This window comes from Oncorhynchus masou, chromosome 16 (genome assembly GCF_036934945.1).
Source record: "Oncorhynchus masou masou isolate Uvic2021 chromosome 16, UVic_Omas_1.1, whole genome shotgun sequence".
NCBI lineage: Eukaryota > Metazoa > Chordata > Actinopteri > Salmoniformes > Salmonidae > Oncorhynchus > Oncorhynchus masou.
In genome coordinates this window covers 21,770,416-22,042,656 of record NC_088227.1, presented here as the reverse complement: position 1 = coordinate 22,042,656, position 272,241 = coordinate 21,770,416, and the positions used below count along the sequence as shown (strand labels likewise).

The following is a 272,241-nucleotide window of genomic DNA, read 5'->3' as shown; positions in this document are numbered from 1 at the left end:
TTTTGAGAGGAATTTTTAGCTGACAACAAGCTTGTAGCATGGCTAATACTAGACAGAAAAACGCCTCAAAGTTCAATGTGGAAGAAGAGTACATATCAAGTACTTCCTGCAACTCTTTATGGATTCTACCAACAAAAGTGTTGATGATCTGTTTAAAACCTGTTAAGGCTCGGGACAATACTGCCCCCTTTGGATGAATTGCGTGCCCATAGTAAACTGAAATCAAATCTGTCCAAAATTGCTAATATATGCATATAATAATTATTATTGAATAGTAAACACTCTAAAGCTTCTAAAACCATTTGAATTATGTCTGTAAGTATAGCAGAACTCACAGGGCAGCCAATCTCCCAAACTAGTTTTGTCATCCAGAAAGTTGGGGCAACTTTGATGTCATCGCCCCCACCCTTCCCAACCAGCTATGGATCTGGGAACAGTTTCAATGTCTTCCACGAGATGTCCTCTATCAGTAGAGTGTTTAATTGTGCAAATCCCGCAAGCTTTGACCCTTTGGCAGGCAAAATAGTGAGTGTCGCGAGAAAATACATGCGTTTTCGGGCGCGCGTTGGGCACAGAGCTCCCTTTGTTCCAACTTGCATGAGAAGAAGTCAGATTGTCCGGTTGAATTGAGAATTGTTTTGTACGTTAATAACATCCTAAAGCTTGATTCTGCACTTAGTTTGACCAGTTTAGTCGACATATAATATGTAATTTTGAAGTTTTGATGCGCAACTGTTCGGGACCAGAAGTCATTTTGGATGCATTTCAGCTGGAACTTGTCGCATATGCTAATACAAAGACACACGACTTGAAACCAAACGATGTATTGGGTAAGTATGACTCCTTCCACTCCATTCTGATCGAAGACCATCAAAGGTAAGGGAATATTTATGTTGTAATTTTGTGTTTCTGTTGACTCCAACATAGCGGAGAAATATTGCTTATGTCTGAGCGCCGTCTCAGATTATTGAATAGTGAACGATTTCTGTAATGTTAAAAATAAATGTGACAAAGCGATTGCATTAAGAAGCAGTGTATCTTTCTAACCATATGTAGAACATGTATATTTAGTCAAAGTTTATGATGTGTATTGCTGTTATCTGGAGTTATCTGACGGAGCTATCTATAATTTCTCCGGACATTTTTTAGCATTTTCTGAACATGGCGTCAATGTAAACGGAGATTTATGGATATAAATTGCATATTATAGAAAAAAACAAAAATGTACTGTGTAACATGTCCTATTACTGTCATCTGATGAAGATTTTCAAAAGGTTAGTGAATTATTTTTCTTTTTATCCTGCGTTTGTGATTGCATCTTTAGTTCGACAAAATGGCTACATATCGTCTGTGTTTATCTGGTGGTTTGACATACATATGTGCTATGTTTTCGCCGTAAAACATTTTAGAAATCTGACTCGCTGGGTAGATGAACAAGGTGTTTATCTTTCATTTGAGCTATTGGACTTGTTAATGTGTGGAGGTTAAATATTTCTAAGAACATTTTTGCATTCTGTGCGACACTTTTTGAGTTGGGGGGGGGGGTGCCCTTGTGGAACGTGTAGTGTGAACACGTTAAGGATGTTATGGAATTTAAACAGTTTGGAATGTAAGCAGTGGGAGGTGGAGGAGCTATAGGGCGCGAATGTCACCAGCCAGACTGCATTCAAAACCATGTCTGAGGATTTCGCAATTTTCCAAACAACACTTGATTTCAAAGGAGACTACCTCAAAAATCAATCAAGACGCAATAACATTTTAATCGAAAGAATTGAGGACGTAAAGACTGAAACATGGCATGACACAGAATCACAAGAAACTCCTGGCAGATCAACCCAAACTGGGCCCTAAACTCATCGAGATGGAGAGGGCACATAGAAATGGCAATTTCTTCCCCGATAGACGGTCCAGATCTATTGTGGTGAAACTGCTCATATTCTCAGGAGAGCCAAGTGACTAAAGGGAACCAAAATCTTAATCAAAAGAAAAGGTACTGCTGCCACGACTAGTTGAAGTATGATGAGCTGGTCATTCACCCCCCCCCCCCCTTCTCTCTCTCGTAGGCCTATGGCAAGTGACTCCGTTATAGTCAACTGATTTCTGATTTGACATGCACACACACTCAACACATAAACACATATTTATTCTACTTTGTTCATGTGTTTCAACTAATCTCATGACCAAAAACACACATTGCTCTAAATGTCATAACCCTCTGAAGCCTTTAGTGGTGTTATGTGGATTGTGTCAATGTGCATTCCATAGGAAGTGTACCCCTGTTGATAAAAGTAACACAAATGTATGGTTGTATTGGACATGCACCGAATACAACAAGTGTAGACCTTACCGTGAAATTCTTACTTACAAGCCCTTAACCAACAATGCAGTTCAAGAAATAGAGTTACGAAAATATTTACGAAATAAATTAAAGTATAAAATAAAATGTAACATAATAAAATTACAATACTGAGGTTATATACAGGGGGTACCACCGGTACAGAGTCAATGTGCAGGGGTACAGGTTAGTCGAGGTAGTTTGTACATGTAGGTAGGGGTAAATTGACTATGCATAGATAATGAACAGCGAGTAGCTGAAGTGTAAAAAAAACGGGGGGGGAGTCAATGTAAATAGTCCAGGTGACTATTTGATTAATTGTTCAGCAGTCTTATGGCTTGGGGGTTGAGCCTTTTGGACCTAGTCTTGCCGTGCGGTAGCAGAGAGAGCAGTCTATGACTGGCGTCTTTGACAATTTTTGGGGCCTTCCTCTGACACCACCTAGTATGTACAGTTGAAGTCAGACGTTTACATACACTTAGCTTGGGGTCATTAAAACTCGTTTTTCAACCACTCCACAAATTCCTTGTGAACAAACCATAGTTTTGGCAAGTCGGTTAGGACATCTACTTTGTGCATGACACAAGCACATTTTCCAACAATTGTTTACAGACAGATTATTTGACTAAAAATTCACTGTATCACAATTCCAGTTGGTCAGAAGTTTACATAAACTAAGTTGACTGTGCCCTTAACCAGCTTGGAAAATTCCAGAAAATTATGTCATGGCTTTAGAAGCTTCTGATAGGCTATTTGACATAATTTGAGTCAATTGGAGGTGTACCTGTGGATGTATTTCATGGCCAACCTTCGAACTCAGTGCCTCTTTGCTTGACATCATGGGAAAATCAAAAGAAATCAGCCAAGACCTCAGAAAAATAATTGTAGACCTCCACAAGTCTGGTCCATCCTGGGAGCAATTTCCAAACGCCTGATGGTACAATGTTCATCTGTACAAATAATAGTATGCAAGTATATACACCATGGGACCACGTAGCCGTCATATCGCTCAGGAAGGAGACGCGTTCTGTCTCCTAGAGATGAACGTACTCTGGTGCGAGAAGTGCAAATCAATACCAGAACAACAGCAAAGGACCTTGTGAAGATGCTGTAGGAAACAGGTACAAAAGTATCTATATCCACAGTAAAACGGGTCCTATATCACCATAACCTGAAAGGCCGCTCAGCAAGGAAGAAACCACTGCTCCAAAGTGGCACAACAATGGGCCTCAACAATAGGCCTCAACAATGGGCCTGCTCGCAAATGGGTCTTCCAAATGGATTATGACCCCAAGCATACTAGCAAAGTTGTGGCAAAATGGCTTAATGACAACAAAGTCAAGGTATTGGAGTGGCCATCACAAAGCCCTGACCTCAATCCTATAGACAATCTGTGGGCAGAACTGAAAAAGCTTGTGCAAGCAAGGAGGCCTACGAACCTGACTAAGTTACACCAGCTCTGTCAGGAGGAATGGGACAAAATTAATCCAACTTATTGTGGAAGCTTTTGGAAGGCTACCCAAACCGTTTGACCTAAGTTAAACAATTTAAAGGCAATGCTACCAAATACTAATTGAGTGCATGTAAACTTCTGACCTACTGGGAATGTGATGAAAGAAATAAAAGCTGAAATGAATCATTCTCTCTACTATTATTCTGACATTTCACATTCTTAAAATAAAGTGATAATCCTAACTGACCTAAGACAGGGAATTTCTACTAGGATTAAATGTCAGGAATTGTGAAAAACTGTGTTTAAATGTATTTTGCTAAGGTGTATGTAAACTTCCGACTTCAACTGTAGGTCCTGGATGGTAAGATGCTTGGCCCCACTGATGTACTGGGCTGTACGCACTACCCTCTGTAGTACCTTACAGTCGGAGGCCAAGCAGTTGCCATTCCAGGCGGTGATGCAACCAGGATGCTCTCGATGGTGCAGTTATATAACTTTTTGAGGATCTGGTGACCCATGTCAAATCTTTTCAGTCTCCTGTGGGGAAAGAGGTGTTGTCGTGCCCACTTCACAACTGTCTTGGTGTGTTTGGACCATGATAGTTTGTTGGTGATGTGGACACCAAGGAATTTGAAGCTCTTGTCCCGCTCCACTACTGTGACTGAGGTGGTATACTCCTCAATGCCATTGAGGAGTATATTCCAGTCTGTGCTAGTAAAACAGTCCTGTAGCATAGTGTCCGCGTCATCTGACAACTAACGTATTGAGCAAGTTACTGGTACCTCCTGCTTTAGTTTTTTCTTGTAAGCAGGAATCAGAACGATAGAACTATGGTCAGATTTGCCAAATGGAGGGCAAAGGAGAGCTCTGTATGCGTCTCTGTGTGTGGAGTAAAGTTGGTCTAGAGTTTTTTTTCTTCTGGTTGCACATGTGACATGCTGGTAGAAATTAGGCTACAGCAGATTTAAGTTTCCCTGCATTCAAGTTCCCATCCACAAGGAGCCCCGCTTCTGGATGATTATTTTCTTGTTTGCTTATGGCCGTATACAGCTCGTTGAGTGCGGTCTTAGTGCCAGCATCGGTTTGTGGTGGTAAATAGACGGCTACAAAAAATATAGATGAAAACTCTCTTGATAGATAGTGTGGTCTACAGTTTATCATGAGGTTCTCTACCTCAGGCGAGCAATACCTTGAGATGTCTTTAATATTAGACATTGAACACCAGCTGTTATTGACAAATAGACACACACCAAAACCCCTCGTCTTACCAGACGTAGCTATTCTGTCCTGCCAATGCACGGAAAACTCAGCCAACTGTATATTGTCCATGTCATCATTCAGCCACGACTCGGTGAAACATAAGATATTATAGGTGTTAATGTCCCGTTGGTAGGATAGTCTTGAGCGGAGATCATCCAGTTTATTTTCCAGTGAATGCACGTTGGCCAGTAGAACAGATCGTAGAGGCGGGTTACCCACTCGCGACAAATTCTCGCAAGGCACCCTGATCTCCGCCCCCGGTATTTCAGTATTTTCTTAATGCGAATGACAGGGATTTGGGCCTGGTCTTGGATAAGCATTTTTCCTTCGCGTAGGACTCATTAAAGAAAAATGTTCCGTCCAGTTTGAGGTGAGTAATTGCTGTTCTGATATCCAGAAGCTCTTTACGGTCAAAAGAGACGGTAGCAGTAACATTATGTACAAAATAAGTTACAGACAATGCAAAAAAAAACACAAAATAGCACAGTTATTTAGTAGCCCGTAAAACAGAAGCCATCCCCTCCAGCACCATTTTCCATTCCGCTCTCTGGATGATGCCGACTGTGTATCTCTCTTAGTTGGCCAGGATATCAACCCTGATAACTGTGTCTTTAACCCATTAGATATTAATGATATTGATAATGATATTATAATTCAAAGACAAGCTTATTTCCTCATTTGAACGTTCGCACTCTTCCTAAAAATCATGACCATTTTGTTAATTATCTGTCTTCCCTCAGTCAAAAATGTTCCATTGTTGCCCTTTCAGAAACATGGTTGACTGAAGAGAGAACCATGCTTTATGACATGTCTCCTTATAATGCTGTTCACCACTGTAGACCATCAAGAGTGGGAGGAGTGTCCATTTTTGTTCATAAACATTTTCAATTATTTGTAAGAGAGAACCTCGCACTTACATCTGATAACATTGATGTTGAATCTCTTTTCATAGAAATTCCCACCTGTTCATTTATTTGGTGGCAAAAAAAATGTAATTGGATCTATCGGCCACCCGATTCTGACATTGGTAGTTGATATCCTTGCATCAACCTTGGATTTGATTATTAATTGAGATACAGTGGGTTTTCTATTGGGTGATTACAACATAAACGTATTTAAAATTGAGAACCTATCACTTTTAAGGTAAGACCCAGATGCAGACAGTGTCGAAGTAACACAAGTTTTTTTATTCGAACAGGGGCAGGCAAAAGGACGGGTCAAGGGCAGCAGAGGTCAGTAATCCAGATAGGTGGGGCAAAGGTACAGGACGGTAGGCAGGCTCAGGGCAGGCAGGAATGGTCAAAACCGGGAAACTAGAAAACAGGAACTATAGCAAAGACAGGAGCAAGGGAAAAAACACTGGGAGACTTGACGAACAAAACTACAAATAGACAAACAGAGAACACATATATAAATACATGGGAAAATAGGGAAGATGGGCGACACCTGGAGGGGAGTGGAGACAATCGCAAATACAGGGGAAACAGATCAGGGTGCGACAGAACCACTGACATCTGACTTTTTGGATAATTTATACTCTAGCTATCTGTATACCCTCCTCTATAAGCCCACAGGAGTGACCATTTCATATTGATAATATTTTTTTTTAACAAATTCTTTGAATAATGTGTCTACTTTATACTGACACTTCTGACTTCCATATTTTCCACTTCTCTTTGGCAGCTTGAAATTAACAGATGGGGATGATTAGTAGCATTAAATGTAGAATATTTAACAAAAGTAGTTGTGAGCGCTGTAAGATGTTGATTGATGATATTTAATGGGAAATGTTTTAAATCAGGCCTATGTGGAGTTTGCTTACCAGACTTCTCTCATCTTTGGGGTGGCGGGGTAGCCTAGTGGTTCGAGAGTTGGTCTAGTAAGTTCAAATCCCCAAGCTGACAAGTTACAAATCTGTCATTCTGCCCCTGAACAGGCAGTTAACCCACTGTTCCTAGGCCGTCATTGAAATTAAATTGACATTTGTTCTTAACTGACTTGCCTAGTTAAATCAAGGTAAAATAAATAAAAAAATCTTTCAATTCTGTGTTTCACCACTGCTTTCCCTTTGTTAAACAACATAAAAGAACAGCAGAAGGCTTCTGGAAACCTTGGTTTACAACCGGTAAAAAAAAAAGTTGTATAAAAAATGTCTCACAAATCCCTTTCCCTGAATTCTGCAAATTACAAAAAGTGTAAGAACAAATTTACTCAACTACTTCGGATATCCCCCAAATTGTATTTTACTAACAAATTCCAAGAATCCTTAAATAATATAAAGTCAACTTGGAAAATCATCAATCAACTGTTGAATAAGAAAAAGGCATTTACAACTATCTCCTTTCAATGTTTTGTTGGAAATAAGACCTATGGTGATCCTGATGTTATTTCATTTTCATTTAATTACTTTTTTGTGAATTTGTATTCCTCTCTTTCAAAGAACTGATAATAATAATAATATATCCCATTTAGCAGACGCTTTTGTCCAAAGCGACTTACAAGTCGGCTGGGGCCACTACTTTTTTTTTTTTTTTTTACATATGGGTGGCCCCAGCGGGAATCGAACCCACGACGCTTGGCGTTGCAAGCGCCATGCTCTACCGACTGAGCCACACCAGTATGAAAAGAGGGAAAGATGGATGGAAGAAGAGAACGAGAATAAGAGCAGGCTGACTGGCCAGTCCGGAGCCTCACCAGTGCTGGTGTCCGTGGTGTGGTGTGGTGAATGCCGGGGGCATAGACACCACCCTATGCCCCTGCCATACACCACATGAGGGCAAGGACTGACCAGTGGTTCGGGATCACACCTGTTGCTCCATCACTACCACTGCTTACCCTGGCCAATACATTTTTAAACCTTCCTGAGATGTTGTTTGAACATTTCCTCTCATCTGTGGGGTGTTGCAGAGCTTGTAAGTCCTCTGTTGTCTTGCCCACCTTTCTTTCCTGCAGTGTGGTCCAGTGGTGGGGTCAGTGAAAAAGAGAGAAAGGCAAAATGAAAGCAAAATAGAGATGGAACTCCTGAGTGCTGTACAGGTGTCCTCCTCACCCCAGATCTCTCTTCAACCCCTGCTTCCCCCCAGCAGCATCATGGCAACAGCCAGGTATCAGCTTACCTGGGGGGGAACAGTGGTGTCCAGTCAGACAAGCTACCATGCCTCTCACATAAACACATCTAACAGTAACTGCCTAACCCTAGATCTAATTCCACCTCACTGGCTGCCAGTAGTAGACTAGTGGAAGGCCGAAATTGCCATGTCCGAATACCCATACTAGCGTAGGCCAGTTAATATGACCTTTAGTGATCTCCTGAGTGGCACAGTGGTCTAAGTCACTGCTTTGCAGTGCTAGTGGTGTCACTACAGACCCGGGTTCGGTCCCAGGCTGTGTTGCAGCATGCCGCAACCGGGAGACCCATGAGGCGCCACACAATTAGCCCAGTCTCGTGCGGGTTTGGGGAGGGTTTGGCCAGCCGGGATGTCCTTGTCCCATCGCACTCTAGCGACTTCTTGTGGCGGGCCGGACGCATGCACACTGACTTTGTACGGTGTTTCATCCGACACATTGGTGTGGCTGGCTTCCGGGTTAAGCGAGCAGTGTGTCAAGAAGCAATGCTGCTTGGCAGGGTCGTGTGGTTCTTGTCCTTCGCATCTCCCTTACGGGAGTTGCAGCGATGGGGCAAGACTGTAACTGGATGTCATGAAAATGGATAAAAACGCACCTACAAAAATAAATTACCTTTATGAATTATGAAGACTTTGTGTTTTTTTATTATTACAAAAATTATTTAAAATTCACAAAAAGAGACGTTAGCTGATGAAGATTATCTCATAGAATAAAACATATAACATTTTCTAAGCCTGTGTTTACCACAGACCTCGTTTTCTGTGTTTATTCCAAAACTCTATTCTTTCCCCATTCATTCTTAAATAGTATGCAAAAAAAAATAGTTTCATAGTATGTGAAATTTCGAAAATACTACTCTGAATGAGTGATCTAATGCGCGAATGAGTTGACTCCCGCCATTCGTTCATTCTTCTTCTTTGGGATTTGGTTGGCGGATCGCATCCAATTTTTAGGTGAATACACCGCCACCTACTGTCAAGGCCTACCTACATTCAACTCTCTTCATTCGTCCTGTTCCTCTAAGAAAGTGAAATATAACCCTAGACACCACCACCTTCACTCATTAAAACCCCACTACCCTATTCCACTACTTTGACCCTATCTACTCCTGCACCATGTCAACGGCCTGGGAGGATGGGATACCACCCCTCAACGCACCCTGGAACTCTTCTGAAGTCAAATCTTGTATACCCAAATATTTCTCTGCAGCTACCACCACAACATAAATTATCTGTGATTTATGTTCCAATTCCTGCATTACAGTTAATAACCATTGCTATGAACACCCTATCCCTCTGTGCTGGCATTAATCTACTACTCACTGGCATTTTCTAAGGATCCCTCACCCTGACCCATCCTCCTCCACTTTCTTCACTGCCTCAGCATACGACACTCTTTGCACTACCACTACTGACTCTGGCCACTTCAACCTGCCTCTCTCACACTGGACCCCTTCCAATCCCCAGCAACATGAGCACCCCTACAGTTGACACACATAACTTTATCCACCAAAACTACACAATCCTGCACACTTCCCACATCTTGGAATCTCCCTCCTACACTGCTGCAACATGACCATGTGGCACCTGAAACCGCACAATGGATTCTGACAACTGATATCCTAACATGACTTTGTCTGGTAGAGACTCAAAACTCAAGAGGACTGACAATGACGCCTCTGTTTCACCACACTCCCCACCTCTACGTTGCACCAAACGGGCAGGCGTCACAAACACCAGGAATTTTCTATTTCATTTGCTCTACCTCGCTTAACTTTACTCTAGAATTCACTCCTTTCAATGGTGCCCTGTTCCTAAGAGCAAAGCAAGAAACCGATATTGACCCAAGTTGGCTGATACTGAGCGCCTGTTCCCACTGGTCAGAAGAAACACAAACAAATATCACAAGTCCACTACAGATTACCTTCACTGATTCAACTGACCCCAACTCCTTTCTCACCCACCATGAAACCACAAATGGATCAGCCAAAAGGCAAGGGTCCACTTTCTCCAAAAATTCCACTCCACTTCTAATTTATTTATAAAGCCCTTTTTACATCAGCAGATGTCACAAAGTGCTAATACAGAAACCCACCCTAAAACCCAAACAGCAAGCAATGCAGATGTAGAAGCACGGTGGCTAGGAAAAACTCCCAAGAAAGGCAGGAACCTAAGAAGAGACCTAGAGAGGAACCAGGCTCTGGAGTGTGGCCAGCCCTCTTCTGGCTGTGCCGGGTGGAGAATATAAGAGTACATGCCCATTAAGGCCAGATTGTTCTTCATGATGTTCAAACGTTGACAGATGACCAGAAGAGTCTAATAATAATCACAGTAGTTGTTTCAACAGAACAGTACCTCAGGAGTAAATGTAAGTTGGATTTTCATAGCTGAGAATTCAGAGGTTGAGACAGCAGGTGCAGCAGAGAGAGAGAGGGAGAGTCGAAAACAGCAGGTCCTGGACAAGGTAGCACATCTAGTGAACAGGTCAGGGTTCCATAGCCGCAGGCAGAACTGTTGAAGCTGGAGCAACAGCACAACCAGGTGGACCGTTAACAGCCCAGAGTCATCAGGCCGGGTAGTCCTGAGACATAGTCCCAGGGCTAATGTCCTCCGGGGAAGGAGGGAAAGAGCTTCTTCTTTGTCATGTCTGACACCATTCTTCCTCAACATAGATCTTTCTACTCGGCTCTTCTTCTTCTTCCTTGCTGTCTATAATCACATCTATCCATTCACCACGCTCAAGCTGCGCCTTCATCCGCTGTATTGCTTGCACACTAATACCGTTTCTCCAAAACCCAACTGCTGTTCCTTAGCCCATTTTACAAGTCAGGCTATCTCTGACCTCTCCCTGCTTTCTTCCTCTTCCAAATCTATTTGTTCATTTTGGTACAGTGCGTCAATTGATCTGATTATCAGCTGTTGCCAAACACCTGAGTCAGAAAAGATGAGTGAATTCTAATCATAGAGACTGATAGAGGCCTCTCGAGGCCAAAAGGACGTTTTTGGCATGAGCAGTGCCATAAGAGAAATAGTAAGGGCGTCTTTTTGTAGTCACTAATTCCGCCATGGATCGTTGGACAAAGCCTATGGGGGAAAAAATAATAGCATTTTTGTAGGGTTGTTGGATAAACCCTGAAAATAATGTCAGTGGTAAGCGTTTGTCATGTAGCAAGAGTGGAGTGAAGACGGAACAGATTTGGTTCAGTCCAGTCAGTCATCCTGATAAACCCTTCCCAGCTAGCTAGTTTATGCTCTTGGCAAGAAACTTCAGTGAGAATTTAAACTTGTCTGCCTAAGTTGGGAGTGTTCAGAATCATTCCATTTTTATCTGACTATTTAGTTTTCTTTAGTAGTTTAGACATTAATGGTGAAAATCACTACAATAAATGTGGTTTAGCACCCTGGCCTGATATTGGCTACACTATCTATCAACTTCCCTCTCCTTACAGCAAGTGGGATCGAAGGACACTGTGGCCATGTTGTTGTGTTGTCGGCAGTGTAGTGTAGACTGTATCACGGTGACATCCAGATGGTTACTACCAATATTACAAGTTATTTATTGTGTAGAAATAACTGTCCTACTCTAATTAAAATCAAGCTGGATGGAACAAATTGGAGATGGGGACCAATACTTAAAGTTATTTCTCCCTCGCCCATCAAAATAAAAAATGTACAAGTTTTAACTAGCCTCATGCTGCTGCTGTTGCCAGCATAAACTATCTGGGAAGGGCTTATCGGGATGATGACTGAACCGAATCCATGATCTCAACTCAAAGCTGTGCGACATACGTCATCCATTTGTCCACCAAGCGTGTCTGTATAGCCTCTCCGAGTTCCAACGAGTTGTCGTCTCAATGGCACTGCCCATGCTGTCAAAGACAATAGCACAGATATAAAGATGAGTCCTCTATCTATCTCTATGATTCTACTAGATCGAATGCCGAAATTAGTATGCAGTTGAAGTATGTAGTATGCTACTATGGGGACACCGCCACTCTCTTTATGATTTGCAGGAGTTGGAATGTTCTGGTGAAGGTCACTTTCACTTTGAAGGTCACTTTCAAAATGTCTACCCTGTTCTGTATGGATTTTGAGATGTGCTCCAAAATGAGAAATATAGGAGTGGTGTTAAACACACAATAGGCCTTGGCAGGCAGGCATAGCGCAACAGATCCAAGTCAAAGGGACATGAATGCAGTGTTGTGTGTAATGAGTTGTTTTGCCACATGGTGGCGCTGAGTAACAACTCAATATTACCTCATGGCCTGTTACTGTGCAGTACTGCTCTGAGTCTCGTATTATGTGCTCTATTATGGCATGTGGAACATTGTGGAACACATCGCCTTATAAGCTAAATGAAAAGAAGCCCCCTAATAGTAGTGCACTGTACATCAGCGTGTGCGAGACAAAGCTTTCATATGAATTTATTTTGAGAAAGCAAAGCACTTATACAGATGCATGTGATACAAGTCTAAAAAGCATTGTTTGCTGTTGGTAAAGGCTGAGACATCACTGTGCAGGTGTTGTTTTGTATTGACTTCCTTCTGGTGGCTCTGGTAATTGCTGGATCATGGTCTGACTAGCGAGAAGAAGCCCTTGTATCCAACCACAGCTCGTCTGATGTATTTAGATGGGAGGGAGCGCCGCTCATCCCTATAATACCCTAATCAGCATTCACACCTCGCCGGGATGATTCGAGACAATGGCTTTTTATTGTGGAAGTGATCTCATTGCAGAGTGGCAGAATCAGCCTTTTACAGCCCATCTCCTCCAGGCCTCATCCATCACTGGGTGTCCAGGAGACAGAGGTGGCGGACACACACTAACTCACTTAGAGAAAGTGACATATAGGGATGTCACTCACACACTAACTCACTTTGGGAAGGTGACATATTGGGATGTCACACGCCATTACTAACTCACTTAGACGCAGCCAATGTAGCTAATTTTTGGGGGGCTGCCTGACTCCCACGATGCCCCATTTCAGCTTGAATGACTGGTAAGTAAACCCATGGATGTCGGCTACATTCGTTCTTTCACCCATCCGTCCATCCACCTTGAGTATGTTCTGTGCAATTACTCTTACAGCTGACACTCTGACCTGGGCCGTCCTCTCCTTCTCCCCTTGTCCCCTCTCCTTCTCCCCTTTTCCCTTGTCCCCTCTCCTCTCATCCCCTCTTGTCCTCTCTACTCTCCTCTTGAAAATGGGTTTTCTTAACTTTTGTTATAATGAAGAGAGTACTTGACAATTACAAATGCGCAATTCTGTAGTCACCGTGTCTGAATCCTATTTGTAGATGTAATGAGCGCTCACTGCATTTGTAATAACCAGTAATGATATATTGATATCTAAAGCCATGCAACCGTAGCTAATGCTTCCATTATTGACTCTGAACACAATAGTTGAGCGTGTAATGCAATAGAAAGGTTTGCTCCATCCTTCTGTACTCTGAAAATGAAAGACACAATGGTTCATCATGATTTTAATTATCCAATTACTTTTTTTCTGTAATGAACGTCTACACTCATCCTTTTGAGTGATGATTTGTAATTCATTTAGTTACATTGTGCTGGATGAAATCATTATATCGTACTGAGAAGGGTTTCACTTGGATTGGATTCGTTTTCCTTTGAAGGAATATCATGCAATAGTGTGACTTGCAACTCATTCCTAGCATTACATGTAGGTGTCTATCAACAGACCCACATTCCCATAGGGGTTATTTATTCCACCATATAGCAGATATACCCCTCTATACCCATGTTAATGGAAATCATTCAATCTTATGTTTTGGTACTGAAGCAATTATAAACCAGGTTGATATTTCAATAATTATTTTCTTATTTGTGCCAAGTTTTCCCTGTTAGGTTTGTGATTGTGATTGTGCGGTCTGTGATTGTCTCTGTCCACGTGCCTGCGTTCATTCATTTGTTTCCTGAAAAACCTTGACACACTGTTTCCAGGGGTGGATTTTACACTTCATTAAAACAATGGACTTAATTATGGATCCTCTATTATGGGATACTCCCCCTCGTCCCAGCCCATACACTTCCTACTCACCTGTCCAATATTCACGCCTCAATCCAACAATCATGTCCACCTTGGGACAGGAGGCACTGCCATAGACAATGGTTCAAAGTGACAGAAGCCTGTTGTCTGACATAAGTCTCTCCGGTAGCCTCTGGATGTCTATAATTTATACTAAGGTCCCACAGAGTGCCTCCATCTTTCTCTACTCCACCTCTTCCCCTCACTGATCACCTCCATTTCTCCATTCCTTCACTATATCCCTCTTCTCTTCCCTCCTTTCATTTCCCCTCTCTTTATCAGCAGCCCTGTTTATACCTGTTGCTAACATGGGTCCTTTGTCTGGATCTTGTCTACATTCTGATTGTACCCATATGTCCGGAAATGTGTCTACACATGGTATTAAAATGTGTCTGTTATCCGTCCAAGGTGTCTATATTTTGACCACATTTCCTGGCACCTTCCTTTATGCAAATTATTTCAAAGCTATTCTTTCAAAATATGTTTTGTTTATTGTAAGAGACATATTGATGTAATCAGTCAATGGTTTCTCTGTCCAGATCCGTCTATACTTGTAAGATGTCCAGCCAATGCATGTCTGACTACCTCCAGAGGTGGGCAGGATGATCAGATCACAATGTGTCTTCTGATTGTCTACACCAATTTAAAAATGTGGCACAATCAGAATGTGGACAAGATCAGGACAAAGGACGCAAGTTAGAACCAGGTTTAAACGAGGCTTGTGAGGATCTCCCCCTCCCAGCAGTCTGACAGGGAATTATGAATGTGTCATAAACCTAGAATAGGATGAAGACTCTTTCAAACTTGAAGCATCTTTATTGCCCTAGAATCCTGAGAATGGTAGTAGTAGTAGTAGTAGTAGTAGCGTACATCTCATCTGAACATGGGTTACATCTCTGTTGGCGCTGGACTTTATATAGGCCTACAGAATACATACATTTACATCCCCTCCACACAGTATTGCTGGATCACACTTTATAATATACTTTGTCACAAAAATATACAGATTATTCCATTACAGTACACAGATGGAGCAAATAATGGACTTCTGAGATAAATGCATGACAGTTGTCAGTAGTAACATTCCTACCATTTTAGTTTCCCTTCATTTGAACATTTATGATTTTCAGACATTTCTAGTTCCTGGAACAGAAACACACAGAGACACATTTGAAATACCATCACCAGATCATCATAAGAAAGAAAAACAGTGTTTTGCACAATTTTGTAATCTACAACTCAATGCAAAAAATACAATGTTTCAATGCACTGTACATTATTATATTGCCTTAGATGCTATGTTATAGTACAGGTATCAGTGCCATGAGTTTAGTTGTGAAGCTAGTACAAAATGTTTTATTTACTTATTAAAACAAAAGTACTTAAAAATCTTACGAAATTGATCTATATTTGTTCCTCTTATTTTCCATTAATGCCACACTGGTAAATAAAAAACAAAACAACAAAATAATCAAGCCAACAATAAATACATCTCATTTTCAATTTCTCCCCTCACCTTCATAATCTGTGGGTCAAATTTACTTCAGGTCTTTCCCTGAAAATATTTCAGTAATATCAAGTGACCCTAACTTCTGCTAGTTATGTGTCTTACGGGACACCATACTTTATTGTGACCATTTGCCGCATTGTTTAACTGTGTATCCCACACCATTCTTTGGCAAGACTGTCCACAGTTCTTTTTATTTAAAAAAAGAAGAGTTATTAAAGCACTACAATGCAAGATGAACAGGCTTAGAGCTGGTTTCACACAAATAATAATCCTAGAGGATCTTCAAGTTTTGTGTCTTTCTTCCTTTTCACTAGCAATGTTTACGTACATATCAATAACTACCATCAAAATCCCTTGGAAGGTAGTTATCCCTGTCACTGAGGTGATGTCAGTCCTTCCTCCTCTCCTTTCTTCTCCTCTCCTCCTGAGTTTGTGAGCAGGGCTGTGTTAGCCTTGTCAAGTACCACTTCCTGCATTCATTTTGACCTTTATGACATCACTACCCTATCCTTCCTTTATGTGATCCTAGTCCCACATGGCTGGTCAGGCCTTGGCTTCCAGCAGTTCCAGGAACAGCTTGTGCATGGGCACACGGCCTTCTTGCTTGATGCTGCAGAAGTGCTGGACGGCCCTGGCAGCCGTCTGCCGGAGCAGGGGCAGGGTCATGATGATCTTGCCTGCCCGCCGAGGGTCCTCTGTGTGCTGGGCACTCTCATAGTCCTGCAGGGCCCCATGGAGCACATCCTGGAGCCTCTGGACTGCCTCCACGTCCTCTATCTGCATGGAGTCTATGGAGAGAGGGGGAGAGGGAAGACAGATGGAAAGGGAGATGTAGGGTTAAGATGTTGTTGGCATATACTGTATGCAGAGATTGAACGCAAGAAAAGCCAAATAGCCATTGGAAAAGACATGCCGGACTCAACGTAGATTATACCAACATCAACAGTGAAGTTCCATACCTGAGTTAGCCAGCGCAATGGCCTTGACAATAACAAATTCCTCTTTTTCTATTCTCATGGCTTTGTATTTCTTCACCAGCTGCAATATGGCATTGTTTAGGTCCAGTACACCTGCCAGTTTGGACTGGTCCTCGTCCATGATGTAGTCCTCAGCATACACCAGCTTGTCCTCCAAGGCCAGCGAGCGAAACACCACGCGCAGGATCAGAATCTCCATCCAACCGCTCTGCAGTAGACTCATCTGGTCTGCCAGCGAGAGTGAGGGGAAACCTGTAGAAAGAGGGATGGAGAAAAAGGAGAAATTGAGAGGTTAGAGCTAGCTAGGTCAAATTAGGGATAAAGAGAGAAAGGGAAATGAAGACATATCTTAATTGAAAAGATACAAATGAAAAATACAAAGGTTTCAAAAACATCTGCACTCGAAAATGTAATTGTGATGGTTTCAGTCAGAATGGCTGGACCTATTGGAGATATTAGACCAAGGTCAAACGAAGGGTTACTGGCCGAGGGGGTCAGTTGGGGTAGAGGGACAGAGGCAGGAGGTGTAGAGCAGTTTAATAGTGAAAGTCCTAAGTTGTCCATTCAATAAAGACACCCCGTTTGAGTGAAAAATACACCCCCATGTGAGCATGATTAGATCCACACACTCTATAGTCTCCTCACACACACCCATACAGCATAATACATTTAAAAAAACTTTGATTACTTTACAGAATGAAGGAGGGGGAGGCTTTTATTTTTGACACCATCAGTGATTCTTATCAGGGTCCGGGCACTTTTACAATCACCACGGTGACGCCTGTGGCTCCCGCCCCTCTCTTATCTCTCCCAGATTGATTGGAACGCCGTCTGTGGACACTTTCATTGGTCGATAGGGATCTGCTTTCCAGTATGGAACGATTGATCAGTAGAGGAGGGAGAAGCATTGTGTAAACCTGTGTCTTTGTCTTTGAGGACACCTCTATATGGTCACACACAATGGGACACACACTGTAAAGGAGCATCAGCAACGTCTTCTGTCCCACAGAGACAAAACAATGCCAGCAGAGACAAACAAAGAGGTCCTCTTTTTAACCATGGGATGGCATTCTCAAAGCTGTTGTAAGGGTTGCGGGTATGTGGAGATCTTGGGACAATGATATGCTCACAGGCTTCAATTTGAGAGGGTTATCTGGGCTTGAACGGTTCAGCTGAGCCCCTACAGACACGCAGACATACTTACCTCACAGGCAACTTACGGCAGGCTAAAAAAGGCCAAAGCGTGGGGTGAGAGAGGGTCTTAAGCCAACTCATCTTCTCCTAGCCTGGCCCTCAGACAGAATCAATGTCAGTCTTCATGACAGAACCAGACAGGGGAGGGGGGGTGGGCTCACCTCCCCCTGGGCAGTAGCAAATACAGCCTGGGCCCCTCTGCCAGGACACTGGTTCCTCCAGCCATGGGCTGTAGACTGCCACTCACACAGAGCTGATGTGACACCACCATTACGGTGCTACAATTGGTGTAGAGCTGAGAGTACTTTCCCTCTGTCTCTCCTCTCTTTGTCCTTTTCTACTGTATCTCTCTCTCTCCCTCTCACAACATCTATCTGACTATCTCTATCGCAATCTCTCTCTCAATCACTATCATCCCACTCTCTCAGTTTCTCTTTCAGTCTCTCTCCTTCTCTGTCACCCCCTGAGGTGGGTCCCTGGTGTGTCTGCTCTGGTTGTTTCTCATGACTGCTTCACTCCCCCAGACAGGAAAACACTCCACTGGCAAAGGGCTACAAATACATACAAACATATGACTGACTGTGTTTGACTCCCACTCTGACGGTAAACACTGGTGACAAGCAGAGAAGAAGAGGTCCAAGGCAGCCAATAGGGGAACGCTTTGTTGCTCTTCCTCCTTTCTTTGAGAACAATGAAAGTGCTGATCAGGAAAGTCTGCACACACACACCTGCTTAGGTAGCTTGTTGTGTAAGCATTACTGGACAAAAATCAACAAAAATACAGGTGCTTCACGAGTGATGTTTTGGGTGTGAACAGGACATTAACTGCTGATAGAGGAGAGAGACGTTCATCTGAGTGAGAGAGAGACAAAGCTTGGGGAAAGAGAGAGAGGTGAAAAAGATACTGGGTATATGGTCATATCTACCATCACTGCTATCTACTTGGCTGCCATATTTTGGTGGAAAGCCATTAGATTCCTTAAAGTTTGTGTACCCTGACAAATTATGCAACAGCCCGTATGTAAGGAAATTCAACAGGAAATATAAAATACAATTAAAGTTTATTAAACGAAATCTCACGTTGTTTGGTTAAACGAGGCAGGACAATTATACAGTTAGATATCTAATCCTGTCTGTCACAATGGGTGAAGTTGTGGGAGGGACTAGTTTTCCCAGTTAGCCCAGATCAACACAGCTGGCCCACACCCAAGGGCTTTTCCAAAACAAAGACTTCCCAGAGAGAGAGAGAGAGTGACAGAGACAGGGCTGTCACAAGCTCAACCATGTATCCACAACAGGTTGGAATGCAAACTCAACAGAGGGGGGCGAAGAAAGATGGCGGCTTCCTCTTTAGCGTGTGTCCAATGATCCATATGTGTTGTCACTACACAACTAAACCCTGGCTTGCTTAAACAGGCTTAAACAGCTTATTTAGCTTCCTATGCCCTCCATCCAGGAGAGCACTAATTAGGAGGAGTCCTCTCTACACACTCCTCTTAGTGGCAGGGAGGAAGGAGGGAAACATTTAGAGTACTAATACTTTCAGGTAGTATGAGGCTCTGGCACATGGTCAAGTGACCAATGGCGGAGAAAATATCCCCCCCCCCCCAAAAAAAAAGAAATAAAAACAAAATTATTATATTGTCGGGCTCCCCAGACAGCATATGAACTCCTCATTACACTGAACGAAAATATAAATGCCACATGCAGCAATTTCAAATATTTTACTGTGTTACAGTTCATATCAGTCCATTTAAATAAATGTATTAGGCCCTAATCTATGGATTCCACATGACTGGGAATACAGATCTGCATCTGTTTGTCACAGATACCTTGTATCAGACAACCAGTCAGTATCTGGTGTGACCACCATTTGCCTCATGCAGCACGACACTCCTTTATATAGAGTTGATCAGGCTGTTGATTGTGGCCTGTGGAAAGTTGTCCCATTCCTCTTCAATAGCTATGCGAAGTTGCTGGATATTGGCGAGAACTGGAAGACGCTGTACACATCGATCCGGAGCATCCCAAACATGCTCAATGGGTGACATGTCTGATGAGGCCACATTTTTCGCTTCCAGAAGTTGTGTAGAGATTCTTGCGACATACATTATCTTGCTGAAACATGAGGTGATTGCAGTGGATGGATGGCATCTCTGTGCATGCGAATTGCCATCGATAAAATGAAATTGTGTTTGTGGTCCGTAGCTTATGCCTGCCCATACCATAACCTCACCGCCACCATGGGGCACTATGTTCACAACGTTGACATCAGCAAACCGCTCGCCCACACAATGGTACAGTTGAAACAGGGAATCATCCGTGAAGAGCACACTTCTCCAGCATGCCAGTGACCATCGAAGGTGAGCATTTGCCCACTGAAGTTGGTTATGACGCCGAACTGCAGTTAGGTGAAGACCCTGGTGAGGCCAACGAGCATGCAGATGAGCTTCCTTGAGACGGTTTCTGACAGTTTGTGCAGAAATTCTTCACCTGTCCGGGTGTGGAGGTCCTGGGCTGGCATGTGAAGCCGGATGTGGAGGTCTTGGGTTGGCATGGTTGCACGTGGTCTGCGATTGTGAAATGACGTTGGAGGCAGCTTATGGTAGAGACATTGAATTCTCTGGGAACAGCTCTGGTTGACATTCCTGCAGTCAGCATGCCAATTGCAAGCTCCCTCAAAACTTGAGACATCTGTGGCATTGTGTTGTGGACAAAACTGCACATTTTAGTGGCCTTTTATTGTCCCAAGCACAAGGTGCACCTGTGTAATGATCATGCCGTTTAAGCAGCTTCTTGATATGCCACACCTGTCAGGTGGATGGATTATCTTGGCGAATGAGAATTGCTCACTAACAGGGATGTAAACACATTTGTGCACAACATTTAAGGGAAATACATTTTTTGTGCATATAGAACATTTCTGGGATCTTTTATTTCAATTTATGAAACATGGGACCAACACTTTATATTTTGTGTTATATTTTTGTTTTTCTCAGTCTAATGGCAAAATGTGTAGAATAGCAGAAAATTAGCTCAGGGATTATTTGAGTTTAACATTTAAATTTAGGGGAAATTTATAATGGAAAGATTTATATTGTTCATTTCCATGTGAGCTCTATGCCTGGAAATGCCATTGTCCAGAGCAAAGGATGCAAATTTCAAACTCTCCAAAACAGGGTTTACAATTTAACTGAATGTATATTGTTTCTTTCTGTGACTTTAAATAATATTTCTTTTAAAACTGTGATTCCTAAAATATGTGTACGGAGATGTAGTGTACTCCGTCAGATTTTTCTAAAATCCTAAATGAATCAGGAATGAGCAGGGTCAGCGATACCCTTAAGGACCCCTTATTCATGTCCTCATTACATGTAGTGCAACAGGACCACTCATGGTCTGTAAAGTTCTCTACTTTTGATAGATTTAAACAAACAATAATTGAATCACCATGGTCACAACTATAAACAGTCAACTCCATCTGCCTGAAAGATTAAAATAGAATAGGAATTTTGGTTCAAATATGTTCAATTTAATTAGGTTTTAGTCATAAAGCAAACACATTTGCTGCTATATATACCACTTGAATGAAAAATAAAAATTATATTTTTGTCAACACCATAACACATGAACTCCGTCAAATTTGTGTCTAACATCAACTTCAGAGTGCTGAAAGTCCTGATAGAATGGTTATTTTTGCATTGGGGATTTTTAAATGAATCATTTTCCATATTTTACAAATGTTTGTATTGAACTTAGACCAAAATAAGACAGAATATGTATGTTTTGAGTATCTGTTGTCAACTCTGTCATTGATGGCTAACCCCCTTTTGTCAATATTCTGAAAAAATATTGAAATCACTGTTCTGCAACATATGCTCAAACAATTTAAGAATTTGTTGTTCTAGACCTAAGGGATAATGGGGCCCTGCGGAACGCCACTGCAAGTGACACATCCATACCTTGGTTTAGCAGAGCACAGACATGTATATACACACAGATTCATACTGTTTTCTGTGTCTGAACTAAAGTCTTAATCCAACTCAGGGGGCAACAATCTCCACTCTGAGCTGATCTGAGTTTTATTGACGATGATGTGTGTTTATGCCCCTGTGTGCGCGTTTGTGTGTATGTACAGTATACCCATGTATTCCTGTATCTGCATGTTTTCCTACCAGGGATGTGTTTGGCCCAGCCGATGTTGACCACCAGTTCGCGGTCGGCAAGGTCACACAGTATGGTCAGGGCTTTGATGTCACTGTCGGGGACGGTGGGGTCCGGCATGGCAAAGATACTCTCTGGTTCAGCCACCAGCAGGAGAGAAACCACCTTATTCTCTACCAGACCACCTAGAGGAACTGAGAGAGAGAGAACGAGAGATGTTCATTTAAAATAGGCTTTATCAATATCTAAATGCAAATGTGAGCCTGTCGTGAGAGAGAGAGAAAAAAAGAAAGAAAGGAAGAATGTTTTTTTTGTATTCTTACATGTTCTCTTCTGAGGCAGGCCGTGTTGAGGGTTGAGGTAGGGACTGTTCTCAGAGTCTATCCTTCTCTTGTACTTCTGTCTGCCTCCACGCACCCGGTCCAGACGCACACCTGGGACACACACACACGCACTCAACTTTAGGTACATTAAACACTTGCATATGTACACAAAAACACTGTATTCCTGTTTAACACACTACCACAATTTCAAAACCAGGAGAGTGATGCACTCTTCGAGTTCATTCGATTGACATTGGTGACATCTGTAAGATTATAGGGAGCCTTAGAGATGTCACATCCCTGTAACACAATAAGCAGCGACACATAGGCACACGATGACAACGGGTCATCTTAACAAGCTCAGCGGTAACCATCAACATGGAGATAAGGAGCTAACAGCAAGATTAGGGGGGTAAAAAGGGGCACGTGGTGGGGGTAGAATTTGGGGTGATATTTCACAGCCACAGCGCACACGCACGCACGCACACGCGCACACATGCGCGCACGAGCACATTGGCACACTCCACCATACAGTGACACCCTATCCCCCTCCAAAAGAGAATGCATAATGTGACCTAGATAGCTTTTATTAGAGGTCAGAACAAAGGCTGCTGCCGAAACAAGTCCATTTGTTCTGACCTCTGCTGCTAGAAAAAAAATACATGGCAACTTAAAGACAATTTCAGTGAGTGCAGGATTTTTTCCTTTCTTCAAATATATGCCTTTTGAACCCAACACCTTTCTTTCGTCACTACAAAATTTGAGCTGAGCATGCCAATTTCTCTTTATATGCTATGCTTAACTCCCTGATGACTAGTCCCTGAATAGTAAGATAAGAGCTGTGTAGACTCCTGTCACATGACTTGAACTCAAGTCTGACTGAAGTCACAAATTTAATGACTTGAGGCTCAATTTGATCGAAATTAAAATAGCTTGAGACTTGACTTGGACATGTAACCTCAAGACTGGGGACTAGACTTTGACTTGAGACTGAAGCCTTTTGTAAAATTTTGTCACTCATTTTGTGGCACAGAGTCACCATGGATCACACTGCACGTAGTCGCAGCATCGCACTTGCAAAGAAAACGTGCAACAGATTGGCTAGTGAAACGTACAGTCGGCCCTCTGATTGGACCAGCAAACTGTCAATTAACGCAAGTCGGTTGAGCTTGCTAACAGATTGTTGATTTGCTGTACAGCTATAGGATCGGGTGCAGCACAAACTTCAAATTGTTGAAGAGGATTGCCATAAATAAATATGCAGCTCCAAAAATGGTTAGGTGACCAAGAATATTTTTACTTTGCAAGCTCACCAGCAACAGAGCATCAAGCAACAATTACTAACACTGAGCTACTTGTCTTTTGGTATGTCAAAATGGCTTGAAATGTACTTATGAAGCTTGCATTTGGATTTAAAAAATTAAAATAATTATTACATAACCAAATGTGTTGCAGACAAAATAATCAAAAGGGTTGTCTGGTAGCCTCAATAAATAGACAAAGATTTGTATTTAAAAAAGTAATTGCATGTTTCGTTTTTTTCTTTTTTTTACTTGACTTGAGACTCTACCCGTTCTACTTGGTACTTGACTTGAGACTCTACCCGTTGTACTTGGTACTCGACTTGAGACTCTACCCGTTCTACTTGGTACTTGACTTGAGACTCTACCCGTTGTACTTGGTACTCGACTTGAGACTCTACCCGTTCTACTTGGTACTTGACTTGAGACTCTACCCGTTCTACTTGGTACTCGACTTGAGACTCTACCCGTTCTACTTGGTACTTGACTCGAGACTCTACCCGTTCTACTTGGTACTCGACTTGAGACTCTACCCGTTCTACTTGGTACTCGACTTGAGACTTACTTTTGACCTGAAATTATAGAGACTTGGTCCCCCCTCTGGCCTGAGGAGATGAAGGGGTATTAAGGAGTGAACGGGCGGGTAAACTAGGACCCCTGGAGCTTTAGTGATGTTGGTCCTTCCACTGTGGTTGGAAACACGGTCTGGGTTAGTCTAGCGGTTGGCAGGTGCTACAGTTTGAAGTTTGGGACAGGTGATGATGAGGCATGAGGATGTGTGTACTGGGAGAGATTTCACTGTGTTGACACACACACAATTGCCCCTTTGCTTTCACATAATCCAGTGTATGTGTCAACACAGTGAAATCCCTCACTACACACACATCCTCATCCCAAACCTCAAACTGTAGAAACTGCCAACTGCTAGACTAATCCAGACCATATTTCCGACCACAGTGGAAGGACTGACATTGCAGGTTGACGTTTATTATAATGAATTTTGCCCTGAAGGCAGAACTCAGCGATATCCGCTAGATGGGCCACCTACAAAGTCAAAATTGGATAGCTATATTGTAAAAAAAACTAATGAAAACAACAATTCAATTTTTGGTCTTAATTTAAGGCTCGGGTTAAGCATTAGGATTAGCAGTGTGGTTAAGGTTAGGTTCAAAATCAGATTTGATGACTTTGTGGCTGTGCCAGCTAGTAGTAACTGCAGTGCTGCCTCCAGAACAAGATTCATTACAAAAAATGCGTCATTCAGAGGGGTTGGGTTAAATGCGGAAGACACATTTCAATTGAATGCATTCAGTTGTACAACTGACAAGGTATTCCCCTTTTCCTACCCAGATGGTTATGCATCACAGCAATCTTCACTTTCTCAAACTACTCTCCCCTCTTCTATTGTTTAATCTCTCCCTTCTGCTAAATCCTTCTCCCTCCTGACTCTGCCTCTTCGACCTTACTCTCCTCCCTTTCCGCATCCTTTGACTCTCACTGTCTACCTTTCCTCCCAGACGGTTCAATCTTCCCCTTCCGCTCTGTGGCTGAGTGACTCACTGTGTACTGACAGAACAGAGCTGCGGGCAGCTGAGTGGAAACGGAGGAAAACTAAACTTACGGAGGATCTATCATCCTTCCACTCCCTTCTCTCTGTCTTCTCTTCCTCTGTATCCACTGCTAAAGCTGTGTTCTATCACTACATTTCAAGCTTCTGCCTTCAACCCTGGGAAACTCTTCTCCACTTTCTCCTCCTTCCATAGTCCTCCACCTCCTCCCCTCCCTCCTCCTACTACTCTGCGGACGACTTTGTCAACCATTTTGAAAAAGAAGTTAACGACATCCGCTCCTCATTCATTCAGCCCTACTTAGCCCACTTACAAAGAATTGCCCTATGCCTTGACCTCTTTCTCCCCTGTCTCTCAGGATGAAATCCTGTGACTAGTGATGTCCGGCCGCCAACAACCTGCACACCTGACCCCAGCCCCTTCTCCAGACCATCTCTGGAGACCTTCTCCCATTCCTCACTTCCGTCATCAACTCATAACTGACCACTGGCTGCGTCCCCTCTGACTTCAAGATGGCCAGAGCTGCTCGCCTCCTAAAGAAACCAACACTCGACTCCTCTGACGTCAAAAACTACCGAGCAGTACTTGAGCTTGCGGTCTCTGACCAACTCTCTCGTTATCTCTCTCAGAATATAATCTTTGACCCTAACCAGTCAGGCTTCAAGGCAACTCACTCAACTGAGACCACTGTCCTCTGTGTCACAGACGCTCTCCGCTCTGAGGAAACTCTCTCGCCTCTGTTCTCATCCTCCTAAATCTATACGCTTCCTTCCACACAATGAACCATCAGATCCTCCTCTACACCATCTCAAGATGGGCCATCTCAGGCACTGCATAATCGGTACTAGGCCCGCTCCTCTTTTCACCAAGTCACTCGGGTCTGTCATATTCTCACATGGTTTCTCCTATCACTGCTATGCGGATGACAATCAACTACTCTTCTCCTCTTCTCCTGACACCCAGGTGGCAACACGCATCTCTGCGTACCTGGCAGATATTTCAGCTTGGATGTCGGCCCACCACCTCAAGCTCAACCTCGTCAGAATGGAGCTGCTCTTCCTCCTGGGGAAGACCTGCCCGCTCCAAGACCTCTCCATCACGGTTGACAATTCCACGGATTCCCCCTCCAAGAGTGGTGTGACCCTGGACAACACCCTGTCATTCTCTGCAAACATTAAAGCAGTGACTTGCTCCTGCAGGTTCATGCTCTACAACCCTCAAACTCAACTCTGGACCTCAAAGCCAGTTCCACTGCATTTTTTCCTTGTTCCCCTCTAATCAGGGACTGATATAGACCTGTGACACCAGGTGTGTTCAAGTCATTATCAGGTAAAACAGAAAACCAGCAGGCTCTGGACCTTCTAGTGTAAGAGTTGAATACCCCAGCTCTTCTACAACATTTGTAGAGTACCACCTTTCCTCACACAGGAAGTGGCGCAGCTCCTAATCCAGGCACTTGTCATCTCCCATCTAGACTATTGCAACCCTCTGTTGGCTGGGCTCCCAGCTTGTGCCATCATATCCCTGCAAGTTATCCAGAATACCACAACCCGCCTGGCTCTCAACCTTCCTAAGTTCTCCCATGTCACCCTGCTCCTCCATACACTCCACTGGCTTGCAGTCGAAGCTCGCATCATCTTCAGGATCCTGGTGCTTGCCCACAGAGCAGCAAGGGGAACCAGGGGCGGATTGGGCATCTGGCAATTTTGGCAAATGCCAGATGGGCTCGACCATTCTTTTATTGGGAGGGCTGGTCAAAATTGACACCCTCAAAAATCTATATAAAAATAAAATGAAAAAGGTGACATGGCCGGCATCCCATGGGTCTCTTAAGAATCTGAGCTGAGGTCACGCAAACTCACATTCAAACTCTGTCATCAGTTAGACAGCCAACATCATGGATCGTAAAAAAAATGGAAAGGGTGCCTATAAAATGTAGAAAACGCACATTCTACGTTATCATCTTACTCAAAACTTCCTATTTTTGGGGAGGTTAAAACCATGATTTTTTTCAAACAGTAAAGTGCATTATCTTCATGATTCCTGTAATGAATGGATAAAACGCCAGGGCCAAATTATTGTCCCAGTCCACCCCTGAGGGAAACTGACCCTCCTTACCTTCAGGCTATGCTCAAACCCTACATCCCAAGCCAAGCATTCAGTTCGCCACCTCTGGTCTCTTGGCCCTCCCTACCTATATGAAGAGTACCTTAAATAACTCTCACATTGCACCCACAAAACAAAAACAACTGTCGTTGCTTACTAGCACTGAGTTTGCTGATAAATACTTTGTTGAGGGAAAATGTAATTAATACGATTGTGATGTGTCGTTGTCTCACCTAACTATCTTAAGATGAATGCACTAATTGTAAGTCACTCTGGATAAAAGTGCTTGCTAAATGACTCAAATGTCAAATGCAATGTAAATGTGTGTGCGTGTGTACTCTGTTCTCCTGATTATCCTCTACTGCTATTTTTGTCCCTTTCGTTGTCAGCACATTCCGCTCTGAAGAGTTACACTTAGCTCTGATGTGTATGAGTAACTCTCAGACCATGCTCTTAGACACACACACACACACACACACACACACACACACACACACACACACACACACACACACAATTCTACACGGTTGGATTGATCTGAGGGGTCCGATAAGGAGGCGGTTGTTGGGTCACTGCCCCTCCCCTCTGCCCTCACCCCTGTTTCATATCCCCTGCACCCCTCGAAGGGGGTGGGATCAAGAGCACGATATCCACTGAGCAGGAAACGGACCAGGGCAACATTCTACATGGCATCAGGCGGTGCGACCTGGAATTTTAATTCGGGAGCACCACTGCAATTTTTTTTAACAAACAAAACTTTTTTCTTTAAGGCACTCGGAAATAAGTTAACACATACTACAGACAAAGTGGCGTGTTTCTAGCCTAAACAGTTCAAAACGCAACGTTTCTTTTAAAAAGACACTGTATAATTTTCAATGCAATGCATCTCAATGGTAAAATTGTTTTTATACAACCTAATATTCCACAAATTACTTTTTAATTTCAATGACAGGTATTTGTATAAACATTTAGCTATTTATAATAATAATTTATAATATAATAAACTGTATTTACAGGGTTACATATTAGATTCTAGGGCACAACATGTTTAAATTTGGAGCACCAATTAAACATTTGCAGTCAGCATGTACACTACCGGTCAAAAGGTTTAGAACACCTACCCATTCAAGTGTTTTTCTTTATTTTTTACTATTTTCTACATTGTAGAATAATAGCGAAGACATCAAAACTATGAAAAAAAGCATATGGAATCATGTAGTAAACCCAAAAAAAGTGTACAAATAGCCACCCTTTGCCTTGATGACAGCTTTGCAAACTCTTGGCATTCTCTTAACCAGCTTCATAAGGTAGTCACCTGGAATGCATTTCAATTAACAGATGTGCCTTCTTAAAAGTTAACTTGTGGAATTTCTTTCCTTCTTAATGCATTTGAGCCAATCAGTTGTGACAAGGTAGGGGAGGTGGGTATACAGAAGATAGTCCTATTTGGTAAAAGTCCATATTATGGCAAGAACTGCTCAAATAAGCAAAGAGAAATGACAGTCCATCATTACTTTAAGACATGAAGGTCAGTCAATATGGAACATTTCAAGAACTTTGAAAGTTTCTTCAAGTGCAATCGCAAAAACCATCAAGCGCTATGATGAAACTGGCTCTCTTGAGGACCGCCACAGGAATGGAAGACCCAGAGTTACCTCTGCTGCAGAGGATAAGTTCACCAGTTAAGTTACCAGCTTCAAAAATTACAGCCCAAATAATTTCTTCAGAGTTCAAGTAACAGACACATCAACATCAACTGTTCAGAGGAGGCTGTGTGAATCAGGCCTTCATGGTCGAATTGCTGCAAAGAATCCACTACTAAAGGACGCCAATAAGAAGAAGAGACTTGCTTGGGCCAAGAAACACAAGCAATGGACATTAGACCGGTGGAGATTTGTCCTTTGATCTGGAGTCCAAATTTGAGATTTTTGGTTCCAACCGCAGTGTCTTTGTGAGACACGCAGTGTGGGTGAACGGATGATCTCCACATGTGTATTGGAGGAAAAGCATGGAGGAAGAGGTGTTATGGTGTGAGGGTGCTCTGCTAGTGCCGCTGTCTGTGATTTATTTAACCAGCATGGCTACCACAGCATTCTGTCGCGATACGCCATCCCATCTGGTTTGGGCTTAGTGGAACTATCATTTGTTTTTCAACAGGTCAATGACCCTACACATCTCCCGGATATGTAAGGGCTATTTTTACCAAGAAGGAGAGCAATGGAGTGCTGCATCAGATAACCTGGCCTCCACAATCCCCTGACCTTAACCAAAATGAGATGGTTTGGGATGAGTCGGACCGCAGAGTGAAGGAAAAGCAGCCATGTTCTCAGCATATGTGGGAACTCCTTCAAGACTGTTGTAAAAGCATTCCAGGTGAAGCTGGTTGAGAGATTGCCAAGAGTGTGCAAAACTGTCATCAAGGCAAAGGGTGGCTATTAAGAATATCAAATAGAAAATATATTTGCATTTATTTAACACTTGTTTGGTTACTACATGATTCCATATGTGTTATTTCATAGTTTTGATGTCTTCACTATTATTCTACAATGTAGAAAATAGTGAAAATAAAGAAAAACCCTAGGTGTTCTCAAGCTTTTGTCTGGTAGTGTATGTGTAGTAGCAAAGTCACTGAGGGAGGAACTATGTAAAGCTGCCTGGATAATGATCTGATGTTAACAAATACCCTTTCTTATTAGCTTACTGCACATCTGTCACACTCATTTCACGGAGGGCCGAGTGTATGCAGCTTTTCGCTCCTCCCTTGTACTTGATTGATGAATTAAGGTCACTAATTAGTAAAGAATTCCCCTCACCCGGGTGTCTAGGTCTTAATATAAAGGAAAAAACAAACATCCGCAGACACTAGGCCCTCTATGGAATGAGTCACACACCCCTGGCCTACTGGAAGCTTGTTCGTCATGCACTGGGTCATGAAAGGATGTGAAAAACTCTGATTCTTTTGAAGAGAAACAAATTAAGGAAAATAGCTATTATTATGTATATAATATGGCCAAGCCTTAGCCATATAATTCAAATTCTACTCATTCTATTTCAACTGTGTGCCCAGAATTTAAATGTAAAAAGTCTCCCATGTGATTAGACTTATGAGATATGATTTACTGTCATATCCTCGACACACAAGGACAAACCTGATAGATAAACAATTCTCAGGGGAGAGAGAATGCATAAAGCCCTTCTTCTGGTTTAACCCTATGAGGAAAGACCAGTGTTCCAAGTAGTGGAACAGTTAGAATGTTTGTTAGTCCACTGCACTACTGAATTCTAAAATCGAACAGTGGTTCCATGCTTAATCAATTTCTCATCAGGTCTCTATTCTTGACCGAGGATCTTTATCCTCTTGTGTTTACATGGACCTCTCTCGCCTGTTAAAAGGCACCCCCCCCCCCCTTTCTCTACCTTTACTGCTGCCCCCCAGAGGAAGAGGGGCATTACACAGCACAATGGGGTGCGTTACAAGGACCACTACCAGGGGGTTTACGATGGGAGTTACGAGGGGCGGTTCACATTTCATGGAGGTCCAGGAATCCCACAAGGCATCTGGAGGAATTTACGAGGGTGGGGGGGTGGGGGGGGGGCAAGGCTATAGGAGCCAGAGCTGGGTGCGGGAGATGCCCTTCCCCTATTGAAAGGAGCTAATTAAAAAAGGAGACGCACACGCTCGCACATGCTTGCACACAAACACACACAGGGTGACAGAAAACAGATGCTGAATCCTTCTCACCCTGGTTGACGGATGATTAAATCAAAGCTGATGAGCTGAAGGGGGAGGGAGCAGGTGGCAGTAAACTCTCTCTCTCTATTAACAGCTGCCGATTACTCACATGCAGCCTTCAATAAGTGGCTCATACAGTGAAGCTTTGCCTTTTTGGGTCACTTCTTTATCTAGCCAACAATATGTCACCAGTCACACACTCCAGTCCTGACCACAAGACCACGAGAGCGCTCCTGAGTGTTTTGGGGGCCATGTAGAATGTACGATATGTGTGTTGTTCTGGATAATCTATTTCTATTCTGTGTGTGAGAGTAGTGAGTCAGAAGGAATAGAGATCCACTGTATGTAGCAGACAGCCATGGTCTATTTTGGAGGTACAGTAGCATCCGATAAAGATACACCATACATGAACACTGAGCAGGCACAGTAGCAAGCACCAAGGGGCTGGACCTGTTTAACAGGCAGAGGAATTACATTTCACACTGAAATCAATACATATCTATTTGTTGAGAGGACGTTTAATCCACAAAAATATCCAAGATCTTGATTTGTATATTTTTTTCTATTCATTGTATTAGAACACTGTAATATGACTTAATGGATCAAGTTCTATTGGGATACAGAGAAGTATATATTGGCATATATGGAGGAGTATATGTATTTCAAGGTACATAAAGGAGTACATGTATTTGGCATTGAGGAGTAGAGAAGTTCCTTCCTCACCTTCTCTCATCATGCCGACGTTGAGACACTTCATGAAGCGACAGGCCTGACACGACTTCCTCCTCCGCTTGGTGATCTCACACTCACTGGTGGCAGGGCAGCTGTACTCGATGTTACCTGTGGGTTGGAGAGAAAGGAGAGGGGGTGAAGATAGAGAGAAAGGTGGAAAGACAGAGAGGAGAGAGGGGAGGAGAGATGTAGTAGACACAAAAAGCCAGTCAAGTCAAGTCATTCAACCACTTCAAAACAAACAACATGCTGAAAAGAGACAGGGAACTCTAAGAAACCATGACAAAAAAAACAGGATAATGTTCTGGAAGTCAGTCAATCAGCAGCAGTCTAAGCTGACACATCCTATTACATCCAGGAAGCATCTGATCACCTGATCTACTGTAAGCATGACCCTTGTCATGCACATCTGTGTGCGGTGGCGGCTAAACTAGCCTAAAGTGGGTCTTAGCCTACGAGGGCCGTAACCCATTCACAGACAATCACATTAAAACAACACCACAACATGCTGCAAACATATGGATGAGCCACACCCACAAACACACACAGGGCCAGCACATTCCCACACTTTCCTCTTGTGTAAACAGTCCTCAGCTTAAACAACAGATGCTGTGGGGCAGGTTAAAACACTGTTGGCAACACATGCTGTCGTGATCACCACCGTGTAAAGCATATACACTATGTACCATATGTGTACACACACATGCACTTTTACACTCATCATATGCTGCTGCTACTCTGTTCTTTATTTTACTCATACTATTATCTATCCTGATGCCATCACTTCACCCTGTACCTCTGCACAATGACCTGGTACTGGTACTCCCTGTATGTAGCTCCATTCTTGTGTATTTTATCCCTCGTGTTACTATTTTTATGATAGCATCATTAGGAAGGGCACATAAGCAAGCATTTCATGGTAAAGAAAACACCCGTTGTATTCGGCGCTTTGATTTGGATTTGATTTGAACACAACCACTAAGGTCTTTACTGTATAGGCGGAGAAGGCATGGGAACCTGTAAGCTTGCATCCTTAGAGTTGATCAGGTGTTGATACTAAAACAGGCTGTTGGAACTCATATGTCCTACTGCAGGTTTATCTGTATAAAGCCATACACCTTCTGCCCTTTGACCATATACTTTTTTTTACACACGTGGGCACTTCAGTTGAAGTTAACCTCAATGCTTATGTGAGTTGGCCTTACCCTGAATGGTCCTCTTGAAGAAGGCCTTGCAGGCCTCACAGGAGGCCACTCCGTAGTGGTACCCAGACCCCACATCTCCACACACCAGACACAGCCTCTTAGCCACAGAACCCAGCATGAACTCACACTTCACTTGGCCATCCTCACCACACAACCGCCTGGAGAGAGAGAGAGAGGTTACACTCACATATATGGTACATGCACCCAAGCATAAACCCATACATACACAAATGGGTACATACACACAAAGACAGACAAAAAGACACACAAACACACAAACACCCGCCTGTTGGCTGTGCCGTTGTTCCCCATGCCCGCTTTGTGTCCATAGAGCCCTTGTGAGTCCAAGCCGTTGGTGCGGTTGTGGCCCTTGCCCAGGGGGCCATAGCTGGAGTTGGTGTCCGAGGAGGATCCCCCGGGACTGGGTTGGGCTGGACTGTCCCCCTGGGAGCTGGGGCTGGAGGGCTCATGCTTTATGGAAGGGGGACAGGGGGGGTCCAAGCCCCTCACTGACATCCTGCCAAGGAGTCTGGGGGGGGGGGGGTACAGTAGGATACATTTATGGTAACATCTGGTAACATGGCATGATGGATTTAACATGCCCTTTCTGTCTCGATCTATCAGTCAGTTACAACACTTGACCTCAACGTAGACCTACACAAATACACCCACCCATGCATTCCCTTACAACCTCATACCTGTCCTGACCACGTACACACTGACCAACCATCTTCCAGCACCCTTTTACACTAAACCTCCTTTATCCTTTCCCTTACTCCATCTATCACAGGGACAAACAGAAAAAGGGTAGGAAACGTCTCCCCCTCTCTCCATTCCCTGTCACTCTCCCTATTCCTCTGTGCCTCGTACCCCTATCCCTCTCTCCTGATCCCTTTATCTCTCTCTGTCTATCTAGCCATCTCCACCCAGCCGTTTGCAATTTCCCACATATGCAAAGCTGAGGTCCATTACACACACAGGAGATTGCTTAACATATGGAAATCCAAACAAAGATCCTGGACCAGATAGTTTTTTTCTTCCAGACCTCTTGGGGAAGGTATGCCGAAGTCAGGGGCACAACTTTCACTGGGGATGGGGGGGATATGGTTTATCCGACAGGATAAAATAAATATATATATTATTATTATTATTATGTCCCCCCCACTTCTAAAACCGAAGTTGCGCCCCTGGCTGTAGTAGATATTACCAATTGTGTTCAGTTACCTAAACAAAGTCTATAGATTTTATTTTTTAACTCTGTCTACTTGAGCGTTGTAGAGGTATTCATTTTGGGAATGTATTGTTTTTCTATGCTAGTACAAACAGTGCGTGTTCACATTCTACTGTATGGAGGTATGTTCATCCCCCTACAGTGGGCTACAATGCACATGACAGTATTCTAAAATAATGCTCACACACACACAGGCACACGTACATGCTGACCCATGTGACCACAGGCTGCTACCACCTACACATACTGTACACACTTCACGCTCCATTCACACTTCATTCTCAAACATGCTTTCAAATGTGGTCATGTGTCATCGTAAACACTTGGAACAAAAACACACACGTGCTTGCATGCCATCGTGTGTCGCCATACCCCCTCCCAGCTCATGGCAGGAACCCAAGCTCTGTTCCTGCCATGTAAATCCACACGGTCATGACCACCACTCATTTGAGAGGCAAACTATCTGGCTGCCCTAAACACCACCAGAGTCAACCATGACCACGCTCCATCACCCCTCGAAATACAGAGAGAGAGATTGAAAGAGTGAGAGAGAGAGAGAGAGGGGGGGGATAGAGACTCAGAGAGAGAGAGAGAGGGGGAGAGAGGGGGATAGAGACTCAGAGAGAGAGGGGGAGAGCGAGAGAGAGTCATTCAAACTTCAACCTCATTCTACTTCAGTTTTATATTAAAATAGATAGTGATATATTGTTCACTCCGAAGTGGTCCAGTAAAGCTGGCAGAGGACAAGGGAGTGTGAGGAGACCATTCTGTTCTCTCATCAGCTATCCATCACAAAGGTAGATATTGCTGTGTCAGCTCCACCTAGACCTGAATTGAGGCATTCTCCCATTACTTAGTGGCAGTAGATTTTTCTCTCATAATGCAATAGCATTAGAGTGGAATGGTAAGACGTGGTGTGATATCTAACCTGACAGAGCTATAATCTACAGCTCTTCATAAAAGCTAATCAAAGCCCTGTCAGTGCAGTTCCCATAGACGCTGGGTGTAAATCACAGACTCAGAGGTACATTATCAAACAACTGTGTGTGTGTGTGTGTGTGTGTGTGTGTGTGTGTGTGTGTGTGTGTGTGTGTGTGTGTGTGTGTGTGTGTGTGTGTGTGTGCAACACTCTCTGTCTGACCATATCCAAAACAACTCTAATTGACAGAGAGAGAGAGGGGGATAAACATTATTAGCTGAGAGGGAGAGAGAGAGAGAAAGGGGTCTATCGCTGGGCCATTACCCGGGGTGTGTAGAAAGAAAGGAGAGGAGGCAACACTCACTCTCAAATGAGCAGTCACAATACAGCCAATGACCAACCAGACGCACGCACGCACTCAGCAAAGCAAAAAGAGAGGTAGAGGGAGAGAGGGAATGTCTCATGGATTATTTGGGTTTATTTCATTTTAGTTTAATAGTCCATTCTGATTTTTGTTTTTTTTACAAACATTACAAAATGTATCTAAGATGTTAGGTATAGGTTCATGTGGATGTTGGTTACTCTAGTTATGCACCCTTTTTGGGGCCCTATTCCCACTAAGCGATATGATGGAGAGTCTGAGGAGCGGGATGATGAAAGACAGTTCTACTTTTCAATTCACATCACATCCCTGCCTTACCTTTCGTTGTGGCTGGCAACTTGACATTCTTGGTCTGCACCTCAAATTGACCGTAAATATCACAGTAGCCACTAGCGAGTAAGAACAAACTATTCATCAATGACATAAACTTTTCTTTTAAAACATATTATACTATTGAATAATAATGATTAACCCTCTCATGTGATAATAAAAGTACAGCAGGCCTACCGTACAACATGACAACAAACCAGGATTCATTTTTATCAATATCATGCAAATCATGGTAAAAGCAAATTGAGATTGAAAATGTAGGTATAAGTGAATTCACCACAACGAGCAGTTTTATATGGAAACCCACCAATAAAAATAAAATGCCTCATGATTTGTCAACGTGGCCAATTAGTCTGTACTTTTCATCAACTACAGCCTACTGATAACAACCACAAGCCGCAGGCAGCCTAGAGAAGCCTATGGGATCGCATCTGAGCCTGGCCAGGGGAAATGTAACGTCTTGTTTTTATAGCCTAAAATAGGCCCATTTAATTGTGTTCTGATTTTTTTTTTTTTAAAGGGATCAAATGTAGGCCTTTCTTAATCCAAAATGATTGACCGGAATTAATGAATCAATCAACACAATAATGATGACATACTGTGTGAGTAACTTTTTAATTACAGATGCAAAGATCCAAATGATTACAACCCTGCAGACAGCGAGCTCAGCCCTGCTTACTTTTTGTCCAATCACAGTTATTTTCACTTTGTTGTCTCACCACACAATGTTACAAATAGGATATCTTTAAAAAAAAATGTATGATCCACATTTTACATGCTTTTGGTGGTGGGAATGGGCTCCCATCATTTTGCATGACTCAGTGCAGCAGGCAGCTACTGCAAAAATGTAAGAATGTAACAGGCTGTTACTGCAATTTCAGCTGAAAACTCAATAAAACAAGTCTCAAATATTGCATATGCATTTCAGCTATTTCAAAAAATATTTCTCTGCTATTACCATTTATACTGCTAGAGCGTTGGCTGTTTACACTATCCTGCTTCAAGGGGGTTAACTGACGGGCGAATGCCATGCGCTACCTCTGGCAGTAGCGGTTGAGCCGTAGCAAGTACGCAAGTTTACATTGGAGTAATATGTGTAGCCGATGGTATTTTTACATAACGTGTAGTAAGTGTGAAGAGGCTCTAAGAGACACATATTACTGACATGTAAATGACTTCTTCAATTACCCCTTAACTCCTATCCATAACCCCCTGGTCAGTGATGTGGGTCAGAGGGGATTCGTGCACAGTGATTCCTAATGGGCCAATAGGAGATGAGGAGGTATCAGTCCTGAGCTGAAAAACCAGCACCACCGATAAGAGTCTTAGTTTAAGTGTCTCAATGGGCTTGGGTCAAATCAGTTTGATAAGTCTCTCTTTATCTCTTTTGCTCTCTTGCTCTCACCCGATCTTTGTTTCCCTCACTTCCTGTCTCCCTTCTCTACCCCATCTTTCTCTATCCCTCTCCATATATCTGCTGTTAAATTCAATTCAATTTCAATTCAAAAAGCTTTATTGGCATGACAAAGCAATTCATTTTTTTTAAGTATCTGACGCTAATGTAACAACAGGTGAAAATAATCGCTCTTCATATTTTGCTACCAAACATGGTAAGACTTTTCTTATAACTGTATATTAACACTGTAATTACACTAATAGCAACACACAGTAACACAAAAACATAAAAACATGCTCTGTCTCCACATCCTCTACATCTGTCAGTCACTCTCCTGCTATCCTCTGGTTAGGGTCTTATCTGAGCTGTGGTCTAATATTATCACAGGGTTCAAACCTCTTAGATGTTAAGTCCCCTATTTACTTTGAGAGGTTCTGAAGCAGTTCGGACTGATAGTTTGGTGTTTTTGGTGTACAGAGCAGTCTGTGAATGTCGCAGGGTCCAGTGCCTTATAGTGCCAGAAAGCCTCATCTGTCTGTTTTCTGCTTCCACTCTGTGTCAGGTTTCACACCCTACATTTGCATAGGTAGTGACGTATCACATTTTCTGGCCTATCCACACAAAGTATTGATTTCCTCTGTTTCTGAGCGACGCAGACCAGCTTGGGAGATGGCCTATTAAACGGGACAGTCTAGTGAATCCAGCAGTGGATTCATCTCACTGTGATATTCTCGGACGGATTTAAAGCTCTCATGAAAAAATACAAAACAATTTTGGAGAATTGAAACACGACCACTTTCTCTTGGTCACAGCTGAAGTAATGAGACTGCAAACATTCGAATGGTGTCTCTGCATCACTCAGAGGATGCTTGGCTGAAAAGTATGTTGTCAGTTACATGAAATTGTGCCAATATTGTTCAATTTATGTCCTCAAAAGTGAGTACACCTCAGCAATTAATATCTATTTTGACCAGAAAGGTGAGTTCCAGACCAATCTAGAACTATGCAGAATTACTAGTTATTGGTAATGGCCATCTCATGTATTTTTAGGAGAAAATCTACATTTTGACATTGTGTTCAAGACAGGGTTTGCTTTGCAGTGGTGCAAAAAATAGCTAAAAACACCAACAAAGACCTAATAACACCAGTGACCTACAGAAGCTCACCTCTCTTTAAAGTATTGTTTATCTCTCTCACTCTCTCAACGCTACCTTTCATTCCCTCACATTATCACTCTCTCTACCTCCCCTCCCTCACTTTCAGACCTACTCCCTTAGCTCTCCATACACAATGCAGGTTTGGGTCTCATCCGTCAAAGTCCTCATCCTCTCATTCAGACACTCTCTTTTTCAGCAAAACTCCAAGAGGTACACTTGCTCCCACTACCTCTGTTTTACACAGAGCTGCTTATACTGACATAGAAGCCACCATCACACCAAATAGCAAATTAAAAACTCCAAAACTATGATCTTAATTTGAGAACAAGACTGCAAATAGTAGTGCACTGCACATGTACATAGTTCAATGCTTACCATTGCCTAGATAGCATTACTGTGCTATTACATTTTCTTTACACTCTACAGACAGTTTATATACATACAGAATATGGATCAGAATAGTGCATGTACTTACTCAGTGTCAGAGTGATAGGTGAAACACTCAGGGAGGTACAGCTCTACTAAATCCATATGCTCTTTGCCACCATACTCTGAGGAGAAAACCTGCTCACTAGCAAAGATTCCTTTGAGCTTTCTCTCGCTTTCTTTAGTTTGTCTGTCTCCTTTTCTTTCTCAGTCTTTCTCAATCTCTGTTTCACTCTCTGACACACTTTCACTGGAGCAACAGTGTCTCCCTATCCCTGTCTATCTAGCTCTTCCTGTCACTCTCTGTCTGTCTATCTTTGTTTCTGTGTCTCGGTCTCTATCTGTGTGTCTCTCATACTCTTGCTGAATTTCCCTCTAATAGCAGTGTCGAGACTCCAGCCAGTGAGGTCTTAACTGTTGTGGCTCAGTCTATGATAGAGCACTCAAAGCTACAGCTGGTGCTCATGAATATCCAGGAACCATTTTACATGCCCCTCCCTCTGTACCACAATGCCAGTATTCGACTGGCCACCGGCTACTCCAATGAGAGCCGGCCAATAACTGTGGGTACATAGAGACAGGACAGGTGGCAGTAGTGAGATGAAAAAAAGTAGTGAGAGAGTGATAGTATAAGAAAGGGAAGGATGAATGAACAATAAATAACGTGGTTGTGGGGCAAGGGGCAGTGCCGTTTCTAGACATAAGCGACATAAGCTTATACAGTGCCTTGCGAAAATATTCGGCCCCCTTGAACTTTGCGACCTTTTGCCACATTTCAGGCTTCAAACATAAAGATATAAAACTGTATTTTTTTGTGAAGAATCAACAACAAGTGGGACACAATCATGAAGTGGAACGACATTTATTGGATATTTCAAACTTTTTTAACAAATCAAAAACTGAAAAATTGGGCGTGCAAAATTATTCAGCCCCTTTACTTTCAGTGCAGCAAACTCTCTCCAGAAGTTCAGTGAGGATCTCTGAATGATCCAATGTTGACCTAAATAACGAATGATGATAAATACAATCCACCTGTGTGTAATCAAGTCTCCATATAAATGCACCTGCACTGTGATAGTCTCAGAGGTCCGTTAAAAGCGCAGAGAGCATCATGAAGAACAAGGAACACACCAGGCAGGTCCGAGATACTGTTGTGAAGACGTTTAAAGCCGGATTTGGATACAAAAGATTTCCCAAGCTTTAAACATCCCAAGGAGCACTGTGCAAGCGATAATATTGAAATGGAAGGAGTATCAGACCACTGCAAATCTACCAAGACCTGGCCGTCCCTCTAAACTTTCAGCTCATACAAGGAGAAGACTGATCAGAGATGCAGCCAAGAGGCCCATGATCACTCTGGATGAACTGCAGAGATCTACAGCTGAGGTGGGAGACTCTGTCCATAGGACAACAATCAGTCGTATATTGCACAAATCTGGCCTTTATGGAAGAGTGGCAAGAAGAAAGCCATTTTTTAAAGATATCCATAAAAAGTGTTGTTTAAAGTTTGCCACAAGCCACCTGGGAGACACCAAACATGTGGAAGAAGGTGCTCTGGTCAGATGAAACCAAAATTGAACTTTTTGGCAACAACGCAAAACGTTATGTTTGGCGTAAAAGCAACACAGCTCATCACCCTGAACACACCATACCCACTGTCAAACATGGTGGTGGCAGCATCATGGTTTGGGCCTGCTTTTTTTCAGCAGGGACAGGGAAGATGGTTCAAATTGATGGGAAGATGGATGGAGCCAAATCCAGGACCATTCTGGAAGAAAACCTGATGGAGTCTGCAAAAGACCTGAGACTGGGACGGAGATTTGTCTTCCAACAAGACAATGATCCAAAACATAAAGCAAAATCTACAATGGAATGGTTCAAAAATAAACATATCCAGGTGTTAGAATGGCCAAGTCAAAGTCCAGACCTGAATCCAATTGGAAATCTGTGGAAAGAACTGAAAACTGCTGTTCACAAATGCTCTCCATCCAACCTCACTGAGCTCGAGCTGTTTTGCAAGGAGGAATGGGAAAAAAATTCAGTCTCTCGATGTGCAAAACTGATAGAGACATACCCCAAGCGACTTACAGCTGTAATCACAGCAAACGGTGGCGCTACAAAGTATTAACTTAAGGGGGCTGAATAATTTTGCACGCCCAAATTTTCAGTTATTGATTTGTTAAAAAAGTTTGAAATATCCAATATATGTCGTTCCACTTCATGATTGTGTCCCTCTTGTTGTTGATTCTTCACAAAAAATACAGTTTTATATCTTTATGTTTGAAGCCTGAAATGTGGCAAAAGGTCGCAAAGTTCAAGGGGGCCGAATACTTTCGCAAGGCACTGTAATTTTATAATTTTTAGGGGGAAGTCAGCCGGGGTCTCAACTATCTAGGATGTTAGAATACACAACGTGCAATTTCGGAATTTGGTAGTGCATCAGCAGTTTCCCTCTTGTTATGTCAGTCACTGAAAGTAACTTAATTAGCCCATGTCAGCTAACATTATATAGATTGCTAGGAAAGTTAGTCTATCCAACTATTTTGTTTGTCACTCGCACTCAGATATCATATCAATATGGCATAAGTCATGGCACAATGTGTAAAATTGCAAGAAATTAGCTTTAAAACTGCAACATTGTATCTACATCCCATGTAGGGTGACCGCATTTAAAATACCCAAATGCCGGACAACAGGATGATTTTGCTGGACATTCAAAATGTTGCCAGCATCACGTGCCAATCATTTGATCTCAATCAGTTTCATGGGAATATGCATTTAGAATTTCTTCAATTGCTTTTTTGTTAGCAAATTAGAGCAGATGGTGTTCAAACTATTAGCCTTCCTGTATTTTGTTTAAATCCAAGCAAATTCTGGGTAGTGGCACGTGCTGTTGAGTTTTGGCCACAGGATAATTATTTTTGGACTATTCAGCTAACTATGCTATTATATTTAGTTCTGTTATGTAGAATTCCAATTAATCATGTGATCTTCCAATACATTGGGGTGGCAGGGTAGCCTAGTGGTTGGAGCATTGGACTAGTAACTGAAAGGTTGCAAGTTCAAATCCCCGAGCTGACACGGTACAAATCTGTTGTTCTGCCCCTGAGCAGGCAGTTAACCCACTGTTCCTAGGCCATCATTGAAAATAATAATTTGTTCTTAATTAACTGACTTGCCTAGTTAAATAAAGATAAAATTGATTTAGCTTTGATCTAACTTTACTAAAAGTGCACCATTGTGGGGAGCAAAAAATGGCAACGAGTCTTCTGGCAGCACTGCACCCCTGCTCCCACTTCACCAAACAAGCTAATTGAAGCAACTATAGCCTACTCTTCTGCGTCATGCAGTCACCCATGGAACGAAAGACCACATGTTTTATGAAAATCTGGAAATATTTGGCCAAGGAAACATTTTCTGGTTGGTCTCAGGGAATGTAAACTAATCCAGTATTAAACAGGATTGAGTGAAGTTGCAGCAAATAAGTTGAATAAGCAACTAATGAGGATGGAGCACCTCACAAGGGACAAAATCACCTTATATCTTTTCAGGCTAATATGACTATTTACTTACTTTTGTAGCTCTTCATCAGAAGCAGCTTTTTAGAAGTAGTTACACCAAACTGTCCTCTCCAAGTTGAGCTGGAATTTAGTCCGCAATATCAAAATATCAGATCACAACAAGGATTTGAGAAGTGTTTAACATCACCAATGCAACATCCTTATGATGTATATATTTTCAGAAGCACAACGTGACTGCAAGAGACAGGTTGGAATGTCTGACTGAAATATGGGACAAATCAACCTTTTTTTCCCCGAAATTAGTGGAGTTTGAACTTGATGATAAAATCCAGGACATGATTGTTTGGTTGCAGAACAAAATGCCAAAATGCAGGACTGTCCAACACAATCCGGGACATTTGGTCACAGTAACTCCATGGAAAAATATGTAGAATTGAAGGACAAGCTGCACATTCTTTACTTTCCTCCACCAAAGAGGGACGCCACTAAAATGTTTTGACCGCGAGTTGGGTGATGCTGGGGACGCCAACCAAATCTTGCTAAGAGCACCCAAAACGCAAGAAACAGCCCTGGCAAGGGGCATAGGTTGATAGTAAAATCAGTCACCTTTCTAAATCAGAGCATATTCATTGAAATCTGACTTTTCTAGTAAGAATAGCTCTTGTTGTCCTAATAAAAACATTCTCCACTAATAAATTGCAGCCAGGGAAGCTGACAATTTAAAGTAGTTGTTGCATTTGAATATAGTTGCTGTATGGGTGTATTTACAGTTGAAGTCGGAAGTTTACATACACATAGGTTGTTAACAAACTATAGTATTTGCAAGTCGGTTAGGACATCTACTTTGTGCATGACACAAGTAATTTTTCCAACAATTGTTTACAGACACATTATTTCACTTATAATTCACTGTATCACAATTCCAGTAGGTGAGAAGTTTACATACCCTATGTTGACTGTGCCTTTAAACAGCTTGGAAAATTCCAGAAAATTATGTCATTGCTTTAGAAGCTTCTTACAGGCTAATTGACATCATTTGAGTCAATTGGCAGTGTACCTGTGGATGTATTTCAAGGCCTACCTTCAAACTCAGTGCCTCTTTGCTTGACATCATGGGAAAATCAAAAGAAATCAGCCAAGACCTCAGAAAATAATTGTAGACCTCCACAAGTCTGGTTCATCCTTGGGAGCAATTTCCAAACACCTGAAGGTACCATGTTCATCTGTACAAACAATAGTACGCAAGTATAAACACCATGGGACCAGGCAGCAGACTCAGGAAGGACACACGTTCTGTCTCCTCGAGATGAACGTACTTAGGTGCAAAAAGTGCAAATCAATCCCAGAACAACAACAAAGGACCTTGTGAAGATGCTGGAGGAAATGTGTACAAAATTATCTATATCCACAGTAAAACAAGTCCTATATCGACAACCTGAAAGGCCGCTCAGCAAGGAAGAATCCACTGCTCCGGAACCACCATAAAAAAGCCAGACAGTTTGCAACTGCACATGGGGACAAAGATCATACTTTTGGAGAAATGCAATCTGGTCTGATGAAACAAAGATAGAACTGATTGGCCATTATGACCATCGTTATGTTTGGAAGAAAAACGGGGATGCTTGCAAGCCGAAGAACACCATCCCAACCGTGAAGCATTGGGGTGGCAGCATCATGTTGTGGGGGTGCTTTGCTGAGGGACTGGTGCACTTCACAACATAGATGGCATCATGAGGCAGGAAAATGATGTGGAAATATTGAAGCAACATAAAGATATCAGTCAAGAAGCTTGCTCGTAAATGGGTCTTCCAAATGGACAATGACCCCAAGCATACTTACAAAGTTGTGGCAAAATGGCTTAAGGACAACAAAGTCAAGGTATTGGAGTGGCCATCACAAAGCCCTGACCTCAATCCAATAGAACATTTGTGGGCAGAACTGAAAAAGCATGTGTGAGCAAGGAGGCCTACAAACCTGACTCAGTTACACCAGCTCTGTTCGGAGGAATGGGCCAAAATTCACCCAACTTATTGTGGGAAGCTCGTGGAAGGCTACCCTTAACGTTTGACCCAAGTTAAACAATTTAAAGGTAATGCTACCAAATACTAATTGAGTGTATGTAAACTTCTGACCCACTGGGAATGTGATGAAAGAAATAAAAGCTGAAATAAATCATTCTCTCTACTATTATTCTGATATTTCACATTCTTAAAATAAAGTGGTGATCCTAGCTGGCTTAAAACAGGGAATTTTTACTTGGATTAAATGTCAGGAATTGTTAAAAACTTAAAGTCTGTGTGTCTGTGTGTCTGTGTGTGTGTGTGTGTGGTAAGAGGGCAGTGGGTTCTGAAGGCTTTTGTCCTACTCTGATGATACATGATCCTAAAGGACATACATACCTCTAGGTTGTGTGTATATTTTGTGTGGCGTGTGTGTGCATGCATGTGTGTCACTAAGTGTCTGTGTCCTACTGTACAACAGGTGACACAGCACTCCCCTAACCCCCCCCCAAAAAAATTATTATTACATAAACACACATACACGCGCTCGTCAACTTCCTTAATTTAAAGCACTGACTAACGGAAGTTTAGTAACTCAGTGATGCAAGCCTTTCTAGTTGTCTAACTCAAATATACCCTGGCAGTAAACCTGGATCTGATCATCTGTCAGTAACATATCCCTAATGTGACGCTCTGACCTCTCCCTGACTGAGACGCGCGCACACACACACACACACACACACACACACACACACACACACACACACACACACACACACACACACACACACACACACACACACACACACACACACACAGTGTGACTCTGGGCAACTTGCCACTCCTGGCACACGAGCAGATAACACATTTATTTCAGAGTCACTTGTTTTCAACTGTATAGTTATGACCGAGGAATGTTTCTCAAAGAGGAGCAACAATACATAAAAGCTGAAAAGGGGGTGTTAGAATTGGAGCACATTAATTTGATATAAAATATGAGATCATCATCAACACATTTCTATGCCTACATGCTTTCACCATACTTCGAAGACACTCCACTAGTGTCTTTACAAGGCACGCAACTTCCTTTTCTTACTTTAGAACTCAGCACCATCCTCAGCCCGCAGCAACAGTTCTAGGCTGAGTCTTACATACAGTAATCTCTGAATGGTGATCCACTTAACAGATTCTGCCTGCGATCAGTCGGTGGCTCACCCTACAAAGCCCCTCAACTGGATTCATGTATCAGGCAAGCTCAGAGGTAAGAACTCACCCTACAAAGCCACTCAACTGGATTCATGTATCAGGCAAGCTCAGAGGTAAGAACTCACCCCACAAAGCCACTCAACTGGATTCATGTATCAGGCAAGCTCAGAGGTAAGAACTCACCCTACAAAGCCACTCAACTGGATTCATGTATCAGGCAAGCTCAGAGGTAAGAACTCACCCCACAAAGCCCCTCAACTGGATTCATGTATCAGGCAAGCTCAGAGGTAAGAACTCACCCCACAAAGCCACTCAACTGGATTCATGTATCAGGCAAGCTCAGAGGTAAGAACTCACCCTACAAAGCCACTCAACTGGATTCATGTATCAGGCAAGCTCAGAGGTAAGAACTCACCCTACAAAGCCACTCAACTGGATTCATGTATCAGGCAAGCTCAGAGGTAGGAACTCACCCCACAAAGCCACTCAACTGGATTCATGTATCAAGCAAGCTCAGAGGTAAGAACTCACCCTACAAAGCCACTCAACTGGATTCATGTATCAGGCAAGCTCAGAGGTAAGAACTCACCCTACAAAGCCCCTCAACTGGATTCATGTATCAGGCAAGCTCAGAGGTAAGAACTCACCCTACAAAGCCACTCAACTGGATTCATGTATCAAGCAAGCTCAGAGGTAAGAACTCACCCCACAAAGCCACTCAACTGGATTCATGTATCAGGCAAGCTCAGAGGTAAGAACTCACCCTACAAAGCCACTCAACTGGATTCATGTATCAAGCAAGCTCAGAGGTAAGAACTCACCCTACAAAGCCACTCAACTGGATTCATGTATTAGGCAAGCCAAGAGGTAAGAATAAATAGAGGTATACAAAAACAAAAACACAAACAAACACATGAGCACAGATAGACACACAGCCAGAAACACAGAAAGAGAGAGAAGGTAAGAGAGAAAGAAAGAAAGGAAAGAAAGAAAGAGAAAAAGTAATAAAACATTACCCACTAGTGATGTTCCCTCTTATTTTATCATACATGGTGATCAATGTGGGAGTAAAGGAACACTGAGGAGGTTGTTTCATCCAATGCCTGTTTGCCTGAGGTTGATGATAGGTGCTTGTATGAGTGTACACATGCATATATACAAACTCACATTCAAAACGCACACATGTGAACACACGCGGACACACACATACATACACACATGCCCCCAGGCCTGGAGGGAAGCAAAAGTAATTATGCTACCCAAGAATAGTAAAGACCCCTTTACTGGCTAAAATTTGGTTTGATACAATGCTATTTTACTGTAAACAAATTGACAAAAGACTTTCAGCAAGCTTGTAGGGGAGGACATTCAACAAGCACAGCACTTACACAAATGACTGATGATTGACAGAGAAATTGATGATAAAAAGATTTTGAGAGCTGTTTTGTTAGACCTCAATGCGGTTTTAGACATTATCGATCATAGTCTGCTGATGGAAAGACGTATGCATTATGGTTTTACACCCCCCGTTATATTGTGGATAAAGAGTTACCTGTCTAACAGAACACAGAGGGTGTTCTTTAACTTCACTAGGGTAGGGGGCAGCATTCAGAATTTTGGATGAAAAGCATGCCCAAATGAAACTGCCTGCTACTCAGGCCCATAAGCTAGGATATGCATATAATTAGTAGATCTGGATAGACAACACACTAAAGTTTCCAAAACTGTTAAAATAATGTCTGTGAGTATAACAGAACTGATATGACAGGCAAAAACCCGAGGAAAATCTAACCAGGAAGCACTATTATTTTTAAAGGCTGTTTTTCCATTGAAAGCATATCCACCATACAAAGACTTAGGACCCAGTTCACGATCTCTATGGCTTCCTCAACATGTGACCAGTATTTAGGCATTGTTTCGGGATTCTACTCTGAAAAATGAGGGAGATACACCGCTTTCAATGAGAGGACAGTGGAAATTTCCATCCATGAACCAAGCACATGATCGGGAGCCCGCATTTCTTGTTTACCTTTTCCATTGACAAAGCTTTTGTCTGGTTGAAATATTATTTATTATTTATGACAAAAAACAACCTGAGGATTGATTTTACACATCGTTTGACATGTTTCTATGAACTTTTATTGTACTTTTTTGACTTTTCGTCTTGGTTTTGAGAGCGCGCATTGTGCCTTTCTGAACTAAACGCACCAACAAAATAGAGGTATTTGGACATAAAGATGAACTTTATCGAACAAAACAAACATTTGTGTCTAGCATGGAGACCTGGGAGTGCCACCAGATGAAGATCATCAAAGGTAAGTGATTCATTTTAATGCTATATATGACTTTTGTGACACTTTCCTTGGTTGGAAAATGGCTGTATGGGTTTCTGTGGCTAGGAGCTGACCTACCATAATCACTTTCGCTGTAAAGCCCTTTTGAAATCTGACACAGCGTTTGCATTAAGGAGAAGTTTATCTGTATTCGTATGTTTAACACTTGTACCTTATATCAATGTTTATGATGAGTATTTATGTTATTTGATGTGGCTCTCTGCACTTTCACCTGATGTTTGTTTGAGACAATGCATTTCTGAACATAAAACACCAATTTCAAATGAGGTTTTTTGACATAAAGATTAACTTTATCAAACAAAACACACATTTATTGTGTAACATGAAGTCCTGTGAGTGCTATCTGCTGAAGATCATCAAAGGTTAGTGATTCATTTAATTGCTATTTCTTACTTTGTGAGCCCTCTCCTTGGCTGGAAAAAGGCTGTATGGTTTTCTGTGACTAGGTGCTGACCTAACATAATCGTTTGGTGTGCTTTCGCTGTAAAGCCTATTTGAAATCAGAGACTGTGGCTGGATTTACAATAAGTTTATCTTTAAAATAGTGTAAAATACTTGTATGTTTGAGGAATTTTAATTATGGGATTTCTGTTGTTTTGAATTTGGTGCCCTGCAATTTCACTGGCTGTTGTTGACACTAGCGTTCCACTTGTACCAGAGAGGTTAATGGACGCCTCTGCAACATAAACCCGGTCGAATCGGGAATTCCCCAGGGCAGCTGTCTAGGCCCCTTACTTTTTTCAATCTTTATTAATGACATGCCACTGGCTAAAAAGTCAGTGTGGCTATGTATGCGGATGACTCAACACTACACACAACAGCTACTACAGCGAGTGAAATCACTGCAAAACTTTACAAAGAGCTGCAGTTAGTTTCAGAATGGGTGGCAAGGAATAAATTAGTCCGAAATATTAAAAAAATTAATAGCATTGTATTTGGGACAAATCATTCACTAAACCCTAAATCTAATCTAAATCTTATAATAAATAATGAGGAAATTGAGCAAGTTGAGGTGACTAAACTGCTTGGAGTAACCCTGGATTGCAAACTGTCATGGTCAAAACATGTTGATGTAACAGTATTTAATATAAAAAATATACATTTCACCTTAATTTAACCAGGTAGGCTAGTTGAGAAGTTCTCATTTGCAACTGCGACCTGGCCAAGATAAAGAATAGCAATTCGACAAATACAACAACGCAGAGTTACACATGGAATAAACAAAACATAGTCAATAATACAGCAGAACAAAAGAAAACAAAAAGTCTATATACAGTGAGTGCAAATGAGGTAAGATAAGGGAGTTAAGGTGGTTATGATGTCGTTTAGGACCTTGAGCGTGGCTGAGGTGCACCCTTGACCAACTCTGAAACCAGATTGCATAGCGGAGAAGGTACAGTGGGATTTGAAATGGTCGGTAATCTGTTTATTAACTTGGCTTTCTTCTTAGCTAGCTACATTTGTATCAAAGATAATTGCTTAATTATCGTACTTCGTCGTCCTAACGTATCTGCCCAGCAGCTAGCTAAGCATCTAGCTAACATCCACTGTCCACCAGCACTGTAGAAACTATTACACTCAACTGAACGACTCGATTAGCGTAGTGTCAGCTAGCTACATAGTTGTCTTCGCTGTCTTCGTATCCAAGATAATTGTGTAGTTTAGAGTGTGTAGACTTAGAGTGATTATCTTAATTTACCGAGGTTAGCTAGCCAGCTATTTGTCGTCCTTAACGTAGGAGATGCTGCTAGCTAGCTAGCCAACAGCTAGCCAACCTCTACCGAATTGAACTTCAACTACCCGGTCAACATTCCGCGTCGCTCCACAGGTAGTATCACATTTTCATTTCACTTCATTACAGTACAACGGTTTGATTTGTTTGATCGTAGCTAGCCAGCTACATAGCCGTCTTTGTATCTAAGACAATTGTGTAGTCTAGAGCGATTTTCTAGGTTAGCTGGCCAGCTATTGTCGTTCTTTTAACGTAGCTAGCCAGCTAGCCCCCGAATAGCAGCACTGTAGAAACTATTACAGTACAACGGTTTGATTTGTTTGATCGTAGCTAGCTAGCTACATAGCCGTCTTTGTATCTAAGACAATTGTGTAGCCTAGAGCGATTTTCTAGGTTAGCTAGCCAGCTATTGTCGTTCTTTTAAGGTAACGTAACGCAATCAACCTGCTAGCTAGCCAGCTAGCCCCGAATAGCAGCACTGTAGAAACTATTACACTCGACGGAACGACTTGATTAGTGTAGTGTCAACATCGCAGCCACTACCAGCTAGCCTACTCCAGCAGTACTGTATCATTTCAATCATTTTAGTCGATAAGATTCTTGCTACGTAAGCCTAACTTTCTGAACATTCGAGACGTGTAGTCCACTTGTCATTCCAATCTCCTTTGCATTAGCGTAGCCTCTTCTGTAGCCTGTCAACTATGTGTCTATCTATCCCTGTTCTCTCCTCTCTGCACAGACCATACAAACGCTCCACACCGCGTGGCCGCGGCCACCCTAATCTGGTGGTCCCAGCGCGCACGACCCACGTGGAGTTCCAGGTCTCCGGTAGCCTCTGGAACTGCCGATCTGCGGCCAACAAGGCAGAGTTCATCCCAGCCTATGCCTCCCTCCAGTCCCTCGACTTCTTGGCACTGACGGAAACATGGATCACCACAGATAACACTGCTACTCCTACTGCTCTCTCTTCGTCCGCCCACGTGTTCTCGCACACCCCGAGAGCTTCTGGTCAGCGGGGTGGTGGCACCGGGATCCTCATCTCTCCCAAGTGGTCATTCTCTCTCTCTCCCTTACCCATCTGTCTATCGCCTCCTTTGAATTCCATGCTGTCACAGTTACCAGCCCTTTCAAGCTTAACATCCTTATCATTTATCGCCCTCCAGGTTCCCTCGGAGAGTTCATCAATGAGCTTGATGCCTTGATAAGCTCCTTTCCTGAGGACGGCTCACCTCTCACAGTCCTGGGCGACTTTAACCTCCCCACGTCTACCTTTGACTCATTCCTCTCTGCCTCCTTCTTTCCACTCCTCTCCTCTTTTGACCTCACCCTCTCACCTTCCCCCCTACTCACAAGGCAGGCAATACGCTCGACCTCATCTTTACTAGATGCTGTTCTTCCACTAACCTCATTGCAACTCCCCTCCAAGTCTCCGACCACTACCTTGTATCCTTTTCCCTCTCGCTCTCATCCAACACTTCCCACACTGCCCCTACTCGGATGGTATCGCGCCGTCCCAACCTTCGCTCTCTCTCCCCCGCTACTCTCTCCTCTTCCATCCTATCATCTCTTCCCTCTGCTCATACCTTCTCCAACCTATCTCCTGATTCTGCCTCCTCAACCCTCCTCTCTTCCCTTTCTGCATCCTTTGACTCTCTATTTCCCCTATCCTCCAGGCCGGCTCGGTCCTCCCCTCCCGCTCCGTGGCTCAACGACTCATTGCGAGCTCACAGAACAGAGCTCCGGGCAGCCGAGCGGAAATGGAGGAGAACTCGCCTCCCTGCGGACCTGGCATCCTTTCACTCCCTCCTCTCTACATTTTCCTCCTCTGTCTCTGCTGCTAAAGCCACTTTCTACCACTCTAAATTCCAAGCATCTGCCTCTAACCCTAGGAAGCTCTTTGCCACCTTCTCCTCCCTCCTGATCCTCCTCCCCCTCCCCCCCCCTCCTCCCTCTCTGCAGATGACTTCGTCAACCATTTTGAAAAGAAGGTCGACGACATCCGATCCTCGTTTGCTAAGTCAAACGACACCGCTGGTTCTGCTCACACTGCCCTACCCTGTGCTCTGACCTCTTTCTCCCCTCTCTCTCCAGATGAAATCTCGCTTCTTGTGACGGCCGGCCGCCCAACAACCTGCCCTCTTGACCCTATCCCCTCCTCTCTTCTCCAGACCATTTCCGGAGACCTTCTCCCTTACCTCACCTCGCTCATCAACTCATCCCTGACCGCTGGCTACGTCCCTTCCGTCTTCAAGAGAGCGAGAGTTGCACCCCTTCTGAAAAAACCTACACTCGATCCCTCCGATGTCAACAACTACAGACCAGTATCCCTTCTTTCTTTTCTCTCCAAAACTCTTGAACGTGCCGTCCTTGGCCAGCTCTCCCGCTATCTCTCTCAGAATGACCTTCTTGATCCAAATCAGTCAGGTTTCAAGACTAGTCATTCAACTGAGACTGCTCTTCTCTGTATCACGGAGGCGCTCCGCACTGCTAAAGCTAACTCTCTCTCCTCTGCTCTCATCCTTCTAGACCTATCGGCTGCCTTCGATACTGTGAACCATCAGATCCTCCTCTCCACCCTCTCCGAGTTGGGCATCTCCGGCGCGGCCCACGCTTGGATTGCGTCCTACCTGACAGGTCGCTCCTACCAGGTGGCGTGGCGAGAATCTGTCTCCTCGCCACGCGCTCTCACCACTGGTGTCCCCCAGGGTTCTGTTCTAGGCCCTCTCCTATTCTCGCTATACACCAAATCACTTGGCTCTGTCATAACCTCACATGGTCTCTCCTATCATTGCTATGCAGACGACACACAATTAATCTTCTCCTTTCCCCCTTCTGATGACCAGGTGGCGAATCGCATCTCTGCATGTCTGGCAGACATATCAGTGTGGATGACGGATCACCACCTCAAGCTGAACCTCGGCAAGACGGAGCTGCTCTTCCTCCCGGGGAAGGACTGCCCGTTCCATGATCTCGCCATCACGGTTGACAACTCCATTGTGTCCCCCTCCCAGAGCGCTAAGAACCTTGGCGTGATCCTGGACAACACCCTGTCGTTCTCAACCAACATCATGGCGGTGGCCCGTTCCTGTAGGTTCATGCTCTACAACATCCGCAGAGTACGACCCTGCCTCACACAGGAAGCGGCACAGGTCCTAATCCAGGCACTTGTCATCTCCCGTCTGGATTACTGCAACTCGCTGTTGGCTGGGCTCCCTGCCTGTGCCATTAAACCCCTACAACTCATCCAGAACGCCGCAGCCCGTCTGGTGTTCAACCTTCCCAAGTTCTCTCACGTCACCCCGCTCCTCCGCTCTCTCCACTGGCTTCCAGTTGAAGCTCGCATCCGCTACAAGACCATGGTGCTTGCCTACGGAGCTGTGAGGGGAACGGCACCGCAGTACCTCCAGGCTCTGATCAGGCCCTACACCCAAGCAAGGGCACTGCGTTCATCCACCTCTGGCCTGCTCGCCTCCCTACCACTGAGGAAGTACAGTTCCCGCTCAGCCCAGTCAAAACTGTTCGCTGCTCTGGCCCCCCAATGGTGGAACAAACTCCCTCACGACGCCAGGACAGCGGAGTCAATCACCACCTTCCGGAGACACCTGAAACCCCACCTCTTCAAGGAATACCTAGGATAGGATAAGTAATCCTTCTCACCCCCCCCTCCCCCTTAATGATTTAGATGCACTATTGTAAAGTGGCTGTTCCACTGGATGTCAGAAGGTGAATTCACCAATTTGTAAGTCGCTCTGTGGTCCTGTGTGGCTCAGTCGGTAGAGCATGGCGCTTGCAACGCCAAGCGTCGTGGGTTCGATTCCCGCTGGGGCCACCCATATGTAAAAGTAGTGGCCCCAGCCGACTTGTAAGTCGCTTTGGACAAAAGCGTCTGCTAAATGGGATATATTATTATTATTATAAGAGCGTCTGCTAAATGACTTAAATGTAAATGTAAATGTCTGTAGCAGTTTGGGTCTAGAGTGTCACCCCCTTTGAAGAGGGGGATGACCGCGGCAGCTTTCCAATCTTTGGGAATCTCAGACGATATGAAAGAGAGGTTGAACAGGCTAGTAATAGGGGTTGCAACAATTTCGGCAGATGATTTTAGAAAGAGAGGGTCCAGATTGTCTAGCCAAGCTGATTTGTAGGGGTCCAGATTTTGCAGCTCTTTCAGAACATCAGCTATCTGGATTTGGGTACAGGACAAACGGTGGGGGCTTTGGCGGGTTGCTGTGGAGGGTGCCGGGCAGTTGACCGGGGTAGGGGTAGCCAGGTGGAAAGCATGGCCAGCCATAGAGAAATGCTTATTGAAATTCTCAATTATAGTGGATTTTGTTTCCTAGCCTCAGAGCAGTAGATAGCTGGGAGGAGGTGCTCTTATTCTTCATGGACTTTACTGTGTCCCAGAATTTTTTTGAGTTAGTACTACAGGATGCAAATTTCTGTTTAAAAAAGCTAGCCTTAGCTTTCCTAACTGCCTGTGTATATTTGTTCCTAACTTCTCTGAAAAGTTTCATATCACAGGGGCTATTCGATGCTAATGCAGAACGCCACAGGATGTTTTTGTGCTGGTCAAGGGCAGACAGGTCTGGAGTGAACCAAGGACTATATCTATTCCTAGTTCTAAATTTTTTGAATGGGGCATGCTTATTTAAGGTAGTGAGGAAGGTACTTTTAAAGAATAGCAAGGCATCATCTACTGACGGGATGAAGTCAATGTCATTCCAGGATACCCCGGCCAGGTCAATTAGAAAGGCCTGCTCGCAGAAGTGTTTTAGGGAGCGTTTGACAGTGATGAGGGGTGGTCGTTTGGTCGCAGACCCATTACGGATGCAGGCAATGAGGCAGTGATCGCTGAGATCTTGATTGAAAACAGCAGAGGTGTATTTGGAGGGTGAGTTATTTCGGATGACATCTATGAGGGTGCCCGTGTTTACGAATTTGGAGTTGTACCTGGTAGGTTCATTGATCATTTGTGTGAGATTGAGGGCATCAAGCTTGGATTGTAGGATGGCCAGGATGTTAAGCATGTCCCAGTTTAGCTAACCTAGTAGCACGAGCTCAGAAGATAGATGGGGGGCAATCAATTCACATATGGTATCGAGGGCACAGCTGGGGGCAGAGGGAGGTCTATAGCAAGCGGCAACAGTGAGAGCCTTGTTTCTGGAAAGGTGAATTTTTAGAAGTAGAAGCTCAAATTGTTTGGGTACAGACTTGAATAGTAATACAGAACTCTGCAGGCTATCTTTGCAGTAGATTGCAACACCACCCCCTTTGGCAGTTCTATCTTGACGGAAAATGTTATAGTTAGCGATGGAGATTTCAAGGTTTTTGGTGGTTTTCCTAAGCTATGATTCAGACACGACTAAGACATCCGGGTTGGCAGAGTGTGCTAAAGCAGTGAGTAGGCTTCTAATGTTAACATGCATGAAACCAAGGCTTTTACGGTTACAGAAGTCAACAAATGAGAGCACCTGGGGAGTGGGAGTGGAGCTGGGCACTGCAGGACCTGGATTATCCTCTCCATCACCAGAATAACAGAGGAGAAGTAGGATAAGGGTACGGCTAAATGCTATACGAACTGGCCGTCTAGCATGTTCGGAACAGAGAGTAAAAGGAGCTGGTTACTGGGCACATTGGCATAGATTCAAGGCATAGTGTAAAGACAAAGGTAAGGTAGGATGTGAGTACATTGGAGGTAAACCTAGGCATTGAGTAATGATGAGAGAGATATAGTCTCTAGAGACATTTAAACCAGGTGATGTCATCGCATATGTAGGAGTTGGAACAACATGGTTGGTTAAGGCATATTGAGCAGGGCTAGAGGCTCTACAGTGAAATAAGACAGTAATCACTAACCAGGACAGTAATGGACGAGGCAAATTGATATTAGAGAGAGGCATGCATAGTCAAGTGAACATATGGGTCCAGTGAGTGGTTGGGCTGACTGGGAACACGGCGATTCAGACAGTTAGCAGGCCGGGGCTAAACAAGCTAGCAGTTAGCAGACCGGGGCTGGCAAGCTAGAAGTTAGCAGACCGGGTTAGCAAGCAAGCAGTTAGCAGGGGCTAGCAGTTAGCAGACCAGGGCAGGCAAGCTAGCAGTTAGTAGGCCGGGGCTAGCAAGTTAGCCTTTGGGGGACGTCACGATGGGGGTAAGTCTGTTTTTGCCTCTTCGTGCAGTGACGTCGATAGGCCAGTCATGTAGTTAGTAGGGTTCCAAGTAGCTCTAGGTAGCTAGCAGGCCTAGCAGATTAGCAGAATGGGCCTTCAGCAGGTGTCGCACTTGAGGGGCCTGTTGGAAACCTCGGGCAGATTATGTCGGTATTCCAGTCTTAGAGGATCGGTGAGGTTCCGTGCCCCGTACTGGCAGTAGAAGGGGTCCGGATATTGTAGCCCAGGAGTGAGCCGGGAGATGGTTCTAGCATGGGCTAGCCCCAGGCTAGTTGGTGCTAGCTCCGGGACGGAAACGTTAGCCAGGAGTAGTCAACCCTGGTTGCGGTTAGCTAGCTGTGATGATCCAGATGAAAAGGTTCAGAGTTTGTGGTAGGAATTTGGGGATATGGAGAGAAAAATAGGTCCGGTATACTCTGGTTTGAAACGCGTTGTACGAACTGGTGAGAGTTTTCTGAGCTAAAGGTTAGCTGATGAACGCTAGCAGTGGTTAGCTGACTGATAGCTGGTTAGCTAGCTAAAAAAAACAGTAGCTAAGCAGGGGAGAAGTCTGTCCACAATAAAGTGATGCTATGCCTTTTTAACAATACTATCAACAAGACAGGTCCTACATGCTCTCGTTTTGTCGCTCCTGGACAGCCGTGTGGTCACTTGCCACAAAGAGGGACCTAAGAAAATTACAATTGGCTCAGAACAGGGCAGCACGACTGGCCCTTAATAAATGTTCACGGAGAGCTAACATTAATAATATGCTTGTAAGTCTCTCATGGCTCAAAGTGGAGGAGAGATTGACTTCATCACTACTTGTTTTTGCAAAAAGTGTTGAAATGCTGAATGCACTGAGGTGTCTGTTTAAACTACTGGCACACAGGCCGGACACCCATGTATACCCCACAAGACATGCCACAAGAGGTCTCTTCACAATCCCCAAGTCAAGAACAGACTATGGGAGACACACAGTACTACATAGAGCCATGGCTACATGGAACTCTATTCCACATCAGGTAACTGATGCAAGCACTATAATAAGACACGCAGTCTACACACATGTACACATGGATGTTGTATTGTAAATATGTGATATTGGAGTAGAGGCCTGAGGGAACACACTAAATATATTGGGTAAAGTGTTATGAAATGTAATGTCATGTAATATTTTAAACTGTATATAACTGTCTTAATTTTGCTGGACCCCAGGAAGAATATGGGGATCCATAACAAATACAAATTCAAATACCAATGTAAATGGTCTCGGATGGTTGAGGGGCAGCTCTCAGGGAACTGTGGGGGGGGGATCTTGGGCGGTTGGTGGCCTGGCGGTTGGTAGCTTGGGCCGGTGGACGATAGGTTGCTGGTTCGGGTCCCCGTTTTGACTTGGTGGGAGATCTGTCGACGTGTCCTTGGGCAGGGCGTTGATCCTGGTTGCGTCTGTGGGTCGCTCAAGATGGGAGTCTGTTAGATGACTGAATGTAATGTAAATTTGGAGTGGCTTCACCGCACGTAGATTGTATGTTTTAATATTCAATAATAAAAAATACAAAAATGGCTGGGGAGGGCCACATACTCCTTACTTTTTTGATGTCTAGATTAGAATAACTGTATCCAATTATATTTTCTATTTTCATTAGCTGGTCTTCTAATACAAAGGAAGGTGATGCAGGGGTGAACAACACAATATGTGTGTCTGTCGGTCTGTGGTTTTAGCTATCAAAGCGGTGGAAATGGACACTTCAGATTCAAATCTAAGTAGTCTGAGTCGTGTTCAGTGTCCTGAAGCAAACCCTCACCCCCTCTGACACTGTCTTTCATACGCACAACACACAGTATCATGTTTTGAAGCGACCCCTGCCAAACCAAACTGTAGCATGGACAAAATCGCTTTGCTAATCTGCTGTTTGATAAGCCCTAGACACAAGACTCCATGGAGTGGTTCTTATCACACGGGTAATGTGCCGCACGCGCATAACATTAAACACCTCACACACACATACAGTATGAGGAATAAAACACCTCACTCACACACACATATCGTATGAGGCCGAAAACACCTCACTCACACACACACATATCGTATGAGGCATAAAACACCTCACGAACACACACACATATTTGCACATACTGTATATACGCACACACACACACACACAAACAATAAACAGTACATATGCACAGGCACACACACACGAAACAGGCCTCACCGGTCCACCACTATAACCATTAAAGGGCCCAGTCTTCCGCAGGAGAGATAAACAGCTATCGTAAAATAACAGAAAGGCTAAGGCTCTGCATTTGTATTCAGTGCTGCTATTCTATACAATCATAACCAAATCTCAACCTAATCACATACGTAAATGTAACACATGAAAATAATCTTCACAGGGAAATTATCTTAAATAAACCATTTAGGAAGAATAATGTTTACATTGGAAGAAGTGTTTCTTGGCTATCGCCCCAACGGCTTAGCTGTAGCTGTTATTATCAATGAATTCTTTATAACCTGAGCCAAGTTATTGTGCTGTTTTGTTCGGTCGTAGACATTGGCTACTTCAAGTACAAAGCCATAAGCAATTGTAATAAGGAGGGGAGAGCTAAGATTAATTATTTTATCAGTTGAGTCATTGTTTGAGCTAGATTGACATTTTCCCTGGCACAAAGCAGTCGTCTTGGGATGGAATACAACAATAGTTAGACACACAAGAGCAGGGCCACAGTGGCGTCTAGCTAGCCACTTAAGTTTAAGATCACAAGAAATGACTTTGTTCGCTTGCTCTAATGATAATAGCCTACCTACATAACTATACGTGACTGTTCCATTTTACTTAGTGATATCAAGTTACCCATGCATGTATTTTCATTTAATTTCTGAATAAAAACATACGAAACAAACCTGGCTACTGTTTTGTATTTGATGCCCTAAGTTTCATGTAGTTTTCATAGATCTTCACGAAAATGCATGTCAAACATATTGAATACCTTGGCTTTTTCAAGGAAGATTAATTTAAAATAAAGATCAAATTTTCTCATGCTCGATAAGCTCTCTACTCAGTGGTCAATGCTATGTAGCCTACATTCCCAAAGCTTTGAACAATCTCAAGTGATACTGGATACTGAAATTCTACATCTTTTCACAAAGGACAGACCCGTAACACAACACAAAGCAGTCAGTGTTGACCATGGTATGGACTACGTCTGTTTTTCTCAAATGTGAGTGTGGGGGAAGCAAACCCCAGACCCCACCCCAGCAACCAAGCACCCCATACCTCTCCCCCTCCATAGGGACAGCTGTCAGACTGAGTTTCAAACCAAAAGCGTCACTCTCTGGTGTCCCCAACCCCCTACTGTCTCTCCTGACATCATCACTGCGAGACGCACTGAGCATAATCAACTCAGCTATTGTCTAACTCGGTGCAATCCATCAATTACAGAGACACATTGTGGGCAAACACTATTCTCACTGCACATATATTGTACAGACCATCTGACACAAGTTGTTTAAAGATGTTGAGATGAAGGGGGAGAACGAAGAGGTGTGGAGGAAGGGAGAAAGAGTAGGATAAAAGAGCTGGAGGGAGAAACTATATGGATGTGTCTTTGGATAGATAGACTGATAGATTGATAGATGAATGTCTGGGTGAGCAGATCATACATTGAATATTGATCAGGAAACAGGATGTATCAGCTATCAGAGCCTTGTTGCCGGTGTCTGATCCCTCCCTGTGTGGGAAACTGTAGTAGAACCTGACCATAGAACCTTCACTTAGTGTACTGGGTCAACCAACTACTCAATGGTTTTAAATGGTTTCCACTGCTCACATGACCATGTATGGTCTCGTTTGGAATACAGAAGGAAAAAACACTATTGGGTGGCTACTGGAGTACAGCCAGCCCATTGCAGCTGTCCCTAAATATACTGAACAAAAATATTAACACAACATGTAAAGTGTTGGTCCAATGTTTCATGAGCTAAAGTAAAAGATCCCAGAATTGTTCCATACTCATAAAAAGCATATTTCTCTCAAATGTTGTGCACAAATTTGTTTACATGTCTGTTAGTGAGCATTCCTCCTTTGCTAAGATAATCCATCCACCTGACAGGTGTGGCATATCTAGAAGCTGATTAAACAGCGTGATCATTACAGAAGTGCACCTTGTGCTGGGGACAATAAAAGTCCTCTAAAATGTGAAGTTTTGTCACACAACACTATGCCACCGATGTCTCAAGTTTTGAGGGAGCATGCAATTGGCATGCTGACTGCAGGAATGTCCACCAGAGCTGTTGCCAGAAAATGTAATGTTAATTTCTCTACCATAAGCCGCCTCCAACGTTGTTTTAGAGAATTTGGCAGTACGTCCAACCCGCCTCACAACCGCAGACCACGTGTAACCACATCAGCCCAGGACCTCCACATCCAGCTTCTTCACCTGCGGGATCATCTGAGACCAGCCACCTGGACAGCTAAAGAATTTCTGCACTAACTGTCAGAAACCGTCTCAGGGAAGCTCATCTACGTGCTCGTTGTCCTCACCAGGGTCTTGACCTGAATTCGGCGTTACAACCAAATTCAGTGGGCGAATGGCCACTGGCATGCTGGAGAAGTTGTGCTCTTCACGGATGAATCGCGGTTTCAACTGAACCAGCCAAATGGTATATTGTCGTGTGGGCGAGCAGTTTGTCCCATGGTGGCAGTGGGGTTATGGTGTGGCCAGGCATAAGCTACGGACAACAAACACAATTGCATTTTATCGATGGAAATTTGAATGCACATAGATACCACAACGAGATACTGAGGCCCATTGTCGTACCATTCATCCACCACCATCACTTCATTATTCAGCATGATAATGCACTGCCCCATGTTGCAAGGATCTCCACTCAATTCCTGGAAGCTGAAAAGGTCCCAGTTCTTCCATGGCCTGCTTACTCACCAGACATGTCACTGATTGAGCATGTTTGGGATGCTCTGGATTGATGTGTACAACAGCACGTTCCAGTTCCCACCAATATCCAGCAACTTCACACAGCAATTGAAGAGGAGTGGAACAACATTCCACATGGCACAATCAACAGCCCGATCAACTTTATGCAAAGGAAATGTGTCACGCTGCATGAGGCAAATGGGGGTCACACCAGATACTGACTGGTTTTCTGATTTTTAAATGGTACAGTGGGGGAAAAAATATTTAGTCAAGCACCAATTATGCAAGTTCTCCCACTTAAAAATATGAGAGAGGCCTGTAATTTTCATCATAGGTACACTTCAACTATGACAGACAAAATGAGAAAAAAAATCCAGAAAATGACATTGTAGGATTTTTAATTAATTAATTTGCAAATTATGGTGGAAAATAAGTATTTGGTCAAAAACAAAAGTTTCTCAATACTTTGTTTTATACCCTTTGTTGGCAATGACAGAGGTCAAACGTTTTCTGTAAGTCTTCACAAGGTTTTCACACACTGTTGCTGGTATTTTGGCCCATTCCTCCATGCAGATCTCCTCTGGAGCAGTGATGTTTTGGGGCTGTTGCTGGGCAACTCTCAACTCCCTCCACTTTCAACTCCCTCCAAATATGTTCTATGGGGTTGAGATCTAGAGACTGACTAGGCCACTCCAGGACCTTGAAATGCTTCTTACGAAGCCACTCCTTCGTTGCCCAGGCGGTGTGTTTGGGATCATTGTCATGCTGAAAGACCCAGCCAGGTTTCATCTTCAATGCCCTTGCTGATGGAAGGAGGTTTTCACTCAAAATCTCACGATACATGGCCCCATTCATTCTTTCCTTTACACGGATCAGTCATATGGGTCCCTTTGCAGAAAAACAGCCCCAAAGCATGATGTTTCCACCCCCATGCTTCACAGTAGGTATGGTGTTCTTTGGATGCAACTCAGCATTCTTTGTCCCCCAAACACGACGAGTTGAGTTTTTACCAAAAAGTTATATTTTGGTTTCATCTGTCCATATGACATTCTCCTAATCTTCTTCTGGATCATCCAAATGCTCTCTAGCAAACTTCAGACGGACCTGGATAAGTACTGACTTAAGCAGGGGGACACGTCTGGCACTGCAGGATTTGAGTCCCTGGCGGCGTAGTGTGTTACTGATGGTAGGCTTTGTTTCTTTGGTCCCAGCTCTCTGCAGGTCATTCACTAGGTCCCCCCATGTGGTTCTAGGATTTTTGCTCACCGTTCTTGTGATTATTTTGACCCCAAGGGGTGAGATCTTGTGTGGAGCCCCAGATTGAGGGAGATTATCAGTGGTCTTGTATGTCTTCCATTTCCTAATACTTGCTCCCACAGTTGATTTCTTCAAACCAAGCTGCTTACCTATTGCAGATTCAGTCTTCCCAGTCTGGTGCAGGTCTACAATTTTGTTTCTGGTGTCCTTTGACAGCTCTATGGTCTTGGCCATAGTGGAGTTTGAAGTATGACTGTTTGAGGTTGTGGACAGGTGTCTTTTATACTGATAACAAGTTCAAACAGGTGCCTTTAATACAGGTAACGGGTGGAGGACAGAGGAGCCTCTTAAAGAAGAAGTTACAGGTCTGTGAGAGCCAGAAATCTTGCTTGTTTGTAGGTGACCAAATACTTATTTTCCACCATAATTTGCAAATAAATTCATTAAAAATCCTACAGTGTGATTTTCTGGATTTTTTTTCTCATTTTGTCTGTCATAGTTGAAGTGTACCTATGATGAAAATTACAGGCCTCTCATCTTTTTAAGTGGGAGAACTTGCACAATTGGTGGCTGACTAAATACTTTTTTTGCCCCACTGTATCTGTGATCAACAGGATGCATATCTGTATTCCTAGTCATGTGAAATCCATAGACTTGGGCTTAATTTACTGATTTCCTTATATGAACTGTAACTTAGTAAAATCTTTGAAATTGTTGCATGTTGTGTTGTTAATATTTTTGTTCAGTGTATTTTTGTCTTGATTGCCCCCTAGTGGAGTCCTAAAAAGCCATCTTAAAAACTTTGTTACTCTTTCCATTGGAGTAATCACTGATCTGAAGCTTTCACCTCTCCCTCTCTTCCTCCCTCTCCTTCTCTCTGTCAGTGTGTTTGGCAGGTAAGCCACCCACCTGTATTTTCAGGTGGTTATGTAACCAGACTTTAACCACTGGAGAAGATTACGGAAACAATGTCCTCTTAGCAAGGAGTTTTGGTTTGACAAGTTCACTTCTCGCTCTTTATCTCTGTCTGCCTTTCTCTCATTCCTTTCTGTCTCTCTCCTTCCTGATTCTTCCCTTTCTCTCTTTTTCTTTGTTTCTCTCTGTTCTGTTATGTTCACCTCTCTACTCAAAAATAATAAACAGAGATATTGGGAAAAAAAGAGGGAGGGAGAAGATTCCCAAGGTTCCCATAGCTCCCCACACCTTATCTCGCTTTTCTTCCTTCTCTCATCCTCTTCTCTGGCATACACACTTGTGTCCCAAGCCGATCACAGGGCCCATCTCAGGTGTGAAGCTGCCAGGGTAGTGTTTACACAGGTGGAATACTTTTAGTCAGCACCTGACCCTCTCAGCATGATGTCTCTGATTCAGGCACCTGGTGACAACAGGAACCTTTCACACACACACACACACACACACACACACACAGGAACCACACACACACACACACACACACACACGCTCTTAGGTTTTATTACATACAGTCGGGAGGAACTACTGCATATAAGAGCAACGTCAACTCAACATCATTACGACCAGGAATACGACTTTCCCGAAACGAATCCTGTGTTTTGCCCACCACCCAGGACAATGGATCGGATCCCAGCTGGCGAACCAAAACAACGACGCCGTAAAAGGGGCAGACGAAGCTGTCTTCTGGTCAGGCTCCGGAGACGGGCACATCACGCACTGCTCCAGAGCATACTACTTGCCAATGTCCAGTCTCTTGACAACAAGGTTGATGAAATCCGAGAAAGGGTAGCATTCCAGAGAGACATAAGAGACTGTAAAGTTCTTTGCTTCACGGAAACATGGCTCACTCGAGACACGCTATTGGAGTCAATACAGCCAGCTGTTTTTTTCACGCATCGCGCCGACAGAAACATCAGAAGCATCTTTCTGGTAAGAAGAGGGGCGGGGGGGTATGCCTTATGATTAACGAGACGTAGTGTGATCATAACAACATACGGGAACTCAAGTCCTTCTGTTCACTTGACTTAGAATTCCTCACAATCAAATGTCGACCGCATTATCTACCAAGATAATTATTTTTCGATTATAATCACATCCGCATATATTCCCCCCAAGCAGACACATCGATGGCCCTGAACAAACTTTATTTGACTCTACGTAAACTGGAAACCACATATCCCGAGGCTAAATTCATTGTAGCTAGGGATTTTAACAAGGCTAATCTGAAAACAAGACTCCCTAAATTCTATCAGCATATCGATTTTGCTACCAGGGCTGGTAAAACCCTGGATCATTGTTATTCTAACTTCCGCGACGCATATAAGGCCCTCCCCTGTCCTCCTTTCGGAAAAGCTGAGCACGACTCCATTTTGTTGCTCCCTGCCAATAGAAAGAGACTAAAACAGGAAGCTCCCGCGCTCAGGTCTGTTCAATGCTGGTCTGACCAATCTGATTCCACGCTTCAAGATTGCTTCGATCACGTGGATTGGGATATGTTCCGCATTGCGTAAAAAAACAACATTGATGAATACGCTGATTCGGTGAGCGAGTTTATTAGCAAGTGCATCAGCAATGTTGTACCCACAGCAACTATTAAAACATTCCCAAACCAGAATCCATGGATTGATGGCAGCATTCGCACGAACCACTGCTTTTAACCAGGGCAAGGTGACTGGAAACATGACCGAATACAAACAGTGTAGCAATTCCCTCCGCAAGGCAATCAAACAAGCTAAGCGTCAGTATAGAGACAACGTAGAGTCGCAATTCAACGGCTCAGACACAAGAGGTATGTGGCAGGGTCTACAGTCAATCACGGATTACAAAAAGAAAACCAGCCCCGTCGCCAACCAGGATGTCTTGCTCCCAGACAGACTAAACAACTTCTTTGCTCGATTTGAGGACAATACAGTGCCACTGACACAGCCCTCTACCAAAACCTGCGGACTCTCCTTCACTGCAGCCAACGTGAGTAAAACATTTAAACGTTTTAAACCTAGCAAGGCTGCAGGCCCAGACGGCATCCCCAGCCACGTCATAAGAGCATGCGCAGACCAGCTGGCTGGTGTGTTTACGGACACATTCAATCAATCCTTATCCCAGTCTGCTGTTCCCACATGCTTCAAGAGGGCCACCATTGTTCCTGTTCCCAAGAAAGCTAAGGTAACTGAGCTAAACGACTACCGCCCCGTAGCACTCACTTCCGTCATCATGAAGTGCTTTGAGAGACTAGTCAAGGACCATATCACCTCCACCCTACCTGACACCCTACACCCACTCCAATTTGCTTTCCTCCCCAATAGGTCCACAGACGACGCAATCGCAACCACACTGCACACTGCCCTAACCCATCTGGACAAGAGGAATACCTATGTGAGAATGCTGTTCATCGACCACAGCTCAGCATTTAACACCATAGTACCCTCCAAACTGATGTTGTAGGTAACAACATCTCCACCCCGCTGATCCTCAACACTGGGGCCCCACAAGAGTGCGTTCTGAGCCCTCTCCTGTACTCCCTGTTCACCCACGACTGTGTGGCCATGCACGCCTCCAACTCAATCAACAAGTTTGCAGACAACACTACAGTGATAGGCTTGATTACCAACAACGACAAGACAGCCTACAGGGAGGAGGTGAGGGCCACACCTCAGAGTGTGGTGTCTGGAAAATAACGTCAAGAAAACAAAGGAGATGATCGTGGACTTCAGGATACAACTGAGGGAGCACCCACCTATCCACATCGACGGGACAGTAGTGGAGTGGGTAGTGGGTTTTAAGTTCCTCTGCGTACACATCAAACTGAATTGGTCCACCCACACAGACAGCATGGTGAAGAAGGCGCAGCAGCGCCTCTTCAACCTCAGGAGGCTGAAGAAATTCGGCTTGTCACCAAAAGCACTGACAAACTTTTACAGATGCACAATCGAGAGCATCCTGTCGGGCTGTATCACCGCCTGGTATGGCAACTGCTCCACCCACAACCATAAGGCTCTCCAGAGGGTAGTGAGGTCTGTACAACGCATCACCGGGGGCAAACTACCTGCCCTCCAGGACACCTACACCACCCGAAGTCGCAGGAAGGCCAAAAAGATCATGAAGGATAACAACCACCCGAGCCACTGCCTGTTCATCCCGCTATCATCCAGAAGGTGAGGTCAGTACAGGTGCATCAAAGCAGGGATTGAGAGACCGAAAAACAGATCTATCTCAAAACCAGACTGTTAAACAACCACCACTAACATTGAGTGGCTGCTGCCAACATACTGACTCAACTCCAGCCACTTTAATATTGGAAACATTTATGTAAAAAATGTATCACTAGCCACTTTAAACAATGCCACTTAATATAATGTTTACATACCCTACATTACTCATCTCATATATATATACTGTACTCGATACCATCTACTGCATCTTGCCTATGCCGTTCTGTACCATCACTCATTCATATATATTTCTGTACATATTCTTCATCCCTTTACACTTGTGTGTGTATAAGGCAGTTGTTGTGAAATTGTTAGGTTAGATTACTCGTTGGTTATTACTGCATTGTCGGAAATAGAAGCACAAGCATTTCACTACACTCGCATTAACATCTGCTAACCATGTGTATGTGACAAATAAAATTGGATTTGATTTTGACACACACACACACAGACAGTGATGTAGTGGTACACAGAAAAGTTGGGTAAAACTGTTGAGCCAAAAGTGGGTAAACTCTGTTTACTTGCGTTTAACCTCCACTACACCACTGCACGTGCACACACACACACACTAAAGGTCAGATTACCTGCCCTATCACCCCACAGTTAAGGTCTCTCTCCACAGGTGATAAAGCTAACTGTCTGGCTGGTGTAATACTGGTGTATAGGAGCCAATTTCCTAATACTTCCTCCCACCTCGCTTCTGTTCCTCCGCTCTCTCTAGCTGCTACCCACTCTCCTTTTTCCACTTTCTTTCCCTCATTCTCTTTCTCTCTATCCCATGTTCTCCCTCTGCCTCCTCACTCTTCAATAACTCTCCATCTGTCTCTTTTATCTCCTCTCCTGTCCCTCCTCCGTCTCCTCCCTCTCACATACCTGTCCCTCTCCATCTCTATGACCTCTACCTCTCCCTCCCTCCCCTCCTCCCGCTACCTCTCCCCCTCATTCCCCTCCTCCCGCTACCTCTCCCCCTCATTCCCCTCCTCCCTCTACCTCCCCCCTCACTCCCCCCCTCCCTCCCCCCCTCACTCTACCTCCCCCCCTCACTCCCCTCCTCCCCCTCCGCCCTCCCTCCCCCCTCACTCCCCTCCTCCCTCTCCCTCCCCCCTCCCTCGACCTTTCCCCCTCTCTCTCTAACTCTCATATAAAGGTGGATAGATTGAGCAGAAGCCAGTTAGCCAGGCTAACACAGACCAGTGAATCTCAGCTACGCCAGGAACACCAATCCAAATGTAATTTTCTGCAAGATTACACACGATAATGACTGGCTTTGGAGGACCGCCATAACTGATGGCTTCCAATTATAGATGTATAACTATCGATCTGTCAACACTAGAGAGGGGGGAGTAGAGAGGGAGGGAGGGAGTAAAGCTCTGTAAAGAAATGTTTACTTTGCGAGATGGGAAAAATAATAAAAATGTATTGGAATAATTATATCACTGACAAACATGACCTTAGAATGCAGGCGGAAGATTGAGGAATGTTCTAATAGCTATTCTCAAAACAAAATGTGTAGCGACACACTGTTTTGAGAGAGGAGAGCAGAAAGCTGATAAAAAACCAGTACGGTTTGTATACCGGAGTACAGGACAGATCTCTACCACCTGGACAAAGGTAACACACACACACACACATTTAAATCGAGCCCAAATGCCCTCTAGCCAACTGCCTTGGTCAAAATACCCCACTGTAGATACACACATCCAAATACCCTCTAAATGCCCCCAGTCTAAATATCCCACAACAACCCATCCATGTCCTAAAAACCCATCCAGCCCCTGCACCTGCTCAGTACTTACTCGCTGGTTCCTCCAGACTACTGCAGCCAGCTGCAGTCAGTCAGTCTCAAGGACAAATGCCTCAGCTCTACCCAGCTCTCTTCCTTCCTCTCCTCTCTGTGGCTCAGCGATGCAGCACAGACCTTTCTCTCCTCTACTCCGGACCAGGCAGCACAAGAGTTCACTTACCCCACTCACAGGGGAGTCCTGAGTGTGTGTGATAGGGGGAGAGGATAGAGAGGAAGTAGAGGACACAGCTCTCCTGCATTCCCACAGACACAGGAATTGCTATAGCAGCCTTGCAGAGAGGGGGAGAGAGGGAGGGAAAGAGAGAGGCAATGGCATCACGTTTCAGTGAGGTTCTGTGTCAGCATGTGTTTGATGCAAGTGTAGATGTCAATAAAGATATGCAATTTATGAAGCTGTTTTTGGAAAACAGGTATTTTGTTTTCTGAGGGACTTTTTGAGGGACTTGTGTAAACCATATAAACAATAACAAACATGAATATTATAATATAATATAATAATATATCCCATTTAGCAGACGCTTTTGTCCAAAGCGACTTACAAGTCGGCTGGGGCCACTACTTTTACATATGGGTGGCCCCAGTGGGAAACGAACCCACGACGCTTGGCGTTGCAAGCGCCATGCTCTACCGACTGAGCCACACAGGACTCATATTACTTCTAAACAGTGTTTATTGTTTCAGAGTATCACCACATTTACTTTGTTCCTTCCTGATTGAACTGACATGTAAAACAGTTTTGCACAGTTCTGCTAATAATTGTTAAAGACCAGACCTTGGTAAGAGAAATTGATCTCACATCTGCTCATAATACAAGGGGATTATTTCACACATTACATTGGCATCACTTTATTTTGCAATCCTATTTCAGTTGGTATTTACCAAGGAAATGGAAGAGACTAAAATAACTACAGGACTGTAAAGTAGCGCCCTTCGCTTTATAAAACGTCATTGCCTGTGTCCGAATACCTGTAATAGTTCAAAATAGTAGGCATTTTGGGTATGCACATTTTTATAAGGTTTTATAGTGTGTGATTTTGTATTTCTTTAGTATGCTTTAAATGCCATGATGTCATACTCATTTAGTCTTTTAATCTCGTAGAATTTGCTGCACACGAGGAAGAGAATCTTCTTGCTAGACAACAGCTGATAATCAGCTGAGGACGCGCAGTACTAAAATGACCAAACGGCGGGAATCAACGTAATTGCGCATTAGATGACACATTCTCAGTAGGATGAGACGAGTACAGCTGATATGCTGTTTACTGCATTCGTTTTTAATAAACAGTACGTTCTAAATACTATGTAGTAAAGTGGTATTCAAACTTTTTCAGCGGGGATACCATTATTTTCTCCAGAATTTCTGGCAAACCTCCTCCCACCCCAAATCTAATGAAACAACCTTAAAATCTGTACATTTCGATTTTTACATCAACTAACAACCTTCAACTCATTACATTTCCAGCTTTCTCATCAAAATGAATAGGAACCAATAAATACATTTACTCAAAAACGTTATACATTGTCTCATACAATCATTTCTTGTGCCCCTTCAACCCAAAGAAAATCTGGCAACTCCATTGCATTGGGGTCGCGACCCCGACTTGGAATACCAGATGTAGTACGATTAGTACACAGTATGCAATTTAACTAAGTATTGGGCAAGCCAGATTTACAACCACTGTGAATCATTATTGGAAAGGAGGCATTTCCATGTGATGCATACCAAGCAAGTACAGCGTGATTACTGTTGACTTTTGTTTGGCTTCTTTTTAATAAAATAGACACTATTCTGGAATCTTCAGGGATTGAACATTCTACTTTACAACCATACCATGATTAATTTCCTGAATCATTTACCACACACTTCCCTCAGGCATACCATCTACACATTCCAACATAACTGACCAATATTCCAAAGAAAGCATATGATAGTTTAAATGTAATATATATTACATTTAAACTATTTATTTTTTTAAATTTGCCAGTTACTCTGGTATAACACTAATGTAATGCAACTACAAGTAGTATACATTTAATTACCATGCACTACTTAGCTACCACTTCAGCCATCACCTTTTTGTACTAACCAGAGTAAGTACTAGCTACATAGGTTATACCACTATAGTTACCTTGGAATAATGCCAATGTAATGTGGCATTGCAAAAAATATGTAAAAGAAAATATAAATTCAACCACATGAACATCCATGAGTGATTTTGATGCTTACAATTATTTTAACCTGAAATATATTTTTTTGTCATCCTGTGCAACATCACACAACCATTTGGCTCTGCCATACTTACAGAAAATGGAACGTTGATTGAAGAGAAATTGTATTCTTGTGAAACTGAGCCTTTTAGTGTGTAGTACACACAGTCCAACTATATAGCCTGGCTAGTTGCACACAATCAAACCCAACTACAATGCCTGGTTGTCTTCTCTTCATTCCTTCTCTTTTCCCTGGTATGTTGGACATCAAGTACAAATCTGAGTTTAAAAAAAATATTTTTATTTTATTTAACCTTAATTTAAATAGGCAAGTAGGTTAAGAACAAATTCTTATTTACAAGGACGGCCTACCCCGGTCAAACCTGGATGACGCTGGGTCAATTGTGCGCCACCCTATGGGACTCCCAATCAGGGCCGGATGTGATACAGCCTGGATTCGAACCAGGGACTGTAGTGACGCAGTGCCTTAGACAACTGCGCCACTCAGGAGCCCTGATGGGAACCCTAATGCTCCATGCACTTCCTCTCTAACCAGGGTTGTGACTTTCCCTATCATAGGACGTTCGTCCTTTAAGTAAAACACTTGCATTTGTTCCTACTTCCAGCTCTGATGCTCTATCAGTCTTTCTTTCCCAGGAAGTGTTGACCACCGTCCTCCCTGCTCTCAGTAGGGTCCATCTCCATTGAGGCCTCCTGGCCTGTTCAGTTTGGGGCCTAAAGCGTGGGGCTCAGTTAAAACCCAGGCCCGCTCCCTTGGGTCTCTGTGTGGCCCGAACAGGCTCAGTGATGCCCCTGCCCTCCGGACCCAGGCCCATGCCAGGGCTCCAGCCCATACTCTGCAGCATCCGGTTCCCCATGTTGGTCTCTGGGATGGGCCCCGCACTCTCACCTACCACCCCTAGAGAAGGAGACATAAAAGAACAGGAACACAGAGTTACTACAGAGAAGGAGACATAAAAGGAGAGAGCATGTTCGAGGTGGAGGGAGACAATATTACACTTTAGAGACTTTATGGACTTTATAGACCACATAGGGTGCCTTCAGAAAGTGTTCATACCCCTGGACTTATTCCACATTTTGTTGTGTTACAGCCTGAATCCAAAATGGGTTAAATTCATTTATCATCTCTCACCCATCTACACACACAATACCACATAATAACAAAGTGAAAACATAATTTTATACATTATTGCAAATGTATTAAAAATGAAATACAGAAATATCTCAATACTTTGTAGAACCACCTTTGGCAGCAATTACAGCTGTGAGTCTTTCTGGGTAAGTCTCTATGAGCTTTCCACACCTGGATTGTGCAACATTTGCCCATTATGCTTTTTAAAATAATTCAAGCACTGTCAACTTGGTTGTTGATCATTGCTACACAACCATTTTCAGGTTGTGTCATATATATTTTCAAGTAGATTTCAAGTTAAAACTGTAAGTCGGCCAAGGGCATCTTGGTATCAACTCCAATGTAGATTTGACCTTGTGTTTCAGGTTATTCCTCTCCCTGTGTCTGGGGGAACGCAGACTGAAGTAGGTTTTCCTCTAGGATTTTGCCTGTGCTTAGCTCCATTTTTATCCTGAAAAACTCCCCAGTCCTTAACGATTACAAGCATGCCCATAACATGATGCAGCCACCACTATGCTTGAAAATATGGAGAGTGGTACTTGTATTGGTTTTGCCCCAAACATAACACGTTGTATTCAGGGAAATTACTTTAGTGCCTTGTTGCAAACAGGATGCATGTTTTGAAATATTTTATTCTGTACAGGCTTCCTTCTTTTTACTCAGTCAATTAGGTTAGTATTTTGGAACAACTACAATGTTGTTGATTAAACCATTAAACTATGTGACTGTTTCAAAGTCACTCTTGGCCTCATGTTGAAATCCCTGAGTGGCTTCCTTCCTCTTCGAATGATGCCTGTATCTTTGTAGTGACTGGGTGTATTGATAAACAATCCATAGTGTAATTAATAACTTCACCATTCTCAAAGAGATATTGAATGTCTGCTATTTCTTTCCATCTCTACCAATAGGTGCCCTTCTTAGTGAAGCATTGGAACACATCCCTGGTAGTTGAATCTGTGTTTGAAATTCACTGCTCGACTGAGGAACCATACAGATAATTGTATGTGTGGGGTACAGAGATGAGGTAGAGAGATGAGGTAGTCATTTAAAAATCATGTTAAACACTTGTTGCAGAGTGAGTCCATAACAAAGGGGTTGAATACTTATATATATATATATATATATAAAAAAATATATATATAATAATATATATATAAAAAAATATATATAAATATATATATAAATATATATATATAAATATATATATATATATATAAATATATATAAATATATATATATATATATAAATATATAAATATATATAAATATATATATAAAAATATTATATATTGATATATATAAATATAATATATATATAAATATAATAATATATATAAATAATATAATTATAATATAATTATAATATGTATATATAAATATATATAAATAAATATATATAAATAAATATACATATATTTTTCAGCTTTTCATTTGTAATTAGTTTGTAAACATTTAGGAAACCACAAGCGTGGCACAACTGTATTTGGGAAGTTTCTCACAGTCTTCTCTGCAGATCCTCTCGAGCTCTGTCAGGTTGGATGGGGAGAGTCGCTGCACAGCTATTTTCAGATCTCTCCAAAGATGTTAGATCGGGTTCAAGTCCGGGCTCTGGCTGGGCCACAAGGACATTCAGAGATTTCTCCCAAAGCCACTCTGTCTTGGCTGTGTGCTTAGGGTCGTTGTCCTGTTGGAAGGTGAACCTTCACCCCGGGCTCTGAGGTCCTGAGTGCTCTGGGGCAGGTTTTCATCCAGGATCTCTCTGTACTTTGCTCTGCTCATATTCCCCCTCGATCCTGACTCGTCTCCCAGTCCCTGCCTTTCAAAAACATCATGCTGCCACCACCATGCTTCACCGTAGGGATGGTGCCAGGTTTCCACCAGACGTGACACTCGACATTCAGGCCAAAGAGCCCAATCTTGATTTCATCAGACCAGTGAATCTTGTTTCTCATGGTCAGAGTCCTTTTGGTGCCTTTTGGCAAACGCGGGCTGTCATGACGCGGGCTGTCATGTGCCTTTTACTGGGCAGTGGCTTCTGTTTGGCTACTCTACCATAAAGGCCTGATTGGTGGAGTGCTGCAGAGATTGTTGTCCTTCTGTAAGGTTCTTCCATCTCCGCAGAGGAACCCTGGAGCTCTGTCGGAGTGACCTTCGGATGACCGGGCGGCCAGCTCTAGGAAGAGTCTTGGTGGTTCCAGACATCTTCCATTTAAGAATGATGGAGGCCACGGTGTTCTTGGGGACCTTCAATGCTGTCAAAAAAATGTTTTGCTACCCTTCCCCAGATTTCTCCCTCGAGACAATCCTGTTTCAGAGCCCTACGGACAATTCCTTCAACCTCATGGCTTGGTTTTTGCTCTGACATGCACTGTCACCTGTGTGACCTCATATAGACAGGTGTGTGCCTTTCCAAATCATGTCCAATCAATTGAATTTACCACAGGTGGACTCCAATCAAGTTGTTGAAACATCTCAAGGATGATCAAAGGAAACAGGATGCACCTGAGCTCAATTTAAAGTCTCATAGCAAAGGGTCTGAATACTTATTTACATAAGGTATTTTTGTTTAATAAATGTGCAAACATTTCTAAAAACCTGAAATTTTGAAAATCCACGTTTCATCTCTTTCCTACCCTCACTCCGCTTCGTTATGGAACAGGTGTAGGGTCTTACATTGAGAGTATATTCAACAGGACAACTATAGAAAATAATAGCATATCTATATTTTTTAAAGAATGCAAGTCTTGTGTACATATTTCACAGCCTCCATGGGCTTTTGGAGTTGCCTTTAGGCAATTAAGCCAAATAATAAGCCTACATTTGAATTAGGCTACATTATTGCATGCTAAATGTTCTCTGATCAATATGATAGATGAGTAAACGAATAGACGAGCTGCCACCTCCACTTATTTGCCCAGCCAGTGAATAAACCAAATATACAGACGGAGATTCACTGAAACAAAATCACATTGATCGATTAAGACAAGTCACCGGCTTTTGGTCAGGAGTATATGGGATCCATATCATGCCAAATGTATTCACAAAGGTAAATCACCAATCCACAAATGTAAATCCCCAATCCACAAATGTAAATCACTGTAAGGTTCTGTATTTATTTTCTAAACCTTATGTTCTTGAACGTAGCCCTGTCTTTCATTTTTGTTCATTGATTTCACCTGTGTTAGTTACTCACCTGGTCTCATCAGCTCCTTATTTAGTTCAGTTCATTCTGTTTGTGCCTTGAGGTATTGTTCTTTTGGACTTTACTGAGCCTTTTTCTAGCTTGTTTATGAGAACCAGTTATAGCCTTCAGTCCTAGTTTTTATTTACCTGCCTGTTTCCCAACCTGTGTATGACCATTGCCTACGACCACGATTCCGGCCTTCTGTGAAGGCGAAATAAACACCTGCCGCGCTCTGCGCGTGAATATATACATTTTTCTCCCTGAGTATTCACTACAATCCCCAATCCACAAATGCAATTCACTATCCACAAACACATTTTGATTTGTATTTGGCAATCAATATATTGCATTATATTGGAAATGACCTGCATATCTGCAGTTATAAAAAGATTAATGCAATACATCGATTTACAAATACAAATCAAAAGGCGTTTGTGGATAGCGATTTACATTTGTGGATAGCGATTTACATTTACATTTGTGGATTGGTGATTTATATTTGTGAATACATTAGACATGACATGGATTCCATAAGAGTAGGCCTAGGTTACTGAACGATTGCGAGTGAAGAGCAAAATAATCCACTTGTTAAACTACATAACATGCAGGCAAATTCTTCTGATTAGTGCTGATAAACGGTGCTGAAATAGTTGACCAAACGCAGTTAGACTATTATAACAATAGGATGACTTTGGGAGTTTCAGTAAGCAACAATTCTTTGCCTTCAAATACATTAACCTACTTTATTCAATATTCCATCCAGTTGTGGTTAAGAAAACAGTGCTAAGGGCTATGTGAAGAGATGGGTGAAGTGACATGCCTCGCAATGTTTAGAACTGCCTGAAGGATGGTAACAGCCTAGTAGTAACTGGTGCTGCCTAGCAGCCATCAAGAGCTTAAGAGCGTAGTGCGTGCCAATGCCGCCTCAGCATTACGGCTACATTTCATACTAAGCCGCGGGCAGAACTTTACCGCAATCATGACTAGATCGGTTCGTGGAAATAAACATTTAGGCTTTGGATGGAAAAAAGTTGACGGGATGCTAAAGTATGTTAGAGGGAGACACAAGAGGAGAGGGAAAGAGAGAACTTGAAGGAGACCGGAAGAGCGAGAGAAGAGTAGAGCAGATGATCTTGATGAAGGCTTATTGATTAGGCTCAATGGGCTGAAAAAGCTACAGTATTTAACCCCTGAACTCGACCTCTAACCCAATAAACCAGCTGAGGCCTGCTCTACAATGATTGTGTCACAAAATACATCTTGTCTCTTCTTTTTCCTTGACCTTTACGCACAGTGCCTTCAGAAAGTACTAAGTCCACATTTTGTTGTGTTATAGCCTGAATTCAAATTGGATTAAATAAATAAAAATTGCACCATCTATACACAATACCCCATAATGACAAAGTGAGAACAAGTTAAGAAATGTTTGCTAATTTATTGAAAATGAAATACAGAAATATCTCATTAACACAAATATTCACACCCCTTTGCTATGACACTCCAAATTGAGTTCAGGTGCATCCAATTTCCTTTGATAATCCTTGAGATGTCACTGCAACTTGACTGGAGTCCACCTGTGGCCAATTCAATTGTTTGGACAGGATTTAGAAAGAAACACATCTGTCTATATAAGGTTCCACAGTTGACAGTGCATGTCAGAGGGAATTGTGGAGACGAAGAGGGCAGAAGAAGTGGATGCTGAGTTGGAATTAAGCAGCGTGTCGAGTAAATCTGGTGAAGAGGAATGTTCTGAATGGACAACAGTAGTATTGAAAACTGGAACAAAAAGGAATTTGCCTGAAATTGGAGTAGAGGATACACGTGTAAATGAATCGCTTCTTGTTGGGATGCGTTTGTGGAGTAAGGATGCGTTTGTGGAGTAAGGATGCGTTTGTGGAGTAAGGATGCGTTTGTGGGAAACGCGATTGAGGTGTCAAATGGTGAGTCTGTCAGAGTGACCAGGAGTGCTCTTATTTTGATTAATAGTTTTTCTGAAGAGCAGAAGAAGATTGCAGTGGGCTTCAAAAGAATCCGGACAACAGAAGTTGTGTTTTGAACTTCGGAGTAGAGCACCATTTACATTTAAGACATTTAGCAGACACTCTTATCCAGAGCGACTTACAAATTGGTGAATTCACCTTCTGACATCAGTGGAACAGCCACTTTACAATAGTGCATCTAAATCATTTAAGGGGGGGTGAGAAGGATTGCTTTATCCTATCCTAGGTATTCCTTGAAGAGGTGGGGTTTCAGCTGTCTCCGGAAGGTGGTGATTGACTCCGCTGTCCTGGCGTCGTGAGGGAGTTTGTTCCACCATTGGGGGGCCAGAGCAGCGAACAGTTTTGACTGGGCTGAGCGGGAGCACCAGTCAAAGGAGTCATCTCAGGGGTGACGACAGGTGTTCAAGTTGAATAACTGAAGAGAATTCCTAGTGTGGTTGGTGCCCAGTGTCTGATCCGCTGGGTGAATGTCTGTAGGCCCTGTTTTTTGATAAAGTCTGTAGGCCCTGCTTTTTGATAAAGAGCAAATACCTACGCATGTGAAGCTTGGTTATTGAAGCTGTAAGAGCTTTCGTCGCCAAACCACTGTAGTGTAAGAATTGTAAAGGATTTGGCCATGTTTCAAGTGTGTGCAGACAGAGTATAGTGAAGAAAGGTGTGTAAAAGGATAGCAGTGTTGCAATTGTGGTGGGGATCATGATCTTGAGTTCCTGGAGTGCCCTGTAAGGGTGAAGGAAATTGAGGTGGCTAAAGTTAATCAATTGAATCTACAATGGAGGCGATTAAAATAATTGAGAAAACAAGTGGTGCTAGTGAAGAGATGGTCGTGGATACAACTCAGCCTGTAGTCAATGTTTACTGCCAGACATAATATACCCTGTGTGTTAAAGGTGGATTTTTGTTGCATTCACTGCCAGTCAAACTGTACAGCACAAGTCTCAAAGAAGTCAAAGAAACTAGACATGATTGTGCCTATAGCAGAAATGTTTTTGAGACTCAAGGATTTTACATTGAAAGACTTGGAAGGGGTACTGGTGTTGGAAGACCCACCTTCCCAGGTTCCCCTTGAGCCTGTTTTGGGATCAAATCTGTTTTGTTTATTTTTAACAGAAAAGTTGAAAGTTGTTTTGTTTTTTGGGAGGAATCCTGTTTCCATCCTGCATAGTAGGTAGCGGGATGCACATTAAATTGTGTGATCGCCAATATACCATAGAAGAAGTGCATGTCAGAGCAGAAACTATAACATGAAGTCCAAGGAACTGTCCGTAGTTCTCCAAAATAGAATTGTGATGAGGCATATATCTGGGGAATGCTATACAATAATTTCTAGAGTGTTGAAAGTCTCTATCATTGGGAAATTTAAATAATATGGAACTACCCAGACTCTGGCTAGAGGTGGCCGTCTGACCAAACGGCAACAAGGACCTTGGTCAGGAAGGTGACCAAGAACCTAACGACCACCAAAACTACAGAGTTCCTTAGCCAAGATGGGAGAACCTGCCAGAAGGACAACAGTCTCTACAGCACCTTCACCAATCTGGGCTTTATGGGAGAGTGGCTAGACAGAAGTCACGTCTAAGAAAAAGGCACATGAAAGCAACACCTGGAGTTTGCAAGAAGGCACATGAAAGACTGAGATCATAACGCAAAAGATTCTGTAGTCTGATGAGACAAATGAGATTCTGTGTCCTGAATGGAGAAAACCAGGCACAGCTCATCACCTGTCTAACGCCATCCCTACTGTGAAGCATGGTGGTGGCAGCATCATGCTATGGGATACTTTTCAGTGGTAGCGACTGGGAGACTGGTAAGGATAGAGGGAACAATGAATGCAGCCAAATACAGGCAAATCCTTGATGAGAATCTGATTCAGAACGCAAATGACCTTAGACTGGGGCGAAGATTTATGTTTCGACAGGACCATGACCCCAAGCATACAGCCAAAGCAACACTGGAATGGCTTCAGAACAAGAATGTGAAAGTCGTTGAGTGGCCTAGTCAAAGCCCAGAGTTGAATCCAATTGAAAATCTGTAGAAAGACTTAAAGATTGCTGTTCACCGCCGCTCCCCATCTAACTTAACAAAGCTTGAGAAAATCCCCAAATCCAGATGTCCGAACCCGATACAGACATACATACCCAAGACAACTCAAAGCTGCAATCACCGCCAAAGGTGCTTTTACAAAGTATCGACTCAGGGGTGTGAATACTTTATGTAAATGAGATTTCTGGATTTCATTTTCAATAAATTAGCAACATTTTCTAAAAACATGTTTTCACTTTGTCATTATGGGTTATTGTGTGTAGATTGGTGAGGAGAAAAAAAAACTATAATCCATTTTGAATTCCAGCTGTAACGCAACAAATGTGGAATAAGTCAAGGGGTATGAACACTTTCTGAAGGCCCTGTAACAATGAGAGGTGTGAGCAATAGAGCAGACTCCTGTTGCATGACTTCAAGTTGTAGCCATTGGTATACACTCCTTTATATCCTCTTCCTAGAACCAAGATGGGCACCTGACCAAGACGTATTAACCCTTTATATCCCCAGTCTCATTCCCTTTCCTGGTATTAACATTTTCCACTCCCCTAAAAACACACGAACAGAGGTGAAGGGGAGCAGGAACGTTCTGGGATACACAGCCATGATTGGCTTAGGGTTAATCTGGTATCTCTCTGACTGCAGAGCCTGCCAGCTGACTGGTGTCCAGCCCAGGTTAGGGAGGAAGGGTGAAGGGGCCAAGAGCTAAAGCTGGTTAATGACCGGGGTTGGGGGGGGTGGGTGTGTGTGTGTGTGTGTAAGTCAGGGAGTGCAGTAGTGTGTGTCAGAAAGAGTTTACCTGTGGGTGGAGGTAAGCCAAGGGGTGCTGCTTTGCGTCTCCTCTTGACTTCCCCCGTACACAGAGACCCCAGGTGACCACTCGTCTGTCTGTAGAACCACAACCAGAACATAGGAATCATTCATTAGCATCCATGTGTTGGCAACATCCTAGAAACAATGTACCGTTGTGGATGGAACCACTGTATAATTTGTGAGATAATTTGTTGATTGGATTATTCCTAATGTACCTGCTGGCTGTTTTCACTGAGCAGCTCCTCCGATGCCCTCTGTCTGTCCGTGAGTCCCAGTGCATCTAGAGAGAGAGAGAGACAGAGAGAATATACTAACAGCTATTAGAAAATGTAAAATATGTCTATCTGGGCATTATTAGCCACAACTCTTTAACAGTCGGTACTGTTTTGAAAGTGCAGCTAGGCGGTGAACGAACAGAGGCATGCCTTACTTGTCCGTGTTCTCGTCTAGACCCCGGACTAAACCACGGGCTGTGGACGACACATAGGTTTGTTTAGTTTATTTGCACACAGTCAAGTCAAATATAGAAAAAAACTGAATAAGGGAAAAAATAAACAAAGTGTAGACAAGTATTCTACAAGTCAGGTTGTAAGGTAGACTGACTCGTGTGAGTGGGGGGGGTCCTGGTGGTGTCGTCCCAGCCGCTCATTGAAGGCCTGTCCTGGGCTGCCCTGGGAATCGTGGCCCTGGGGCCCACCATGCAGCCAGCTCAGCCTGGCCTGGAACCCTGCCACAGCAGAGACAGCACAGTGCACACATCATAGACTGGAATGGGAGAAACACTATGGCAGCTGTAGAGGCTACAAGACAAACCCTTTGCAGTAGTTGCCCCCTACTGGCCAAATGACAGGTTACAATAGACTTTGGGTAACTCGTTCTACTATTGCGCAAAGAAAAACAGAGACAAGTGGGGGAGCAGGAATCAAAATGGTACTGGGCTCAGAGATACAAACAAACCGACAGGTCTGGGACCAGCTACCTCTCTGTGCCCTGGGGCTCATGATGGGGAAGGATCCGGTGAGGATGCTGTTGAAGACAGGGTCAGCCAGGTCCAGTTCCTCCCCTGCCTCTCTCTCCCACCAGGGAATCACCCCCGCCACCCCACACGCTCCCCCCGGGTCCCCCTCATAGAACCAGTCACTCTGCTCATCATCAGCTGGGAGACGGGAAGAGGTTAGAAGTTAATAGTCAGGGTTTAGAAAATAGTTTTCATACAAAACATTTACTCAGATTTCGGAACAATCTTTTTCAAGACACACATTTTTATCCTTGTTGATAACACTGCTATAAATGACATGGGACAGCAGGTGTTGAATATTTTGTTAAAGCCTAACTTAGATATGTTTCTGCTTATAATTTCTGACATTTGGAAGGCGATTTGTTAGGAAACTTGTAAATAATTAGATACATGCAGATTCTCTTATGGCATAACTTGGTCTAGAAAAATCGTTACTCACAAGAATAAATGTCATAAATGATAGAATGAATGCATTAATAATCTAGTTGACACATCCGATTCTCTCACAGACCAAGATGTTTAGGGATCAGGGAGAAAAGCTCCAACACAAGGTAATTATTCTTCCCACGCAAAATGTGAAAAAGGACAGGTTGAAATTAAGGCTGTGAAAATTATCTGGATGTTTCGGATAAGATTTCAGTTCGTCTTGGATGCATCATTTTATGTGATTTAAATACTGTCTGCATTTATGAAAGTGTCAATCACAAAAGATTGCACATTTGCACGCAGCCTCTACCCATCCCACTTGCATTCGCTCAAGAGATGCTGAAAGAAAAAAATCATATTTCTCCATTCCTGTTCCTGAGACAAAATGTATGCTTGGATTTATCATCGCACTGCAAGAAATACTTCTTCACAAGTACTTTTTATATTAGGCTACATGTGACAGGTTATAGGCATGAATTTAACCCATCTCAAGTTCAAAGGTGTGGTAAACCAGGTGGTGACTTTAGATACTCAAAGTTCTACAGCTGCACCATTGAGAGCATCTTGACTGGCTGTATCACGTCTTATTATGGAAACAGCAAGGCACCCGACCGCAAGGGGCTACAGAGGGTGATGAGTATGGCCCCCTTTTCTTTCTTTAACTCTGCATAGGTAGAAAGGGACACGTAAGTAAGCATTTCACTGTTAGTCTACACCTGTTATTAATAGGTGTTATTTGATCAAATGTTATTTGATCCAGTTCCTCTATACCAGGCGGTATCAGAGAACAAAGACTCCAGCCACCCAAGCCAAAGATTGTTCTCTCTGCTACCACACGGCAAGCGGTACCAGTGTACCAAGTCTGGAACCAACAGGACCCTGAACAGCTTCTACCCCTGATACATAAGACTGCTAAACAAGACTGATAAATAGCTAATCAAATGGCTACCCAGACTACCTACATGGAACCTTGTTTGCACTAACTCTATGCACACACACCGGACACTACCCACACACACACACCGGACACTACCCACACACACACACCGGACACTACCCACACACACCGGACACTACCCACACACACACACACACACCGGACACTCACACACACACACACACCGGACACTACCCACACACACACAGGACACTACCCACACACACACACACACACACACACACTGGACACTGACAACACACATGCATACTACAAACTGAGGCCAAACTCACACTTTCACACTCACCACATATACTGTTGCCATTGTCAATTATCTCTCCTGTTGTCTCGTCACTTTACCCCTACCTATATGTACATAACAACCTCAATTACCTCGTACCACTGCACATCGACTCGGTACTGCCGGTATATAGGCATGTTATTTTTACTCATTATTGTTATTCACTGTGTAATTATTCCTTGTGTCACTATTTATATTTTTATCTTTAACTCTGCATTGTTAAACCAGGACCCGTAAGCGTTTCACCTTTAGTCTACACCTGGTTTTTACGAAGCATGTAACAATAAAAATGGTACTCCGCCGTTCCTGTAAATAACAAGATTTTGGTGGCCAGCAAAATAGATGGTTACCTTGCCTCCCCTCGTCATTGGTGTACAGTCCACCATCGCTACTGTTGCTGACACTGCTGGTCTCACTAACAGAGAGAGAAAGAGAGAGATAAATTAGAAAATACGGGGTGTGAGGAGAGGTGATAGGAAAAGAAGAAGAGAACAATCTGAAATCAATTTCCATTGCCCATCATACAAGGAAAACTCTCAGGAAGATGAAGCTATGGGAAGAATAACCTAGCAAACAAGTCCCCTAAATACTGCTTTCCAACCAGATGAGCATACCTGTGAACGTATAGGCCTATACCGAGGAGCATGGAAACACAGCAGACAAGAGAAACACTAACCACCTGTCACTCATGTCCTCGTCCGAGCCCTTCTGCTCCTCAAACTCCATCTTGTCCTTGGGCCCCGCCTGCCCCATAATGGCGTCCTCACTCTCCACCACCACCCCTTCATCAGTTGCCTCCAGCCCCAGCCTGTGGGCAGCCAGTTTCCTCTTCTTTACCCTGCTTTTCCCTCTTCCAACCCCACCACCATCAACAAGCTCCATCCCCGCCCTGCCCTCAACCACGCTCACCCCAGGGATCCTGCACCCTGCGTGGGGCTTGGGGACGGGTGGGGGCCCGAGCATGGGGGTGTTGCTACTGGAGGTCACCGGCTCTAGAGGGGGGTCCACGGCCATGCGTTTGACCTTGCGCCGTCGCCTCAAACTACGGGACCCCTCTGCACCCGGCACTCCTCCTAGGTCCTCCTGCCAGATGGGCCGTTTGGCACGCCCTGTGTCGGGGTTCAGGGGTGTACGGCGCTTGGGCCCCAGCTGCTCATCAGAGTCGCTGTTATCGCGGGCGTGGCTGTTGCTGCTGGCAATGCCGCCTGTGGTGGTGCGGTAGTCCTGAGAGGAAATGAGCGAGGAAGAGAAGGAGAGCAAGAGGAAAGACAAAAACGGTTAGCCAAAGAGACGTTCAGAAACATTTTACATACACTCTTATCCAGAACGACTTACAGGGGACATTAGGGTTAAGTGCCTTGCTCAAGGGCACATCAGATTATTTTCACTGAGTTGGCTCGGGATTTGAGCCAGCAAGCTTTCATTTACTGGCCCAATGCTCTTAACCACTAGGCTACCTTGCTTAGTAAAATGGACAGTATCTGTTATCTTAAGGAATCTGCTTACTGTACTTTCCTGGGGGGAAAAAAGCAGTTACCAAAGGAACTATTCCTTTACAATAACAACAAGACCATTTTTTTAAGGGCCTACCCGAGACCCCCTCCCCACCTTGTGTTCGTCCAGGCTGGACTCAGATCCCTCACTGAGGTGGCCAGTCTCCCAGGGTGGGTGAGGGTTGTCAGAGCGTCGCTTCCTCCCACGACGTTTCCGGGCCTGTCTCTTCAGCAGGCAGCCTACAGCCAGCGCGTGGTCCCCCCCATCCCCGAAGCCCCCCCGTGCCGCCTGCTCCGAGCTCTCCTCCAGCGCCGACACCAGGTCATGGACCAGCTCGTCCATCGCCCGGCCAAAGTGCCTAGGGAAGGAGAGAAAGGAGGTATGAGTGTGTAACAAACAGTGAAGAATTTAATTTGTGTGTGTGTTGTGAAGGCTCATGTCCTCATCCATAACCTCTTGCCACGCCTTTCTCCCCTGGCCACACTCCACCACAACTGTCTCCACTCTGCTCATTAGCACCCATGTCTATTTGAGCAATAGTGTTCCCTCCAAACTTGCTTATTCCTGTTGGTGAATGTATGAGGTGGACATCCTATTTTTTTCTACCATGGTGTGTGTGGCTGTACTTTCCATTATTGGCACACATTTGTAAATGTGTTAACATTAAGATCCTTGGAGTTTGTCAAAGTGTATATGCTGCTGCCATATTTTGTACAATTTCCTGCCAGTCCAGTATGTAAGATCCTCAGTTTGTTTGATACACTTTGGTTTATTCTGCTTTTTGCACTTGTCTGTCATGCTTGTATGTTAACGTTACCTCCCTCTTGTTTTTCCCTAGTAAACTGTATTATCCTGCAACCATTCCCCATGTGCTCCTGCCTGTGTTCAATACAACCCTACTATCTGGATTCTTGCTTAATCTGCATTAAGTTGTCAATGTGGCATTCTGAACTCTAAACCAGTCAACCTCCTTATACAATCCACTTTGTGTACAGCCTAGTGTGTATCCTATTAAGTGTCAATGTGAAACTGTCCCACGAGACCAGGGCTGTATTCATTGTACAGCATAATCTTCCGTAACGAAAACCAGTTTCTATTGGGTAAATTTATGTTGTTGCCTCGTTCCGTTTGCTCTGATACTTAACTTTCGTTACAAGGCGTAATTAATACGCCCCTGCCGTCTTATGATCTGTAATGGAAGGTGTTCCCGTGTATATGCCAGCTTGCTATTAGCTAAACTTGCATGCAAGACTTGTGCTAGACGGCCCAGGCACAATCCATGGAGATCTGGCCTCATTTTAAAAGCTAACGCGTTAGCTAGTATTGTTGGCTAAATCGCAAAAGAAAGGCTAGTTAACTTTGATAAGCTAAATCTAGACCGAGAACGCAATTTGGACAGTCCGACGTTAGTGATCCATTTAGCTGACAATGTCAACATCTGATCTTTAGCGAGGTAACGTTAACCGATTAACGTTGGCACTGTCGTTTCATCAAAATACGTTAGGCAGGGGTGCTTTGCTAGCATGAATTAACATCACTTACCAGCTGGTTCCCGCTTTACCGATGGTCTTTAAATGGGCTTCACGGAACATTAAAGCCCCTCAAAGCCGGTTACTTTTAACCAAAAACAAAGGGAAGCCTTCTAAAGCTAGCTAATAAAGCTTGCTAGTACATATGCGAAAGCAGGCAACACAATTCATTCTGTGGTGTGATTGGCTAACAAGTATCAACATTAATTGCGCATTACTGCCACCTACTGTACTGGTGTCACTAACTTTGGTAGATTATATGATTCAGAAAATTAACCGCAGTGGGCCAATTTCCGCAACTAAACGCATGGAAACTCAAGGCTCAACTTCTCTGTTGTTTTGGTGCCCTGGCTACCGTGACGAAAACCCACGCGATGTAGCACAGATTTCGAAGTGTTGCATTTTGCTCCTCTCAATGAGTGCGTTTTGAGTGGTAATGCTGACGCAACCGACTGTGGACTCGTCTAAGGTGCATCTTCGGACACTAATAGGGTTTTCCAAAAGCTCAGATCAACATGGCAGTGTTGCCATTGTTTATACATATCAAAATAATGTCTCCAACTCCCATATCACACTCGAACTGAAATGATGTGTCTACATTGTACGATCAGTGACAGCCTCAAACATCACGTTCATTTGTATATATCCGCTGTCGACATGAATCACTTCAAACTTGATTTCAGTGATGTCTTTAACACTAGCGAGAGAAAAAAAGTGGTTGATTATAGAACCACGATGCAGGTGATGGCTGTAGGATGAAGTTGGTAAAGAGCAAGTGCAGAAACTTCATGACCATTAATTACAGTTTTTGAAGTTCATGTAGGCACATATTGGAAAATGTTCATCCCCGTAATGCAACACTTTGGAAGGTGGTGACCAACGACAGTCACCAACTTGACAAAAGTGATCTGCTTGAACGCGCCCATTTTCGCCTGTGCTGCTCCTGACAAGGAATTTCACTAAGTCTACTTTTAAGAGCACTTTTTTCATCAATTGTACACAAGACACGATTGAAATTCGACTTCTGCTTTTACTCAACTCCTCCGAAAAACACATACATACACAGGTTGGAGCAGGGGGCTGCCACTGGGCACTAGTGGAGCAGTTGTTGTGGGAGGTTTAAGTGCTTTGCTCAAGGGCACAACGGCAGGCAATGGCATCTAGGATTTGATACCAACAACCTTCCGGCTGCCAGTTTACTTACCACCTGATATATTCCATCAAACCCAGGATTCGAACTGGCAACCCTCCGGCTGGAGGCTCGCCTTTAACTGTTAGGCTACCTATCGCCCCATGCTTTGTACACCTGAGGCAATATTAGGTTATCAACTAATTACATTATTGACAAAATTGCTACATTTCTGTTAGGTTGGGAATCATTGGACAGCTATTGTCAAATACAGTAGCAGAGATTGAGAATTGTGGGACTGGCCCAAGACATCTGTAATCCACAGTGTGATGTGACGCCCATGACCCAAGAAGGGCAGGCATGGTTTAGTCTATTGGAACAGTTCTGTTGCAATGCCTCCCATCAGAACAAGAATAATCTAAGATTTGACCCTTTGTTCCCAAGTCCTTGCCAAAGTGTAGGCCTACCCACAATGCTAGTCTTGGAAAACCCAGACCAATAGCACTGTTGCATTCACTTTAAGCTAGAACATTAGACAAATTGCCTCCCAAAATGTACCGTCTACTAACAATGTGATGTAGTGTACTAGTGTAATTGTTCTGTATGTCATCAACTTTTTGTTGAATATAACATCTGGAATAAAATACATTTATGACTGAAATCAGTTTATTACAAATTATATGATGGTACAAATCAATGTTCATGATGATGAACAAACTGGTCCATGACATCTATAAATATATTCAGTACAACAAAAATAATTAAATAAATCTGGAAGAACATAACCGTTCAATTTAGAAACAACATTGTAGCCTTCAGTCTGACCATAACCTCAGTCATAGAAAAAAAAAACCTTTGACATATACCTGACAAATATTCACATAAAGTTTGGTTTGCACTTTGCAGTAATTTTTTAAAACAATTTTTAATACAGCTTATACTTGAGTTGCATGCATTGTAACAAAATGTATATTTAGAAGCAAGTAGCTCAATGCTGACATCACCCTTAGCAGCAGAAGTGACAATCAGTGCGATAGTCAGATGTCTGTTCTGGGTAGATGACAAATCCATACATTCTCAATGGCTTCAAGGTCAGTGAACACCATGGCACTAATGATTGTTAAAGAAAAGCTTTGCTTTTAGCATAGATATGGTCTGTTGTAGGCTTAAGTACTTGACAAAAATCAAACTGATAAGCACTACCCTAAAACAGCCTGCCCTTGAAAGTTAAAACGTTGCGAAATCTACATTTCAGCCACAAGTCATTGTATTTACTGCTTAATTAAAGGTACTGCTTTATTTTCAGTTCCATCCATGGGTTAGAGGTGTATCTCAATGAAAAAGTGCACATTTGGTGAACTAGCCTGAACCCAACTAAACTACATAATTATGGTACACATGCACTTTCACAAAATATTTTTTTGTCAGTTCTTATTCTTTAACTTACATCTATACAGCATTCTTCGCACACATTCCCACCTATCCCAGCTGCCTTGTTAGACAGCGGGAATAAACTGTGACATTGGCTCAGCACACAACAGATACAGAACTCACAAGTGCTCTTAGTGCACACACACACCAGGGGAGGACGGCTGATGATTACGGAACGGAGCAAATGGAATACCATTCCACTGATTCTGCTCCAGCCATTACCACGAGCCCGTCCTCTCCAATTAAGGTGCCACCAACCTGCTGTGACACACACACATACAGGGGACAATAAACAACTGCTCCATTCTACCTTTTACAAAGCTAGCACACTACGATACAGTCAATTTGGGGCAATTTACTCATTTGAAGCATCTAGGTTAATTAATCGCTTCACTCTTCACTCTCTCCTTCAGACACACCAGAAGAAGCTACATCAGTACCATACTATCGACTACCCTGACAGCAATATAGTGCCACTGCCAATAACATGAAATCACAACCATAAAGCTTCATCATTGATACAGCGTCATCCAAAACTTGATAGAGAATGACAAAATGGAGGACTTCAATGATACCTCATAGTTGTTTGACCTAAATTAACAAATTCATTCATTCAAAATGACAGCATAATGAAAATGTTTTGCCAAGTATGTTTTTCCCCTCCCTCTGATGCTGTTTATTGTATACTGTATTTATTTGGAATCTCAAACATTCTGATACACTATCCTAACATTCTCTACACACAACATTCATATAGAACACATCTTCAGAATTTTCACGATCAGACAATCAACTTTAACAAAAAGTAAGAGTGGTGGTCCGTTCATTCAGCAGTAGCTTTTTGCCAAGCAGTAAAATGTCCCAGTCGCTCAGGAACATTTCATGAATCCTATTTTACAAGACAAGCACATAACACCACTAACACCCTCTCGAATTCTGCCATAATACTGAAGCAGTCCAGCACATGTTCTCATGGACAACTAGTAGTGTTTTTTTATTATGATTATCATCACTATGGTAACAAAGAATGGGCAAGGATGTAGCCTGTCTTATCTTGGTCATCTTGCCAAACCTAGCCTGGTTGCTGTCTGATCAGCTATAACATTCCACTCCTTGCCAGTCATATCATTTGACAAATGACAGGAGTGGCTAAGAGCTGCATGTTAGCTGAAAAGACTGGTACCCAGACTAGGCCAAGCCTACAGTACTGGGCAACCACACATCGCACATAGTAGAGTAGAGTAGACAAGGCATATGGACATTATTTTGTCCACAATCCACTTTTTAAAGCAAGCTACAAGTTACCACTTCTTCTACCCAGCTTTGCCTACTTTTACTTTGAGCTTTGTGCAATGTGGAAGAAGCAATTCTAAACAGCGGTACTCAGTTCCACCGTTACCAGTCAAAACCCATGTACAGTATACTGTGTCATGGTGGTTTTATATTATACCCATCAAGAGATGATACAGAGCCCTGGGATCACTGATCAGGCCACAACGTTTGCCCCTTTGTGTCCTCGAGTGGACCTCTTGGTGCTTTCGTTGGTGTTGTGTTTGGAGGTGGTGGGGCTGGTAGAGGGGCTGGCCCCACGCTGTCTGTCTCCAGTGGGCTTACTTGGGGCTTTCTTCTGCCGTAAGGGGGACCTGGTGGCCTGTCCAGCAGAAGTAGCAGCAGCCACCGCTGACACCTTAGGTTTCCCAATGCCAGCTCCACCAGGTTCCACAATGCTGTTGATCACTACAGAACCAAAGTAACATTCAGTGTTCTATTCAATTTCATTGGCCAACTGGATCATATGCTATCAGCTTTATTTAGATGTTCTGAATATGTTATGCAGATATGAGGCCGTTCAGGACGAGCAATTCAACATTACACTCCCAATCCATTTTAGGAAGATTATAACAAAACAAAAAACAAGCCATGTGTAACTCTTACTTTCTAGTTGTTTCTGTACTCTTCTCAGCTCGTTCAGGATGGAGGAGATTTCCTGTGAGAGTAGAATTAAAATGATGACAATTAAACATTTTCCCATATATGATGACCTCAGTTTTACACCGAAATGTCTACCAATGTAAGATGTGTGGCTGGCTACAAATGTTGTACCTTATTTGATGTTTTTAGGATGGGTACTTCGTTTTCAGCATTGATCTTCGCTTCAATCTCCTCCCAGGCCTCAGTCTTATTGTGGAATAAAACCCTGATGGAAAAAAGACAAAGTATAATCTAACTGAGCCAAGCAGAGATGAAATAATAGATTAGCTCTTTTCTATTTAACAGAAACACAAGGTGAGAGCTCTGAGGTACATCAAGTTCCCTTACTTCATTTTCTCAGCCAGCTGTTCTGTGTTCTCCCGAATGGCCTGAGAGAGCTGAGAAACAGGGTTCAACATCAGATTGTCCAAAATCACCTGGAGGGAGAAAATGGCGGACGTCAAACACTCAAGTATTCCCAAAGTAGTTTCACCCTCCTAAATATACTTTAGTCTAATTCCCAGCAGACCAAAACTAACTGCAACAGATCCTTTTGTGTAGCCTGAGGGACAGTTTGTTTATGCATGAGCCAGCTTTGCTATTTGTTATATTCCTAGGTTTCCAAATCATTGATAGGTAGTGAAAGTCCTATTCTAAAAGGGACAAACAAGTGTTAACAGGAAAGTGACCTCTTCACGGTTCCACCGTGGCTTAGAGCTTGGGTCTTGGTCATTCATGTTAGGATCCAGGTCCATGACAGCGGTAGAACCTGGCGATAGTAGAACCTTCTGGTAGTTTAAGCTGGCTTCAGGGATATGTTGGACCAGCTGGAAAGAGATTAGAATCAGTGCATGGTCCGCCCTTTCTGAACAACTGACATGACCATGACTACTGAGGGAGTCAGTGCCTCAAGGCCTTCTACTGTACTTCAAGGGCACAGAGAGAATAAGAAGTAAGAATATCTTTGTTTTACTGTCCTAGAGAAAAACCAACCAGAGTGACTTGTGCTTTGTGATCACATGCTCCACGGCAACATGCAGGGGTGAGAGCAGTTGAACTGTGAGCGGTGAATTTTAGTTTTGCTGGGATACAAGCCGGAACAAAGTTACATTAGTGAAACGTGAAAATGTGCCTGTTACAGTGAGAGTTGCAGTGAAAGTCTGTAGTGAGACAGTGGCAGGCAGGTTTTATGTTCCTGAAAAGCTGTCACCATAAGAAGGTCCTTAGAAACATAGAACATCCCAGTGTCATAAAATATAAGAATCTGTAGCTTGACAATCCAACAAAATATCAGTGTTTGGATTAGTGATGATAGCATGACTTGTGTTAGAGCACGGTGGTGAAGGGAAAGAAATAGAAACCGTTGCAGGACAGCGAGAGACAGAGAGAGAGACTGTCTAATGTATCTGAGGTATGCACCTGAGATGGGAGGACCCCGCGCAAAGATGTATATGGCCTCTGTACAGTAGAGAACAGAGACATGCTCATGAGAATCTAAGACATGATAAGGGATCCTTTGCACTTGTCAATGAGCCTGTACAGAATATTGATGTAAAATATTTAGTGGGACATTGGTAAAAAAAATAAAAAAATCCCATAGGCTGCAGTGCCATTGTATTATGCATTGGAACATTACAACAGGATGGAAATAATGTGAGGTACAGGCTTGAGGAGCATATTTGAAGTGCATTATGGGTAGTGGTCGGGCACACCTCTTCCCGGCTAGAGATGGGGATGGTGGAGGCGGGCCCGGGTGTGTTGGGTGCAGAGCTGGGGGAGGGATTTGTGCCCATTCCAGAGGAACTCTGGGAGTCCCCGTCCCCCGCCACTTCATGGATCTCACGGGCCAGAATGGCAAGGTCCTTGGCCAAGTCCTGACTGAGCCTGGGAAGACACAAACACAAGTCACGACCATTTTAAAAATACATACGTACAGAATGCATGTTCCACAGCTTTCAATCTCATCGGCTCGGTAAGTGGTTTCAGGTGATACACAGTCAACCCATAGTTAGTGCCATTATGTCACCCTACTTTGCTATCTCGGCGCTGTGTGTGGTCCAGTTCTGGTAGTGGTCAGTCTCATTCTGGACTTCGTCCTCCTCAGTCTCCAGTGAGCCGGACTTGGACCGAGCGACTGCTGCTACTGCAGCCTTCTCCTTCTGGGCCCGGGGGGTCTGTGTGGCAGCAGACGTGTGGGAGGAGCGTTTGTGTTTGGGGGTTCCAGAGCTGGCCTCATATTCCTCCTCAGATGTGGAGGTATAGTCTGAACCTTTCTGCCTTCGACGGGAACCTACCAGAAAACAGCACGGGTTCATTTGACCAACCTCATTGGTTCATTTGACCAACCTCATTAAATTACAGGATTATTCCTCCCAGAAAAAATAAAATAGTACACTCTAAATAAGTTCTCAGATAGGAAGATCGTAACAGTAGACTAGTCATTCACATTAACAACATTATTCATTGCCAGACCCCTGGGATTACTCCACAATATTGATACTGATACATAAGTACGTAATACACCATCTACAGTGCATTCGAAAAGTATTCAGACCTTTTACTCAGTACTTTGTTGAAGCACTTTTGGCAGTGATTACAACTTTGAGTCTTCTTGAGTATGACACAAGCATGGCACACCTGTATTTGGGGAGTTTCTACCATTTCTTCTCTGTAGATCTTCTCACGCTCTGTCAGGTTGGATGGGGAGTGTCACTGCACAGTTATTTTCAGATCACTCCAGAGATGTTCGATTGAGTTCAAGTTCAGGCTCTGGCTGGGCCACTCAAGAACAATCAGAGACTTGTCCTGAAGCCACTCCTTTGTTATCTTGGCTGTGTGCTTAGGGTCGTTGTCTTGTTGGAAGGTGAACCTTCACACCAGTCTGAGGACCAGAGTGCTCTGGAGCAGGTTTTCATCCAGGATCTCTCTGTACATTGATCTATTCATCTTTCCCTCGATCCTGACTCGTCTCCCAGTCTTTGCCACTGAAAAACATCCCCACAGCATGATGCTGCCACCACCATGCTTCACCGTAGGGATGATTCCAGGTTTCTTCCAGATGTGACCCTTGGCATTCTGGCCAAAGAGTTCAATTTGTTTTTATCAGACCAGAGAATCTTGTTTCTCATTGTCTCAAAGTCCTTTAGGTTCCTTTTGGCAAACTCCAAGCAGGCTGTTTTGCCTTTTACTGAGGAGTGGCTTCTGTCTGGCTGCTATGCCATATGGGCCTGATTGGTGGAGTGCTGCAGTGATGGTTGTCCTTCTGGAAGGTTCTGCCATCTCCACAGAGAACCTCTGGAGCTCTGTCAGAGTGACCATCAGGTTCTTGGTCACCTCCCTGACCAAGGCCCTTTTCCCCCGATTGCCCAATTTGGCCGGGCGGCCAATTCTAGGAAGAGTCTTAGTGGTTCCAAACCTCATCCATTTAAGAATGATGGAGGCCACTGTGTTCTTGGGGACCTTTAATGCTGCAGAAATGTTTTGGTACCATTCACCAGATCTGTGAATCGACATAATCCTGTCTCGGAGCGACCACCCGGTTAAACAACACTGCACCCTTAGAGGGTACTGCCCTGTATACATAACATGGAATCACTGGCCACTTTAATAATGTTTACATACTGCTTTACTCATTTCATATGTACTGTATTCTATTCTACTGTATTTTAGTCAATGCCACTCCGACATTACTCCTCCTAATATTTATATATATTTTTAAGACATTAAGACTTATGTGAATGAGGTATTTCTGTTTTCTACTTTTAGTAAATGTGCAAAAAAATATACACTGCTCAAAAAAAATGAAGGGAACACTAAAATAACACATCCTAGATCTGAATGGATTAAATATTCTTATTAAATACTTCTTTCTTTTACATAGTTGAATGTGCTGACAACAAAATCACACAAAAATTATCAATGGAAATCAAATGTATCAACCCATGGAGGACTGGATTTGGAGTCACACTCAAAAAAGCATCCGCCAACTCCTGGACAGTCTGTGGTGCAACGTGGCGTTGGTGGATGGAGCGAGACATGATGTCCCAGATGTGCTCAATTGGATTCAGGTCTGGGGAACTGGCGGGCCAGTCCATAGCATCAATGCCTTCCTCTTGCAGGAACTGCTGACACACTCCAGCCACATGAGGTCAAGCATTGTCTTGCATTAGGAGGAACCCAGGGCCAACGGCACCAGCATATGGTCTCACAAGGTGTCTGAGGATCTCATCTCGGTACCTAATGGCAGTCAGGCTACCTCTGGCGAGCACATGGAGGGCTGTGCGGCCCCCCAAAGAAATGCCACCCCACACCAGGACTGACCCACCGCCAAACCGGTCATGCTGGAGGATGTTGCAGGCATCAGAACGTTCTCCAAGGAGTCTCCAGACTGTCACGTCTGTCACATGTGCTCAGTGTGAACCTGCTTTCATCTGTGAAGAGCACAGGGCGCCAGTGGCGAATTTGCTAATCTTGGTGTTCTCTGGCAAATGAAAAACGTCCGGCACGGTGTTGGGCTGAAAGCACAATCCCCGCCTGTGGACGTCGGGCCCTCATACCACCCTCGAAGAATCTCAATTCAACAGCTCAGACACAAGAGGTATGTGGCAGGGTCTACAGTCAATCACGGACTACAAAAAGAAAACCAGCCCAGTCACGGACCAGGATGTCTTGCTCCCAGGCAGACTAAATAACTTTTTTGCCCGCTTTGAGGACAATACAGTGCCACTGACACGGCCTGCAACGAAAACATGCGGACTCTCCTTCACTGCATTCGAGGTGAGTAAAACATTTAAACGTGTTAACCCTCGCAAGGCTGCAGGCCCAGACGGCATCCCCAGCCGCACCCTCAGAGCATGCGCAGACCAGCTGGCTGGTGTGTTTACGGACATATTCAATCAATCGCTATACCAGTCTGCTGTTCCCACATGCTTCAAGAGGGCCACCATTGTTCCTGTTCCCAAGAAAGCTAAGGTAACTGAGCTAAACGACTACCGCCCCGTAGCACTCACTTCCGACATCATGAAGTGCTTTGAGAGACTAGTCAAGGACCATATCACCTCCACCCTACCTGACACCCTAGACCCACTCCAATTTGCTTACCGCCCAAATAGGTCCACAGACGATGCAATCTCAACCACACTGCCCTAACCCATCTGGACAAGAGGAATACCTATGTGAGAATGCTGTTCATCGACTACAGCTCGGCATTTAACACCATAGTACCCTCCAAGCTAGTCATCAAGCTCGAGACCCTGGGTCTCGACCCCGCCCTGTGCAACTGGGTACTGGACTTCCTGACGGGCCGCCCCCAGGTGGTGAGGGTAGGCAACAACATCTCCACCCCGCTGATCCTCAACACTGGGGCCCCACAAGGGTGCGTTCTGAGCCCTCTCCTGTACTCCCTGTTCACCCACGACTGCGTGGCCACGCACGCCTCCAACTCAATCATCAAGTTTGCGGACGACACAACAGTGGTAGGCTTGATTACCAACAACGACGAGACGGCCTACAGGGAGGAGGTGAGGGCCCTCGGAGTGTGGTGTCAGGAAAATAACCTCACACTCAACGTCAACAAAACTAAGGAGATGATTGTGGACTTCAGGAAACAGCAGAGGGAACACCCCCCTATCCACATCGATGGAACAGTAGTGGAGAGGGTAGTAAGTTTTAAGTTCCTCGGCATACACATCACAGACAAACTGAATTGGTCCACTGACACAGACAGCGTCGTGAAGAAGGCGCAGCAGCGCCTCTTCAACCTCAGGAGGCTGAAGAAATTTGGCTTGTCACCAAAAGCACTCACAAACTTCTACAGATGCACAATCGAGAGAATCCTGGCGGGCTGTATCACCGCCTGGTACGGCAACTGCTCCGCCCACAACCGTAAGTCTCTCCAGAGGGTAGTGAGGTCTGCACAACGCATCACCGGGGGCAAACTACCTGCCCTCCAGGACACCTACACCACCCGATGTTACAGGAAGGCCATAAAGATCATCAAGGACAACAACCACCCGAGCCACTGCCTGTTTACCCCGCTATCATGCAGAAGGCGAGGTCAGTACAGTTGCATCAAAGCTGGGACCGAGAAACTGAAAAACAGCTTCTATCTCAAGGCCATCAGACTGTTAAACAGCAACCACTAACATTGAGTGGCTGCTGCCAACACACTGACTCAACTCCAGCCACTTTAATAATGGGAATTGATGGGAAATGATGTAAAATATATCACTAGCCACTTTAAACAATGCTACCTAATATAATGTTTACATACCCTACATTATTCATCTCATCTCATATGTATACGTATATATGTAATACATGTATCACTAGCCACTTTAACTATGCCACTTTGTTTACATACTCATCTCATATGTATATACTGTACTCGATACCATCTACTGTATCTTGCCTATGCTGCTCTGTACCATCACTCATTCATATATCTTTATGTACATATTCTTTATCCCATAACACTTGTGTGTATAAGACAGTAGTTTTGGAATTGTTAGTTAGATTACTTGTTGGTTATTACTGCATTGTCAGAACTAGAAGCACAAGCATTTTGCTACACTCGCATTGACATCTGCTAACCATGTGTATGTGACAAATAAAATTTGATTTGATTTGGATTTGATTTGGAGTCTGTTTCTGACCGTTTGAGCAGACACATGCACATTTGTGGCCTGATGGAGGTCATTTTGCAGGGCTCTAGCAGTGCTCCTCCTTGCACAAAGGCGGAATTAACAGTCCTGCTGTTGGGTTGTTGCCCTCCTACCGCCTCCTCCACGTCTCCTGATGTACTGGCCTGTCTCCTGGTAGCGGCTCCACGCTCTGGACACTACGCTGACAGACACAGCAAACCTTCTTGCCACAGCTCGCATTGATGTGCCATCCTGGATGTGCTGCACTACCTGAGCCACTTGTGTGGTTTGTAGACTCCGTCTCATGCTGCCACTAGAGTGAAAGCACCGCCAGCATTCAAGTGACCAAAACATCAGCCAGGAAGCATAAGAACTGAGAAGTGGTCTGTGGTTATCACCTGCAGAACCACTCCTTTATTGGGGGTGTCTTGCTAATATCCTATAATTTCCACCTGTTGTCTATTCCATTTGCACAACAGCATGTGAAATTTATTGTCAATCAGTGTTGCTTCCTAAGTAGATAGTTTGACTTCACAGAAGTGTGATTGACTTGGAGTTACATTGGGTTATTGAGGTGTTCCCTTTATTTTTTGGAGCAGTGTATATATATTTAAAAAAAAACAGTTTTTCACTTTGTCATTATCGGGTATTTTGTGTAAATTGAGGAAAAAAATATTTACCTATTTTAGGATAAGGCTATAAGTAACAAAATGTGGAATAATTGAAGTGGTCTGAATAGTTTCAGAATGCACTGTATGCATTATATGGGTCCAAATCTGTTTAACAATAATTTACATGTACATCAAAAAATAGCTGTGTGATGATGTACGGTCAGGAGCTATGTTTCTATGGAAACGGCAGCAGGCAGCAGAGGGCATCATCACACTGCTTCGTAGCGAATACACTGAATTCCTACAGGACAAGCCACAATACAGCATACCCGCATGCATCTCACCAAGGACAATGAGTCACATTCACTATGAAGGGTGGAAAAGGTCACTTCAACTCAGTGTCAGGCTCTGTTTCAATAATCTGATGATAGAGTATATTACCTTTAAATCATGATTTAAAGTTCAGGATAAAAAAAGTGTTCTCTGCAGTGCTTTGAGCAAGTTACTTGATGGGAACTGTGACTATAATACTCACTGGTTGTGCTGGAGTATTTAGCCCCGTTGGAGCGTGTGCGGGTGAGGAGCTGCTTCACGGGGGCTCCGACCCCTCTTGTGGCCCCCTGCTTGGCCCCTGTTTCACCCACTGATGTCTTCCTGATAGGCCCAGTTATTTCTGCACTCCTGTTGGAGAAGCCAGGCCGGGTTGTAGGGGTCGTGGTGGAGGACTCGTTGTCACTAGGCGTAGTGAAGGAGCCTGTTCTCTTCCTGGGCATGGCCAAGATGTCCAGTCTGGAGAGGAGCTTCTTCCCATCAGCAGACACCTTGCTGGAGGCACCAATGTGGTCTGAGTTCTGGGACCCCCGGTCTGTCTCAGTTCCCTCGTTGTCAGAAGTCTCTCCCAGACGTGCCCTGCGCAGCATGGATGCCCGGGTGGGCCTTGGTGCTGACAGGCTGTTGGAGCGGATCAGTGCCTGCTGTGCTGCACTCTTGACGGTCTTCCCATTGTCCTCTTTCTGTAGGGGCGCTATGAGCTTCTTGTTACGGCTGGTGGGGCGGGGACCGGTGTCATGGTCAGAGGCAGTGTCAGGCCAGTGCTGACCAGAACCCTGCTGGCCCTCTGATAGGTCCAGGGAGCCACGGTTCCCCACGCTGCGCCGCATCTGGAAGCGCTTGGCCTGCTCGGTCTTGCTGCTGGAGTTATCACTGGCTGCCACGTGGCTGCGGCGTTTCTCTGACAGACGCTCGCGGGCCGTGGGCTGGCGGTGGCCCTTCCCCTGGACAGATTGACTGGAGGAAGATCTCTCCTTCTGGAAGCCACCGACGGTCATCCTCTTCTTAGGGCCTGTGGTGACAGGGGTGTTCTTGTTGCTGACCAGGCTGACGGTGCTGGCTGTATCCACATCTGATTCCCCAGACAGAGAGTCGTCCATGTGACTAGAGGAGCCTCCTCTCTTAGAGCTGCGTCCGGAGCCTGAGGAAGGGAACGTGACCTCCAGAGAGGAGAGAACAGTGTCTGCTTCTTCCCTGAGGAAGGGCTGTGGGTCCTGGGTCGTCTCTCTCTGCTCCATGTCCCTCAAGGTGGGGTGACTGGAGATGTGTGGGAGCCTCTTGATCTGGACATCATCACTGGGTCGCTCCTTGGTGAAACTCTCCTGCCTGACGAACGAGGAGGACCCCATGATGTCTTTACTGGGGTCTTTAGAGTCTTTGTCCTGCTGGGAGTGGAGGTTGGGGGCTGAGTTGTTAGGCTTTACGCCCGACCTCCGGGGCTCGTGGCTGCTCAGGTGCCTGATGAGGATGGTGGTGGGGGAGGTTTTGGCAGGGGTGTCTCGCCCCCTCTCAGGCCCCTGAGAAAGAATAGGGCTTCGGGCCAGGTCCGGCTTGCCTGAGCTGCCATCCTCAGACCCAATGTAAAAGGAGGTGGACTTGGTAGACTGAGTCGGAGACAGCTTATCTTGACCCTTATACTGAGGTCCAGTGTCCCCGGGCGAGGTAGCGCCACTCTTCCTCCCCTGGCTCTTCCTGGTCCTCTCCAGCAAAGAGCCATCGTCAGAGCGGCTGGCGTCACTCAGGCTGTCTGGGTCTACATCGTCCTGGACACAAAGACTCTGGGTGTTGTCCTGATGCCGGGGCGTACCACTACTCCCCTCCAGGGTGGGTTCAGGACCTGGGAAGATCAGGATGCTGGGGTTGAGACTCTCTGGCTTGTCTCTGTCTCCAGGTGGAACCTGGGGAAGCAGCCTCCTGGTCCTACAACTCTGGCTACCCTCTAACTCAGAGTTATCCACACTGTGGCTAGGTATCAACTGCACATCTAGGAAAGAGAAACATTTTAATTCATGCTTTTTTCTGTTATCTCACATAAGTTCTGAGCAGAGCAGTCAGTGGTTGCAGATATCTCACCTCCCTCTGCAAATTCCCCTTGAGGTGGAGTAGAGCTGTCTGCCAGACTAGCCCAGCGTGAAACCCACTTAGGCCCCTCCTCCTGTGCTGCATTGTTAGCAGACTGCACCTGAAACAGTGGAGGAAACATTTTTTAAATTTTAACTAGGCAAGAACAAATTCTTATTTTCAATGATGGCCTAGGAACAGTGGGTTAACTGCCTGTTCAAGGGCAGAACGACAGATTTGTACCTTGTCAGCTCGGGGATTTGAACTTGCAACCTTCCGGTTTCTAGTCCAACTCCCTACCCTGCCGTCCCTCATACAACTACACAACTACACAGAGCACAACGTTGAAGGATAACTATAATTTCAATCTCCTTCCAAAGACAATCCTTACATTGTAAGGAGAGGCACTGTAGAAGCCAAAGGGAGAATCAAGGCAAGACAAATAATTAACGTGCATAGGTTTGGGGTGGAACATGCAAATGTATTAGATCCCTTATTTCTCCAGTAGCGTAGGACGGTGATGTTACCTGGATGGGGCCTGAGGGGGCCCCACTGAGGGTGGCTGGGTTAAAGCCATGCATAGAAACTGCTGCCATTTGATCCACAGTACTATCGTCACTAGGCCGGAGCATTGCCAGCTCGTCCTTGCCATCATTAATGATGGGTCTATACACTCCGGCACCACTGTACTCTGGTGAGTCGAGGACCCCAAACACCTGTCAAGGAGGGACACAGCATGCATGAAGTGGGTAGGAGAAGAGATTGGACAATGGGACTTTGCAAGGGGAAGAAGGAAGGCTGGGTTGGGAGGGGGTACTGGGTAGGGGGAGGATGTTCAAAGCATGCGCCCGTCAAGGTATTGTCATCAAGGCATTATATGGTTTATTGTAGAATTATACCACTTGTTAGAATCATAGCATTTCATGTCAGAATCCAAAAAGCCATACAATAATTACACTGATGTGAAAAGATCCACCATCAACCCCAAAAAATGAAGAATGAGTACCCTCTGGCTACTACAATCTCACCTGGTCGATCATGTTGCGTGCCTCCTCCACCTCTTTGTCCTGGGACTCTGTTTCGATAGTGTATGTGCCGGCATCACTCAGACTGTCCTCTTCCTCGTTTCTCACCACCCTGGAGGCTTTAGGGTCCACCCCACGCAACCCCAGACCCAGGGGCATCTGAGGGGGCAAGGAGTGGGCTGGGGAGGCAGTCTGGACAGGGCTGCGGGAGGGGGGGTGGGAGATGGCTAGGACTGGGGAATGAGGGGCAGGAGTTGGAGAGTAGGAACGTGGCGCAGTGGGTTGCAAGGGTGTGGAGGGATAGGAGACGGAGGAAGGCAGGTCTAAGGGGGACGGAATGTGGGTGCGAGAGGGTGACATCACCATCACCGGGGAGCGGACATGGGAGGAGGAGACGTCTTATCCCAGGTGGGAGACAAGGCTCTGTGGACTGTATCTTTCATCAGGAACTCTGCTGCAAACTCCTGGGCCAGCTTGGTCTTCTTCCCCACACTGCCAAACGGCTTGATGGTGATGCCAGAGGAGGTGCGAGAGGAAGGCCCAGAACCGGAGGAAGAGGAGGCACTGCCTCCACTCAGGGGCTCCTCCGTCTTCTCTCTCTTCAGGGAGCTAGACCTCTGGGACCCGCCGTGGCCCTGACTCTTCAGAGGAACAGTCACCTGTTGGGTGGGAGGGATGTGGCCGTGCATGGAGTTTGGCCTCTCTCCACCCTTCCTCCGCTCCAGCTTGGCCTTGAGGGCGGTGTAAGAGTCTGCGTGGGCAGGATTGGCCGTGAAGGATTGCGAGCGTTTCTTGCGCGGGTTGTCGTCGAAGAACTCTATGATGAAGGCTTGCTGGGTGAGGGGCTCCTGGGGGCCGGGCTTAGAGGGACCCATGGTGGGGGAGCGAGCCTCAGGCGGGCTTTGAGACAGGGGCCTCTCAGGGGCCACAGGAGAAACTGGGGTCAGTTTGGGAGGGGAAAACTGAGGCTGAGGCTGAAGTAACCTTTGTGACGAAACTGACTGCTGCGACGGAACTGACAGGACTGTCTGGTGTGACTGGACTGACATAACTGACTGCTCAGACTGGAACAATTGGTTTGACTGGACTGTCTGCTGTGTCTGTTGTGACTTGACTAATTGGTATGACAGCACTGTCTGTTGTGACGGTTCCGACAGCTCAGACGGGGAAAGCTTTGACTGGATCGAATGTTGCGACTGGACCCGGTGGTGTGACTTGCTTCGCTTCCCTTTCCCTAAGACCGGGTCCTCAGAATCACTCTGGGTCCCATCGTCATGGTGGTGGCCTAGAAACAGAACCATTCAAACCGCAAATAAGGGACAGGGAACAAATAACCAACCCCTTACAGATTTCTATAAAAGATTTATCTAAAAGTACCCCTCTGACCTTTGAGGCTTTTGATGTTGACGGCCTGGTCACTCTTGACACTGTAAACATCCTCACACGTGGGACGTCTCCTCATCATTCTGACATCACTGTGCACCAACCAATCTACCACCTTGCACTCAGCTGACATCACCTCAGTGGGTGTGGTGGCCAGAGTTTTCCCGGACGCCTGCTGCTGCTGCTTCCTCTGGCGCGAGGAGAACTTGGTCACGTGGTCCCTGATCTTGATCTTGCCTGGCGTGCAGTCATCAAACTCTATGGTGAAGGAGGCATGGCTCTGCACCACAGGGGGACTGGGTGTGGTGGGGGTGGGAGGGGCTTGTGCAGAGGGCGTGTCTGTGTCCTTGGTGGGGATCTCATGGAGCTCTGCCCCCAGGGACTTGGGATGCAGCTGGAACTCCTTGGTAGGGATCTCAAAGTAGCTGGGCTCCCGGTGGTAGGGGAAGACGGACTTGCCCTGATTGTCTCTGTACTCTGACAGGGAGCCATTCACCTCTGGATCTAAGCCTGAACCATCCTTTGGAATCTCTGGAAACGGATAAAGCACCAAGTAGCACCAACAAGCAAATTAAAGGACAACCACAAACCATGTTTTGTTAATCTCTATTCCCTAAAAAGGAACTGGAAACATTTTCACTTGAAATTTCCAAAGTTCTAAGAGTATTTGAGGGAAAGGACCTCTAGTAACGTGGGACCGACCTGGGTGACCCTCCTCTGGCCTGTGCTGTCCTTTGCCGGCCGCATCCTCCTCCCCCCACCACGAGGGCTGGCCATACAATGGGGTGGGTCGGGAGGTTGGAGCCTCTGAACATGCACGGAAACACACAAACACACACACACACGCACAGCCAAATGAGAGAGGAGTCATTTTTCAGAACTGCAGCAGTCATCCATCTACTATTGGTCCACTGGGAGTTTAGAGGAAGAATATTCAAGGTTTGTCTTTACCCCACTAGAATACATAAAAACACCAGACTGCAGGAAAATGATAGAATCCATCTCTAAGCTAAATACTATGGGAGCACTGGTAGCAAACCCAAATGAAGATAAAGTATGTTAGATATCACACCCTATGGATCTGTTCTCTCTTCAGTATCAGATTTATTTCACATACCCTATCATCATTCAACCCATGTTTCCACTCAGGATTTCTTTTTATAACTTTTGATGCTAATCAAGACAAGTGCTAACATCAGACACGCATAAGGCGTGCTATTTATGACACAGTATTTCATCCAGTGTGTCCAACCCACCCAGTGGAAGTCCATTAGGCAGTGTTTATTCCGGGTTTTATCTGAGCACAGAGGCTGCCGTAAACAAGGAGATTAACTCTGCGTTGATTTGAGTGTGGATTCAGCTGTATTCCAGTCATTTATATGTATGTCATCACAGCATCGCAGGGCAAGCAAAATGTTTTTCAGGGACAACACATCAGCAGGAGAGGGCACAACGCAGCCTATCCTGATAAAGCTTTTGAATCAGCGTCCACTAGTCAATAGGTAATGTTTATGGCTTCTTGGATGAAATGACCCCTCTGGCAGAGAGCTTGACAGGGGTATGCCAGTGTGAATAACATAGAGTAACATAGAGCAAATATCAAGCAGGCCGTAAGTGCTGAACTGTGACTATGGGTACTGCAGCTGTCACCATGGAGACGTTATGTGACCAAATGCAGCCGCCAGAGGGGGAGAGGGTGGCAGAGAGAGGGATGGAGGGCGAGTGAGGGAGGGGTGACAAAGAGGGGGAGGGGAACATGTTCTGACTGAAAGAGGTTGAGCTGACGCTGACATCATAGTCAGGACAGGGACGTTTTCATTTTCTTTAGAGGAGCAAAGCAAGGCTAAAATACCCATGATCCTCACACACCATACCATTCCAGGTATTAGTGAGTCACAATTGATAAGCAGAATGATCAAACCTATTCAATCTAGGATATTCTGCCAAGTTAAACAGCTGTGTCATTAAGCAGTGGCATGATGAAGAGAAAGCAAGCAAGGTCATGTTTAATGTAGCATGGTGACCCAATTCCCAGAGTTGTCCTGAGCTCAAAGATAATATCAAAGCCTGTAGCTATTCAAACAGGTATATCAATATGAGCACTACATGTATCTAGAAATCCCCCCCCCCCCCCCAACCCACCCTAACCCAGTAGGCGATGAGCTTTGTTGAGAGAGAACAATATACAGAGGGAATATATGGTGGAATAACATTTAAACAGGTTTGAAGCCTTCCCTAACACTTACCTTGAGACAGAGATTTCCTTTCTGTCTTCTCTAGCTTGGACTCCAGGTGCTCAGCCATCTTCCCTTCTGAGGCCTTGAGACCCATCTGCAGCTGGCTGGTGTATTTCTCATGCTGAAACAGTAGGAGGCACAACACAACTCAAGTTGCCAAAGAGAGTAAAGTGAATTGATGGTAGACTAGAACTGTCTGAAAAGCAAGTCCAGGTTAGGGTTTAGTGTTTTATTATAGTTGATGTTAGCATTAGCATAGAAAGCTGACCTTGAGTGCCTCCTCTGGGACTTTGTGTTGGCTCCTTTCTAGGATGTACACATGGGAATGTAAATACTAGGTTAAGGCAATAGCCAATGACATCACAGACAAACATTTCAATGAAATTCCAACGCTGATGTTTATATAGGTTATTATGCATACATGGCACAAGAATTATGCATTTATGACATGCGTGAGGAAAAAGGATATCATATCCGAAGCGAATGACATCAGACAGTTTGAGGGTGATGTAGGTTTGGTCTGGGATCCTCAGGTCATTCACAAAGGTCTAGAGGGGAACACAACATAGTTGGTTGTTACTGTAAACTGGAGATACTGGATGAAGAATGAAGACAACAGTCTCCATGAGGTACTGGGATAGACACTGTGCACCACTCACCTTCAACAATCAACAAAAGAGCAAGAGTGTCAGTGGTATTTCAGTCCAGTACAGATGAGTAACTGTATGGTTAAGGCCAGGGAAACATAGTGGCAAAGCCCAGTGTACCACATAGAAAGAGAAAATAACTGGAGATGTAATGATGCACGATAGATATTTTTTATTGTCACATACACCAGATGGGTGCAGTGAAATAAGTTGTTTAACAGGGTCAGTCATAGTGGTACAGCACCCCTGGAGCAAATTCAGGGGAAGTGCCTTGCTCAAGGTCACATCAACACATTTTTCACCTTGTTGGCTCGGGTATTCAAACCACCAACAATTCAGTTACGGGCCCAACGCTCTAACCACTAGGCTGCCCACCGCCCCGGGTAGTTACAGACAATTAGATACAGGCCCTTAGCCTAACTGTAGCGCAGTGCTAGTTGGACATGATCGATCCAGTCCAGTGAAAGCTACTTGGAATGTTTCCTGCTACTACGGAGGGACGTCTGCAACAGCAGCAAAACAAACGGCTCTCTGAAACATCGAACAGCTAGCCTCTCGCTCCGAACCAAATGTTTCACATCTCACAGCACTATCTGGAGGCCTTTACCATTTAAAATGACAATATTTTCTTGACTGTTCAGTAAAACGGCCTCAGCAACACTTTTGGACCGCAGTTGTCACGTTGCACGTATGTAATCATACAGTGCCTTGCGAAAGTATTCGGCCCCCTTGAACTTTGCGACCTTTTGCCACATTTCAGGCTTCAAACATGAAGATATAAAACTGTATTTTTTTGTGAAGAATCAACAACAAGTGGGACACAATCATGAAGTGGAACGACATTTATTGGCTATTTCAAACTTTTTTAACAAATCAAAAACTGAAAAATTGGGCGTGCAAAATTATTCAGCCCCTTTACTTTCAGTGCAGCAAACTCTCTCCAGAAGTTCAGTGAGGATCAATGAATGATCCAATGTTGACCTAAATGACTAATGATGATAAATACAATCCACCTGTGTGTAATCAAGTGTCCGTATAAATGCACCTGCACTGTGATAGTCTCAGAGGTCCGTTAAAAGCGCAGAGAGCATCATGAAGAACAAGGAACACACCAGGCAGGTCCGAGATACTGTTGTGAAGAAGTTTAAAGCCGGATTTGGATACAAAAAGATTTCCCAAGCTTTAAACATCCCAAGGAGCACTGTGCAAGCGATAATATTGAAATGGAAGGAGTATCAGACCACTGCAAATCTACCAAGACCTGGCCGTCCCTCTAAACTTTCAGCTCATACAAGGAGAAGACTGATCAGAGATGCAGCCAAGAGGCCCATGATCACTCTGGATGAACTGCAGAGATCTACAGCTGAGGTGGGAGACTCTGTCAATAGGACAACAATCAGTCGTATATTGCACAAATCTGGCCTTTATGGAAGTGGCAAGAAGAAAGCCATTTCTTAAAGATATTCATAAAAAGTGTCATTTAAAGTTTGCCACAAGCCACCTGGGAGACACACCAAACATGTGGAAGAAGGTGCTCTGGTCAGATGAAACCAAAATTGAACTTTTTGGCAACAATGCAAAACGTTATGTTTGGCGTAAAAGCAACACAGCTCATCACAATGAACACACCATCCCCACTGTCAAACATGGTGGTGGCAGCATCATGGTTTGGGCCTGCTTTTCTTCAGCAGGGACAGGGAAGATGGTTCAAATTGATGGGAAGATGGATGGAGCCAAATACAGGACCATTCTGGAAGAAAACATGATGGAGTCTGCAAAAGACCTGAGACTGGGACGGAGATTTGTCTTCCAACAAGACAATGATCCAAAACATAAAGCAAAATCTACAATGGAATGGTTCAAAAATAAACATATCCAGGTGTTAGAATGGCCAAGTCAAAGTCCAGACCTGAATCCAATCGAGAATCTGTGGAAAGAACTGAAAACTGCTGTTCAACAATGCTCTCCATCCAACCTCACTGAGCTCGAGCTGTTTTGCAAGGAGGAATGGGAAAAAATTTCAGTCTCTCGATGTGCAAAACTGATAGAGACATACCCCAAGCGACTTACAGCTGTAATCGCAGCAAAAGGTGGCGCTACAAAGTATTAACTTAAGGGGGCTGAATAATTTTGCACGCCCAATTTTTCAGTTTTTGATTTGTTAAAAAAGTTTGAAATATCCAATAAATGTCGTTCCACTTCATGATTGTGTCCCACTTGTTGTTGATTCTTCACAAAAAAATACAGTTTTATATCTTTATGTTTGAAGCCTGAAATGTGGCAAAAGGTCGCAAAGTTCAAGGGGGGCGAATACTTTCGCAAGGCACTGTAACAAGCAAAGACACAGCATTTACATTATTACTGCACGGTAGCCTACGTTTCAGCGGACAGAAGAGCAGAAACTATCTTCATAGGAAAGAGCTTAACCCTGCTTCTTTTAGCTAGCATTAACTTACATATGTAAAAGAGATAAGTGCCATTAAGTGCTTGCTTAAGCTGGTTATCTACGATGCCAGGCTTAGAACTACTTAATAGAAAACTGAAACATATAAGGCCTTTTTGATATAATTCTGTCTTTGTGTATAGTAAGAGAGGGGAGTCCTTGTACCAAAGACAGAAAGGAAAACCATTTCAACTTTTCCCCGCCCCTCCCTCCCGTGGATACTCACTCCATTGAGGCTGCCCAGGTCCTTGACCAGGTGCTCATTTGTAGCAGGGTTGTAGTTGATGACGGCGTGCTGCTTGTCCACACTTCGAGACTGAAAGAGATAAGAGAGAACCATGGATGGTTACTTAAAGAGTAGATTTACTTCACCTGTGACCTACAATTATAATCTGTTTTCAAATAATGCAATACTACATGAATACGTACCATTATTACATATATAGGACAGTGACTGGAATTCCTCACAATTACTTCTGCAGTGATACAATTTGCAAGACTATTTTTAATGCTCAGCAATATCTCTATTACTCGTATGAAGTAAGCAACATGTCAATACTGTGTATGATACTCAATACTCTCATGCTTGGAAGTTTATGGGTACAGGTGCATATGTACAATAGTTATTCTGCACTTGAGATAATGAATGGTATCGCGTGGTATTTGGTGAATTGTATGAATGATGAGCAAAATATACTCTACATTCACATCCTCCTACTAACAATTGTGCCTGAACAGAACGTCCTCATAATGTAAACCGGTGATTACCAGCGACTGAGCTCTCTCGCTCCTATTTACCTACTCCAGCATGACACTTCAAACAGGGCCAGCCATACAGCGATCTCTCTCATCACAGGACTTTCTGTTGAAATTCATTTCTTTATTCATCCCTCCATTATACGGACTCACATGCCAACTGAATGTGAACAACAAAGGTCAGATCCTAGGAGGTGCCTGGCTGTGCAGCGTGCACTAATGCAATGGCAAGCTTTGTCTTGATGGTCACTCATAAAGAGCAGTGTTTCTCAATACATTTCCCACCAACAAACCAAGTTCATGAGTACAGTACTAAACAGTGGGCCAAGTCAGTTGAAAAAGATATCCCTACTATGATGCGTGATAAGCCTAGACAGTGGAAGGAAAAGGGAAATGCTACAATGCGGTCTCTTCCAGGAAGTGAAATGGGTCAGAGACAAACTCAACCACCACATGACAGGAGTCATTCTCCAGACAAGTATCCAGAGAGCTTCGGACAGTGACCTGAAGCATTCTGCCAAGCCAAGTCATTGTAAATAAGAATTTGTTCTTAACTGACTTGCCTAGTTAAATCAAATAAAAATGAAATAAAACAGTACCTTTTTGAACACACATTGTATCTGATTTTAATGATTTATAAAATCATGACAAATAATCCAGTGAAATAAAATGGTGTAGCTGCACCAGTGTGTCATATATTCAAAACAGTGTTTTGAGCTACACAATAACGTCATTGTTGCCAGATGTATGAGGTAGCTTTCACCTCTAAACAAAAAGGGGGGTGATGAATAGTGTTGGCCTCAGTCACAGACACTGCTGTGCCTCGGTAGGTAGGACAAAGGCCTATTATCTGTGGCCAACAATATGGAGGGGGTGTAAATTACACACAACATGGGGAAGAGAAGGCCTTTCTCTGCTACAGAGGGGTCCAGGGGGATGAGAAGACTTTAAGTGCAGGCATGGAGAAAGATATGGATGGCAACAATTTTTCACAATACAAGCTGGGTTTAGATACAAAGAGCATGTGAGGAAGCATTAGTCCTATAACACAATATTATACTGGGATAGCAACAGGCCCACCATTCGCTGTGTGAGGAAAAAGTCCACCTCAGCTGTTGCTATAGGCAACGGCTGGCCAGATCAGAGGAAGCTACAGGGCTGACAGCTCTGCATCGTCGGGATCTACAAACTGGTGCCACGGCAACTGCCAGGGACTATATATATATATATATATATATATATATATATATATATATATATATATATATATATACATATATATATATATATATATATATATATATATATATGTATATATCTACACACATATATATATATATGTAGATATATACATATATATATATATATATATATATATATATATATATATATATATATATATATATATGTATATATCTACACACATATATATATATATATATATATATATATATATATATATATATATATATATATATATATATTATATACTTTGTATCTAAACCCAGCTTGTATTGTGAAAAATTGTTGCCATCCATTTCTTTATATACAATGCTCAAAATAATAAAGGGAACACTAAAATAACACATCCTAGATCTGAATGAATGAAATATTCTTATTAAATACTTTTTTCTTTACATAGTTGAATGTGCTGACAACAAAATCACACAAAAATTATCAATGGAAATCAAATTTATCAAACCATGGAGATCTGGATTTGGAGTCTCACTCAAAATCAAAGTGGAAAACCACACTACAGGCTGATCCAATGTTGATGTAATGTCCTTAAAACAAGTCAAAATGAGGCTCAGTAGTGTGTGTGGCCTCCACGTGCCTGTATAACCTCCCTACAACGCCTGGGCATGCTTCTGATGCGGTGGCGGATGGGCTCCTGAGGGATCTCCTCCCAGACCTGGACTAAAGCATCCGCCAACTCCTGGACAATCTGTGGTGCAACGTGGCGTTGGTGGATGGAGCAAGACATGATGTCCCAGATGTGCTCAATTGAATTCAGGTCTGGGGAACGGGCGGGCCAGTCCATAGCATCAATGCCTTCCTCTTGCAGGAACTGCGGACACACTCCAGCCACATGAGGTCTAGCATTGTCTTGCAGTAGGAGGAACCCAAGGCCAACCACACCAGCATATGGTCTCACAAGGGGTCTGAGGATCTCATATCGGTACCTAATGGCAGTCAGGCTACCTTTGGCGAGCACATTGAGGGCTGTGTGGCCCCCCAAAGAAATGCCACCCCACACCATGACTGACCCACCGCCAAACCGGTCATGCTGGAGGATGTTGCAGGCGGCAGAACGTTCTCCACCGTGTCACGTCTGTCACATGTGCTCAGTGTGAACCTGCTTTCATCTGTGAAGAGCACAGGGCGCCAGTGGCGAATTTGCCAATCTTGGTGTTCTCTGGCAAATGCCAAACGTCCTGCACGCTGTTGGGCTGTAAGCACAACCCCCACCTGTGGACGTTGGACCCTCATACCACCCTCATGGAGTCTGTTTCTGACCGTTTGAGCAGACACATGCACATTTGTGGCCTGCTGGAGGTAATTTTGCAGGGCTCTGGCAGTGCTCCTCCTTGCACAAAGGCGGAGGTAGCGGTCCTGCTGCTGGGTTGTTGCCCTCCTACGGCCTCCTCCACGTCTCCTGATGTACTGGCCTGTCTCCTGGTAGCGCCTCCACGCTCTGGACACTACGCTGACAGACACAGCAAACCTTCTTGCCACATCTCGCATTGATGTGCCATCCTGGATGTGCTGCACTACCTGAGCCACTTGTGTGGGTTGTAGACTCCGTCTCATGCTACCACTAGAGTGAAAGCACCGCTAGCATTCAAAAATGACCAAAACATCAGCCAGGAAGCATAAGAACTGAGAAGTGGTCTGTGGTTATCACCTGCAGAACCACTCCTTTATTGGGGGTGACTTGCTAATATCCTATAATTTCCACCTGTTGTCTATTCCATTTGCACAACAGCATGTGAAATTTATTGTCAATCAGTGTTGCTTCCTAAGTAGATAGTTTGACTTCACAGAAGTGTGATTGTCTTGGAGTTACATTGTGTTGTTTAAGTGTTCCCTTTATTTTTTTGAGCAGTGTATATATATACAGTGGGGAGAACAAGTATTTGATACACTGCCGATTTTGCAGGTTTTCCTACAAAGCATGTAGAGGTCTGTAATTTTTATCATAGGTACACTTCAACTGTGAGAGACGGAATCTAAAACAAAAATCCAGAAAATCACATTGTATGATTTTTAAGTAATTCATTTGCATTTTATTGCATGACATAAGTATTTGATACATCAGAAAAGCAGAACTTAATATTTGGTAAAGAAACCTTTGTTTGCAATTACAGAGATCATACGTTTCCTGTAGTTCTTGACCAAGTTTGCACACACTGCAGCAGGGATTTTGGCCCACTCCTCCATACAGACCTTCTCCAGATCCATCAGGTTTCGGGGCTGTCGCTGGGCAATACGGACTTTCAGCTCCCTCCAAAGATTTTCTATTGGGTTCAGGTCTGGAGACTGGCTAGGCCACTCCAGGACCTTGAGATGCTTCTTACGGAGCCACTCCTTAGTTGCCCTGGCTGTGTGTTTTGGGTCGTTGTCATGCTGGAATACCCAGCCACGACCTATCTTCAATGCTCTTACTGAGGGAAGGAGTTTGTTGGCCAAGATCTCGCGATACATGGCCCCATCCATCCTCCCCTCAATACGGTGCAGTCGTCCTGTCCCCTTTGCAGAAAAGCATCCCCAAAGAATGATGTTTCCACCTCCATGCTTCACGGTTGGGATGGTGTTCTTGGGGTTGTACTCATCCTTCTTCTTCCTCCAAAACACGGCGAGTGGAGTTTAGACCAAAAAGCTCTATTTTTGTCTCATCGGACCACATGACCTTCTCTCATTCCTCCTCTGGATCATCCAGATGGTCATTGGCAAACTTCAGACGGGCCTGGACATGCGCTGGCTTGAGCAGGGGGACCTTGCGTGCGCTGCAGGATTTTAATCCATGACGGCGTACTGTGTTAGCAATGGTTTTCTTTGAGACTGTGGTCCCAGCTCTCTTCAGGTCATTGACCAGGTCCTGCCACGTAGTTCTGGGCTGATCCCTCACCATCCTCATGATCATTGATGCCCCACGAGGTGAGATCTTGCATGGAGCCCCAGACAGAGTGATTGACCGTCATCTTGAACTTCTTCCATTTTCTAATAATTGCGCCAACAGTTGTTGCCTTCTCACCAAGCTGCTTGCCTATTGTCCTGTAGCCCATCCCAGCCTTGTGCAAGGTCTACAATTTTATCCCTGATGTCCTTACACAGCTCTCTGGTCTAGGCCATTGTGGAGAGGTTGGAGTCTGTTTGATTGAGTGTGTGGACAGGTGTATTTTATACAGGTAACGAGTTCAAACAGGTGCAGATAATACAGGGAATGAGTGGAGAACAGGGGGGCTTCTTAAAGAAAAACGAACAAGTCTGTGAGAGACGGAATTCTTACTGGTTGGTAGGTGATCAAAAACTTATGTCATGCAATAAAATGCAAATTAATTACTTAAAAATCACAATGTGATTTTCTGGACTTTTGTTTTAGATTCCGTCTCTCACAGTTGAAGTGTACCTATGATAAAAATGACAGATCTCTACATGCTTTGTAAGTAGGAAAACCTGAAAAATAGGCAGTGTATCAAATACTTGTTCTCCCCACTGTATATATATACACTGTGCTCTAATGGCCTATTTTTCACTGCAGTTCTGGTTCAAGACAACTGGATGACTGGTTAATCTTTCTAAAGGTGTCTTTAGAAAGATTAACCAGTGTATATTTTGTATTGAAATCCAGGGGTTGATTTTTGGAATATCCAGGGCTGAGGCTTTGACTGACAAAAGCCTGACACATATAATAGAAAAGCCAATAAAAAAAGTGTCTATTTCAATGTCCAGTCGTGTCTTTCACAGTACAGTTGTCTGAGCTATGCAGTGAAATGGGACATCAATCTGGATATAAATAGCAGTATGTAAATAACACTGTTGCTGTTCCACCCACATATCAATAAGGTAGTGATCTCCAGCCGACAGACAGAGCACTAGCCCTAACCGGACGACAACCAATTTCGACATACAGTACACCGTCTCATTAAACATCCCAACAAAAGAGTCCTTTGTTGAGAGGCGTATGCTTCCTGATTTCTGTGATGCTTGATGTCCATTTCCCCTTCTTGCTGCCCCTTCCTACAGTATGGTAGTCAATCAGATTATTCTAAAAGATGTTACCATAACACAGCCCATGCACCCATTATTTTAGAGTGCCTTCAGAATGTATTCACACCCCTTATCTTTTTCAAAATTGTGTTTGGTTACAGCCTGAATTTAAAAATAAATTAACTTAAAAAAAAAATATATCACTGGCCTACACACAATACCCCATAATGTCAAATTGGAATTATGGTTTTTGAAATGTATTAACATTTATTCAAAATGAAAAGCTGAAATGTCTTGAGTCAATAAGTATTCAACCCCTTTGTTATGGCAAATTTGAAATATGTTCAGGAGGTAAATTAGGCTTAAAGCTGCAATATGTAACTTTTTGGGTGACACTAACAAATTCACATAGACAAGTGAGTTACAGATCTGTCAGTCTCATTGAAAGCAAGTCTAGAAAGCTGTAGATCTGTTCTATTTGCTATTTCTATGCTTCCTATTCTTAAATTTTGTTTTTGCATCTTTTATTTTGGTTTTGTACACCAGCTTAAAACAGCTGAAAATACAATATTTTATGTTATTGAAAGGATTTTTATTTTATTTTTTACAGCGGTTTAGATGGTACAATGATTCTCTACACTGTATTCTCTATTGTTTGTTTAGTCACATAAACTGAAATTAGGAGAACTATTCAAATTTTACCAATCAAGAAATGGCAGTTAGTTCTGCATATTGTAGCTTTAACAAGTCACATAAGTTGCATGGACCCACACATACAATTAACGGTAAGGTCCCTTCGTCGAGCAGTGAATTTCAAAAAACAGATTCAACCACAAAGGGAGGTTTTCCACTGCCTCGCAAGAATGGCACCTATTGGTAGATACATTCTTTTTAAAGCAGACATGGAATATTTCTTTGAACACCTCGTGAAGTTACTAATTAGAATTTGGATGCTGTATCAATAAACCCAGTCACAACAAAGATACAGGCGCCCATCCTAACTCAGTCGCCGAAGAGGAAGGAAACCAACCGTTCAGGGATTTCACCATGAGGCCAATGGTGACTTTAAAATAGTTACAGAGATTAATGGCTCTGATAGTTTTCTCCTCTCATTGTAGTTACTTCACAATACTGTACAGAATAAAAATATTTCAAAACATACATCTAAATTAATAATGAAAAACATGTGGCTAAGAAATTGGCTTGTCTTGAATAAAAAGTGTTATGTTTGGGGCAAATCCAATACAACACATTACTGAGTACCACTTCATATTTTCAAGCATAGCGGTGGCTGCATCATGTTATGGTAATGGCTGTTGCTCAGCAACTCACTGCCTTCCTGAAGACAAACAATGTATATGAAATGCTTCAGTCTGGTTTTAGACCCCATCATAGCACTGAGACGGCACTTGTGAAGGTGGTAAATGACATTTTAATGGCATCGGACCGAGGCTCTGCATCTGTCCTCGTGCTCCTAGACCTTAGTGCTGCTTTTGATACCATCGATCACCACATTCTTTTGGAGAGATTGGAAACCCAAATTGGTCTACACGGACAAGTTCTGGCCTGGTTTAGATCTTATCTGTCGGAAAGATATCAGTTTGTCTCTGTGAATGGTTTGTCCTCTGACAAATCAACTGTAAATTTCGGTGTTCCTCAAGGTTCCGTTTTAGGACCGCTGTTGTTTTCACTATATATTTTACCTCTTGGGGATGTTATTCGAAAACATAATGTTAACTTTCACTGCTATGCGGATGATACACAGCTGTACATTTCAATGAAACATGGTGCTTCTACACCTGCATTGCTTGCTGTTTGGGGTTTTAGGCTGGGTTTCTGTACAGCACTTTGAGATATCAGCTGATGTACGAAGGGCTATATAAATAAATTTGATTTGATTTGATTTGATGGTGAAGCCCCAAAATTGCCCTCGCTAGAAGCATGTGTTTCAGACATAAGGAAGTGGATGGCAGCAAACTTTCTACTTTTAAACTCGGATAAAACAGAGATGCTTGTTCTAGGTCCCAAGAAACAAAGAGATCTTCTGTTGAATCTGACAATTAATCTTAATGGTTGTACAGTCATCTCAAATAAAACTGTGAAGGACCTCGGCGTTACTCTGGACCCTGATCTCTCTTTTGAAGAACATATCAAGACCATTTCAAGGACAGCTTTTTTCCATCTACGTAACATTGCAAAAATCAGAAACTTTCTGTCCAAAAATGATGCAGAAAAATTAATCCATGCTTTTGTCACTTCTAGGTTAGACTACTGCAATGCTCTACTTTCCGGCTACCCGGATAAAGCACTAAATAAACTTCAGTTAGTGCTAATTACGGCTGCTAGAATCCTGACTAGAACCAAAAATTTGATCATATTACTCCAGTGCTAGCCTCCCTACACTGGCTTCCTGTCAAAGCAAGGGCTGATTTCAAGGTTTTACTGCTAACCTACAAAGCATTGCATGGGCTTGCTCCTACCTATCTCTCTGATTTGGTCCTGCCGTACATACCTACACGTACGCTACGGTCACAAGACGCAGGCCTCCTAATTGTCCCTAGAATTTCTAAGCAAACAGCTGGAGGCAGGGCTTTCTCCTATAGAGCTCCATTTTTATGGAACGGTCTGCCTACCCATGTCAGAGACGCAAACTCGGTCTCAACCTTTAAGTCTTTACTGAAGACTCATCTCTTCAGTGGGTCATATGATTGAGTGTAGTCTGGCCCAGGAGTGGGAAGGTGAACGGAAAGGCTCTGGAGCAACGAACCACCCTTGCTGTCTCTGCCTGGCCGGTTCCCCTCTTTCCACTGGGATTCTCTGCCTCTAACCCTATTACAGGGGCTGAGTCACTGGCTTGCTGGGGCTCTCTCATGCCGTCCCTGGAGGGGGTGCGTCACCTGAGTGGGTTGATTCACTGATGTGGTCATCCTGTCTGGGTTGGCGCCCCCCCTTGGGTTGTGCCGTGGCGGAGATCTTTGCGGGCTATACTCAGCTTTGTCTCAGGATGGTAAGTTGGTGGTTGAAGATATCCCTCCAGTGGTGTGGGGGCTGTGCTTTGGCAAAGTGGGTGGGGTTATATCCTTCCTGTTTGGCCCTGTCCGGGGGTGTCCTCGGGTGGGGCCACAGTGTCTCCTGACCCCTCCTGTCTCAGCCTCCAGTATTTATGCTGCAGTAGTTTATGTGTCAGGGGGCTGGGGTCAGTTTGTTATATCTGGAGTACTTCTCCTGTCCAATTCGGTGTCCTGTGTGAATCTAAGTGTGCGTTCTCTAATTCTCTCCTTCTCTCTCTCGGAGGACCTGAGCCCTAGGACCATGCCCCAGGACTACCTGACATGATGACTCCTTGCTGTCCCCAGTCCACCTGGCCGTGCTGCTACTCCAGACCTGAGCCCTAGGACCATGCCCCAGGACTACTTGACATGATGACTCCTTGCTGTCCCCAGTCCACCTGGCCGTGCTGCTGCTCCAGTTTCAACTGTTCTGCCTTATTATTATTCGACCATGCTGGTCATTTATGAACATTTGAACATCTTGGCCATGTTCTGTTATAATCTCTACCCGGCACAGCCAGAAGAGGACTGGCCACCCCACATAGCCTGGTTCCTCTTTAGGTTTCTTCCTAGGTTTTGGCCTTTCTAGGGAGTTTTTCCTAACCACCGTGCATCTACACCTGCATTGCTTGCTGTTTGGGGTTTTAGGCTGGGTTTCTGTACAGCACTTTGAGATATCAGCTGATGTACGAAGGGCTATATAAATAAATTTGATTTGATTTGATTTAATGCTTGTAATTGTGAAGGACTGGAGAGATTCAGGATAAAAAAAATAAATGGAATGGAGCTAAGCACAAGAAAAATCCTAGAGGAATCATCACTGGGAGATTAATGCACCTTTCAGCAGGACAATAACCTGAAACACAAGGCCAAATCTACACTGGAAATGCTTACCAAGAAGACAGTGAATATTCCTGAGTGGCCAAGTTACAGTTTTGACCTAAATCTACTTGAAAACTATGGCAAGGCCTACAAATGGTTGTCTAGCGATGATCAACAAACAATTTGACATAGCTTGAAGAATTTTGAAAAAAATAATGGGCAAATGTTGCATAACCCAGGTGTAGAAAGCTCTTAGAAACTCTCCAAGAAAGTCTCAGAGCTGTAATCACTGCCAAAGTTGTTTCTACAAAGTATTGACTCAGGGATGTAAATACAGTTGAAGTCGGAAGTTTACAAACACTTAGGTTGTAGTCATTAAAACAAACTATAGTTTCGGCAAGTCGGTTAGGACATCTACTTTGTCCATGACACAAGTAATTTTTCCATCAATTGTTTACAGACAGATAATTTCACTTATAATTCACTGTATGACAATTCCAGTGGGTCAGAAGTTTACATACACTAAGTTGACAGCGCCCTTAACCAGCTTGGAAAATTCCAGAAAATGATGGCATGGCTTTAGAAGCTTCTGATAGGCTAATTGACATCATTTGAGTCAATTGGAGGTGTACCTGTGGATGTATTTCAAGGCCTACCTTCAAACCCAGTGCCTCTTTACTTGACATCATGGGAAAATCAAAAGAAATCAGCCAAGACCTCAGAAAAAAATTGTAGACCTCAACACCTCCACAGTCTGGTCCATCCTTGGGAGCAATTTCCAAACGCCTGAAGGTACCACATTCATCTTTACAAACAATAGTACGCAAGTATATACACCATGGGACCAGGCAGCCGTCATACCGCTCAGGAAGGAGACGCGTTCTGTCTCCTAGAGATGAACGTACTTGGGTGCGAAAAGTGCAAATCAATCCCAGAACAACAGCAAAGGACCTTGTAAAGATGCTGGAGGAAACAGGTACAAAAGTATCTATATCCACAGTAAAACGAGTCCTATATCGACATAACCTGAAAGGCTGCTCAGCAAGGAAGAAGCCACTGCTCCAAAACCGCCATAAAAAAGCCAGACTACGGTTTGCAACTGCACATGGGGACAAAGATCATACTTTTTGGAGAAATGTCCTCTAGTCTGATGAAACGAAAATAGAACTGTTTGGCCATAATGACCATCGTTATGTTTGGAGGAAAAAGGGGGATGCTTGCAAGCTGAAGAACACCATCCCAACCCTGAAGCACGGGGGTGGCAGCATCATGTTGTGGGGGTGCTTTGCTGCAGGAGGGACTGGTGCACTTCACAAAATAGATGGCATCATGAGGTAGTGAACAGGTGTACTCCCTGTTCACCCACGACTGCGTGGCCACGCACGCCTCCAACTCAATCATCAAGTTTGCGGACGACACAACAGTGGTAGGCTTGATTACCAACAACGACGAGACGGCCTACAGGGAGGAGGTGAGGGCCCTCGGAGTGTGGTGTCAGGAAAATAACCTCACACTCAACGTCAACAAAACTAAGGAGATGATTGTGGACTTCAGGAAACAGCAGAGGGAACACCCCCCTATCCACATCGATGGAACAGTAGTGGAGAGAGTAGCAAGTTTTAAGTTCCTCGGCATACACATCACAGACAAACTGAATTGGTCCACTCACACAGACAGCATCGTGAAGAAGGCGCAGCAGCGCCTCTTCAACCTCAGGAGGCTGAAGAAATTCGGCTTGTCACCAAAAGCACTCACAAACTTCTACAGAGGCACAATCGAGAGCATCCTGGCGGGCTGTATCACCGCCTGGTACGGCAACTGCTCCGCCCTCAACCGTAAGGCTCTCCAGAGGGTAGTGAGGTCTGCACAACGCATCATCGGGGGCAAACTACCTGCCCTCCAGGACACCTACACCACCCGATGTTACAGGAAGGCCATAAAGATCATCAAGGACATCTACCACCCGAGCCACTGCCTGTTCACCCCGCTATCATCCAGAAGGCGAGGTCAGTACAGGTGCATCAAAGCTGGGACCGAGAGACTGAAAAACAGCTTCTATCTCAAGGCCATCAGACTGTTAAACAGCCACCACTAACATTGAGTGGCTGCTGCCTACACACTGACACTGACTCAACTCCAGCCACTTTAATAATGGGAATTGATGGGAAATGTTGTAAATATATCACTAGCCACTTTAAACAATGCTACCTTATATAATGTTACTTACCCTACATTATTCATCTCATATGCATACCTATATTCTGTACTCTATATCATCGACTGCATCCTTATGTAATACATGTATCACTAGCCACTTTAACTATGCCACTTTGTTTACATATTCATCTCACATGTATATACTGTACTCGATACCATCTACTGTATCTTGCCTATGCTGCTCTGTACCATCACTCACTCATATATCCTTATGTACATATTCTTTATCCCCTTACACTGTGTATAAGACAGTAGATTAGGAATTGTTAGTTAGATTACTTGTTGGTTATTACTGCATTGTCGGAACTAGAAGCACAAGCATTTCGCTACACTCGCATTAACATCTGCTAACCATGTGTATGTGACAAATAAAATTTGATTTGATTTGAAATTATGTTGATATATTGAAGCAACATCTCAAGACATCAGTCAGGAAGCTTGCTCGCAAATGGGTCTTCCAAATGGACAATGACCCCAGGCATACTTACAAAGTTGTGGCAAAATGGCTTAAGGACAACAAAGTCAAGGTATTGGAGTGACCATTACAAAGCCCTGACCTCAATCCCATAGAACATTTGTGGGCAGAACTGAAAAAGTGTGTGCGAGCAAGGAGGCCTACAAACTTGACTCAGTTACACCAGTTCTGTCAGGAGGAATGGGACAAAATGCACCAAACTTATTGTGGGAAGCTTGTGGAAGGCTACCTGAAATGTTTGACCCAAGTTAAACAATTTAAGGGCAATGCTACCAAATACTAATTGAGTTTATGTAAACTTTTGACCCACTAGGAATGTGATGAAAGAATTAAATGCTGAAATAAATAATTCTCTCCACTATTATTCTGATATTTTATATCTTAAAATAAAGTGGTGATCCTAACTCACCTAAGACAGGGAATTTGTACTAGGATTAAATGTCAGGAATTGTGAAAAACTGAATTTGAATATATTTGGCTAAGGTGTATGTAAACTTCAGACTTCTACTGTACATATGTAAATGACATATTTCTGTTTTTCATTTTCAATATATTTGCTAAAATTTCAAAAGACATGTTTTCACTTTGTCATTATGGAGTATTGTGAGTAGATGGGTGATATCAAAATAAATGTAATCCATTTTTAATTCAGGCTATAACACAACAATATGTTGAATAAATCATGCGGTATGAATCCTGAAGGCACTAGATGTGATAATGTAAGGGGAGTGGGTGAATTTGGAGAATTTAAAATTTTTCAAGAACTTTAAACAGCTTTATGCTGCAATCTAGTGAGATAATTATTATGCCGAATTCTATGTAAAAAATAAATAAATAAAACTATTTTTCTGCCTAGGTTCACTAAGCATACCCAGTTGCTTGTTTACATTTCATTTTAATGAGGGTGTTATTCTGACTTTTGTAAATCACACATCTCAATATTCTACACTAACATTACTAGGATATTACATCCAAATTACAACAAAGTACATCATCAATACAGAAACATATCATAGCATCATAATTAATACACAAATATAATGATATTATCACAAGGTACCTGATTACATTTAAATCAAGTATTTTTCTGCATATCTAAGCATACCTCTTGAGTTATCTGTATCCACCTGACTGGTGGTTGTTCATTTAAAGAAACGAAATATGCTTCTCTGCTAAAATCGGGTTCAAAGATTGAAAGGAATGTGAGTCTTATTTAGTATATTTAGTAATTACTTCCTTTTCTATAGTCTAGCAACCTTGCCAGATAGTTAGACAAACTACTCTAAATTGATTGATAGCCTGAAATGGCTTGGTAGCTAATTATGAGGTTGGGAGATTGGGAACCTATCTAGCTGGCTAGCAAAAACCATCTTCATAAAATGGCTAGATGGCTAGTATCTAGCAAACAAACATTTTTGTTTTATTTATTTATCAAGAAGGAATGAATAAACTACACAGCTTGATATAATTAATGTACAAAAATACCTCCTGTGACTCCTACCCATTACAGGCAGCTAAAATGTAAATCAAATGCTGTGTGTCACTCAACACTCTCTCTTCTCCTCCACTGACAACACTGCACGTACTAGAGTATCTAGCATCCTGCCTTACTAGGGAGAATAGGGGGGATACTCTATGCCTGGTCCAGTCAGTGCCCCCTCCACAAAATACTGCAGACAGATCTTTTGATTAATAATTATGATAAAGCATGGGCTTGAAAATTAAATGGATCGAGAAACACTGGTCTATGCTACTGCACTGTACAAACACAAACCCTTTCAAAGATTGTTTTTCCTCCAGACAGCTCTCTTTGACATGATGGGATAATAACTGAGCATGCATTCTGAGGGAGGATAGCTCGAGACATCTTCTGACCTTTGAGTAATTTGCTGTCTTTCATGCTACACAGAGGAAAGAGACAGTGGCTAAGGAGGGCTGAAGAGGGTTGTCTGACTGGGTGGACTACTCACTGTTCAATGGGCACAACTACCAGAAGCCTTATCTACTGCCCTGCTGTACTTCAGCCATAGACATCATCTCTGAATGATCTTAGTAGTCACCATGTTTTACACACAGAGCTCTCCTCTTCCTCATGAAAAGAGGACCACAGAGAATACAATACCAGCAGACAATGTTGTCTCTAGTTATCTGTGCCTGAGGATAAAAGTATGCATTTGATTAGAGTAACATAAACATCAAGCCTTTAAGGAGGTCTTCAGTTCAGGGCAGGGTCACATCGCCTACCTGCAGCATGAATTCACAGTCCTCCCGGCCCACAAAGATCATCTCCCGTGGGAGGCGGTGGCGGGTGCCAGAGCTGCTGACCAGGAACCATGATGTCACGCTCATCTTTACAGGCCCCCTAGGAAACCCCTTTGCATCCTGGGACACACAGGGGACAAATAAAGTCAGAGTAGGACACATGGAATGTACAGCATGGTATACATTCAGGGAGGTGGCCATAACCATCGGTCCACAGACCAATTGTCCCTTAAAATATGCTAAAACTTTTTTCCATCATAAAAGGGATACATTGGACAGATATATCCATTACATAGACATTTTGTGGAACATATTGATTGTTTACATTTATTGTTCCATTGTTTTGGTGGTAACACACACAGTGCTGCACACTGCCAAGCCTTGTAGATACCACTACATCAGCAAATACGGTTCAAAGATGGCTAGAGCATTTCAGAGCACTTCATCCACTCAACCAACAAACAATAAATTGCTGATTTCAATGCTTTTTCTGTCAATATAGATTGTACATCCATCAGCCCGCTGTAGGCCTAGCTAGATATGTATATATATGAGGGAGCAGGACATCAATTGATTGACCTGTTATTTGACTTCACTGGCTAACGAAACATTCCCAAAATGCTATGCAGGATGCTGATTCACAGGAAATGACATGAGAAAGGGTGGTGTTATTGGTTACATTGAAAAATCAATGGCAGACATGCTTGGGTGGAAACATGACTGTGAGCCTATTTTTAAATGACACCATAATTAATAATTTGGTGAGCATGATCAGTAACTACTGTCTGTGTGCCCTTTGTATTGGTTCAATGTCACCAACAGAAAACGGTACTGTAGCTAGGGCTGTGGTGAACGTAAGCCCACAGCCCCCTGGGTAGAAGTCAGATCTGATATGACACAGAGCGCTTTGGTACTGGTGCCAAGGGATGTGAAACTGAGAGGGACCAAGATGCTACATGTTGTATCAAAAACACTCAAACCACACCCTTGACCAGGGATGGCCAGTCCTCTCCTGGAGTGCTACTGTTCTAACACACCTGATTCCACTCATCAGCTGCTCATCAGGACCTTGATTAGCTGAATCAGGTGTGTTAGATCAGGGGTGTTAATACTGCTAGGAGGAGATCGCAATACCGCACAGCCATTTCACTGAGGAATAAATGGGGCTTTGATAGCAGCAAACAGCATCAGATGCCTTGTAAACTTAATGAGAGCCTACAGGATGTCCAGCAATGGACATATATGGTGTTGCTCTGACACCACAAGACAAAGATACTATAGGCCCTAAAAGACACCCAAAACCATATATACTGTATATATACAAAATAACAATGTAGGCCTATATGGTGATAAGTAAGCTATTATTAGTATGTTATAAGCTTTATCCTATTGACTAGCACATGTTAGGCCTATCTCGAATGGAAAAAAATAAAACATATTTGAAAGTAAATATATTATATTTCATATGAAATACGTAATTATTCATAAACACATTTGATTCATTATTCATACTGAGAATACGAATCCCATCCATTTTCACATTCCATTACAGGCCAGTGTCAGCAGGCTATAGGGTGCACGTGATTCAACACGTTCGTCTGTAGGCCCTACTTGAAACATACAGACTAATTGAATCACCGTCCCGGTTACATTCAAGCTCAACCTAAATGTGTTCTTGAGGCGACCCGTTTAACCAATACGAAGGACAGGGAAACAATTAAATCCAAAGCATTTAATTTGAGAAATAACTCGATCAGATAGCGCAGCTGTGGTCCCGAATGCATAAGGGATCAGGGAGAAGCCGAGACGACTGGATGATAATGATGATGCTATGTCTGGTTTATATGCCTAGCCCTATTGCTATTTCACATAGGCTACTACGATACACTGTATTGATATTTACACATATATAGGGCGCTATAGCATAATATAAGCAGAGGGTGCCACTGTCGGAAATGCCATGGACAGAATGCTTGGATACAATGTAACATAAAAAATGCGTGTTAAACACCAATACTAGTCTGTAGCAGGCTGCTGGCCCATTCATTGAAGCACGGACGAGCTTGATCTTTCTCCTTTTAACCCCAAATATATCCGCGCCGACCACACCAAAGATAGGCCTTGGCTACTGGCATCATAAACCAACGTAATTCTCTACTACAGAAATCCTTGCCCAGTCATGCGACCTACCTACAATATTCCAGATGCTGCTCCACACCAGAAAGCAATAAACGATGTCACCACCAAATAGACAGCAACAGCCTTGGCGCAATCCCTTGACAGTTTGTGGTCAAATGTGGCTTGAAATCATTGTCGTAACACGGGTCCAGGTGAATAACATGCGGACTTCGGGTGGGGATATTGATGCTGCTGTTATGGCATTTCTGTCTGTGACGGAGAGTCGCCGACCGTGGACCAGCGCCCTCTCCAAGCTCTCGGCAGGTTGTTGACGCAACACCACCAGAGGCGAATATCAAACGCTGCTTTATCGGGTGGTGCACCTGCTGTAATGAAGGCCAAATACAGGAATTTAGCTATGTATATCTCAAATAAATATTATCAAGCGATGTCAAACGAAAATTTGTCGAGGATTCCTGTGAAAATAGCATTGCATATAGAAAATATGATTTATTTATTTATTATTCAAGTGAGGGACATTGGTCACTTTCTGTGATGTCGTCAAGTCTTGTGTTTCCTTTATAATAATTTAATATTGTAGTATAGACTAACAGCAAATTTGGAGACGCTGACATGATTTCAAATGTTGCACGTGTTATTATTACGGATATTGACTGCACGTAGGCCAAAAGGGTATGCTTTCTCATCCCATCCAAACTGTCAGGTTAGGCTAGGCTACATGTCTTTACCACGCCCTTTTGGGTGGCCTGTAAATCCACGCGCCCGTATTTATGTAGTAGCCAACAGTCGGCTATTCATTCGATGTGGTTGCTGAAAGCAAATCACAACTTTATAAACTGTTCATAGTTATTTTTCCGCTGTAACCTCTAGCGGAAAAATCCGTAAGAACTACCAACATCAAAACAACATTAATGCGTGTTGTTTTGATGCTGCTGCACGCATTGTTGTTTTGTTGCTGTACGCATTAATATTGTTTTGTTGCTGCACGCATTAATGTTGTGTTGTTGCTGCACGCATTCATGTTGTTTTGATGCTGCACGCATTAATGCTGTTTTAACGCTGCAAGCATTGTTGTTTTGATGCTGCTGCACGCATTGTTGTTTTGTTGCTGCACGCATTAATATTGTTTTGTTGCTGCACGCATTGTTGTTTTGATGCTGCACGCATTAATGCTGTTTTAACGCTGCAAGCATTGTTGTTTTGATGCTGCACGCATTGTTGTTTTGATGCTGCATGCATTCATGTTGTTTTGATGTTGGTAGTTCTTACGGCACTGGTCTAGTTGCTTGAAAAAACACTTTTGATTATATTACTTATAGTTTTCACACTACAATCATATTTACATAAATCCCAATGCATTTCAGGGGCCATAGACGAATGGGAAAGAAATCTGGAATAAGCTAGAAAATACCATTCCATTTAATAAAGAAACGCTAAAACGTGCAGACCGGTCTGGAATAGTGTGCTTGTATACAGCTTTTTGATACCATTTAAATACTTTTTGAACTAGAATTGTTTTAAATCTGCATAAAACTCAATAGGCTTGAATGAAAAGTAGTTGAATTCACCACTTGAAACGTTAAAGCTAAAGGATTGTTGCTATTTGCATTTGCATAAAAGCCCCATGGACTTTAAAGGCCAAATTTGGATTCACCACTGATCTTGATCTATTTCAGCAGACTGACTAAACTTTTCCTACTTTATAACCCATAAAGCTTGCTGTATCCCCTTTAATTTCAATGGTGGAATGCAGGCTTCCACATTCTAAACTGAAACCATTGAGAATGTTCAAACAAAAACATTTTTGAGAGCTTAAAAACACATGGCTTATGATGATATAGTACTCACTCTTGCTAACTATACTAGTCCACTACAATAACTCTACACCTACAAACCACCCCAAAATAGGTCACTATAACACAGCCTATGAAAACCCTTTTACAGCCATAAATACTTAAAGACAAGCAAGCACACCACATTTACTTCAGTAAAAATCATTTTCTAGTTGGTGTAATTTCTGTTCATGGTCAGTTATAAATTGTGATTTCAATCGGTCTCCTGTAAAACTATGACATGTATGATTTTAGATTCTTCATTTGGCAACATGTGCCAACACAGTCTAATGCCTAACCTTTCATGTGTGTTCTGTGATCATTTAGCTTTATCCACGATGGGCCTATGTTTATCAGGAATAACTGCATAGAGTGAGTGCAACCTTCACCATTGGCTAAATACAATGAGACTGCATAGCCTTTTGAGCCAGACGATGGCGCACTATGCATGCCATATGGCTTTGCTGAAACAGAGCCTTCCTTGAGGAACCATTTGAAATGTTAATGCAAAACATCCTTCGGATCTATAGGATTTCTTTAGAAGTTAGGGGCTTGGGTTAAACTGAGAATTCAGCAATTGTCTAATATGTTGCTCCATCCACATCAAGCTCCAGCACCCAACTTGGCTCACAGCTGGACCCCAGCACACTGGACTGTCTCCCTGGACATCTACTCCTTATTCTGGGCCATCTACACTTGGCTCTGGACCTCCATTGTCAGCCCAATACAGATATCCAGAGGATGGGCCAGCAAATTATGTGCTGGACAATATTTTTTTAGGCTACTTGTATACACAGAGTATCAAGTGGGAAGCTTAGAGTTAATTGAAAGAATTGAAAATCACTGTCCCAAAAAGATCTTTATTTCTGAATTCCAATGAAAAATACCACACACAGTGAGGGAAAATGTTATTTGTTCACAAAAGCTGCTGCATTCAATTGTTCAGTTTCTCATCTACCAAGGGGGCAAAGGGAATGAAATAACTTAAATAGAAATAGTTTGAAAATGTTCTTAACACCTGTCGATAAGCAACAATTAGGTCAATGATTTAAAAAAATATATACAAAACTGTAATGTGACAAAATTAAATATGTTTTTACATTAAATTGACAATTTATTTACCACTAATTATCAATTGTATTGTTTTGTTGAAATTTCAAACAATTTCCTCTAGAAACTATTTATATTCAGACTAAACTAAAGACCTTAACATTTGACAAACCTAGAATCTGGTGGAAAAGGACAAAGTCAATTATCCTCTTAATTCTTGAACAGTCAATCATTTTAAAGCTAAACGTAGATATCCTCACTTGGATTCAATTAGGACCATTGAGACGCATTGAATTGTTGCCCTCACAGACCTGTCCGCACAATCTTGTGCGCACACAAAAATACATACAAAATTAAATGGTCATCCTTCCTCGATTGTAGTCAGTCACAGCCTGTTTGGTGTGTTTCACTTGCAACAGTACCGGTCTATGTACAGTAGCAGTCTGTCTGAAAGGTACTGTAACAGTCACTGAGATGTTGCTAAAAGCATTGCGGAGAAAACATCCAATAACCGGAAAGGATCGCAAAACAATAGAAAAAGAAAATGTACTCAAACAAATCACAGAATAGGCTACCTGTTGAGAACTAACAGCAAAAAAGGTCATTTTGTTGGCAGAACATTCACACAATTCATGTTGTACACTCAATCCCAAGGTTGGACTCAGTACGTGCCTTTCCGATGATATTATCCAGGCTTCAGTCGGTGCTACTCCGATAAGGGTCAGGGCAAAACAAAGCAGAGGGTAGGGTTGTAAGTCTCTCAAACTAAACAAGACTTTGGTCACAGTTCTAGCTAAGACAGATATTCATTTCAAACCATTTAGTTTGTTTCGGCATTGCCCTCACGAGGACGCCAGTGAGTTATGTCTGCCCCTCCTTTCCCCTCACTATGGCACTGTGTTATTGCACAAACTCTCCAAGCTAACAGTCTTCAGAATATTTTCCAGAACTGGATCATTGATGAGTTTTGTTATACATCGTCCGGACTGTGACTGTTCTCAATAATAGATAATATTTGTGGAGAAACTGCTTGGTTGGTAAATAGTTTTTACATTTTTTTTTACTCTACAGGCAGGTGAGCTTCAGACTCTTCCATAGTTTAAGCTATGCATGTGTGCGCATTCAATGGCATGCTGGTAGAAAAAGACATCTGTTTTCAACAAGTTGATTTATTTTATCAACATGTAGCTAGCATGATTTTCTGCTAGATATAAAAAGCGAGTTATATTACTTCTCATTTCAATGCACTTTGAAGTATACGTCTACAGCTTTGATAGAAAAATATAAACCAAGGACCAACTCAACATTTGTTCACGGGGTAAATGGAGTGACCTTTCTTGAAAAAACAAGTGTGTGTGTGTGTGTGTGTGTGTGTATGCATGCATGCAAGCTACACACACACAGTCATTTCACCATAAAATGTATCAGAAAAATACCTCCCCTACTGTGGTTGCAGCAGCAACTTTACAGGAATAAACAAGATTGCTATTCACATGATTTCTCATGAAAACATCTATTTCACTAAACATTAATGTAGCCAATACACCCATCAAAAATGTCCTTTATGATCACCACATAATTGTGTGAATTCCACTCTGTGCTTCACCACTTTACAGATGGTGCGATCCAGTAGAGCCAACTGTCCTCTCAATACATTGTACTGTAGTCACTAAGGACAACTTAGGCAAGGTGGTGAGGCCAGTAACACTGAAGAAAAGGAGACGGCTCATTCCATAGACTCCATTTCAGTTCTACAGCATTTACTCCTACTAGAAGGTGTGTGTGTTGGGGAGGATCAACATTTGAGATGTGAGAGACTGCAGGGTTATGCTCAGAAGGCACGAAATGGAAGAAGGCAACAGGAGGTGCTACGGGAACTTGTTCAATGAGAACACATTTTCATTTTCTATTTCAAAACTTGTTGCTTCGTGGTGTCCTACTGAACACAACCCAGGTGTGGAGCTTTAGTGTTACCTCTCGCAAACGTGTAAAACCTGGGAGTCAGAGCACAATGGCAGTGGTGGCTAGTAGATGGAGATGGGAAGGACTATTTCTACAGATCAGGCTGTGATGTTTCCCTTTGCTCCATCAAAATATAAAGACAATCATTTGGAGAAATATATAGTGTACCGTTTAAAAAGCTAGTTTTCAGAGAACGCTTATGAATGTGCTTCTCTTTTGAGGCTAGCGGCATACGTATCATTGACAGGAGCATCATGCTGCCATGAAGAATTAAGTAGGTCAGTCACCACCACTGTGTCCAAGTGTGTTGCTTTTGGCAGGCAACAGAAACCTCCCCTTAAGCACAACAAGTACGGTATTTGAAACACTGGTGACACCAAGGTTGACTCGCAATAGTTTATAGTGGCCTTTCTCTCATTGTCCATCTGAAGAGGAGACCAGGATAAGAAGCCACGCTAGACAATTGAGATGTGCCCCAACAATTACAGCAAAATAAAAAAAGTGAAAAGAGGTCATAGATGGCCTGTGAGGATGTGTTCTGGTCAGAGGTATGTGTGGGGTCAGGGTGAGAGGAGTATGGTCCATAAGAGTGAGGAGAGGAGAGGGAGTCTAGGTTTTTGGTTCAGGCTGTCCCACTGGCAGAGTAGGAGAACTGAGGGAAGTGGGGTCTCCTGTCGCTGTCGAAAGACTCCATGCTGTCATCTGGGAAGGAGAGAGAGAAAGTTAGAGGACAAATCATTAAAAAGTAACATTCATCTTCCAAAGCAAAAAAAAAACAAAACAAGGTCAAATTGTGGATTATCTAGTAGTATAAACACTGCTAAGTCAACTAAGGGGAGTTGATGTCCCATAAATCCATTTAATCTTTAAGCAACGTTTTGTTGAGTTGGGAGGGACGGTACCTTGTCCTGGAGGAGTAATGGTGATGGTCTGCCCGGTGAACTCCACGTCAAAATAGCGGGTGTCTATTTCCGAGGTGACCTGGGGCTTGAATGGCGGGACCAGCTGAGAGGAAAGGGGAAGAGTCATGAGTGGGCACCTGCCTGTCATAACACTTGCCATCACCATGAGAACAATGACAACAAATAGAAAGCTTAGGATACGATACCTTCTTCTCGTACACATCTTGCCACTCGATCCCAGCAAAGAACTTGTGCTGCATTATCTCCTTGGCGTCATCAGGCCCTCCACCTAACCTAAAGAGAGGAATACACACAAAGTCAGTGTGTACACACACACACACACACACACACACACACACACACACACACACACACACACACACACACACACACACACACACCTTACCTCTGCTTGGGGTCCTTCTTGAGCAGGCCAGAGAGCAGGGACTTTCCCTCGGGGCCCAGGGTTCTCGGAAAGCGGATCTCCTCCATCAGGATTAGCTCAAACAGCTTCTCATGGTCCTGGTTGTAGAAGGGCAGCCGACCGCACATCATCTCATACATGACCACACCCAGACCCCACCAGTCCACAGCACGGCCGTAGTCATTGTCCTCCAGCACCTGTGTGTTGGAAAGGGGAGGTAGAACATGAGCGTCATGTACAGGTGGGTGGTAGATCCTTTGGAAGGGCTTTCTAACCTCCTCCCTATGTCTATGGTAGTGGTCCTGATTCCCTGATAGTTTTCGATCAGTTGAAGGAAAGGGTTGATGGGTAGGTGTTTACCTCCGGGGCCAGATACTCTGGTGTCCCACAGAAGGTCTTCATGGTGGCCCCGTCCTTGATGCCCTCCTTACACAGGCCAAAGTCTGTGATCTTTATGTGGCCGTCTTTGTCCAGCATCAGGTTTTCCAGCTACAGTAGAGAGGGTTTCACAAGGTGAGTTTGAGAACAGGGAGGTTCCTTCTTGAACTTGTTTAATAAAAACACATTTGTATTTTCCATTGCGAAATGTTTTCACGACTCCCTAAGTCACCTTCAGGTCCCTGTAAACCACGTTCTTCTCCGAGTGGAGGTAGTCCAGCGCTGACACGATCTCCGCTCCGTAGAACCGGGCCCTCTCCTCGGAGAACACACGGTCTCGTGATAGGTGGAAGAACAGCTGGGTTGAAAGAGATGGTTATTGTGTCAATTCAATTTACAGTCACATAAATCCGAACCATTTCCCCCAACCTTACCGGTATTAAGTTCACCATCATATGATCGTCTACCATGTAAGATCGTCATTGAAAATAAGAATTTGTTCTTAACCGACTTGCCTAGTTAAATAAAGGTACAATTTTTAAAAAAGACAAGGAATCACGTCCACTCTATTCATTACAGTCCATCTGCAATGTTCTGAGTATTTCACCTCACCGATAAGGCCTTTACATCAGGTAAAATGTAACAAAGTACTCACCTCTCCTCCATTGGCGTACTCCATGACGAAACACAAGCGGTCGTGCGTCTGGAAGGAGTACTTCAGACCCTTTATGGAGCGGATGAAGGAAGAGCACAATTAGGTTACCGATTTATATTAGTATAAGAGTAAACAGAGGGAACAGAGTTTGTTGCACACCAATGGAATGGTCTCTCACCGTTAAGAAGGGGTGTTTGGAGTTCTGCAGTACTCTGTTTTCAGTGAGAGTGTGTGCTACTTCATCCTAGAGAAGACTAAGGAGATGAGCTTGATCCAAGAAAAGGAAATACCAGTATACACAGACTAGGCGCACGCACACACACACACTCGTCTACTCACTTTTGCCACAATCACTTCTTTCTTGAGGATTTTCATAGCGTAGTATTTTCCGGTTGCTTTTTCCTTCACCAGGATAACCTTCCCAAAAGTGCCTTTTCCCAAGAGTTTGAGGTATTCAAAGTCGTGCATAGTCTAGGAGACAAAGTGTTAAAAACAGAGTTGGATACACTGTATTTTACCATATCAAAAACCCTGCCTCTGGTATTTGCCTTACAGCAACACAAATGCTGAGAACAGAGGGTTAGGTGCACGCACCACTTTGAGTTTGGGCTTGGTGAGGTACATCTCCATGTCCATGGGGTCTGGTGAGGAGTCCATCCTCTCCTCCTCCTGTTTCTGCAGCCCATCAGCCACCTCCTGGATGGCCTTTGTCCACTGCTCCCTGAGGACGGAGGGAACCAGAGGTAGGATGACTACGTGTGTGTGGCATGTTTTTTTTTTTTTGACCAGAAGTCCCCACAAGAATAGTAAACAACAATTTGAGCAACTGGGGACATTGTTAGTCTCCATAAGGTCAAATGTTATTTCTAGGGGGTTTAGGGTTAAGGTTAGAATTAGTGTTAGGGTTAGTTTTAAGGTTAGGAGCTAGGGTAAGAGTACAGGTTAGGTTTGGGGAAAATAGGATTTATAGGACTGAATTGTGTCCCCCCACAATGTTAGCTGTACAAGACTGTGTGTAACCTACCTATCCTCTGGGCTCTCCACATGGAAGGTGCGTTCTATGACAGTGGTCCACTGTAGGCAGCGGATGATGAATGTGTTGGGCTTGGGTCGCTCAGTCTTCATCAGCTGACATTCTGCTGGTCATAAGGAAAAACAGAGGGAGAGACCAGGAACGAGAGCGAGATATGTCATGTGGTGAACCATCAGGAATGCATAGAATGTAGTGCAGGCCGAGAACAAAAATGTACAACCTCTGAGGTACTTCAGGACCTGAGTGGGGATGTACTGCTCAATTTGTGTGTTAAATATTGTGATGGGGGGGGGGAGAGTGTCAGGGGGTTGCCTTACGTGCTACTGAGAAGTTATTGAGTGGTGTCTCCAGTTGGTCGACGTCTTGCGGTCGCTCCTTGTACCCGATGAACGTACCGTCTCTCTTCAGCAAGAAATACCTGGGTCTCCAGGTCTTTATGTACTCTCCTGAGAGGAAGCGAGAGAAACATTTAACAGATACCCTTCAGCCAATTGCATGTATAACATCAGAAAGGAGATTACTCAACCTGTCAGTGAAATCCTAACCCAGTCTGAAGAGCCATAAGAGCACTGAGCTATCGCTAACCCTAGGGGGAGCTAGTAATGATAGCATGTTGGGCATGTTGGACAAGTGTGTGAGAGAAGGACCGAGTTTGGTTGACCGCAAACTTCTGAGGCATTTGTCCTGGTGGTTTCGACAAAAACAGAACTTCCCCTCAAAGGCCATTTCTATTTTTTGTATCTCCTCTTTGCACTGTGTGTATCTGTTGTACTGACTTCCTGTACTGTACCTTTAAGACAGGCAGCTAGTAAACAGGGTCTCCGATATGTTTTTCATTTATTTTTATAACCGCAACTACGGGTACTTCTGGTAATCAACAACCATATTCTAGAAAACAGGAAGTGACACACGAACAGCACATTTAGAGAAAAATGACACCCTAATCAAGTGTAGTGTCAGTGCTGCTGCTGCTGACTCATCTGTTAATGCTCAATAAGGGCGATAAGATGATTGGAATCTTCGAAAAACAGTTTCATTTCACACGCACACTTCATGTCTAGAGACTAAAGCAGATGGGTGTGTGATGCTCCTAGGGCAAAGTGACCTAAGGAACAAGCTGTTGCCTTATAAAAGACAATCCATACATATTAAGTGTTGTTGCATGGTGCCTGTCCAGACTCACTTACCAATGCCACTCATCTGAAACCCATATCTTTGCAAACACATAGGCCTAGGGTTAAACTTGCGGTAATTTATGGCAACTTGGTAATTTAAACTTTTTTTCTTTCTAATTGTAGTCGTATATAGAATTGTTTTATTTATTTCTCTGTGTCAATATTGTCCATAGGTTTCAAGAGAAAAGCCTAATTGAAAACAGCATCTAAAAATCAACAATGGCATTACTTTCAATTACTTTCATTTTTTCAACATTTTGGTGCCAAAACATTTAAAGAAAATTAAGTGTGAAGAAAAAAAAGGCTATTTCATGCAGAAATCCACACACACACATAAAAAGATGAAATTGTATTTGTCACATGCTTCATAAACAACAGGCTACAGACTAACAGCGAAAAGCTTACTTACGGGTCCTTTTCCAACAGTAAAAAAATTAAAATAACGAGGTATAACTAATGAGAAAAATAGCATGGCTATATACAGGCTATATACAGGGAGTATTTGTACCCGAATCGATGTGCAGCAATGTGAGGTAAACGAGGTAGCTTTATAAATATACAATGATTTCGGAAAGTATTTAAACCTTAAACTTTCCACATTCTGTTACATTATAGCCTCTTCTAGAATTGATTAAAATCAATGTTTTTCCTTAATCTACACACAATACCCCATAATGACAAAGTGAACAGGTCTTTAGAATGTTGATAAAAAAATAGAAAAACAGAAATACCTTTAGTATTCAGACCCTTTGCTATGTGACTAAATTGAGCTCAGGTGCATCCCGTTTGCATTGATCATCCTTGAGATGTTACTTTCTACAATTTGAGACCACCTGTGGTACATTCAATTGATGGGACATGATTTGGAAAGGCACACGCCTATCTATATAAAGAAACAGTGGATTGATGGCAGCATTCACGCAAAACTGAAAGCGCGAGCCACTGCTTTTAATCATGGCAAGGTGACCTGAAACATGACCGAATACAGTGCAGCTATTCCCTCCACAAAGCAATCAACCAAGCTAAGCGTCAGTATAGAGACAAAGTGGAGTCGCAATTCAACAGTTCAAACACGAGACGTATGTGGCAGGGTCTACAGACAATCACGGACTACAAAAATAAAACCAGCCTCGTAGCGGACACTGATGTCTTGCTCCCAGACAAACTAAACGCCCTCTTTGCTCGCTTTGAGGACATTACAGTGCCACATCCCACTACCAAAACCTGCAGCCAGGTTCTCCTTCACCGCAGCCAACGTGTGTAAAACATTTAAACATGTTAACCCTCGCAAGGCTGCCGGCCCAGACGGCATACCTAGCCGCGCCCTCAGAGTGCAGACCAGCTGGCTGGAGTGTTTACGGACATATTCAATCAATCCCTATCCCAGTCTGCTGTTCCCACATGCTTCAAGATGGCCACCATTGTTCCTGTTCCCAAGAATGCTAAGGTAACGGAGCTAAACGACTATCGCCCCGTAGCGCTCACTTCAGTCATCATGAAGTGCTTTGACTAGTCAAGACTAGTCAAGGATCATATCACTTCCACCCTACATCCTAGACCCACTCCAATTTGCTTACCGCCCCAATAGATCCACAGGCGACGCAATCACACCGCCCTAACCCATCTGGACAAGAGGAATACCTATGTAAGAATGTTGTTCATCAATTACAGCTCAGCATTTAACACCATAGTACCATCCAAACTTGTCATTAAGCTCGAGACCCTGGGTCTCGACCCAGCCCTGTGCAACTGGGTCCTGGACTTTCCGACAGGCCACCCCCAGGTGGTGAGGGTAGGCAACAACATCTCCACCCCGCTGATCCTCAACACTGGGGCCTCACAAGGATGTGTTCTCAGCACTCTCCTGTACTCCCTGTTCACCCATGACTGCATGGCCATGCACGCCTCCAACTCAAATCATCAAGTTTGCAGACAACACTATAGTGGTAGGCTTGATTACCAACAAAGACGAGACGGCCTACAGGGAGGAGGTGAGGGCCCTCGGAGTGTGGTGTCAGGAAAATAACCTCCCACTCAATGTCAACAAAACAAAGGAGATGATCGTGGACTTCAGGAAACAGCGGAGGGAGCACCCCCCTATACACATTGATGGGACAGTAGTGGAGAAGGAGGAAGGTTAAAGTTCCTAGGCGTACACATCATGGACAAACTGAATTGGTCCACCCACATAGACATCATGGTGAAGAAGGCGCAACAGCGCCTCTTCAACCTCAACTGTTGGTCTGTTCAGAGGGTAGTGAGGTCTGCACAACGCATCACCGAGGGCAAACTACCTGCCCTCCAGGACACCTACACCACCTGATGTCACAGGAAGGCCAAAAAGATCATCAAGAACAACAACCACCCGAGCCACTGCCTGTTCACCCCGCTATCATCCAAAAGGCGAGGTCAGTACAAGTGCATCAAAGCTGGGACCGAGAGATTAAAAACAGCTTCTGTCTCAAAGACATCAGACTGGTAAACAGCCATCACTAACATTGAGTGGCTGCTGCCAACATACTGACTCAAATCTCTACCCACTTGAATAAATGTATCACTAGTCACTTTAAACAATGCCACTATACCCTACATTACTCATCTCATATGTGTATAATGTACTCTATACTACCTACTGCATCGTGCCTATGCCGTTTGGCCATCGCTCATCCATAGATTTATATGTACATATTCATTCCTTTACACTTCTGTGTATAAGGTAGTTGTTGTGAAATAGCTGTGCAGCGACACTCCCCATCCAACTTGACAGAGCTTGAGAGGATCGGCAGAGAATAATGTGAGAAACTCCCCAAATACAGGTGTGCAAGTTTGTAGCGTCATATCCAAGAAGACCAGGCTGTAATCGTAGCCAAAGGTGCTTCAACAAAGTACTAAGGGTCTGAATACTTGTACGTTTTTATTTTCTAATACATTTGGAAAAATATCTACAAATCTATTTTTGCTTTGTAATCATGGGGTATTCTGTGTAGATTGATGTGTGTGTGTGGGGGGGGGGGGGGGAATTTAATCAATTAACCGGTTAAGGCTGTAACAAAATATTGAAAAAGGGGTCTGAGTACTTTCCGAATGCACTGTATGCATTTAAAAAAAAAACTTTTAGTCTTGTCCCATCGCTGCAACTCCCATACGGACTCGGGAGAGGCGAATATTGAGAGCCATGCATCCTCAGGAACACAACCCAACCAAGCCGCACTGCTTCTTGACAATGCCCACTTAACCCTGAAGCTAGCCGCACCATTGTGTCGGAGGAAAAGGCCTGGACTCGAACCAGGATCTCTCGTGGCACAGCTAACAACTGCGATGCAGTGCCTTAGACCACTGCACCACTCGGGAGGTCTACTGTAGGTAAGTGACTAGGAAACAGGTTAGATAAGACAGTAGCAGCAGCGTATGTGGGGAGTTTGAGTGTGTGTAAGGCATCAGTATGCACGTGGTGGTTTCAGAGGAAGGCCCAAAAAAATGGTCAGACGCCAGCCACAGTCCGTTTGCTCTGCTACCGCACGGCAAGCGGTACTAGTGCACCAAGTCTGGAACCAACAGGACCCTGAACAGCTTCTACCACCAAGCTATAAGACTGCTAAACAAGGCTGCTAATTAGCAAATCAAAATGGCTAACCAAACTACATGCATTGACCTTTTTTAAACAAACTTTTGCACTGAGAATGTGCACACAGACTTATACTGACACCCTAACACACACTGCTGCTACGGTCTTATCTACCCTGTTGCCTAGTCACTTTACCCACTACCAAATGTACATAGCTACTACAACAATGAACTTGTACCCCTGCACATCGACTCGGTACTGGTACTCCTTGTATATAACAATGCTATATTTTTTACTTGTTATTCACCATAAGGTGCTCCAGAGGGTGATGAGTATGGCCCCCTTTTCTATCTTCAACTCTGCATAGTTGGAAAAGCACACGTAAGTATTTCACTGTTTGTGAACAGGTGGAGACTAAGCATGCAACAAAGAACATTTTGTTTGAATGGTATTCACTGAGTTGGTTTATATTTAGGATCATGTTTTACAGATGTCATCTTATTTGATTATTTAATATATATTTTACATGTTGAGACCTTTGTATTAAGGTACTGAACATTGTCAAAAATGAGTTAGTCACATAACTGATCTTTAGATGGTTCTTCATGTCTGTGAACTTAGTTTATTTGAAAAGTACATTTGTGAAAAAAATGTACTGGAAAGTTAGAACCTTTTAGTGCCAAGTTCAAATGGGTTTATCTGTAATCCAATCACAAGCCTGAACAAATACAGATGTACCAATCAGCATATCTTTGCCATCTCCCACCAAGTATGGTCTAAACTAGTCTTGCCAGCAATAATGGCATGCAAGCAAAAAATGAAATTAAATCAGAAAATAATTGTTTGGTAATGACAGTAATTCATCTGATTATCATAATACATTTCCTAATGTATTTGATGTGATCTGACTCCATCTTGTTAAGAGTTATTCTATCATTTATGTATGTATTCAAATAGCTAGTCTTCTTAAAAACAGAACATGTCTAATTCAGAAGTGTCAGATAGAACTTTAAGGCTGAACCCAGATTGACATTTCAGAGCTATAAGGTTCTCTGTGATTGCACCAGTAAAAAAAAAAAAAAAAACATTTTAAAAAAGGGAGCGACAGCGAGGATTTTGATACTCTGCACTTTAGGTACCTTTAAAAAAAAGTGGACCTTAAATGGGTGATGAAAAAATAATATAGTTCTGAGATGTGAAAATGTTGATGCTCAATATCTCAGAAATATGGTTTGCGCAGATGGCACTATAAAGGTCTAAGATCACGATCAAGCAACGAACAGCAAAATCACTAGCCTATCGCCCCATAGTAGAAAAGTTAACCTATTCTACTGGTCAGCTTGGCGAGAAAGAGATAACCTATTCCAAACACACAGACAGTTGTGAGGGGGATGAATGATGCAACAGATCAGAAACTGTTGCTTAAAATGCTGACAAACTATTATGTATTTACATTATAAGAGCAGCAATGCGCACAAGTCAGTAGGCTACATTTACATTTAAGTCATTTAGCAGACGCTCTTATCCAGAGCGACTTACAAATTGGGTTACGCATGTATGTTCGTTCCATAACGCTTCGAACACACCGACAGCATTTTGCGCAAAATAGTATACGCCATAATCTGAATATGTATGCAACAATAGTTCAACATTCACTTTCTACAACAATTTCTGTCAAGCAATCTACACATAGTTTGACGCATACGTTCGAGAAATCCAAAGTATGCACCACACCGAACGCACTGCAACTGCCTCTGCAACGCAAACGCAGTGTTTCATTTGAAATTAATGGAATTCTGGTGTAACAAAATACAACGACGCTGTCGGTGTTCGCAGTATAATGCAATTAGCAGTAAAACACAGTCCTCAAAAGCTCCCCACACATGCTAACAGTTTAATGTGAAATACCTGAATTTCGAAAGAAGGGAGATCTAATATGACTAAGATTGTGCTACTGGACAATGAAATACAGTTTATATAAAATATTTGCCTCTACGGATACGGTCTGATTTTGTCTAGGCTACTTTGAAACAAGGTAAGACGTGCCTCATATGTAGTAAAACTTTAAGCATGTTTTTAAAATGCATTCTGCCTCGCGCTGATGAAGCCTGCCTTCTGTTGCCTATGCATTTGCTATTTGAGATGCTGTAGCAGCAACTCTCGCGCTGTCTGGCAGTTTCCACTCTAAAAGGCTCTTTATGCGGTACGCATGTGATAAAATACTAAACGAATATACTGTACACGAGCCAATTTAAATTTTATAAAATTATGCGTGTGGCATGGACATGGATGGTTTCACACAGCTGCAGGTGCACATGATGCTCCTTTGGGCATGAGTGAGCTAATTAACAAGCTGTTGCCTTACAGAGTGGTTAGCTGACAATATCACGAATCTGATGCCCACGCTTCTATGGGGCAGACAGTGTTGACAACTCATTTTCAGGCTAAGTTGCTCGAGGCAGGTTGATGTTGCTCAAGGTTGATAAATGTCGTTGATGTCATTGCGTAAAAACGTAAAACTGTCATTACGTAGAATACACAATAACGTTACTCAAATTGACTTGGCCATCTCTGCAAACATATGATTTGACTTTTGTTCAGGTACAGACTCCCACTCTTTTCTGTACTTCTGGCTATACAATGTTGATTGATGTAAGTTCTGTTCAAGATCAAACATTCGTTACCAACTATATTCATTAGGTTTGGCTCGTCAAACCCGTGCTACTGCTGCTGCAGTCAGCCAACAATGATTTGCAATTTGCAGGAATTGCTCCTGGCCTCCTGCTGCTGACTTCACTCATAATGCATTTTTTGCAGCCAGGCACGTGTTGTGACTGACAGAAAACGTTTGTGTCATTTAAAGGGAAAATGCGTGCATGTGAACATGAGTCATTTTCAAAAGTTGCTAAAAGTTCAAATACATTTTTAAAAGTAGCTACATTTGTTGCTAGTGTAACAGTATAATTTTAAACCGTCCCCTCGCCCATACCCGGGCGCGAACCAGGGACCTTCTGCACACATCAACAACAGTCACCCTCGAAGCGTCGTTACCCATCGCTCCACAAAAGCCGCGGCCCTTCCAGAGCAAGGGGAACTACTACAAGGTCTCAGAGCAAGTGACGTCACCGATTGAAACGCTATTTAGCGCGCACCGCTAACTGAGCTAGCCGTTTCACATCCGTTACACTAGGTGCAACAAAAAGTTGCCAGGGTAGTCTGAAAAGTTGCAAAATCTAGCAACAAAATCGCTAAATTGGCATCACTGGGGGCAGAAGTCCGTGTTTCTGAACAGCTAGCAACAATGACATGCTGCTGCCATGTGGGGAATAGTATGTCATATTGATGCTAATATGGCTAAAATTCGCTAGCTAACCAACAACTGTAGCGATGGATTTGAGAGACATTGTGCAAATGTAATGTTTTCAATAAACATTGTAGACGAAATATAGTTTACACGTTGTCAACAATTCAAGCCATCCCAGTCTGTTTTGCCTCAGTTGCGCACGTGTCATTTTATTTGCTTAATAACAGCCAACCTGTCTAAAGACAACCCATCTCTATATATTAATTGTTGTATGGTTCCCGTCTAGACTCACAAACACCTAGGCCTAAACTTCAGGTAATTTACCAAAACTTTCGGTAATTAACTGGTAATTTATATTTGAACCTTTATAAAAATGTATTCATTTGTTTACATATGATGATTCAAGAGAAAATGTAAAAAGCATCGAATCAACAACAGCATTATTTTCAATTAACCCTTCCAACTATTTACTTTTTCCACAACTGCCACCAGTTTTGGCACCAAAGCATTTACAATGACATGTTTTTAAACCAAGTACATTTCATGCTGAAACACTCACATTAAACAGCAATGCTATTCACTAAGTTGATGGTTTATATTTAGGATAATGTTTTACAGCTTTGTCATTCTATTTTTAAAATCTTATTTTATATTTATTTTACATGTGATGAGGCCACAGAGGGCCAGAGATAGACATGTGATTATCTGAAGTACCCAAAAGGCCACTAAATGTTGTGATAAAATTACAGTTAGCAGTAATATACTCTACCTTTGCAACACTACATAAATCTGCCTCCACCCTAGTGGCAGATCAATGCATTCGAGGTTAAAGGAGAGAGACCCAGTAAACAATTGAGATTAAAACTAATAATGAATAAATCATTTATAGCTACCCAAGCAGGCAGGAAGCCAGTGGCTAAGCCCGGTGGTACAGTGACAGGGCAGATAAGAGATGCCATTGCAGCCTGGGTTAGGAGGAGGATGTGGTTTCAAAAGGAACTGTGTGTGGCTTATAATAAGAATTCACTTCCTCCTCCCGCCCGTCTGGTTGTCTTAGGTAGTCTCTTCTAAAAGAGGAGTTGAATACGTGTAAACTATAGCGTTGTATGTAGATAGCTACAAAAGCAGCAAATTAAACAAGTACCTTTATTGGCAAAGCAATCAATCTATGTATGCATAGTGTGCTTACACTTTGTTAATATCACTCTGAAAATAGTATTGCATGAAAATTGCTTGTGAGCAGAATGAATGTGGGTAGACCCGCACACTTCCTGTCTAGACTAAGACAAGTGGGTCAAAACAGCAGTCAGATGTCAGCTGTCTCTGGTCTTTTCCATTCAAACACAAGCAACAGTGGTCCAGTAGTCTTCTGGTCAGTGGTCCCATTTGCAAGCATCTATGAGCCTAATGCTAGGCCTTGTTAACACAAGGTGGCACAGTAATCAAATGTACACGTACAGCACTAACTCAGCACACATTTCTCATCCACATGTAAGTGTTGAGAGGAGCCAACACCACAAGTATGTCTCAGCCTTACAACCACTGCTCAAGATTCCTCAACTCACTCCACAGTGTGTTCAACCACACTGGGTCTGAGGTTTTTGGTAAGGAAGGTACTGGATGGCCTGGCTGACAACCATGGCCACCCTCCCCCAACTAACTGCCAATCTCTACAGACAGATCCTGGTGTATCCATCTCTGCAACATTCACAAATGGAATGCTTTGATCAGGCAAGAGTGGCACACCATCGCAAGCCACACAGCTGCAGGCTAAAGGGTGTGGTCTGCTGCCTTCAACATGGGTGTGGCTACTTCGACTAGCCGTGAGGTTAGTCCCATGTCAGGGACAAACCAGCTGCCAGGATACTAAAACAGAATTTAGGCTGAAGCTGGGATATAAGAATACGTCTTTCCAGTGGTGATTTGAGTCACATCCAAACTATCTTGTTTCTCCTTCATCTTGTATGACTCATTTGATTGGAATCGGAGGACTCCTAGCCATGTTGAGAGATTGGCTAAAGGGAAGGGTGGATGCGTTCCAGGGAATCCAGATGTTTTTCCCTCAGAGTAGGCTTTTCCAGTGGGTGACTAACTCCTTGGCTCAGGCCCCTGCCGTGTTTCAACGTGAAAAGAATCACAGGGAGGTCATCCAAGCAGCCATCCGTGGCTTTGATTATCCCTGGAATAGTGGGAAAGTCCACGCTCTGTCTGCTGTGATGGAACCAATCCCATAAGAGAACACCTTTGAATACCATCCAGTAAATATTGTGTACTTAAATCACCTCACACTAAAATACAGCCCTATTTAATGGACCCAAGATACTTGACATGATTTTGTGTCATTCAGGCAAAATTTATACACCTCATTTTCAGCACATACAAATCAGCTCAGCATGTTGTCAACCATACAGATGAGACATGACTGGTATGCTTGGCCTGTTTAAATTAGGTGGCTGCCATTCAGTGCTTTAACGAGCATAACCCTCAGTGTTTCCCCTATATTGATTTTGCAGCGCCAGGCTGCTGCTGCTGCTAAGACGTGGGCACCAGTCCCCCAAAGATTATCCAGTAAGAGGCAAAAGTTTGGACACACCTACTCATTCAAGGGTTTTTCTTTAATTTTACTATTTTCTACATTGTATGATAGTGAAGACAAACTATGAAATAACACATGTAGTAACCCAAAAAAGGGTCAAATCAAAGTATTTGCCTTGACAGCTTTGCACTCTTGCCATTCTCTCAACCAGCTTCCCCTGGAATGTTTTTCCAACAGTCTTGAAGGAGTTCCCACATATGCTGAGGTCTTGTTGGCTGCTTCTTCTTCACTCCGTGGTCCAACTCATCCCAAACCATCTCAATTGGGTTGAGGTCAGGGGATTGTGGAAGCCAGGTCATCTTATGCAGCACTCCATCACTCTCCTTCTTGGTCAAATAGCCCTTACACAGCCTGAAGGTGTGTTGGGTCATTGTCCTGTTGAAAAACAAATTAGTGGGACTAAGCCCACTAATGGCCCAAACAGGTCTTCTTATTGGTGTCCTTTAGTAGTGGTTTCTTTGCAGCAATTCTACCATGGAAGCCTGATTCACGCAGTCTCCTCTAAACAGTTGATGTATCTAACTTGAACTCGGAAGTATTTATTTGGGCTGCAGTTAACTACTGCAGAGGATAAGTTCATTAGAGGTACCTCTGGGTCTTCCTTTCTTGTAACGGTCTTCATGAGAGCCAGTTACATCATAGTGCTTGATGGTTTTCAACTGCACTTGAAGAAACTGTCAAAGTTGTTGAAATGTTCCGGATTTACAGACCTTCATGTCTTAAAGTAATGTTTCTCTTTGCTTATTTGAGCCGTTCTTGCAATAATATGGACTTGGTCTTTTACCAAATAGTGATAACTTCTGTATTCCAACCCTACCGTGTCACCACACAACTGATACAAGGAAAGAAATCCCACAAATTCACTTAAGGCACACCTGTTAATTGAAATGCATTCCAGGTGACTAACTCATGAAGCTGGTTAAGAGAATGATTCCATATGTTATTTCATAGTTGTGATGTATTCACTATTGTACAATGTAGAAAATAATACAAATAAAGAAAAACCCTGGAATGAGTACGTGTCCAAACTTTTGACTGGTACTGTATCATTAAAAAAAATATATATTCAAGAGATGGGAAAAGATTCAGTGTAAACTGAAAACGACTAAAACCAGAAAGTATATAGAAAAGTCAATGTCGCTATCCAATTATAAGATCATCTTTGAGAACTAACAACCCAAATAAAATAAAAAGTAGCCATTCGGGGAGAATAAAATTCAAAATTTCATGCCCCCCCCCCATTGATTTTGCTATAATGATTGAGTCACTGTTTGAGTCACATAAGAACACTGCATAAGCCTTGGAAAAATATGTAGAATTGTAGGAAACTACACTTATCAAAAATATAAAGGTGTTAGTCCCATGTTTCAGGAGATTAAATAAAATATCCCAATATGCAAAGCTAATCTCTCAAATTTGTTGCACAATTATTTTATTATTTTACATCCCTGTTTTTGAGCATTTCTACTTTTCCAGGATAATCCAGCCACCTGACAGGTGTGGCATATCAAAAAGCCAATTAAACATGATCATTACAAAGGTGCAGCTTGTGCTGGGGACAACAAGAGCACTATAAAATGTACCGTTTTATCACAACACAATGCCACAGATGCCTCAAGTTCAGATAGAGTGCAATTGGCATGCTGACTGGAGGTATGTCCACCATATCTGTTGCCAGAGAATTTAATGTTAATTTCTCTACCATAAACCGCCGTTTTAGAGAATTCAGCAGTACGTCCAACCAGCCTCGCAACCGCTGAAAACGTGTATGGCACCGTGTGGGCGAGCAGTTTGCTGATGTCAATGTTGTGAACAGTGCCCCATGGTGGCGGTGGGGTTATGGTATGGGCAGGCATAAGCTACAGACAACACAATTGCATTTTATCAATGACAATTTGAATGCAGACATATACAGTGACAAGTTCCTGTGGCCCATTGTCGTGCCATTCATCCACCTCATGTTTCAGCATGATAATGCATAGCTCCATGTCACAAGGATCTGTACACAATTCCTGGAAGCTGAAAATGTACCAGTTCTTCCATGGCCTGCATACCCAGACATGTCACCCATTGAGCATGTTTGGGATGCTTGGGACTGGCATGCACGACAGCATGTTCCAGTTCCCGTTAATATCTAGCAACTTTGCACAGCCATTGAAGAGGAGTGTGACAACATTCCATAATCCACAGCCTGATTAGCTCTATGCTATGGAGGTGTTATGCTGCATGGAGCAAATGGTGGCCACAGCAGATACTGACTGGCTTTCTGATCCATGCCTAGGGCTGTGGCGGTCATGAAATTGTCAGCCGGTGATTGTCAAGAAAATAACTGCTGATCTCACAGTAAATCGACAGTTAATTAGCATAAAACATGTTTAGCATCTCCTGGCTTCCACACATAGCCAATGATGCAGACCTTTTGGAATATCTAAATTTTAAAAAGTCTAATAAATCCATGTAATATAGCTTACACCATCACAATAAATCCATTATTTAATTTAGACAGGTCTAAACAAACATGATATGAAGAAAATGTAGTCTATTTCAGAAGAACAGAATAGCATACTTTGAGTGGTCCATATGTTAGGCCAGGATATGGCTATGCCATATGACTGTGGGCTACACTAGTTTATTTTAACAGGCAAGTTTTGCTTAGAATTCCATGGCATTATTTTGAAAAAAAAAGTGCACATACGTTTTATGAACTGTAACTAAGTAAAATCTTGTTGAGTTTCTATTTTTGTACAGTATAGCTTTACAACTGTACAACTTTCTCTCCACCTCATGCCAAAATGTGTAGAATTAAGGCTGTGCCCTACAACAAAAATTCTCTCGAATAAGTCTTTTCTTTCGACCAATCGATTGGTCACTTTTCTCAAGACACATCCTATGTGTTTTAATCAAATGAACTAAACTCAGCAACAAAAGAAACATCCTCTCACTGTCAACTGCGTTTATTTTCAGCAAACTTAGCGTGTAAATATTTGTATGAACATGAACATAAAATTTAACAAACTGATAAGTTCCACAGACATGTGACTAACAAAAATTGAATAATGTGTCCCTGAACAAAAGTAGGGCAGGGGGGGGGGGTCAAAATCAAAAGAAACAGTATCTGGCCACCAGCTGCATTAAGTACTGCAGTGCATCTCCTCCTCATGGACTGCATCAGATTTGCCAGTTCTTGCTGTGAGATGTTACCCCACTCTTCCACCAAGGCACCTGCAAGCTCCCGGACATTTCTGGAGGGAATGGCCCTAGCTCTCAACCTCCGATCCAACAGGTCCCAGATGTGCTCGATGGGATTGAGATCTGGGTTCTTTGCTGGCCACGGCAGAACACTGACATTGCTGTCTTGCAGGAAATCACACAGAATTAGCAGTATGGCTGGTGGCATTGTCGTGCTGGAGGGTCATGTCAGCATGAGCCTGCAGGAAGGTTACCGCATGAGGATGTCTTCCCTGTAACACACAGCGTTGAGATTGCAGGCAATGACAACAAACACAGTCCAATGATGCTGTGACACTGCTCCAGACCATGACGGACCCTCCACCTCCAAATCGTTCCTTCCTCATTCCTTCGAGGATTAACACGAATCAGACCATCACCCACCGGTGAGACAAAACCGTGACTAGTCAGTGAAGAGTACATTTTGCCAGTCCTGTCTGGTCCAGCTACGGTGGGTTTGTGCCCATAGGTGATGTTGATGCCGGTGATGTCTGGTGAGGACCTGTCTTACAACAGGCCTACAAGCCCTCAATCCAGCCTCTCGTGGACAGTCTGAGCACTGGAGAAAGAGATTGTGCGTTCCTGGTGTAACTCGGGCAGTTTTATTGCCATCCTGTACCTGTCCCACAGGTGTGATGTTCAGATCCTGTGCAGGTGTTGTTACACGTGGTCTGCCACTGCGAGGACAATCAGCTGTCCGTCCTGTCACACTGTAGTGCTTAGGCGTCTCACAGTACGGACATTGCAATTTATTGCCCTGGCCACATCTGCAGTCGTCATGCCTTCTTGCAGCATGCCTAAGGCATGTTTTCACAGATGAGCAGGGACCCTGGGCATCTTTTTTGTGTTTTTCAGTCAGTAGAAAGGCCTCTTCAGTGTCCTAAGTTATCATAACTGTGACCTTAACTTCACTAGGGTAGGGGGAAGCATTCAAAATTTGATGAAAAGCGTGCCCAAATTAAACTGCCTGCTACTCAGATCCAGAAGCTAGGATATGCATATAATTAGTAGATTTGGATAGAAAACACTAAAGTTTCCAAAACTGTTAAAATAATGTCTCAGTATAACATAACTGATATGGCAGGTAAAAACCTGAGAAATCCATCCAGGAAGTGGGAAATCTGAAGTTTGTAGTTTTTCAAGTGATTGCCTATCCAATATACTGTGTCTATGGGGTCAGATTGCACTTCCTAAGGCTTCCACTAGATGTCAGTCTTTAGAACGTTTCAGGCTTCTACTGTGAAGGGGGAGCAAATAAGAACTGTTTGAATTGGGGGTCTTGCAGAAAGCCTTTAGTTTAGTCACGCACAAGCTCCGTTCCTTTTCATTTCTAAAGACAGGAATTGTCTGGTTGGAATATTATTGATGATTTATTACAAAAACATCCTAAAGATTGATTCTATACATCTTTTGACATGTTTCTACGAACTGACTTTTGGTCTGGACTTAGTGCCCGCGCATTTGGATTACAGGACTAAACGCGAACAAAAAGGAGGAATTTGGACATAAAGATGAACTTTATCGAACAAAACAAACATTTGTCTAACATGGAGACCTGGGAGTGCCTTCATATGAAGATCAAAGTTAAGTGATTCATTTTAATGCAATTTTTGACTTGCGACACCTCTCCTTGGCTGGAAAATGGCTGTATGGTTTGTGGCTAGGCGCTGATCTAACATAATCGCAAAGTGTGCTTTTGCCATAAAGCCTTTTTGAAATCTGACAGCAGTTGCATTAAGGAGAAGTTTCTTTAATCGTATGTTAAACACGATTATCTTAGATCAATGTTTATGATGAGTAAATTGATGTGGCTCTGCACTTTCACCAAATGTTTGTTTGAGACAATACATTTCTGAACATAACGCATCAATTTCAAATGAGGTATTTGGACAAAGATTAACTTTATCGAACAAAACACACATTTGTTGTCTAACATGGAGTCCTGAGTGCTATCTGATGAAGATCAAAGGTTAGTGATTAATTTAAATTTCTATTTCTGACTTTTGTGAGCCCTCTCCTTGGCTGGAAAATGTCTGTATGGTTCTGTGACTAGGCACTGACCTAACATAATCGCATGTGCTTTCGCAGTAAAGCCTTTTTGAAATCGGACACTGTGGTTGAATTTACAAGAAGTTTCTTTAAAATGGTGTATAATACTTGTATGTTTGATGAATTTTAATTATGAGATTTCTGTTTTGAATTTGGCGCCCTGCAATTTCACTGGCTGTTGTCGAGGTGGGACGCTAACGTCCCACTTGTACCAGAGAGGTTAATTGCCTACCGTCTAAGCTGTTAGTGTCTTATCAACAGTTCCACAGGTGCATGTTTATTAATTGTTTATGGTTCATCGAACAAGCATGGGTAACAGTGTTTAAAACCTTTGCAATGAAGATCTGTAAAGTTATTTGGATTTTTACAAATTATCTTTGAAAGACAGGGTCCTGAAAAGGGGAGGTGTCTTTTTTTGCTGAGTTTATACGCACTGAGCTTGTCTGATCCTTTAAGCAAACTGTTTGATTAAATAATTAAGACAAATTACTAGATGGAGTCTGACCGCAATTGATTAGGTTGCACTGGATCTGGCACATACTTGCTACGCAAAAAAATAAATAAACATTGAGTGACTGACTAGCACCTGTCGTCTCCCTCACCTCCCTGCTGCAGCGACCACGACAGCAACATAATTACAGCCAAGTCTGACTTTAAAGTTCTTACCGAAATCCCTCATTTCCTCAACCGTTGCTCTCTTTACTGACACATGTAAACTCTGGCCAGCGTAACACGACAGCAAAATGGATTGAGAGGACGTGACAAATAAACTTGAACGGGGGAATGTTTACTGGTTGCTCAGGAGGTAAAGGGGAAGTCAGATGTGTGGAATAAATGGCTAGTTGTGGAAAATACTTTGTTCTTGATCACCAGTAAGGGGCAAGCGCTGCGTGCATATTTTGTGTGCCAAACAAGTGCTGTTACATTACAATATACGTTTTCTGACCATTTGGACAAAGTATGTTTTTTGGGGTAAAGCCTTTATTACAGCAAAGACTAAAAACAGTCACATTCATTCGTTAAGCAAATTAGAGAAATGAAAGATTTAGGCCTATTTGTTTACACTAATTATTCAACCATCCCTTTTATTTAAAACTAAAATGCTTTACTGCATTTCAAATCATAAATGACTCATTTGCTGTGTGATGACATTAACGAATAAATGATTGATTGATACAGTAGCCTATTTAAGAATTGAAATATAGGCCGAAGTTAGTTATGGTATTAAGACTAAACAGGATGCGCTCTTAAGCATACAGCTCAATGGTGGTTATACAAAGCTGCTATACTAAGCCTACTAATGATAATGACATTGTTATTATTATCATTATAATAAATAATAAGGAGATCAAGGAAAAAGTGGCAATTATTATTATTTATATATATATATATATATATATATATATATATATATATATATATATATATATATATATATATATATATATATATATATATATATATATATAGACCATTTGGAACAGTGTAGACACTAAATTAAATATAATATCAGAGGCTGGTCTAACGGAAAAAAAGTGTGAAGCCTTTATTTCAGCATATCAAAACAGCAGAATTTGTGTACTTGTTTTGGTTACATGAGTGGTTGTTGCGGTTACATGAGGCCTGGTATTCATGGAATCAGTAGACTGTTAAACACTCAAACAGGCAACAGAAGCAGGTTGTCATTTCTATAGATATGATTTATAAAGCCAAGTACATTTAATAAACAGTCAAGCTATTGATTTAAAGACCTAATTAAGTTGGGGTTTCCCATATCTCTCCTCACTTTTACTCAACAATTAAGGCAAGGGCTGTTGTCTCATCTAACTCTGCTGCTGCCTCCGCCCCATTGTTCGCAACACCGATATGCTGGTTAACTTCGCTATTATGCACATGGCAACATGGTCTATGAAAAGGCGCCAATTCAACAGCGCACTGATGCATTTCAGAACCGCAGACAGCAACCACTATCCAACGCGGAAGAAAACCCATTTGTAAAATATATATTTTTATTTGTTCTTACATAATATAACCACATACAACTTCAGTAGCAAATGTCTGATGGACTGTGCCATCCCCATGGATCAGTACTAGAGGTCGACCGATTATGATTTTTCAACGCCGATACCGATTATTGGAGGACCAAAAAAGCAGAATACCGATACCGTCCGATTTTTATTTTATTTATTTGTAATAATGCCAATTACAACAATACTGAATGGGCACTTATATTTTAACTTAATATAATACATCAATAAAATCAATTTAGCCTCAAGTAAATAATGAAACATGTTCAATTTGGTTTAAATAATGTTGATAGGCTTGAAGTCATAAACAGTGCAACGCACAACGAAGAGCTGCTGGCAAAACGCACGAAAGTGTTGTTTGAATGAATGTTTACACGCCTGCTTCTGCCTACAACCGCTCAGTCAGATACATGTATGCTCAGTCAGATTATATGCAATGAAGGACACGCTAGATAATATCTAGTAATACCATCAACCATGTGTAGTTAACTAGTGATTGATTGTTTTTTATAAGTTAAGTTTAATGCTAGCTAGCAACTTAGTTAACCCACCGTTCCTAGGCAGTCATTGAAAATAAGAATGTGTTCTTAACCGACTTGCCTCGTTAAATAAACGTATTTTAAAAAATTATTTAAAAATCGCTCATAAATACCGATTTCCGATTGTTATGACAACTTGAAATCGGCCCTAATTAAAAATCGGCCATTCCAATTAGTCGGTCGACCTCTAATCAGTACACAGACATGCAAGAATCGGACAGGTGTCTTGTACACCATGATTATTATTGCTACTGCTCGACTAAATAAATCTCGATCGACCAACAGCCTATCGACCAAACAATTCCAAATCGACTAAAATGGGTCAGGCCGAGTAGAGTTAAGTAATTTAGTCTCTGCGGCCAAGAGGGCCACTAAACTTTCAGTTGGAGGCCATGCTATTGGACACACCCACTACCCCTCCCCCTTCACTTCCTTTGCCACCACTGTTGAAAAAAAATCCTAGGGGAAACGCTGCTAAACTAAATTTGTTGTAGGATATTTGAGTGACAGGTGGGCAAAATCCACCCTAAGCAGAAAATGCCTGACAGAACCACTCTGCAGCCTTCATAGTTTCCTGTGGGTGATGTCACCATGGTCACATCAAGAGAGAAAACATCTCCAAATCCCTTGTGGACAAAACAGGCTCCCCGCCACATCAAGCGGCGCAAATCCAGCACTGGCTGCCTTCCTTTTGATCAGGGCCCAGAGCCATTCTGGGTGGGGTCTGTCTGCATAGCTGAACTGGGATGACCCCCAACTCCTAGCCACGGCGCTACACTGTCCGACTGTCTGACTGGCCAAGGCTGGAGGGAGGGGGGGTAGGACTCTCCAGTAAAAACCCAATGGCCTTGCAAACTCCGACCGTCCAGCTTCCACAGTTTGTGTAGTAGGAATCTTGCTGCTGCAATCCTCAGCCACACCCTAATCCCTGCTTCATTGCGCCGCCTGGCTTTTCCAGAAAGTTGGCCTCTGGTTGAATTGGGTGTTGTACACAACCCAATAACACCATTTGTTAGAAAATACCATATTGGAGAGTCCGTAAAATATATTATATCCAGTATAGGCTATCTTAGAAGATTTCATGTGTGAAAACCAATGTTTTTCATTGTTGCAATCTGGTCGTCCCCGTGGCTAAAGCTATGTTGAGGCTTAACGGCGTACACCATATGTTATGATATACCGGTATTGATGCATGGACTGGTTTGGGTTTTTACTTTACCTTCTATACCGGTATTTGAATGTTTGGTTTGTTGAATGTGATGTCAATTTTTATAGTTTACTTAGCTACTTGAGTCATCTCTCTCTGTGCCACACAGACCTAGCCACGCCCCTTGTCACTCAAGGAGTGCATTTGACGTTCCTCAACAACGAGACACTTGCATTCAGTCTGCATGGTCAATGCAGAACATGCAACAATGTTGATGACAACGATGCCGTTTTCACTTTGCGTCTTAATATAAATCCACTAACGTTCTACAAATTACATTATTAGTTCATGTTTCTTACATCAGCAAACAGCTAGTATGAATTTTCTTAGCAAGTTGCCCTAAATCTTGTGAGATGCTAATAGCTAGCTAGCTAGCTAATAAATGTACTGAGTTAGAGCAAACGCAGCTAGCTAATACAGCCTGATAATACCAGTGATGGCGTAGACCTAAAATCAGCTTGTTGTTTGTGCAACAGTATCTTCTAAATCAAGAGGAATATGCAAAACAAGAATATGTTAGATACATGAAGTAGCTAAGAGAAAACATGCAATGTAGCCAACCAAAGCTTATAGGGTCCCCTAGGAAACACTTTGGTTCCTACCCTGTCACAATAACTCCTCCCTAGCATTTTAATTCATTGTCATCTCAAACACTGTATTCAATGTACCCACTATTACATTCTAACTATAGAATTAGACTAGTCATTTTATTTTCATGATTCCAACAGTTTTGCTCTAATTAGCAAGTCAAATCGCAATTGCAACATTTGGTTAAAAATAAGTCCTAGATGATTTGTCCATATCATGCAGCCCTACGCTGCAGTAGGGAAATTCTCAATTGAGCAGTGGTGTAAAGTACTTAAGTAAAAATACTTTGAAGTACTACTTAAAATTGTTTTTTTGGTATCTGTACTTTAATTTGGATTACTTTTACTTCACTACATTCCTAAAGAAAATACAGTACTTTTTACTCCATGCATTTTCCCTGACACCCAAATCTACTAGTTACATTTTGAATGCTTAACAGGACAGGAAAATGATTCAATTCATGCACTTATCAAAAGAACATCCCTGGTCATCTACTGCCTCTGATCTGGAGGACTCACTAAACACAAATGCTTTGTTTGTAAATTGATGGAGTGTGCCCCTGGCCATCTGTAAATACATTTTAAAAATGGTTTGCTTAAGGAATTTGAAATTACTTCTACCTTTTGATACTTAAGTACATTTTATCAATTGCATTTACTTTTGATACTTAAGTATATTTAAAACCAAATACTTCTACTCAAGTAGTATTTTACTGGGTTACCTACTTTTACTTGAGTAATTTTCTTAACATATCTTTACTTTTATTCAAGTATGACAGTTGGGTACTCTTTCCACCACCGCAATTGAGTGCAGGAAGTACAGAAATGATGAAAGTGCTGAAATGTGTTTTGTTTGAAGTTGAATTGAACAGTATAAAACAATCAGAATGGACAGACTTACTGAAATCACTGAGAATGGATGTGTTGCCACCCTGGGATCAGTCACTACTCAAAGCAAAATGTACAACTTGTATTATTGAAAAAAAAAAAAATGCTACCAACCATCCAATTTCTTTGAAATACCATGATAATATTTTGGCCATATCGCCCAACCCTAGCGTATGCTGGCAACAGTTAGTTAATAGAGTGGGGGGGTGTCGATTTCTTTGTTTATAGAACACGGAAAGGGTCAATGGAGAAGCAGGTGCGAGTGGAAAACACACCAATTCCAGATGGAACCGGAAAATATGCACATGGAATTGCCTGGGTCACAGCAGAGACCCAGAGTTCAATCTGCACAAAGACTAATCCAAAACAAGAGACAGGTTGAAAAACACAGCTTTAAAGTTAAATGGATATGCCCCCCCCCAGAAATTGGCAAATGTTTTACACATAAAACATTTCTCATCAGCTTTTACAAATGCCCTGATATAACCTCTACTAGTGTGTACACTAACAGGTTTGTTATGAGGATGTAGTCACAGGCCTTAGGTGTCAGGAACCACATTTTTATGGACCATAAACATTCATAGGGGCCATAAACATTCTTATAGACAGTAAACATTGCATCATTTGCATTGTAGACCTGGTTATCGATGAATGGAGCTGAAACAGGAAGCAATCTCAGAAACGTGTGACGCAGGGACGACTTTATATGCCCTTTTATCTCAAGAGACAACAGGTTGGCTAATTGAAAAGCATGCAAACATAATCAGAAAAAGCAACAAAATCTACACTTATTTCAAAGCAGGACAGAGGCAACATATATGTTAGATTGTGTGTGATTTCCAAAGCCTTAGGTAAGAGGGTGGTGGAGATCGAGGGTATAGGTATTACCTCGTTTGTGAAGCCATCCCTCCTTCACAATGACTACTTCACCCATGGTGGCCCGTGGAAGAATGGGGGGAGGGGTTCTGTCCGCTGAGGTGGTCCCACAGAAGGAGGCGTCACTCTCGTCCCCTTCACTCAAATCAGGAGCGGTCTAGTGCTGGGGAAGGTTTCAGCCAGCACTGTTTACCTATTGGGAGGTTAAAAGACGAATAAGGAAGAAATGCATCCCAGTTCAAATCCAGCAAATTACACATTCTTAAGTGCTGCAAATATTAACAAGTGAGAGCAACATTTAGAGACAAAGAAACAAGAATTACAAAAATGTCAATCAGTGCTTATTGCACAAAAACACCAAGTTACTTACTATACAAAGCACTTACAAAATCACCGTTAACAAAATGTTAACAATGTTAATATCATTACAGTTTTACTACACATAAACGGCAAATGAAATGTTACATGTTCCTATTTCTGTCGTAGCATCCTCCTGAACAAGCCTCTGGTATTTGTTAGTACAAGACCCTTACTGTAACTGAAAGCACAGGGACATAGAACTATGCAGACCCTTTAGCAGCTGTCAAATCATTCTACTTTGTTATGGCTAACCCCACTTATCCCTCCATATATCTCAACACTGGAAATATTGCTTCATTATCATCCCCTGGATATATATTTTGTGCAATGCCACATGTATCACGTAATGGAATTATAATCTAGATGGTTCCCAGGTTAGGTCAGGTAGTTAGCCTCAGGTGTACGAGTGAAATTTCAGCATTATTTTGGTAGGCCTAATAAGTATACTATTGTACTGTAACTACACTATGATCACAATACCATGATTCATATTAGTGCAAAAAAAAGTTTTCATATAATTGTAAAAATATCCGTTAGCAAGCATTGAGGGGCTCAATTTGTGCTAATCCTTTGTTTCTGGAAATCCTGCCCCTGACTGCAACCCAATGATATTAAAATAAATTGCACCACTGTTTATCGGGGTGAAATGAAAAGGCATGAAAAGAGCTTATTGAATGCACTGACAGAAGATCTGCATTATAGAGGGGGTAATGCAGGTTCACATTCTGATACTGTATTGTCTTCAACAGACAGCAGGTGCTGTCTAGCACAGCATATGCCAAGTGCATTCTAGTGATGGGGGGTAGCAATACAGTTACATTCAATCGGAATATTATTTGAGATTCCGATATTTATTATATTAGTAATTTCCATTAATAGCTTGTTTTCCCCATCACTTTAAACTACAATATGTACACTACCATTCAAATGTTTGGGGTCACTCAAACATATCCTAGTTTTTGAAAAAAATTCAATGATGCTGGAGGAGTGCTTGACACCATCTGTCAAGCATGGTGGAAGCAATGTGATGGTCTGGGGGTGCTTTGGTGGTGGTAAACTGGGAGATTTGTGCAGGGTAAACGGGATCTTGAAGGAGGAAGGCTATCACTCCATTTTGCAACGCCATACCTAGTGGACAGCGCTTAATTGGAGCCAATATCCTCCTACAACAGGACAATGACCCAAAGCACAGCTCCAAACTATGCAAGAACTATTTAGGGAAGAAGCAGTCGACTGGTATTCTGTCTGTAATGGAGTGGCCAGCACAGTCACCGGATCTCAGCCCTATTGAGCTGTTGTGGGAGCTGCTTGACCGTATGGTACGTAAGAAGTGCCAATCAAGCCAATACAACTTTTGGGAGGTGCTTCAAGAAGCATGGGGTGAAATCTCTTAACAAATTGACAACTAGAATGTCAAAAGATCTGCAAGGCTGTAATGGCTGCAGATGGAGGATTCTTTGATGAAAGCAAAGTTTGAAGAACACAATTATTATTTATAACCTTGTCAATGTCTCGACTATATTTCCTATTAATTTTGCAACGCATTTCATGTATGTTTTCATGGAAAATTTCAAAGTGACCCCAAACTTTTGAACGGTAATGTAACTTTGTACGACCAACCAAATTGACAATGAAATGTGAGTTACAGAGCTGTCATTATCATTGAAAGCAAGTCTAAGAAGAGGTAGATCTGTTCTGTGTGTGCCATTTCCATGCTTCCCGTGCTTAAGTTGAGTCTTTTACTTTGTTTTGTACACCAGCTTTAAACAGCTGAAAAAACATATTTCAGTGGTTTAGATGGTACAATGATTCTCTACACTATACGTGCTTGTTCTGTCAAACTAGTTGAATTTTAGTAATCAGGAAATGGCAGAGCGATTCATGCATAGTACATCTTTAAATAGGGAGACAATTTGTTTTCTGCACTTATTTCCGTGACTGATCAAAAAAAAAAACAACTCATGGCTCTCTCATCCATCTGCAGCAGACACATGGTGAGGAATATGTTTGAAACATCAAACCACAATATGAGAAATGCCATACATATCGTATTGACACCTAAGTATGGCGATAACATATTGTGAGGTCTCTGGCAATACATTCCAGATGTACATTTTCTGCACGTCTTTGCAGATAATAAATAACATGTGGTTGAGACAGAGATGTCATTCAACGACTTCCAAGTTCCCTCCCCACTGCACTACATTGCACACTCCATCTAGCAGCTACTAACAGTCTTTACTTTGCACCTTAATTTTTTTGACCTACCTATCAAGTATCATTTCACCTGGAGTAAAAAGAACAGGTTCCAGCAGTGAACTGCTCAGAAGGCCAAAACAAAGACCGGCCATTTTTAAACATGCTAGCTCCTTTGTCGACCATAGCCCACCAGATTATTTGTTTGAGTAAATAACGAGCTGCCAGATACAGGTAACTGCCAAAATAAATGAAAAACATGGAGTAAACGAGGGATGCAAAATACTCTACATGACCAATAAGTTTGTGGACACCTGCTAGTCGAACATCTCATTCCAAAATTATGGGCATTAATATGGAGTTGGTCCCCCCCTTTCCTGCTTTAACAGCCTCTACTCTTCTGGGAAGGCTTTCCACTAGATGTGGGAACATTGCTGCCGGGACTTGTCCATTCAGCCACAAGAGAATTAGTGAGGTCGGGCACTGATGTTGGGCGATTAGGCCTGGCTCGCAGTCGGCGTTCCAATTCATCTCAAAGGTAATCGATGGGTTTGAGGTCTAGGCTCTGTAAGCCAGTCAAGTTCTTCCACACCAATCACTTCAAAGCATTTCTGTATGGACCTGGCTTTGTGCACAAGGGCATTGTCATGCTGAAACAGGAAAGGGCCTTCTCTAAACTGTGGCTGAAATAGCCAAATCCACTCATTTGAAGAGGCATGTGTGTGTGTATACAAATATTTGTTATTGAGGAACAGAGAAAGTACAAGTAAAAGAAGAAAAAGGATCTGGCACACATTTTTGTAGCCATTTCCTAGTGAAAGCCTTTTTACTGGCTGCCTTCAAGAGGTACTTTTCTCTATTGCGTATGTTCAGGTATTTCACCCAAGTACAAAGAAATTCATGTTTGTTCTGTCAAATCCCATTATTTTTCCAATGTTCGATCTTATTTCTCCCCAGTAAGGTGATTGCAGAGCAGGTCCAAAAGATATGAGAGTGATCCACCCTTGATAGCCCACATTCTCTCCAACAACGGTGTAGGGAGCCAGCCTGTTTTGATTTCAGTTTAGGTGTTATGAAGAAATAACTTTCTTCCAACACAATTCTCTCCATGTTGAGTCTCCAGGTTCCGGGTTCCGGGTTGGAGCGAGCGGTCGCATCTACACTTCGGTCCGCAGGTAGTATAACTTTTCATTACATTATAGTACAACGGTTTGATTTGTCTAATCTTAGCAATTTCTTCTTAGCTAGCTACATAGCCGTCTTTGTATCAAAGATAATTGCGTAATTATCGTATTTCGTCGTCCTAACGTAGTCTACACTGCTATCTGCCCAGCAGCTAGCTAACGTCCACCGTCTACCAGCACTGTAGAAACTATTACACTCAACTGAACGACTCGATTAGTGTAGTGTTAGCTAGCTACATAGTTGTCTTTGCTGTCTTCGTATCCAAGATAATTGTGTAGTTTAGAGTGTGTAGACTTAGAGTGATTATCTTAATTTACCGAGGTTAGCTAGCCAGCTATTTGTCGTCCTTAACGTAGGAGATACTGCTAGCGTAGGAGATACTGCTAGCTAGCCAACAGCTAGCCAACGTCTAACGAATAGAACTTCAACAACCCGGTCAACATTCCGCGACACCTGAAACTCCACCACTTTAAGGAATACCTAGGACAGGATAAAGTAATCCTTCTCACCCCCCCCTTAAATGATTTAGATGCACTATTGTAAAGTGGCTGTTCCACTGGATGTCATAAGGTGAATTCACCAATTTGTAAGTCGCTCTGGATAAGAGCGTCTGCCAAATGACTTAAATGTAAATGTCTAATATGTTCAATCATGTTTCATCAGTTATTTCAATGTCAAGGTCCTGCTCCCATTTCTTTTTAATATAGTTTGTAGAATATTTATTTGAGGATTGAATACCCAAGTAAAGAGGTTGTTGTTTTTTACTCCAAGTTGTATGCGTTAGTGAATACTTGGATTCATTTGAGGTGCTCGAGGTACGGTTACATATTTTGGGGAATATTCAGTTGTGGAAACTTTGTGGGAATTAACAGAAATATATGCATATTAATACAATTTAAATGTAATGTTTTGTGCATTGATATATTTACCATAGCATATGGGGACAATCAAACCTTTCACCTTATCATAAGTAGACAATTGCAAATGATTAAATCCTTCCAATAGAAAATGAAACAATTTAGTTACGAATAGAACTTTAATTTAGAAAGTTGACTCATCACATGATTTCACTGAACAACAAAAGGGAATATTGAATAATGTCCAATGATCCATCGCATCACCCAAAAACATCAACATACATCTGTAAAACTATAGTTTCAAGACTAAAGCTTTGGTTGTCTTCCTCTCAGGCTTCCATGTCTTCTCCCTGGACCTTAATGTCCAGCTCTTGAACATCAGACTTAGGACTCATCTTCACTATCACTTTCCAACCTTGATGGCTTGTTTTCAGGCTCAAAAACCCAAAAATGTGTAGGTCAGCCTGTTGCATGCTTTGGTGTGTGTTCCCAAACAAGGACCAGTTGCGCTCTGAGGCAGCTGATGTTGGTGGGATTTGGAGGATGAGGCAACTGGGGAAAGAGCCTCAGATCCACAAAGTCACTACCACCAGGTGGCTGATGAGATATGCTGACACAACTGCCATATTGCATCTCCATCCCAAAGCCCTTGCTTGGAAGTGTACTTCGCCAGACTGACAAGAAACTTTCCCTCATCCAGGCCAAGGTGGCGAGACACGGTAGTGATGACACCATAGGACTTGTTGATCTCTGCACCAGACAGGATGCTCTTACCAGCATACTTGGGGTCCAACATGTACACTGCGGGGTGCATGGGCTTCAGGCAGAAGTCCTCATGCTTTTTGATGCATTTCAGAACTGCAGTTTCCTCTGCTTGGAGCAACCGTGAAGTGGGCAGGGCAGTATGGATTTCTCTTACATCTGCAAGCAGAGTGAACATCAGACAGGATGGAATTTTCTCCCTCAATCCATGTAATGGCTACTGCTATTGGTTTCAGGAGTTTGACTGCTTACTCCTCTCTCCCAAAATACATCTTCCAGGAGGATCCTCTTTAAAAAAAAATATTTACTTCTTACCTTTACCCCCTTTTGGGATTACAGATATGATGGCTTCTCTCCAAGATGGTGGAAAACCCTCCCCTCCCGCAAAGTCCAGTTAAAAACAGGCCTTAAGTAGGTGTTAGTTGTTCTCTGAAGGCTTTGAACCATTCTAAAAAAAGGGAAGCCATCAGTGCCTGGAGACTTGTTTACTTTTAGATATTGCTTTAATAATTTCTTCAGTAGTTACTTCCGAAGTTTGTTATCATTTTGCTCTGCCCCAATTGAGGGGAGATAGTTTTTATATTTTTTTATTCTCTATTGTCTGTGCATCTGCATTTTCTGGTGGCTTGTACAGATGTGTAATAGGATTCAAAAGCATTCTGTATTTCATCCAATTTACATGTAAGATACTTCACCGTTATCATTATTCTCCAGATAGACGTTCAAGTCGGTCTTTACCGATTCCTTGAATGCTGGATCTCACAGCATGCTTGTATTAAGCCTCCATAGAGTATTTCTTGGTTTGCTATCAGAGTAAGGTAAACTCCATTATGATCTTTCATTTCTGACAAACTCAAAATTAACTGAATTTGGGATCAAGATTGCAACTCCCCTTCTTCCCATTTTGTAAGAAAAAAAAAAGTGTTCCTATATCCCATTTTCTTGAGTTTCTCGTGTTCAGGTGTGGATAAGTGCGTTTCCTGCCAGAATAGTATGTCACCTCTCTCCCGTTTCATCTTTGCTATTACATTACTTCTCTTGATGTCACTCCCCAGTCCATTTACATTGAGACTTATGACCTTATATTCCCAATGATGCATCGATATAAATGAAAAAAGACCTGTGCACCATATCTGCCTGCTTAACTATGAGCATAAAAATTAACGATAAATCAAGAACGATATAGTAAACCAAAGTGGGGAAATACTTTGGTATTTGACTCCCATGTCAGAGGACTGTCTCTTGTCTCTGGGGTTTGAGGGGATGAGCCTGTCCGCAGGTGGTACCCCTCGCTCAAATATAAAAATGCGCAATGCAGTCAAACAGGACCTGTAAGAACCAAAAATATTTTGTAATTCACCAACGTGTATAAGCAACAAGTGAAAAGCGACAAGTATATACAGTGGGGCAAAAAAGTATTTAGTCAGCCACCAAGTGTGCAAGTTCTCCCACTTAAAAAGATGAGGCCTGTAATTTAAGTGGGAGAACTTGCACAATTGGTGGCTGACTAAATACTTTTTTGTGCCCCACTGTAGGTCATGCGTGCATATCATGAATCCTCCCCTTGATATGCCCTTCTGTCACCCCGTTGTCAATGTGTCATTAATCATGAGCTAATAGACATGTGATAATGTTAATGTGATCATACAAAAATGTATCCTTCAAGAAAACACTTTTGGCTACTTACCCTTGCTCAGCATTAAGGGGGGGGGTGAAATGGGGAAACATTTTATCTAGTGACACACTGATATAACATTTGACTGATAACGATATTCTATATTTTCCTTGACAAAAATACCAACATTGAACATTTTTGCAGCCTTAAGCATTCTTGTACAGTTAAATAGTTACACACACGGATGCAGCGGTCTAAGGCACTGCATCTCAGCGCAAGAGGCGTCACTACAGTCCCTGGTTCCAATCCAGGCTGTATCACATCCGGCTGTGATTGGGAGTCCCATAGTGCGGCGCACAATTGGCCCAGCAGCATCCGGGCCATCACTGTAAATAAGAATTTGTTCTTAACTGACTTCCCTACTTAAAAGGTCACACACACAACAACAAAAAGTTTATTGGCATTTACATATGTCCCCACTATCAGTAAACATACTCAAAACCTATTTATTTCACTTACTTGCTGTGCTGTTTCATTGTTCATTCTCAACCAGGATATCTTTGGAATGCCGTTTGGGCCTTTGCGTGTCAATAGATACACGTCAAATAAGCTTGTTGACCAATCAGTACCTGAATATGACTGCACGGCACAATAATGTAAAGGCTTTAATCGTTTTACGTAGTTATTACACTATCACTCATATGTCACAACAATTCATTGATACATATGCTGTGATGCTGGTAAAGTTGTCTCACGCAACTACAGTGCTAGTCATAAAGAAAAAGCTAACTTCCTCATGATGCAAACAATCTGTTTCAGTTGCTCTAGTTAGCTAGCTACATAGCTAGGTGTCATCATCTAAAATATCAATTAGGGGTTAAGACAGTTCTTATTTGATTAATGGTGGCCGGACCCATCTATTTTGAAGCTAGCCACAATACGGATTAGGCACAATAGTGGACTTTGCTGTTAGCCTTCAAAATAAAAGTATGCCATACATATATTTATATTCATTTGCGTCACTGTCAGTCATTGACAGTGATGCAAATGAATACAAATAGTAGAATTGCCATACTTTTATTGTAATGCTAACCGCAAAGTCCACTATTGTGCCTAATCCTCATTGTGGCTAGCTTCACAACACAACCAGGCCCAGCCTCACTAGCCAGATGAAGCTAGCTGGCTACTTATAACGTTAGCAACTGGGTAAATTAGCTGGCTAGCTATTTATTTTTATGAACCGATCAACAAGTGGTAACCTAGCTAATACTTACAAGGATTCCTAAATTATTTTTATCAATGATGAAAATGACTACGGTCATTGTTTTCAGGCTGGTTGTATTGGTGCTCGACCTGTCGGCAAAAGTCAATGTCACCCACAACATAGAACAGTTGATTGTCAAGGGCAATGAATTCAATCATCTTGGCTTATAAGGATTTCGAGTTGGCTCGCTGACATTTTTACTCTTTCAAACGACTGCTCGATCCACACAGACATTGTGGGCGTCATTACGTTATGTTATGTAGGTATGCACGGTAGCTTTGACATCGGTTTTTAACAATAGGCGTTAAACCAGACATCTGGGCCAACACCGATGTCGGCAATTTTTAGCTAATGTCGGGCAATTACGATATGTTCACCGATAAACGTGCATCCCTAATTTCTCCTATTGCAATATCATCAGTAACAACCAAATAGGTCTCAACAGCTAGCGGTAACCATTAAGTCTTAAATCCGATTCAGTGTCTTCCATCTTCTCGTTGGAAATGCCTGAGTCTCTCGAATGTGATCATCTTCTTACCGAGGTGATTTCCCGCTTTCCTTGACACTGCTTGCCGAAAATGATCCATGGGAGGGCCTGCTCGAGTATTTCCGCCGTTAAAGATGCCTTTCTCCTTGCGGTATACTCCACTGGGATGCCCCTCGACGACAGGTCCTCAGCCGCCTCGTCTGCACGCTCGTATGTAACCGGGCCATTATCCTGAAATACGCACAATTTTGCCGGGAATGGTATTTGGAAGCGAAATACCGCTAAGTGCTTTCTTGATGGGGGTGTATTCCTTCCTTTTCAGTATCTCCCGCGTAGTCATGATTAAAGAACCATAATACTATGGATCTTGGTGGCGGGGGGGGGCAGAGCATGGTGTGCTCTCTCGATCCCCAGGTCAGTGTTGTCTTCAAGTATTTCTTTGAATAGACCCTCCACGAATTTGGGCAGAGTCTTTCTGCGCCCTCTGCACGGAATAAAGTGTTGTTTCAATGTGAAAAACCTTTGAGTTCTGTCACTTTTGCCTGTAGTGCATGAAGGCTTTTCAAAGACTGTTCAAGTATTTTCTTGACTGCAGTGTTCCATGTGTCCATTTCCCCAATGTGCTGTTCTGCATCCCCCATTCTTGTAGATATGCTGTATAATTTTGTTTGTCGAGTCTGGTTAATGTCCTTCTTGAACTCAGTTATTTTCGTATATATCTTCTCGAAGTTCCTCTCGTAAGCCTGTGAGCGCCTCGCTCAATTCCTCTATCACCTCACGAAATGAGGGTTATTTTGCTGCTGCTAGCTTATTTGCGCTAGCATTAGCCATCTGTTTCATTGACGATTATATCTTCTGCGGTCTTGTTACGGGCTATTGTTGAAGCTCCACAACCTTTTCCTATTTTCCACTTTGTGTACGTTATTATAATGCTTAGAGCAAATACTTGACCCAACCGATGTGCTGTACGAAGAACTAGGCAGACATTTTCTAAACTGTCACCGGAAGTCCTCCTTTTGTATATATTTAAAGCAGGTGCTTCCACACAGGTGTGATTCTTGAATTAATTAACATCATTCTAAGGATAATTTATAAAAATGCCCAGTTGCCCATTATTTTGGCTACCTTGGCTAGAAGCTGTTCAATGTTGGAATGGTGTGGGCATAACCTAACAGAATGGTATGGGTATATAAAAGGTTACAAAAAAATTTAATGTGCTGATTGGCCAGCTCATTCTCCTCAAGACCGCTGATCCTCACAGGGAGATGACATGTTCTGAGGAAATAGCAACCATTATTTTTTGAGGTGGGGTTAAGTGTCAACATTATCTGGGTGTGAGTTAACATAATATGAATTTAAGAGATTCACTGGGCAGTTACTTTAACACAAAAATATGCATGTAATCTCCCCTCAGAATATTAGGAAAGTCTACTCTGGCCCTGGGATGGCCTTTGATCTGTGCAGGACAAAGGGTCAAGTGGTTGTCTGAATGTAATGTCTCCCTGGGGAGTTAGTTTGGTTCACCAGGGAGGTAGTACAGTGCGCCCAGATGTGAAAACATGGCAGTTTGTCTGCATTGAGGCAAGCAGGAAGTCACACTGACCTTGCAGTGACCTTTGTTGCTTGGTAGCACAAGGAGCCCCAGTGTTAAAACACTCATGCTACACAGCAGAGGAAGAAGGCTGACAGGACTACCTAGAGATTTAGGTGAGGGAGCCCGGAAGGGGGGAGAATGAGAGTTGTTTTTCATTGCTTCGACTTGGTGGGAAGCTGTCCATTAACATAAACACCACGCTAAAAAGGTCTTGCAGCCCTGTAATGTCGTCATCCAAAAATGTATTTTCCAAGCTATAGCACACAATATCTTACATAAAGCAGGTTTTTAAAAAGGACCAAAAGAGTTGTCTGCTTCGAGGTTTTGTCGCAAAGGAAAAAAATATTGCAATACTGGTATCACAGACCTAGGTATATGTTAGAGCTGTAAATTGCCAGGGACCTCACGATATGAATGATACTTAGGTGCCGATACGCATTGCAATTCCATACTATGATTTTATTGTGATTCGATGATCTAAAACAAAGCTCACCATAATGTGACCCATTTCAAGAAACTAGGCTTACGGCGCACGCCACAGGAAAGGTATGAAGTTTTCACTTGTATGCATTTTTTGGCAGAAATTATCTTCTGGAACATGTGAACTTCCATGTACCTTTCTAACAAACTTGTATGCCATCTATAAATAAATAAGTTAGTTAAATTACGAGCCTAGTTGGTTTATCAAAGGAAAAATACACGAACCTTCCCGCTAACCATGATTGTCTGAGAATGAGTGGGCTAGACATGCCGAGAGAGGTTAGATTTGTCTGCCATGTAGCATGCTCCTATCTATAACATGTGCTGCTCAGTATGTGTGGATAATCTTACCAACCGTGGCTTTTGAAAATGATAATGAAGAACTGAAAAAGTTGCACTACTGCTCAACATTGCTACCCTGAAGTTAATAGCGCTGTCGCAAAGCTCTGTACTTTCTGGAGGATGATGGTGCCATACTGACTGACTCTGAAAATGAATCAGACAATAAGGCAACCCCTTATTTAGGTAGGTAAAAACATTTTCTTCATTTAACCAGACATTGTAGTCTTCCGGTGACAATGGAGGGAAGAAAATATGTCATCACAGAAGAATGCCAGCTGGAAGCATAGAGATGATTGCCAAATGTGGAGAGTCCAAAAAGATAACAGAAAGAAGGTTGTTGTATAACACCCATCTCCAGATTACATCTAACTAAATGCAACGTTTACAGGTAAGGGTCAAGCTACATTTTCAGATTTTGTATGTTTCTAATTTAGTCAGAAAGTCATTTTAAGTGCAAGTTAAAGTATACTGTTAGCTAGCTGGCTCGCTAGCGTCACGTGTATGATCTGTGAGTAATATTATTTGGATCTCAGAAATTGCCACATTCACAACTGGGAACTCTTAAATCATAACATCAGTGATCTTGAGGTTGGAAAGTCAGAGCTCCAGAAAGTGGCCTGAGTTCCGAGTTGGATGACAGTTGGAAAAATCTAAGGATTTTTTTTTTCTTGAGTTCCCAGTTGTTTTGAACGCATTAAGAGTTAGGATTATAGCTACATTTAAAAAATGTTTTTTTTTTTTTTAAATAGAAGACCCCACTATTTAAAACCATTTCACTGAACTGTTTACATCTATATACACTGTGCAAGTGACAAATAAACTTTGATTTTATTTGATAGTGTGTTTACCAGAGACAGTAATATGAAGAACACGACCTGCAAAATCAGATTAGGATATAGGCCAAGGACTAGATTGTATTTTTACTACTTACATCACTTTTAGTCTTGAAATCTTTGGTCCTTCATTACACGGTTTAAATAATGCAAAAACAAAGTGTTGGAGAAGAAAGTAAGTGCAATATCTGCATGTAAGAAAGCTAACGTTAAAGTTCCTTGCTCAGAACATGAGAACATATGAAAGCTGGTGGTTCCTTTTAACATGAGTCTTCAATATTCCCAGGTAAGAAGTTTTAGGTTGTAGTTTTTATAGGAATATTTCTCTATACCATTTGTATTTCATATACCTTCGACTATTGGATGTTCTTATAGGCTTTAGTATTGCCAGCCTAATCTCCGGAGTTGATAGGCTTGAATTCATAAACAGAGCTGCTGGCAAAACGCACGAAAGTGCTGTTTGAATTAATGCTTATGAGCCTGCTGGTGCCCACCATCGCTCAGTCAGACTGCTCTATCAAATCATAGACTTAATTATAACATAATAACACAGCAATATGAGCCTTAGGTCATTAATATTTTTGAATCCAGAAACTCTCAGAAACAAAAACATTTATTCTTTCAGTGAAATACGGAACCGTTACGTATTTTATCTAACGGGTGGCATCCATCAATCTAAATATTCCTGTTACATTGCACAACCTTCATGTCATAATTACGTAAAATTCTGGCAAATTAGTTCACAATGAGCCAGGCAGCCCAAACTGTTGCATATACCCTGACTCTGTGTGCAATGAATACAAGAGAAGTGACAATTTCACCTGCTAACCTGGATTTCTTTTAGCTAAATATGCAGGTTTGAAAATATATACTTCTGTGTATTGATTTTAAGAAAGGCATTGATGTTTATGGTTAGGTACACGTTTGAGCAACAGTCCTTTTTTGCAACAGCGCACTGCATCGATTATATGCAACGCAGGACACGCTAGATAAACGAGTAATATCAACAATGTGTAGTTACAACTAGTGATTATGATTGATTAAGTTTAAATGCTAGCTAGCAACTTGTCTTGGCTTCTTACTGCATTCACATAATAGGAAGGATCCTCATGAGGCAGGTGGTTAGAGTGTTGGACTAGTTAACCGTAAGGTTGCAAGATTGAATCCCTGAGCTGACAAGGTAAAAATCTGTCATTCGTGTAAAAAATAAAATAAAAAATACGTTTTAAAAAATAAATAAAAATCAGCATCCAAAATTACCGATTTGCGATTGTTATGAAAACTTGAAATCGGCCAATTTAAAAAATATATATATATATTTTTTTTATTATTATTATTTTAAATCAGCAATTCCGATTAATTGGTCGACCTCTAATCCCGATATGCAACTATCAATTTTCCCTCGTCAAATTTTCCCCCCAGAATGGGATGTACAGTATAATGAATCGCAGACAGACCATAGGAATTGCCTTGAAATTATCCGGTGATGATAACTTCAAAAGGAACCTGGGCAAATGAGAACAGAGGCGGTAAAAGGTAGACCAAGTCCAAGGAGAAAAAGAATCTGCGGAATACACCCTTTCCGTCCCCCTCCCTTATGACTGGCTCTTTGGAATGCACTGAACGAGAACAGTGTTCCTGTAAACTAAAAAGTTGTCTATGATTGGTTCCAAATCAGTAATGGAATTTCTGCAATTGAAATGGCTACAATGGGCAATCATAGTAGTCACAAACCACAGATTGGTTCACAAGTTTGGACAGCACAGTAGAGTATAGTTCAGTACACAGTAAAGCATACTACATTTGAGTACACTAATGTACTGTACTCTGTTCTACTGTCCAAATTACTCATCCATAAATACGCATTTTTGTATAGTACAGGCACCCATGAAGAAATTCCATTATCACAATTCACTAATTGTAGTTCAATAACCAACATAGATTGTGTCAATGTGCAATGTCATAGCCGACACACCATTTTTTTTCCGCAGACGTCATTGAATCCTAATTCAGAGCAGATATTTAGTCAAGTTTTTGGAAAAAGTGAAGGAGATTTTACCGAAATTCTGTTACCAAACTGAGCATCTGCACAGTTCTTCCAGTAAATATATTTTTGTAAATGTTTCAGTATAAATTAAAAAGTAGTCCTTGTGCATAGAGTTGCATGGTTTGTTAAAACTTTGAAATCAATGTTTTTTGTTTGGCATACATTTTAAGTGACAAGAGGTTCAGCGCAAATTCATTGTGTAAAATGTTGTTGTTGTTTTTTAAAATACTCACACCAAGCAAGCTGCAAGCTAAAGCATGCAGTCCAACACATGGGACCACAAACATGTGCAGTAAACACATCCTTTTCTCACAATAACACCTATAGGTTTTGATACAAATGGTCATGTCAAGCGAACAGGCACACGCAAAACCCAGTGCTAGCATACCAAATATCACACAAGAATGGCTCATACTTGCAACACACACACACCCCTTGGAATCTCACAGACAACTCCTTCTGGTTCAGGCACACTGCTACCAACTAGAGCATTCCTCCCTCAAAGCTCGCCCACCCACCCAGTCACTGCTGCTGGAAGAAAATGGACTGGGCCCGTGGCCAACACACTCGCTCCCTCAAAAATAAAATACAAATAAAAACTTGCTTACTCAAAACACACGACAGCACTCAAATGAACCCAATTCCCTCAGCTGGTCACGTGGCCAAGCCAGAGAGGGAGGGGAGGAGAGGAAGATGAAGTGTATGTGAGAGAGAAGACTGATACAGAGAGAGGGAGATAATGGTGGAGGGGAAAGGAGGGAGGTGTAGAGGAAAGAGGCCCCTTAAGGATGCCACCACCCTTCCCGACAGCCAGGTTCAACATTTGTGCCCTCGCTCATGGTGAAGTGTGCACCACACGCCCCAGTGTCAGGCAACCTAGAAAAGCTGCTACAGAGAAGAGCGAGTGAGTGTATAAAAGACAGCAGGAAAAGAGGGTGGTTAGAGGATGGCCTCTTCCACATGCCACGCAGCTGCACCCTTATGCATCCACAGCTGGGATTTGGGGCATGCCAGTGGTCATGCCTTAGCATTACCTAACACGTGGCTTGCTGCAGAGAGCACTAAGTAGCAGGGTTTTGTTTTGACTATGGTTCAATGGGTTCATCCCAGTGGCGGCACAGCGCTCGTGTGCCCTTCAAAGTACAGGTGGTGTTGGCCATTTGAAAGGGACGTTAGCAGTCATTGTGTCGACATTGAGGGATTCTGATGACAGTGTGGTCAACGACTTGAGTCAATGTGACAAAAGGATTTCAGTTTGTTTTCACTATTTGATCATTTATGGGTAAATCCATTTGAATTCACTTTGACAGCGTCCCTTTTGATTTAAAGCGTTCCATACATGTTTGCCCATGGCAGTGGTCAGAAAGTGCATACCCCACCCATGAGACATCCATGTCTTCATCACTGGAAAAGATATATGGTTGCATTTGATATAATTTAAAAGCCTACAGTGTTAAACTATTATTTATTTTAAAATGTTACAGCTGCAAAATGTAACTTTTTGGGCAACCTGTCCAAATTCACATAGAAAAGTGTTATAGATCTGTCAGTCATGAAAGCAAGCCTCAGAAGCCGTAGATATGTTCTGTGCACGCTATATCTATACTTCCCATTCTTAAGTTTCATTTTTGCGTCATTTACTTACAGCGTTGTACACCAGCTTCAAAATATTTTTGGTTATGGAAAAGATCATTCACAGCAGTTTAGATACAACGATTCTTTACACCAGTGGTCCAACCTTTTTTGCACCACGGACTGGTCTCATAGACAATATTTTCCTGGACAGGCCGTCGAGGGGAGGTCACGATACGGACCAGGACATCGATTAGGCCTATAAGTTTAGTATAGATGCTTTTTCATAACATTTTAGTTCAAGTAGGTCTAACGTGATGATATAAAATCAAAGTGCATATTTTATATTTTCTCTTAATGACCATTTAATAAAAACACTAACTCACCAAGTCGCTGAATCAGTGGGAGCCCTGAACTTGTTTCCCAGCAACAAGACTGTCCCATCTAGGGGTGATAAGGGACAGAGTGGCACTGTCTCTTATGTCCAGTCTACTCTGTAATTTTGTTTTGGTTGCAGTCACTGTGGAAAACCGCAGAGATAGGATGTTGGAAATGAAAGCAACTTTCAGTACTTTTGTGACTCAGGATATTCTGCCTTGATTTTAATCCAGAAGGTCGGCAGAGATGAAGTTCTCTAACATACTTAAGGGCACCGTCATTGACAACCTCAAGGAGTTGATCTTCTTCCTGCACAGACATGGACGATTCACCTGGGACATTGACAAATGGGTCGTAGATCCATCCCTTCACACTTCGTGGGTCTTTGGCGGTTGGGAAGTAACGCTCAAACTCCATTGACAGCGAAGCTAGGTGATCACGCACCAGCTGGGAGAAAAACAGCCCCGTCTCAGTCTCACCCAAAATCCCCGCTAATGTTTAGAACATGACAAATATGCTCCTGTCCACTCACCATCCCCACAGTTCCAGTTTAGCTTTGAACGCAGCCACTTTATTTGCCAACTTAAAGATAGTTGTCATTCTCCCCTGAAGTAACAGATGGAGTTCATTGAGCAGGTTGAATACGTCACACAGGTAAGCGAGTTTTGCAACCCATTCAGTCATTGACATGTGCTGCCAGTGGTGACTTTTTTCTTAACCTCTTACACTTATGGTGGCGCTATTTCATTTTTGGAAGAAAAACGTTCCCGTTTTAAACAAGATATTTTGTCACAAAAAGATGCTCGACTATGCATATAATTGCTACTGTTCGAAAGAAAACACTCTGACGTGTCCAGAAATACAAATATCTTCTCTGTGCGTGCCCTTTAACGTGAGCTTCAGGCAAAACCAAGATGACTTGGCATCCAGGAAATGACAAGGATTTTTGAGGCTCTGTCTTTCATGATCTCCTTATATGGCTGTGAACGCAAGAGGAATGAGTCTGCCCTTTCTGTCGTTTCCCCAAGGTGTCTGCAGCATTGTGACGTATTTGTAGGCAGATCGTTGGAAGATTGACCATAAGAGACCACATTTACCACGTGTCCGCCCGGTGTCCTGCGCCGAAATTGGTGCGCAAAAGTCACCTGCCAGTATTTTTCCATGGGGCACAGGGAGAGAAGCAAGCTTCCATGAACTGCATGTCAATGAAGAGATATGTGAAAAAACACCTTGAGGATTGATTCCAAACAACGTTTGCCATGTTTCGGTCGATATTATGTAGTTAATCCGGAAAAAGTTTCACGTTGTAGGTGACTGCATTTTCGGTTCGTTTCGGTAGCCAGGCGCAATGTAGAAAACGGAACGATTTCTCCTACACACAGACGCTTTCAGGAAACACTGCGCATTTGGTATGTGGCTGGGAGTCTCCTCATTGAAAACATCCGAAGCTCTTCAAAGGTAAATGATTTTATTTATTTGGTTATCTGGCTTTTGTGAAAATGTTGCGTGCTACATGCTACACAAAATGCTATGCTAGCTTTGCATACTCTTACACAAATTAGTCAATTTCTATGGTTCAAAAGCATATTTTGAAAATCTGAGATGACAGTGTTGTTAAGAAAAGGCTAAGCTTGAGAGCAAACGCATTATTTTAATTTTATTTGCGATTTTCAGAAATCGTTAACGTTGCGTTATGCTAATGAGCCTGAGGCTTAGTCACAATCCCGGATCCGGGATGGGGAGTTTCAAGAGGTTAAAGAAATCTCTGCAGCGTTCTCGTAGCTCAACTCTGGCAAGCCATCTCCCCCTGGATAGCCATCTGACTTCTGTGTATAAGAGAAGGTGTTTGTGCTCTGCGTCCACTTCATCACAAAGCCGCCCAAACAGACATGCTATTTCATCAATTCGCCTAGTGACTGTGGTAAGAGGAACCTGTGCCATCTTTTTAGCTGCAGCCTCTAAGAGTTCACGGCAAATGTCCTTGGCAGCAGGTAGAAGCAACTCCTCGCCAATAGTGAAAGGCTTCTTGGCCTCACCAATACGGCTAGCCAGTAAGTATAACACTCTCAGTTTGTTGATGCGGTGGCTTTCAAGACTTGCTTCTGTCCTAGTTCAAGTTTTCACTCAAATTTCAACAGGTTTGTCTTTAAGTGCAGGGTGCTTGCATTCAATGTGCCGAAGCAGTTAAGGGCGTCATTGCCCATCCACATACTACGCACCGGGGGCTTGGAGCATGAGAGTCACCTTTAGCAATAAAACCATATTTTAGGTATGACTCACATTTTGAGGCTCTTTTTTTTTTGCAGTCTCGGGCTCTGCATTAGACAGGACTTTTAGCTCCCTTACCCCTTCTGAAGAAGCTCTCCAGTGACGTTAGCTGACATGAATAAAAACTAACATAGCTAGCCAGTACAAAGTTGGTGGGCAACACAGCTCACGCAGACCGTGATGAACTCGCAGTGCGCGGATTACTCAAATTCAAAATCTATAAACTGTCGTGGGCGTGAGATATTAAAGTGGTGAGAAAAGGACCAACAGACCACACCAAGTTCAATGTTATTGCTGCACAAATACAATTTATAGGCTATGTAATTATTTTACTGATAATTTGCATTTATTTTATTAATAATCCTTTCCATGCAGCCAGGTAGCGAATGTGCTGCAGACTGGTACTGGCCCGGTGGTTGGGGACCACTGCGTTACACTAGATCTGCTTGTTTTGTCACAAACTGAAATAGGCAAACTAGAATTTTAGCAACTGGGAAAGAAGTGGAGCTATTTCTGCATAGTGCATCTTAGGTCTAAGCACTAAAATTGCAATATCTACTATGCTAATATATACAATTACTTTAAGACTGGCAAATTCATAATTTAGCCATTTGATTTAGAATTTTAGGACCCCTGTACGTATACAAAAATATCTAGAAATAATTTGATGAAACATTGAATTTGGCCTTTATTGCTATAGCCCATAGAAACACATTTAATAGCATTAAATTGCAAAACAGTCCAAATGTATCGTAAGGAACAAGGTTTTGAAGTGTCTGCCCTAAAGTGCCTTTAGAATATACGCAGACCCATCACCTTTCTTCACATTTTGTGTTACAGCCTGACTTCAAAATGGATTAAAAATATAAAGCGCAACACGTAAAGTGTTGGCCCCACGTTTCATAAGATGAAATAAAAGGTCACAGAAATGTTCCATACAAACAAAAAGCTTCTCTCAAAATGTTAAACAAATTTGTTTACATCCCTGTTAGTGATCATTTCTCATTTGCCATGATAATCCATCCACTTGACAGATGTGGTATATCAAGAAGCTGATTAAACAACATGATCATAGGAGCACGTGATGCCGCGGAGCTGAGCGGACGTTGACAAACCGAGCTCTTCAAAGTTATTCTATTTTTACCTAAATAACAACGTTGAAACAATATTCTAACATCGGCTGATAAATTGTCAAGTACTTACCTTCCCAAAGAGCCATGGACCTCCAACCGAGAGGCAAGAAGGACGACCAAAACGTTGTTGATTCCCATGATAACGCTACAGCTAGCAAGATTAGCATTAGCCCTCATAACTCAGACGACAGTTCCAGACTGTTGCTCTCAGCAGCCTCTTGCGAGCCTGCCGATATGCTGGCTACTCTCCTCCGCGAAATTCAGGATGGTAACAGAGGTCTTTCTCTGAAAATCGATAAGAAATCGGCTGAACTCCATTCCTCCATTGACAACCTGAAATCCTCCATGAATGATCTCCTTTTGAGAACGACTGAGGCAGAGTTGCGCATTAGCACAGTTGAAGATACCATCGCTAGACATGACCAGGTCTTGACAACTGCAAAAGGACAATGCCTACCTCAAAAACAAAGTAGATCAGATGGAAAACCAGAGTAGACGTAGTAATATCCATGTGGTGGGATTAAATGAGGACAGCGAGGGCCGTGACCCGGTCCGTTTCTTCACTCAATGGATCCCGGAGGTCCTAGGCATAATCAACTTCACCAAACCGCTGGAAATCGAACGCGCCCACAGAACATCAGCGCCGAAACCCCGGCCAGATGAGCCCCCACGAGCCGTCCTGATCAGGTTCCTCCGTTTCCAAGACAGAGAGAAGATACTGCAACTCGCAAGAGCCAAAGGGGACAGATCACCATCGATGGGAAGAGGGTCAGCCTTTTCCCAGATATGAGAGCGGATCTCGCCAGACGCCGCAAGCAGTTCAGACCTGCCGCCAAAGCACTGAAGGAGAAGAACATCACCGGCTACCTCATCCACCCTGCGTGGATGAAAGTTCATTACAAAGGCCGAAGACATCTCTTCAACACACCGGGAGAAGTGCACACTTTTCTCAAAGAACTGAGCAACGTCTGAGCCAGGACGGTCTCTCTGGGGGATAAAATGCAGTTTGTTTTCTCTTATCCGGATTGAACTGCTGGTATCTCCCGGTCACTAGAATTGATTTGTTCATTTTCAACTAACCATATCTTCCCGGGGTGAGTTCTATTACATTTACAGGAGAGTATATTTTGGTTTAGTCCATATCTACTGGGCGAAGCAATAAGTGGGCTTAGGCCCACTGCTTTCCCCCTCATTTATGTTAATCTTTTGTAAAGAGACTCAAGCATCCCTTACCGTGGGCAGTAAATATTCAGCCATAAATATCTATTCACAACGTTTGTTTTCAATTTAGAGAGCTCGCAGGTTTTAGTTTACGCCAAGGTTTAGCTAGTAAGAGCAAGATGGAAAGCGAGCAGCAACCTATCTCTACAAGTGTATTCATGTTTGATTGTTGGGATTGTTGTTCTAGTCTGACAATCGGGGTGGGTGGGATTTTTATTTATTTTTTCTTCCTTTTATCCATGTTTATTGTTTCCTTCCTAAAGAGAGAGAGACAGGTCACTTTTGTGCTCAAACCAAAGTTGAAACATTTCCTAATTATCTGCATATGATAGATTTCTATTCAGTTACATATTTGAAACTCAACCTATGCTTAACCCACTAAAATATGTCACATTCAACGTAAAAGGTCTTAACAGCCCGATTAAAAGGAAGAGAGTCTATACATACCTTAAGAAATTAAAGGCTGACATTGTGTTTTTACAAGAAACACATCTTACAGCCAGTGAACACAAGAAATTGAAGAGGGAATGGGTAGGACAAGTTTTTGCATCCTCTTTTAACTCTAAAGCAAGAGAAACTGCAATTTTGATAAGTAGACACATCCCCTTCTGCGTCAACAACACCATCTCTGATCCCTCTGGCAGGTTTGTTTTGGTGCAGGGGCATATGTTTTCAGAGTCTTGGACCCTATTGAATATTTATGCTCCTAACTTCGATGACCATATGTTTATTCAGAATGTCTTCCTTCAGGTTGCTCAAGCACCACCAGGATGGCTACTGGTTGGCGGAGATTTGAATTTTTGCTTAGATACAGTTCTTGATAGGTCTTCTGATAAACCCTCACTTCTTACCAAAGCCGGCAAGCTCACCATGTCATTCATGAAAGTTCTCAATTTACTAGACATCTGGAGACAGTTGCACCCACAGGATAGGGACTGCTCTTTTTATTCACACCCACACAAGACACACACACGCATAGATAATTTTACTTTCGACACAACTGTTTCATAGAGTGTTAGATGTCGAGTATCTCCCCAGATTGCTTAGTGACCATTCTTCTCTGGTGTTATCAATCTCCATTCCTACCAAGGTAAATGGAGCATATAGATAGAGACTAAATCCTACACTTCTAAAGCAACCTGAATTTTGTGCATTCATCAAAGAGCAGATCAATATTTTTACTTTGACAAACAAACCCTCTGCTCCTGACAGCTTCATTCTTTGGGACACATTGAAGGCCTATCTGAGGGGACAGATTATTTCCTATACTAAAGGGCTGAAGAAAAAACACGGTGCGGAACTGATTGCCCTTGAATCTGAAATCTCCAAGCTAGAGAAAACCTACCAAAGAGGCCCGACTAAAGATCTATACAGGCTTTTGGTAAATAAAAACTTAAATATAATATTCTGAACACATATCAAGCTGAGAGGGCTATCACTAAATCAAAACAGCGTTATTATGAGCTTGGAGAGAAAGCTCACAAAGTATTGGCATGGCAACTGAAAGCAGAGGAAAGTAAGAGGACAATTAATGCCATAGAAACTCTTACTAAAGAGATATCCTTTGACCTTACTGAAATTAATAATACTTTTAAGAAATACTATGAAGACCTCTACACTTCCCAATCAAGCGATGATCTATCAGAGATAGACTCCTTTCTCAACCTCCCATGCCTGTCAGGGGAAGACAGCGAGCGCCTGAGTGAACACTTCTCAGTTCCTGAATTGTTGGAGGCCATTAAATCCCTACCTTCTAATAAAATCTCCTGGGGAGGATGGCTTCCCTCCAGAGTTCTAAAGAATTTAGGGAGCTGTTGGTCCCCTACCTTATGGAGGTACTTAAAAAAGCCAGAGAAGACAACTGCTTTCCAGAGTCCTTCTCTCAAGCAGTGATTACTGTAATCCACAAGAAAGGGGAAAAACCCGCTAAAGTGCACCTCCTATAGACCAATCTCTCTCCTTAACACAGATTGTAAACTGGTCACCAAGATGCTATTTAAGAGACTGGAGTCATGTCTTCCCCTGTTGGTCAACCCAGATCAGACTGGCTTCATAATTAATAGATTGTCCTCCAACAATCTCAGAAGGTTCTTTGATATAATTCACCTTGCTAACAAAAACAAAATACCTAGTGTCGCAGTCTCCCTCGACGCTGAAAAGGCCTTTGATAGGGTTGAATGGCCATACCTCTTTCGCGTCTTGGAAAAGTTTGGTTTAGGTACCGTGTTTGTAAATTTGATAAAAATCACTCTACAAATCTCTTAAAACTAGGACCGCTACCAATGGGATTACTTCCTCCTCTTTAAAGGGGGAACAGACAAGGTTGCCCAATTCGCCCCCACCTCTTTGCCCTCGCCAACGAACCGTTGGCTGAGGCTATTAGAACGTGCCCTGACATACATGGCTTTGAGGTGGGCCCCCATACCCATAAATTATCACTCTTTGCGGACGACCTTGTCTTATTTCTAACAAACCCAGAACACTCCCTCACTTGCAGGTCCTACTACAGTGCTATAGTTCTTTCTCTGGATATAAGGTCAATCTTGATAAAAGCGAAATCTTACCGTTGTCGGTCTTTGACCATCATACCATCAAGCACAAGTTTCCTTTCAGATGGTCGCCTATGGGCTTCACATATTTGGGCATAATGGTGGATGGTAATCTGAACAACCTCTATAAACTCAATCTGGCCAATTTGTTGCAAAAGGTGGAGGTTGACCTTTGTAAATGGATGGACTTACCTCTCACTCTACTGGGTAGAATCAATGTAATTAAAATGAATGTCCTGCCCAGGTTTCTATATCTGTTTCAATCTCTCCCTATCCCTGTTCCCACAGCATTTTTTTCCTCTCTCGACAAGCTGACCAGACGGTTTATCTGGCACGGCAAAACCCCTAGGGTTGGCCTGGATAAACTGACCCTTGATTACAGTCAAGGGGGCTTAAACCTCCCCAATTTTAGAATGTACTACTGGGCTGCACAGTCTAGGTTTCTGGCTCAGAGGTTTGACAAGGGTCCCTCTCCCACATGGTTGAACATTGAAAAGCTTGAGGTAAATGATGACACTGGGGCAGATTTGTTTTACAAATGGGACAGAAAATCTATAAAAACCATCACAGACAACCCTTTAATCATACATTCTGTCCTGGCATGGTGCAAACTGCATGAGCTGTTTGGACGAGGGGGATTCCTTTCCCCTAAAACCCCTTTATGGAACAATAGATTGATCCCTATGTTTTCCAGAATAGTAACTTTAGACCATGGTCTGATAAGGGGATCACTCTTCTGGAACATTGTTACGAGGAGGGAGTTATGTCTTTCGGTCAGCTGAAACAGAAATACCACTTGCCTAACAGGGACTTCTTTAGCTACCTACAACTACGAAACTTTATTAGAGTGATTCTCAAGGGACAATGGAACCTACCTAAGATGTCACCTATTGAACAACTCTGCCACGCAGACCAACCACTGTTCAAGACCATTTCCCGTGTGTACAATGCTCTTATGTCAGGACTAACACTGCCTGGGCTAGATAAACCCCGACTTAGATGGGAGAAAGATCTGGGTATTGATCTTGATGAGGATCTATGGAGTGACCTATGCAGGGATGGGGTTACATCCACATTGAACTCCAGATACAGACTGATCCAGTTTAATTTCCTCCATCAGCTCTATATCACCCCATCTAGACTGCACAAGTTCAACCCAGATATCTCCTATGTTTTAGATGTGGCTCAGATGAAGGAACATTCCTCCATTCCACTTGGCAGTGTTCAAAACTACACGGATTCTGGCAGGGGGTATGCGATACCATATCCTCAATTCACGGGGTTGCATTTCCTTTAGACCCAGAGGTCTGTCTACTGGGTAACTTTACTAACACCAATCTTAGGCAAAACCATACTATAAAGCTAACAAATATTGCTAGCGATTGCCAAGAAATGTATTGCTTGAAATGGAAATTGGATTCCTCCCTGCCAGTTGCAATGTGGCTTTCGGAAGTTAATAGTTGTATCCCTTTGGAGAAAATCACTTACTGCTTGAGGAATAAGTTAGACATTTTACAGAATTTGGCAACCTTTTGACTATATGGAGAATCTCCCCCCACATCTCATTGATTGAATCTATATATAATCCTTACATAATGTTTCACACGTAATGTACAATATGTAGCCTACGGCAGGTGAGCCAATGTCTCGTTATTTTTTTTATTATTGTATGTTTGTTTATACAATTATAATTTATTTTTGTTACGTTCGTCTGTTACTGTCACTTTGTCCTATCGTTGTCTAATATCTTTTCACTTTTGTTTTGAATGTTCTTAATTGGAAAATGCAAAAATAAAATATTAAAAAAAAATAAAAAACATGATCATTACACACGCGTACCTTGTGCTGGGGACAATAAAATGCCACTAAAATGTGCAATTTTGTCACAACACAATGCCACAGATGTCTCAAGTTAAGGGAGCATGCAATTGCCATGCTGACAGCAGGAATGTCTACCTTTATTTAACCAGGTAGGCCAGTTGAGAACAAGTTTATTTACAACTGTGACCTGGCGCCATCACCTCATGTTTCAGGACGATAATACAAGGCCCCATGCCGCAAGGATCTGCACACAATTTCTGGAAGATGAAAACGTCTGAGTTCTTCAATGACCTGCATGTTCACTAGACATGTCACCCATTGAAAATGTTTCGGATGCTCTGGATCGACGTGTAAAACAGCATGTTCCAGTTCACGCCCATATCCAGCAACTTTGCACACCCATTTAAAAAAGAGTGGGACACAATTCCACAGGCCACAACCAACAGCTCTATGCAATGGCGATGTCGCACTGCATGAGACAAACACTTCTTTTTTTTAGTTCTGTGACCAACACGATGCATATCTGTATTCCCAGTCTTCTGAAATCCAGAGATTTAAGGCCTAATGAATTTATTTCAATTGACTGATTTCTTTATGACAATCAGTAAAATCATTGCGTTTTATATTATTTTTTATTCTGCACCCATCAACAAACAATACCCAATAATGAAAAACATGTTTTAGGGAAGGTGTCTCCTAATTAGTCAGCATGTTTTCCACCTATGCTGGGATGTCCATCTTGTTAGTTGGAAGGAGGGTTCACCTGTGTTGGCACAGATATTTAAGAGCTGCTGGTCCAGTGCTCCAGTTGTCTTGATAGATGGAGGGTTAAGACCTTTAAGTTGGCTCTCAAGACAATCCTTTCTGATCTTCCTTGTTTTGCTCCACTGTTTGGTTTGCTTCCTGTCTAAGTCAGGTGTTTTTGGTATTTTTTTTGCCTTGAGCAAATTTAGTGGGCTCTCACACAGAACCCAAACAGTCTGCACGCGTGCACCATCGTGCATACATACATTTGTCCCCCTACACCAAAAGCGATCACGACACGCAGGTTAAAATATCAAAACAAACTCCGACCCAATGCGATTACGACCTATATACAGTAAATACATACTGTATACACATACACACTGTATATACATATACACACACATATACACATACATATACACACATACAGTCTATATACAGTGTGTGCAAATGAGGTAGGATAAGGGAGGTAAGGCAAAAATAGACCATAGTGGCAAAATAATTACAATATAGCAATTAAAAAAGTAGCAACAAAAATATATAAAATAACAGTATGGGGATGAGGTAATTGGATAGGCTATCTGAAAGCTGGTACTTAAAGTTAGTGAGGGAGATATGGATCTCCAGCTTCAGTGGTTTTCGTAATTCGTTCCAGTCATTGGCAGCAGAGAACTGGAAGGAAAGGCAGCCAAAGGTGGAATTGGCTTTGGGGGTGACCAGTGAAATATACCTGCTAGAGCGCATGCTACTGGTGGGTGCTGCTATGGTGACCGGTGAGCTGAGAAGGCGGGGCTTCGATGACCTGGAGCCAGTTTGTTTGGTGAGGAATATGAAGCGAAGGCCAGCCAACGAGAGCATACAGGTCGCAGTGGTGGGCAGTATATGGCGCTTTGGTGACAAAATGGATGGCACTGTGATAGTCTGCATCCAATTTATTGAGTAGAGTGTTGGAGGCTTTTGTAAATGAGATATCCAAAGTCGAGGATCGGTAGGATAGTCAGCTTTATAAGGGTATATTTGGCAGCATGAGTGAAGGATGCTTTGCCGCGAAATAGGAAGCCGATTCCAGATTTCATTTTGGATTATATCAGGATGGAAATATCAGGGTTTTTGGTAGCCTTCCTAAGCCAGAATTCAGACTACAAAAATACACTTTTGTGGTAGACTGACATCGACCTTCGGGGTTGTAAGTTTGGTGCAGTCATTTTGGAAGTTGCATAAACACAGGCTAATAAAAATTAAAGCCATGGACTAAGTTGGAAGCATTTGTGGAAAACCCTACATGGAAGATGCAAATCTGCACCTCATTACAAAGCATTATGATATCAGAGGCATCTGGCGACCCAAAAGTAGTCAGTTGATCGGTACTGTTTTGGTGGAGGACAAAATCTTCTCGGTGAGAGAGGCTGGTGAAAAGGGTGCTACGGGTAGAGATAATCCTGTAGACGTGCAACTAAGGGAGTTAGAACTAAAGGCGAAGGTGGCGCAACAAAATGTTTTGCTTGAACAGAAATTATAGCTTGAGTACAAGGAAAGAGAATGTGAGGAGAGATTGGAGCAACAGAAATTAGAGTTGGAGCACAGGGAAACAAGATGACCGTGCAGCCAAACAAGATAGTTTAGTCAGACATGAACATGCCGTTCGAGTAAGAGAGAGATCCGGTAACCCTGAATCCAGTCAGGCCATCCTGCACCCTCAGTTTGATCTTGGTCGGAAATGCCGGCTTGTACCGCCTTAACGAAAAAGAGGTAATGTATATTTTACTCTGAGCGGATTCCCACATCCCTAAAGGGGCAGTGAGATATTTAGTCACTGCTCCTCCAAAGTGAGTAGGTGTTGTGTGAAAAGACCTCTTCGAAGTCAGGATGTCTGCGAAAGAGTTCAGACAACTGCTGTAATGCATTTTAACTTCCAATTACTACCACAGAGGATTGCCCATCAAATGTCAATTTAATTTGTCATCTTTATTCTATTATCAATATTTCTATGATTTCAATAGATTTCCTATGGAAGACTGGCAGTTACATTAAAACAGATATCCCATTAAAATCAACACTGATGTATGGACCTCCAACCATCTGTGGTACCCACCCTGTATTTAAGAGCATGCATCTCAACCGATGGGGGGCATAACACAAAAACCTTTGATTATGTTAAAATAGAGTCATATTCATCATATAATAATAATAATAATAATAATAATAATAATGGAAAAAAATGAACAAACGGAGTTTACTCGTTATTTGTAAGTCGCTCTGGATAAGAGCGTCTGCTAAATGACTTAAATGTAAATGTAAATTAGATATACGTTAAAGGTACATAAAAATACATTTAAAAAAGACAATATTTGACAATGGATTATTTTCCCACAGTAGCTAATGGCTTTCTATGGATTTACACTACACAGTACTATTCAATTCCTCATTTTAATATTGGATCCCGCTGGCAGCCAATAACACTTTTGGTTTGGCCCGGTCCTCAGAGGCTGTGGTTTGTGAAGGGAAAAAAAGTTGCGCAATGCTTATAAGGAAAACGGAGCAATAGTGTCTCTTTCTCTCCTTTACAAACTCTTAATTATGTGAGATAAATGTGACTGTACTTTGTTACAAGTTAACATTGTAAATTCAGTAGAAAATAAGAATTATATAGAAAATTATATTTTTCTAATAGAGAATGTTTCTATTGCGAAGTGAGGAGATTCGCATCTAGCATGTGAGTGCCATTTCTCAAACTGAGTGATAATTAGTAACGATTAAATTGGGCTCAATTGAGAGTTCTAAGACCAGTATTATAAACTTTGAAACAACTGGTTTCTAGTAGGCTACAGAATTGGAGTAGGGCCGTTTCTCAACCTTCGGCAGTAGGCTCAAACAAGCCGGTTCCTCTACACAGTCAGAGGCCTGTCACTGACCACTGGCCTGTCAATCCTCCTTATTTCTGTTAAGAAAACACATTTGAATGTCAAAACTGTGCAGGGAACGCACTTATGTTGATGCAACAGATCACCCCAAGAAAACCTCCAGAACCACTTTCATATTTCAATTGAGAAAATGTGTTCCCAGATGACAGGGCGCCTTGCCTGAAATTACTGATTAGGTCATGATTAGCACAAATACAGATTACACCATGCTTATGCCTATTTATTTATCGTCACTATGCTGTATCAGTTGGGCTACAGGTGATAATGCTACATAAACACAACCAGCCTGATAATATGGAGCAATATTTTATTAGGCACAATTTGAAGGGACATGTATATTTTAATGGTGTCTTATTTTTTATTAATTAGAGTAAAGTCAACAGGGTTGCACTCAGTAGGGAAAAAACTTGGACCAATAGTTTAAAGTAATACTGAAATTGATATTTCAGTTTCAGTTGTTGTTTGGCTATATTGACCAAATTATCAGGAAGGTTTTGGATGCATTTTCCCTTCAGAATGACCAGAAACAATAATTTACCAGCTATTTCTTAAAACATTTTATATCCTGGGTGGGGTGGAGGCATGCCACCCGATCCCCCTGAAAGTGATTTGACCCCGGAACCCATTGACCCTGACACCCCCAATATGCAACACAAAGTTACACCCTTGCCTGTTAGCTTTGAAATTATATCAATCTCAACGGTTTATACTTTCCAGTGGAAACAGTACAGTCAGGTATGCAAAATGGGTCACTTTCTGGGCACTTCTACAATGAGCAAGTACTGAATGTAAAGAAGGTCTCATTCAAATCAAAAAGGAGTGCTGTCAAAAAGTTACTGAATTCAAAACGATTTACCCTTATACCACTCACACACAGCAAGAGGTACCAGTGCACCAAGTCTAGAACCCTTGAACAGCATCTATCCAAGCCATAAGACTGCTAAATAGCTAATCAAACGGCTACCCGCTGCTGCTACTACTATATCTATGCTGTTGTCTACTCACTTTAACCCTACCGATATGTACATAGCTACCTCAATTACCTCACACCCTGCACAGCAACTCGGTACTGGTACTCCATCTATATAGCAATGTTATTTTTACACCTCGCCACCATTTCCATTTTTTCCCCCTTATTTCTCTTTAACTCTGCATTGTAGAAAAATGACCAGTATTTAAGCATTTCACTGTAAGTCTACACTGTTTAAAAAGACTGAAATAAAAATGTATTTGACACAGCCAGGCCAGAATCTGCAGATAGTAGATGCTGTGGCTGATCCGGTGTGTACAGCACAAAGGCTGAGAGGACTTTTGAGTGTCATCACCCTTAGTCCTAACAAGTCATAGATGTAGCAGCTGTTTCTGCCAGGTACAGTTCCTAACAGGTAGAGTTCCCTAGGTACTGTCATGACGTTGGCCTGGGGGGGTAGGTTTCTGACAGTCATAAATACCTATTTCCCCCTTATTCCTTTCTCTACCCTACCGGTTACATTTGCAAAGCCCGTGGTTAAAATATAGATTCTGGGAACGACAGAAGGTGGGGGGGAAATGAACTATATTCTGGTAATCCGACCAATGGAACATATGCGGTGGTACTTAATGAATATGATGCCAGTTCGGTTGTCATCTGAGACATTCTCATCAATGATAAGATGACAAACTCTACAGGGGAAAGTCTACACATCAGAGTTACTGGATTCACATGGAATTGTTCAATTTAAATGTTTGAATATGAAATTATTCGTGATGAGATGAAATGTGATTTTAGCTTCTAAAATGTGAGATTTGGGTTTTCATAAGACAGGGCTCTGCTCAATCAGTGGCCCGCCTCGGTGAAGGGACATGGGCTATAAAACTTTTCAAACACGCCCTTCCTATATAATAACTTGACAATATAACCTCCTGTTCCAAGGACGGTCCTATGTCAGAATGGTTCAGATAATAACTACAGAACGAAGCCAACATCAGAGTGAGCTTTGGTTGCGAATGGTATGAACTTTGAACTCTTATTCACTACAGAAGTGATACCTCCTCGCCGTTGAGTTAGCAACAGCAGTTGCAAACGAGGGTTAGGAAGGAACAGACAGAGTATCCCGACTATCACACGTTACTACAAAGTATCCAATTGACCAGCAGAGACATTCTGCAAAGGACAAAGGACTCGGGTTGGCAACACGGCCTTCCATCTACCGCCAACCTACCGAAGCGCAGCTCAAAGTAAATATTTATTGCATTTTCCTTTTCCAAATGGGAGGTAATTTAGAATGCATAAAATACTGTATTTACGAAAGTACAGCTTCTTCCTTCTTCCCGCTCTTTCACTCAAACCCAGCCCTTTTCTTTTGTGTAACCAGCTGTCATATCTGTTCCGCCCGCTAGGGATGTTTTCCTTTATGATGTCATTTGTAATCAAGTTATGATTTAATGTGTAATTCTGTGATTATTTATTTACTAAATACCGAACTAAACCCAATTTTGAATTGCTGATTCAACTTGTTAGCCAGTGTTCGTGCAGATATCTGAAAGTTGTAAATTCTTGGTTGAGACTGAATTAAGGTGACGATTAATATTGACGTAAAATATTACTAGGTCTTTAAGCGTTTATTTCGGAAGATAACAGCTCAATAAATATTATTTTGTGGTGCCCGACTCTAGTTAATTACATTTACATGATTAGCTCAATCAGGTAATATTAATTACGGAGAAATTATTTTATAGAATAGCATGTCATATCACTTAATCCGGCATAGCCAAAGACACGACAGTACATTCCACCAAATGGGTGAAATTATGCAAGTTACAGTCAGCCAAGTTGCCCATATCAGAACTACTATTGTGGTTAACGTTCTGTTCCATTACCAGCCGGGCGTTCACTGACCATGCATGTCGATGATCCTTTACCATCTATTACACAGTATTCTAACTAAGATCCCCAATCCTGTGTCGTGTTAAGAGTATAAACGTTTCCGCCATCCTCGTGGGGTTTCCAATTATGTCAGACATAAAAATAAAAACAGAATCATTCGTCAGATTCAATTGATACAAAAACGTAGCAAAAGTAAATTATGTAATGAGTGTGAAGGTAATTCCTGTTAAGAGTAGTTTAAAAGAGGCTGTCAATATCATTTGTTAAATTGTTCACATTCAGTATGCTGTCAAACCTTTGCATTAGTCACTAATGTTCGGAACAGGCTGAGCGAAAGGGAACAATGAGTGTGTGAGGGGGTATAGACGGAGCATTTACAGGACCGAAATATAAAAAAACACATTTCCAGAGCCATCCCTTGATTTGTAAGGACTCCAGACAGGGGGGCTCACCTCTGAATTATAGCTTTTAGAGAGTGTTTGTTTTATGTTAATTAACTAAGCAACCACCATCCCCCTGGTTTCAAAGGGACCACCTTGACGAAGATTACGGCTGTGAATTGCCATGGACCTCACAAAACGATTTCACAATACACAACTGCCGATACAATATGCGTTGCGATTCTCAATGTATTGCGATTCGATACTGATTTTATTACGATTTGATGTTGCAAACATATTGCTCACTATGTGTCTGCTGCAGAGACAAGAAAGTTTCGATCAGTCAGGCAAAAGTGCTGAAAACATGTTGGCTCACTATTTAAATAGATGCTATAGGATCAGAAATAAGAGTTGAGTAGTTGTAGCTAACAACAATTAAAAAAGACAATAAATATTACACATAATTATATAGAGGCATGCAGAAGCCAACTCAAGCTCTGTGCTACATCACCATGCACCTCCCAGATTTTGTAACAAATGCAGTGGGCTCTGTATAGCCCCGTATTGGCATGATGGTAGGTGGGGGCGGTACATCCTGTATAAACAAACTCACTTCCCGGACAACAGCTCTGCACTGCTCCGTGAAGCGCAAGTAGTATGAACACCCCGACTTCTGCGGAGGCCATTCTTACCCTGACTTCTGCTGAAGCCATATCACCATAAATGCTGCATGGCCAATGCAGACGTCGGATTGACCATGTGCCCCCGATGCACTTCTCTCCGGAATGCACCCTCTCCTAATGTGTGCACATTCATTGTGTGAATTGTTACAATATGTTCGTTAAGTGTAGATCAAGTTCCCCATTACAGATATCAACATTAGTACATTTACCATTAATTCCTATTCTACAATGTTTGTTACGGTTATTTTAATGCATTCAATATTATATTATAGTCTTCATGTTCTCATTGTCAGAGTGGACACTTGTGAGAAACTAGTTTATTTAATTCCATTGACAAGTTCTGTCAATTGAGTCATTATCTTTTGTTTGGAGCACTCCTGTTAATGTTGAGTAAGGACACCCAAGTCATAGACTGCTACCGCCCGGAAAACAGTACTAGAGCACCAAGTCTAGAACCAAAAGGCTCCTTAACCTCTCTAGGATATGTCCCACCTGGCCAAACACCAGGGAAAATGCAGAACGCCAAAATCAAATAAATTACTATAAAACTCAAAAACTTTCAATTAAATCACATGCAAGATAGCAAATTAAAGCTATACTTGTTGGGAATCCAGCCAACATGTCAGATTCAAAAAGGCTTTTCGGCGAGAGAAAACAATGCTATTATCTGAGGATAGCACCTCCGTAAACAAAGAGAGAAAAGCATATTTCAACCCTGCAGGCGCGACACAAAACGCAGAAATAAAAATATAATTCATGCCTTACCTTTGACAAGCTTCTTTTGTTGGCACTCCAATATGTCCCATAAACATCACAAATGGTCCTTGTATTTGACGCGTTTGATCCAGAAAAACACGGGTTCCAACTTGCGCAATGTCACTACAAAATCTCAAGTTAGCAGTAAACTTTGCCAAAACATTTCAAAACTAGATTTGTAATACAACTTTAGGTATTTACCGTAAATAAGCGATAAAATTGAAGACGGGATGATCTGTGTTCAATACAGGAGGAAAACAAACTGTAGCTAGCTTTCTGGTCACGCGCCTCCAACAGTACACTTGAAGTGACCCTCGTTCTGAACAGGGCTACTTCATTACACAAAGGAAAAACCTCAATTCATTTCTAAAGACTGTTGGCATCCAGTGGAAGAGGTAGGAACTGCAAGAAGATCCCTTAGAAATCTGGATTCCCAATGAAACCCCATTGAAAAGAGTGACCTCAGGAAAAACAATTGAATGGTTTGTCCTCGGGGTTTCACCTGCTAAATTAGTTATGTTATCCTCACAGACATGATTCAAATTAACCCCATGGTCTGTGTCAGCAGTTGTCGAGCAGGCGTTTCAAAACCATGACAGAGGATATCACATCTGCTGCAGATGAGCTTATTTCTTGAGTGTGTTGTTTGAATGGAGCTAGGAGTGAGTTCATGTTTTCAGTGAGTCTCCATTATAGTGACTGTTGCAGGTAACTCAGTCAGCTGCGTACATGCCAAGCACTCGTTTTTGTTCCAGCAGGCACTCCATGTAAAAAGTACTGTTCCATCTGATGGAAACATCTTGCTTAGGCCTTTTCGTTTTCACGTCAAGCTGCTTCTGTATTGCTTGCAGGCAGCTGTATGCGTTTACAATTACCCACAAGTGACGTCAACACCATTCTTGAGCATGCAAGACAGCTTACGAAATCCTCGTGGACCCACTGTGCTGTCAGATTCATCACGCTCATGGGGCTGACGTCACTAGTCCAAATGTCAGTCGTGAAGCTAATAGCAGTGACACCCATAGCAAGTAGCTCATGGTTGTGCGTTTCAACAATACTGTGTAACTCCGGTAGGGCAACATCTGAAAAATAGCACCTACTTGCTAGTGTGTACCGGGGCTCGAGGTGCTCGACCAGTCGGCGAAATCCAAAATCATCCATGACAGAGAAGGGTTGATTGTCAAGGGCAATGAATTCCAATATGTTGGCGTTAATGGATTTCACCTTTGAGTTGTCTCACTGAAATTCTTACTCTTTCAAATAACTGCTTGACTTGAACTGGTTTAGTTGTTGGAAGTGTGCTCTTCGTTTTTCTGCTTTCGTTCTAAGTAGTCGCTGAACGTCTGGGGGTGAAGCACTTTCAAATGAGTATTCAGGTTTGTGGTATTGAAAGATTTAACTTTCTCCCCTCAGGAACTAATAGCATCAAACGCTGCATATGACCTTTTTGTTAGCTTCCTTTGAAACTTCAAAATAGAACGACACAGTAGGCTATGTTAGGAATGCTGTGTTGCACATGTAGCTCTGTATTTTTTGTGGCGTCATTACGTCATCTACCTACGTTATACAGGTATGCAAGTCAGCTTTGACAGTGTTAAACTACACGTAGAGCCGATGCAGGCATTTTTAGCTAATATCGTCCGATTCCGATATGCTTACCGATATATTTTGTATCCCTAGTTTGAACTAAACTCGGCAAATAAAGAAACGTCCTTTTCAGGGCCCTGTCTTTCAAAAATAATTTGTAAAAATCCAAATAACTTCATAGATCTTTGTAAAAAAAGGTTTCACTGTTTCCCATGCTTTTTCAATTAATCATAAACAAATAATGAACATGCACATGTGGAACGGTCATTAACCTCTAGGGTAGGGGGCAGCATTCGGAATTTTGCATGAAAACCATGCCCAAATTAAACGGCCTGCTACTTGGGCCCAGAAGATATAATATGCATATAACTGGTAGATTTGGATAGAAAACACAGATGTTTCCAAACTGTTAAAATAGTGTTTTAGTATAACAGAACTGATTTAGCAGGTGAAAACCTGAGAAAAATCCATTCAGGAAGTAGTTATTTTTTGGGTTTTGTACTTTTCTATTCAATGCCATTACAGTATCCATTGACTTAGGACTCCATTTGCAGTTACGATGCCTTCCAACTACTTTGCCTTCACCAACTACTTTGCAGACAGAGTGCAGTGGGTCAAATCGGAGGGCATGCTGTCCGGTCCTCTGGCAGTCTCTATGGGGGTGCCACAGGGTTCAATTCTCGGGCCGACTCTTTTCTCTGTATATATCAATGATGTTGCTCTTGCTGCGGGCGATTCCCTGATCCACCTCTACGCAGACGACACCATTCTATATACTTTCGGCCCGTCATTGGACACTGTGCTATCTAACCTCCAAACAAGCTTCAATGCCATACAACACTCCTTCCGTGGCCTCCAACTGCTCTTAAACGCTAGTAAAACCAAATGTATGCTTTTCAACCGATCGCTGCCTGCACCTGCACGCCTGACTAGTATCACCACCCTGGATGGTTCCGACCTTGAATATGTGGACATCTATAAGTACCTAGGTGTCTGGCTTGACTGTAAACTCTCCTTCCAGACTCATATCAAACATCTCCAATCGAAAATCAAATCTAGAGTCGGCTTTCTATTCCGACACAAAGCCTCCTTCACTCATGCCGCCAAACTTACCCTAGTAAAACTGACTATCCTACCGATCTTCGACGTCATCTACAAAATAGCTTCCAACACTCTACTCAGCAAACTGGATGCAGTTTATCACAGTGCCATCCGTTGTCACTAAAGCACCTTTTACCACCCACCACTGCGACTTGTATGCTCTAGTCGGCTGGCCCTCGCTCCATATTCGGCGCCAGACCCACTGGTTCCAGGTCATCTACAAGTCCATGCTAGGTAAAGCCCCGCCTTATCTCAGTTCACTGGTCACGGTGGCAACACCCACCCATAGCATGCGCACCAGCAGGTGTAGCTCACTGATCATCCCTAAAGCCAACACCTCATTTGGCCGCCTTTCGTTCCAGTTTTCTGCTGCCTGTGACTGGAACGAATCGCAGAAATCGCTGAAGTTGGAGACTTATCTCCCTCACCAACTTCAAACATCTGCTATCTGAGCAGCTAACCGATCGCTGCAGCTGTACATAGTCTTATCGGTAAATAGCCCACCCAATTATACCTACCTCATCTCCATACTGTTTTTATTTATTTACTTTTCTGCTCTTTTGCACATCAATATCTCTACCTGTACATGACCATCTGATCATTTATCACTCCAGTGTTAATCTGCAAAATTGTAATTATTTGCCTACCTCCTCATGCCTTTTGCACACAATGTATATAGACCCTTTTTTTCTACTGTGTTATTGACTTGTTTATTGTTTACTCAATGTGTAACTCTGTTCACACTGCTATGCTTTATCTTGGCCAGGTCGCAGTTGCAAATGAGAACTTGTTCTCAACTAGCCTACCTGGTTAAATAAAAGTGAAATAAAAATAAATAAAATAAATTCCACTCGATGTCAACAGTCTTTAGAAATCGTTTCAGGCTTGTATTCTATAAATGAGGGAGTAAGACCAGTCTGAACGAGTGGACCCTAACGTGATGCAGAATTTCTCAGGTGCATGTGCATTTCTTGTTTACCTTTTATATTGACGACATTATTGTCCTGTTGAAATATTATAGATCATTTAGGCTAAAAAAAACAACCTGATGATTGAATATAAACATGGTTTGACATGTTTCTATGAACTTTACGGATACAATTTTAATTTTTTTGTGTGATTGTTTTGACTGAGTTTGAGCCTGTGGATTACTGAAGAAAACACGCTAACAGAGGTTTTTGGATATAAAGAGACTTCATTGTACAAAATGAACATTTGAGTAAATTAATGTCTTCTGATTGCCACCATATGAAGATCAAAGGTAAGGGATTCATTCTCTCTCTATTTCTGAGTTTTGTAACACTTCTGCTTGGCTGCTTACCGTTTGTAATAATTTGTCAACTGGGCTAAGTATGTTCTCACCGAAAAGCATTTTATAAATATGACACTGGTTGGTTTAACAAGAAGTTAATCTTTAAACCTATGTAAAATATGTTTTGTTTTTTTAATTTGTATAATTAGCATTTCAGTAATTGACTTTGGCGCTCTGCAACCTCACTGGATTTTGGCCAGATGGGACACTAGCGTCCCACATACCCTAGAGAGGTTAAGCCATTAACAGCATAGATGGTAGGCAATTAAGGTCACAGTTATGATAACTTAAGACACTAAAGAGAGGCCTTTCTACGGACTCTAACAAAACACCAAAAGAAAGACGCCCAGGGTCCCTGCTCATCTGCGTGAACGTGCCTTAGGCATGCTGGGAGGAGGCATGAGGCCTACATATGTGGCCAGGGCAATAAATTGCAAAGAGACGCCGCTACAGGGAGACAAGACGGACAGCTGATCGTCCTTGCAGTGGCAAACCACGTGTAACACCTGCACAGGATCGGTACATCCAAACATCACACCTGCGGAACAGTTACAAGATGGCAATAACAACTGCCCGAGTTACACCAGGAACGCACAATCCCTCCATCAGTGCTCAGACTGTCCACAATAGGCTGAGAGAGGCTGGACTGAGGGATTGTGGGCCTGTTGTATGGGATTGTGGGCCTGTTGTAAGGCAGGTCCTCACCAGACATCACTAGCAACAACGTCACCTATGGGCACAAACCCACCATCGCTGGACCAGACCGGACTGGTAAAAAGTAGTCTTCACTGACGAGTCACGGTTGTGTCTCACCAGGGGTGATGGTTGGATTTGCGGTTATCGTCAAAGGAATGTGCATTACATGGAGATCTGTACTCTGGAGCGGGATCGATTTGGAGGTGGATGGTCCGTCATGGTGTGGGGCGGTGTGTCACCGCATCATTGGACTGAGCTTGTTGTCATTGCAGGCAATCTAAACGCTGTGTGCTACAGGGAAGACATCCTCCTCCCTCATGTGGTACCCTTCCTGCAGGCTCATCCTGACATGACCCTCAAGCATGACAATGCCACCAGCCATACTGTTCATTCTGTTCGTAATTTCCTGCAGGACAGAAATGTCAGTGTTCTGCCATGGCCAGTGAAGAGCCCAGATCTCAATCCCATTGAGCACGTCTGGGACCTGTTGGATCGGAGGGTGAGAGCTTGGGCCATTCCCCCCAGAAATGTCCGGGAACTTGCAGGTGCCTTGGTGGAAGAGTGGGGTAGCATCTCACGGCAAGAACTGGCAAATCTGGTGCAGTCCGTGAGGAGATGCACTGCAGTACTTAATGCAGCTGGTGTCCACACCAGATACTGACTTACTTTTGATTTTGAATGAATCTGAGTTTGGCAGATGCCAGGAGAACGCTACCTGCCCGAATGCATAGTGCCAACTGTAAAGTTAGATGGAGGAGGAATAGCTGTGCCACTAGAGATCCTGGATCAAGTCCAGGCTCTGTCGCAGCCGACCGTGACCTGGAAACCCATGGGGCGGCGGCGCACAATTGGCTCAGCATCGTCCGGGTTAGGCTGGCAGGGATATTCTTGTCCTTTCACGCACTAGCGACTCCTGTGGCGGGCCGGGCACAATGCACGCTGACACGGTCACCAGATAAACGGTGTTTCCTTTGACACATTGGTGCGGCTGGCTTACGGGTTAAGCGGGCAGTGTCAAGAAGTAGTGCGGCTCGGCTGGGTTGTGTTTCGGAGGACGCACAGCTCTTGACCTTGGCCTCTCGAGTCTGTACGGGAGTTGCCGCGATGGGACAAGACTAACTACCAATTGGATACCATGAAATTGGGGAGAAATAAAAAGGGTTAAAAATGTTTTCATAATAATGGTTTGTCAAGATCAGTGTGGAACAACTTGACTGGCCTGCACAGAGCCCTGACCTCAATCCTATCAAACACCTTTGGGATGTATTGGAATGCAGACTGCGAGCCAGGCCTAATCACCCAACATCAGTGCCCGACCTCATTAATGCTTGTGGCTGAACGGAAGCAAATCCCCACAGCAACGTTCCAACATCTAGTGGAAAGCCTTCCCAGAAGAGTGCAGGCTATTATAGCAGCAAAAGGGGGGGGGGAAACCAACTCCATATTAATGCCCATGATTTTGTTATGAGATGTTCGACGAGCAGGTGCCCACAGTGTGTATTTTCTAAATGGCATGTCATGACAAAGCTGTGATGTCAAGTTCAACATCGTGAAAAACACTAATGCAGTATGATGGGTCATTTATAGCTCTCCAAAACCCAAAGGAGCTTACAGCAGTCTCCCTTTTAGGGTTCTCAGATGAAGGTATGGACCACAGGTGGCTCCAAGATAACTATAATCCCGATGCTCTGTTTTAATGTTTAGAAACGTTAATAATCCTCACTTACAATATGGTTTTGGAAACCTTCGGAACTTAACTTTCATACCAGCGAGAAAGAATCTTTCAAATACAAAATATATATTTACTGTATGCAATTTAGCAAAGTTTCACCTGAATGTAACAGACATGAGCTGTGTTTGAATACCTATACTAAAACATACTATATACTACATACTTGAGTATATACACTACATACTATTTGTTCATTTTAGTATACCTTCAGTTGAGCGTACTAGCGCTGCGCCTGTACCAGAAGTTGGTGTTGCTATGCAACCTCTTGCTAACTTGTTAGTATAACAAATTACTGGTGAGACATTTTACACCTTCTGTTGAGTTCTTAATTTCAATCTAGAGTGCACTCTGGGCGTTCGTAAATTCAGATTGTCAGATTGTCCATTTGAAAATTCAGAGAGTTCCCCATTTTACTCACCCTAGCAGAGCTGGTAAGGCTGTTTTCCTGTTATCCAAAGCGTTGATGACAAACTGCTGCTGGGAACAATTTAATTACGCTTTTTTGGCAATGTTTACTGACACCGGCACCTGAATGTCCAATGAAAACGCACAACGACTATTCCACTTAGCTAAGAATGACAAGAATAATCAAGTCAATAAACGTTGGGTAGTTAGTTAGGAAGCATACAGTTAATATACTCCCTGGCAAGTTTGATGTAATAGCCAACCATAGTTAGGATGGTAGCTGGCTAACATACACACTATGTGGTTCATAAGGATAGCGTAGCTAACAAATTGTCAGCCAACATTACATGTAAAGTAACTTATTTGCAAAGTCAATCCTTTATTATATTGCCCAACATTTTCTTAACATTTGTCACAATTCGTTAAAGCAATGAATTTGTATCGGCTCTTGCTGGACTTTCACCATTTTCTTCAAATATTAAAAATACTTTTTTGAGAATTGCATTATGGGCTCTAAAAGCACAGAAATATAGTGTCCACTTTTTGTATACTTGATGTATTGGCGAACGTAGTACGACATACGGGAACTTTTGGCATACCAACTATATCCATACTATGACCAATAAGCATACTATATACTCAATTTACGTCACAAATAGTATGGTTAGTATGAGTATTCTAACACCACTATGCTCTCACCTTACATGCGCATTTCCATTGGACCATTCCATTTCTGGTTGGTAGCAGGTATTACTCAAAACACAACCAGGTGCAATTCAGCTATCCTGCGTAGAGCAAGTGTTCATTTAATTAATATATATATATATATATATATATATATATGAAAATTCAGTTCCAAATCTGTATCGCGAGCGAGGAATATTTGCGTTTCGACAGAAAATAATTTGGGCAGCGTCGGCGCATTTCCCTCACAAGGTTAAAGGAGACGTCAAGAATAAGGGCTTGATGGATGCTTTTCATGAAATTAATTCTGTAATAAAATATTCATATTTTAATACAATGTTTACACCAATCTATCAGGGCATATACAGTATTAGTATGCGGATACAATGTTTTCACACTAAAGAAAAAAAGTAAATACCATTGTTACATTAGGATTACAGTTGAACCAGAATCTGGGTTTACGGTAGACGTTACTATACACCCAGATTCTGGTTAAAGTATCACACGTGTTAGACTACTGAAAAAATAATAATGCGCAGGTTCCTCTATGGTTCGGAAACAATGTAGAAATAATTCAATGGAACAACCACCAAGTCACTCTTGTTTCAGGTTTTTGGCGTTAATAAAATTATTCAAAAAACAACAGTTTCAACTAAATTAAGACAATAAATAGGCTGAGCTTCACAAGAGAACAACAGTACGAGGGGTGGGGGGGATTTGTGGACTAAAACACCGCGGATTTACTACAGTCCTTGCTGTTGCCAAATGAAACCAAGCGGCATGCAACCAATTTACTCATAACAATTCATGACAGAGTATCCGTACATATTACATTTAGTTTTTTTCCCCCAACACCCTGCGCGACAGCAAAATAAAAAAAACTATTATTTTCTAACTCTTCGGACATATGTAACGCATGTAATACCCTGAGTTACTATGGAAATGGTCAATGCGTCACACAATTAACTATGTTACAGACAGTAGGCATAACAATATGATATTTTGGCTTGTTTTTGACAGTTCTAGGCCTAGCAGAGCAGATTGGGTGAAGATATCCGCATCCCCATTGACTACAATGCGAACTACTACCATTTCTGGCATGACTGAAACAAAATATTTTAAACAGAACTTTACCTTGACCAATTCGAACGTTATTAGGGGTCATTGTTCGGACTCTTTGACAACTTATCAGCATATTTGTCCATGCGTATTATTAGTTAATGTATCCTCATGCACTCAGTCGTTCTCCCATTAAACCAACCCAGCCTTATGTCCTCATAACATCCGAATCTCCCTTGGGTCCTAAAGCCGACCAGTTCTTATACCGTAACCCATAAAGAAGGATAGAGGCCTCTGGCTATTTTAGCATTGGCAGCGCCATTGAGGGCTTCCACCATTTTAATGTAGTCAACTGGGTGGGATTTCCAATTTCATTGGCTGATCCCTGATCCCTCCCGGTGACCCTATTGGAGTCATGTCCAACCGGGGCATAAGGAGGGATCAGCCAATCCTGAAGAAGAAAACTGAGTACTTCAAAATGGAGATTGCCTCAATGGCGCAGCGCATGCTGTCACAGACACTATAGTGGCACATATACAAAGATTAGTTCTCTATCTATCTCTATGCCGTAACCTCATTTGGCTTTTCCCCGTTTTAGAGTTCAGTGTGTGCATTGCAGTTATATCAAGGAATGTGCAATTGTCACTCAAGATGCAAAATGCCACGTTTTATGGAACTGTGTTGAACGTTATATACGGGATGATTATGATGACAATTGAGAAGCACACATTTTATTTGCCTATAATTTAATATTCAACTTAAAATGCAAGTGGATCTTTTTACAGTTTACTGTAGGCAGAAGAAACTTCATTTGTATCTACCAAATGTACTTATGACGCCATATTCTATCAACTATATTCTATCATTATTGCTATAATGATCAGTAGCCTAATACCCACTATGAGTCTATTTAATACCCGACAAGGAGACTGATTGATGCGTAAAAATGTCTAGATACCCATGAACATTAGCTGCATTCGAACACTCATACGAACCGTACTATTTGTGACGTAAATTGAGTATATAGTATGCCTATAGGTCATAGCATGGATATAGATAGTATACCAAAGGTTCTCCGATGTCGTACTAAATTCGTCAAAATACGAAGTACACAAGCAATGGACACTATTTCCGTTCTTTTAGGGCCCATAATGCAATTCTTCATAAAATGGGCGTGGCTCCACATCGTTTTAAGATTTGAAGAAAATGGCAATAAAAATTAATTGCTTTAACTAATTATGACAAATGTTGGGAAAATGTTTAGCAATATAATAAAGTAATGACATTTCAAATAAGTTACCTTACATGTTATGTTGGTTAGCTACGCTATCCTTACGAACCACATAGCATATCATTACAGCAGTATGTACCGGTATGTAAGCTAATTACCGTCCTAATGTTAGTTGGCTACTACATCTAACTTGCCAAGCTGTATATTAACTATATGCTTCCTAACTAACTACCCAATGTTTATTGGCTTGATTATTCATGGCATTTTTAGCTAAGTGCTATAGTCGTTCTGCGTTCTCAATGGGCATTGTTAATTCTGGCTATCTACTCCGATTTCAGAGCACTCTTATCTCATCTGTGTGCCGGATCGCAGAATAACTGATGCATTTACAAACGCTCAACACCTATTGAATATGGCTGGTGTGAATAAACGTTACCCAAAAAAAACATAATTAAATTGTTGCCAGCAGCACACTTAGTCACCAATGATCTGTATAACATGAAAACAGCCTAACCAGCTCTGCTAGGGCGAGTAAAATGGTCAGAGAGGTGTTCTCTCATTTGTGTCTGGACATAGCTAGCTAACGTTAGCCAGTTCGTTGTGAGTTCAGAACGCTCGGATTAACCCTACTCCTTGGCCAGAGTGTCCAGTGTGTGCACTCCAAGAGCGAAACGCTCTGAATTTACAAATTAACAATCTGACAATGCTCTGGATTTACGAAAGCCCAGAGCGCACTCAGGCACTCCAGACTGAAATCATGAAACCCTCGAATTTCGTAAAATGTCTAGCTAGTCATTTGTTATGCTAAGAGGTTGCTTAGCAACAGCATCAACTTCTGGTAGACAGGTGAAGTGCTAGTACGCTCAACTGAAAGGATACCTTCTTCTACGATGTGGTTCGGCGGAGGTTGACATCCAAATAAATGTTGCATTATCGCTACCTACTAGACTGGAATATAACTCCCTTATATAAATACTATACTCCACTCTTTAAATTTATTTAGTCCTATTTCAGGCAAACAGCCTGAAAGCTTGGGACATCACCACCTTCTGATGTCAAGTCTTGCACACCCAAATACCTCTCTGCAGCTACCACAACAAACCACTTTCTGTGACTTACTTTCCATCCCTGCAGTACAGTTGATAACCATTACTATAAATACCAAAAATCCAATCTTACTGAAACATATATCACTTGTTGGTTTATCCCTCTGTACTGGTACAAATCTACTACTCACACCACTCCTCTCAGGTACCCTCCCCTTGACCCATCTTCCTCTACTTTCTTCACTGCCTCAGCATATGACCACTTCTGCACTACTCTAACCCTGGAAACCTCAAACTGCCTCTCTCGCACTGGACATTTCTGATCCCCAGCCCCATGGGCATCCCTACAGTTAACACATACCACTACTTTCCCCAAAGCTACCTATTACTTTCTCTCATGCCTTCGGCACACTTCTCATACCTAGGAACCTTCCTCCTACACACTGCTGCCACATGCCCATAAGCTTGACAACTGTAACAACTTAATGTAGTCGTCACAAAAGCTTGTACAGGAAAACTTATATATCCTAACATCACCTGGTCGGGGAAAGACTCAACATCAAAACTCAAAAGAACAGACAATGACTCTTCTGTCTCTCCACTCACACCATCCTGTCTGCGTCACACCAAGCGATGAGCATCACAAACACTGGGAATCTTCCTCTTCAGTTGACCAGCTTTCACATTTACAGCTACCCCAGTAATCACTCCTTTCAATGGTGCCCTTTTCTTGAGAGCAAAACAATTTTAAAAAACAAATCTCTTGCCACCATTCGTTGAACATGGATCATCTGCTCCCTCTGACCAGCAGAAAAACATAATTATCACAAGACCACTTCTGGTTACCCTCACTGATTCCACAACACCCAACTCTGTTTTCGCCCTGAAACCTCAAATGGATCAGCCAAAAGGCAAGGGTCCACTTTTTCCCAAAACTTCACTCCTACTGTCAGACTTATCTTTATCCTGACCCTCGGTGCAAGCCTCAGGCTCCGAGAACTTCACCACAGCTACCATCTCCGATACTTTGCCCTCATTCACTTCCATTTCTACCCCTGTCTTCAACTGACTCTGCTTACACTTTCTACCATTCTTCTTTAACAAACCATATCCTTTTTCCCCACCATTTTTAACCGACTCAAGCTCATCCTCTTCCTCCCTCTCTCTCTTAGACCTCCTCTGCCTCACTTTTTCCCATCCGGCTATCTGGGCCCCCCCTCGGGATTCGTCTGGGACCGATACGCCTCCCGTATTCCAAGTATAACTCTCCTTATGATAATACTGTACTTCTCCTTACATACATCTTGTTTTTGCCTTGTCAAGGGACGCCATTTAACTGACTGTCACAATCAACGTACAATCAGCACGAACCCCTCGGGATGTAGCGCTCAACAATGCATCCCACTTGTAAAGCAACTGGTTCGTCTTGATGTTCTTCTTTATCAATAGCTACCACAACACGGATTCCTCTATTTCCCCTGAAAGGATACCGTTTGTTTACAGTATACTAAAATGAACTAATAGAATATAGTATTTACACATTAAGTATGTAGTATACAGTATGTTAGTATGGGTATTCAAACACAGCTATAGTCTTGAGTTATGTCAGGTAATTACTTACAATATGCATTATAGCAAACAATTAACTCTTCTTTCTTGATTGTAAAGAGACAGCAACGCAAGCAGGGGCGTCATTTCAGCTAAACCTAGGGTATAGCAAAGTGACTATCAAGTTGAAGCTCATTTACTGCATTTTTTCTTCATTTAAAAACTCTAAAATTCAATTTAAAGAATAGCAAAAAAAACATCCAAAATTTACTTCAGCCATTATCACCTTGGCTGCTGTGTAACTTCCTTCACCCCAGTCGATTTTGGCTTTTACATTCTACAAACACGTCAGAGAGTAATTAGCTGCTACTCACTAGCTCTGTACCGGGATCAAAAACTCTAGTTTAGTTTGATGTCAAGTCAAACAGCAGTTATCTAGCCATCTATCTCCTCCACAGTTTTGAGAGAAGAGTTGTGTTGTTCTCTGCAGAGCTGTGTGGATGCCCAGTCCATAGTCCTAAAGCCAGCCAGCTGGGTTGCTTCCATAGCCACGGGAAGTAGGGGTGCTGGAGCACCCCCTGAAAAATCTGAAAATACCCTTATGAAAAAAGAATGCAGTTAGAGTGCAGTATATATCACATTAAGGTAAGACCCAAATGCAGGCAACATCGAAGTAACAACAGTTTATTAATCCAACAGGGGCAGGCAAAAGACAGGTCAAGGGCAAGCAGGGGTCAGTAATCCAAATAGGTGGGGCAAAGGGACAGGACAGCAGGCAGGGTCAAGGCAGGCAGAAAAGGTCAAAACTGGGAAAACTAGAAACCAGGAAATCCCCTCAGAGCCCCAGCCGGTAAACAAGAAGTCAGTGCAGAGTGGGTCTGCCAGCAGGACAAAAGGCATCCATTCAGCTGGCTCAACTATGAGAAACACACATAGCCGTGCTTCATGAGCTATTTGTTATTGGAAAACTACTAAGACACTTTTTAGTGTTCTGTGAAACTGCTTTGGTTCATTGACCTTATTTGGAGTAGCCAAATTATCTTGCTGTCAAAGCCTATAACTAGGCTACTGCTGTCAAAGGGACATTTCAAACTGATCAAAATGTGTTTTCAGTTTAGCTAATGATGTTTTCTCAGGCATGGAACTGTGGCCAGGGAAAGGACTATTTTGCTTTGTCAAATTCTTCTAAATTGTTATCAAAGGTGACCCCTGCATCAAACAATTGTAATGATTAACATGTTTTGTGATTTTCTTAGCAACAGGACATGGGCAAAACACAACATTTTGTACTTTCAAATCACACATGCAAATTGAGGAAAGTCCTGATTGACAGATGAAAAGGAAATTGAGGATAAAAATGTTGACTTTGGAAAAGAGTAGAAAGGCCGATAAAGTTGGACCAAGAGTTTATTTTTAAGACATATTTGGTACACACACACACACACACACACACACACACACACACACACACACACACACACACACACACACACACACACACACACACATACACACACACGCACACGCACGCACACACTGCACCAGTCTGGCCATATAGTTAATAATAATTAGCAGACACTTTTATCCAATTCAACTTACCGCCATGTGTGCATACTGTAGCAGGCTCAAAGGGTGTGGGGTTTCCAAATCACCAAGTTTCCAAGTTCAATACCAAAACATGCACCAGTAGCACAAATCGAATGCAAAAGGGGGAGTTTATTAAGGATATCGGTACACGGGGAAAGAAGGGGGAATTCACCAATCACCTCAGAGTCCACAAGCCATTCTCGTTGTCCGTTACGTTTTCCGGGGGTAATCCTCACACTCGGGTCCTGAGCCAATCCGGTCCGGTACCAAAGGGGGAGTAGTCCGACAGTCCAGTTCACAACGGGTAATCACACCGATATTGTTCTCGCTTCTCCCACTCTTCATAACGCTCTTGGTTCTCTCCTACTCTGCCCCTTTGTGCAGGCTGCTTCCTCCTTTATCCCCAAGCATTGCCTGGCTTAACAAACAGTCTTGCCTCGTTGGGACAGGAAGACCATATAAGGCTTGGGGATGGAGCCAGCGGGCTGTAAGATATCTCCCCTCAATAACAAATCCCCTCACCTCTCCCGAGAGCATCCCTCCTGGAGAGGGCATCAGCATTTCCATGGGCTGCACCTGATCTGTGGACGACAGAAAGCAAAGGGCTTTAAGGATAGGAACCATTGGGTGACCCGGGCGTTACTGTCCTTATTCCGTGACATCAAACCAGTGGTGCATGGTCCGTTACGAGGGTGAAGTGCCGTCACAATAAGTATTACTTCAGTGTTTCCAGCGCCCACTTCATGACAAGACATTCTTTCTCCACCATGGAATATTTTTGATCCCACGGCAACAGCTTCTGGCTAATGTACATGACTGGGTGTTCCTCACCTTCTTGTATCTGTGATAGGACAGCACCCACCCCTGTTTCGGATGCATCGGTCTGTACCACCAGTGGTTTGGAGAAGTCCGGTGTCACCAGCATGGGTCCAGAACACAGTGCTCCCTTTAGGTCCTGGAAGGCTTTCTACATCTCCTCGGTCCACGTCACCTAGGTGGGCAGACGACTCCTGGTCAGATCTGTCAGGGGGCTGGCTAGGGAGGCAAAGTGGGGAATAAATCTCCGATAGTAACTAGTCAACTCCACAAATGTGGGTACCTGCTTCTTGGTGAGGGGGCGGGGACAGTCCTGAATCGCCTCCACTTTCTTCACCTGGGGTTTGACACATCCCCCCCCCCCGATCATGTACCCTAGGTACTCAGCCCTCCACAGGGCGAGCCGACATTTTTGGGGGTTTGCTGTTAGCCCCACATCCCGTAAAGCCTGCACTACTGCGCTCACCCATGGATCACAATATTTTGTCGATGTCTGCCACCACGAACATCCGATGGGGTCGGAGAACCCGGTCCATCAACCTCTGGAAGTTGGCCAGGGTCCCATGCAGTACCAAGGGGAAGCTTCTTGTAATGGAACACCCGGGTGGCGAAAGCAGTTTTCTCCCGTGCCTCGGGACCTAAGGCCACCTGCCAATAATCCTTTGTCAGGTCGAGTGTGCTGATAAATCAGGCGGCCCCTAGCCGTTCGATTAATTCATCAAATACGGGACATGGGGTAGGAGTCGATTATTGAGATTTCCTTTACTTATCTAAAATCATTACAGAATCGGAGCTGCACCACTCACTATTCGACTCTTCGATTAGATCAGCTTCCAACTTCGTTTTTACCTTTGTCCTGACATCCTCTCTCCTTGAGTAGGTTCTCAACTTCACCTTTTTCCCGGGTTCGGTGATGATGCGGTGCTGTACCAAATTGTTGTGTCCTGGTTCACTGAAGAACACATCCTGATTTCGACTGACCAACTCCCTCAGCTCCTGCTTCTGGGTTTGGCTCTGCTGCTCCCCCATTGTCACCGCCGCCAGCTCGGTCTCTTTGTTAGCCTTCTTCGGCGAAATAGAGTAGAGTATATCACGTGCACTCCATTTCTTTAGCAGGTTCACATGGTAAATCTGGGTCAGATGCCTACGTCCCGGCTGTCTAACCCTATAGTTAACTTCACCCACCTTCTCAATGACTTCGTATGTTCCGTTACACTAGGCCAAAAACTTAAAAATGGGTTATTCTCATTAGCTTGCATAGATCCTTCATGATTCTTGACATGAACGGTGATGCCCTGGCCGGTCAATATCTCATCGGGAATGCCTACTTCGGGAGAACAGCATAACCAACTCACATGCGATTCCCTTGGTGGCCATCATGGTGCATAGGGGAATGGCTTCCGGGTACCTGGTGGCATAATCCAAAATGACCAGAATGTATTGGTGCCCTCTGTTACTCTTGGGTAGATGTCCCACCAGGTCCATTGTAATCCTGCTGAAAGGAACTGAAATAATGGGTAGGGGAATTAAGGGACTGCGACAATGGGTTTTCGGAGCCACCTGCTGTCACTCCGGGCAACTGCGGTAGTGTTCCTCTACTGCTTTTTTCACTCATGGCCAGTAAAAGTGTACCTTATACCTGTCTAGGGTCTTTTCCACCCCTAGGTGAGCTGCAAGAAGGTGGAAGTGTGCCAACTGCAGGATAGATGGTACAAAGGGACGGGGCACCAACAACTCCAGACATTCGTCATTCTTCTTCACAACCTGATATAGCAACTTGTTCTTTATTGAAAAAAGTCTCTGCCCCTTTGTGCAGGCTGCTTCCTCCTTTATCCCCAAGCACTCCCTGGCTTAACAAACAACAGCCTTGTCTCGTTGGGACCATATAAGGCTTGGGTTGGAGCCAGTGGGCTGTAAGATATCTCCCCTCAATAACCACTCCCCTCACCTCTCCCTGCCGTCTGCCACAATACATTTTTGTATGGGTGGCCCCAGTGGGAATCAAACCCACAACCATTGGCATTGTAAGCGCCGTGCCTCATATGACCACAGTTGGCTTTGCAATACCAACATATTGGGTAAACATCTAAACATCTAAACCAGCAAATCTAAACCAGTGAATTTACTTTTTAAGTTGTTAATACTTTTTAATCTATTTTTGTTGCTAAATGGTGTACGAATGTTGAGGGATATCAGGAAGCTTATCTGTAGCTTGTTCATATCAATACCTCTTTACTTTGTGACACAGAGAGTTTGGCTTTTATTGTACTAATGTAGTCTAAACTAAAGTCACCAACAGGAATGGATTAATGAGCAAGCATTTCACTGTATTTTATACTGTATATTGACGTCCCCCCTTTCTCTTTCTGGCTCCTTCTCTCTTATCTGGTAAGATCTCAACCCCCCAAGCAAAGGTTAGATTGACAAAGCATCTGGCATGCATCTTCTTTTTCTCTAACATGTTTTTATTGCAATTGCACACACCCAGTAAAAAAATAGAGCTCTTAAATCTAATTCATGAGAAGATAAGCGTTTACAACCGTTTTCACTCGGTTCTTTGTGATGATACATTTCGTGATGCAAGCTGTTGTTTTCTTTAAAAAAGAAATCGAATACTGTTCTGCCCAAGACCTTTTAAAAGAGAGTTACAGTACTGTATTGCCCAATACATTTTAAAAGAGAAATACAACACTGTATTGCCCAAGACAACAGACACCTGCCGAGAACTGTTTTATGTGACATTTAGCACTTCAATGCGCACATCGTTATCTCTTCAAAAAGGAACTTCCATGGCAAACCACGATATGATTGCTGTATGTTTTCACTCGAGCTGCAACAAATGATTTTCACTGATATCTGTATCTGAGCGTTGTTATGACTGAATGTTTTCCCAGAGAGGGGGAGAGAAAGTAAGAGAGATAAAGCAAGAACGAGTGAGTGAGAAAGAGAGGGAGGCAGATGGTGTGACAGAAATCATTGACACCCCTACTGTGCAGAATTCTGAGTGCTAGTCTGAAAGTAAGCCACACACAGCACCTTTTCTGTTCAAGACTTTTCTGTCTTTCGTGTGATGCCCACTTAGGATATATAGTGAGGGCCCTACTGGGAAGGTTATTGTAATTGAGCCCAGTGGAGGGTCCTCGGAGGAGGAAGGGGAGGACCATCCCCCTCAGTGAATTTCTTAAAAATTAAAAGTGAAACATTCAAAAATTGATCCTTTTTAGATAAAACTATACTAAATATATTCATGTCATCAAATAATTGAGTAAAAACACTATTTCGCCATGAAGGTCAACAGTAGCCTCAACAGCACTCTGTAGGGTAGCACCATGGTGTAGCCGGAGGACAGCTAGTTTCCATCCTCCTCTGCGTGCATTGACGTCAACACAAAACCTAGGTTCATGGTTCTCACCCCCTTCCATAGACTTACACAGTAATTATGACAACTTCTGGAGGACGTCCTCCAACCTATCAGAGCTCTTGCAGATTGAACTGACATGTTGTCTACCCAATCAAAGGATCAGAGAATGAATCTAGTTCTGATAGCATAAGCTATGTCTAGCTAGCACTGTAGTGTATAAAATGTGGTTAGTAGTTGACTTAAAGAGAGAAAGACAATAGTTGAACAGGTTTGAACAAATTAATTTGTTTTACAATGAAGGAGAAGCAAGAGAGCGAGAGAGAGATATTTAGTTGTATTTTTTTCACTTTCACTTAGCTAGCGAATACAGGTAGCTAGTTTAGCCTAATCAAACACCTGGCTGAAACAGAGAGGGATGCTAAACTGGCTGCCTATGGCTATCCAAACACTGGAACTCTTCCAAGTCAAGGTAAGTGTTTGGTTTTATTAATTTATTGCCACCCACTGGTGTAACTGCTGAACTGCTTGCTGACTGTACACTGTACTGAATTATTGTACCGGGTTTAGTAATGCGTTAGTTATAGTAGCTATGTTGATTATGACGTTACTAGCGTTGTTAGCTAATATGGTGCCAACAACATAGGCTGTGTGTAGTGGTTAGCGGCTATGATATGAAGGTTTGGCTTGGAAAGTTTTTTTTGCATGGCCCCAGGCACATGTGTTGTGCTCTGAAGTCCACAAGCGAAGGGAAAGTGTGAGAGGAGGAGAGTGCGTAGATGCTAAGAAGGAATTATATAACAAGCAAAATGTTCATGCTGTTTATATGTGGCTGCTACGAAAGTGGCCTGTGTTTGTGTATGATCAGTGGTTTGTTCATTCTGTCTATTCTGTTTAAAAACGTTTCTTGAACAGAAGCAAACTATCAAGGCACAAGGTGAGACCCAGATGCAGACACAGGAGGCAGATGGTTGGAGTCTTACAATGTTTATTAATTCAAAGGGGTAGTCGAGAGAATGTTGTGCACAGGCATAAGGTCAAAACTAGATCAGAGTCCAGTAGGTACAGAGTGGCAGACAGGCTTGTGGTCAAGGCAGGCAGAATGGTCAGGCAGGCAGGTACAAAGTCCAGAAACAGACAAGGGTCGAGGACTAGAAAAAAGAGAATGCAAAAAGCAGGAGAACGGAAAAAATGCTTGTTGACTTGGAAACATACAAGACAAACTGGCACAGAGAAACAGGAAAAACACAGGGATAAATACACTGGGGAAAATCGGCAACACCTGGAAGGGGTGGAGACAATCACAAGGACAGGTGAAACAGATCTGGCCTAACGCTAACGGAACAAAATGGGGACAAACATACCTACATTTGTCCAATTGAAACTCTCCTTTGCGACTATTGGACTAATTATTACACCCTAGATCAGCTAGATGCAGGCAAGAGTGTGCAAGGCTCTACTAAATGTTTCACTGTCACCTTGATTTTTTAAAAATATTTTTTTTGGGGGGGGTTACTTTTACCCCCTTTCTCCTCAATTTCATGGTATCCAATTGGTAGTTACAGTTTTGTAACTGCCAACTGAAATAAGGCCATGCTCATAAAAATAAAAATGATCGTCCTCCCTCATCTTAAACGTCACCGACCACCACTGATTGAGCCACAACTGCTGTATTAATCTACTACAGTAACATCACTGCAATCTAAATATATAATACAAAGCAATAGCAAAGTTCCTCCCCTAAATTTAAATATTGTAACTGTTCAAGTATTTGAGCTTGTTTTCTACAATTTCTATGTGTGGTTTATTATTTTCCTTTGTTAGAAAACAGAGCCATCTTCTCTCTGAGATGCTTCTGCAACGCAGACTCTAGCATATTGTTTACATTACAAGAAAGAAAGAACATGTAGATATCCTCCTCATCATCGTCAATGAAATGCCCATCCAACATCCGGTATAAAGCCAGAAGTGAAGGTATGAACTGTTTCAACATTAGATTAGTATTGGCTCCTGCTGGAGCAGAGGAACACAGCAGGGACTTGCATCCAGAAAACAAACATCCTGAAAACAAGGCACAAACACATAAATACAAATGTCCAAGGAGAGGCTGAGACGTTAAGTGGCGAGACAGATGGAAAGACCTAGTGTTCCTCCCCTGCAGGGACACAATTCCAGGAACAGTTTCTCACAGCAACTATGGATTTATTGTCAATAAAAGAGCCAAAATGGCCCCTTGCTTACCGAATGAGAAACTCCAGCAGGCTCTTATCTAATTTGCCCTAACCTTCTTGTTAAACAGGCCATCCCCGGGTCACAGTAACTGGCTATTTTCAGGGAAGTGACAGTGGTGGCGGTGGCGTTCTGGGGTGACACTCGGAGGGGAGAGGAAGGGTCATGGGGAGCAGGTGTGGTAAAAGTGTCTGGGATTTAATTTGAAAGGGTCTTAATTAGATAACCTCAACGTCCAAACAGGAGCACAGGAGCCTCATTGCCAATATTTCAGCAATGTAGTGGTACTAGATTTTCTGATGAGACCAAATGAAGACAAAGTTCCCATCACCACTGATCCGTAGCAGGTTACAATCCACACCAGTGCCAAATAAATAGAGGGATTTTAAGTTCTGATAGTTGAAAGCAAGTCCCTTGAATTACATTTTACTATGTACTATTTCACCTATTGTGTTCTCAGATTAGAACAGTGTCGTGTCTTTACTATCATTAAATTGAAGACATAGTTTTATCAAAGATTCTCTGTAATTAGTATAACGCGATCAAACTAATTAAACGTGTAACTGTAGTTAACTAGGAAATGGGGGCACCAAGGAAAAATATTCAGATTACAAGGTTATAATTTCCTAATATAACCTTTCAGATATTTTAATATCTGATCAATAGTCTTCTGATTAATTATTTATTTATTTTACCTCATGTTAGTCTCATTCCAAATGTCGTAAATTGTTGGTTATCTGCACGAATCCAGTCTTCACTATGAGTCATCCATACATCAATTGTCTTAAATAATTATATAATTATTTATTACTAACTATGTAATTCACAGAAATGCATAAACAAACAGTAAATATGGTTACATGAAATGATAGAATGTGCCCTAGTGGGCTGAACCGGCATGGCAGCTTGTTAGACAAAGGGGCAATGGGGATCGACTAAGAAGTCCCTACAAAGTTAATTCTAACAATTAAAATGCTAATCCCTTACACATGAACGCTCACTCATTCGGGAACAATTGCAATCAATATATATATTTACGCTCAGTGTGTCATCTTGATCGCTGGTGAAAAGTCTTTCTTTTGGTAGAATTTTCTGTCTCCCTCCCTCTCTCTCTCTATCTTGGTTAGAGGGGATAGTTCAAAGTGACATTCATTATAGAATGGATGTCTCGGCGGTTGTCATTCTTCGCGTTGAAAGATACCAAATTCCTAGCTGCAGACTAGTAATCAATATCAAAGACTTGTTCTTATTCTCTCGGTATCGATAGTCTAAGAGTTTAACCACGTGGTATGGTTAAAAGATTTTACAACCTTTAGCCATCTCGTGATTGAGGTAAGCTTGGTCTACAACCTTAGTCCTTCACTAATGGAGAAAAACATGGTCTGGTGATAATTTCTCAAAGTTGAGTTTTATTCGGAATGGCAGAAAAGGGTCTGTCCCAGGATGTCTGGCCCTAACTGGGCTCAGGGGCGGTCCTCTGATTTAGTTCAAATCAAAAGGGAATTGTATTTTTCTTCATTAAACAGTCCACAATCATCTTACACCATTATACAAACAGTATCATCCTCACTCATTCATCTTATACAACAATTAGATGTAAACCTCATATCTGAGGCTATTACTGTATATAAACAGCGTTATGGAAAATGGTCATACCATCTCCCATGAGCTTCCCAAGTTGTGACAAACGCACCAGTTCGTAGCTGGATTCTTCACCGATCTTTTACACTTTCTCTGGAACATGAAATTTGTTCGTACATCACATTCTGTGAGGTGGAAGGATTTCCTTTGTCCTCTGTGAAAGTTTACCCTCTTCTCTAATACTGTGTGTCCATGAGGTCTTCTCAGGAATTTACGACCTCTGACCACAGCAGTCTGGTTGTAGAAGCAGAGAGCGGGGGATGGTGCTCGCTGTACTCAAAGAGGGCAACGTCATGACAACAGATAAAGGAAAGGAGGCTGCGACAGTGGTTTCCTTTCCCTTATCTTCGGCTGTTTACACATCAATCACATCAGATGTTTTCACATCAGAGCTTACTCAGAGCTGGTCTGATTGGTCAAAAGACCAATTAGTGATCAATAAGATCCAAATTGGTCTACCTGTGTAAATGCAGCCAGAGATAGGGAGAGGAAACCGCTTCAGACTGTTGCCAATTAAAATAACCTAGTCCAGCAGATGACACTATTTCCTCAGTATTCACCAGAGTTGTGACTATTTGTATCTTTCCTTGACAGAAGGGTAAGCCAGAGACAAAATAGACAAAACACAACAGATCAATTGTGCAATATAACAGATTTATTTGCATATCAGATTTCCACTTCTTAAAGATTTCTACTTGTAACAATATTGCACTAGATAACTTTTGGGGTATCACAGTGCCATCTTAGCTGTTATAGTACAGTATCAATGGGCGACATAATATTACGAAAAACTGAAATTTGACGTGTGCAAAAATACATCAGGACTGAGATTTGATTGGAACAAAAATACATTTGTTTTATATCATCAAATGTGTCACAGAAGCAAAAAAAAAAAATGGATCTCTGTGCGCTTTCAACAAAATGTGGACAACATGATACAGGACACATCATTTCCACCTAGACCACAACATCTCTACATTCGAAGACTCAATCATGGACAAGCTTACTGACACTTGTGGCTGCTTCACATGATGTATTGTTGTCTCTACCTTCTGGCCTTTTGTGCTGTTGTCTGTGCCCAACAATGTTTGCACCATGTTTTACGCTGCTACCATGTTGTGCTGCTGCCATGTTGTGTCGCTACCGTGTTGTTGTCATGTTGTGTTGCTACCATGCTGTGTTGTGTTGCTGCCATACTGTGTTGTTGTCTTAGGTCTCTCTTTATGTGTTGTATCTTATGTATCTTTATTATTATTATTATTATGTATATATGTATCTTTATGTGTTGTGGTGTCTCTCTTGTTGTGATGTGTGTTTCGTTCAACTTTTTATTTCTCCCAGCCCACGTCCCTGCCTCTTGGTAGGCCGTCATTATAAATAAGAATTTGTTCTTAACTGAAGTGCCTAGTTAAATAAAAAATCAAATGTTCTACTCATGACTACATAATTCTGGCCATTACACATTGTTCAAAATAGTTTTTTTCAGCTGTGGTTCTACATCAGCATGCAAGTATTAGGCATCAGATACTGGCCAAGGTTCATTCAAGTCTAAACAGCGTAGGCTACCTGACATGACAGTAATGTCAAATCAAAACAAATATTTTGCAAAATACTCAAATGCTATATCAGTGCAAAGAAAGGAATTGGGACATAAACAAGTCTATCTGAACTCACCTAAAATTATTTCATGGTTTGTAAATTGCAACAGAGAAGGGCCACTGTGACACAATCAATATAAGTATTTTCTGAACATGTCTCAAAGTCTCATATTTGCTCATTTTGTGTGGCTGCGCCAGCCCCGTATAGTAGGAAAAACATTTTCAAAACAGAGGAAATCTGACCAGGGCAGATAAAGCCATAGCACCTCAATTCACCTTCATGGAGAGAGGAAGGATGGAGGAAGGTCTTGTGTCCTAGAACATCTGGATCATAGACTCCCTGGCCTTGCCCACTCCAACCCATTTGACTGGAAAGAGAAAACGTTGATTAAGAGCCATTGAAAAGTTTTTATGTATTGATCTCGTTATTTTTAAAACAGCATGTAGGTCCTGAATTTGGAATAGAATAGTTACTGGGTACGCCAACGTGGATCTCCACAAAGCGGATGTAGTTCTGGGCTTTGACTGGCAGATCTTCCCACTTCCTACAGGCTGAGGTGTCACTCTTCCAGCCAGGCAGCTTCTCGTACTCCACTTCCACTTTTTGCAAGACGTCCATGTTAGCTGAGAAGACAGGGAGGAGACATGGGTCATACAGTCCATGGAGAAAGGTTTAGTGGAAAAAATAATCTTATAAGCCAACATAAAGCCAACAACTTCTTTCATCACATACATTTATACAGGAATATATACACTACTAAATTCAGTCAGTCCTACCTGGGAAATAGGGAATCTTTTTGCCATTGAGCTTATAAGACACTCCCACTTTGATTTCATCCATCACATCAAGGATATCAAGTTTGGTTAATGCAAGCCTGTGATTGAAAAACAAGGAAAAAATGTAACATGTATCTCTCCTCTCCAGCCCCCCCTCCACGTAAGATCCAGTAGGTGGCAATGTGGCCCAAATTTTCTATAAAGGTAACAGGACTGCACAACATTCGGGGCAGGGCAAACCCTGCTGCGACACTCACGCAGTGAAGCCGTTGATCATGTTGGCGTAACGCAGGATGACCAGATCCAGCCAACCACAGCGTCTCTTCCGCCCTGTGGTCACGCCCACCTCATGGCCCCGCGTCTGCAGCAGCTCTCCAACCTCCTGTAAGGACAGATGACAGCAGAGAAGCTGGTCTGAGCAATCAGACCTTCAACTACTCTATTCTGTGTAGTCTTAACTACTTTGCGTTTGTATTCTGACATTATGTTCTTCACTCTATAGCCCCTCTTACTTGCATTTAGTGTATCATGTTTGGGGTTTGACTCACATTGAGTTGTTCTGTAGGGAACGCCCCGATGCCCACTCTAGTGGTGTAGGCCTTCACCACCCCATACACATCACCAATGTTCAGAGGGGGGATGCCCAGTCCGGTACATACACCACCCACGGTACAGTTTGATGATGTCACAAATGGGTAGGTTCCTGGGAGACAAGAGCAACATTCTAAAGGGATGCATTTCTGATAGCCTCCTGGATGTGCACCAGACCATTTACTAGCAAACTGTGTGGGGGAATGTCTTCCTTTAAAACGTCCTCTTTCATTATAATGACTATTGTTTATGTGGTTGTGTCAACAGGTGTAAACAAGGACTGTGTCGACCCAAATAGTTGTTGAGCCTATCTTAAGAAACCAAACACAAACCCATTCTAAGGAAACATACCATGCCTATGAACAAACTATTATATTTTAGTAATTTAGCAGACACTCTTATCCAGAGCGACTAACTGTAGTGAGTACCATGACTCTTGGGCTAGCAGTGCTTACTCATATTCATGCGTCTATAACCGTCTCATACAGTCAGCCATAGGGGAGTATAGAATTCCCTTACCAAAGTCAATGTCAAGCAGGGCAGCGTTCGCTCCCTCCACCAGAATCTTCTTAGGGGGTCCATTAATAGCATCGTACATGAAATAGACACCGTCTCGCACCATGGGTCTTATCCGCTCAGCATACTCCTATATGATTAGACAGGATGCAAGATTTGATTTGTTCCTACTGTATGGATAGATGGATCATGAGAGCAGAGCTACTGTAATTCTCATCTGCTTCTCCGATGCTAAATTTAGACCTCACCCCATGACTGAGAGGATTTCATGGTTATTATGGGTTGATGATGATGAGTTATGAGTGTGTCCACTCTGTTACAATTCTGACATACTTTTTCTACTAGCTGAGGGGTATTTACCCCATCGACATGTCAACACAAACAAACACATAAAAAATGCACACTTCATGAAATCCACCTTTAATTTCTTCAGTTGACCATCAACATCTACCTCCAGTGTGGGGAACATGGCCTGGTACTGCTGGGCAAGGTTCTTGAACCTAGAACCAAGCCACCATCAGAAGAACATGAATATACTGTAGCAATATGTCCATAATAAATGTTCCCATTGTCCAGAGAGCCAAATGCCAAACTGGCACTCCCCATAACCCTCAGCCTCTGTGAGTGAAGGTGAGACTTACCTCATAGAAAAGTCTTTGAAATCAGCTAGAAGGTCACAGATACGCAGCCCTGTACGTGATGCTTTGCTTGAGTAGGTCGGTCCGATGCCTTTCTTTGTGGTTCCAATACTGTATGAAGTAAATTATGAATGACAACACTATATTTGAGGAATATAAGCATTTCAACACTACAGGAATTATGATTCTTATAAAACAATTCATCTGGTAACACTTTCCTTAAAGCATGCAGGTAATGCTTAACAACATGTTACAAGCATCGCATGCTTTTATACTGTATCACGATTTCTGACACGTTTTACAATGCATTCTAAATGCATCATAATGCATTACACCTGCAGGCTTTAGTAAAATGTTGTTTGAGTCCTACAGAAAAAAGGTGTAATTCCCAGTTCTTACTTTTTCCCTTCCTGTGCTTGTCTCTGTACCTCCTGGAGCCCGTCAACCTCCTGGTGGAAGTCAAACACTGTCCAAAGGGTACACAGGTTATTTCTCACCACGGATACAAACATATGCCTGTCATCAGCAGAACATGCCATCGGAACATGTGAGCAACATGTAAGAGTATGGGATAAATGTCTCTCCCATGTCCTAAAATGATCTGCAACAACTGTTAACCAGCACCGTAAAAAAGTATTCTTAAAATCATCTCACCACATCTCACAGCTGGTGATCAATGTCAAACTGTTGTCACAACACAAACTATATTAAATATTGCATTGCCATATTGTTACAAAACCTACAGTAACTGTAAAAGTGCATAGCATAAATCAATCAGCAATTGATTGGTGGGCAATCAGCAATAATCCATTATATCCTATCACACCACATCTGTTACTCTCAACAAACAACTGTGTTTGTTTTATCTGTTTTTAGCACTATCTGAACTATATGTCCTTTGCCCTCTCCTCTAAATGCATCTGTTTTCCAATAAGAGTGTTAGTTACCAATGTGGGCCCTGTCTGAGATTATCAGTCTCTTCTCCCAGTCTTTAAGGCCTGTGGGATGGAAACATAAAACAGTTAGGAAAAATCACTCTGTTCTCTCATTTGCTGTTCCTTTCTAAATGGATTATCAACATGCACATTCTAAGACAAACTATAGGCCAATTACGCTACATAATCTTCCCACCTTTCTTTTCATTTTTTTCAGCTTCTTCAAACAAGCCTGGCAGATGAATGACCACACCATTGCCTGCAGAGACAGAAGGGATTATCTGTGTAAGAATACACAGTGGGCTATGGTTGGATGGTAGGCCTACAACTGGCAAACCAAAGAGCCGAGTGACTGGTCAGTGCAAGCTGCTGAAGACAAGGAATAGGGATGTACACACCGATCACGGAAAGAGCTTTGGAGTTGATGATCCCGCTGGGTAGGAGGTGGAAGTCATATTCCTTCCCATCCACCACCACCGTGTGACCTGCGTTGTTACCGCCCTGTGGCCAGAGAACAAGAAGAACAGAGAGGGCACTCAGGAATGTGATAACTGTATGGGTTAGTTTATCCCATCCATCAATTATCCACTGTCTGTAGATACACAAGACTGGTTGGTCACACTATAACATGCCTGCGGGGTGTCTGGGGAAATACAGTAGGTCTTCCCACATCAAACTAACCCACAATCTGCAGTACTAGAGTAGGAGCTATTTTAGCAGCAGCAGTGATCGGGGCAGTATGCCCTTCTAATGTATCCATGATTCCCCAGGCACGTAACTCCTCCTTATCCCCTGGGCCTGGCAGGCACGCTAGAGAAAGAGGGGCATCCCAAATGGACACCCTCTTATCTGTGCAGCCAGGGACAAATAGATCCTTAGCAGTAAACTAGTGACAAGCCCAAACTCTTCCTTAGCACAAAGGATACAGTTCACTATTTTCTTTTGCTTGTTGAATGATGCATAGATGGAGACAGAAATGAGCCCATTTGAAGAAACTTTGAGGACTTTAAATGTTACCTATAAGGACATTTTATCATTGTCCTAAAAGTAATGTGTATGTTGTTACTTCCAGTATCTCCTCTGCAGCTTCATTTCACTCCTGTCCTACTGCAGGAACCTTTCTTACGTCTCCGCCAGTGGGACCACAGATTTATCGAATCAAATCTAATTGTATTTGTCACATGCGCCGAATACAACAGATGTAGACCTTACCGTGAAATGTTTACTTACAAGCCCTTCACCAACAATGCAGTTCAAGAAATAGAGTTAAGAAATAATAATATATATTTTTTAAAGTAACACAATAAAAAAACAATAACAAGGCTATATACAGGGGGTGCCGGTACCAAGTCAATGTGCGGGGGTAAATGTTAGTTGAGGTCATTTGTACATACAGGTAGGGGTAAAGTGACTATGCATAGACAATAAACAGCAAGTAGCAGCAGTATAAAAACAAAGGGGGGGGGGAGGGGTCAATGCAAATAGTCCAATGCAAATAGTCCAGGTGGCCATTTGATTAATTGTTCAGCAGTCTTATGGATTGGGGGTAGAAGCTGTTAAGAAGCCTTTTGGACCTAGACTTGGCGTTCCGGTACCGCTTGCCGTGTGGTAGCGGAGAGAACAGTCTATGACTTGGCACTGCCTATTATATAGGTCCTGGATTGCAGGAGGCTTGGCCCCAGTGATGTACTGGGCCGTTCGCACTACCCTCTGTAGCACCTTACAGTCGGATGAGGAGCAGGTGCCATACCAGGCGGTGATGTAACTGGTCAGGATGCTCTCGATGGTGCATCTGTATAACTTTTTGAGGATCTGGGGACCCATGCCAAATCTTTTCAGTCTCCTGAGGTGGAAAAGGTGTTGTCGTGCCCTCTTCACCACTGTCTTGGTGTGTTTGGACCATGATAGTTTGTTGGTGGACACCAAGGAAGTTTAAACTCTCAACCCACTCCACTACAGCCCCGTCAATGTTAATGGGTTCTGTTCGGCCCTCCTTTTCCTGTAATCCACAATCAGTCCCTTTGTCTTGCTCACATTGAGGGAGAGGTTGTTGTCCTGGCATCACACTGCCAGGTCTCTGACCTCCTCCCCATAGGCTGTCTCATCGTTGTCGGTGATCAGGCCTACCACCGTTGTGTCATCAGCAAACTTAATGATGGTGTTGGAGTCATGCTTGGCCACTCAGTCGTGGGTGAACAGGGAGTACAGGAAGGGACTAAACACGCACCCCTGAGGGGCCCCATTGTTGAAGATCAGTGTGTCAGATGTGTTGTTACCTACCCTTACCACCTGGGGGCGGCCCGTCAGGAAGTCCAGGATCCAGTTGCAGAGGGAGGTGTTTAGTCCCAGGGTCCTTAGCTTAGTGATGAGCTTTGTGGGCACAGGGTGTTGAACGCTGAGCTGTTGTCGATTGAGATTGCGTCATCTGTGGATCTGTTGGGGCGGTATACGAATTGAAGTGGATATAGGGTTTCGGGGATGATGGTATTAATGTGAGTCATGACCAGCCTTTCAAAGCACTTCATGGCGACCAACGTGAGTGCTATGGGGCAGTAATAATTTAGGCAGGTTACCTTTGCTTTCTTTGGCACAGGGACTATGATGGTCTGCTAGAAACATGTTGGTATTACAGACTCCGTCAGTGAGAGGTTGAAAATGTCAGTGAAGACACTTGCCAGTTGGTCCGCATATGCTCTGAATACACGTCCTGGTAATATTTCTGGCCCCTGTAGTGGAAATTTCAGTACTAAGAGAGACACCGGTCACAACTTGTAGACTTGTTTACGTGCTGCTGTGCGGTTTGTTGCTAACCTTACTTTGCTACTTGCCAACTTTATGGTTTTTGCTTTTTAATTACCGTTTATATTTTTAATTTTTCCCCCTAGCTCAACTTTTTTCATTCAACTTTTTCACCCAGGATGCTTTATCTGGACGTGGTTCGTCAGGACCTCCATCAGCCAAAGCTAAGTAGTAACATTAACATTATGCCTTCTAATTGCAGTCGCTGTACTCATAGTATACAGGGGAATGATCGCCTTATGGCGTGGATAGCTGTGCTGCAAGCCCAGCTTAAGATGTAAATGTTAGGCAAGGGTAATTTAAGTGTAGGAAAGGATGAAATAGCGTCTGTGCCACCAGTAAGTACAGATAGTAGTATAAATCCACTCACACAGTCCCTGCAGCAGGACAATTTTCTCATGGCTTCGGAAGAAAATGCTGTAGGAATGCTCAACCGGTGTCGCTCACTCATGATATTAGGATGAAACAGTCAGAGGTCCCAAGCACAACATAGCTTCAGCGTGTAAATAAGCTAGAAAGATGTGTCGGCATCGAGTAATTGTCTCTGGCCCCCTCCCAGTTAGGGGGAGTGATGAGCTCTACAGCAGAGTCTGACAACACAATCGCTGGTTGAAAACTGTTTTCTGCCCCTCCCAAAAGATAGAATTTGAAGATAATTTGCCCTCTTTCTGGGACTCACCCACAAACAGGACCAAGCCTGGCCTGTTGAGGAGTGACGGACTCCAGCTGAAGGGGTGCTCTCATCTTATTTACGAACATAGACAGTGCTCTAACTCCCCTAGATCCACAATGAGATAGGGTGCAGGCCAGGCAGCAGGATGTTAGCCAGCCTGCCAGTTTAGTGGTTCCTGCCACTAGCACAGTCAGTGTAGTCAGCTCAGCCTTCCCCATTGAGACCGTGTCTGTGCCACGATCTAGGTTGGGCAAAACTAAACATGGCGGTGATCGCCTTAGCAATCAGACTGGAATAAAGACCTTCTCCATTCCTGACATTATTGAAAGAGATTGTGACATCTCACATCTCAAACTAGGGCTACTTAATGTTAGATCCCTCACTTCCAAGGCAGTTATAGTCAATGAACTAATCACTGATCATAATCTTGATGTGATTGGCCTGACTGAAACATGGCTTAAGACTGATGAATTTACTGTGTTAAAAGAGGCTCACCTCCTGGTTACACTAGTGACCATATACCACTCGCAGAACATTTATGATAGCAAAAAAAAAAGACTTTTCATCTTTTGAGCTTCTAGTCATAAAATCTACTCAATCACTTTTTATAGCTACTGTTTACAGGCCTCCTGGGCCGTATACAGCGTTCCTTACTGAGTTCCCTGAACTCCTATCGGACCTTGCAGTCATGGCAGATAATATTCACATTTTGGTGACTTTAATATTCACATGGAAAAGTGAACACAGACCCACTCCAAAAGGCTTTCAGTGCCATCACCGACTCACAGTGGGTTTTGTCCAACATGTCTCCGGACCTACTCACTGCCACAGTCATATTCTGGACCTAGTTTTGTCCCGTGGAATAAATGTTGTGGATCTTAATGTTTTTCCTCATAATCCTGGACTATCGGACCAGCATTTTATTATGTTTGCAATCAGAACAAATAATCTGCTCAGACCCCAACCAAGGAGCATCAAAAGCTGTGCTATAAATTTTGGAACAACTCAAAGATTCCTAGATGCCCTTCCAGACTACCTCCACCTACCCAAGAATGTCAGAGTACAAAAATCAGTTAAACCCCTAACTGAGGAAATCAATTTAACCTTGCGCAATACCCTAGATGCAGTCGCACCCCTAAAAACGAAATCATTTATCATAAGAAACTATCTCCCTGGTATACAGAAAATATCCGAGCTCTGAAGCAAGCTTCCAGAAAATTGGAACGGAAATGGCGCTACACCAAACTGGAAGTCTCCAGACTAGCTTGGAAAGACAGTACCGTGCAGTATCGAAGAACCCTCACTGCTGCTCGATCATCCTATTTATCCAACTTAATTGAGGAGAATAAGAACAATCCCCCCCCAAAAAAAATGTATACTGTCGCTAAGCTAACTAAAAAGCAGCATTCCCCAAGAGAGGATGGCTTTCACTTCAACAGTGATAAATTCATGAACTTGTTTGAGGAATGATCATTATCATTCGAAAGCTAATTACAGACTCCTCTTTAAATCTGCATATTCCTCCAAAGCTCAGTTGTCCTGAGTCTGCACAACTCTAGGACCTAGGATCAAGGGAGGGACTCAAGTTTTTACTACTATATCTCTTGACACATTGATGAAAATAATCATGGCCTCTAAACCTTCAAGCTGCATACTGGACCCTATTCCAACTAAACTACTGAAAGAGCTGCATCCTGTGCTTGGCCCTCCTATGTTGACCATAATAAACGGCTCTCTATCCACCGGATGTGTACCAAACTCACTAAAAGTGGCAGTAATAAAGCCTCTTGAAAAAGTCAAACCTTGACCCAGAAAATATAAAAAACGAATTGGTCTATATCGAACCTCCCATTCCTCTAAAAAATTGTTGAAAAAGTTGTTGCGCAGCAACTCACTGTCTTCCTGAAGACAAACAATGTATACAAAACGCTTCAGTCTGGTTTTAGACCCCATCATAGCACTGAGACTGCACTTGTGAATGTGGTAAATGACCATTTAATGGCGTCAGACCGAGGCTCTGCATCTGTCCTAGTGCTCCTAGACTTTAGTGCTGCTTTTGATACCATCGATCACCACATTCGTTTGGAGAGATTGGAAACCCAAATTGGTCTACACGGACAAGTTCTGGCCTGGTTTAGATCTTATCTGTCGGAAAGATATCAGTTTGTCTCTGTGGATGGTTTGTCCTCTGACAAATCAACTGTAAATTTTGGTGTTCCTCAAGGCTCTGTTTTAGGACCACTATTGCTTTCACTATATATTTTACCTCTTGGGGATGTCATTCGGAAGCATAATGTTAACTTTCACTGCTATGCGGATGACACACAGCTGTACATTTCGATGAAACATGGTGAAGCCCCAAATTTCCCTCCCTGGAAGCCTGTGTTTCAGACATAAGGAAGTGGATGGCGGCAAATGTTGTACTTTTAAACTTTGACAAAACAGAGATGCTAGTTCTAGGTCCCAAGAAACAAAGAGATATTCTGTTGAATCTGAAAATTAATCTTGATGGTTGTACAGTCATCTCAAATAAAACTGTGAAGGACCTCGGCGTTACTCTGGACCCTGATCTCTCTTTTGACTAACACATCAAGACTGTTTCAAGGACAGCTTTTTTACATCTACGTAACATTGCAAAAATCAGAAACTTTCTGTCCAAAAATGATGCAGAAAAATGCATCCATACTTTTGTCACTTCTAGGTTAGACTACTGCAATGCTCTACTTTCCGGCTACCTGGATATAGCACTAAATACACTTCAGTTAGGGCTAAACACGGCTGCAAGAATCTTGACTATAACCACAACATTTGATCATATTACTCCAGTGCTAGCCTCTCTACACTGGCTTCCTGTTAAGGGAAGGGCTGATTTCAAGGTGGGCTATACTCGGCCTTGTCTCAGGATGGTAAGTTGGTGGTTGAAGAGATCCCTTTAGTGGTGTGGGGGCTGTGCTTTGGCAAAGTAGGTGGGGTTATATCCTGCCTGTTTGGCCTTGTCCTGGGGTATCATCGGACGGGGCCACAGTGTCTCCCGACCCCTCCTGTCTCAACCTCCAGTATTTATGCTGCAATAGTTTACGGGTCGGGGGGCTCGGGTCAGTCTGTTATATCTGGAGTATTTCTCCTGTCTATCCGGTGTCCTGTGTGAATTTATGTATGCTCTCTCTAATTCTCTCTCTCTCTCTCACTCACTCACTCACTCACTCACTCACTCACTCACTCACTCACTCAGAGGACCTGAGCCCTAAGATCATGCCTCAGGACTAACTGGCCTGATGACTCCTTGCTGTCCCCAGTCCACTTGGTCGTGCTGCTGCTACTGTTTCAACTGTTCTGCCTGCAGCTATGGAACTCTGACCTGTTCACCGGACATGCTACCTGTCCCAGACCTGCTGTTTTCAACTCTCTAGAGACAGCAGAAGCGGTAGAAATACTCTGAATGATACACTATTAAAAGCCAACTGACATTTACTCTTGAGGTGCTGACCTGTTGCACCCTCTACAACCACTGTGATTATTATTATTTGACCCTCATCAAATGAACATTTAGACATCATGGTCATGTTCTGTTAAAATTCCCGGCACAGTCAGAAGAGGACTGGCCACCACTCATAGCCTGGTTCCTCTCTAGGTTCCTTCCTAGGTTCTGGCCTTTCTAGGGAGTTTTTCCTAGCCACCGTGCTCCTACACCTGCATTGCTTGCTGTTTGGGGTTTTAGGCTGGGTTTCTGTAAGGCACCTTGTGACATCAGCTGATGTAAAAAGGGCTTTATAAATACATTTTATTGATGGACAATTATTCAAACAATCATCTTTATTCAACATCGATTAGTTATTGCAATAATGAAACCATCGACCGCACACTCTCAGTTGTGTTGCCGAGAGCTTCACTAAAAATAAAAAACAGACATCTTCTGTAGGACACTAAGAATATTTAGTTCCATCCTTCTCAGGCAGATCAAAAAGCATCATAAGCCACGTTGGGTTCATCCTGTCATTGGTGTTGTTCTAACCCCCAACCCTGGCTTAATTTCCCTAATGCCAGGATGTCTAGGACCCTTTGTTCCAGTCCATCTCTATCCCAGTTACAACCACCCCACATCCTTTCCATGGAAAACATCTCCCCAGTGCACCACTGGTCACAGAAAGGAATGTGGCTGTAAAGTTTTATAGCCCTCTAGTAAAATCAATTTCCTTAATGCACAGACTATCTGCAGGAAGCTCGAGTGGACACCATAAAAACTCAGCCTTACTCTTAGTTAAATATATAATTGTTTACCATTAATATCAAACAAATCAAGTAAGTATGTAATTTTTCCCTGACACCCCGCAGCCTTCTGAATGCAAGCATAAAAAAGCTTTTAGTTAGTCTGGTAGGCTTGCGTCACTGGGCAGCTCTTGGCTGGGTTTACCAATACCAGTCTCAATCCCTTCCTTCCTCAATGCCAAAGAGGAAACTAAACGTGCAAATGCTAACACATTTTATTGCCAATCACATAAATAAACATTAAGACATCTCTGTCATCAGCAGAAGCTTCATATAGATTCACCCTGCCATATTTCTAAGGTTACTTTCTAACAAATCAACCAGTGTTGATTTGTCAGTCAAAAGACCAGAATGTCCTGATCCAAATATTTTTACTGTAGCACTGAAAATGAATACAAGAGTGAACAATATGAAGCAAGAATCAAATAATTAATCTAGAAAAATAGTTACAGTATACAATATCAGTAAGACATGCAAACAAATGTTTGGAGATAAAACACCATTTTGACATGTTCAATAAGGAAGATTTTATTTCAGAAGAATGTAAGATTTGGAACCTTGAGGGTTTAGTTCAGTGACGTATCTTTACTTTGCCCAAATTCCTCTTTGATTACATTATGCACTAAAACAGGCTTATCTTCACAGACGCAGTCCTCAGAATGATAGTCTGAGTGACCTTGGGACCTTAGGACACTGCTGCCCATTGTCACTGCCCAACACTCTCAATTTGGATAATTGAACACCACTCTTAAAAAATGCCATGGTTTTCTTTATTGGATTGAGAATATTTCGGCCTCCATCTTTTGGAGGTCTGTATCGACAGTGCCGACAAGAACATACACAAAATAAATGGTTATATCTAACTTCCTGTATCGTGTTATCACTGGAAAAAGTGCTCACTTGATGTCCCAAGCATCTCAAGAAAATCAAGATAAATTTGGATGAAAATGGAATTTCAGGGGGAAAGACAGTATTTTTCTGTTGCATTAACTCTTTAGTGACCAAATGTAAAAAATGCTAAAGCTTCTTCAATTGATTCTTGATTTTAACATATTTCATATCAAACATGCCATGATTAGTGAATACCATGCTAGTCGACATGACAACCTATGTCTCTGTCACTTAACTATGACATTGATGAAGTTTCCCTTTGGTGACATCAGTGTTATAATTAGGAGAGATGGTGTCTATTCAGTCCACCATGGTGGGTCTAGAGTTGCATAAAGGAATGTAGACCTATTGTAAGCTGTTTCCCAAAGAGGGGATCAGGATCCACTGGGGAGACACTGAAATAAATGGGTGCAAACTGTGAGAGGCTTGAGATCCATTCACTGAAGGACAGGCTAACAGGGGTCTAAAAATGGTTCAAATTCTTCAAATAGTTAGATGGCTAGGCTCAACTCGCACGGTTACTTTTATTGGTTGCAATATATTTTCAGCAGCTTTTCCAATAAATCTGTAATATGTCCCCTTCCGTAAATCACAGTTGGTTAGTCTACCACTACTCTGATGACCTACGCTGTTGCGCGCCTCAATGCGCATTGACATTTATCAGGCCATATGACTGAAGGGAATGCGGCACGCCACTGACATCGCTGAGACGTGAGACCTTTACCACTCGGGCTGTCTGGAACAAAGTATAGCACACTGTGGCACTGGCCTCCCCGAGCCCATACTGTAATCGAGCTTACATAGATACGCTATGCACGTCAACACCGCTCCAAACTTCTGTTGAGCCGGGTTCTTATTACAACATACCGGAATGTGCTTTTATTTATAAACGCAGTGTCTTTCAACCCAACATTCTACGGTGCCGTGCTGAAATAGTGAATGCCTTAAGTATGTTTTCTTTCATGCGCCTGGAAACAAAGTTAACTATTGCGCTATGACCCCTGACTCTGCACAATTAATCAATATATACATTTTGCAGAATGGCACACACTGTACACTGAGTGACATTTCTCACAGAAATAAATATACTAAGGCACTTGCAAGATAACCGGTGCATACAGCAATTTGGGTCAAAATAAAGAGCAAAGGTTTGGAGAGAGAGCGCCTTTGCGCATATTATCTTGCAAGTGCAACTTCTCCAAAATAAGCAAATGCAAATATTACAAAGAACAAATAAGAAAAAAAGAGTGCGTTTTAATCTTATTTCCTCACCTGGCATCTGCAAATGATGTCCGACTCTGTCGCCAACAAGTCGACCACTTTTCCCTTCCCTTCATCGCCCCATTGTGCACCAAGTACAACTGTCAACTTGTTCCCTGTGTCGTTACGGGGTCGCTTAACCCCTGCTCCTGGGTTTGTGTAACACGCTTTGTGAGACATGTTTTGCCTACACTAGTGCACCGAGCGCAGTAGAAACGACAACCCGTAGGCCTACGTGATGGGAAAAATACCCCCTCAAGTCTGAGTCGGGTGTAACCAAATACGGGTTATCCGCCTGTTGATGTAGAGACACGTGCACGGTAGACTACACATGATCTCGTGTCTATTTTTACCTTCAGCCCCATATCACTCAGTTTCGAGAGTTAGGCTACCACCCAAGCGAGAGCCAATGAGAAATCATATAGTGCAGCCGTGTTTGTGTGCATTTTCAATGAATCATTTTTTTTTTATTAATATCAAATCAATACATAAAGAACATGAGGCAACACAAGCATACATAGATTACAAACAATAGACAATCGAGCAAGGGGGTACAATATCACATTACAATTACACAAGGACCTTAAGGGACATGCATATACTTACAATTCTAACAGCTTTTTTGTTAGTAGAGCATTTAACCGTCTTAAAATACAGTTTTAATCATTCTCCAAGTCTCCTTCGGATGAAACTACGTGCGCACTGTGTTGGACCAATGTACCCAAAATGCAATACTTTTAACTGTGAACATACTGTCCCTATTACACATAAATATAGTACAACCTAATTTGGTGTGGTTAAAAGCAAAATGTATAATTGTATTGTATTTTCATAATAGCCTACATTACATTTCTGATTATCCAATCTATTTGCAATGCAGATAATTGTGCTTGTGTGAATGCAAAGAGTGTAAAAAAAGAAACAATAACTGGTACCATGTCTGAAAACAGGTGAGATTTTTATGGTCAATATGTAATACTTAATTGATCATGAACCAATATTCCTACTGACTGTAGGCTAAATAGGCCCTATATTTGTCAAATGAAATGACAGTGGCTGTATCAACAAGTCCACATAACATGTTATACATAGAAATGTTGACTTTCTTAAAATAATGTATCATATTTCAATGAAACTGTGCCCAATACATTGAAGGTCGATGATGAAAGTATGAAGTGCAAAATGGTCCCATCATCATGATGCAGTGGTTGGTTGCCAAGCGGTTTCTGTGATATCATTGCCACGTGACCTTTTATTGATGTAGTAAATAATACAAAGACCCCTCTATATGGGTGTAATAAGGCAGGTCTCCATTTGAAAAACAAACCTAAGTTCCATAGGTAGGCCTACTCCTTTTGAAAACAGTGAGAAAAACATGGCTGACAGATATTTGTAAGTACAGTATAAAAATGTATGTTATGCCATAGAATTATTTTGGCAGATCTAAAACAGAGCACTGGAAGATGGAGTCAAAGTTCATTGCTTCTTTTTGCCTTTGGGCTCATCCTTCTTTTTGTGTCCACCTAGAAAGAAAGAAAAGATCAGTGCTGTCCCATACACAACACAGCTATAGCATTTAATTTGCCCTACAAGAGGAGACAGTTGATAACCTTTGCTCCCTGTGATGATTGTCCAGTCTTCTGTCACCTAAGTTAAAGTTATGCCTCACTTTAAAAAAATGTATTTAAAAAAAAGTTGACATATTTTGGTCAGTAGGTACCCAACATAACAGGTGGTGGTGTGTTCGTTCGACAGCCTGTCTGCATTCCTGATTTCTGTAACAGTTAGCTTACCTGTGAGATATTGACATGAGCTCAGAACCACTTGTTTTTTAAAACATGGTCCTGTTTTATCAATTGCTGTGCTGAACAATTGATTGGACCTTATTTGGAAAGGCACACACCGGTCTATATAAAAACGTCCTACAGTTGGCAGTGCATGTCAGAGCAATAATCAAGCCCTGAGGTCAAAGGAATTGTCCGTAGAGCTCAGAGATAAGATTGTTTCAAGGCACATATCTGGGGAAAGGTACCAAAACCTTTCTGCAGAATCGAAAATGTCTCCAAGAACATAGTGACCTCCATCATGCTTAAATGCAAGAAGTTTGGAACCACCAGGACTCTTCCTAGAGCTGACTGCCTGGCCAAACTGAGCAATTGGGGGAGAAGGGCCTTGGTCAGGGAGGTGATCAAGAACCCGATGGTCATTCTGACAGAGCTCCAGAGTTCCTCTGTGGAGATGGGAAACCCTTTCTGAAGGACAACCACCTTTATGGTAGTGGCAAGACAGAAGCCACTCATCAGTGAAAGGCACGACAGCCCACTTGGAGTTTGCCAAAAGGCATCTAAAGCCTTAGACCATGAGAAACAATATTTTATGGTCTGATGAAACCAAGGTTGAACTCTTTGGCCTGAATGCAAAGTATCACGTCTGGAGGAAACCTGGCACCCTCCCTACGGTGAAGCACGGTGGTGGCAGCATCATGCTGTGAGGATGTTTTTCAGCAGCAAGGACTGGGAGACTAGTCAGGATCGAGGAAAATATGAAAGTTGCAAAGTACAGAAAGATCCTTGATGAAAACCTGCTCAGGGCCTCTGACTTGGGCAAAGGTTAACCCTCTAACAGGACAACGACCCCAAACGCACAGCCAGGACAATGCAAGAGTGGCTTTGGGAAAAGCCTCTGAATGTCCTTGAGTGGCCCAGCCAAAGCCGGACTTGAACCAGATTGAACATCTCTGGAAAGACCTGAAAATACCTGTGCAGCGACGCTCCCCATTCAACTTGACAGAGCTCGAGGGGGATCTGCAGAATTTATTTATTTATTTTTTTAAATGGGAGAAACGCCCCAAATACAGGTGTGCCAAGCTTGTAGCGTCATACCCAAGAACACTCAAAGCTGTAGTCGCTGGCGAAGGTGCTTCAAAGTACTGAGTCAAAGGCCTGAATACTTATGCAAAATTTCAGTTTATTTTGAATACATGTGCAGAAATGTAAGAAAAAAAAAACTGTTTTGCTTTGTCATTATTGGATAGTGTGGGTAGATTGATCAAAGTGTTTATTTCACCTCAATGTTAGAATAAGGCTGTAACATGGAAAAGTCAAGGGGTCTAAATACATTCTGAATGCACTTTATATACATAAAACTTCATTAGCAGGACACTAAAGTTCATTTTCCCACTGAAGACTTTAGTAGGTAAAAGCTGTGAACTGGAAAAACTTGGTAGAGGGAAAGTACACATTATGGTGCTCATGTGAGTTTCCTTTATTTTCAGCTTCAGACCAATGCACACTTCCCTTTTTCTCCATGTTTTTTACACCGGAAGGTGATTATACAACATAATACTGCAAAACAAAGCAATAACAGTAAAGTAAAAGTACACAATGACAAATGGCAAGAAAAATGTAGTTACTAGTCATTATTTAATAGTAAGAGGGAAGTGAAAAAAACTAAAAACTTGAGCCAATATGGAGTAAACTAGAAAAATGTTCCCTGATCTTTTTTAACAAGACAATTGAGAAAGCTCCCGGAAAACACATACAAAAAAATAAAAAATAAATAAACATATATACTACATTACCATGTAAACAATAGTTATTTAAGCAATAATGCCAGAGGTGGTGTGGTATATGGCCAATATACCACAGCTAAGGGCTGTTCTTTTGCAAGACATGGAGTGCCTTTACACAGCCCTTAGCCGTGGTATATTGGCCATAATCACAAACCCCGAGTTGCCTTATTGCTATTTTAAAACTGGTTCCCAATGTAATTAGAGCAGTAAAAATAATTGGTTTTGTCATACCCGTGGTATATGGTCTGATATACCTCGGCTGTCAGCCAATCAGCATTCAGAGCTCAAACCTCCCAGTTTGAAATAAAAAATATATCACAATCAAAATGTACATCAGATACAGTAAATGTTGTACGTACAATTCAGGGATGGCCACAGTTGCTCTTGAAGAGCTACAGGGTTATTGCGGGCTCTCTTGTTCAAGCCTTATCGCATGCATTTGTACCGTAGGGATGGCGTGCATCTGACAGATGAGCTCACCCCCATGTACTCCTCGCAACAAGGGGGAAGAGAGGCCTTCTCATCAAAGTTTGCCTTCACCCCCACCACCACTAGTTTCTTAGCCCCCAAAGAGGAACAAGACTGTAGTGCTCCTGAGCACACTGCACGAAATAGCTGAGATCAGTGATCGTGAGGACAGGAAGCCAGCCATCATCCTGGACTACAACCACAACGAAGGAGGCTTGGACAACCTGGACAAGGTGATTGGAACTTACAGCTGCAGGAGGATGACTGCCTGCTGGCCCCTGGCCCCATAACATCATTGAAATGTCCTCATAAATGCCTTAGTGATAAGCAGAACAAGGTGTTCTTGGAGCAACTGGGAAAGGCACTGGTAAACCTATTAATGCCAAGGGAGCATCTCCCCCACACAGCAGCCACTGCAGCGCTTGTGAAAGCTGTTCTGAATCTTGTCCTGATCCACTTGAGGCTGCAGCTGGGGCAGGCAAAAAAGAGGAGATGCCAATTATGTCTTCCAAAGAATGAGTGTAAAACAAATACAGGTGCTGCACATGTGAGAAATACATCTGAGAAAGTCCATGCACACCGGTCCTACATGTGCTAATTAGAGTTCATGTGTTTGTATCTTATTCTTATACACCTTGTGGGTGGGGGCAATGGTTAAAACATTTTTTGGAAAAGACTAGTATTTGAATTCCTCATTGTACAGAACATATCACTATGTTGCAAAAAAAGTTCAAGAGTGTCAATGTTTCCCTTCCATAAAATGCATTAGAAACTACTTTAAGCTATACAAGTGCCATCTCTTGCTAAAAAAAAAAAATTGTGTTTACACACTTATGCAGTACCTCAAGCAATAATCCTCTACTTTAGTGAAAACAATTATGACAGGTGTGTTGTAATAAAAACGAGTGTTGTCCACGGATTAAAATGCAGTCTTTCTGCATTGTGAAGAACGAAAACCCAGATATTCAAAGTTTTTGATGAACGAGGTTGTTTCATGCAAAATAGATTTGGGGTTTATATTAGCGGTTTGGTGAAGGCGGGTCATTTTTGACCCTTAGGACAAGGGGAGTACACAGAATGTTAAGACTACACAAGGGTTAAGAGACACCTAATAAATGAAAATGACAGAATGGTAAAAATAAAATGAACTCCGGTAGGCTAACCCAGGACCTTCAAAATCACGTTATGCTACGAACTCCATTATAAATACGTCAAGTTCACATAATTTAAAATTGTTTGATGACAGCATGGGTTCGTTCCATTATTTTTTTGTTCATTCACTCACTGAACGAACGTTTATTTCTCTTGATTGGTATTTTATTTGTTGAAATAATCCCAAACAGTTGTGTTGAAAACAGTTTCGTTTTATCACAGTTAATCAAGTTAGCAAGCATGGCGTTCTCTTTTGACTGCGCAAGCAGACAACGATTATGATGTTTTCTGTGTGCTTCGTTTGAAATTGCACCCTTGCTTCCTTTTACTTGCGGCGACACAAAAAGTAACTTGACACTGTATTGAATTATAATTACACGAAGATAGATGCAGTGACAGAGGGAGCGTACGGAATTAATACTTAAGGTAAGGGATATAATTTGCTCTGCATCTTCCAACAGCAACAAGTCTGTTCTGGTGCATGATTGTATTAGCAGTGGCAGTTTTCCCAGTTTGGTGTTTGTAACTGGTTATAATAGCAACCAAGGACGTTCGCTAGCTTATTTGCGCTCTGATTACACACAAGTGTCCAGGTCAGCAGTTTACACAGATGACTTCAGCCATAAAAAAAACCTTCCATTACAAAATATACCAAAGCTAGATACCTTCCTTTTGCTTCTCATGCAACTGGTGTAGCTAGCTGCTACTGTTGCAAAGCAAACGAGTAGCATCCGGTTTTAGAACTGAGATGTAGCTGAAAGGATGTTAGCATTTTCAGAAATACTACAAAAAGCAAGCACATCATTGGTTTATAGTGGGCAGAAATGTGCATGTGAGAGTCAAAAATGTAAGATGCATTTGGGCAAAAACATTGTCTGACTAGTCTCCCAGTCCCTGCTGCGGAAAGACATCGACACAGCATGCTGCCACCATGCTTCACAGTAGGGACAGTGCCAGGAAGCGTGGCATTCAGGCCAAAAAGAGTTCAATATTGGTTTAGTCAAACCAGAGAATATTGTTTCTCGTGGTCAGTGTCCTTTAGGCAAACAAAGCGGGCTGTTATGTGCCTTTTACTGGGGAGTGGCTACTGTCTAGCCACTCTACCATGAAGGCCTGATTTGTGGAGTGCTGCAGAGATGGTTTTCCATCTGGAAGGTTCCATCTCCAGAGGAACTCTGTCGTCAAGAGTGACCATCGGGTTCTTAGTCACCTCCCCGACGAAGGTCCTTCTCCCCTGATTGCTCAGCTCTAGGAAGAGTCTTGGTGGTTCCAAACTTCCATTTAAGAATGATGAGGCCACTGTGTTCTTGGGGAATTCCAAGCTGCATAAATGTTGAGGTACCCTTCCCCAGATCTGTGCCTCAACACAATCCGGAGCTCTACGGACAATTCCTTCTACCTCATGGCTTGGTTTTTGCTCTGACATGCACTATATAGACAGGTGTGTGCCGTTTCAAATGTCAAATCAATTGAATTGACCACAGGTGGGCTCCAATCAAGTTGAAGAACCATTTGAGCTCCCCATGTTTGGCGGCTTTTCCACTTCTGAGTGTCGGGGATTAGGGCCTGGTCCCGGGTGAGCAGTATGTCCTGCACAGATGAGGGATTGAAGTAGAATTCGTCATCCAGTTCGAGGTTAATGATCGCTGTTCTGATGTCCAGAAGCGATTTTCAGTCAAAGGAATATGTCAGCGCAAAAACAAACACACTAAAATAGCATAATTGGTCAAGAGTCTGTAAAATGGCCGCTATACATCCCAGCGCCATTCTCAATTTTGGTCAGCTCATAACTCCTCTATGTGATAAAATAATGAAGATTGGGTGCATGGTCAGAAGGATAGCTATATATCAAAAACTGGGAAAGATTCTTAGATAAACAACCCAAATATTAATTGGAAGTTGGGTGAAGTACCGTTCTGTGGTGTGGAGAAATGCGTCAACAAGTGAGAAGACTTCAGATTGCACAGAAGAAAGCAGCAAGGATTTGATAGGCTGTGATATGATTATTCTGTTGTAGTCATGCAATGTTCTTAAGTGGTCAGCAATCAACAAAATAAAGTGAGCACCCTTTTTTTATTATGGCCAAAATCCATTCACTGCAGGATTCAGTTGATAAGAGACATTCAGTCAATACAAAGAATAGGATATCGACCATCCATGTCTTACACCAGCAGAGAAGTAAAACAGATTCAAAGCGGGAAAAAAAAATACAAATTGAGAAACCAGAAATCTTTCAATAAATAATTTCAGGAATACTTTAGAACCACTAGGAAATAGGATTGTGATGTTGTGCACGACTATGGTAAATGACTGAACCAACCTCTTCAGATCGTCATTAGTTATTTTTTCTAATTTACATATACATATATACATATACATATACATATACATATATATATATATATATATATATATATATATTATGGTATATTTGTAACAGCATGTTATTTGTGAAAATTGGATTGTATGTTAAAGTTTAAGGACTCTTGGAAGATTAGTCCAAATGACAAAAAGAGATCCTAATAAAATCTAAATCAATCAAGGAAAGTGCATTTAAAAAGCACACAGAGTAATGTTTTACACCCATCGTATCCTGTGTATGAGGCAAAAACATTTAAACTTGACAGAGCCATAGCCACTTGCTCGGTGCACTCTGCACACTGGCTATTAGAAGAGACGAGATCCATAGACCCCACACCTAACATGAAGTGATGTCATCTTTAGGGGACATCTGTGATTGTCACTGCCAAGGGATGTTACAAAGATGTACAGCACACTAACAAACTACTTTCTTGACATGTTCATCATAAAAAAATAAATGGAGAACAATCTGGCAAAAATCAGTAGTTGGTGTTCACATCAAATGCAACATTTATAGAGGCAATGTTCTTTGACAAAATGTGAAATCCACAAAAAGTTACTCAAACCAAGTGAATCAACAACACTGTCATGACCCACAAAAACCACTGGCCCAGATCTGATCTGTGTGTGTTAGTTGTTGGTAGGGAGAACAAGCAGAGTTCTGCTGAGGTCCAGAGTTTGGCTGAGGTCCCGCAATGTTCAGTGAGTCGGTATGCGTTTCGTCAGGCGCGAGGGGTATCACATCTCCCATCATAAGGGCACCTCATGTACGAGGGGGATCCAATGATGGCAAGCCTATGAATCTCCAACCACCCAGTATTAGCTGACAGACAATATACAACCACCAAAAAGCCCCTGGAAGTCAACCATAAAGCACCAACAGGAAGCCAACCAGGCTAACCATACCACAGACATGGAAGAGAGCTCAAGCAGGAACAGTAACTGCAAATAGCTTCAGAAAGGTCACTGAGGAAAAGGGAGGGATGTGCAGGATGGCCAGTGAAACAGGACCCTTAAATCACCAAGGATCTAGTGAGATCCATGCAAGCTTAGTGGATGGTGTTTCTGATAGCCTGAAAGGAGGAGAACCTCCCTCATTGTAACACACACACCTTTTTAAGTTTAGTGTGGTCTTTTCCTTTGCGCTTGGCTGTTTTTAGAGAATTAAAGACAAGAAACAATGTTTTTCTTACAGGCCTAAAGAAATATGAAATCAAGATATGCTCCCAAGCATGGTTAATTTATCGAGATGGGGTTAGTTTTGAATACATTACCTTTGCCATGTCTCTTAGTACTCCCCTGTTTCTGTGCATGTTTGGACTCTGCGCCGACATCAGCTGTGGTTGAGGGGGACTCGGATGATGGAGTCTCCTCTAACCCATTTCCATCAGCTCCACTCTCTCTGTTCCCATCGGTCTCTGCATCTCTGCTCTTTGGACCACCCCCAGCAGCTGAGAATGCATTCCTGTTCACATTCTCAACCTTGGATTCAGCGGCCTTAAACCCCTCCCCCTCTGGGGACTCCTTGAGCTGGTGGGACTCCTTGAGCTCAGTAGAGGAATCCATCCCAGGGTTGAGGTCTTCACTCTGGATGTGATCCTTGGTGGTGGTATTAAAGTTTGAGGGGCCTGATGTTTTGGGAGAACTCGACTGAAGGGAGGGGTCTGTGAGGAGGCCGGAGGAGGACTCCACTACGACCGGATCTCCGCTTTGTTGTCCAAGGTCAATGGGTGAAGTCCCCTTTTCAACTTCCTCTTTGGCATCTATAGCAGATGTTCCCTGAAGCTTGGTGCACTGTTCTAAGGGAGAAGGGAAATGACAAAGATTCATTAAAAGACTGACATAAAGCACGCTTAACTACAGTTACCTCCTTTACAAACCTCAGCTACATTGAACCCTTTTAGATCTACAAGTGCCTAGGGGTTAGAGGTAAGGGAGTGTTACTGGTAGGGCTGTGATGATACCAGTATCACAATATTTTTTGCCATGGCAAAAATGAAAACTCGAAGTTGAACAAACTCTTTGGTCCTTCAAAATCCTCCTGTGTATTAAATATTGGGTGCGAAAGGTTGAAAAAAAAAAAAATGACTGGATAACATGTTTGTTTCCAACATTAGTATCGCGATACTGGTATCGTCCCAGCCCAAGTTACTGAACAGGGCCTTAATAATATACTGCATTTCAAAAACAGCCATGGGCAGCAGCAGAATCAATGACCAGTGCCATCTTCATGCTCACCACCAGGCTGAATGCTGTCCCCTTTCTTGTCCTCAGAAGGCAGGCTGGTTCTGTCGGCCTGGTGCTTGGTTTTCCTCAGCGCATAGCCTTTCTTGATGTCAGACAGCAGGTGGTCAATGATGCAGCCCTCCTGGACCGGGGGGGCTTTACGAACTGGGGGTGAAAGAGAGGGTGAATCTCAAAACAGTCCACTCTTGATACATGCAATGTTCTGGTAGTGTGTTTGAATTTGCACTGGTCAACTATCAGGTGTTGACCGTCCTCGAAAGCTCTATCATTTACTAGTCTCCTTTCCTTCATCTGCACTGAGCGATGAAAGGCTGGATATTTAAAAGCAAAGAAAGTCTTGTGAGCAATGCTTTCACTTCCCCAGTTCTTCTAGATGAGTGCAGATGAAGGAGAGGACCAGGAAAGGGATCTTCTGAAGAGTATCAAGACAGTTAGGCAGAAACCCTTTCAGGAGCAGTCTGAAGTTGGTAATGGGACACTGGAGTCGTGACTAGTTACCAGGGAGTGGAGCTCTACTACCCGTCATTATAGGGTTAGGGCCGGATGGGGCCTGTTTTATTTTATAACTAGGGTACGGGTAGGGCTCAGGCATCACTAAATTGATCATTAACATTTTGAAGCAGAGCCATTTGCTCATGCTCCAGGGATGGCCATGAGGTAACACTTATTTGGAGTGTAGGCTGCCGGTTATACTTACTTATCTTCCTGTTCTCCCCCCTTGGTCTCTTGGAATCCTCCTCTTCCAGCTGTTTCTTCCTCTTCTCAGCCTTAATCGCTTGCTCTCGGCGGGTCTGATTGTCCTACGATAAAAATAAAAACATAAAAAGCAAGAGAAAACAGAGCAGCACAGGTGTCCACAATGCAAATGTGAAACCATAGCAATGTGGTATTTAGACTAAACAAAACTTGGGGACCTATAAAGTCCAAAGTTATGGCCCAGTTATTGGAATAAATGCTTGAATTGACTGGTTTTATATAGGAAAGTCAATAGACACGAAGTGTCCATAAGTAATTTCTTTCTCTCACCTTGAGAGCTTTGATGAAGAGTCCCCTGAAGGAATGTAAAGTGCTGAACAAGTCCTCCAGGGAGAGACGGGATGAGTCCTCACACAGATACTGTGCCAGATCCTCCTTCTTCCTGTCGATGGAGGCAAACCTCGCCTCCAGCTCCCTGCAGGCCTCCTGGCTTCCCTAGAGTAGACAGCCATTTCAGGAGCTGTATTTAGTTACGATCTGGCAACCAACCTGATGGCATGCTAATCTCTGACACCATTAAAGGGGCGCTTGTGTGAAACCACAGTCACCTGCTCTCTGGTGGTGAGGAGAGGTATAGCAACCCACCTGTATGGCAGTGAGATACTGCTCCTTGATGGCCGCCACAGAGGAGGAAGCCACTTTCTTCTCTGACTCTTTCAACCGCTTGATGAGCAAACTCGCCTCTGACTGGAGAGTCTCCAAATTCACACTGTGGAAGGAAATTATGAACTCAGTAAGATTAGCATAGCCTCCCGTGTCAAGCTTTGAATACTCTACAATGTTGGCACCACTGAAAAATTGCAAAAGTTGTATACAGCTCCCCCCCCCCCCCCCATTACCGAGCAGCCTTCTCACAGATCTCTAGATCATCTGGAAGGTTCAACAGGTCATCATGGTTCTGCTCAGCCTCCTCTAGGATGTGGTGGAGCAGCGTGATGCGACTTTTATTGGCCTTGGTTTCAGTGAGTTTCAACAGTGTGCTGATCTTGAAGCCCTCAGCGTTCCCTGTGTGGCTTCCCTGTAGAACAAAGTTAGACAGACCAGCGTCAGGAGTCGTCGTTCTCTCACTAAAAACGTTGTTGTGAGACCCTATTTTGTGTGTTTGGTTATATGTATTGTATGGCATCACATTACGGATTCTTACATAGTTGAGGAAGTTTCCAACGTCCAGAATGAGCATGCAGAAGCTTGGCAGTCGAGTGCTCACTCTCAGACCTTGCAGGACACAAATAACACAGTAAAGGGAATAAAATAAAAAGGACTTTTAATTAGCGGTCGGGGAGATGAAGGTGGTAGAGCCGCTAGCCTGGTGCTTCGACTTACTCTCACAGGCCTCGTCCAGCAGCTTAACTTTAGGCTGCATCATCTGTAACACTGAGCTGATTTCCTCACACAGCAACATGCACTCGATCCTCAGAGCGTAGCTGGGGGTAAAACACATACACAGGACCAAGGTCAACATCTAGGGTAAATCAGTCCTAGCTTATTGAACGCTGTCAAGAACTTTACCATGGAACAGCTAGGAGCTGGAGATAAAACTGGTCCACACCAGCTAACTTCTCCCGCTCTCCCTGGTAGGACTTCAGGTTCTCAATCTGTGGTGGAAATAATCATTTTTCTCTGACCATAAACTGACAAACATTTGGTTTCCAACACTACATCTATCAAAACTGAAAATGTATTTAGATCTAAAAATACAGTATAGCCACTTCGGCTTAACCATCGACTTGGCAGGGGTTCCTGTGACCGGCACGCACCTCATGCTTCTCTGGTTGTAGCTTTTGCAGCTGTTTCAGCACCTCCACATCAAACTTGGACCGGTCACCTTTTTGAATCATGGCCACAAAGTCCTTATGTGAGCTGGTAGGGGACAACATGTATTTTTAACTCTCCGACTGTAAATAGTCTTAAGGTGCTTCCTCTACTAGGATTTTCTTCTTCATATTACCTTCTCTGAAAATACTCACCATCTGAATTGTTTCAAGAATATGTTCAGGTTAAGATTTTTCTTGGCATCAATGAAAGAAATCTGTAGATGGAGAAAAAGTATAAAGCTTGAAATTAAAACAGGGGATGGGATAAGGAAAATGACAACGATCGCAGTGGAGAGAGTACGATTAGAAGACCCTTTCAAAGACTGCAATGAGATAGGGTAAGACCACATCTACCTCTTTGGGCTCCTGTTTAACTGCAGGGGTGCTGCCTTTGGCTTTTGAGTCAGTCACTGGCAGACAGAAGAGCTCCTCAATACTGGAGTAGTCAGGCTCCAGAGAATCTACCTGTCCCGAGGTCCACATGGAGTGACTATCTTTAGCAAGAGAAAATAATGGACAGTGTTTAATTTCGACTTATAAATTACATAGTTTGAATTAATCCAATGGTCACTTAAAGGTCAGCTGTATGTGTCAGTTTAATTCAAAGGTGACATTCTGACAGGTCCCTTACCAGTCACCACTCTGGATGGCAGCTTCTGCCAGTTGAGCTTCTTCATACGCAGTGTGGGGCAGCGGCCCGCCTTGGGTGAAACGGCGTAGCAGGATCGCATCTGCACACTCTGGGCCACTATAATTTCATCGCCACCAAGGGGAGGCGGTGGACCCATCATGCCTGGCATGGGTGGGGGAGGCGGTGGACCCATCATGCCCGGCAGGGGTGGGGGAGGCGGTGGACCCATCATGCCCGGCAGGGGTGGGGGAGGCGGTGGACCCATCATGCCCGGCAGGGGTGGGGGAGGCGGTGGACCCATCATGCCCGGCAGGGGTGGGGGAGGCGGTGGACCCATCATGCCCGGCAGGGGTGGGGGAGGCGGTGGACCCATCATGCCCGGCAGGGGTGGGGGAGGCGGTGGACCCATCATGCCCGGCAGGGGTGGGGGAGGCGGTGGACCCATCATGCCCGGCAGGGGTGGGGGAGGCGGTGGACCCATCATGCCCGGCAGGGGTGGGGGAGGCGGTGGACCCATCATGCCCGGCAGGGGTGGGGGAGGCGGTGGACCCATCATGCCAGGCAGGGGTGGGGGACCTCCATGCCCCATCTGTGGTAGAGGTGGTGGCGGAGGAGGGAGGCCAGGGGGAGGCATCCCAGAGAAGCCAGGAAGTGGTGGGACAAAAGTTCTCACGCTTGGTAGGGGTGGTGGTAGATGAGGAGGTGGTGAAGTGGCAACAGGGGTGGTAGATTCTTTAATGTGGACATCTGATGGACAGATTGATCGGTCAATCTGAACGCCCCGGTCTGTGGTCTTGACCTTAGGTGACCCTTGCTGACCCTTGGAGGACACCAGACGTTCCATCAGGCGCTTGGTGGAGTCAACATCAGCTAAAGAGCACACATGCAGACAAACCGGCCATAATATGTCAGCGTACACGGCCACACAATGTTTATGGACCATGAGAAGGTGATTGATGCGAGACTCACGGTCCTGTGCCAGCAAAGTAGCGCGGTCAGCCAGGGCCTCCAGGGCCAGCCACACCTCGCTCTGCTCCGGACCTACCAACAACAGAGCCTGCAGGATCGACAGCAGCTGCACCGATGCAGGGGAGCTACTCAACTGGAGTGAGAGAACATTATATTATTTGTATTATCTGTGGTGGATTTCCATTTACAAATAGACTATTGGTGCTTACTTTGGTGAAGAGTGTGGTGAAGACTTCCTGGTGACTGCTCATGTCGATGCCCCCGTACACCCTCTCCATCTCCTCCTCATCCTCTGCCATGGTGTCCTCAAAGGCCTCACATTGGATGTTCAGATCCACATCCTCGGTCTCTCTAACACACACAAATATTTATTTCCACAGGATAAAACAAGTCGCAGTGTGACAGAAAATGTGTGCAGCGCAGAACAAAGCATTTGCTAATTTACAAAAACTTCAGAACCTGTGAAATACTTTAAATTAATCAAAAATAATGAGGGGGTAAAAAAAAAAAAAACTCAACTTACCTAAGTTTTGGAAGTAATTGTAGTAATTGAAGCCCTGGGAGACAAATAATGGCACAGCTAGGTTCAACATGTCCACCTCCTGTATTCAAGTCATTGCTTATAACGATTGATATCTTCATCATTCTGATTTATTTTTGCAACATATGTAACACACCACACCAAGTAAGCACTGGTGTGGTACTTATTGATACTAGTAAACAATTTGTGCAAGGTTGATCTTTAAAGCTAGAGTCCTTAATTTAAACAAATAAAGCAGCTTATTTTGGAAAAAAGCTCGGGAAGGGCATGGAGAACTGTAACCACAGAAATTCATAGAGCTATGAATGCAGAAACTGACCATCCATGATAACAAAAATTATGATTTTATCCATGTTTAGAGGCTATACAGTGTTTGACAAACATTGGTGTGTAAAAAAACAAGCTTATATTTTGGGTTCTGATGGGGTACGACAGTTAAATGAGAGCTTAGTTTAAGTCCAAAAATGTATGTAGCAACTATGGATTCTAGCTTGTAAGAGTTCAGACACTCCTTAAGCCTCGACGGTTTCCACATAAATTAGACATACAGTACCAGTCAAAGGTATGGACACCTACTCATTCAAAGGTTTCCAATTATATTTTCTACATTGTAGAATAATAGTGAATACATCAACTCTGAAATAACACATGGAATCATGTAGTAATTATTTTTTATTCTTAAAAAATATATTTTATTAGAGATTCTTCAAAATAGCCACCCTTTGCCTTGACAGCTTTGCACAAGCTTGACATTCTCTCAACCAGCTTCACCTGGAATGCTTTTCCAACCGTCTTGAAGGAGTTCCCACATATGCTGAGCACTTGTCGGCTGCTTTTCCTTCACTCAGCGGTCCAACTCATCCCAAACCATCTCAATTGGGTTGAGGATGGGTGATTGTGGCGGCCAGGTCATCTGATGGAGCACTCCATCACGCACATTCTTGGTTAAATAGCCCTTACACAGCCTGGAGGTGTGCGGAGTCATTGTCCTGATGAAAAACAAATAAGCCCAAACCAGATGGGATGGCGTATCACTGCAGAATATTGTGGTAGCCATGCTGGTTAAGTGTGCCTTGAAATCTAAATAAATCACAGACTGTCACCAGCAAAGCACCCCCACACCATAACACCGCCATGCTTTACGGGGGGGGGGAATACACATGCGGAGATAATCCGTTCACCTACTCGGAGTCTCACAAAGACAGTGGTTGGAACCAAAAATCTTGAATTTGGACTCAGACCAAAAAGATAGAAGGTCCATTGCTCAAGTTTCTTGATCCAAGCATGTCTTTTGTTATTATTGGTGTCCTTCAACCAAGGCGGCATGATTCACAGGGTCTCCTCTGAACAGTTAATGTTGAGTTGTGTCTGTTACTTGAACTCTTCAAAGCATTTATTTGAGCTGCAAACTAATGAACGTATCCTCTGCAGCAGAGGTAACTCTGTCTACATTTCCTGTGGCGGTCCTCACGAGAGCCAGTTTCATCATAGTGCTGGATGGTTTTTGCAACTGCACTTCAAGAAACTTTCAAAGTACTTTAGAAATTCTTCTGAATTGACTGACCTTCATGTGTTAAAGTAATGGACAGTTGTTTCTCTTTGCTTATTTGAGCTGTTCTTGCCATAATATGGATATGGTCTTTTACCAAATAGGGCCATCTTCTGTATACCAACCCTACCTTGTCACAACTGATTGGCTCAAGTGCAAGAAGAAAATAAATTCCAAATATATTTAACAAGGCACACCTGTTAATTGAAATGCATTCCAGGTGACTACCTCATGAAGCTGGTTGAGATAATGCCAAGTGTGCAAAGCTGTCGTCAAGGCAAAGGGTGGCTACTTTGAAGAATCTTAAAGTATGTTTTTATTTGTTTAACACTTTCTTTTGGTTACTACATGATTCCATAGGTGTTATTTCATAGTTTTGATGTCTTCACTATTCTACAAAGCAGAAAAGTAAAAAAGAAAAAAACTGGAATGAGCAGTTGAGTCCAAACCGTTGACTGGTACTGTACACATGGCAATTGAAACCTTTCTCAAGAGACAATGAGGGGCTTCATCTCCTATTTGCACCAATACCTGTATTTCTCTATTACATGAGTTTTGAAAAAGCTTAAGAGGGAGTGATACCGATGAACTCTTTGCGTAGTTTGTCCCTTTTCCGCAGGTCTTCTACCCCGAAGATGATCACGTTGACCACACTCATGAGGACGACCATGTACGGAACATTGTCAGTCGCATGCAGCTCATTCATGATGACGCTGAAGCGGTACTGCTGCATATTCACACTCTGTCAGAGACAGTTATAAAGATTACTTATGGTTATCATCCCTAAATAACAAACAGAAGTCTTTTCGAAAAATATATACGTTTTCCATCCCTTAGATGAGGGAAAATATATTTCCATAAGCCTCCTTTTAATACTTGGCATGAACACATGGGTTCTCAATGATGCTTCAACCTGACAATGTCTTTGAAAGTGAACAATGAGTATAATTATCATTTTTCTATGTACATTTATGATGTTATGCTGTATGAAAAAAGGTGGCCTTACTTTATAGTGCTCCAGGGCATCCATGGCCAGGTGGTGTCCCTGTGGGTTAAACAAGGTGAGGGCCGCCAGCAGCTCAAAGACCTGCATCTTTACCATGGTGTTGGACGTGTCCAGGGCTGCCAATCAAAACAGAGATTATGTCCCAACGGACAGACAGACAAGCAGGCCTGTTCACCTCCTCCCAAGCTCCTTTGCCACCCTGCTTACTAGCCTTCTTTCTCACCTTGTGACAGGGTCCTGACGTATCCCTCATTGTCCAGTATGAAGTGCAGCCCAGCTGAGGAGTTCATCACTGCCTTCACACAGGCCACACAAGTGAGCTGGAGGAGGGCGTCAGCGATGCGGGCACAACCCCGGCCAGACAGCCTCTCCAGGGCCTCCATCAGCAGATCCAGTCCATTGAGCTCCAGGAACTGCACCATCCATTCCTGGTCACTCCCCTCTAGACGCCTCCGCACCCCTGAGTAGTTGACCACTGTGGGTACCTGTAGCAGTCGTATGCATAGCTCTGGAACTGAGTTCTCCAAGTTGGCCTCAAGGTGAGCATCTCGGTCGGGGGGGCTGCTGGTCAGGTGCTCCTTCAGGGCCCCCCACTTCCCTTTCGATGCCTTGGCTGCCATAGCAACCAAAAAAAAGGGAGCTAGAGAAAAAGGGTGCAATGTTTGGGTTGTGACACGAGTGAAAACAGACTGACAACAATAGAAAGAACATTTAAAAAGTCTAAATTATGTATTGATTGGATTCAGAGTAACTACAAAATATGATTGGAAGACAGGAAAGTTGGGGAGGTAGTAAAAGCAAGGTATCCATTTTCAAAAGACAACTGCCTGATAAAACACCAGTCTCAATGTGAAACAGTGAAGAGGCGACTCCAGGATGCTGGCCTTCTAGGCAGAGTTCCTCTGTGTGTTTTTGCCCATCTTAATATTTTATTTTTGTTGGCCAGTCTGAGATGTCTTTTTCTTTGCAACTCTGCAGAGAAGGCCAGCATCCCGGAGTCGCCTCTTCACTGTTCACGTTGATACTGGTGTTTTGCTGGTACTGTTTAATGAAGTTGCCAGCTGAGAACTTAAGGCGTGCGTTTCTCAAACTAGACACTAATGTAATTGTCCTCTTGCTCGGTTGTGCACCGGGTCCTCCCACTCTTTCTATTCTGGTTAGAGACCGTTTGCGCTGTTCTGTGAAGGGAGTAGTACACAGCGTTGTAAGAGATCTTCAGTTTCTTGGCAATTTCTCACATGGAATAGCCTTCATTTCTCTGAAGAAGAATAGACTGACGAGTTTCAGAAGATGTTTTTGTTTCTGGCCATTGTGAGCCTGTAATCAAACCCATAAATACTGATGCTCCAGATACTCAACTAGTCTAAAGAAGGCTAGTTTTATCACTTCTTTAATGAGAAGAGTTTTCAGCTGTGTTAACATAACCCCTTTTGCAATTTTCTAATGATCAATTAGCCTTTTAAAATTATAAACTTGGATTAGCTAACACAACATGCCATTGGAACACAGGAGTGATGGTTGCTGGTAATGGGCCTTTAAGATCCACTTTAAAATCCACTCCCACCAGGGTAAATGAAGGGGATGAGACGAGTTAAAAATAGCATTTAAGCCTTGAGACAATTTTGACACGGATTGTGTATGTGTACCATTCAAAGTGTGAATTGGCAAGGAAAGATTTGTAACTGTGAACAGGGTAGTCACCAGGCGCAGCATTCTTTTGTCGAGAACTGCAACACCGCTGGGTTTTTCCATGCTCAACAGTTTGTGTGTATTAAGAATGGGCCACCAGCCATAAGGAGTTTCCAATAGCACACATCACTAGCATTATATTAAACAAGTATTACATTTTTATGACAAAAAGAAAATGCTCTAGGCAGTGGTAGGGTTGTCACTAGTTACAGCTAAAGTCTTAATTATGGCTAAACCCTGCCCATTTCTAAAGTGCATCTTCTTAAAAAAATAATAAGATTTTAAACCAAACCACACTGCTAACCTTGAATTGAAGATCAAAAAGCAATCCCCTCCAATTTGGACTTTGTGGCTATGTTATCAAGTGGAAACCTGTAAGAAGCTCCTGGAGTGATGAGGGAGCTTTTGTGATTGGTCAAGATTTCACAAGGCAGTGGAACGCTCATGGTCCCTTGACACCTCTCCCACAGCACCGCTTAGATGTCAATGTCATAATTCAGCAAAATGCCTGTCAGTCAGTCTGCAGTATAGCACAGAGCAAATATGGATTATTAGAATTTCGTCTGAAAGGGAAGCAAAAAAAAGCAGGTTGGGGACAAGCAGGCAGCTGCGAATGTGATGAAAGAGGGTAGAACAACCAGAAAATCAAAGTGAAGCAGGAGCAGCAGCAGTTACTGCAAAGTCAGTGGTAGCTAACGAGTCTCCATCAGCATAAGGGTTGGCTAATGTTAATAAGCTAGCATTAGCGCTCAGCATCCTTAGAGAGCCACTGAACAGGCCGATAAGCAAGTGTTTGTTTTTTCACTAATGAGCAACAGGAAAAACACAAGACTTCAGTCTTGGAGGTGTGATTCATGATGTTTATCCCCATGAGACACTGGAGATGTGGAAGCCTATATTTCACTTCCTCAAAATCCCCAGAATGAATCTAAGACAATCAAGAATTAATTGACGTTTTTGCAGAGGATGTTTCAGTTGCTGCAACTAAAAAAGGTGTTTGGGGCAGTATTTCTCAAGTTATAAAAAAAAAAAGTGAGGTGTTGTCTTATGTAAACAGTCAAAGCTGCTGACCATGTCTATGCTAATGGATAGAGAGCAATCACCGCAGCTGTTCACCCCATGTTTGTGGGCAAATGGACATCGTCAAATCAAGACCCAACCTTAAAATGTTGACGCATGGATGTTCCAAACAAGACAGTCTTTATGACCAGAATTATCCTATTTACACTGTCAACGTTTACACTAGAATAACTTTGACTCATAGCAATGACGGACCATTTAAGGGATTTATTTTTATTTTTTTAAAGCCAGTCACTCTTTAAGCTATTGGGTGTCAGTTATTTAACAGTATATTTAGTGAATGGGCAAGCTTAGGACGTTGACACAAGTCATGGTATTAGAAAGTGTTAATTTCCAGCAAGTGTATTTGATGGGTTTTGTTTCTGTAGCTAGCTTTGCTGGCTAGCTAGCTGAGACAGAAGAGATTTTGACTGAAGCAAGTATCTTGACAGTGACAGAGTGCCCCCCTGTGGACTGAAGCGGAACTTTACATGAACCCCATTTAAAATTGTCAATGTTGAGGTGGTAGAACTGACTAAATGACATTTCGTAGCTTCACACCCGCAGCACACACCAGTTGATTACAGGACTGCTGAATGTAAATTATCTAGATTCATTTGCTATTTTCCAGATTTTGTCTCTCTGATAAGCTACCCAGGAAAGGGCTGAAAATAGCCCATATTTAATAGAAACTGAGCAAAAAAATAAATCCCCTTTTCAGGACCCAGTCTTTCAAAGATAATCCAAATAACTTCACATCTTCACTGTAAAGGGTTTAAAAACCGTTTCCCATGTTTGTTCAAGGAACCATATACAATTAATGAAGATGCACCTGTGGAACAGTTGTTAAATAATGCAAAAACAGTGTTGGAGAAGAAAGTAAAAGTGCAATATGTGCCATGTAAAAAACATTTAAATTCCTTGCTCAGAACATATGAAAGCTGGTGGTTCCTTTTAACATGAGTCTTCAATATTCCAAGGTAAGAAGTTTTAGGTTGTAGTTATTATAGGAATATTTCTCTCTATACCATTTGTATTTCATATACTATTAGACTATTGGATGTTCTTATAGGCACTTTAGTATTGCCAGTGTAACAGTATAGCTTCCGTCCCTCTCCTCGCACCTACCTGGGCTCAAACCAGGAACACATCGACAACAGCCACCCTTGAAGCATCATTACCCATCGCTCCACAAAAGCCGCAGCCCTTGCAGAGCAAGGGGAACAACTATTTCAAGCCTCAGAGCGAGTGACGTCACCGATTGAGACGCTATTAGCGCGCACCCCGCTAACTTGCTAGTCATTTCACATCGGTTACACCAGCCTAATCTCGGGAGTTGATAGGCTTGAACGACAGTCCTTTTTCACATATGCAACGCAGGACACGCTAGATAAACTAGTAATATCAACCATGTGTAGTTAACTAGTGATTATGATTGATTGTTTTTAAAATAATTTTAATGCTAGCTAGCAACTTACCTTGGCTTCTTACTGCAGTTGCGTAACAGGCAGGCTCCTCGTGAGGCAGGTGGTTAGATTGTTGGACTAGTTAACCGTAAGGTTGCAAGATTGAATCCCTGAGCTGACAAGGAAAAAAAATCTGTCGTTCTGCCCCGGAACAAGCCAGTTAACCCACCGTTCCTAGGCAGTCATTGAAAATAATTGTGTTCTTAACCAACTTGCCTCGTTAAATAAAGATGTATAAACAATGAAAATACATATTTTTAAATCAGTGTCCAAAAATACAGATTTCCGATTGTTACGAAAACTTGATATCGGCCCTAATTAATCTACCATTCCGATTAATCGGTAGACCTCCAGTCTGAAGCCCGAAAAAGGCAGGAAGGCAAGTGCAGAGAAAGGGTGAGAGAAAGTTTAAACAGGGGAAAAAAATTGTGCGTGTGAGACCTAACTAACTTATCAAAAGTCAATAGTAATTATTCCTAAATTATGAGTAGGAGATAGTGACGAAAGTCAAGGAAAAGAAGATAAGGGAACATAGAGAGAAAGAGAGTAATTGCAAGAGAAATGCTTGGACCTTTAAATTAGGGTTATTTTCTGGGAATTGTCTCGGTAATATGTGCCTGAAGGACTATAGACAATTATAGTGTTATTTGCAAGGAGTCTCCACCATTTCAATAGCGTTGGTCATAGAATTCTTGCCTACAATGCGGGAGACTCAGGTTCGTTTCCCAGCCTATGCATCAATAGAATCAAATCTGGATTTCGGATTAGAATTCAACTATTGGTATGTTTTGTCTGGAAATTGACGGTTGTTAGTGTTTGTTTAAGATAAACTGAACGTTAATAAATTGTTTAGGTTCAATTGAAAGACTAATTCATAAAAAATAATAGCGAGGCGATTTCGATGTAATACGTTGTCTGTTGCCTAAATGGTCTGCTGGAATATTGTATTGAGAATAGGAGTCACATTTAAATAACTGAATCACAGAAGAAACAGTTACCTAAATCTAATGCAGATAGAATAAAAAAACATTTCGGTGGGGACAGCTCTAATGGGTTGACTGATGTATGTTATAAATTTGTTCGATTTGCATGTTACTTTTAAGTCTTGGACATTTCATAAGGGTGAAGCCAAAAGAGAAGGGAAAGTTGTAAAGTTTGGTTTTACTCTTACAATAGAAGTAAGGCAGAACGTTGTTTGAGTAGGGGTTATGTTTTCGCCTACTGGGAAGAATATGTGAGTTCGTTGTGCTCGCTGGGCTATATTTGGCTGTAAGGGATTCAGGTCTGAATAGTTAACTTTTACGATGAAATAAACTGGTGTTTATATGTACTTAATTGAACATGCGCTACCCTTGGATACAACACTGTACCCTAATTAGAGGAATTCCATAGATTGGAAGTACAGTATTGTATCCAAGGGTAGCGCATGTTCAATTAAGTACATATAACTATTGAGGAAGTTTAAAACTAATGATAGGAGGGAGTACAATGGAATCATTAGGTTTTGTTCGCAGTTTGGGTTTCTGAATCGGTGTAGTGTAATGAATGCTGACCAAGTGGTTGTGTTGTTTTCTGGGAAAAGGAGTGGGCTATAATCTTGGAGGGAGTGAGTGAGATGAGGCATATTCTCACGAAATTGAAAAGGACTGGAAATGTTGTTTTTAACCGAGGGGTTGCAAATACCCACATGCAACAAATAGTGTAGAACTATTAGTTGATAAAATTAAAAAAAAATACTAAATATACACACACCTCAAAAAAATAAAGGGAATACTTAAACACAATGTAACTCCAAGTCAATCACACTTCTGTGAAATCAAACTGATTGACACTGATTGACAATAAATTTCACATGCCGTTGTGCAAATGGAATAGACAACAGGTGGAAATTATAGGCATTGAGCAAGACACCCCCAATAAAGGACTGGTTCTGCAGGTGGGGACCACAGACCCCTTCTCAGTTCCTATGCTTCCTGGCTGATGTTTTGGTCACTTTTGAATGCTGGCGGTGCTTTCACTCTAGTGGTAGCATGAGACGGAGTCTACATCCCACACAAGTGGCTCAGGTAGTGCAGCTCATCCAGGATGGCACATCAATGCGAGATGTGGCAAGAAGGTTTGCTGTGTCTGTCAGCGTAGTGTTCAGAGCATGGAGGCGCTACCAGGAGACAGGCCAGTACATCAGGAGACGTGGAGGAGGCCGTAGGAGGGCAACAACCCAGCAGCAGGACCGCTACCTCCACCTTTGTGCAAGGAAGATCAGAAGGAGCACTGCCAGAGCCCTGCAAAATGACCTCCAGCAGGCCACAAATGTGCATGTGTCTGCTCAAATGGTCAGAAACAGACTCCATGAGGGTGGTATGAGGGCCCGACGTCCACAGGTGGGGGTTGTGCTTAACAGCCCAACACCGTGCAGAACGTTTGGCATTTGCCAGAGAACACCAAGATTGGCAAATTCGCCACTGGCGCCCTGTGCGCTTCACAGATGAAAGCAGGTTCACACTGAGCACGTGACAGACGTGACAGTCTGGAGACGCCTTGGAGAACGTTCTGCTGCCTGCAACATCCTCCAGCATGACCGGTTTGCCGGTGGGTCAGTCATGGTGTGGCATTTCTTTGGTGGGCCGCACAGCCCTCCATGTGTTCGCCAGAGGGAGCTTGACTGCCATTAGGTACCGAGATGAGATCCTCAGACCCCTTGTGAGACCATATGCTGGTGCGGTTGGCCCTGGGTTCCTCCTAATGCAAGACAATGCAATACCTCATGTGGCTGGAGTGTGTCAGCAGTTCCTGCAAGAGGAAGGCATTGATGCTATGGACTGGCCCACCCGTTCCCCAGACCTGAATCCAATTGAGCACATCTGGGACATCATGTCTCACTCCATCCACCAACACCACAGACTGTCCAGGAGTTGGTGGATGCTTTAGTCCAGGTCTGGGAGGAGATCATCCGCCACCTCATCAGGAGCATGCCCAGGCGTTGTAGGGAGGTCATACAGGCACGTGGAGGCCACACACACTACTGAGCCTCATTTTGACTTGTTTTAAGGACATTACATCAAAGTTGGATCAGCCTGTAGTGTGGTTTTCCACTTTAATTTTGAGTGCGACTCCAAATCCAGACCTCCATGGGTTGATAAATTTGATTTCCATTGAAGATGTGTGATTTTGTTGTCAGCACATTGAACTATGTAAAGAAAAAAGTATTTAATAAGAATATTTCATTCATTCAGATCTAGGATGTGTTATTTTAGTGTTTCCTTTATTTTTCTTTGAGCAGTGTATATAGGAATTGATGTGTACTATTTCCTTTGGGTTTGAGGAGATTTCCATTTTTTCTAGAGCTACGATATCTTAAAGGGGTACACACACACACACACACATTTTACAAGTTTTAATTTTCTGAGTTTTAATAAGGAAATGTTCTGGGAACCTGGGATAAAACATGTAGAAAATGACAGTGTTCCAGAATAGAGATCCACAGTAGCTACTGTAATGGACTACTGGCAGTGTCTGCTATGGCAGATGGAAAGGTGCAAATTACCTGAACAAAATTCATGCATTTTGCTGTTGAAATTCTTTGACGGAGAAGGATGCCCCCCCCCCCCCCTCCCCACACCCCGGCTTTGGACTAAGCCCCCAATGTCTTCAAATCATAGAAACACCAGTTTATTGCGACAGACAGAGGCAGAGACTAACATGCTTTGTAAATGATTAACTTTTGTTTTGTTATTCTCTGTCACATTCCTCCCAAACCTGACCTGAGATAATATATGAGGAGTTGCCTGACTATAGGGACAGATTCCTGAAATAACCTTGACATCATTATTGGTTTATAGAGGCCTCGATGCCAACACCATGCAGTTAGACAGGGTTGTGGTCAACTGAATCAAATCAGTAAATTGCATCACAAAAGTGTTTATGTCTAAGACATACAATACTGAATGGCATGTGATATAAGCCTACATGCAAAGTATGCAGAAACTCTGCTTCTTCATTCACATATCACCGTCTGATAGAGGCAAATTACATCCCTTAGAATGTGTAGCATGACATTCCTGGAGATGCAAACGTTAATGTGCTGCATATACTGTACAATGCTAATTCTTGTCAAGATTATCATTAGCCAGCACTTTTGAGAAATGCTATAGAGAGAATCTTCCTTGGGTCATGCGAAATAAGGAACAAGGCTCTGGGCTATGTGATGTGACTTCTTACAGGGCCGTCCACACCATAGACAATAACTATAAAAAGTTGTTCTAATTCAAGTAAACAGCAGCATTCATACTACAAAAATTGTGGAGAAGGATAGCCATCGTTGGAGTCACTTTGAGCGAATTCCTCCCTCCACCAATCAAAAACGTGTTCTACTGAAGCATTCTTAGGTACGCAAGAAATAGCCACTAGGAGGGGAGAGGCAGAGCGCACATTGAGCGTTCCTGAATAAATAGGGATGTCAGCATATTGGTGGCCACATTATAGTTTAACTTGGGAGACTGATGATGATCCACAATCACCATCAGCAGAAGCCCTCCCATTTTCCTATATTAGGCTATCTGTTAACTCCAATACATCCTGACAAAATACAACACGAGTGGCCTGCTAATCTACCTTTCTGGACCTTGTGAAAGCTTACAGAGCAATTGAGAAATCTACGCAGTTTACAATGATGGTATCACTATAAAATATAAAACATTTCAGTAGCCATGGAAGTTTGAACAATATTAAACCTTTATCTCATGCAAAGGAATGGTTTATAGCCGTCTCATATCTGGTGCAGTAACATACGGAAACAGTTGTTGACCTTCCTCGTTAGCTGCATTCACCTCTGTCAGCAGATGAACTGCTAGTGGAGATTCTCTTCCCTATATATCCAGGCCACCACCCTCTGGGACCCAGTCAGCAGTTAGTCAGCATCACTATTGCCAACACAACAAATGTCATCCTCTCAGAAAATGTGCTTACATCAATTTAGTCTTGGGAACTCACTAAAATAGAAATCACTATGTTAATGAAGAACATAGCCATCTTAAACCAAACAAATTCATTCTTACCTAATGGGCCATTCTTTCCTCCCTTTGTCTTTGGTTCTACACAATTTAAAAAAATAAAAATCAGTACATCTAAATTGGCTGCATTTGTGTGGCAGAAAGAACGCAAAGCAGAGGGTCAACGGTGTTTATTTTTGTTCACAGAATGCATGGGTGTGAGCAACTGCATACAGTACAGCATAAACACACGGGCACACACATACCTCTTCTCATCTAATGCAATGTGTTCCCGTGTGCTGTAGAAAACACCAGCCTGTCATGATAAGTTGTGAATGAGGTGGGTAATGCCATGGTAACACTGACTATCACCAACAGATGTAAACAATACATGGCCAAGGGCATTAGTCCTCCTAGAGCAGGGTCTGCCATGTTGCAACACTCACTGCCGAGTACTCTTAGGTACTCAGTCGAGGACTCAACTTACTTTTGAGAGCTACAATAGTAGAATACACAGTGCAGTTTCTAAATTTGGTTGCGCACCAGCAGTTTAGTTGTCAGTCACTAACAATTTTGAGACAAATTTACAGTCTAGCCAGCTATCTAAACACGTGCCCAGGGGCCGTGACCTCCAGGGGGCCCCCCCATTGATTTTGTTAGTCACCCTCATAGTAACACGTCAACAGTCTTGGCAAAACGTGTAAAACTGTAGGAAATGTTATAAAAATAGCAGCATCGTCTATGCCCCATGGCAAAAAGTGTAGAATTACAGAAAATGTACTTAAAAATTTTTTTTTTTTTTAAATCTCGCTTTGGGCACCCAAAGGAGAGTTAAGCAGTTTAACTGCACAAATGGATTCATTTCACAAATCGGTTGACTGCATTTGTGGATATGGGTAAGCAGACCCGCGAGCCACTGCAGCCCCTAAATGAGGTCAGAAATTGTGGCACCCACCCTTATCAAAGTAGCCCATCCCTGCACTAGATTTCAGTGGACATAACCCATTTATATTTCCAATGCACCATATCCTGAATCCAGGTGTCTATTAGACCTACACTATATATCCAAAAGTATGTGGCCATTATATATCCAAAATTATGTGGCCATTTCAGCCACGCAATCTCCATAGACAAACATTGGCAGTAGAATGGCCTTACTGAAGAGCTCAGTGACTTTCAATGCGGCACCGTCATAGGACGCCATCTTTCCAACAAGTCAGTTCGTCAAATTTCTGGCTGGTTGCAACACTCACTCCCGAGTTCCAAACTGCCTCTGGAAGCAACTTGAGCACAACAACTGTACGTTGGGAGCTTAATGAAATGGGCCGCACACAAGCCTAAGATCACCATGTGTAATGCCAAGCGTCGGCTGGAGTGGTGTAAAGCTCGCCACAATGGACTGGAGCAGTTGAAACGCGTGCTCTGGAGTGATGACTCACTTCACCATCTGACATGGCGTTGTGCCATGGCGGAGATCTTTGCGGGCTATACTCAGCTTTGTCTCAGGATGGTAAGTTGGTGGTTGAAGATATCCCTCTAGTGGTGTGGGGGCTGTGCTTTGGCAAAGTGGGTGGGGTTATATCCTTCCTGTTTGGCCCTATCCGGGGGTGTCCTCGGGTGGGGCCCACAGTGTCTCCTGACCCCTCCTGTCTCAGCCTCCAGTATTTATGCTGCAGTAGTTTATGTGTCGGGGGGGCTGGGGTCAGTTTGTTATATCTGGAGTACTTCTCCTGTCCAATTCAGTGTCCTGTGTAAATCTAAGTGTGCATTCTCTAATTCTCTCCTTCTCTCTCTCGGAGGACCTGAGCCCTAGGACCATGCCCCAGGACTACCTGACATGATGACTCCTTGCTGTCCCCAGTCCACCTGGCCGTGCTGCTGCTCCAGTTTCAACTGTTCTGCCTTATTATTATTCGACCATGCTGGTCATTTATGAACATTTGAACATCTTGGCCATGTTCTGTTATAATCTCTACCCGGCACAGCCAGAAGAGGACTGGCCACCCCACAGCCTGGTTCCTCTCTAGGTTTCTTCCTAGGTTTTGGCCTTTCTAGGGAGTTTTTCCTAACCACCGTGCATCTACACCTGCATTGCTTGCTGTTTGGGGTTTTAGGCTGGGTTTCTGTACAGCACTTTGAGATATCAGCTGATGTACGAAGGGCTATATAAATAAATTTGATTTGATTTGGCAGGCCAACAAACAAATCTGGGTTTAGCAGATGCAAGGAGAACACTCCCTTCCCCAATGCATAGTGCCAACTGTAAAGTTAGATGGAGGAGAAATAATGGTGTGGGGCTGTTTTCATGGTTCGGGCAAGGTCCCCTAGTTCCAGTGAAAGGAAATCTTAACACTACAGCATACAATGACATTCTAGATGATTCTGTGCTTCCAACTTTGTGGAATGCCCTTTCCTGTTTCAGCATGACAATGTCGCAGTGCACAAAGCAAGGTCCAAATAGAAACAGTTTGTCTAGATCGGTGAGAAAGAACTTAACTGGCCTGACCTCAACCACATCGAACATCTTTGGACTGTTGACTTCGAGCCAGGCCTAATCACTCAACCTCACTAATACTTGTGGCTGAATGGAAGCAAGTCCCTGCAGCAATTTCCCAACATCTAGGGAAAAGCCTTCCCAGAAGAGTGGAGGCTGTTATAAGCAGCAAAGGGGAGAATAATCTATATTAATGCCCATGAGTTTGGAATGGAGATGTTCAATGAGCAGGTGTCCACATACTTTTGGTCATGTAGTGTTGTACTGTTGCTGGTAACTTACAAGCTTCTGTCCCCCCAGTGTTGTGGTGGGAAACTGAGCAGAACACCGTTACTCATAGATAAATTGTTAACATGTCTAGCCTTTCATTTCTGAAGTCTGCATCCAATTCCCCATGTCACAGAATTTGTCTAATTTAAGATGAAAACCCTGTTACTTGGCACTTACTAGTCACTTTTATTTAACCCGTTGATGTGTGACAACATGTTTATGAAGTTGAACATGTACTCGTTAAAGAACACAAATTAGGTGTAATTCGTTTTTTTATAAGTTACATTACCCAAAATGTACTCCATTGGTGGATTGGCCCTTTTATCTGTATTACTAATTGCAAATACATTGTACCCATTGTCATGACATCCACAAGCTTGGCAGAACGTTGCGCATTGCATTACTGAAATGTTGGCAGTGGTACTTGACTTAGCCAAGATAACTTCGCCCAGGCTTGGCATGAGCAAGACAATACAATGTGTATCATGATACAACATACATGTTGGCCAAAAAGTTGTTTGCGAGTGAAGTAGTCCTTTTCTCCGTCCAAGTACATGAGTTTAACAAATTACAGACCAATTTCGCCCTGTTTACAAAACGTGTGTTACTCTTACCGTACTTATCCCTTCAACTGCTCGATTTCCACAGCGAATCGAAGGTAACGTTCTGTAGTTACCAATTTCATACAATTCCTGTGTGCGCGCGTTTTGGTAGAAATACACTGGCCAAACCTTGCAGCGCTGTTCTCCAAACATACCAGGGTTGCGTTCCCCTGCTCAGACTTTGCATGCATCAACCAGGACAACTTTAAGTGGTACTTCTTCTTCTTTGATATCATGGTGCTTGCACATTTTGTTTGTGCATTCTGCCACCTACTGTGCGGGAGTGTGTGGTCGATCATGTTACCTTTTGTGATTCAAAAACCCTACAACACAGGTGGGGAGGACAGGCACATGGTAATGGATGGAGCTGTGTCGATGGAAAGGTACCTTATAACTCTTCTGCAGTAAAACATTGTACACTCACATACTTGAAAAACAGAAAGGAAAACGCTGCACACTGCTGCCCATGCTCACAGGTTATATTTATTTACAACGTTTCGACCCTTAGGTCTTCATCAGGCATCCACATACTTCTCTCCAGCTTCCATCACAACATCTATAATTCTGTGATTTACATTCCATTTCTGCGGTACAGGTGATAACTATGGCAATGAATGCTAAGAAGCCAACCTCACTGAAGTAAAAATTTGTTTCACTCTGTATTGGCTTAGACCAACTATTCACCCTTGACCCATCATCCTCTATTCTCATCACTGCCTCAGCATATGACACCTTCTGTTCTACTCGGACCCTGGCAACCTCAACCTGTCTCTCTCGCTCCGGGGACTTCTGATCCCCAACAACATGGGCACCCAATTGAGACACAGTTTTTTCCACCAATACTTGACATTCCTTTGTCCCATGCCCTGCATACTTCTCACATCTCAGCATCTCCCTCCTACACACTGCTGCATATGACCATATACATGGCCTAGCCTGCATCTGAGAGCAGCATCCTCATGTCCAGTCAGTGATTGCTGGAGTGCTTGCATTTGGCCTCTGGGCAGAAATAATCAACAACACCTCTCACCTCTTACCACATTGAGTGGTTGATCATATCCAAGGCTTATATGCTCTGTGCACAATAGCCTGGGGATGAAGCAGAGATCTGTGTATAATGACGAGATGCTCATGTCTCTGCACTAACAATGGGAGTTTTTGTCCCAAAGGCAGGAAGGCAGGTGACACGCCTAGGTCTGCATATTAAGCCCATAGAAATTAATTGGGCTTATTTTGGACAGATTTTGGTGTGTGCAAAATCTCTCACTTCACTTGTTCCTCTTTGGATGAGGTTACTAACCATGCAACTACCTTACCACGAGAGTTTGGACTTCTGTTTTAAAGTCTGAGTCATATTTCACTGTTACAAATAACTGTCAAAAATGTTTAATTAAAAGTAGTCATGATGGTTGTACTGTTGCTTGTAAGCGTTGTATCCGTGTGCTTACTGGCTTTTACCCTAATATTGGCTACTCTAGGTAGTAGCCCTGCTGCCACGAAATGGCGCTATTATTCCTTACATTGTTTGTCATTGATGTCCTGAGTTAAAAGAAAAAAAAACTTTGGATTTTTTTTTTATTAGTCCACTGTTGAAACAGTCCCAAAATATGTTGCATGTCAGTAGTCAAGTTTTCAAGATATTGGATTTTCAAGAAGCAAAATGTCACTTGCCACATCCTCCTGATGATGCGTTTTGCCGCGGCTTAAAGCACGACTGAAGGCAAAACAACTTATCAAATAGAAAATGGGCTATGTGGCACCAATATTAGTCAGAAACTTATTACAGTGTCAACATTTACAAGGTGTAAATAGGATCATTTTGTTCATAATAAAGTCAGTCTTGTCCAAAACTGAGTTTTGTCAGTGAGTTCATCATGACTTACTTTAAGGTTGGGTTTTGATTTGACAATGCTCACTTGCTCACTAACACGGGAATGAGAGACACACCTGCAGTGATTGTGCTCTATCCAATCCTACTGCAAAAAAAACGCAGACAGATAGCGTTATCACCCTCTTCATTCGAGGAAGACAACTGATAAAATATTTTATTAATCAAATGTTTTTTGGGGGGGCAAAAAAACAGTTGTCAAAATATCACAGTACACATTACATATTTAGTAATGACAGAAAGCATTTTAAACTTCAGCCAGTGTATCACCTTCGTATGACTTAATAAAAAAATAAATAGATAGGATTGGGGGGGGAAAGGTGCTTGTGCATTGATAAGCACACAAAAGATGGCATTAACAATACGTAATAAAAAAAAGAGGGCACTTCTAAAAGCTTTTTTCACGCCATAGCCTGCAGAAAGATAACTTTTCTTTCATTTTGAATTCGGCACCACTGAAAATGTGTCATTGACTCGCCCCTGGATTAATGGTTCAGAGTTCGACTAGCCATGTGCGACATGCAAGCCTGGTTATAATTCTGCTAGAGTTTGCGGCAGGTGGACGAGCAATATCCACGGTCGTAGTACGGATGAAGCCTAAGCTGGAATGTGAAGCTAACTGAAGCTGGTTAGCTTTAGAAAACCCTGAGTAGATCTAGCTTTCTTCTTAGGATACCCCTCTGCCCATCAGCACAGTGAATTTGACTTTGTTTGCATATAACACAACACAATGTAAATAGCAAATAGGTAGCAGAGAGAACAGTCTATGACTAGGGTGGCTTGAGTCTTTGGCAATTTTTAGGGCCTTCCTCTGACACCGCCTGGTATAGAGGTCCTGGATGGCAGGAAGCTTGGCCCCACGCATTACCCTCTGTAGTGCTTTGCGGTCGGAGGCCGAGCAGTTGTCGTACCAGGCGGTGATGCAACCAGTCAGATGCTCTCGATGGTGCAGCTGTATACATTTTTCAGAATCTGAGGACCCATGCCAAATCTTTCATTCTCCTGGAGGGGGAATAGGCGTTGTCATGCCCTCTTCACAACTGTCTTGGTGTGTTTGGACCATGATAGTTTGTTGGTGATGTGGACACCAAGGAACTTGGAGCTCTCAACCTGCTCCACTACAGCCCATTGATGAGACAGTGTCCGTCACTCTACAGTGTCCCATATGGATCACGAATGGTCCACCAGCTAGAGTCAACATGGGCCAGCATCCCTGTGAAACGCTGTCGGCACATTTTAGAGTCCATGCCCCAACGAATTGAGGCTGTTCTGAAGCCAAAGGGGGTGTTCCTCATGTTTGGTATACTCAGTCTGTGATCGAAAAATGTAGTTCTTATACAGTCTGTAATGGGATCTGTATTTGAAACTTTGTGTCAATGCGCCTGTAAAAGGCACACTACTTCCAAATTTGATAGAAGCTGAATAGATTTTTCAGCCGTGGGTGTGTGAACATTGAGTCATGCTTACGGCAATCATTATTTCTCATGATGTCAGCACAAAAGTTCCAAATACAGATCCCATTACAGACTGTATAAGAGCAACATTATTCGATCACACACGGAGTATACCAAACATTAGGAAGACCCCCCTTTCGGCTTCAGAACAGCATCAAATTCGACCAGGACTCCATTTTGCTCCTGCAGTCCTATAGGTAGAAACTCAAACAGGATGTACCCGTGACTAGAACCATTCAACGCTGGTCTGATCAATTGGAATCCACGCTTCAATTTTGTTTTGATCACGTGGACTGGGAAATGTTCCGGGAAGCCTCAGAGAATAACATCGATTTATAAGTTGACTCGGTGAGTGAGTATATAAAGAAGTGCATAGGAGATGTTGTACCCACTGTGACTATTAAAACCTACCCTAACCAGAAACCGTGGATAGATGGCGGCATTTGAACAAAACTGAAAGCGCGAACCACCTCATTTAACCATGGAATGATGACAGGGTATATGGCCGAATATAAACAGTGCAGTTATTCCCTCCGCAAAGCAGTCAAACAACTGAAATGTCGGTATAGGGACAAAGTGGAGTCGCAATTCACCGGCTCAGTTATGAGACATATGTGGCAAGATCTACAGGCAATTACGGACTATAAAAAGAAAACCAGCCACGTGACGGACACCGACATCTTGCTTCCGGACAAACTAAAACACCTTCTTTGCACGCTTTGAGGATAATACAGGGCCACCGACGAGCCGCGCTACCAAGGACCCCCCTCTCCTTCTCCGTGGCCGACGTGAGTAAGACATTTAAACGTGCTAACCCTCGCAAGGTTTCTGGTCCAGATGGCATCCCTATTCGAGTTCTCAGAGCATGAGCAGCCAGCTGACTGGTGTGTTTACGGACATATTCAATTGCTCCCTATCCCTGTCTGCTGTCCCCACATGCTTCAAGATGGCCACCATTGTTGCTGTACCCAAGAAGGCAAAGGTAACTGAACTTAATGACAATCGCCCCGTAGCACTCACTTCTGTCATCATGAAGTGCTTTGAGAGACTAGTCAAGGATCATATCACCTCCACTTTGCCTGCCACCCTAGACCCACTTCAGTTTGCATACCGCCCCAACAGGTCCACAGACGATGCAATCACTATCACACTGCCCTATCCAATCTGGACAAGAGGAACACCTATGTAAGAATGCTGTTCATTGACTACAGCTCAGCATTCCACACCATAGTACCCTCCAAGCTCATGATTAAGCTTGAGGCCCTGGGTCTCAATCCTGCCCTGTACAACTGGGTACTGGACTTTCTTCACGGGCCGCCCCTAGGTGGTGAAGGTAGGAAACAACATCTCCACTTCGCTGATCCTCAACACTGGGGCCCCGCAAGGTTGCGTGCTCAGCCCCCTTCTGTTCTCCCTGTTCACCCATGACTGCATGGCAATGCACGCCTCCAAATCGATCATCCAGTTTGCAGACGACACTACAGTAGTGGGCTTGATTACCAACAATGACAAGACAGCCTACAGGGAGGAGGTGAGAGCACTCGGAGTGGGGTGTCAGGAAAACAACCTTTTCCTCAACATCAACAAAACAAAGGAGAGGATTGTGGACTTCAAGAAACAGCAGGGGGAGCACCCCCCTATCCACATCGACGGGACAGTAGTGGAGAAGGTGGAAAGTTCCTCGGGCTACACTTTACAGACAAACTGAAATGGTCCACCAACACAGACAGACTGGTGAAGAAGGCACAACAGCACCACTTCAACCTCAGGAGGCTGAATACATTTGGCTTGTCACCTAAAAACCTGACAAACTTTTACAGATGCACAATTGAGAGCATTCTGTTGGGAATGTATCACCGCCTGGTAAGGCAACTGCACTGCCCTCAACCGCAAGGTTCTCCAGAGGATGGACAATGCATCACCGGCGGCAAACTACCTGCCCTCCAGGACACCTACAGCACCCGATGTCACAGGAAGGCCAAAAAGATCATCAAGGACAACAACCACCCGAGCCGCTGCCTGTTCTCCCCGCTACCATCCAGAAGGCGAGGCCAGAACAGTTGCATCAAAGCTGAAAGAGACTGAAAAACAGCTTCTATCTCAAGGCCATCAGTCTGTTAGACAACAATCACTAACTCAGAGAGGCTGCTGCCTAGATACAGACTCAAATCATTGGCCACTGTAATAAATGGATCACTACTCACTTTAAATCATGCCACTTTAACAATGTTTACATATCTTACATTACTCATCTCATATGTACAGTTGAAGTCGGAAGTTTACATACACTTAAGTTGAAGTCAATAAAACTCGTTTTTCAACCACTCCACAAATTTCTTGTTAACAAAATATAGTTTTGGCAAGCCGGTTAGGACATCTACTTTGTGCAAGGCACAAGTAATTTTTCCAACAATTGTTTACAGATAGATTTTTTCACTTATAATTCACTGTATCACAATTCCAATGGGTCAGAAGTTTACATACACTAAGCTGACTGTGCCTTTAAACAACTTGGAAAATTCCAGAAAATGATGTCATGGCTTTAGAAGTTTCTGATAGGCTAATTGACATCATTTGAGTCAATTGGAAGTGTACCTGTGGACGTATTTCAAGGCCGACCCTCAAACTCAGCGTCTCGTTGCTTGACATCATGGGAAAATCAAAAGAAATCAGCCAAGACCTCAGAAAAATAATTGTAGACCTCCACAAGTCTGGTTCATCCTTGGGAGCAATTTCCAAACACATGAATGTACCGCGTTCATCTGTACAAACAATAGTATGCAAGTATAAACATGATAGGACCATGCAGCTGTCATACTGCTCAGGAAGGAGGCGCGTTCTGTCTCCAAGAGATGAACATACTTTGGTGTGAGAAGTGCAAATCAATCCCAGAACAACAGCAAAGGACCTTGTGACGATGCTGTAGGAAACAGGTACAAAAGTATCCATATCCACAGTAAAAATGACATAACTTGAAAGGCCACTCAGCAAGGAAGAAGCCACTGCTCCAAAACTGCCATAAAAAAGCCAGACACAGTTTGCAACTGCACATGGGGACGAAGATTGTACTTTTTGGAGGAATGTCCTCTGGTCTGATGAAACAAAAATAGAACTGTTTGGCCATAATGACCATTGTTAAGTTTGGAGGAAAAAGGGGGAGGCTTGCAAGCCGAAGAACACCATCCCAACCGTGAATCACGGGGGTGGCAGCATCATGTTGTGGGGTTGCTTTGCTGCAGGAGGACCTGGTGCACTTCACAAAATAGATGGTATCACGAGGCAGGAAAATCATGTGGATGTATTGAAGCAACATCTCAAGACATCAGTCAGGAAGTTAAAGCTTGGTCGAAAATGGGTCTTCCAAATGGACAATAACCCCAAGCATTCTTCCAAAGTTGTGGCAAATGGTTTAAGGACTACAAAGTCAACATATTCGAGTGGCCATCACAAAGCCCTGACATCACACCTGTAGAAAATCTGCGGGCAGAACTGAAAAAACGTGTGCAAGCAAGGAGGCCTACAAACCTGACTCAATTACACCAGCTCTGTCAGGAGGAATGGGCCAAAATTCTGACACACTGGGAATGTGATGAAATAAATAAAAGCTGAAATGAATCATTCACTCTACTATTATTCTGACATTTCACATTCTTAAAAGAAAGTGGTGATCCTAACTGACCTAAGACAGGGAATCTTTTCTAGGATTAAATGTTAGGAATTGTGAAAAACTGAGTTTAAATGTATTTGGCTAAGGTTTATGTAAACTTCCAACTTCAACTGTATCTTATACCATCTATTCCATCTTGCCTATGCCGCTCGGCCATCGCTCATCCATACAGTATGTATATGTACATATTCTTATTCCATCCCTTTAGATTTGTGTGTATTAGGTAGTTGTTGTGGAATTGCTAGATTACTTGTTAGATATTACTGCACTGTCGCAAGTAGAACCACACTCACATTAACATCTGCTGACCATGTGTATGTGACCAATACAATGAGTCAATAAAACTGTACGATAACACTTCATCAGTTACCTTTATTTAAGCCAACCCATAAGACAGTAGCCTGGGTGAATTATTCTAATAAAATGGCCATGTCAACATTCACAACGGATGTTTTTGGAACAGCGTCGGTTTTCTGACAAACTGTGCCGTGCCGAGGCTTCTACCAAGCCTGTGAAGGAGAGTCTGCTCAAAAAGGCAGACTTGTTGAGAACAGCCGTGTATTTGAATGGGTTTGCAGTGGGTAAACACAGTGTATCTTCCACAGACAACAACGCTGATTCATGTTATCTCACACAGATGCAGAACACAATAATTGGGGTGGTTGTGCCTCAGTCCCATTGTTGAGATTGCATGAATCCCAAGAGTCGAGGGAACAAAATGGAGGATATTACATAGGATACAGGGAGTGAAATGAGTGTGATAAGTAAAGAAAGCATAATAATAACATGGATGGCCATACTGACTATAGATCTTATTAAATGTATATTTGTTATGGGGCAAAGTAGCGTTGTGGTCCCTAGTAAAAACAAGTAAAACAATTAGGTACTCAACTGTAATTTGCTCTGGATTATTTTTGATAGTTTCTGTCAAAAAGCTTGAGGGAGATTTATAAAACGAATATATTTAAATAATGAACATTGACCCATTGGACCATGAAGTACTGAAGATGCACATACCAGCCAATATAAGGCTGTGAAATATCTCCTTCAGGTGGTGTAGAAAGACACATGGATGTAATAGTTGTTACAAGATGGGCCACCAGGAGGAAGCAGTGACGTTAAAGAATAAAGTGGCTCAGATGCAAAAAGTAAGCACTATCTTACCTTTCTGTTTTTTATTTCACAAACGAAATTATTCTATAGAGTTTATACACAATGTGCTTTCATTGTGCTGGGCAGAGTTCATGCTCCACTTTAGTCTAACAGATTATGATATGGGAAAAGGATTGTTGGTGATCTTTGCTTTTCCGAAGAAACTTTTATAGACTGATACTATTCACAGTCAAGCCATAAACCATGTCATAAAGACGTATACAGTAGTATATTCATAAAGGTTTGTTAGTGAACTTTCCCCTTGAGTACTTGGTAAGAAAAACAAGAGATAGGTCTATACGTATACACTTGAGTGAGTCATACTGTAGCTGACTTATATACTATGGCAGAGCTAGTTCTCATAAACAGCCAGTGTTCTTTCAGTGTTTCACCACAGATGTTGTCAGACAAGCTTCAGTCATACATGTCTGTCTCACAGCCCTGTCTCATAGTTTACAGTCCGTCTTTCTTCCCTTTCACAACATGTCTCCTCTAGATACAAATATGTGACATTGTCTTTCATTAGGTCACATGACCCAGGTGGAGTGGTGTCATTGGCTCACAGAGCTTTCACCTGAGAAGGGTAAATGTCCAATGCGTTGACCCAGATATGACACATCCCTCTAATTATATAATATTGCATCCAAAAGAAGGAAATATTATACAATCTGTCCTCTATGTAGGCAGTAATTGAAAACAATTGTGCCGATTAGCATCCTGACAGTTGACAATGATTCAGCCCATTTGTCCATCCATGGCACAACCTCTTTCAATTCCCATTAGAAAGGAAGGAGTTTGGAGTTCTCCCTATGTATAGTGTCTGGTACAGTGTCTTGGGTTTCTTGAAAGGCCCTTAGAACAAAATATATTACAATAATATGTATGAGGGGCACCCTTCTCAAACTCTCACTGGTAAAGCTGGTCCATCACCTGCAGGACATCTTCTAGTATGGATGGCCCCAGGTCAAGGTTCAGGGCAAAAGATGAGTCTTCCTCGACCACTGGAGAGGCCTCCACTGGGGGACAAGGAACCTGCTGGGGGGCCGCATTCAATTCAAATCCATCCGGACCCATAGTTAACCCTCCCTCCTCTTCCTGCTCCTGCTTTACCTCCTCTCGTTGGTACAACCCGTCATGCTCCACCACCTCCACATCATCCAGTAAAGGCAGGGAGTGGTACTTATTGTGCCTGAAAGCCTGGGGAAGGGTTCCGGCTTCGGCGGACTGTGCATCCATCTCTTCTGGGCTGAGGAGTCGTGGGGGCTTGGGTGGGGCTGGGGAGGTCCCTTTGCAGTAGAGGTCCTGGTGGCTTTGAGAGCTGTGGAGGATGAGACTACCAGTCCGGTGAAAGGCTGTGAGGTCGCCGAAGGTATCACCGTGGGCATCCAATCCGATGTGGGAGAGGTGACGGAAGTCGCCCAGTGGTAGGCTGATCATGTTGACTGACAGAAGCTCACGGCGCTTCTGCTTGCGGGGCCAGCGCATCGTGGCCGATTTTAAGTACAGGGAATTCTTCAGAGGCATTGACTTGATTGTGTGTAACGTCAGCTAGTGAGTTCAAGGTCACTCAGTTGAAGGGTCTAGTTGGCCTTTAGGCAACTCTGAAATTGTGAGGACAAACAAAATAGATAGAGAAAACTCATTTGTAATTATCTGATAATCATTCCATAGTTTTATTTTTCATTTTGGCATTTCATAGATACACCCCAAATTCCAACCTTTGCTAAAATTTGCCACAATTGCCATGACCTTGGATTCCAGGTTGAGATGGGTCCATTTATGGACTGGTTCCTGCAGCAGTGACTGTGTAATATAGGAACCAGTTTTTATTGTGCATGTCAAAGCAAACACACTGTAGTACTCTTATAACTTCACAGACATAGCTTGCTGCACAAAGGTTAATCTAGTAAGAGTTGATGATTAAAAAATGTTGAATTAATTGTCTCATAGAGGGAAAAGTCTAAACAACCTCGTACAGAGGAGGCTGGTGGGAGGAGCTATAGGAGGATGGGGCTCAATGTTAATGGCTGCAATGGAAGGGTACCAAACACTCAAAACACATGGAAATATCGTGTTTGACTCCGTTCCATTGATTCCATTCCAGCCATTACATTCATCCTAAAGCTCCTCCCACCAGCCTCCTCTGACCTCTTGTACTGGAACTTGAACACTGGGGCACCTTAGTTTGTTAATAAGTAATCTTGGAGGCTTGCTTTTATTACTTTAAAGCATAAAAAAAATGTTTTTCTTTGACTGTTGCTATGATTACATTAGATTTGATTTCACTCAATGTCATCATTCACAGGTTGGTTGGTGGCACCTTAATTGGGAAGGACAGGCTCGAGGTAATGGCTGAAGTTTCCATGTGTTTGATGCCATTCCATTTGCTCCATTCCAGCTATTATTATGAGCCGTCCTCCCCTCAGCAGCCTCCACTGGTTCACACCATGTGTGTCTAAAGCTGCTTGAACTTTTCAGATAGTGTTGCAATCATGGCTTGTTCTAACTGGTAGTTCCACATTTCACTCAGATTAAAGATTGGAAAGATTGTATTTTTTCCCCCAAGGTTAGTGTTTCCTATTCATATACCTGTAATGGAACAACAGTTGGGAATTCTAAGGAAAACGTTTACTGGAAGACAAACTGGTTCGGGACTTTCTTAATTTGTCTAAAATGTGAAGGTTATGTTGTCTTGCTTGTATTGTTAGTCATCCCCCCCCCCCAAAAAAAATGCTGCTTTTAAAGGAATTTGGCCTATCTTTCAGACAATGCAGAAATCCAAGTTGTACAGTTCTGTACAGTTAGTACAAGATTCAACAAACTTCATGATAGTTCCAATTATGGATCCTCAACAAATTAGCTCCAATGGAGACCCAATTATTTATCTAAGATTTGTATGTGGCTTTTAAAGGTTTCTCAGAGATCGGGATATTTGATAGTGGTTAGTTACTTACTGCAGCTATGAGGACATTGTGTCAGATACTGCCTCAGGTAAGCTGAGGTGGCTGGTATGATTCAAATACAGTAGGACTGACAACTTGTTATGCTGTTTCCAGATTAAAATAAACACTTTCTTTGGAAAGTTAGTTGTTCCACTGAATAAGTCAACACGGTAACCACTAACTAAAGCCATGTATAGGCCACACCGTTTGATCAAGTTGTAGTGAGGAAAAACCTTTACTGTACACGCTTCGGCTGTCCCTTGTTTGTCTCTAGGTAGAACCCTATTAGGTTCCATGTAGAACCCTCTGTGGAAAGGGTTCTACCTGGAACCAAAAAGAGTTCTACCTGAAAACAAAAAGGGTTCTGCCTGGAACCAAAAAGGGTTCTGCCTGGAACCAAAAAGGGTTCTTCAAAGCGTTCTCCTATGGGAACAACAGAAGAACCCTTTTAGGTTCTAGATAGCACCTTTCTTTCTAATGCATGGCATTCATTCACTTATTGCTTAAAAGTCTTGAAAGTTTACCTGTGTCTGTCTTTATATCCTGAGGTAACTTTATGCTCACTCAATATATTTCACTCCTCTCTGTTGGGTTAGACCACACAGCTCTCCAGACGTTCTGTGTTTGAATGAGCGCCCCGGACAGCCTTATCAGCTCACCTGTGTCTGTGGGGCGTTTGTATGAAGTGATAAACCTCCAATCCCTCCCCCTTGATTAATCTCTGTCTGTGTGTCTGTGACTACCTTCTCTCAGGTAGTTCTCTAGTCTAAATAAGCTGTAGAAAAGAGGATCACCTTTTATTGTAGAAGCGTGACGCTCATGTGAACTCTACACTGCTTGCGTTTCTTCAAGTTAGGTAGGGAAAGGGGGCAGTGATAGATGTTACTGTATCACTTGCCCTATGGGTTGGTGAATTCCTGGGGAAGAAGCCAAAGCATCTCTTCCTATAGGGTTTGGGTTTTCCAATGGAACTTACTTAGGTCTACTGTACATGTATAGGAAGGGGTGGGATTGGGGGGGACAAATAAAAATCACTCACTACCTTCTGATCACCAGGCATTCGCCTCAAAATACTCAAAAACAGATATTTATTTAAGTCAATTCACTATTTACATCACTGTTTATGTAAACATTTTCCCTCTGAGATGTTCTCTAAAAATAAACATAACTGCTCCTATCTGTCAAATGTGGAATACAACAAAAACGGTGGAGAATCTATTATGAATCATATTGCATCGTGGCTGCTATCGGCACCCAGTGTGTCATTAACCTAAGAATGGGATGCGTGGAGCAAGTCAGAATACTCTAGTTTGATATAACACTACAGAAATAGAACGAGTAAGATGTTTGGTGAGGTTTGCTAGGGAGGACATCCTGCCTGTAGTGTATAAACAGCAATCAAAGGATCTTACGTCTAGAATATGAAAATGAGATGGAATATCCTGTTGTTTTATGCATACAGACTCCTTGTAATTATGTGTGTGCCACCCCAGCTTGATGATTCATAAATACAGTAAACAAATTCAGCTTGACTTGGTCTGTAATGATTGGATATTGTGAAAGGAATTTTCGGTTTTGAGTGCTGTTAAGTGGTCCCAGTAGCCACACACTGGACACAAACTGGTTGAATCTGTTGTTTCAATGTAATTTGTCAATGTATTGTTACGTAGAAAATACATTGGATTTGAAAAAAGGGTGAAATTTCAACCACAGGGTAATGTCATCATGGTAACCAAATTTCAGCATAAGCAAACTTTGAATATAATATGTTGTACCTTTAATTTGTACCTTTAAAAAATATATATATATATTTCACCTTTATTTAACCAGGTAGGCAAGTTGAGAACAAGTTCTCATTTACAATTGCAACCTGGCCAAGATAAGGCAAAGCAGTTCGACAAATACAACAACACAGAGTTACACATGGAGTAAAACAAACATACAGTCAATAATACAGTAGAAAAATAAGTCTATATACAATGTGAGCAAATGAGGTGAGATATGGGAGGTAAAGGGAAAAAAAGGCCATGGTGGCAAAGTAAATACAATATAGCAAGTAAAACAATGGAATGGTAGATTTGCAGTGGAAGAATGTGCAAAGTAGAGATAGAAATAATGGGGTGCAAAGGAGCAAAATAAATAAATAAATTAAATAAATACAGTAGGGAAAGAGGTAGTTGTTTGGGCTAAATTATAGGTGGGCTATGTACAGGTGCAGCAATCTCTGAGCTGCTCTGACAGCTGGTGCTTAAAGCTAGTGAGGGAGATGTGTTTCCAGTTTCAGAGATTTTTGTAGTTCGTTCTAGTAATTGGCAGCAGAGAACTGGAAGGAGAGGGGCCAAAGGAAGAATTGGTTTTGGAGGTGACCAGAGAAATATACCTGCTGGAGCGCGTGCTACAGGTGGGTGCTGCTATGTTGACCAGCGAGCTGAGATAAGGGGGGACTTTACCTAGCAGGGTCTTGTAGATGACCTGGAGCCAGTGGGTTTGGCGACGAGTATGAAGAGAGGGCCAGCCAACGAGAGTGTACAGGTCGCAGTGGTGGTTAGTATATGGGGCTTTGGTGACGAAACGGATGGCACTGTGATAGACTGCATCCAATTTATTGAGTAGGGTATTGGAGGCTATTTTATAAATGACATCGCCGAAGTCGAGGATTGGTAGGGTGGTCAGTTTTACAAGGGTATGTTTGGCAGCATGAGTGAATGATGCTTTGTTGCAAAAAGGAATCCAATTCTAGATTTAACTTTGGATTGGAGATGTTTGATGTGAGTCTGGAAGGAGAGTTTACAGTCTAGCCAGACTCCTAGGTATTTATAGTTGTCCACATATTCTAAGTCAGAGCGGTCCAGAGTAGTGATGTTGGACAGGCGGGCAGGTGCAGGCAGCGATCGGTTGAACATCATGCATTTAGTTTTACTTGTATTTAATAGCAATTGGAGGCCACGGAAGGAGAGTTGTATGGCATTGAAGCTTGCCTGGAGGGTTGTTAACACAGTGTCCAAAGAAGGGTGTCGTCTGCATAGAGGTGGATCAGAGACTCACCAGCAGCAAGAGCGACATCATTGATGTATACACAGAAGAGAGTCGATCCAAGAATTGAACCCTGTGGTACCCCCATAGAGACTGCCTGGGGCCCGGACAACAGACCCTACGATTTGACACACTGAACTCTATCAGAGAAGTAACTGGTGAACCAGGCGAGGCAATCATTTGAGAAACCAAGGCTGTCGAGTCTGCCGATGAGGATGTGGTGATTGACAGAGTCGAAAGCCTTGGCCAGGTCAATGAATACGGCTGCACAGTATTGTTTCTTATTGATGGCGGTTAAGATATTGTTTAGGACCTTGAGCGTGGCTGAGGTGCACCCATGACCAGCTCTGAAACCAGTTTGCATAGCGGAGAAGGTATGGTGGGATTCGAAATGGTCGGTAATCTGTTTGTTGACTTGGCTTTCAAAGACCTTAGAAAGGCAGGGTAGGATAGTCTGTAGCAGTTTGGGTCAAGAGTGTCCCCCACTTTGAAGAGGGGGATGACCACAGCTGCTTTCCAATCTTTGGGAATCTCATACGACACGAAAGAGAGGTTGAACAGGCTAGTAATAGGGGTGGCAACAATTTCGGCAGATAATTTTAGAAAGAAAGGGTCCATATTGTCTAGCCCGGCTGATTTGTAGGGGTCCAGATTTTGCCGCTATTTCAGAACATCAGCTGACTGGATTTGGGAGAAGGAGAGAAATGGGGAAGGCTTGGGCGAGTTGCTGTGGGGGGGTGCAATGTTTTTGACCGGGGTAGGGGAAGCCAGGTGGAAAGCATGGCCAGCCGTAGAAAAATGCTTATTGAAATTCTCAATTATAGTGGATTTAACGGTGGTGACAGTGTTTCCTATCTTCTGGGCAGCTGGGAGTTCGAGTTTAGGTCACCTAGCAGCACGAGCTCTGAAGATAGATGGGGGGCAATTAGTTCACATATGGTGTCCAGAGCACAGCTGTGGGCAACGGTGAGAGACTTGTTTTTAGAGAGGTGGATTTTTAAAAGTAGAAGTTCAAATTGTTTGGGTACTGACCTGGATAGTAGGACTTCCTAAACCAGGATTCAAACACGGCAAGAACATCCGGGCTGGCAGAGTGTGCTAAAGCAGTGAATAAAACAAACTTTGGGAGGAGGCTTCTAATGTTAACATGCATGAAACCAAGGCTATTACAGTTACAGAAGTCATCAAAAGAGAGCGCATGGGGAACAGGAGTGGAGCTTGGCACTGCAGGGCCTGGATTCCCCTCTACATCACCAGAGGAACAGAGGATGAGTAGGATAAGGGTACGGCTAAAAGCTATAAGAATTGGTCGTCTAGAACGTTTGGAACACAGAGTAAAAGGAGTTTTCTGGGGGCAATAAAATAGCTTCAAGGTATAATGTACAGACAAAGGTATGGGGGCGATAAAATAGCTTCAAGGCATAATGTACAGACAAAGTTATGGTAGGTTGTGAATACAGTGGAGGTAAACATAGGTATTGAGTGATGATGAGAGAGATATTGTCTCTAGAAACATCATTGAAACCAGGTGATGTCATCGCATGTGTGGGTGGTGGAACTGAAAGGTTGGATAAGGTATTGTGAGCAGGGCTAGAGGCTCTACAGTGAAATAAGCCAATAAACACTAACCAGAACAGCAATGGACAAGGCATATTGACAATTAAGGAGAGGCATGCTTAGTCGAGTGATCATAAGGGTCCAGTGAGTAGTGAGGTTGGTTGGGGTCACAGCGATTCAGATAGCTAGCCGGGCCATCGGTAACAAGCTAGCATAGGATGGAGGTCTGTTTTTTGCCACCTCCTGCGTTTCCGTCGGTAGATTAGTGGGGTTCCGTGTGGTAGAGGGGATCAATACAATTGGAAAATAGATATAGTTATAGTGATACAAGAAAAATGGTCCGATATACCTATTCAGATAGCAGCCGATAAGACAGCTAACGATTAGTGGGCCACAGATGGGCGTTCAGGTAACGTCGCGACGGAGGGGCCAGTTGGAGAACTCCCTCGGGCAGATAACGTCAGTAGTCCCATCGTGAAGGCCCAGTGGGGCTCTGCATTGGCAGTAAAAACGGGTCCGGATAGGTGATTGTAGCCCAGAAGTGGCTGATGGAACTCTTCAGCTGGCTAGCTCCGGAATAATTGATGTTTGCTCCGGGATCGATAGTCACACGGATAGCAGCTAGCTAGCTGCGAGATCCAGGTGTAAATGTCCAGAGCTTGCGGTTGAAATCCGGGGATATGGAGAGAAATAGAAATAGATCCAGTATGTTCTGGTCTGAGTCGCGTTGTACAAAACTGGCGATAGATTTTTGAGCTAAATGATAGCTGATGACCACAAACAGTGGTTAGCTGAATACTAATGTTAGCCAGTAAACTGGTTTGCTTCTATTGTGGATTTCAGATTTGAGGTAAATTATACCTTTTATTTTTTTTAAATGGTGAGGCAGGTTGCAGGAGAGTGTTTTGGAGTTGAGTTTTTGGAAAAGAAAATATATAAAAGATACGCGAAGAAAGGTGTGTGTGTATATATGACACGACAAGACAAGGACGTCTGACTGCTATGACATCTTGGGATATGAATGTATGTTTTTATGAATTTATGTTTAAAACAACGTCAGATTTTTAACATTATATACACTATCAGAAATAAACAAACAATAGACTGGGCAGCACCTCCTACTGGAAAATGTATCTACAACCATCTTTTGGTCTCTCATCCAGATTTTTCACCAAGCCCAGCCCTGCTTAGCTATGACATTTGTCATTGACTATTACCAATTTGCTATTGTGAGAGTGATTGTTGAGGAATCTTTAGGTAAAGCAAAATATATTCACTGTTGCTATCAGTCATTCATAACGGTAGGTTTAACAGAGCATATGAAATGTGACCATACTTCATCCCTCAAGTATCATGAATGATGCCATTTATGGCTATATAGCATTTGCAATGTAATCAACAGCTATTTTTTCAATTCAACTAAAAATAAACAATACAGTAGGCCTAGGGTTTCAAGCTCTGACTTAGTCCGGCATTAATTCCAGTTTGTCTACAAATTAATAATTTATATGTTGGATTCACATCTCCATATTAACCAAGAAACAAAGTTATAGAATAGGACTAAATCAAATAAAACCTATTCTTTATCTTTATTTTTGTTTGAGATGGAGAAGTGAATCCACAGGGAGTGTTCCACGGGGATGCTGGCCAATGCAATGCTCCAATTCTTCCCAAGTTGGCTGGATGTCCTTTGGGGGGGTGAACCATTCTTGATATACACGGGAAACTGTTGAGCGTGAAAAATCCAGCAGCGTTGCAGTTCTTGACACAAACCAGTGCGCCTGGCACCTACTACCATATCCTGTTCAAAGGCACTTAGATATTTTGTCTTGCCCATTCAACCTCTGAAGATCACACCCACAATCCTTGTCTTAATTGTTTCAAGGCTTAAAAATCCTTCTTTAACCGGTCTCCTCCACTTCATCTACACTGATTGAAGTGGATTTAACAAGTGACATCAATAAGGAATCATAGCTTTCACCTGGTCAGTCTATTTCATGGAAAGAGTTCATAATGTTTTGTACACTCAGTGTAACTTTCTCCTTATGTAATCGTATAAAGCATGCATGTTCAAGATAGCATGCATAGGTCATCGCAGGTCTGTGGAGGTCTCAACAATTGCTGTAATAATTTGCGCAGTCTCGAACGGCATTGATCACTTTCACCATGTACTTTTAATGTAATCTCAGGCCATTTGCTATTAGATCAAGCACAGTGATAACATATGAATCTGTTGTATAAATAAACAAAATATCTGACATTGTATCCTCATTTGAACTTTGCTGTGCTTTTAAAAATGGTTGAAAACACAGTGACAGACATTTGGGTGACAACTAAATCAAAAATCTGACATTGTTTTTCCATTGCAATTTGGTTGTGCTTT

At 42.8% G+C, this 272,241-nt stretch overlaps 7 protein-coding genes and 1 long non-coding RNA gene across 16 annotated transcripts; 1 reads left to right on the top strand and 7 right to left on the bottom strand.

Annotated features, from left to right (window-relative positions):
• Positions 1–15,031: 15,031 nt before the first annotated feature.
• LOC135557671 (estrogen-related receptor gamma-like) lies at positions 15,032–68,240 on the bottom strand. Of its 3 annotated transcripts, none has more exons than XM_064991174.1 (8): positions 68,011–68,240; positions 33,322–33,564; positions 33,036–33,193; positions 31,822–31,938; positions 22,391–22,501; positions 22,079–22,261; positions 16,692–16,961; positions 15,032–16,520 (listed from the first exon to the last, which is right to left on the bottom strand). In XM_064991174.1, exons 2-8 carry the CDS (start codon positions 33,549–33,551, stop codon positions 16,276–16,278), a joined length of 1,314 nt encoding a protein of 437 aa, XP_064847246.1. In that variant the 5' UTR covers positions 33,552–33,564; positions 68,011–68,240; the 3' UTR covers positions 15,032–16,275. The 3 variants fall into 3 exon arrangements, with proteins under 3 accessions (XP_064847246.1, XP_064847247.1, XP_064847245.1); XM_064991175.1 differs by lacking the exon at positions 68,011–68,240 and adding an exon at positions 63,237–63,250; XM_064991173.1 differs by lacking the exon at positions 68,011–68,240 and adding an exon at positions 38,926–39,449.
• A 2,266-nt stretch (positions 68,241–70,506) lies between these two features.
• Positions 70,507–85,290, bottom strand: LOC135557670 (G patch domain-containing protein 2-like). Of its 2 annotated transcripts, none has more exons than XM_064991170.1 (10): positions 85,135–85,290; positions 83,707–83,950; positions 82,775–83,322; positions 82,449–82,513; positions 80,396–80,572; positions 80,020–80,143; positions 79,847–79,886; positions 79,632–79,696; positions 79,403–79,491; positions 70,507–71,145 (listed from the first exon to the last, which is right to left on the bottom strand). In XM_064991170.1, the coding sequence occupies exons 1-10, from the start codon at positions 85,182–85,184 to the stop codon at positions 70,976–70,978; spliced, it is 1,572 nt and encodes a 523-aa protein (XP_064847242.1). In that variant the 5' UTR covers positions 85,185–85,290; the 3' UTR covers positions 70,507–70,975. The 2 variants fall into 2 exon arrangements, with proteins under 2 accessions (XP_064847242.1, XP_064847244.1); XM_064991172.1 differs by having other exon boundaries at positions 82,778–83,322.
• A 1,604-nt stretch (positions 85,291–86,894) lies between these two features.
• LOC135557669 (centrosomal protein of 170 kDa protein B-like) lies at positions 86,895–124,222 on the bottom strand. Its single transcript, XM_064991169.1, is given in 21 exon segments — positions 86,895–89,418; positions 89,617–89,668; positions 89,785–89,878; positions 90,001–90,089; positions 90,342–90,479; positions 91,072–91,110; positions 91,365–91,536; positions 91,684–91,942; positions 97,440–99,218; positions 99,308–99,416; positions 99,823–100,011; positions 100,324–100,694; positions 100,697–101,605; positions 101,707–102,234; positions 102,406–102,510; positions 103,950–104,061; positions 104,209–104,267; positions 104,410–104,488; positions 107,257–107,346; positions 121,806–121,943; positions 124,014–124,222. Coding segments are annotated over 20 exon segments (5,529 nt in total). The 5' UTR covers positions 121,911–121,943; positions 124,014–124,222; the 3' UTR covers positions 86,895–89,167.
• Positions 124,223–126,638: 2,416 nt separating this feature from the next.
• LOC135557668 (RAC-alpha serine/threonine-protein kinase-like) lies at positions 126,639–201,930 on the bottom strand. Of its 4 annotated transcripts, none has more exons than XM_064991165.1 (15): positions 201,557–201,930; positions 200,332–200,555; positions 154,252–154,432; positions 132,516–132,644; positions 132,190–132,304; positions 131,760–131,886; positions 131,505–131,636; positions 131,344–131,409; positions 131,166–131,234; positions 130,743–130,868; positions 130,493–130,621; positions 130,115–130,329; positions 129,915–130,002; positions 129,709–129,811; positions 126,639–129,508 (listed from the first exon to the last, which is right to left on the bottom strand). In XM_064991165.1, exons 3-15 carry the CDS (start codon positions 154,295–154,297, stop codon positions 129,429–129,431), a joined length of 1,425 nt encoding a protein of 474 aa, XP_064847237.1. In that variant the 5' UTR covers positions 154,298–154,432; positions 200,332–200,555; positions 201,557–201,930; the 3' UTR covers positions 126,639–129,428. The 4 variants fall into 4 exon arrangements, with proteins under 4 accessions (XP_064847237.1, XP_064847239.1, XP_064847236.1 ...); XM_064991167.1 differs by having other exon boundaries at positions 200,332–200,544; XM_064991164.1 differs by lacking the exons at positions 200,332–200,555; positions 201,557–201,930 and adding an exon at positions 196,208–196,379.
• Positions 201,931–210,223: 8,293 nt separating this feature from the next.
• Positions 210,224–224,840, bottom strand: LOC135557667 (adenylosuccinate synthetase isozyme 1 B). The gene is made up of 13 exons (XM_064991163.1): positions 224,545–224,840; positions 215,042–215,144; positions 214,840–214,902; positions 214,656–214,706; positions 214,108–214,174; positions 213,712–213,819; positions 213,489–213,570; positions 213,074–213,200; positions 212,512–212,666; positions 212,221–212,345; positions 211,964–212,061; positions 211,661–211,810; positions 210,224–211,554 (listed from the first exon to the last, which is right to left on the bottom strand). Exons 1-13 carry the CDS (start codon positions 224,710–224,712, stop codon positions 211,502–211,504), a joined length of 1,350 nt encoding a protein of 449 aa, XP_064847235.1. The 5' UTR covers positions 224,713–224,840; the 3' UTR covers positions 210,224–211,501.
• Positions 224,841–224,978: 138 nt separating this feature from the next.
• On the bottom strand, positions 224,979–254,360 carry LOC135557664 (inverted formin-2-like). Of its 2 annotated transcripts, XM_064991158.1 has the most exons (21): positions 254,178–254,360; positions 241,821–242,237; positions 241,598–241,713; positions 241,174–241,333; positions 239,025–239,058; positions 238,711–238,852; positions 238,502–238,634; positions 237,533–238,402; positions 237,256–237,395; positions 237,055–237,116; positions 236,845–236,947; positions 236,597–236,682; positions 236,411–236,511; positions 236,232–236,302; positions 235,927–236,105; positions 235,673–235,796; positions 235,358–235,522; positions 235,029–235,131; positions 234,323–234,475; positions 233,359–233,883; positions 224,979–226,055 (listed from the first exon to the last, which is right to left on the bottom strand). In XM_064991158.1, the coding sequence occupies exons 2-21, from the start codon at positions 242,215–242,217 to the stop codon at positions 226,009–226,011; spliced, it is 3,711 nt and encodes a 1,236-aa protein (XP_064847230.1). In that variant the 5' UTR covers positions 242,218–242,237; positions 254,178–254,360; the 3' UTR covers positions 224,979–226,008. The 2 variants fall into 2 exon arrangements, with proteins under 2 accessions (XP_064847230.1, XP_064847231.1); XM_064991159.1 differs by lacking the exons at positions 224,979–226,055; positions 233,359–233,883; positions 234,323–234,475; ... (11 more) ...; positions 238,502–238,634; positions 238,711–238,852 and having other exon boundaries at positions 239,021–239,058.
• On the top strand, positions 229,960–256,009 carry LOC135557666 (uncharacterized). The gene is made up of 3 exons (XR_010458247.1): positions 229,960–230,149; positions 241,831–242,136; positions 252,599–256,009. It is a non-coding gene; the product is annotated as an uncharacterized LOC135557666 (long non-coding RNA).
• Positions 256,010–261,532: 5,523 nt separating this feature from the next.
• LOC135557665 (cdc42 effector protein 3-like) lies at positions 261,533–266,011 on the bottom strand. Of its 2 annotated transcripts, XM_064991161.1 has the most exons (3): positions 265,793–266,011; positions 264,045–264,129; positions 261,533–263,927 (listed from the first exon to the last, which is right to left on the bottom strand). In XM_064991161.1, exon 3 carries the CDS (start codon positions 263,848–263,850, stop codon positions 263,233–263,235), a length of 618 nt encoding a protein of 205 aa, XP_064847233.1. In that variant the 5' UTR covers positions 263,851–263,927; positions 264,045–264,129; positions 265,793–266,011; the 3' UTR covers positions 261,533–263,232. The 2 variants fall into 2 exon arrangements, with proteins under 2 accessions (XP_064847233.1, XP_064847232.1); XM_064991160.1 differs by lacking the exon at positions 264,045–264,129 and having other exon boundaries at positions 265,793–266,010.
• Between the last annotated feature and the right edge of the window lie 6,230 nt (positions 266,012–272,241).

What these genes read in the sequence shown, in the direction of transcription:
- LOC135557671 (XM_064991173.1), bottom strand. Translation starts at nt 38,981, where the DNA reads ATGGATTTAGTAGAGCTGTACCTCCCTGAGTGTTTCACCTATCACTCT. An exon ending in AACAACGGCACAGCCAACAG is followed by an intron (nt 33,194 to 33,321) that starts GCGGGTGTTTGT and finishes CTCTCTCTCCAG; the next exon opens with GCGGTTGTGTGGTGAGGATG. An exon ending in CCTGCCTCAGAAGAGAACAT is followed by an intron (nt 22,262 to 22,390) that starts GTAAGAATACAA and finishes TCTCTCTCTCAG; the next exon opens with TTCCTCTAGGTGGTCTGGTA.
- LOC135557670 (XM_064991170.1), bottom strand. Translation starts at nt 85,184, where the DNA reads ATGTTCCGTGAAGCCCATTTAAAGACCATCGGTAAAGCGGGAACCAGC. An exon ending in GAGGACATGAGTGACAGGTG is followed by an intron (nt 82,514 to 82,774) that starts GTTAGTGTTTCT and finishes TCTCTCTGTTAG; the next exon opens with TGAGACCAGCAGTGTCAGCA. An exon ending in GACCCCCCCCACTCACACGA is followed by an intron (nt 79,887 to 80,019) that starts GTCAGTCTACCT and finishes TGTCGTCCACAG; the next exon opens with CCCGTGGTTTAGTCCGGGGT.
- LOC135557668 (XM_064991165.1), bottom strand. Translation starts at nt 154,297, where the DNA reads ATGGGTGAAGTAGTCATTGTGAAGGAGGGATGGCTTCACAAACGAG. An exon ending in TGGTTTACAGGGACCTGAAG is followed by an intron (nt 130,622 to 130,742) that starts GTGACTTAGGGA and finishes TCTCTACTGTAG; the next exon opens with CTGGAAAACCTGATGCTGGA. An exon ending in CATTACTCCTCCAGGACAAG is followed by an intron (nt 129,509 to 129,708) that starts GTACCGTCCCTC and finishes TCTCCTTCCCAG; the next exon opens with ATGACAGCATGGAGTCTTTC.
- LOC135557667 (XM_064991163.1), bottom strand. Translation starts at nt 224,712, where the DNA reads ATGTCTCACAAAGCGTGTTACACAAACCCAGGAGCAGGGGTTAAGCGA. An exon ending in CAAGCACAGGAAGGGAAAAA is followed by an intron (nt 213,820 to 214,107) that starts GTAAGAACTGGG and finishes TACTTCATACAG; the next exon opens with TATTGGAACCACAAAGAAAG. An exon ending in AAAGATTCCCTATTTCCCAG is followed by an intron (nt 211,811 to 211,963) that starts GTAGGACTGACT and finishes CTGTCTTCTCAG; the next exon opens with CTAACATGGACGTCTTGCAA.
- LOC135557664 (XM_064991158.1), bottom strand. Translation starts at nt 242,217, where the DNA reads ATGGCAGCCAAGGCATCGAAAGGGAAGTGGGGGGCCCTGAAGGAGCAC. An exon ending in GCCATCCAGAGTGGTGACTG is followed by an intron (nt 237,396 to 237,532) that starts GTAAGGGACCTG and finishes CTCTTGCTAAAG; the next exon opens with ATAGTCACTCCATGTGGACC. An exon ending in TACTAAGAGACATGGCAAAG is followed by an intron (nt 226,056 to 233,358) that starts GTAATGTATTCA and finishes CTTTCTTTCTAG; the next exon opens with GTGGACACAAAAAGAAGGAT.
- LOC135557665 (XM_064991161.1), bottom strand. Translation starts at nt 263,850, where the DNA reads ATGCCTCTGAAGAATTCCCTGTACTTAAAATCGGCCACGATGCGCTGG.